General features: G+C 55.1%; 16 protein-coding genes and 1 non-coding gene across 40 annotated transcripts in view; 9 read left to right on the forward strand and 8 right to left on the reverse strand.

The window, feature by feature from the left end:
- Positions 1–1,693: 1,693 nt before the first annotated feature.
- Positions 1,694–11,182, reverse strand: IQCN (IQ motif containing N). Its single transcript, XM_033135057.1, has 4 exons — positions 10,237–11,182; positions 9,872–10,182; positions 7,475–9,481; positions 1,694–2,620 (listed from the first exon to the last, which is right to left on the reverse strand). Exons 1-4 carry the CDS (start codon positions 11,180–11,182, stop codon positions 1,694–1,696), a joined length of 4,191 nt encoding a protein of 1,396 aa, XP_032990948.1.
- A 10,147-nt stretch (positions 11,183–21,329) lies between these two features.
- Positions 21,330–28,540, reverse strand: JUND (JunD proto-oncogene, AP-1 transcription factor subunit). The gene has a single exon (XM_033134068.1). It carries the CDS (start codon positions 23,238–23,240, stop codon positions 21,984–21,986), a length of 1,257 nt encoding a protein of 418 aa, XP_032989959.1. The 5' UTR covers positions 23,241–28,540; the 3' UTR covers positions 21,330–21,983.
- Positions 28,541–37,442: 8,902 nt separating this feature from the next.
- Positions 37,443–47,852, reverse strand: LSM4 (LSM4 homolog, U6 small nuclear RNA and mRNA degradation associated). The gene is made up of 5 exons (XM_033134473.1): positions 47,704–47,852; positions 43,753–43,794; positions 42,442–42,540; positions 39,598–39,781; positions 37,443–38,182 (listed from the first exon to the last, which is right to left on the reverse strand). The coding sequence occupies exons 1-5, from the start codon at positions 47,704–47,706 to the stop codon at positions 38,091–38,093; spliced, it is 420 nt and encodes a 139-aa protein (XP_032990364.1). The 5' UTR covers positions 47,707–47,852; the 3' UTR covers positions 37,443–38,090.
- Positions 47,853–56,517: 8,665 nt separating this feature from the next.
- On the forward strand, positions 56,518–85,632 carry PGPEP1 (pyroglutamyl-peptidase I). 6 transcript variants are annotated; one of them, XM_033134032.1, is made up of 6 exons: positions 56,518–56,622; positions 58,658–58,710; positions 68,115–68,231; positions 69,332–69,564; positions 83,594–83,678; positions 84,753–85,632. In XM_033134032.1, the coding sequence occupies exons 1-6, from the start codon at positions 56,589–56,591 to the stop codon at positions 84,849–84,851; spliced, it is 621 nt and encodes a 206-aa protein (XP_032989923.1). In that variant the 5' UTR covers positions 56,518–56,588; the 3' UTR covers positions 84,852–85,632. The 6 variants fall into 6 exon arrangements, with proteins under 6 accessions (XP_032989923.1, XP_032989924.1, XP_032989922.1 ...); XM_033134035.1 differs by lacking the exons at positions 83,594–83,678; positions 84,753–85,632 and adding exons at positions 61,083–61,190; positions 71,965–72,297 and having other exon boundaries at positions 56,592–56,622; XM_033134033.1 differs by lacking the exons at positions 83,594–83,678; positions 84,753–85,632 and adding an exon at positions 76,468–78,479.
- A 2,104-nt stretch (positions 85,633–87,736) lies between these two features.
- GDF15 (growth differentiation factor 15) lies at positions 87,737–90,754 on the forward strand. Its single transcript, XM_033134037.1, has 2 exons — positions 87,737–88,000; positions 89,501–90,754. Exons 1-2 carry the CDS (start codon positions 87,757–87,759, stop codon positions 90,142–90,144), a joined length of 888 nt encoding a protein of 295 aa, XP_032989928.1. The 5' UTR covers positions 87,737–87,756; the 3' UTR covers positions 90,145–90,754.
- A 493-nt stretch (positions 90,755–91,247) lies between these two features.
- On the reverse strand, positions 91,248–95,215 carry LRRC25 (leucine rich repeat containing 25). Its single transcript, XM_033133417.1, has 3 exons — positions 95,099–95,215; positions 93,748–94,544; positions 91,248–91,735 (listed from the first exon to the last, which is right to left on the reverse strand). Exons 2-3 carry the CDS (start codon positions 94,533–94,535, stop codon positions 91,594–91,596), a joined length of 930 nt encoding a protein of 309 aa, XP_032989308.1. The 5' UTR covers positions 94,536–94,544; positions 95,099–95,215; the 3' UTR covers positions 91,248–91,593.
- A 1,557-nt stretch (positions 95,216–96,772) lies between these two features.
- On the forward strand, positions 96,773–96,879 carry LOC117038595 (U6 spliceosomal RNA). Its single transcript, XR_004425688.1, has one exon. It is a non-coding gene; the product is annotated as a U6 spliceosomal RNA (small nuclear RNA).
- Positions 96,880–107,821: 10,942 nt separating this feature from the next.
- Positions 107,822–122,150, forward strand: SSBP4 (single stranded DNA binding protein 4). Of its 9 annotated transcripts, none has more exons than XM_033134970.1 (18): positions 107,822–108,241; positions 114,696–114,768; positions 115,085–115,146; positions 115,259–115,317; positions 118,469–118,558; positions 119,052–119,117; positions 119,329–119,388; positions 119,475–119,544; positions 119,706–119,773; positions 119,851–119,918; positions 120,163–120,208; positions 120,302–120,337; positions 120,442–120,496; positions 120,583–120,653; positions 120,744–120,822; positions 121,195–121,223; positions 121,328–121,551; positions 121,791–122,150. In XM_033134970.1, exons 2-17 carry the CDS (start codon positions 114,707–114,709, stop codon positions 121,535–121,537), a joined length of 1,131 nt encoding a protein of 376 aa, XP_032990861.1. In that variant the 5' UTR covers positions 107,822–108,241; positions 114,696–114,706; the 3' UTR covers positions 121,538–121,551; positions 121,791–122,150. The 9 variants fall into 9 exon arrangements, with proteins under 9 accessions (XP_032990861.1, XP_032990858.1, XP_032990866.1 ...); XM_033134966.1 differs by having other exon boundaries at positions 107,825–108,241; positions 115,233–115,317; XM_033134968.1 differs by having other exon boundaries at positions 107,827–108,241; positions 115,233–115,317; positions 121,328–121,435.
- Positions 122,151–122,346: 196 nt separating this feature from the next.
- Positions 122,347–128,683, reverse strand: ISYNA1 (inositol-3-phosphate synthase 1). 3 transcript variants are annotated; one of them, XM_033134414.1, is made up of 14 exons: positions 128,552–128,683; positions 128,198–128,313; positions 127,505–127,608; positions 125,390–125,811; positions 125,152–125,280; positions 124,890–125,051; positions 124,500–124,632; positions 124,214–124,407; positions 123,861–124,010; positions 123,562–123,777; positions 123,282–123,446; positions 123,087–123,200; positions 122,786–123,003; positions 122,347–122,653 (listed from the first exon to the last, which is right to left on the reverse strand). In XM_033134414.1, exons 5-14 carry the CDS (start codon positions 125,269–125,271, stop codon positions 122,452–122,454), a joined length of 1,674 nt encoding a protein of 557 aa, XP_032990305.1. In that variant the 5' UTR covers positions 125,272–125,280; positions 125,390–125,811; positions 127,505–127,608; positions 128,198–128,313; positions 128,552–128,683; the 3' UTR covers positions 122,347–122,451. The 3 variants fall into 3 exon arrangements, with proteins under 3 accessions (XP_032990305.1, XP_032990306.1, XP_032990307.1); XM_033134415.1 differs by lacking the exons at positions 127,505–127,608; positions 128,198–128,313; positions 128,552–128,683 and having other exon boundaries at positions 125,390–126,137; XM_033134416.1 differs by lacking the exons at positions 125,390–125,811; positions 127,505–127,608; positions 128,198–128,313; positions 128,552–128,683 and having other exon boundaries at positions 125,152–125,298.
- Positions 128,684–128,697: 14 nt separating this feature from the next.
- Positions 128,698–188,378, reverse strand: ELL (elongation factor for RNA polymerase II). The gene is made up of 12 exons (XM_033134413.1): positions 188,197–188,378; positions 154,538–154,585; positions 148,945–149,066; positions 148,444–148,607; positions 146,112–146,377; positions 142,654–142,778; positions 138,514–138,610; positions 136,717–137,191; positions 132,846–132,912; positions 132,426–132,597; positions 131,418–131,462; positions 128,698–130,809 (listed from the first exon to the last, which is right to left on the reverse strand). Exons 1-12 carry the CDS (start codon positions 188,329–188,331, stop codon positions 130,693–130,695), a joined length of 1,833 nt encoding a protein of 610 aa, XP_032990304.1. The 5' UTR covers positions 188,332–188,378; the 3' UTR covers positions 128,698–130,692.
- Positions 188,379–190,830: 2,452 nt separating this feature from the next.
- FKBP8 (FKBP prolyl isomerase 8) lies at positions 190,831–199,265 on the reverse strand. Of its 2 annotated transcripts, none has more exons than XM_033134853.1 (9): positions 199,150–199,265; positions 197,344–197,666; positions 195,637–195,806; positions 195,432–195,520; positions 194,964–195,181; positions 194,237–194,409; positions 192,419–192,496; positions 191,776–191,907; positions 190,831–191,349 (listed from the first exon to the last, which is right to left on the reverse strand). In XM_033134853.1, exons 2-9 carry the CDS (start codon positions 197,639–197,641, stop codon positions 191,263–191,265), a joined length of 1,245 nt encoding a protein of 414 aa, XP_032990744.1. In that variant the 5' UTR covers positions 197,642–197,666; positions 199,150–199,265; the 3' UTR covers positions 190,831–191,262. The 2 variants fall into 2 exon arrangements, with proteins under 2 accessions (XP_032990744.1, XP_032990743.1); XM_033134852.1 differs by having other exon boundaries at positions 194,964–195,184.
- A 4,801-nt stretch (positions 199,266–204,066) lies between these two features.
- KXD1 (KxDL motif containing 1) lies at positions 204,067–211,091 on the forward strand. 3 transcript variants are annotated; one of them, XM_033134189.1, is made up of 5 exons: positions 204,067–204,189; positions 206,720–206,841; positions 207,847–207,999; positions 209,157–209,203; positions 209,699–211,002. In XM_033134189.1, exons 2-5 carry the CDS (start codon positions 206,741–206,743, stop codon positions 209,926–209,928), a joined length of 531 nt encoding a protein of 176 aa, XP_032990080.1. In that variant the 5' UTR covers positions 204,067–204,189; positions 206,720–206,740; the 3' UTR covers positions 209,929–211,002. The 3 variants fall into 3 exon arrangements, with proteins under 3 accessions (XP_032990080.1, XP_032990082.1, XP_032990081.1); XM_033134191.1 differs by lacking the exon at positions 204,067–204,189 and adding an exon at positions 204,202–204,224 and having other exon boundaries at positions 209,699–211,091; XM_033134190.1 differs by lacking the exon at positions 204,067–204,189 and adding an exon at positions 204,339–204,868 and having other exon boundaries at positions 209,699–211,091.
- Positions 211,092–211,630: 539 nt separating this feature from the next.
- UBA52 (ubiquitin A-52 residue ribosomal protein fusion product 1) lies at positions 211,631–213,873 on the forward strand. The gene is made up of 5 exons (XM_033134193.1): positions 211,631–211,692; positions 212,584–212,706; positions 212,922–213,008; positions 213,509–213,611; positions 213,689–213,873. The coding sequence occupies exons 2-5, from the start codon at positions 212,604–212,606 to the stop codon at positions 213,780–213,782; spliced, it is 387 nt and encodes a 128-aa protein (XP_032990084.1). The 5' UTR covers positions 211,631–211,692; positions 212,584–212,603; the 3' UTR covers positions 213,783–213,873.
- A 1,092-nt stretch (positions 213,874–214,965) lies between these two features.
- On the forward strand, positions 214,966–217,806 carry REX1BD (required for excision 1-B domain containing). Of its 3 annotated transcripts, none has more exons than XM_033134186.1 (5): positions 214,966–215,259; positions 215,353–215,435; positions 215,618–215,933; positions 216,898–216,977; positions 217,579–217,806. In XM_033134186.1, exons 1-5 carry the CDS (start codon positions 215,158–215,160, stop codon positions 217,649–217,651), a joined length of 654 nt encoding a protein of 217 aa, XP_032990077.1. In that variant the 5' UTR covers positions 214,966–215,157; the 3' UTR covers positions 217,652–217,806. The 3 variants fall into 3 exon arrangements, with proteins under 3 accessions (XP_032990077.1, XP_032990078.1, XP_032990079.1); XM_033134187.1 differs by having other exon boundaries at positions 215,042–215,259; positions 215,729–215,933; XM_033134188.1 differs by having other exon boundaries at positions 215,099–215,259; positions 215,671–215,933.
- Positions 217,807–218,092: 286 nt separating this feature from the next.
- Positions 218,093–228,423, reverse strand: CRLF1 (cytokine receptor like factor 1). The gene is made up of 9 exons (XM_033134185.1): positions 228,138–228,423; positions 223,168–223,449; positions 222,715–222,844; positions 222,372–222,541; positions 221,261–221,418; positions 221,015–221,183; positions 219,029–219,216; positions 218,891–218,933; positions 218,093–218,429 (listed from the first exon to the last, which is right to left on the reverse strand). The coding sequence occupies exons 1-9, from the start codon at positions 228,247–228,249 to the stop codon at positions 218,416–218,418; spliced, it is 1,266 nt and encodes a 421-aa protein (XP_032990076.1). The 5' UTR covers positions 228,250–228,423; the 3' UTR covers positions 218,093–218,415.
- A 5,790-nt stretch (positions 228,424–234,213) lies between these two features.
- Positions 234,214–239,490, forward strand: TMEM59L (transmembrane protein 59 like). 3 transcript variants are annotated; one of them, XM_033135320.1, is made up of 8 exons: positions 234,214–234,476; positions 235,357–235,513; positions 235,596–235,687; positions 236,861–237,013; positions 237,617–237,719; positions 238,283–238,400; positions 238,494–238,611; positions 238,863–239,490. In XM_033135320.1, the coding sequence occupies exons 1-8, from the start codon at positions 234,315–234,317 to the stop codon at positions 238,989–238,991; spliced, it is 1,032 nt and encodes a 343-aa protein (XP_032991211.1). In that variant the 5' UTR covers positions 234,214–234,314; the 3' UTR covers positions 238,992–239,490. The 3 variants fall into 3 exon arrangements, with proteins under 3 accessions (XP_032991211.1, XP_032991213.1, XP_032991214.1); XM_033135322.1 differs by having other exon boundaries at positions 236,948–237,013; XM_033135323.1 differs by lacking the exon at positions 236,861–237,013.
- A 10,537-nt stretch (positions 239,491–250,027) lies between these two features.
- The window catches only part of KLHL26 (kelch like family member 26), a 26,988-nt gene continuing 2,260 nt past the window's right edge, over positions 250,028–274,755 (forward strand). The window contains exons 1-3 of one of the 2 annotated variants that reach the window (XM_033135392.1): positions 250,028–250,238; positions 271,754–271,936; positions 274,150–274,755. The exon at positions 274,150–274,755 is cut by the window's right edge and continues 2,260 nt beyond it. In XM_033135392.1, the coding sequence (XP_032991283.1) occupies positions 250,162–250,238; positions 271,754–271,936; positions 274,150–274,755 (866 nt within the window). In that variant the 5' untranslated portion in view covers positions 250,028–250,161. Of the gene's footprint in view, positions 250,239–271,753; positions 271,937–274,039 lie in introns of both variants that reach the window. The other variant, XM_033135391.1, reaches the window with a different exon arrangement.

Below are 274,755 nucleotides of genomic sequence, written 5' to 3' on the forward strand. Positions count from 1 at the left end.
GCAGGGTCTCATGAGCTGCTGGAGAAGTGACCAGAAATACAGTGGATCTGTTTCCATGCACTGTGCCAGGAGTTTGCTGTGTCCAGGAGGCTGGTATAGGCCAAGTCAGCTGATTCTAATTTGGTCCAGCCCAGCCTGGGAGACTTGCCTAAGCCTCAGTTTCCTGAGCTATGAAATGGGAACACATGTGGTACTTTCTGAGTGAAGCCCTTGTCTTCAATAAGTGTCCCATGTGTGGTGGCCTCTGCTCTGGTATTACAGGTTTGGGGCTGGGACACAGGTCAGAGAGAGTGATGAGTTCATAGGAGGGGAGGTGATACAAGAGTTCAACTCTTGTTGAATCACTATATTGAACACCTGAAACTAATACAATATTGTATGTCAACTATAAAATAAATTTTAGAAAAAAGTAGTTCAATTCTTCACCCTGGGAACCATCTCACGGAGCAACAGAAAAATCCCTCCCAACCTTGCTTCTGGGAGAAAGAACTGGGGGGTGAGGCTGGGACGGGGGTGGAGTGGGGTGGAGGGCTGGCAGATTAGCATGGCTTGAGGGAGGGGCCTAGACATCAGGTGTGTGGCTGGGCAGTAGGAACCTCCTTCAGCTTTCTAGAAGCCTGCCTCCTCCTCACCCGTTCTTACCTATAGTGGTGTCAGAGGAAGCAGAGAAATACCCATCTGGTCTCAGCAGCAGCACCAGAGCCAGCAGCAGAAGCGGCAGTAGCTGGGAGCCCACCATTCCTGCGCCGGGAGCACTGCTCTGCCCAGGTGTGTGGCCAAGTACGTGGCCAGGTGCCGGCTCTTTACACCTGCACATGCGCCCTGGTGGCTGCGTGCAAGCTGCAGGAGAGAGGAAGCAGGGGAGAGGTAGAGGCGGGGGGCCTCAGGATGCGGGAATTCTGAGGGCGCGCTACCGTTTCCCACGAGTGCCATTCCTGCCCCCCTCTCCACCTGGACACCTCCTCCCCTGAAAATCCGGCCTAGATCATGATGCTGCAGCCCTCAAATTCCCTTCAGGACGCCCCTGTCCTTCCCATTACCCTCCCCCCTGCAGCCGCCACCCATCTGTGGCCCCCTCCATAACTGTCCAAAACCATGTCCAAAACCGTAACCCCCTCTGCCCCTCCTACAGCCAGGCTGCCCCCTCTGGGAGCTTTCAAACCCTTTCCTTGTCCTCGTGGGCTGGGAACATCTGTGTCTGGCTCTGTCAGACTGGGGCCCCTTGGGTGTGGGACCCCGCATCCCCCCAAATGAGTACATGACTGGAACCCCTAGCATTTCCTGAATAAGGCACCATGCATGCATCGTAGGGTTTTCTAGGGCGAAGGGACTTGTGGTGACCATTCTGGGCCAGGTTCCCAGGCACTGGCTTCTGGAACGTGCAGGGGACGTCTTCCATCTGGAACCAACTGGATACTGCCCCACAAGTCGTGCACAAACACAGAGGCACATGTGAGGCCTCTGGCCTCCAGGAAGGGCTTGGGTCCCCACCCGAACACTGACCCTGGGCGCCAACTGTGTGGTTGGAAGCTTTAGAGCCCTCCATCCAGGATGTCCCAGATCCCCCCATTCCACCGCCCATACCTAAGTTGCCCCCATGAGCACAGGTAGACCAAGACCCAGGTTGTGGAGGGCTTTATTCATTAGACCCAGACAGCCACATGGCACTTCCCCGTACCGGGCAACCAAGGTCCTAGACTCCTGGCCACTGTGTGTTCTGTGAGTTGTCCCACACTGCTGGCCCCAAGAGCGCATCTGTGGTGAGGGAGGCCCGGGTGAAGTGGCCACGCCAGGTGGCTTGAAGCCTCTTGGCCGCGACCTGCTGCCGCTTCAGTTGGTGACGTACCACAAAGCCCCTCCAGGCAGACTGGATGAGTGTGGCTGCCTTGTTCTGGACATGGAGCTGCAGAGTACTCTGATGGGTCAGCTGGGTGTCACAGCCCCTATGCACGTCTGCCTGGCCCATGGTGCCCTGGCCCATGCCCTGCACCACCCGTGTGGGCAGGGTGCGACCACACATGTGGCATGTGCGGGGGTTGGAACCCACAAGCATCACGACACTGGGGAAACTCCCCAGCCCGGTACTCAGTGGCTGGCAGAAGGCACAGACATGTGGCTGGCAGGACTGGAAGCAGCGGTGGCTGGAGGTCGACCTGGCCCTGCTGCCCACGTTGGCCCATGTGCCCTGGGGCAGCATTTGCTGGGCGCAGCTCCGTCGGATGCAGTAGCCTCGCCACGTGGCTTGGATGATGGTGGCAGCTCTGCAGAGCTGGGCGAGGTCCCGCCGGACACGATAGCCACGCCAGGCAGCCTGGATGACAACGGCCCACTGGTGCCACACCTTGATGGTCTGACGCACCAGGTAGCCACGTGCACACGCCTGGATCGTGACTACAGCTCGCACAATGATCTTTTCCACAGCCTGCACTGATGCCACCAGCTTCCCTGACCGTCCGGGATCCACCGCCGCCTCTCTGCCCACAGCATCCCATGACACAGCGCACCTGGTTGGTTCCCATACAGCGCCGGGGGCCACGGCACTGGTCATGGGGCCGATCGCAACACTGCAGGCAGCAGAGTTCCGTGCTGGGCCACCAGCCACACCGGCGTTCACAGGGCCCTGGAGTACAGTGGGAGTCAGGGGTGCCCTGTGACTGTCCACAGCCGTGACGACGCTATGGAAATCCTGATGTCCCTGTAGCGACTCACAGTTAAAAAGGGGCTTCTGGGAACCATTGGGTGAAGATTCGTACCCCAGAGACACCCTCCGAACCCCATGACGCAACCTAGGGATGGCCATGTCACGCGCGAGATCACCAGTTCGGATAATTGGCGTTATGGCCGGCGGTGCACCCACGGAAACTTTGGGACCTCCCTGTGTGGACCTGGAGGCATGCTCCCCGACCTGCTGGGAGGACTCAGTTTTGGCTACAGAACCATCTAGCATTCTGGAGACAATGCCTCCATGCTTGGATCTGTAGGACTTTCTAGGGCCAAGGGACTGGTGGTGGCTGCTCTGAGACAGGTTCCCAGACATTGGCTTCCAAAGCGCACTGGGGACAGCTTCCACCTGGAGCCCACCTGATGCTGCCCTGCTGGCCTTGGATGGATACGGCAGCACATGTGAGGCCACACTGGCAGCCCCTGACCTCCGAGAAGTGCTTGGCGTCCCCATCCCAGACACAGACCGCAGGTGCAAAGTGGGTGCCACAGAACTGCCAGGGGCCAGCTTGTGTGATCCTGAGATTATGGTAGAAGCTACCACCTCATGGGAATGGCTCTGGGGGACAACGCTAGTGGCCAAGGGGCTCCAGTGCACAATGTGAGCCCCGGACGCCTGATGAGCCAAGGGGGCCCCTGTGTGCTTGACAGACTCTGTCAGCACACTGGGGGCTTCACGAGCAGCCACAGAGTGGGAACTGGGGGCCCCCCAATTGGTTGCTAACCTCTGCTGCAGAGTTGGGGTGACACTACTGGCCTTAGTGTGCGAGGCAAAACTTGGGGATGGGGGAGGGACAGAGGCCATGCCACCGGTCATAGACTTGGCTTGGCTGGGAGCCACCTCCTCCAACGGCAGCCTTTGGCCTTGGGGAACACTCCTGTCCTCTGCCAGGAATTTACGACTGTAGTCAAGGTCAGGTACTAGGGGACTCTCAGACATCCATGGGGTTGCCTCAAGGACCAGGGACTCCCTCCTAGATCCGGAGCCCTGGGACAGAATCTCATCGAGGTCCTCTGGTTGCATTATGACCTGGCCATCTCTAATCTCAAACGCCACTGTTCCAGGAGTGCAGCTCAACTGTGAGGCTCTTTGCAGAACCACGGGCACTTGGTGCACGCCTCTGGCTCTACCGCTAGTTTCTAAAGCCTGGGGATGAACTTGAGCCAGGCTAGTGGCATGGGATGCCTGGAGCGGGGCTGTCGACTCCTCTGCAGCCAGGGCTCTGTGGTAAGGACGGGGGGTGAGTCCAACGAGCATGGACCCTTGCGGAGGGCTCTGGGCCACGCTTTCAATTGTGGAGGGTGGACCAGCTGCACTAGCCATGGACCCCAGAACCAGACTCTGATTCAGTCCCCCAGCCATAAATGTTGGAACCATACCAGAGGTCACAGAACCAGAAGAGACACCTGGGCCCACCCCACTTGCCACTGAACCTAGGAGCAGGCTTGGAGAGGTCAGACTAGTGGAGGGTCTTACAGAGGGACTTCGCCTCTTCCCACCAGCACCAGGTGCTACCATCAGTCTGGGGGTCACCCCACTCACCACAGAACCTGGAGACAGGGTCCTGGCCATGCCACTGGCCACAAAACCTGGAGGGAGGCTGTAGACCTCAGCACTAGCCATGTGATCTGGAGGAAGGCCCTGGCCCATACCACTGATCACAGACCCTGGGGGAAGGCCCTGGCCCATACCATTGATCACAGGCCCAAGGCCCTGGCCCATGCCACCCATCACAGATCCTGGGGGAGGGCCCTGGCCCATGCCATGGATCACAGACCCTGGGGGAAGGGTCTGAGCCATACACCTGACCATATAACCGAGTGGAAGCCTGTGGGCCACACCCCTGTTCATGGACCCTGGGGGAAGACTGGGGGCCGTGCCACTAGCCATGATACCTGGGGCCGCGGCTGTGGGCATCTTATTGGCCACAGAACCTGGCGCCAGAAGACTGGCCATGCCCCTCACAGGATCTTGGCTGAAAGCATTTGATTGTTGGTCACTGGATGTGGTGGCCGTGGACATAGGAGGACACTGGTGGTCCACAGATATTGGGAAATCAACATTTACCTGAGATACGCGGGGGCCCACATGAGCCAGGGAAACCTTGGGTGGACTCAGACCCAGTCCGATGGGCACTAAACCTGGAGAGAAGCCAGGGCCCACCCCTAAGACTTTTTCATGAACCAAAGGGGAACCTATCACAGAGGCCCAGGATGGCATGGGAGCCGTGCCACTGTCCACCTGACATTGGCTTGGGCCCATAGCAGTCGCCACACTTCTCCGGCTCATACTCCTTGTCAGGACAGGAGACATAGGTTCCCGAGACATACTTAGGAACTTGTCAGCAGCCAGGGTCCCCCAAGACACATTTGGGAGCATGCTAGCAGCCACAGTGCCCCAGGATGTACTTTTAGCCATGCTCCCCAACAGAATCCCCTGAGAAATCCTGGTTCCCTGGCCTAGACAAGAGTCCTCCCCAATGGTCACAGATGTCTGTTTGAGGTTTGAGGCAGAAACAGTGACAGCAGAATGTTCTGTTGTGCTTGGGTGCCTTCCTCCAACACTGAGTGGGTGATGAAACCCAGGGGACACCTCGCTGAGCTCAGGGGCCTGGAGGTTTGAAGCCACTCCACAACCCATCATAGGACCTTGACGTGGGTCCACCTCAGTGGCCACAGATGGCTGACTCAGCCCTGGGCCTATGCCTCCAGCCCCAGATACATGTGGTGTATTCGAGGTGACTTCGGTCAGAAAGGATGGATGACGCAGACAAGGGGCCACAGCTCTCACACTCGATGACACTAGATCTGAACCCATCCCAGGGTCCCAAACTGGGTCACTAAGGGCACGGCCCATAGCACTCATCACAGATGGCTGACCTAGGCTGGGACCCACTCTATTACCCATAGCTGCATGGGTTAGGCAAGGGGCCGCCCCACTCGTCATAGACGGCTGAGCTTGGCTGGGGCTCACCCCACAGGCCTTAGATGGCTGTCCAAGGCTGAGGGTCACCTTACAAACTATAGAAGGCTCAGATAGGCTGGTGGTGGACCTGCTGGACATAGAAAGCCGGACTGGGTTTGAGACTACCTTACTGGCTACGAATGGCTGGGGTGGGTTTGGGATCAACCTACTGGTCACAGATGGCTCCTGATATAAGGGAGGGACCACATTACCCAAAGACAGACTTCTTTTCAGTCCTGTCCTGTAGGGTTTCTGGAACCAGCTCTCCTTCAGACCCATGGAGCTTTGGTTTGAGGACATATCCATCTCATCCTGACCACCTGAGCCCCAGTGGACACTGAAGGTCACGTGACCGGGCACTGAGCTAAGGTGCAGAATGGGGATCAGCTTTGAGGCTGGGGGAGGCGGGTGGCAGAGGTTTGGGGTCACGTGCCCATGGCTTGCTCTGTCCGTCTCTTCCAGGTCCCCAGACCTCTGGGACCTCCCCATGGCCTCCCCAGAGAGGAATCCCTCATCCAAGCTGACTTCCCAGGACTCTTCCGCCACCAGGTCAACAGGGGTCAGGCTGGCCACAGACGTGGTGGAAAGGCTGAGTGAACTGCAACTGCACAAAGAACTCGTGGAATTGCTCACATGTAGGCTGCAGTCTGTGGAACCCTGGGCGACGTTTCTGGCCAGGTCATTGTCTAAACCCTGTGGCAAACGGGCCACCAGTTCACTAAGTATACGGCCAGTCACCAGTTCCTGTGGGCAGCACATACCAGAAACGGTACCCCATGTTCGATTCTCCTCCTGCCTGGGCATGGCTGTATGGGGCAGGGTGGGCATTAGACGGCCTGGGGAGGCTTCCCACAGGCTGGGGTCCCTCTGACTCTTGCGAGTCCAGTGATGACCAGGAGCCGTGGAGCCAAGCAGGAAGCCTGGGTTTCTATCACAGGCCTTGGGAGCCTGGGGTTGGGTTAGGGGCAATTTGCTCTCTGTGGTGCCCCACGGCAGACCTGGGGTCACCTTGTTGAGCATCTCACTAGTGCCCACTGAGGCCTGTTTATGATTTGGGGACTGTGTCCTTTGCTGCACGGTTTCCTCAGGCACCACGGATGGCTGTTGCAGACTTTTGGCTGCTGACGGCCGATACACCCGAGGGGGACCCCTGCTGACGCTGGAGGGCTGACACCAACAAGCAGATCCCCCAAAGGTGGTGGGACACTGGTGGGAGTGGGCAGCCCTTCCACCACCCACAGTGTCGACAACCTTGGCTGGGGCGACCCTGCCCTCCCCCAACGATGCTGACGAACGTGGGGCCACACTGCTTGCCACATGTGGCTTGTGGGTGCTTGGGGCCGTGCCACTGGACACAGATGGCCGGCTGGTACTTGGGGCAACGCCATTGGCAGTGAGCGGCTGCCACAGATGGGGGGAAGGCTGCAGCGGATGTGGCTGAGGCAAATTGGGGCCTGTATCACTCGCCACGGGATTGAGATTTGATGCCAATTCGCTGGCCTCTGGGTGCAGGCACATATTTTCCTCACTGACCCTGGGGCTCAGAAATAGGTTGAAGTAGGAGTCCCTGAGGGGCCCCATCTCCCATGACAGAGTGGGGTCCAGGGCAGTGATCAGGGGATACTGAAGAATGGTGGTGATCACGCTACTGGTCAAGGAGGCACCCACAGAGACCACGGACAAGCAGTGTGACCCCCCAACCATGGCCCCATCCCCCATCTCCTCCAAGAGCCCAGTGGGCCTGTCTGTGATGAAGCCCTCCCAGGCCCAGTCCTGGGGAACCCTGACCTTGCTGAGCTGTGGTCTCCCAGGGCTCAGGGTGGGCCCCCGTGCAGTGGACTGGCTCCCCCTGTAGTCCACCTCCACCGGGGCTGGCATCACCATCATCCCCCTTCCCGCCGTTTTCGAAGCCGTGGCCTTAGGGAGGACGAGTCCTGTCTTGAGGGCTGCCTGAGACAAGGATTGGCTCAGGACAGCACCCAGCTCACCCTGACACAGGGCCTGGCTCAGGGCTGCCCGCTCCTCTTCCGTCAGGGCTTTGCTGAGCACATCTACCAGTTTGCCCTGCATGGCCTTAGTGAGTTCTGCCCGCAGCTCACCCCGGGAAAGGACTCGGGACAGGGCAGCACCCAGCTCGCCCCAGGACAGCGCCTTCACCAGCGCTGTGCCCAGCATGCTCTGGGGCATGGCCTTGGCGATCGTGGCGCCCAGGATCTCCTTAGATAAGGCCTGGTTCAGTGCTGCCCTCACTTCTCCCTGGGAGAGGGCTTTCACCAGCAGGGCGCGGAGGTCCTCCTGAGAACCCAGCACGGTGGCCAGCTCTGCGCACAGGGAGGGGAGCTGGGAGGCTGCCAGCTCTTCCTGGCTGGGTGCAGCTGGGCTGGCGGTCGATGGCTGAGCCCGGGCAACCCCACTGTCGCCCCAGGATTCAACATTACATGTGGGGTGTCCAGAGGATGCCAACAGAGGCACCAGCATGCTCTGGGTCTTGGAGGAGCCCTGGCATGGGCCCTGGGTGGCTTTGCCCTGCATGTAGCTGTGGGCTGGGAGCTGAGTCAGTCTGTCTTCTGTCTTGGCTCGGGACAAAGTGCCAAGGGAGCCGGTGTGCAGGTAGGGCTGCGTGGAGGCCTTAAACCCAGTCCGGAGTGGCTGGGACTTGGTCTTGCTGCTGACCTCCACAGCCTGGTGGGCGGGGTAGAGGCACTTGGCTGTCTCTGTGACCAGCTGGGCTTGGGACTGTGCCTTGGTTAGCCCGGTGAGGAGATATGCTTGAGACTGGACTCCTGTGGCCAGATGTGCTTGGGATTGTGTCTTGGTCAGACATGTGCCAGGATATGCCAGGGACGGGGCCGTCGTCAGCTGAGCAGGTAGATGTGCCTGGGGTGGGGCCTTGGACAGACATGTACCCAGATATGCCTGGGGCAGGGTCGCAGTCAGTTCTGTAAGCAAATGTCCCTGGGCTGACGTGGTGGTTGAACAGGTGGCCAGCTGTCCCGGGGGCGAAGACTTGGACCCAGATGTGCCCAGCTGTGCCTGGGGCAAAACCACAGCTGTTTCTCCAGGCACATATACCTGGGTCTGGGCACTCACAACATCTGTCCTCAGGCGTGCCTGCGATGAGACCTTGTTTCTGTGCTCAGCCACTTTTGCCCAGGGCTTTGCCCTGGGGACTTCCACGGCCACACTGCTACTAGACTTGGTTGCCGTTTTCACCTGTTTCTGGGAGAAGGCCTTGATTGTGTTGGGTTTCCAAAGAGGCCTGGCTGGAGACTTGGGAGATCCAGCCCCCAGATGTGGTGGGGGGCAGTATTTCATCTTTCCCCCAGTCAAGTATGAATGGGACGAGATTTTAACGGTCTGTCTCGCAGTCACCACAGCCTTGGCCTTTGGTTTGTTCAGACACGTGTGGGACAAGGTATTGGGAATCCCAGCTGCCATGACTGCTGGAGGTGAAGCTTTCAGATTGCCAGCGGTGGGAGGGAGCAGGCACAGCGTCCTGAGGATTGTGGCCATTGAGCGTAATTGGGCTGGAGTCTTGGTGATCATGGCTGCCAGACGCGTCTGGGGAGGGGTCTTGGTCATCGAGGCCCCTGGGAGCGTCTGAGATGGGGTCTTGGCTATCGTGGCTGCTGGACATGTCTGTAGTGGGGTTTTGGCCATTGTGGCCGCCAGGCGCATCTGGGGTGGGGTCTTGGCTATCACAGGCCCTGGGTGTGTCTGTGGTAGAATCTTGGCCATCACAGGCCCTGGGCATGTCCGCACTGGGGTCTTGGCCATCATGGGCACCGGGCACGTCTGGGGTGGGGTCTCTGCCATCATGGGCCCTGGGCACATCCGCACTGGGGTCTCTGCCATCACGGGCACCTGGCATATCTGGGGTGGGGTCTTAGCCATCATGGGCACGGGGCATGTCTGTGGTAGAATCTTGGCCATCACGGGCCCTGGGCACGTCCGCACTGGGGTCTTGGCCATCATGGGCACCGGGCACGTCTGGGGTGGGGTCTCTGCCATCACGGGCTCTGGGCTCATCTGGGGTGGGGTCTTAGCCATCATGGGCACTGGGCATGTCTGCACTGGGGTCTTGGCCATCATGGGCTCTGGGCTTGTCTGGGTTGGGGACTTGATAATCGAGGTCAACAGGCATATCTGGGGTGGAATTTTGGCCATCACGGCAGCCAGTCGTGCTTGGGGTGCCGTGTTGGTCATCGAGGCTGTTGGTCGCATCTGAGCTGGGGTCTTTGTCACTGGAGCCGCCAGGCACGGCTGGGGTGGGGTCTTTGTTATCATTATCGCAGGAGCTGGACATGGCTGGGTTGGGATCTTGTTCAAGATGGCTGTCAGGCATGACTGGAGTGTGGTCTTGGCCACTGGGGCTGCTGGGTCCACCCGGGGTGGGGTCTTGGCTATTGTTGCTGTGGGTGCTGGGCACGGCTGAGTGGGGGCTCTATTCATCATGGATGCCAGGCATGACTGAAGTGGCGTCTTGGTCAATACAGCTGCCGGATACATCTGGGGTGGACTCTTGGTCATTGTAATGGGGGGCACCGGGCACGGCTGGAGGGGGTTCTTGAGCATCACAGGGGCTGGGCCTGGCTGGGGTGGGGCTTGGAGAACTTCTGCTTCCACAAGGGCCTGAGTCTGGGTCTTGTGGGGTCCATGAAAAACCTGGGCATACCGTTCTGATTGTGGTGTGCCCGGGGCTCCTGCCTTGTTGGCTCTGGCAGCCACTTGCTTGGTCTTTATCGTGTCCCCTTCTCTGTGGACAAGATTGGCACTTCTGACCGTTCTTGTCAGCAGGCATGGGTAGCGCTTTGCCTCTGGACTCACTGGACACGGAAGTCTACTGGAGATAGTCTGGTCTGGCAGGAAAGTGATGCTGGGGCCACCAGGGGCACAAGAAGCCTGTGGAGCACCCAGGGGCTGCTGCGGGGCCAGCTGGTGGGTGTAAGCAGCCAGGCTGTCAGCAGAAGGGAACTGGGTCTCCTTACTCACCATGATGGGTGGGGCGGAAAGGCTCCTGTCCTTTTCTGAATGCTGGAACCGCACTTGCTGGGGCGGGTGGTAAGGGATGTCCCCCTCATCCGCACTCACTTTTTTCTCTACCGCTTTGCCAAACCGGAGGAGGCGCCTGGTGTTGAAGCGTCGCCAGGCCTCCTGAATGGCCTTAGCTGCCCGCATCTGGGAGATGAGCTTCTGCCGGAGCCGGTAGCCCTTCCAGTTGGATTGGATGAGCGTAGCTGCGCGAGACAGAATTATGTCCATCTCGTCAACCAGGACATTCTTGAAGGCCTGGCTCTCCACCACAGCCCGGAGGCGTGGGGTGTGGTGAGGCACCATCTTGTCTGGCTGTTGCAGGAGGGTCTCCCTGGATGCAGGTGGCTCATGCTGGGGATGCGGACGTAGTGTTCCTGCTTTGTCTTGCAGATTGGGGACAGGCTGGGCCTGGGAGGAGTTCTGCCCGCTGGGTGACCACTGTAATTGTGTTGCTTGCTGCATTGTCTCGGTTCCTAGGTGGATCAAATCTGCCTGTGGGAGGTGGCAGGGAGGTGGTCAGGGAGTGGAGTCGTGCAGAGAAGAGGGGTTCTGGCTGGGACGAGCCCTCACCCTGGGGCCTAGATCTTCTTGTTCCTGGCACCTTTGCAGGCCCTGTCTACCCTGGCCTGGCCACCTCCTCAGGTGGCTTTTGGTATCCATGTATTTTTCATCATCCTGTGGCCACTTCAACTCTGGTGTGTAGTACGCATTCTCACCTACTCAATGCCCCAGCACTTACCTGCTTTTCATACTTGCTCTGTGTCTAGAATATGTTGTGAGGACAGCACTGACTGCACTGTCTGGAGAATGTGTGTGTGTGTGTGTGTGTGTGTGTGTGTGTGTGTATGTGTGATTGTTATTTGCCTCTTCTCATTGACTATGAATTCCCAGAGGGCAGGAACCAAGTCTGAGTCATTTCTGTGTCCTCGTCTCAGTCATAGGGTTTGGCTCCAGGCTGTGAATGGGTAGGTGTTGGGTGAGGGGCTAATTTGACTAACAAGTGAGTGGGTGAGTGGATTGGAAGTTGTATGGATAGGTGGATACATGACTAAATACTGAATGGATAAATCAGTGGATGAATGAATGGTGAATCAGTTGGAGGGATGGATGAACGGTTGAGTGGAAGAATGGAGGAATAAATGAAGTTGATGAATTTATGAACAGATCAATCAATAAATGGACACATGGATGTATAGATGAGTGGATGGATGGAAGGAGGGAGGGAAGGAGGGATGAGTGGACGGATGGATGGATGGATAGATGGAGAGATGGATAGACAGATGGATACATAGATGGGTGAAATCTGAGTAGATTAATGGGTGTGTGAATGACGAGATCTAAAGGAATTGTTGAAGAGACCATTGGTGGACTGATGAATGGATGGATGGATCGGTGAATGGATAGTGCATGACTGGCAATAGATCAATGGCAGGTGGAGAATGGATAGAGGAAGAATAAGGAGATGACTATGGTTTTCAGAAGTACCTTGGTACAGAGTAAGTTGGGACACTGTCAAGCAACCCTGAGGCATAACCTAGAGCCTATGTTTGGCAGAAGTGAACCCTTCCGGCAGGTTCAGCCAGACCCCTTGCCCGCCTTCTTCATACCTTGGACGGTCATAGAGTTGGAGGAGGAGCAGGAGGAGGAGGAGCAATCTCAGAAGCCAGCTTGCACGAGTAAGCCGCCTTCAGAACTTCATCCCATGCAACGTGAAGCGACACTGCCCTGGGCTGGCTCTGTCCTCAAGACCAACATGAGAAGAGATGTTAAAAGCAAAAAAACTGGGGCCGGGCCGGTGACTCAGGCAGTTGGAGCTCCATGCTCCTAACTCCGAAAGCTGCCGGTTCGATTCCCACATGGGCCAGTGGGCTCTCAACCACAAGGTTGCCAGTTCAATTCCTCAAGTCCCGCAAGGGATGGTGGGCTCCGCCCCCTGCAACTAAGATTGAACAGGCACCTTGAGCTGAGCTGCCGCTGGGCTGAGCTCCTGGATGGCTCAGTTGGTTGGAGCGTCCTCTCAACTACAAGGTTGCTGGTTCGACTCCCGCAAGGGATGGTGGGCTGTGCCCCCTGCAACTAACAACTGGCAACTGGACCTGGAGCTGAGCTGCGCCCTCCACAACAAAGACTGAAATGACAACAACTTGAAGCTGAACGGCACCTTCCACAACTAAGATTGAAAGGACAACAACTTGACTTGGAAAAAAGGTCTGGAAGTACTCACTGTTCCCCAGTAAAGTCCTGTTTCCCCTTCCCCAATAAAATCTTTAAAAAAAAAAAAAAAAAAAAAAAGCAAAAAAATTAAAATCTCAATAAAATAATAAAAAGAAAACTTTTAAGTCCACAAAGATGAATGTATAAGAAAGCTTATTCCAGTGTTATTTTTGGATGTAAAAACAAAACAACTGGAAATAACCTAAAAGGTAATTGCTAGGGGGTCAGTTACAAGTGCACAAAGAAAGGTGTTCAGGGATGCTTATCACTGTATTGTTTGGAAGAGTAAAAACTGCAAACAACCCAAATGCTTTCAATAGCAGGTTGCTTAAATCCATCAACAGAACACTCGTACAATGGTACACTATCCAGTCATCAGAAATGGTGTCTAGGTCTACAAGAATGGCTAAAATTAAAAATATGGACCACTTTGGGAAACTGTCAGTAGCTTGAAGGCAACTCAATCCTCTCCAATGAATATACTCAAGAGGTCTAAGTGTTTATACTCACCCCAAACCAAAAACCATCCAAATGTCCACCTACAGAAAAATGGATAAAACAACTATATTAATCAATATAAGGAAATGCCAATAAAAATATTGATTTATTTATAAATCAATGAATCCCATTTGACACAGCAAGGAGAATGAGCTCAGCAATATACATGAATCTCACGTACAGTATTTTCAATGAAAGATAAATAGAGGACAAATTGGTTATTCCAATTATAGGAAATTAAAATGGGGATAAGAGGAGTTAAACTCTGCTATTAGAAGTCAGGACATGGATGGCAGGGAAAGGGTACAAGGGGGCTTTAGGGACAGTCACGTGGGTTGGTTTGGATTGTGAAAATCCAAACTGGGTGCTTTTCTCTATGCATGACCTTCATAATGAGTCCAAAATACTTCTTTAAGATTTTTATTAAAATATTTCTAACATACAATATTTTATTGGTTTCAGGTGTACATCACAGTTGAGGCCAAAATACTTTTAATTGATATTGAGGAATATGTAATGATTGTGAGCAAATAACCACAGTGTAACATTCAACAAGAAATGCACGTTGCAAACCCACAGGGACCATATGACTTAACTTTTAAAAAATATTCTGTACAAACACATGCACACATTCAAATATGCTTAGGATAATCTGGAAGCATAGACATCAAACTGACAAATAATTGTGTGTGTGAGGAGTGGGCTCGTGGGGGACTTTAATAAACAAAATTTAAATTATAAAATTAGGACATTTAGCCTTCGAGTCAAGGAGGCAGAATGATATGTGTGAACCTAACCCCCTTCACCTAGACATAGAAACAATAAGATATTTAAAAACAATATTACCACTATCAAGTTCTCACTCATGGATAAGATGCAAATCTTCTAAATAAACATGACCAGTTATCAAAAGAATAATACTATAGCCAAGTAGGATTTATTATAAGATTTAAGAATATAATATCTATAAATCCCCAAGGTAATTCATTACATCTAGAAATTGAAAAGGCAGCCATATGATTTTTAAAGAAGTGCCCAAAAAGTATTTTATTAAATTCAATAGCTATTTATAATAAAAACTTATATAAATATTAACAGATAGGATAGTACGTAAAGACAGTAAGGCTAACCACAAAACCACAGCAAATGTCATGTTAAATGGTGAAATCTTAGAGTCACTTCCATTAAAGGAAGGAACAAGATTCACAGTTGGCCACCCCCACTGCAGGTGTCATCATTTTCGGTGCTTATAGGACTTGAATAATCAGTATAAATATTTAAAAATATTTAAGAGGTGCTACAGGGATTATCTATCTAGAAAACCCAAGAGACTCTACTTGAAAAGTTATATATATATTGGTCTGACAATTAAGTTTGGAAACTTGTTGCAACGATGTTGCTAACCTTTTTTGATATCAGAGGGATTATTCATTATAATTTGTAACAACTAGACAAACAGTTAACCAAGTTTACCATTTGGAAGTGCTGAAAAGGCTGCATGAAAAAGTTAGCAACCTGGGGCCGGCCTGGTGGCTCAGGCGGTTAGAGCTCCATGCTACTAACTACGAAGGCTGCCGGTTCGATTCCCACATGGGCCAGTGCTCTCAACCACATGGTTGCCAGTTCAATTCCTCGAGTCCCACAAGGGATGGTGGGCAGCGCCCCCTGCAACTAAGATTGAACATGGCACCTTGAGCTGAGCTGCCGCTGAGCTCCCAGATGGCTCAGTTGGTTGGAGTGAAGGGTGAACTAGGCACTGGCATCAGTGCTTAGCTTCCCAAGGGGAGTGCTTGGAAGGTGATCGTAGTGATATTCAGCAATGAGACCTTAAAGCAGTTTTGGAACTCTTTTTCTGGAATGGTCATCAGAGCTGTCGTCATATTACCCTTGATGTCCTGAATGTCATCAAAATGTCTTTTTTTCAATATTTCATTTATCTTCGGGTAAAGAAAGAAGTCATTGGGCGCCAGATCAGGTGAGTAGGGAGGGTGTTCCAATACAGTTATTTGTTTACTGGCTAAAAACTCCCTCACAGACGATGCCGTGTGGGCTGGTGCATTGTCGTGAGGCAAGAGCCGTAAATTGTTGGTGAAAAATTCAGGTCATTTTCGTCTAACATTTTCATGCAGCCTTTTCAGCACTTCCCAACAGTAAACTTGGTTAACTGTCCAGTTAGTATAAATTCATAATAAATAATCCCTCTGATATCAAAAAAAGGTTTGCAACATCATTGCAACAAGTTCGCAAACTTAATTGTCAGATCTCGTATATATTCTATATTTAAATATATTAATATTAAGATATTAGTATTCTAATTAAAAAATATATATATTTATATAAATCTATATCTATATTTTTTTAATCTTCTGTCTTTCCTAAGGCACAAGGTTGCAGACAAAAACCAACAGCTTTTCTGTATTTGATGCAAAACCAGCTGGAAATGGAAATGGGAAAAAATACCATTCATAGTAAAGTCAAAAACTATACAATTCATAGGAACAAATTTTACATAAAAGGCAAAGGAGTTACATAAAGGAGAAAAGGATGGACTAACCAGCAGAGAGCAGATAACAGAAGAGTCAGTGAGCTCGAACATAAATAGAAATTATCCAATCTGAAGAACAGAGGAGCGAAAATGGGCCATAAAATAAGACCTAGGGATCTGTGGGACAATATTGAAAGGTCTAACATACAATGTAATTGGGGTTCCAGAAAAGAGAAGGGCATACAAAATAGGTGAAGAAAGAATGGCCAAATTTGTTGACAAAATGTTTTATAGATTTAAAAACCTCAGAAAGTCCTAAGCAAGATAAATACAAATAAATACACACCTAGGCTCGACCCAGGCAATGTCCTGAAAAATAAGATCAAATCTTGAAAGCAGCCAGAGAAAAATAATACATAACACACAGTGGAGCAACTTCATTCATCAGCCAACTTCTCATCCAGAAACTAGGAAAGCCAGAAGGCAATGAAACCACACTGAAGCATTCTGGGGCCCATCAGGAGACAAAAAACACACAGTAGTTTAAACTAGGGAAGTTTAATATAAAGAAGTGCTCATGATGATTTTTTTAAAAAGGATATAAAAGGAAACTTTAGGTGATTTCCTAGGGCTCAGGGAGTGTCCCCAAGGAAGGGCAAATTTGGAGTGGGTTCAGACCCCCTCAGAGCTGTGGTTTGGCCCACCAGATGGCAGAGCTGGTCTGAAGTTGCTACATAAGGAAAAGGTGGAGGAACAGGTGATCTGCAGCTGGTGATGCCATTATGTGTTGGGAGCCCAGATGCTTGTGGGGGCAGGAGTCCTGCAGTGCATGGGCCACCATGGGGGCTGTGGTTTTGGGGTCAAAATGGCCGGAGAAAGGTTTTCACTAGGTTAAGGCTCCAAAATCGCAGAGGGATGACATTCTGAACCCGTGACTGGAGCAGCTTCCACCTGGGCTCTCCACACTTCCACCAATGACTCTCCTTGCAGGCTCGACTCTTCCTCCTGCAATGTCTCACCAGTACCCTCTACTGAAAAAGGTGGACATCATTCTCACTTGGAAGGAGAAAATTAAAGGAACTCCTTTATCACAGAGTCCATATTGAGAGGTGCATTTAAGGACTAGAAAGATTCAAATAATCCAGAGGAAGGCAGGAGAGGGGGGAATAGAGGATTAAAACTCAGAGACAATAGAAATAAAAATAGTAAAATGGTAGACTTAAATTCAGACATATCGTTCATTGAGATGACCAGAATCCATTTGTTTTCAAAGACCATGCACCCGCTCCTTTCACGATGAACATTCTGGCTTTACCTGTTTGATGGTCCAAATATCTGGCCTCCTGCCTAGTCTTCACCACAGCCCCAAGATGGCTGGGCCCATTTAAAATGGGTGTCAGGGCCCATTTAAAATGGGTGTCAACGTGAACTGAGTCATAACAGTGAATGGGCCTGAGGCTGGCTCCCTTGGAGCCAGGCACAGTCATTGTCCCCATATCACAGAGGAGGAAGCTGAGGTCTGGAGATTCCAACATACTATGTGTCTTACTGCTTTATGTTGTTTCTGATTGGCCTACACCAATAGACTATGAGCTGCCCGTGGGTGGGGATGTCTGTCTCTTTTGTTTGTTCATGAATCCCCAGTGCCTAAAATAGTCCACACAGTAGGTGGTCAATAGATGTTTGTGGATGAATGGATGGATAGATGGATGCATGCATGCATGAATGGATTGGATGGATGGATGGATAGATGGATGGATGGATGGATGGACTGAATGGATGGAGCCCAAGCTTCAGAACTTGGAGATGGCAGCTTCAGGGTCTGAATTGGTCCACCCTAGGACTTGGGGTTTCATCAACCACATGGTTCAGCCCTTTTAATTCAACCAGAATGAGCAAACAAACAGATGAGACAGTGAGAGGAATAGGATTACAGGGTATGTGAAAGAGGAATAGGGGCCCCCGAACACATAAACTGAGGGGCTGGCTCCGCAATTTTGAGTAAACCCCACTGAACCTCAGTTTCTTTATGTCACAGGAGCTAAGACCACTTTCCCAGGCTCCCAAGGAGATACGATGGACTCTCCAGGTTGGGCCCCCAGGCAGACAAATCCACCTTCAGGCCTTTGGGGGACCTTAGTGTCCCTGCTCTGAGGGGCTGGGGAGCTGATCCCCCCTCAGTGATCTGGAGGGCCCAGGGAGACTCTGAGGACACTGGGGGCCAGGGAAGAATGACTGGGTCCCCATGTACCACCACCCCCAAACCCTCCACCAACCCTACTCACCTGCCCCAAAAGCTGAACCCACCAGCCCAAATGGCCTGCCATGGGGCCCTGGTGCCACAGTGGCTTTGTGACTCACAGCCAACGTCCGGCCAATCACCACTGGCTCCTGGGAGGAGGAGATTCTAAGGGCAAACTCAGGGGTGGCGGGTCAGGACCCAGGTCAGGATTGAGGGTCATGGTGGTTGCTGTACCGCCTGCCCATCCTGAGCAGAAAGTTAGGGCTCTGAGCACAGAGGGGATCCCCAAATCTCCACCTGCATGTGTCCGGAAACAGCCTCGGTCTCTCATCCCTTGGGCATTTGCTGAGCACCTACTTTGGGCTGGAACCTGATCTGGGTCTGGGGACACAACTCAAATAATTTAGGGGTGTGAAACTGCTAGAAAAGAACCAAAGCTGGGGTGGGATGGGCTGAGCTCCACAGGGAGGAGTTGGCTGTGGGAGAACTGGGGGAAGGGCATTCCAGGTGGAAGGCACAGTATAAGCAAAGGCCCTGGGGTGGGAGCAGCTGGGCATAATGAGAACACAGGGGAGGCTGATATGGCTGGAAGGGAAAGAGGGTGGGGAGGGCTCACAGGTGGGGTCTTGGAGAGGAGTATGGGAGTTTGGGTTTTATTGAGAAAGTGCCTGGAAGCCATGAAAGGGTTTAGAACAAAGGAAGTTCTGACTTACTTCTTAAAAGGCCAACCTGTATTTGTGTCTGATAATGGGGGCTCCTTAGGGTGGGGCAGGGCCCAAGGCCCCTTGGGATCTACACCCAGCCTGGCAAAAATGGGCTCTGACTCTGAGCCAGTCCTGGAGAGGGAAGTGAGGCTGCCATCCCTGGTCAACTCCTGGAGCTGGGGCTGGGCCATCTGTGACTCACCGCTGGCAGGGTTGGGGCTGACACACACCTTGGCCTCAGCTCAGCAGGGTCCTGCCACTGGCCCAGAGGCCTCGCCCGGCCTGCCGCGGGAGCCACTGGGGGGCGCCAGAGCAAGAGGCCAGCTGTGGGTTGGTCTTCCAAAAGACCTCGCCTTAATTAGTGGGTTGCAACTTCCAGTCCCACCTCCCAAACCTCCGGGTAAGGGAGAGGGGCTGGAGATTTAATTAACCGCCAAATGCTGACGATTCAATCAATTGTGCTTCCACAATGAAACGTCTGGGTTTCAGAGAGCTTCCTGGTTGGTGAACACATGGAGGTGCTGGGAAGGTGTCTGCCCAGAAGGGGCATGGAAGCTTTGTACCCAGTAGCTTCCCCTTGGGCATCTCTTCCATCTGGCTGTTCCTAAGTTATAACCTTTATCATAAACCAGTGACCGAGTAAGTAAAGTGCTTTCCTAGGCTCTATGAGCTATCCTAGCAAATTATTGAACCTGAGGTGGGGGTCGTGGAAACTCCCGATTTATAGCTGGTTGGTCAGAAGTCCTAGGCGACCTTGGACTTGTGCTGATGTCTGCAGTGGGGACACTCTTGCAGGGCTGAACCCTTCACCTGTGGGGTCTGTGCCAACTTCAGTTACACTGTCAGAATTGAACTGTAGAGCACCTGTGGTGTCTAGAGTTGGAGAAATGAAATGGTTGGTGTAGGGGGAAAAAAACGCCACACATTTGGCATTAGAAGTGTGAGTAAATAGTTTGGGCAGATCTATCAACCTCCCTGGACCTCCCCTTCTCTACAGATTGGGGATTGCACAGGGCGTGCTTGAGTATTATCTCGTTCATCCCCCAACCATTTCCAACTTCTGCCCTGGGAGATGTTACCTAGATATGAACACACCCATTTCACAGTTCTGAAGATAGAGGCGAGAGGGGGAAGAAGACTTGGCTGAGGGCACGAGTAGCAAATTGGCACCCAAGTTGGGACTCAGTCTCCTGAAAAGTAAAGCTGCCCCCAAAACATGGCTCTTGGTCTCCTCTGTGTCAAGACACCCCCATCTCAGCATCAACCCCCTTCTCACTTCAGGGGCCCCTCCTGAAACATATGCCTGAACGTGATACCAAGTGAGGTTACATGGTTAAAAACCAAACCCCAAGGCAGCTCTTGAAACCTCAAGAAGTGAGCAGCCAGGGTGACCAGGGGAAGAGGGAACATGTAGGAGGTGAAGGCCCATTCTTTTGATGGCCGAGGGACTGTGGGCACATGGTATTCCTTCTTTACACCTGTAAATCAGGCACAATTCAGCTGCCTTTCCAAGCAGGGCTGGGTACACAGTCAACATTCAACACAAGCATACCAGCTCGACTCGTGGGCCACCAATGCTCATGTCCCCCAGGACCTTAAGTAAGGCAGAAGCCCAAGGCCCAGGGTATTTGACCCACACAACAGCAAACCCCAGGTGAGGCTGGGAAGAGGGCAGCCTGGCAGTCAAGGATCTGGAGGTGAGAAAGCCAAGGTCCAAATATCCCTGTACAGTCCTGTTAAAAGCCTGTGTGACCTCAGACCAGTCACTCAACCTCTCTGAAACCTTAGTTTCCTCAAAATGGGAGAACAGGATGTTGGGGGGGAGGGTGCTTTCAGGAAGTACTTGGAAAATCCTGGACTCTGTCAGTTCCCTAAAAGGGAGCTTCCACAAAATATACCCACACCTGCAGTCCTAAAGGCAGACTGCCTAGGTCAGATCCCACCTGGGCCACCTTCCTTCTGGTCCTGAGTCTGTTTCTCCACCCACCAATTGATAATAAATACATTGAGTACCAACTGGAAGCCAAGCACTGCTCCGTAAACAAAATTTCTTAATCCTCACAACTTTATATATAGTAGGTTTATGATTGTTCTGCCCATTTCAGACACAGGCCCAGAAGGTTCAAGTTTCTGCCTTTTCCATCCTGCCTGGAGCTGGGGCTGTCCCCTTTACATCCTGCAGTCACTCCTCACCACAGCGGGGACACCCGCAGGGTCGACAGTTCCAAACGCTGGTTGGAGTCTCCAGCTTCCCCGCCCAGCCTGGACATAAGTCGGCCCCGCGCCCAGGCGCGCCTAGATGGCGCTAGCCGAGCGCCAGATGTGCGGGGCGCCTCCCAGACGCCGGCTCCCTCCACTGAGCAGGGGTGGAGAGAGAAGAACAGAGGCGAGGGGGGAAGGGAGCGGGCCAGGCCCCGCCCAGTCCATTAGGCCTCGACGAGGGAAGGAGGAGGCGGAGAGCCGAGCTGGCATAAGGAGACTTTACTGAAAACAGAAAACGGGGCGAACCAAGGATTACAAACAGGAATGTGGACTCGTAGCAAAACAAAACAGGAGAAAAAAAAACGAAAACAAAAAACAGAAAGAAGGGCGGCAGGAGGTGTCGGAAAGACGGAAGGGGAGGGAAAGAGCGAGGAAAAGGGGGGATTTTTTTTCTTCCCATTTCTTTAAAAAACCAACAGGAAAACACACACGCACACAACCAACGTTTGTTCCCGAGTAGAAACATAAATAGGGCAGAATCGAACACTGTTCTCTCTTCCAAATGCAAAAAAAAAAAAAAAGAAGAAAAGAAAAGGCAACGCAGGGCTTGAGGCTGAGCCCCCTCGGAGCCCCCTTCGGTGGCGGTGCTTACAAAGGAGCGGCCGGGCGCATAGATTTGTGCAACACAGGGTGGCCGCGCGCGAACAGAGGCAGCGCAAGGGCAGGGGGGTCATGCGCTTGCCCCCCGGGAGCAGGGGGTCCAGCTTGTCGAGTCTGAGGCGCCCTCTCCGAGTCCTGGCACCATCGGGGGGGGGTCCCCGGCGCCGCGCCCTCTCCGAGTCCGGGGCACCCACGCCCCCCCCCACGCAAGCCCGCCTCTCGGGGAGGGGGGGCCGCGCATGCGCCCGGCGCGCAGGCTCAGTACGCGGGCACCTGGTGCTGGGGCAGCAGCTGGCAGCCGCTGTTGACGTGGCTGAGGACCTTCTGCTTGAGCTGCGCCACCTGCTCGCGCAGCAGGCTCGCCGTGGACGCCAACTCCGAGTTCTGGCTCTTGAGCGTCTTCACTTTCTCCTCGAGGCGTGAGATGCGCTCCAGCTTGCGCTTGCGGCACTTGGAAGCAGCTATGCGGTTTCGCAGCCGCTTGCGCTCCGCCTTGATGCGCTCTTGCGTGTCCATGTCTATGGGCGACAGCGGCGGGCTCTCACCGAAGCTCGGCACGTCGGGCACCGTCTGCGGCTCATCCTTGAGCGCAGCCAGGCGCGGCGGCCCCAGCACGCCCGGGGGCGGCGGCGGGAAGGGCACGGGCTCGGCGGCGAAGGCTACCGTCGCAGCGCCCCCTGCGCTCCCGGTGCCTCCCGCATAGCTGCTCAGGTTCGCGTAGACCGGCGCCTCGGGCGTGGCCGCCGCCGGGGCCAGCTCGCCGGGAGGCGCGGCGCCTGCAGCCGTGCCCGAGGGTCCCCCCGCCGAGGCAGCAGCGGAGGCCGCGCCCGCACCCAGCTGGTTCTGCTTGTGCAAATCCTCCAGGGCCTTGACAAAGCCTTCGGCGAACTCCTGCTCTTCGCTGGCCGCCACCTTGGGGTAGAGGAACTGCGTGCTCGTCGGCGTAGTGGTGACCAGCCCGTTGGACTGGATGATGAGGCGCTCGAGTTCGGGCGAGGCGAGCTTGAGCAGCCCCAGGTCCGGCGAGGCGAGCAGGCCGTCGGGGGGCGCCGCCCCCGGGGCACCGTCCGTGCGCAGGGGGGCCGGGGGCGGTGCGGCTGCGGGCTTGAGCGCCGCCGCCACCTGCTCGCTCAGGCTCAGCGTCAGCGCGTCCTTCTTCATCATGCTGCCGGCCGCTGCCGTCGGGGGCGCCCCGGGAAACAGGCGACCCGGGGACGCGAAGCTGCCGCCACTGCCACTGCTACTGACGCCGCCGCCCAGGCCGCTTAGCGCCTCATCGCCGTAGAAGGGTGTTTCCATCCTCCGCCTCCCCCGCCGCGCCGGCCCGGGGGGGAGGGGAGTGGCCGCGGCCTCCCGAAGGGCCCGCGCCCCCCCCCGTACACTCGGCCCTATGCCCGCCCCGGCCGCGGCCGCTGCGCCCGGCCCTCCGCTGGCGGCGGCTCCTGCGCCGCGTAGCTCGCGCGCCCTCTTATAGCCTCGGCCCGACGCGATGAGCTCACTGCCCCCGCTCGCCATTGGGTGCGGGTGACGTCGCTCATTTACATGCCGGGGCGGGGCCAAGCCACCGACGCCCCCCCAGCTGCTGTTACCTCGGTGACACGCGGTAAACGGCACAACAGCGCGCAGCCTTGTGGGTTGACGTCATGGGGGCGGACCGCGCGACGGGGCCGGGTCACCCAGCCTCCCGAGAGCTGTGTACGACTCAGGCCCCCAGCGCCGCCTCCCGCCAAGGCACGTCCCGGGTGGCGTGATGGGCCCAGCCACCAGGCGCCCGCCCCGAGGCTCCGCCCTCCGTCCGCGCGTGGGGCCCGGCGGGTGGACCGGCCCCCCCGGGACTGGGGCGGGTGGATGGGGCCCGGATGGATAAATAACTCCTTGGCGCCTACCGCTCCACTGCGCCGACGGTGCTTCCCTTAGCGCGCCTAGGCCAGGCTTTGAGCGCACTAGGAGCTGAAGGCCTGGGGGAGCGGTCCTTGTGGTTCCTGGGGGTGTGGACCATGTCTACCTTCATCCACCCCACCCCAATGTCCGGTGGTGCGTTTGCCCCAGAAAGACGGGGGAGGGGAGAAGAGCGCTGCCTGAAGTTTCTGGGAGCTCTTTGATCCTGATACTTTTCACTGGGTGCGGTCTAAAGCGCGGGGTCCGAATTCCTGACTTTACCGACGCGAAACTGAGGCTGGGCGAGTGACCTTTCCGCGTGGCCAGGGCTGTGCCGGGCCTGAGCTCTTATCCACCCAGTAGAACCTGATGACCATGCCTCTGGGCAGCCGCCTACTTTCTCTCTGCCAGAGCCTGCTGTGGGTCCCCGGGTGAGGATGCTCTGCTCAACTCTAGGACCCCTCACAGTTTCTTCCTTAGCCCCTGGCTGGGCTGTTGTCAGGAATCCCAGCTAGTAATTATTACGGGCTTATTACTATTATCGTGATTGTCAGGGCTTAATAGGCTGCCATAAAGGCTGGCTAGAGATGGGATGTGAGAGGAGGGAGGGGCCAATCTCTCCAATACTCCCAAGGGATCCTTGGGACATCTGAGTTTGACCAACAGCCCCGGCACACATGGCTCCCACTGCACTCAGGATGGAGCCCGCTCCTCATGAAGGTAGTGGAGGTTCCACACCCTCCCTCCCCTGACGCTCTCTGACCTTTCACCCTCACCCTCTCTGAGCCTTGGCTTCCCAGCTCCTTGCTGCCCCAGGGCCTTTGCATGTGCTATGCCCTCTGCCTGGTGATCCCTTGACCCAGTACAAATGTATGTCCTCATAGAGGCCCCCTCCCACTCATTTTGTTCCCATTGAACCCATTGAATTTGTATTCATGGAACTATTCAGAATGATGGGGTGGATCGTAAGACCCCAGAAGGCAGGGACCTTGTCTATTGTGGGCCTGGTGGGGCCTCAGCACCCTGCACAGAGCCTAGCACACAGTGGACGTGGAATGTTAAAGAACAACACTGCCTGGCGGGGTTTCCTGTGGCAGTCTCTGGCCTAGAGTTGTGTGACTGGCCTGTGGGCAGGAGCACCACCACCCCCTCTCAGCTCCCTTCCTCACCTGGCCCTGCCCCTAAGTGGGCTCTGGAGCAAGTAAGCCATGAGGGAAGCTGTGACCATGAGCAAGAGGCCTGGACTGGCTGGACAGGCAGAGGGCCGGGTGTATGGGTGTGTGTCTGTGTACACACAATTCTCTATATGTGCTTATGTGTTCATATGTGGTACCCACCCATGTGTATAAGTATGTGTCTGTGTGTTTCCAGGCACGTGGGTCTCTGTACCCTCCAGACGTGTACCCTTTAAGTCCCAGCCTGGGCAAAGGGACCCCTGTGGAAGGGAGTACAGCCACAGCCCTTAGCCGGCTCTGCCCTGGGATCCCTCTCTGGAGTGAGATTGGAGAGGAGGGGGCCATTCTTCTTCCCAAGGCAGGAGGAGGGTGAGTGGTGGCCTAGGGAGGCTCCACCTTGACCTTGGGCTAAGGCCTTGATAGGGGGGTGAATGTCCGGTGAACTGTGGGCAGAGCCAGCCTGAGCTGACTGACCAGCAGACAGGCCTTGGGAAATGGAGGCACAGGGAGGCCAAGGCAGGTTACCTCTCTGAGTCTCAGTTTCCTCATCATGAAAATAGAGCAAATAATCTTATCTTCATGGAGTATTGTAATTTTTACTAGATTTGCAGAAATAGTATGGGCTCAATAAGTGTTCTGTATCATAGTTTTATTTTATTGTTATTCAGCCAAACTTAACTGCAGTTCTTTGGTCTGGAGTTCCCTCAGTCTGGAGTGCCTTTTCTTAGCCTCCGGGCAAACTCCTACTTATCCTTCAAAACCCACTTCCAATGTTTCCTCCTCCAAGAAGCCTTCCTTAACCATGTCCCTGGGGATTCCCCTAGACACCCTTCATCTGGTTGAGCCCTGTTCATCATTTGTGTCTGGCTCTATCTGCCCCAGTCAGGGAAGGGAAAGGTCCTTGGGGCTGGGCGGAGAGCACCTGTCTTGGCCTTTAAGTGTGGGACCCTGCCTTTGGTAGACTCTGCCAGCTCCATTTTCTAAGGCCTGACCCCGTCAGGCTCTTCTGCTTGCACTTACTATTCCCTCTGAACCTTCCCTACTCCCTCCTTCCTCCCAGCTAGGGAGCCCCCTCTGGCACACCCTAGTCCTGCCCCTCCATTTTACCAGTCCTGACCCCACAAAGCTGGGGAGGGGGGAGTATGTCCAGATCTGTCTGTGAGACTGGGAGATTCTTAGGCAAGTCAAAGGGGGCCCTAAATCCATCGACTAGCCCCATGTAGTGAACTAGGGATAACCATTCATTCATTTCACATATACTGATTGAGCACCTACTGTGAGCCAAGTGATGGGTACACACGAATGAATGACATAAACACCCCCACCCTCCCAGCACAAGATCTGAAGGAGGAAGATGACAAACAGCTTTAAGGAGAATAAATGATGCCTCTTCTGTGGAAGGTGAAGTGAGGTGTTTTAGAGTTGGGTAATCTGGGAGGGGCAGCCCAAGAGGAGATGCTGAATGAAGGAGGAGCTGGGGCAAATCAGGAAATAATTCGAGGGCAGTGTCTCATACAGTGGGAACAGCAAGTGCAAAGGCCCTGGGGCAGAAGCGAGCTGGCCACATTGATGGAGGGTAGAGGCAGGTGGGTCTAGATGGGGGAGCGAGGGAGAGGAGAAGGAAAGCAAGGATGGCAGGGGGGCCTCCACCCAAACTAGAGTGGGTGGTATTTGTTCCAAGGGCAGTGGGATTGAGGGAGGAGTCAGTGATCAGGCTTGCCCAGGACTGCCTTTTCACCTTTATTCTCCCAGCCCCTCCTCGAGTATCGCGACAACATTCCACTTCTCAAAGCAGAGTCCAGAGGGGGCACGCGACCTAACCTGCCGGGGGTCACACAGCCCAGGCCTGATCAGAACTTGGCCCCGTCCTGAACCCTGCCTTCCCAGCAGATGCTTAACTTGACACCCACCCGACCCCCATCTCCTGCCAGGGTTCCAATCCCCACTGCTGTCACCTCTCGCCAGCACAAGATCTGCTTTCTTGTTTAAAGCGACGTGCAATTCGGTGTAATGTTTAGTCTTTATTTGAAGAATCAGAGACTTAAAAATCTACTGGATAAAACGGAAAGCCCCAAAGAAAGAGAAAAAAAGAGTTAAGCAGGAAACGGGTGAAGCCGAGGGGCCTCCCAAGAGTGAGGCTTGCCAGGGATGGTCCCCAGTGATCAGGACCCTGCAGGGCTGGGTGCTACTTGTAGGGACAATCCTCCGGAGCTTAGGCTCCAAGGGCTGGGCTGGTGGGGACCCAGGTGGCAGGACCTGGGGCAGCCGGGGAAGGGGCGCCAGCCTCGGGCAGGGGGCGCGTCTGGCCCTGGCGCATTCCTGGGGATCCGATTACCGGAGAAGACGGCTGCCCCTCCCTCCCCTCCTGCCCAGCTTCCGCCCTCGCCTGGAGCAGGATGGGCAGTCAACTCCCTCTTCACTGCAGGTGTTTCTCCAGGCGCAGGGAGGAGACCAAGGCCCTGCCCTCTGGGCTGGCACCGGTTCTTTCCAGTCTCACCAGACCATTTTGCAATTCCTGCACTGCCATCAGCCCCCTTCAGCACTGATGGAACCAGATGGAGCCAGCTTTATGACCAGTGTCCCTGCTGACTGCTCCCTAAGGCTGTGGTGTGTCCCCAGCCTTTCGCAGCTCAGTTTGTTGATTGAATGATCAACCATGTGGAGTGAGCTTGAAGGGCTCCAACAAGGATAAAACACCTTCTCATGCCAGCCTCCCTCACTCCCCAGGACAGGCAGGGGTTTACTCACCCAGTATACATTTATTTATTTATTTATTTATTTATTTTTTTTCCCCAGTGTACATTTAATGTGTACTTGCTGTATACCCCTGCCCAGATGAGGCCCTTTCACAGGTGGATGTTGAACCAGAGGGTTTAGGGGGTCAGAGGGTGGTGGTGAATTAGACTTCACTAGACCAGCTTCAGAAGTTGATTTGTTTTTTTCTTTGGGCCAACCTCAAGCACCATCATTTATCCATTCCACCGCCCTCTGTTGAGTACCTACTGTGTGCCTGGCTGTGTGCCGGTTGAGGGTTTTCAGCTCCCCATGACCTCCTGAGCTGATTATTCTCATGGGAGACAGGAAACAACCACCATCATAAAGAAGCACTGTCACTATTTTTCCTTTACTTCAACCCCTTTCTGTTTTTACTTCAATAAATATATTTCAAAAGGGAATCTTGGTGTCACCACCAAGAATGGAAACCCAGTTTCTCTTGCCATAAATAGAAGGAAACCAAAAAACGATGAAATGAGAGCAAAATGCAGGCATTCCCCCCCCACCGCCACCCCTGGGGACACTTTGAGCCAGGCCTGATCAGGAATGCCCAAATGTCCAGAGAACAGTAAAAGCTGGGAAGCACCCAAACCAAGCCAAAGAAAACTGCCAGAGGGACCACAGGGACCCACTTGGCATTCCTGTCCCTGAGGGCCCCAGCACAGTTGGTGCTCAGTGTACCCAGCCTCAGTAATGAGCACATATTTTGGGGTTTGCCTGCATCAGCCAGCACCCTCCCAAGGTCCTGTGGGATACTGACCCATTTGGGGGGAAGAGATGGAGGCAGCGATGGCAGTCAGTGGCCCCTTGGGGGAGGGACCCCCTAGGGCCTCTGTGGGGAGGCTTCAGGTTGGTTCAGTTAAGTGGAAGCTCCCACTTCCGCCTCAAAACCTTGGGGCTGCCCCCACCCACAGTCCTGTGGGCCCCTGATGTCCTTCCCTGGCTGCCTGGGGGTTGGGGACGGGATTGTGTGAATCAATGAGTACGCGTATAAATAAATTAGTGGATAAAGTAATGGATGATTTCGTGAAGTAATGAATGAATGAGGGAATTAATAAATGACCGGCTGCATCCATGCTGCCAAGATCGGAAGCCCAGTTTTGACATTTTTCCTTAAAATTCCACAACAGCCCCCAAAGAGGGAGGCCTGTCCCCATTTTTTAGATGCACACACCAAGGCTCCGAGCAAAGCTTAGTTCCAATCTTGGGAAGACATACTGGAATCTACATACATCTTTGCTGGAAGACGGGGCTCCGAGTGCCTGGACGGTGTAGAAGCAAACTGGAGCTGGACCCCGGGGCTGCCGGGCCTCAAGGAAAGGGCTCAGGCTCCAGTGAGAGAATAGACTGAATGGGGGCGCGGCAGGCAGAGAAGGGAGCAGGGAAGAGGCGGGGTGGGGTGACGAGGGGCAGATTCCCACTCAAATCAGGAAGGGGCCCCAAGGAAGGAGCGTTCTCCCCCCCACCCCCACACGTGAGGCACTTAAACGCCAGCCCTGTCCCTCTCGGTCGTGGGGGCGGGGAGACCCCCCTCTGAACCTGAGGCCACTCCCCTGTACTCCCTAGCGCCTTCCATGTCTCCCCCAGCGCCCCCCCCTGCCCCCGCTGCCGCTGCCTCTCCCAGGAGGAAGTGGTGAGAATGCGGGGGAGGGCCCCCATTCTCACTTCTCCTGGGGCAAGGCGGGGCCTGAGGGTACCCTCCCGCGCCGCGAGAACGGACCCCCACCCACAGATGTGGGGGCCGGGGAGCCAGAGGAGCCGGGGAGCCCTAAATTCTCGGGGCTTCTCTGGTTCTCATCTAGAAAATGCGGGAAGAAACTCGACCTTGAAATAAGATTTGTTCGGTAAGAGGACCCCACCCCAGGCCCGAGGAGCTCCCCCGGGGCGGGGAGACCCAGCCGGACACGGACACGCCCAGCCCTGGAGGGGGTCTGGGCTGGGGCAAGGGAGAGCCGTCACAGTAAACAGGACTCCGATGGGGCGGGAGACGCCTTCCAGGAGGAGGGAATGCCGCAGGCAAAGGCCTGGAGGCTGGACGGGACCTCCCACCTGGCCTGGCGGCTGGCCCTGCACGGGACAGTCCCGCGTTGATCCCCCCACCCTGGCCTCTGGGGAGAGGAGGGATCTCGGGGTCCCGGGTCGGCAGGCGGCAACGGAAGAGTTAACCCTGCACGGCGGCGGGATGGAGTGGCGGGGGGGGGTGGGTGGCGTCAGCGCCGACGTCATGGCGAGACGGGGCCGTTGGACGCTGACGCTCGGGCCGCGCGGGAGGCCGTGGGTGTGTTGGGGAGGGTCCGCCCTCCAGAGTTCCCAATGCTGCGCCAACAAGGGGAAGCTGAGGCACAGGGAGGGGTGTGACCTAGTGGGCTGAACCCCGGCCGTCGGACCCCAGGCCGTCCCCGCCGCTTGCCCATGTTTTCCACTGCCGCCCTTACCACTCGCCCGTGCCCACGCCGAGACAGCCCCCAGGGTCGCCCAGCTGGGACCAATTTTTTTTTTTCTTGTTTTCCAGCGTGCAGACGAAGCCGCCCAAATGAGCGCTGAGCTGTGTCCCGGTTAGTTGCCACATCTGCGGGGTCCTCGTGTCCCCAACCGGACAATGGGAGAGAGCTGACATTCGCTGCAGAAGCACGGCTCATACTTAAGGGATGAGGAGGGGGATGGGAGGGGATTCCAACCCCGAGGGGCGGAAGGAGAACCGGGGAGCCCAGGAGTCTGAGTTGGGGACTGTGCGAGGCGGTATTCGAATCCCCAGCTGGCCCCGCTCCCCTCCTTTCTCTCTCCATCCTCCGCCCCCTCTCGTCCCTCCCCTACACTTCCCCCACATCTCTCCCTCCTCTCTCCTTCCCATCCCCCCCATTTGCCTAGCTTGGCTGCCCCGCGGGGCCGTTAATTAAATACAGGGCTGGGGGGGAGGGTCACTGCACGCGGTTAACCCCTTCCCGGCCAGACCCTGGAAGCCTGCCCGGGACAGGGGAGGGAGAGTGTCCGCTGCTGAAACCCCCTCCGCCCGGTACTTGAGGCCCTAGGATAAACCCATTTGATGAATGGGTAGATTGAGACTAAAAGGCCTGTTCCAAGGTTTTGGGCAAGGCCAGCTTAGTCAGGTCCCCCGATAGGAGCGCAGGAGCATCGAAATAGCGGGAATGAAAGGGGAGATAGTGACTGAGATGGAGAAAGGCAGAAATGAAGGAAAGGACAGAAGGAGAGGAAAAATCTAGTGGAGCTAGACAGACCCAGAGAGAAAGGAGAGGAGAGACAGCTGGGGAAGGCTTGGGGGTGGGGAGGGACATAGGGAGAGACACGTTTATCCATGTTTTTTTACTGGGATCCATGGCCCTTGGCTGGGGACTGGAACTAGTCTTCAGTCTCATTGGCATAAAGAGAAGATGACCCTATAAATCTCTACAGTGAAGATGCAGTGACTGTCTCCCAGGGCAACACAATTAGGGCTGGTGGGGACGCGGAGGCCCCAGGAATGATCAGTATGTATGGTGAGAGGGAACTCATAGGCCACCCCAACCTGGCCTGGGGGTTCCAGGGCAGGCTCCCTGGCATAGCTCACTGACCTCTGACTGGGCCTGAGCTGAGAGCCAATCTGCCCAGGGAGCCCCCACCCTGTCCTTGAAGCTCTGGGTCAGGTGGAGAGGACCCGACACTGGCTTTTCACTGCTTGGTTCCCCCTTCACTCTGCACACTGGCTACTGTCATTCTCTAGCTCAGTAAACTGAGGCTCTGAGAGGGGCCCACATTCCTGGTGTGGGAACAATTGGAAAATCATGTAATAGGCAGTGGAAAGAGCTAAGAAGAAATCTCAGGGAGGGGGAGTGGCGGGGGTATAGAGGGTCTGTGACACCTTCAGACAAGGCTAGTGCGATGAGGGTGTTCCAGGGAACAGTGCTCCTGAAAGCTGGGAGTAGCACATTCAAAAGCCCTGAGGTAGGAGTGCACAGGGTGTTGGAGGAGAATCGAGGAGGAGGCCTGGGTTGGTTTCAGGAAGAGGGGAGATGTGGAGATGGTAAGGGTGGAGGGCATCACAGGGGCACTCAGGTCATTAGCAGCTGGTGTGGCGGGTAGTTGGAGTCCTCACCAGCCCAGGTGGAGCCCGTGACTACCCTCCTCACCTCAGTTTCCCCACCAGTGCCTATGGTCCAGAGGCAGGAGTGGCTCAGGGAGCATAGGGGCTGTCCAGGGTCACAGGGACTCATCTTCCCTCTGTGAGTGCCACCCTGGCCTCCCCGTAACTTCTGTGGCTCCCTGCTTTGGCCTGTCTCCCTGTGACCCCCTGGCTCTGCCCACTTTTGCTGTCCAGATGCCAGCTCTTGCCCATATTTCCTCACCTGCAGTGTCCATTGTATGAGAGTCACCACCCCCTCTCAGGCAGAGCCTGGAGACCCTGCAGGGAGGGGATGGCTCAGGAGACTAAGGAGACTCAGGAATGGGGGAAGGTGGAGGTGGGCACTATGGTCCTTGAGTAGTGTCTGCAGTCTGGGTAAAAATAGCTGCCCCCTCTGCCCCTGGCCGCTGCCCCATGAGGAGGCGGTAGTGACAGTGGCTGCTATGACGGGGGATGTGCCCCAAGGAGCATCCGGCAGGGCCTGCGTTGCCATGGCGATGCTGACTCAGAGGCAGAGGTAGATAGCAGCATCTGGTACCCGGCAGGCCTGCCTCTGTGCTCACAGCACCCTTCCCAGCCCCCACCCTGCAGCCTTCACTCTGGGGGTGGCTTCTGAGACTGGAGAAGGGTAGGCAAGACCCAGAGGCAGCTGGATCAGTTCCTGCACCTGCTGGAAAGTGTGAGATGCTGAGGCCCTTCTCCCTCTTGCTCCTAGTCTCTCACACTCTTCCTGGATCTCTTTCAGTCTCTCTGTCCATCTCAGAGTACAGCCCGGACCCTTCCCCACACCCCCCAGGACCTGCAGCTACTATCTACCTCCCTTCCTCTCTCCCTCTCATTTTTCTTCCGCCACACCAGCCCATTTCCACCTCACGTCCTTTGCATGTGCTGGTCCCCCTGCCCAGAAGACCCTGAGGGTCTTCACCTGGCATTTACCTTGTTTAATTCTGGATTTCCTTATTATGTGTCTCTCTACTTCCATCTCCAGAGTATAAAGACCTACGAGATGGCCTGTGGTTCCTCCAGAGGCCTGTCTGCCTATCTCTGCCTTCATTTCCCTCATTGGGAAATGGGCAAAAGAGCACAATGGTCACAGTTCCAGTCTGACTTCACAGAAGGGTGTGGGGCAGAGGTTAAGCAACTGTGCCTAGCACAGAGTAAACAGATCCTTAGAAATAGTCCAAGGCCATGAGCTGGGGAAGGATGAACACAATGTGTTCAGTCCACACTGTGGAATATTATGCAGCCGTGAAAAGGAATGAAACACCCACACAGACTGCAACGTGTATGAACCTTGAAAACATGATGCTGAGAGAAGCCAGATAGAAAAGATCACATGTTGTTATGATTCCATTTATATGAAATATCCAGAACAAGCAGATCCGTAGAAACAGGAAACAGATTCGTGGTTGCCAGGGGCTGGGGGAGGTAGGAATGGATATGAGGTTCCTTTTTGGGGTGATGAAAACGTTCTGGCCGTAGATAGAGGTAATGGTCGCACGATATCGTGAAGGGTGCTACATGCCACCCAATTGTACATTACAATGGAATTTTATGTTAGTGAATCTTACCTACATAATAATAAAAAGGACATTGGGTAAAAACTAGGGAAATCTGAATAAAGTGTGGACTTTAGTCAATAATGGCCAACTTGCTGCATCTCTGAGACACCCCCCACACAACTGCCCTGGGGCCTTTGCACCTGCTGTCCCTCCAGCTGGAGGCTTTAGGAGACCTCCGGTGGATCAGACCCCGGTGGGCCAAGCTGCAGTCTGACTCCATTTGCTCCCCCACCTTCCTCTGGCCACTGGGAAGGTCAAGGTGCCTGCTGGTTAGGCCAGCGTGACCAGGAGGCTATCGCTGGGATGTCAAGGAGGATTGGTTGCTTTGGAGGGGACACTTTGCCCCCCCCCCAGGAGGAAGAAGGATCTACAACCAAGGTGGGATCCTGCAGCAAGGGGATGGAGAAGCGATGGGGTTCAGTCCAGCTGGGGGCCCTGTTGGGGGGCCTGCTTCCTGCAACCTCATGAACACAAAGAGCAAGAATCATTTTCTCATTTTTAAGGAAAAGTGAGTAAGTTCTCCCTGGGCAGCGGCACTGTACTCCAGCTTCCCCCTCTAGGGACAGGGACTTCTGGGGGTTTCATCAAAGGCTGCCCTTCCAGAAGGTTCTGGGGAAACCTCACCCAAGGCTCTCCATGGTGACAGAGAGGGAGGTCACCATGCTGACTTCCACATGAACTTGGGGACATCTCCAGCCTGGTTGCCAGGGACATTCAACATGCTAGAGGGGTACAGCATAGAAGGACAGGCCCCAAGGGCTCACAGGGACAGTTTTCAAAGCAGCAGAAAAGGGAATGAGGGAGATGAGGGAGGGGAAGACTCATGAGGACACGCTGAGTATTTTTAGGCACTGAATACGGTTCTGAAATATTTCCACGGCCACTCCCGAGAGTGAGCTCGGTGATTATTTTGGTACCCGGTTCCAGAGGAGGCGGGGCAGGGCTGATTCACCTCTGGCTGGCTGGGCCCAGAGCAGGATGGGGCTCTCAGGACAGGGGCCTGGAAGGTGACCACTCACCAGCCCAGGCCAGGCGTCCGGCGCTGGCCTCTGGGGCACAGAGGACAGTGGCCTGGCTGCTGCCCATAGGGTGGCACCTCCACTCAGGGCACCTCTGCATGATGCGCCAATCACATTGACCCTGAGGCTTACGGAGATGAGGAGGGTCCTGGATCTGGCTTCAGACACTCCACAGGTGCTCTGTGAATAGTCACTCGGAGATGGTTTCAAGCATGAATGGAGCACCTGCTGTATACCAAGCATCTTTCCTTCTGTAATCCAACAACCCCCTTGAGGTGGAGTCCACTATTACCCCCACTACTGGTGAGGAAACTGAAGCACAGCAGGGTTAAACTTGGAGGGCCCCTTGCAAGCCTCAAACCCTGTTCCTCAGCTGAAGCTGCAGTCAGAGGAGTGAATCTTAAAGCAGGAGCTGAACTCGCCTACCTTACCCCCTGCCCCAAAGACTCCAGGTTGCTGCTCTGTGCTTGACACAATGGAACTGAAAGAAGGTAAATGGATCCTCCAAGTTCAAGGAGATGACAGAGGGAGTTCTGAGGCTCTGGAGCTGTGTGACCTGGGGCAGGGCGCTTACCCTCTCCGTACCTGTGCTTGGGAGCAGGCCACAGGACCTCAGGGGCTTTGCACTTGCTGTTCCATCCACCTGTTCCCTGCTCTCTTCCCATGGTCAGTGGCTTCTTGACCTTCTGGTTCTGGTTTTCGTCCCCTTAGCAAGGCCTCCCCCTCTATTCTGTGGAATGGGGATCCCATCCGCCTGGGTCCTCATGGCACCCTCGCCCCTTCTGCCACTTCTGGGGCCTCTACCGTGGGCTGAGCTCCCAGCACAGCTTCCGCCTGGTCTCCTGGCTTCCACTCTTACCTCAGTGTGTTGTGGAAACTTCTGTGACTGCTCGATCAGGGCCTTCACCTCTCCCATTTCCTGCCACCTCACTTGGCTGCCGTCCCCATACTGCTCAGGGCCTTTGCACGGGTTGTCCCTCCATCTGGAATGCTCTTCCCCAAGATGTCTGTCTCCCTTGCCTCCCTCAAGCCCTTCTCAAATATCAACCTCTGGTCTTTTCTGACCACCTCTCCTCCCCACCCTTGCTTTCTTCTCCAAAAGCACCTGGGGCGGGGTTGTGGCCCGTCCTTCTGTCCTCAGCCAGCCCTGTTCCCATCGGGGTCGGTGGCTTCTCCCACTGAGGTCATCTGATTGGGCACAAGGCCAGCCTCTATAACCCCCACTGGCTAAGCAGCCCTTTGTCCACAGAGGAATGGCAGAGGACACGGGCACACGCTGAGCCACTGGGAACACTTACAGCAAATGTCAGGATGTGCTGGGCCCGAGTCCAGCTGGAGGATGGGAAGGACACCTGCCATCATGTCACCTGGAGGAGGTGGGGGTGGTAGGCTAAGGGAAGAACTTTCCAGACAGCCCAGTTTTGAAGCCTGGTGGAGGAGGAGAAATGGCATGGAGGTGTGTGCACGCAGGGGTGATGAAGAAAAACGAGACCTCCCTACCCGCTTCCTTGTGGGATCCATGGCCCAGAAATGGGCTCTGGGCCCCAGGACCCTGCTAGCTGGGCTCCAGGCTAAGTCACACCTGGGCACATGGGGCTCCCTGATGGCCAGCAGGCACAAACTGCAGGGGGAGGCGGTCACTGTCACAGTCGAGAAGCCTGTACTGTCAGTTGAGAGGGCGCAGACCCCACTGACAGACCATCAGGAGGACGGAAAGATCGAGGCCCCGTACTTTTGGTTTCTCTTCTTGATGAGAGGAGAGGCTGAGGCTGGTTTCTTAAAACCAACCAGGAAGAAGACTAAGACAAGTCTGTCCCGACAGACAGCTCAGGAGGGAGCCTTCCGGAAGCCCAGGCACCTAAGCGGTTGGGCCAGAGCGGCAGCTCACGTCAGGGGTGAGGAGGGAACAGGGCAGCTAGCTGGGCTGCCCACTGGAAAGGTCAGGGCGCAGCGGGCAGCCTGGGGGTGCGCGCAGCGCGGAGACAGGCCCCCACGACCCTGAACTTCGGAAGGGCGCTGGGGCTTCTGGTGGCTCTAGGGCCACAGCCGAGTCAGGGAGAAAAAAACAAACCGCCAGGAGCAGGAAGGGGTGGGCCTCCAAGGGACTTCCTCTTGCAGCCAGTGGGACACCTAACCCCAGAGCCACCATTTCATCGAGGCCCTACCAGCTACCACCTGTGGCGGGGGGCCCAGCCCCCAGACCTTTATGGGCCCCTGCAGCGGGGAGACGGGGTTGCTGCAAAGGCTCCCCTTTTCTCATCTGTCCTTCAAGCCCACACTGCCAGGGACCACCGCCCGCATCTCTGATGAGGGAGGTGAATCTCGGGGGGCCTTGGCTTGCCAGAACTCCCCTAGTCCCCACACCCCATCCCCAACACAGGCCAAAATGCTGTTTTGTTATTAGACAAGGATTCAGGCATGGCAGCGGGTCTCGGGAGGGGTGCGACCAGGAAGAAGCAATGGAGTGGGAATGTGGGGGAGGGGAGAGACCACATTCTGGAGATCAGGTGAAGAAATGAAATGCAGAGGTGCTGGAGACGCGACCGGGCTCGTGCCGACCGGGCTCGCTAGCACGCTGCGGATCCGACAAGTGGAGTTCTCGGGGCAACTGAGCCCTTTCTTCCACTCACCCCTCAAAACAGGCCGACTTGACACAGCGACAATTAGAACCCTCAGCCACAGGACCTGGCCAGTGCTCCCCTCCCAGCACCCGGCTGTCCCTGCGGTTCCCTGCACTCGCTAAAGGGAAATCGGTCTGAAGCGGATGACCCTGGAAGCCAAAAGGCTCAAGTGCAGTCCCATGTCCCCGGCAATGTGGAGGAAGAAGCGCAAGAAAACCTCCCTCGCACATTCCTCGCGGCCACCTGTCTGTCTGGGTGAACTCTGGTGTGAATGATGCTTGCAACACAGGGCGGGATGCAGGTGGCAAGGCTGGGCCTCCTGGGTGTCCTCCTGGCTCCACCCCCACTTCCCACCCCCACCTCTCACAGCACCCTCTCTCTCTACAAAGAGGGGAGGGGTTTACAGACAAACCTGGGGCACCCCTCTTCCCAGCCATGCTGAGCTCACCTTACCTAGTAAACTGACATCCTTATGTATGCAGCCTTCCAAAGGAAACGTTCTTACGGGGCTGTGACTTCCCAACCACACCACATACTATATGAGCCTAGTGGCTCAAAAAGAATTTCGGATTTTAAGTTTGTCGTCGTGTTTGCTTTTATTTTTGTTAACCCACAGAGGGAGAGAGGAGATGTAGGGGCAAGGCCCAACCACATCCCCTGAACAGCTTCTGAGACGCACGTCTGTCCAGATTTGTTTCCAAAGGCAATTTTGGGCCCACGTTTCAGAAAACTCCCTGGGCTGTCAATCTCAGTGTAAACAGCTTACAAGTATTAGGTTGGTGCAAAAATAATAGCGGTTTTTGCAATTATTTTTAACCTTTTAAAACGCAATTACTTTTGCACCAACCTAATAAAAACCTCCAGTATGTTCACCACACAGGGAGCCAACACACGATGCAAAACAAACCTGTTTGGAACATGCCCCCCTAACAGAAGGGTGAGGACCCTAAAGAGGCATTAACACACACAGCCTTCGACTGAAACTTCACAAAACCCAAAACACCAAATAACACTTCCAGGTATAGCCGTGCTGGCTAAAAAAACCCAAAAAACAAAAAACTTTACATAAAGAGGATCACAAAATACACAGATGCACAGGTGTGTGTGTGTGTGTGGGGTCCCACGAACACCTACTTCTTCTTTCCATTCTGGACAGACTGTGGACTGGAGCAGCCATGCAGCCTCCCGCCGCTCAGTCTTGGGGGACGCAGGGCTGGTTCACTGCTTGCCCGCCTGCCTGCCTGGCTTCTTTTCTGGCTGACCTCTGCCCGTGCCCGGGATCCCGCCTCGGCCCCGGCCGCCAAACACACCTACGGGAGAGAAGTAGGGGCTGCAGGGAAGCCGGGCTCCAGGGTCATCTAACCCCTCTGCGCCTCCGCAACCCCCTCTGTAAAGTGGGGAGGGAAGGCTGAGAACCTTGGGTAGAGCGTCTGACCAGGGCTGGCCATGGGTGGTGCTCCAGAAGGTTCTCAGCGTGACCAACAGGACCAGGCTTCCCCAGGGTTTGAGGGAGGACAGAGGTCAGCCACAAGTCACACTGGGGCTTGGGACAGGCTTCCTAGGCGCGTTACTGTTTAATGGGTACTATTTCTGTCAGGGATGACTCTGAGCAGGGGTGAGGTAGAGGCCCTCAACTCGGAGGCTGAGGTCTGCAATGGGGACTCAGGACCTCCCTCGCTCCAGCACCACCTGAGGGGACAGAGACCAATTCTGGCAGAGGCTGCCCCACCTGACCTCTCATGGGTCAAGAACAGCTTTGCCAAAGAGGCTTCTGGGAGATCTCCACCTGCCGCTCAGGGCCCTGGAGCCTCTCTGCAGTGACTCGAGCAGGCCACCTCGCCGACCCTCCCTGCAGCTCAGTCAGCAGTGGTGGCCTCAGTGTGAAGAGCCTGGCCCTCGGGTACCGATAGGCCCTGAGATCCCGGGGCCTCACTCCTCCCCAGGCCCGGCCAACCCTCTGCCGAGAGTGCCTTCCCACCTTTTTCCCTGTGGCTCCCTCCTGACTGTTACGTGAGCCTGGCTGGCTCCAGGCCTGGCACTCAGGAGGCCCCCAAAGACAGAAGGGACAAAGCCAGGCCACTCCAAGAACAGGAGCTTGACTGGGGAGGTGGGGTTTATAGATGGCGTCTGGGCTCAGCCCCCAGCTGACTGCACAGATTTCATTTTATGCCAGAGTTATCATCTTGGGGTTGTGGGGCAGTCTCTCCAAAAGGCGCGACCTTGGCTTTGTATTGAGGAGTCATGGCAGGGGAAGGGTCCTGTCCCAGGCTCTGAGCTGGGGTCCTAGCCAGCAGCCTGGTGAGGCAGGCCCTGCAGGACCCTCTCTACAGAGGGGAAACTGAGGCTCAGGGAGGTACCACATCCAGAGATGCAGGCAGGCATCTAGATGGGGGCTTGAGGCCCAGGTCTGCAGAGGCGCCAGGTCAGAATGCTGGGCTAGACCCAGTGCTGAGGGGGCACCAAAGACTCCGCCAGGACCTGGGGCTCGGGGCTGGGGTGAGGGCAGGCAGCAGCAACAGCCACTCCACTGAGGAGCCCTGTGAGTCACCGCCCCCTGGCTCTGTGTGTGTGGGGGGCTCAGAGCCAGGCCCAAGGCACCGTGATGGCACTGGTCAAGAATGTCAACATTTGGCTGGGATGGATGCCACGTGATCCAGCCGTGGCATCCGTGTGTGTGTGTGTGTGTGTGTGTGTGTGTGTGTGTGTGTGTGTGTGTGTTGCCTACCTCGCCCGGCACCCCCCATGCCTCGGCCCTTCTGCTGCTTCTGCTGCTGCAGGCCACCGCGCCCGCGGCCCTTGGCCACCACCTCTTCCTTGACCATGTCGATGATTTCGTCGGGGATGCGCAGGTACTTGATGGTGCTGCCCCGGATGTAGCACTCGGGCATCCGCCAGAACTTGTCCCCGTCCTGTGTCAGAAACGGGTATCAGATCTGTGGTGGTCCCTACAGGGTGGGTGCACATGGCCAGGGCGGTCCCAGGCCACTTGCACCTGGCATCACCCCTGCACTCTGCCAACTTCACAGTCCCAGACACGATGCATGGAGGGGCTGCCCCCCAGCAGGTCTCAAAAGACACTCGGCACCCACGGCACAGAAGGAAGGGCAGCAGGGCTCTGGGGGAGACGGCCTCCTTGGCTTGGCTTGTCCTCCAGTGAGGGATGGGTTTGTTACCTGCAGCCCAAAGCCCAGAGTGGGGGGCTGCGCCACGCACCAGTTGCAGCCACAGCCCACCGAGCTCTTCCCTGTTCCTGCCCCTAGCTTTCACCTTCTGGAGCCTTCTCTACATGCCCTGACTCATTCATGAAACTCTCCTGGCAGGATCTGAGCTGGGCATAGGACACAGGATACAGACGCTGTGTGATGGGTGAAGAGGGCCAGGACTGGGGTGGGGAGGCAGGACTAGGGCCTGCGAGGGGCAGCTCCCCAAAATGCCAGCTTTCAGGGGAGCTAATTAAGGCTGGAGAGACAAGGAGGCTTGCAAAGTCACAATCCTGAGGTCCTGGTTTCTAGGACAGACCGCCTCCCCCCCATAGCCTGGGACCAGCACAAGGCCTTCCCCCATGTCCCCTCCTGCTGCCCTTGGGCAGGAGCCCGGGGCCTTTTCCATCAAATCTGTTTCCCAGCCCTACCCCTGTTGCCCAGCGCCAGAAGCCTGAGCAGCTTTCTCCTACCCCCGCACCCTTAGAAATCAGACCAAGACCCCTCCCTGCTTAGAACCCAATCAGGGCCCCCTTGGCTCAAAGACCAGCTCCAAACTCCTCAGTGTGGCTCCCAAGGCCCCGAGATCCAATCCCCGCTGGCTGCCCTCTCCAGGGCCCTGACTCGCCTTCCAGATGGAGCTTTCTGCAACACACACCGAGGGATTCCTGCCTCCAGCACTTTGCATACGCTGTTCCCGCCTTTCCTGGTCCAGCTAAGTCTGGCCCTTGACAGGCCTTGCCTCTCAGCCTTCCCGAAACCCCTGGTCTTCCTACATGACATCGCCTGTTCTGGCCCAGCAGAGGCACTCAGCAGGTCGCACAGAACTTTCAAGGGCCAATTCTTCTCATGAACGCGCACGAGCCCCCAGCCCACACAGGAACCCTGAGAGACCCCGGGCATTCCTTTCCCAGAAAGGGTGGGCAAGAGGCCAAGTCTGTGGGGATACATAGTACAGCCAGACAGAAACAGAAGGATTCTGTGGAAGCTCGAGGCCAGGGCTGGGGCTGGCTGCTCCTTGTTTGGTTCTCCCTCAGCCAAGGACAGGCTGGGCCCAACTCGTCCGCTCCCCGCGGGAACCAGGGCTCACTGTGCTTTCTATGGCAGTAGTTCAGCGCTTCCCAGCTGGGGTTCCCCCTGGGGTCTCAGCCCCCAGGGTCTCTGGATCCTGCCACGCTCTGCCCAAGAGTACGAACCTCACCCCAGGCTCTCCCAACCGCCTGGTCAGAGGGGACTGCCCAGGGGAGCCAAGTGTCCGGGCTCAGCTGACTGTGGAAGCCCGACCAGCATCACCCCAAGCCCGGCGGTTGGTTCTAGGGCCCCGAAGTGGACGCAGACCTGCCGGCCACGTGTACAAGGACACGTGCAAGGCTATCACTGAGGCACTGCCTGCTACAATGCCCAAGTGGAGCCTCCCAGACACTGGCTGCCAGGGGTGCAGTGTGGACACCAGGAGGGGGCTTCTAGCAGACTGGTGTGGAAGCCTCACGACGTAGCATTACAAGCAGCAGGTCATGGAGCCATGTAGGGGACGGGAGGGGTCATGGCCACCTGACTGCCTGTCTGGGTGTGAACCCTCCCCAAGGATGGGCCGGGGGCACTGTGGCATGGCAAGTCCCAGGGGCCACTGCCCCACCCTGGCTGGGCCCCCGCAACTTCCTCCCCTGTAACCTGGGAAGAATGGAGTCTAGGCGGAAGGACATTTACATGCTCCGGGCACATTAGCAGAAGGGAGCCCTGTCCCCACCACCGTCTTCACCATTGTGGTTCTGGGGTCATCCCAGCACGTGACCCCAGGGACCATCCCCCAGCCCTGGCCTGCCCAGTGGTGCTTCTGGCCCTCTACTTCCTGGTTTCAGGCCTCTGGAGGTAAACAAGCCTGCTGGTTCTTGGGGCCACCCTCGCCCCCTGGTGGCCTGGACACCCCATGACCACTCCACCATGGCCCAGCCTGGCCTGGAGGCTCTACCCCCCACCTCTCCAGCAGAGACTTGTAGCCAGAAACAGCCCCCCAGGCCTGAGTCCTTCCTGGTCACGGGTGGCAGCAGGGGCAGGGGAGCGGGGAGAACAGCTCAGTACAGGCCCAGGCAGCATCCCCACCGGTATAGACTCCTCACCCAGGTACAAAGTCCAGGGCACTGGGGGACTTGGAGCCCCGTCTCTTGGCACTGCCCCTCCACACTCAGTTGAGTCCCTCAGGCCCCGCCCTTCACACAGGCCCCACCCTTGGTAGGATGACCTGTGCTAAGCAGACAAAGCCCCCTCCTCCTCCCAAAAGGCCCAGGGCAGGGTCCTTACCCCACCTCCACTGCCCCCAGCGCCACGTGACGGCCCCAGGGCTTGGGCGCAGACTGGCGCAGAGCACTCACCCTGGACGTGCAGATCACCTCGCGCAAGTTGATGTTCATCCAGTTGTCGCAGCTTACCAGGTGCCCATTGTACGTCTCCCCATTTTTAAGTTCTACCAACTGGAGAGAAACAGGCCCCGAGTCAGCCAAGGGCCCCAAGAGAGGGGCAGCCCTGCCCCTAAGAGCCAGGTGACCGCCACCCAACTCCCCTCTGGACTCAGAGGCCATGGCACGCAGCGCTGAGGGGCCTGTCTCACAGGGACATGTTCTGCTTTATCTGCACACTTTGCTGGGCATGGGAGATTTTCTCCGATGAAACCATTTTTTCTTTTGTGGGAAATAAACCCCAAAACAAACAAATAACAAAGGCGGAGATGTGAAAAAGAACTAACTCAGGTATCTGCGGATGAGAAATGAAGGCATACATCCACGCAAAAATGCATATATATGTGTTCACAGCAGCCGAATTGTCAAATAGCCAAAAGGTAGAAACTACCCAAATGTCCAGCAACTGGAGAATGGATAAACATATTGTGGTCCTTCCACACGGTGGGATATTCTTCAACCATAAAAAGAAGTGAAGCTCTGACACGTGCTACAATGTGGACGAACCTCAAACACATCATGCTGATTGAAAGAAGCAAGACACATGGGCCACAATGTTGTATGATCCCATTCACGTGAAATGTCCAGAACAGGCAAATCCATAGAGACAAGAAAGATTGGTGACTGTCAGGGGCTGGGGGAGGGAGAGGAGGGACTGATAATAGGGACAGGTCTCCTTTTGGGGTGATGCCAATGGTCTGGCTCTAGATAGAGGCGCTGGTTGTACAACATCGTCAACGTTCTAAATGCCACAGAATCATTCACTTTAAAAGGTTGAACTGTATGGTACTTGAATTATAGTGAATAAAAAGAAAGAACACAGAACACTGAGAGATACCACACTGCACTGTTAAGGACGAAGGTAGTTTAGGAACCAACTAAGTGCATCATATGATTCCCACCCGTGCTTTAAAAAGTCACATTCACGTTTACACACACATATATCACAGAATTAGTTAAGCTGCTGGGAAGATGAATGCAGGGGGCTTCCACACTAAGTCTCTCTCACGTTTGACATTTTTAACAAGCACAGATTACTTTTATAAGCAGCAGAAATGACCCTGGCCCTGACCCATGTGGGAGGGAAGAGAACAAGCTGCTGTTTTGTGGACAGGCGGGAAGCAGGTTTGGCTGGAGGAACCTACCTCACCCTTCGCCCAGTGTCCCCGTCCCTGTGCTGAGGCTGGTCCCCACTGAAACTCGCTGTCCCCGACCGCACATACTCACCATGGGGTGATTCTGAGCTGTCTTTAGCAGTGACAACGGGAGCTGAAAGGCAAACAAGGGCACATGATTCGTCTGTTTCATCGGTGCCTGGGAGCCCTGGCTTCTGGCCAGCGTCCCACAACGGCACCTGAGATGGTGGAGGTGGTGGTGCAGGAGTGCCCGTGCCTCACCCTCACTCTGTCAAACTCCAGGATACACACCTGCTTCGCAGTTAAGGAAAGAATATCTCAAGCGCCACCTCTCCTGCCCGAGGCAGCTGCCACCTGGTCCTGGTGCTACCCGTTCGGCATTGCTTTATAACTCACGCTGTACATATTGCACACACCTGACAGGTGAGGTGTGACCCACCATCTTATATGCCCACCATGGTGATTAAGACCATCAGAGTACAGGTCCCTGTGCAGCTGAGTTGTACTCAACGGACGTCTGAGATGCGCCAGGTCGGAAAGCTCCAGGGCTTTCATTGCCAGCATCGTATGTGGTTATCGTCACACTTTACAGATGGGAATACTGAGGCTTAGAGACTGAGGTTGTTGCCCAGCGCTAGAGCTAGTAAGCAACAGAGCCTGGCCTGACCCCATCTGTCGGCAGTCCCACTGGGACCAAGAGTGACTCAGCCAGGCCCCATGGGGAGTCCACCCCAATCTGAGGAGGCCACACTGCAGCTGGGTTTTCACAGACAGCAATTCACTGGGTGAGGGGAAGAAATATTCTAGAAAAAGTCTGTGGTTATTCCAAGAGATGGCTGATAAAGAATGGAATCTTTTAAAGTTCACCCAGATAAGGTGGGCTTTCAAGCTATTTCTTTTCCATCATGACTGAATTTTCTTTTCATAACAAATGTGGTATAACTGGAAAAAAATCAGCTCTTCTCATTTTGGGAACACAAATCATGACCTGTACACTGGAACCGCGTCTGGTTCTCCGGAAGGATGACTCAGGTGGCAGTGCTTAGGTCCAGGGTCCAAGGGCAGCCCATTCAGCATGATCAGATGAAAGTTCTGAACCGAGGGCCCCACAGCTGGGAAACTGCCTGGGGGAGGAATGAAGCTTCCCTGTGCCCTGCCCTGCCCTGCCCTCGCACTACTGTCACAATCCCGGCCAGCTGTTTCTCCACGGGGTGGAACTGGAAAGCCTCTCCAGTGGAGGTCAGAAATGGTCCTCAACACCTACAGGGTGGTTCCCCATGAACGGCTTGTTGGGCGGGGACAGGTCCCATTTCCCACAGGCCTTCCCTGAGAGGTCACCAGGGGAGGTCCAGCGCCGATAGGAAACCAGGCCCAAGCCTGCTTCCTGCACTGGCTTCCTGGAAGGGCAAGATAAGGAGGAAGAAGGGGCCATGTGGAGAAGAGGCAGCTGCTCCAAGGAGGGCGGGTGGGTGGGCAGACTGGGACCCCAACGAGGACCAACCTGCAGCTCCGGCCCTCTCCTTTGGGTACGCCTGTGTGACTCTGCGCCTAGGCTGCACAGGAAAAACTGGAGGCTCAGACCCGCATGCAGGGCCATGCACCCAGGTCGCCTTTTACTGTGGAGAAACTTTGGGCTTTCCTGGGCAGTGGGAATCAAGCCCAAGGTGATGAGACACTCGGGTCCTCCTCCTACATCAACAGAGGGCACAGAGTCAGGCTAGCCCTGGAAGGTGAGAATGAAGATGGACTCAGCGCAGAGAGGTAGAGAGATCGGCCCAAGGACACAGAGCAAGGTCCTGGTAAAGCCGGTGAAAGTAGGCTGATGCTTGTCAGCAGGGGACCACTGATGTCCTTTTATGGCATTCACAATCTCTATGCTAGCGACAGCCTCTCAGGCTACCACCTCATCCCAGCTACTGGCAGCACCGCCCTGGAGGACCCACGGCCTCCTTGGGTCCTGGCAATTCCCTATCCACAAAGCAGCGGACAGGACATCTGAAACGCAGAAGGCAGCAGCACCTGCTCCCACCCCTCCCCTGACTTGCCTGGCACACACTCCCCAGACGGGCTACCAGGCCAGGCCTGACCAGGTCCAGCAAACGGGCCTACGCTGCTCCTCACACACCATGCCCATCCAGTCCTGCCGCCCAACCTTTGTTCCTACACTTCCCTTCCGCAGGCTGGTCGTTCCTCAAATGTCACCTCCTTTGGCCAGGTCCTCATAACCCCATCGAAGGAATGAGGTTTCCACCTGGGCCACCCTCTGCTGTTTCCATTATAGGACGCAGCCAGTCTCTAATTATCTTGTTTACTTGTCTCCCTGGCTAGACTTGAAACACCACGCCTCCTGCTAGACTGGAAAACTCAAAAGGTGTGGACTTTGTCCAGCGCCCAGCATGAGGCCACACACACGAGAGGGACTTGGTAAATATTTGCTGAACAAATACATGAGGGAAACGCACGCACTGCCTAGGGAGGTACATGGGGTGGGTGGGATGCTCGCCCCACCCCACAAAGAAGGAAAGGAGAGGCTGGAGAGGTGGCATCCGGATAGCTCTCCACAGATGCAGCAGCGTGGAGCAGTGGCCATGTCTTGCCTTCTTCTATACTATCATCCCCAAACTGGGCGGGAGACAGAAAAGAGGAAGGGGAGGATCCCCGAAAACTTAAAACTTGGTGGGGAAGAGGAAGAAGACGTGTGAAGGGATCAAGGGAAACAGGAGCGGGCCGGACACCCAGTTCAGGGGAGATGGGATCTTTCCCAAGACCCTGTGGAGTTGGGAAAGTCAGAAAAGCTTCAGGAAACAGGATTCCTTTCTCTGGGCTTTCTCACAAGGTCTGGGGTCTGGTTCTCAGGTCTGGCTCAATCCAGGACTAGACCCAAAGGTTTCCTGACGCTCCCAATTCAGGAAACTGTCAATGATCACACCCACATACACACCGTGACCCCTGCTTCCCGCCCTGCTGTGTGAGCATGCCTTGTCCACTGGTGGGCACGAAGGGTGTGTCATGCCTGGTCCACTGGTGGACACTCTTCGGATTAAAGAAACGAGTCTGTACTTTGCACAGGCTCTGTTCTATACTCTGGGACTCTATCAGGGGTAAACAAAGCTCTGGCCTCCATGGAGCTTAACAAAGCTCCGTCCAGTCGTTCCCTCAGGCCCACTTTGCCCTCCAGCAGAGGGATCCAGCCAGCAGGAGCTAGCAGGAAACCTCACCAACCCCTGGCTCTCAGAAACATGCGGCAACCCTGTCAAAGGGACTCAAGTGCTGACCGGCCAGGCGCAATTCCAGGAGACCCAACTTTGAATCCCTCTGTGGGGGCCTCCATTTCCTTGTCTACACACCGGGGCATGGTCACTCTGGCCTAGATCCAGAACTTCCACGATGTGTGAGCGGTTTGGCCTTGGAGGCTTTCTGTCAGGGCCTCAAGTTTTCCTTCTGTGAACTGGAAGGGGGCAGTTAGTGCACTCCTGGCTCAAAAAGCCCCCTTTCCCACTGGAATGAATGACACGCTGTGTGATCCAAAGAAGCAAACCCCCTCTCTGCGTCTGTTTTCAGCCTGAAAACGACAGTCATAGGGGGTTGTGCTAACATTCTAGGAGCCTTGCAAACCCTGAAATCCCCCAAATTGGCTTAATTTGAGAACTCAGGCGGGCCCCTACTTGCTGGCGCTCCAGCTTTCAAACATGAGATTAGACTGGATAGGACGCGCTCGGGGCCACTTCCCTGCCCGAAAACTCACTCTGCTGCATTCACCGGGCCCCACCTGCTCCGGCCTGTTTCCTCGTTTGCAAAATGGGAAGACTGCAGCTAGGCCGCTATACTGATACCAACTCTAAGTTCCCAGAGACTGGGTGCCTGAGAGAGCCCCCTCCCGCCCTCTTCGGCCTCAGTTTCCCCGCCTCAGGCCGAGGGGCAGGAATCAGGCCCGGATTGCACGCTCGGTCCGCGTAGCCCCTGCCCCAGCGCCCGCCCCAACAGCCTTCAATGGCCGCATCCCCTGCTTCCCGGCGACACCTTGCCATCGTCCTGCCCTCACCATGGTATCGGCGGGGACTGGGCACGCCGGCCACTTCCGACGCCGCCGCCGCTCACGCGCCCGCCAGTAGCCGAACCGCCGCGCGCCACTAGGCTAAACTGGAGTGGCAGCAACGCGAACCAGTCAGCACGGGGCTAAAGGGACTGGCAACTAATCCCCGAGGAGTAGGGCGGGGCCTGCTAAGCACAAGGGGCGGTGCGGGCCGTGTTTCTGCCAAGAATATGGGGAAAGCCGTAAAGTGCCGCAGTGAGTGCTGCAAAAGGGAGGCAGAGCGACGTGCAACGGGGCCGAAAGCCTGTGGGTAAGGGCGCATGCGCAAGTGAAACAGCTCTTCTGGGCTCCACGCTGTGGGCAAAGCTGATTATTTTTTGCAGCTTGCAAATGTAGAAACTGAGGCTTAGTGGTTATTAGGAAGTAACTTCGGGCTCCTACTCTTCTGATTCTCATTATTGTAGTTGATCCCTGTCTAAGGCACGTCTTTTGGTAAATTGGAATCTAGACTATGCTCCTCTGATCCTTAGTTTGCCCTTCTGTAAAATGGATGTAATGATAGTGTCTGCTTTAGAAGGTTGCAGTAAGGATGAGACGATTTAAGCTGTGTGAAAGCACTTCGGACAGCGTCTGGCACATACTAAGCACTTAATGCACAAGCGTGCAATAAATATTTATTGAGCACCTACTATGTGCCTGCTCTTAGAAACACAAGTGTACAAACCTGACAAAGCTGGCCCTCCTCAGGCTTAGGAGCCCTTTGGGGCGACAGACAGTAAACAAAATAAATAGGCATATGTATCAGTTTCCTTGGGCTGCTGTAACAAATTACCTCAAACGGGATGGCTTAAAACAATAGAACTTAATTCAGAAATCTGAAATCGAAATTGTCAGCAGTGTTGGTTCCTATAGAAGGTTCTGAGGAACAATTCAGCCCAGGCCCATAGGCTTTTGCTAGTTGTTGGCAATTCTTGTAGTTCTTTGGCTTGTAGACACATCACTCCAATCTCTGTCTCTGTCTTCACATGGTGTTGTCTGTGTCTGTCTAAATCTTCCTCTGCTTTCTATTATAAGGATACTCCTTTCTCTTAATAGACGCACTCTAAATACAGAATAATGTCATCTCAAGATCCTTAATTACATCTGCGAAGATCTTATTTCAAATAAGGTCATAGTCACAGGTACCGGGACTTAGAACTTACACGTTATGTTAGGACATATCTTTATAACCAGTTACTGTGTGGATTGATCAAATGTGGAACCCAGATAAAGTACAAGGCACCCATTACTCCAGGACCAACAGTTGTCCTTCATGTCTTAGTTTGGGGTCACTCCCTCCCCCAGAAACCAGATCCTGAGATGAGGACTCAAGGGCACAAAGTGTACATAGCGGGTGACTCCTGGAAGCCCCCATTGGGGGTGAAGACCTGACACAGGGAGGGAAGGATCCCTGCAGGGGGCACCAAAGGGTAGGTGGTGCAAAAGGCAACTGGGGGTCTGTCCAGCTGGGGACCTCAGGGAGAAGCATAAGAACTCATGTTTCATCATGGCCCCATCCGTGGTCAGGGCAGCTGGGGCATTTATTCTCTAAGTCCCATCTGTCATCAGCTCAGGGCTGCTCCCAGGGAAGCTGGCAAGGCCTGGGATGTGTGCAGGACGCTGGTAAGTGGCCAACCCAACAGTGATGTGATAATTGGGTTAGAGGGATCAGGATGACCAGCCAAGGCTTGTTTGTCCAGGGTAAAGGCCACTTGATGTAAACAACGGAAATTGGGTACAGGATATGTCCCCTCACTAATATGGTGGTGGAAGTAGGAAGAAAATCTTGTGCTGGTTCACCCCTTTCTGACTTTTCTAGATTTTTCTATGTGCAGAGGCTTTTTCTTTTTGCCCAACTGGCAAACTCCTATTTATCCTTGAAAACTCTGCTTGGGTGACCCCTTGTGGTGGATTCTGGTAACTTCTGTTTTTGTCAGTCCTTTCTACATAGAGATGGCCAATCAGAGTTTTCTGTCCCCCTGACCGTAGTGATTGGTTAAATTGATAGCATGTGACCAACCAGGGCTAATTAGAATCTCCCTTGAGAAGGATACTGAGGGCTGGGAGGGAGAAGAGTGGTTTCCATGGAGGTTGTTAAAAGTGAGATGATGAAATAGTGAGATATTCCTATTTAGTGAAATAGATTTACAAGTGAGAAAGTGTAAGCCCAGTGCCATCAGGATCCAGTATACACAAGAATCCAACATACATAAGAGCTACTCAGTGGACAGGGATGCATGGTTTGAACCCCTGGATCCAGCTATACCTGAAACCATTAGATCTGACTTTCCACTTATATGAGTCCAAGAAGTTGTCCTTTGTTGCTTAATCCACTTAGAGTTTGGACTCTGTCTCTGGCAGGTGTCATAACCTGCACTAACGCATAGCTACTCCATGAACTCTTCAATGGCTGACCCCCCAAATCAAATCATTCCCTCTCTTATACTTTGAACTTCAGTACCTTGCACTGATTTTCATCATTACCCAATTTGTGCCACATTGTAATTGCTCATTTGCACACTTAGGCCTTCTGGATTCTGACATGTAGGAGCTAAAAACATGAGAGGTTGTATGGGCCACTATTTGAGGCAGTTTGAGCATATTTCCTCCTCCCCCCTCATCATGGACACATGACCCAGGCTTAACCAATCAGAAGGCTTCCCTGGGATGATGCTGGAATTGCAGAGCTGGGGTAATGTTTGTCAGGTACAGAAATGGCCATCTCTCCACCTCCGAGTCTTGGCCCTGTTTAATCCTGGATCCAGTTGTATCCGATGCTTCATAAATCCTATCTTTACCTATCCCTTGTACTAATACTATTTTTTAAATTCCAGTTTCAATTGTGTTTCTGACAGCAGAAATGTAAAGAATGAGGACTAATGTACCTATCACACTCAAAAAACTACCCTACCCTTCACTAAAAAAAAAGAAAATAGGGCAAGGTTGTAGTGAAACCAGTTAATATATATTTCCTTTTAAGTGGGGGAAAAATTGGCATTATGTCTCAAAGCCCATAAAATTGTCCTGCCCTTTTCTGAACATTTATACTGAGGTCTTGCAAATGAAGGGAACCACTCTGCCGAGGTCTTGCAGCAATGTTGCCAATTCTAAAATAGCAGAAAGAACATAAAGGTCTGACAGCGGTGAACTGGTTGAGTAAAACATGGTTCATCCACTAGACAGAATATTTTTCATTCATTAAAAATTATATGTAGGGGCGGCCGGTTAGCTCAGTTGGTTAGAGCGCGGTGCTCATAACACCAAGGTTGCCAGTTTGATCCCCGCAAGGGCCGCTGTGAGCTGCACCCTCCACAACGAGATTAAAACAACTACCTGACTTGGAGCTGATGGGTCCTGGACAACACACTTTAAAAAAGAATTATATGTAAATCCTCCCCCCAAAACCCCCAAAGATGGACTCAGTGACTCACTTCTAAAGAATAGAGAAAGAGGAAAAAAGTAACTTGATAGAGACTTAAATGGTAGAGAGACCTGGCAGATACCACATGTAGTGAGTCGAGGGTGACCCCCTAAAGATATGTCCAAGTACTAACCCCCAGAACCTGTGAATGTGACCTTATTTGGAAAAAGAGTCCTTTCAGATGTAATTAAGTTAAGGACCATGAGAAGAGATGTCTGGGATTTAGGATAGAGCCAAAATCCAATGACTGGTGTCCTTCTAAGAGAAAGGCAGAGGGAGATTTGAGACACAGAGAAGACAGAAGCAGAGATTGGAGTGATACAGCCACTCGCTAAGGAACACCAGGCGCCCCCAGAAGCTGGAAGAGACCATGAAAGATCCTCCCCTAGAGTCCCCAGAGGGAACGTGGCCCTGCTGACACTTGATTTTGGACTTCTTCCCTCCTGAACTTGAAGAGAATCCATTTATGTTGTTTCAAGCCACCAAGTTTGTGGTCATTTGTTATGGCAGCCCCAGGATTCATCACCTGAACCAAGTGATCCAGATTTTATCTTGGTGATAAGTCGTGGCTATCAGGGATCCCTGCCTGATAATATGAGATGAGAAGGGCATCTCACCTCTGTGGTCTTCCCCAAACACCCATAACCCCATTCTAATCATGGCAGGAATATCAGACAGACCAGCATGGAGGGCATTCTGCAGAACGCCTGGCCAGCTCTCTCCAAGACTAAGATCATGAACAAGGAAAGACCTAAGAGCCATCCCAGACAAAAGAGGACTGGGGAGACGTGATGACTACATGTAACTCGGGATTCCTTCTACAGAGTCTACGAACAGGGAGAGGACATGAGTGGAAGAACTGGTGACATCCAGACAACATCAGGAGGTTGGTTAAAAACAATGTACCCAGGTCAATTTCTTGTACAAATGCATCTGATAAGATCTTCTTATTCCGGGAAGCTGGGTAAGGGGCATAGGGGAGTTTCTGTACTGTCTTTGCAAGTTTTCTGTAGATCTGAACTTATTCCAATATAAAAAGCTTGCAGCACTATTTAATCCCCATTTTACAGTTGAGGAAACAGAGGCTTGGAATGGGAAAATAACTCATCTAAGAGTACGCACCATGTGATGAGCCAGGCAGAATTTGAACTCAGGCCAGCTGGCTCTAAACACCATACTTGCCGCCCTCCATTCTCTCACTAAGAAAATTCATAAAAAATTTAAAAGGAACAGTTCTTTACATATGAAATGTCTTGGTTTCAAAACTCTGGGAAAGCAGCGGTGGTACCTGAGTCCATTACATTGTTTTAATGTCAATTTCCTGGTTTTGACAGTGGTTAGTTAGTAAGATAGACCATTTCGCTGGGGGAAGCAGAGTTAAGGGTTCAGGGAAACTGTACTACTTTTTTGCAACTTTGTGTCAGTCTTAAACTATTTCCAAAAAAAGTTACAAAAGTTGAGTGGCCAAAAGAACTGCAAGCATGGTCTCTAAAAGATATTAGCACATCAATGCTCATAGCAGCATTATTCACAATAGCCAAAAGGTGGAAGCAACCCAATTGCCCACTGATGGATGGATGGATAGATGGATGGAGAAACAAAAATAGTCCATCCATACAATGGAATATTATGCAGGCTTTAAAAGGAAGGAAACTCTGACACCTGCTACAACATGGATGAACCTTGAGGACATTATACTGTGTGAACTAAACCAATCACAAAAGGACAAATACTACATGATTCCACTTATGTAAATAACCTACGATAGATTCATAGAGACAGAAAATAGAAGGGTGGGTGCCAGGGGCTGAGGGAGGGGGGTTGGGAGTTAGTGTTTCACGGGGGCAGTTTCACTTTTGCAAGATAAAAAGAGTTCTGAATGTTGGTTGCAGAACAATGTGAATGTATTTAATACCACTGAACTGTACACTTAAAAATGGTACTTTTTATGTTATGTATATTTTACCACAATTTAAAAAACTCTAGTGATTTTTTGAAAGCAAGTGTCTGTACATTTGTTTCTGAGTAGTTGATGTACATGGTGCAAGAAATGTTGGCGGTATCTCCCTTCCACCCCCACTTTCACCCTCCCTCCCCACATCCTGGTTCCCTCCCCAAAGCGCCCCCGTGTTATCAATTTCTTACTCTTCCTTTCTGAGGTTTTTGCTGCCTTTGCAAATATATTTGTGTGCATTTGTCTTTCTTTTGCGTTTGTTTTTCATTCCATAAATTCTTCCACACTGGCTTTTTAAAAACTGTGATGAAAAATACATAGGTAACATAAAACTTAACACTTAAACCATTTAATTTAATTAATTAATTAATTTATTTTAATATATAATATATATATATATATATATATATATATATATATATATATATATGTTTTTATTGGGGAAGTGTAACAGGACTTTATTGGGGAACAGTGTGTACTTCCAGGACTTTTTTCCCAAGTCAAGTTGTTGTCCTTTCAATCTTAGTTGTGGAGGGTGCTGTTCAGCTTCAAGTTGTCCTTTCAGTCTTAGTTGTGGAGGGCGCAGCTCAGCTCCAGGTCCAGTTGCCGTTGCTAGTTGCAGGGGGCGCAGCCCACCATCCCTTGCGGGATTCAAGGAGTTGAACGGCAACCTTGTGGTTGAGAGCCCACTGGCCCACGTGGGAATCAAACCGGCAGCCTTCGGAGTTAGGAGCATGGAGCTCCAACCACCTGAGCCACCGGGCTGGTCCAACACTTAAACCATTTTAAAACGTACAGTTCGGTGGCATTAAATATATTCACCATTCTTTGTAACCATCACCTCTATCTAGTTCCAGAGCATTTCATCACGCCAAAAGGAAGTCTGGTCCCCATGAGCAGTCGCTCCCCATTTCCCCTCCCCCAGCTCTGGCAACCACTAATCTTTCTGTCTCTGTGGATTTGCAGTGTGGACATTTCATAAAAATGGAATCATACACTATGTGGCCTTTTGTGACTGGCTTCCTTTACTCCGCATGGAGTTTTCAAGGTTCATTTATGCATGTATCAGAACTTTGTTCCTTTTTATGGCTGACTAATAATCCATGGTATGGATGGACTACATCCATACCAATCCATGGATGGACTCCAATCCATGGATGGACTACATTTTATCCATTCATCCCTTGGTGGACATTTTATTTTTACATTTGGGCGGTTGTGAACAGTGTTACGAACATTCATGTACAAGTATTTGAACAACTTAATACTTTGAATCATTTTGGGTTTATACCTAGGCGTGTGGAATTGCCGGGGCCTGTGGTAACTATGTTTAACTTCTTGAGGAACTGCCAAACTTTTTTCCACTGCAGCTGCACCATTTTATTGCACTTGGCTTTCCAATGTAACCATCTTGCTTTTATTTTTTTTAAGAGTCCTCCATCTTCCTCTCTGCCCCTTCATCTTACCTACCATAGACACTGCATTAGTGGCTACACTAATGTAACAACATTAGTGGTTCCAATGTTGGAAGCCAATCCTTGAACAAACTTCTTGGCGGCTCCAGCCAGGATTTTTTTGGCTCTGCTTGTCCTCCCCTAAGAACGTGCTCAAGCACTCTTGCTCCAAATCCTGACCCCTCCCATGTGTGACCTGGGACAAGTGGCTTAGCTGCTCTGGGCCTCAGTTTCCTCACTTGCAAAATGGGATAAGAATAGTCCCTCCAAGGGTTTTGGGAGATGAAAAAGAGAGAAACCCAGTGATACACTCGAACAGTATCTGTGGGTGGTTTGGGTACCAGTGAACACGAGCCTTACCCCCCGTCGCTCTTGGCAGCAGCCTGAGACTCAGTTTCTCCCCCCAGCCCTGACTGAGTGCTATCAGTTTTCTCCTTTTTTTCTGGTGGGATGGGGGAAAATGAAACCCACTACGACTTACCTGTCTTCACATCCCAGCCTTCTAGCAACACATGCACTTTGCACCAGACGCTATTATTACATGTTTGAGCAATAAAACCTGATTCTGGGTGAGATTTTCATTCTGTTCTCTTCTCCCCCTTGGTTTGGGTCTTGCTCCTACAGCCAGACCAGGCCTGCTCTGAACTTTCTGAATTCTACCTGAAGCTGCCAGAGACCAAAATAGCTACAGAGTGTGTGACCTCCAGTCTGAGCTTGCAAACGGCTCCTGGGCAGTCCAGAGACTTCTTCCCTGGGTATTCTGAGGCCCTGGCCAGAGGCATATGGGCCTTCATCAGCATACTGACTAATCAGGGGCCAAGGCTGCTTGGAATGAGATGTCAGTGACCCAAGTCCAAAATCCAGCCCTGTTTCGGAGGATGTGGCCAGAAACTCCAGCTTTATTTTTCTGGCTGTTTTTGGAAGAATTTTGGCCTCAGATGAATGTTGGTGGGGGACCAACTGTGTGCCAGGCTCATACTGGGTGCAGAGACACGGCTGTAATGGAGACATGTCCTTGGTGTAGAAGTCCTAACCCTTATGTCAACGAAAATGGGAAATAAACGAGAAAAGCAGTCCTGACAAGGAATGATTTCTGAAAGTAATCGCTGTTATGAAGAGGATAAAATAAGGAAATGAGAGGGATCTGCTGGGGTGGTGGTGGTAATTTCAGCCAGGGAGGTAAGGGGGGTCCCTAGGAAGAGGTGACAGGGAGGGCCCTAGGAGAAGGTCACGTTCCAGCTGAGCCCTGAAGGAGAGAAAACAACTAGGTTTGCAGGATGTGTTCCAGGCAGAGGGAAGAGCAAGTGCAAAGGCTCTGAGGTAGGATTGTGTTAGGTTCTTGGAGGACGCCTGGGGCTAGAGTGGGTTGAGTGTAGGAAGATGGAGGGAGGAGAGGCCAAGGTCTCTGGGCCACGTCCGTCTCCTTAGCAACAGAGGAGCCTGCAGAGAACATTCTGGCACCACCCAACTGTGGGTGCCAGGTTTTCATTTCCCAGCTCGACCTCTTGCCATTTCCCAGGAGGCTCTAGCTTAGTGGCCTTCCGAACGGTGCCTCATCTGTAAAATGAGGTGATTAATGGAACTTTGCTCATACGAAGTGTGTGTCTGGGGGGGCTGATAATTCACGACAGTAGGCATACAGCAGATGCTAAATGAACACTTGCGGAATAAATGACCGGCTTGTCCTCAGCTCCTGACACAGTTCAGGTGGCCACACCCTACGGGACGAACTGTCCCCAACTTACAGGTGGGGAAACTGAGGCTGGGGAAGGGGGGCGGGGCGGCGCCCCTGGATTGAGCACCTGGTTCGGGGCGCGCATGCTGCGTCTCAGGCCCGGGGGCGCGCACGCCGAGAAGTCCGGCCCGGGTGGGGTGGGCGACGGGATATAGGGGGAGTGAACATGGCCGGGGGTGTGGCCAGGGCCGGGCGGCGGGGCCGTGGGCGGGACCTGGGCGTGGCCGGGCGGCGGCGGCGGAGGACGCGCCAGTTCGGACTCAGGCGGGTTTGAGGTGCAGCCGGAGCGCCATGGAACAGCCCCGGAAGGCGGTGGTAGTGACGGGTACGCGCTGATGGCGGCGGCCGGGGGCGGGGCGGGCGGCTGGAGCGGTGGGGCCCGGAGGGGCGCGGTGGCCCGGGCCGGGCAGGTGCTGGAAGTCGTGCCAGGTTTGGAAGATGTCATCGCCCGCAGGAGCCCAGCTCCGTCCGTGCGATGTAGAAAGTGAAGGGGCGCTCCTGTGGTTCTAGTGTCAGGGTCCGTGCGGGCAGGGACGTGAGGGTCCGGTCGCCTGCCCCGCGTCGAGCAGGGCCCTCTGGCGTCCTTCCTTCCCCGGGTGGACACAGTGACCCTCCGGGCACCTGTCTGTTCCTTCTGGCCGGCCGGTGGATTGGACTGGACTCCTCCTCCTGCCCCTTCCTTGGTCGGGCCTGTCCCCACCCCCGGCCCCAGGGGACAAAGGCCGATTTGCGGGCAGGAAGTGCCCCGGTGACAGATGAACCTCCTGCCAGCCACTGCTCCCCGAGCCCTGCAGTAATGGGGGGCTGCTCCCGAGAGGCAGGCCAAGTGGAGCTCGAGGGATCTCGGATGCCCGGCCGCCCTCCGGTTGTGCCGGGGATCGTCTTGGTCAAAAGCTTTTCTTCCCGAGCTGTTTGTGGGTGAACCCGGTCCCCGCTGTCACCAACTCCCGAAACTAACTGTTCCTCCTCGAGGAGACTCCACCTCGTGGCCACGTGGGCGTCAACTTCCGCCAGGCGTGTGACCGGGGGTGTGTGTGTGTCATTTTGATCCGCTGTCTGGAGGGGTCGGAGTGGGAAATCCAGCTGAGGTTCACACAGCTGTTCTGTGGCTTGGGAGAATAGAACTGGTCCTGGAATTCCCAGGAAGATGGAAGGAACCACTCACCTGACTAACAGGTGTGTGTAGTTGGGGGGGGTCACCGCCCCCTGCAGCCCTCGTGTATCTGGTTCTTTGTCGCTCTAGTGCTGACTATGCAGGCACCCACCCTACTGGGCATATTCCTTGAATGAGCTCATGACATCTTAACTGTCTCTATTTTGCAGAGGGGGAAACTGAGGCTCACAGAAGTCACCCTGTTTGTAAGTGGCTAAGCAGCCCATGCAGGAGGAGAGAGGGAGTGGAAAGGTCCTGACTCAGCTTGTGTGTGGGGGGGGGGAGGAGTGGAGGTTCCTGCTGTTCTAGGGCACAGCATCTCTCCCAGGGCCTGACACCACGTGGGACCCTCGGCCTAGCTGGAGTGACCCATGCTTCCTGGGCAGCCTCTCTTGGAGATGTTTATTTTTTAGGCAGGGTGACAGAGTGATGAGAAGAGGGAAGCAAGCCATGGATTCATAGGTCTGGGTTTGAATCCCAGCTCTTCCATCTTCTTGCTGTGTGACCTTGGGCAGCTGGCTTCACCTCTCTGGGCCTCAGTCCCGCTTCTGTAAAATGGGCCCAGGAAACACCGTTGCCTGAAAGGCAGTGCAATGAGACTGAATGCCACAGAACATGCAGAGCACTTAGCACATTTCTGGGCAACTGTCTCGGTTTGTAAATGGGTCTGGAGTGTGAGCAAGTGGGAAGGAGGGTGGTGGGATGGTGTCTAGACAGCCTGGCCTGAGAGACACCCACATGCATCCTTTAAGGACCATTCTTCATTCGGTGGTGATTCACGGAGTGCCTTCAGTCCCTTGCATTTCCAGAATAGGGGAAAGGCCCCAAAGGAAGACAGTAAATCAAATAATTAGGCACTGGGTCAAGCCCAATGGAGAAAGTTGAGAAGGGAGCAAAGCTAGCCTTTCCTGGGGCACAAGGAGACCACTGGCCTTTTGCCGGGCACAGGAGTCAAGTATAGGTGAGGAAAGGGAAGGACACACAGCTTCAGTTAAGAGCAGGCAAGTGTTTATGTGTGGGAGGGGGGCAGCTCTAAAGCAACACTGGGTTTGCCCCAGAACTAGGGACAGGCCCCTGACATTGTCCCAGGTGGCAGCTGCTCCTGCAGCTCCCTGCTCTGTTCTCCCAGGTGGAGGCAACAGCCTGGCCCTGGGCAGGCTAGGAAGGGCCACTGTGCGGTGACATGATGCTTTTACTGTTTTTTCAGGGTTTGGTCCTTTTGGGGAGCACACTGTGAATGCCAGCTGGATTGCAGTCCAGGTAACTCGGATCCGGAGGGTAGGAATCAGGCTTGGGGCTGGGCTCCTGCTGGAAATATTTGGCACCAAAGAAAGGAAGGAACCTACAACGAGCACAGCTCCTGAAGCTTCCTGAGAAATATTTCAGTCTGATGTACACATCTTCCCAGATAGCAACGCTATTGCTGCCGTGTGTTGAGCACTGCTCTAGACCAAGCATTTTCTGCAGCCCAGCACTGTGAATTTTCCTAACAACCCCTGCGTGGTTAGGAGCAGTTATTCCTGCACCCACTTTACAGAAGAGGAAACTGACGCCCAGAGAAAGTTACCTGAAGTCACACAGCCAGAAAACTGTAGTGGCATTGCCTCAGAATTATTCCAATTCCTCAGTCAGGTTTGGGGGTGACCAGGCAGGGATATTGGGGGATGTAGTAACCTTGTAGAGAGGGTACAGTGACCCTCACTGGTACATCCCAGCAGCTGGGGGAGGAAAAGATTGCATATTGTGTGGGCGCCTTTCCCGTTGTCCTGAGCGGGGTGTCAGCCAGTGAGCCTTGCAGTCTTTGTCAGATGGGGCATTCGGAGGGACAGACTGGGGAACAATAGGCAGAGAGAAAGAGAACGGTTTCTCCTTATATAAATCAGATCTGCAGAGACCGGAGCCAAACTCGAGTTAATCCTAGACCATTAGCTCCTTGATTTAAAGCATTGCCTGTTTTCCACTCCAGAGCCCTGAATTGGGAGAAACCTTGATGGGTCAACCGCTAATTGGGCCTCTCCCCACCTTTTTTTATTTCCCCTGCTCCAGACCTCAAACATCTTGGCCACTTTTTTTTTTTTTTTAACTCCACTTTGCAAGTAGGACAGAGGGACAGGGTCCCCGGGACCCTGCAGATGGGAGCATGTCCGAGGCTTTGCTCATCGCACCCGCTCCCTGGAGCCCCAGACAAAAAGGAAACAGCGTGTTTCTGAAGACGTGTGTGTCTGGCTTTGTGCGAGTTTCAGACCAGAGCCTTCACGGGGCTGAGTGGACACAAAGCCGTGTGTCTGAATTCCTAGGCCCCAGACACGATGATCTGCATCTAAATAGGAGAAAAATCACTTAAACAATCTTTGGAAATCCCTCTGAGCTGTGGGGCTCGGATGGCGGGGGATGGCAGCTCCTCGTCCTGCTGCCTGCCAGAGGGGAAATACCCCTTCTGTTTTAGTTGCTCATCTCTCCAGACCTCACCTCTGGAAGACTTCCCATTTTCTTCCTCAAGTTTATGAAACAAGAAAGGATTCTCCACCATTTTCCAGCTAAAAAGATGCAAAATTGCCAAGATTTGATTTTTTACCCTTCTTAAAAAAAAAAAACACTGGAGTGTCACAGACATCCTCTGAACCGTGCTCTCCTGTAAACTCCATGGAAATTTACACACATGTGGATGGAACAGGATCTAGAACATTCCAGCCCCTTCCTGTCCTTCCTTGTTTCTGAAGCCCCTTGTGTCCCTCCTAGCTAGCTCCCTCTCCCCCGCCCCACCCCCTGTAAATCTCCCTGCTGACTTTGTTGCCACCGCAGGTGAGTCTTACTTAGCCTCTTCTAGACTCAGGGTCCGTGGAGTTGCGCTGGGTCCTGTGCCTTCTGCGCAGCGCAGCGTCTGTGAGATCTGCCAGCGGGTTGCCCGAGCTGCATGGGTGCTTTTTAGTTGCCCTGGATGAAACAGATTTGTCTTTGAAAAGAGTGCAGCCTTTGGATGCGTCAAATCAATCCCTCAAGAAAATAGGCCTTACGTGTGTTTGGTGTGGTCCAGACTTGAGTTGCAGGAGCAGTTGACATCGGTCACCTGGGGGGGCGGTTTGGTTGAGTGGAGTGAGCAGCGTTACTTCCGGTCTTAACTGATTGTTCAGAAGCCTCAGTCGCCATCTGTAAAAGGAGCCCCTCCTCTCTCAGAGACCAACTAGTTTCTCTCCCTGTCTGTTTCTCCCCTTCTCTCTCCCTCTCTCCCTCTCCCTCTTCCTCTCCATCTCCCTCTTCCCCCCCCTTCCTCCCTCCCTCCTTTCTGTCTCTTTCAGTTTCCCTTGGCTTCTCTGTGGGTCTGTGTCTGTCTTCTCAATTGGTGTGTCTCTCCTTTTCTCTGTACATCTCTCTCCATCTCTGTTTCTTCCTCTGTCTCTCCCCTTCTGTCTGTCTCTCTGTTTCTCTTGGCCTCTCTGTGAGTCTCAGTCTCTCTGTCTCTCATCCCTTCTCCGTCTCCATCTCTCTGTCTGTCTTTTGCTTCCACCCCTTCCTTCTTCACGCTGTGAGTGAACTTGCTCCCCAGCAAAGAATGAACTCTTTTCCACCAGCCCCATCAAGAGGCGGGAGTTGTGGGAACTGAGGGCTGACCCCCCTTTTTCGTCTTTACTCAGGATGGTGCTCCTTAGCACCCCTCACAGGAGGGCCTGTGTTCTTTATGTGTCCCATCCCTGCCAGGTGGTGTGGGACAACAGCTGCACGTCTCTTCCTAGGAGGCCCAGGTAGGTGCCGAGGGCTGGGAACCCTTGGCACGGGGTGTCTGGAGCATTCTGTGCCCTCGTGGGCGAGGAGGAGCCGGGTCACAGGTCCTGGTCTTATCACGGGACAATTACTGCCACAGTGAGTCTAGACAGACCTGCTAAGGATATTAACCAGGGAACAAAGGGGGTCTTTGTTGTGGGGTCAAGGGAATCGGTCAGACGCGGCCACGCAGCGGGGTCTTGTCAGGTAGACAGGGTGTAGACAATGCACCGTCTGGGGCACCCGAGCCTGTTCCGTTCCCTTCCTTTCACGGTGTGTGCTCAGCACTTGCTGCAAAGTGTTATGGGACTTGGGGTACGCTGCCAGCTCCCCAAGAGAACTGGTTGGCCCTGTTGGAACAGAAAGTGTTCACAGGCACAGAATTTTGCGAGGTTATGGGCCACCCACTTCTTGTAGTAGCTGCAGACAAACTTTATGGCTGCTCTTTCCCCTCCGTTGCCCTTTTTGAAACTGGGGAATCATTTGCATAAAGCCACATGGGCTGATCTTCAGGTCCCCATCACTTCAGTGACAAGTATTTATGCCCATGTCTCCAATACATCGATCAAGATAGAGAACGTCACCATCCACCCACCCGGCACGCTTCCTCCTGCCTCCCCACCCTGCCCCAGGAACTGCTGCCGTCCTGAGCTCAGTCACCATAAAGGAGTTTTGCTTGGTCTTGAACATACGGCACAGTTTCTGTGCCCTTGTGTGCTGGTTACGTTGGTTTAGTCTGCGTTGTACAGGGGGCCAACTGGCTCTTTTCCTGACTCACCCCCTCCTCCCATTGATATCGCTGCTGGGGGCTTCAAGGTTTGCTCCCTAAGAATAAAGCAGCAGGGACAGTCCTGTCACGGGACGCCTCTCTGCGGGGCTGCTGGCCATGGGGTGTGTGCCTATTTTTGATGGTGATTTTCATAGTTTAGGTATTTTTCCCCCATTGGGGAGGGGCTAGGTGGCCACCAGGAGGACATGAAGAGCCAGGGTTAGGTCAAGACAGTGATTCATTCCGTGGCTCCCTGGTGACGCGAGCTCCTTTCCTACCACTAAGACTTGATGTGGGCAAGGAGCCATCCCACGAATGCTGGAGAAGGGGACAGAGACGGTTCATTGGGAGGCTCTGCCACCCCAAGCTGGGCATCAGCCTCGGCACATCATATATCATGGTGGCCACTGGAAGGGTTTCTCTTTCCCAAAGAGGGTTCCTTAGATTGGTCACTAATCAAATTCTCAGCATCCTTGGTCCCTCTGCCCTCGAAGATGGTGCCAACCAATTGACTCGCTTGGGCTTGTGAAGGGCTGAGGTGGCGGACAAGTCCCTGACTGAAACTCTGAACAAATAAAGGTGATCCTTTTCAGTCCTCCCTCTGCCTGAGATACGGATTCTTTTAATTCCTGGCCTTTCAACCTATTTTCTGTTGCCAGAAGAGGCTGCCAGGGCCTTGGGGAAAAGACGTGGGGCAGGAAAATTTCAAGCCACAGGGGACAGGAGGGTAAGAACAAGTGGGGTCACGGTTGACGGGGTATAAGGACAGATGAGATGGTTTAACCCGTGCCAAGATCAAGCCTTTGCTGGAGACTTTTCCTCCCAGCCCTGGGGGAGGGAAGCAACCATCTTTATCTCCATTCAACTAAAAAATAATTTGACAAGTTATAAGAATAGTGCAGTCTTTTCACACCCAGGTTCCCAAAATGTTAACATTATATTCAATTTTCTTTTTCTAGGTAGATAAATAGATAGGAAGGTAAATATTAAATTCTTTTTTTTCTAAATCATCTTTTTATTGTGGTAAAATATGCATCATATAAAACTTACCATCTCAATCGTTTTTACATGCACAGTTCAGTAGCGTTAAGCACATTCACGCTGGTGTGAGTGGTGATTCATCTCCAGAACTTGTTTATCTTCCCAAACTGAAACTCTGTCCCCACTAAACACTAACTCTCATCCCCCCACCCCCAGCCCCTGGCACCCACCATTCTACTGTCTGTCCCTATGAATCTGACTACGATAGGGACCTCATGTAAGTGGAATCACACAGTATTTGACCTTTTGTGACTGGCTGTTTCACTCAGCATAATGTTTTTGAGGTTAATCCACATTGTAGCCGGTGTCAGAATTTCGTTCCTTTTTAAAGCTGAATAATATGCTATTGTATTTATATACCACATTTTGTTTATCCAGTCATTAGCTGATGGACATATGAGTTGTTTTCACCTTTTGGCTATTCTGAATGTAGAAGAAAAAGGGGCCACATGACTAAACCTGACAAGCTCAGAGGAGGCCAGCATGGCAGGCCCTACAAAATCAGAGACCAAAATTAACTACATAGGCAATGTATTTGTAACCTTCCTTATGTCTCCTCCTTTGATTCTAATGTATAAAATAAGCTGCAAAACTGCCATTCTCCGGAGTATTTTCTTAACCTATTGAGATTTTTCCCTCCCAGTAGTTGTCATCAGTTTGGCTCAAATAAAATCATTAAAATTCTCTACAGGTTTGGGCGTTTCTTACGTCAACATGAATGGTGCAGCTGTGAACATAGGTGTACATATATCTGCAAGACTCTGCTTTCAATTCTTTGGGGTATATACCTAGACCTGGGATTGCAGGAGCATATGATAATTCTATGTTTAATATTTTTGAGGAATGGACTTACCGTTCTTCATAGCGGCTGCACCATTTCACGTTCCCACCACAGTGCACAAAGGTTCCAATTTCTCCACAACCTCACCAACACTTGTGATTTTCCTTTAAAAAAAAAACTATCCTGGGGGGTGTGAAGTGGTACCCCATGGTTTTCATTTGCATTTCTCTAATGACTAATCATGTTGAGCATCTTTTCATGTTTATATTATTGGTCCTTTGTATGTATTTCTTTGGAGAAATGTCTATTCATGTCCTTTGCCTGGTTTAAAATTGGATTGTTAGGGTTTTTATTAAGTTATACTCATTCTTTATATAGATTTTGATCCCTTGTCAGGTATGTGATTTGCAGATATTTTCTGTCATCCCATTCTCATTTCACTCTGTTGATTGTGTTCTTTGCACAAAAGGTTTTATTTTTATAAACTCCAATTTCTCTAGTTTTTCTTTTATTGTCTGTGCTTTTGGTGTCATTGAATTGGTTTTTAGGACAGAAAAGAGCTCAGTGGGTCTCCTGTTGGGGATTAGGAGAAGACTCATTTATATCCTAAAGTTTTCCCCCCGTCTCTAGGATGCACAGAGTCTGAGGTCAGAAAGCAGCTTTCATTTGACAGGATCACTTGATGGTAAATAAGTACTGATTTTGAAGTGCAGCAAGGCCACTTCTCAGATGTTATGCCTCACACATTGTGTAAGAAATGTGCGCAAGGATGTTCACGAAAGCACGGCTTATAATTGAGAAAAATTGGAAGCCATTTCAATATTCCAGTGTAGGAGAATATTTACATCTATGGCAGCTAGTTTCTGAGATGGAATATTATGTGGCATGGGAAACTGGGAGGAACAAGATTTAGATGTAACAATGTAGCTAGATCTCCAAAACCACCTGCTGAGGGGAGAAAACACAGTTGCCAAAAGATACAAATGAGGTAAAAAGAAATACTATGTGTTTTCTCAGATAGGTGTGTATGGGTCTGCATGGATGTGTGTGTTGTTGATAGTACTTGTCTCTGAAGTATGGGGATGGGACCCGGACTTGGGGTGAGACAGCTTCAAACTTGATCTGTCTGGCTTTTCAAAAATATACTATTTTAATGTCCTCATTTACTAATTCTACCATCTGTGTTGTTGCTGGCTCTGTTTCTATTGATTGATTTTCCTCCTCCTTCTGGGTGGTAGTTTTGTTTCTTGGCATGCCTGGTAAGTTTCAGTTAGATGCCAGAATTGTGAATTTCACCTGGTGGTATGCGGGAGACTTTTGTATTTTCTCTAAATGTTCTTGAGCTTTGTTCTGAGATACAGTTAAGTTATTGGAAACAGTTTTATCCTTTCAATGCTTGCTGTTAAGTTTTGTTAGGCAGGATCAGAGCAGTCTTTATTCCCAGGGCTAATTTCCCCCCACTTCCTCATGAAGTTTTTCCACTCTGGCCAGTGCGTACACCAAGCATTTCCAGCCCCATGTGAGCGCTGAGGGTTGTTCCCTCTGATCCTTTCAAGTCACTAGCTGTGCCACCCGCCTCAGCATGCTCGTATATACCCATCAATCCTTGGATCCTCAAAAGATCTCTGGATAAATATACATTCCCCCAACTCCTTTCTCTCCTGCCCGCCCTCCCTCCCCATGCACTTCTATCCCTCTTCCTCACCCCTGCTCTCCCTCCAGTGGCTGCCTTATATCTCCTCTTTGGGACTCCACCCTTCAAACTGTAGCCTTCTTAACCCTTTCTAGAACCTCCTCTTTGACTCCTCAACTAAATGTCTGAGAACTGTTATTTTACACATTTTGTCAATTTTTACCCCCCAGGGGTTCCAAACAGGAAAGTAAAACTTCTCTTGGCTCCGTTTTAGGCAGAAGTTGCTTTTGTGTTTTTTTTTTTTTTTTTTTTTTTTTAAGGAAGTGCATTCATGTTTTAAAATATAGTTTAAGTTTGCATGTTCTGAGACCTTTTTAGGCACTGTGCCCTTCATGTGTATTGTTTTGTTTTGTTTCTCCTCCCTATAACATGGGTACAGATGAGGGAACTAAAGCACAGAGGGTGAGTGACTTGCCCAAAGTCACCCAGCCAGTGAGTGAGGGGAGGACTAATCTGGTCCCCTGGCTCTGGAGGCCACACCCCTGACTACCCTCCCCCATCCATGCAATGAAGAGCTGCCTTTCTTTCTTTCTTCCTTCCTTCACAGGGGTTTGACAGTGTGAAAAACAATACAGTTGTGTAGGAATCACGTGCCTGCTTTATCTCCAAGTCCTCAAACGCTTTAAAGAATAGCCTCTCTGGTCCCATTGCACCATCCAGGAAGTTGAGGCTCAGATGGAAAGGGAGCACGAAGAATAAAAATATGAATGATTAAGAAAAATGACTTTGGGAGACATGAAGTATTTTACCAAGTGTTCCCTTTGGTATATTTTAAATGTTTTGAAATCAATTTCACACAAAACAACCCCTTCACCCCCTTAGACATCTGCCCCAGCAGCAGTCTGCAGCTCTCTCAGGCACCCGTGTTTGGGATGCAGCTTTACACTCTGCCCTCATCTGTCAGGCTGTGGGATTTCTCAGGGGGCCCTTCCTAGTTCCGCATGCGTCTGGGCTTGGTGAGAGGGATGGGGTCCCAGTTCCTGGTGTCAGCATTTGAGGCACCCCCAATACACCCATTGTGCCCCACCTATCCTCCAGGTGTTCTTGTCTCCAGGTAACCTGATGCACCCTCTTTGAGACGCAATATGGAATTACCTACCAGTGAGGAGGGACCTGCCTTTCCAGGCTGTGGAAAGAGTAACTGCATGGTTGGGTACAGAGTTGGGACAGCGTGGATAGCAAGGTCAGGTGACTGGATAAGGAAATCTTGAAGCTGCTGCAGGAGATGCAAGAACTCACCTACAGCAAATTCAGTGAAGCCAGTAAAAAAAAATGCTCCTGGGACCCACCCACAGCAATGGATAACGTCTGCCAGTGGTAGAGTTTTAAAAACCATTGCATGAGATCTAAGAATAAGAAACAGCCCTACTGATACTCATTATTTGAAGTATTAATTTTACTATAAAGAATGCTCAGATTTTCATGTGCAGCTGAAACCTTCATCCTCAAACATCTCTGCCTGCCTCGGGGTGCCCGGGCTGGTAAGATCACTGTTCCTCCAGCAAATTGGTTTCTGGGCTTACTGTGCACTGAGCCTTGGCCCAGCCAGGTGGGGGGCCTGCACGGAGTTACTGGTGGACCCTCGGTGGAGCACGTTGAGAAGCCGAGGAAAGCATCGGTGTTTCCCCCAGAAAAGTGTGCACGCATTTTTGTATATAATTCAAGGATGTTCACGGCAGTACGGCTTATAATTGAGAAAAATTGGAAGCCACTTCAATATTCCAGTGTAGGGGAATATTTACATCCATGGCAGCTAGTTTCTGAGATGGAATATTATGTGGCATGGGAAATGGGAGGAACAAGATTTAGATGTAACAATGTAGCTAGATCTCCAAAACCACCTGCTGAGGGGAGAAAACACAGTTGCCAAAGGATACAAATGAGGTAAAAAGAAATACTATGTGTTTTCTCAGATAGGTGCGTATGGGTCACAGAGCCAGCAACAACATGGAGGGTAGAATTAGTAAATAAGGACATTAAAATAGTATATTTTAAAAAAGCCAGACAGATCAAGTTTGAAGCTGCCTCACCCCAAGTCCAGGTCCTATCCCCATGGAGTTGGGTCCACCTATAAATGTATACTGAGCCCTCGCTATGTACCATGTACCATGTCTAAAAATAATTCTTCTCAGGTGTACCAGAGGGAAAGTATAACAACAACAACAAAAACAGTAACAGTAGGCAACATTATTTGAGCACTTAGAACGTTCCAAGCCTTGTTTGGAACTCTTAGTGTGAATTCATTCGTTTAATTCTTTTAACCGCCTTGCTCACAAGTACTTTTTCATCCCCATTTCATATATAAGGAAACCGAGGCTCAGAGAGGTTAAGTAATGTGTCCAAGGTCACACAGGGAGGGTTCAAACCTGGGAACCTAGCTCCAGAGGCTGCAGCATCGCAGACCACCGCTCATGGATGTGCACAGAGAGTTCGAGAAGTATGGGTGGGGAAGGGGATGAGGGAGGAGTTTTGGGACAGACCAGCACACTCATCTTCCCCCTCTGCACAGTGAGTCAGGGCCCCGCGTGCTTTCTGAGGCTGGGTCAGTTTATTTCCAGGGCGTGCGTTGTCTCTGCAGCCCTCACCTAATGCCACAACACTCCCTCTCCTCTCGCTTCCAGGAGCTGGAGAAGCTGGGGCTTGGTGACAGCGTGGACCTGCATGTGTATGAGATTCCTGTCGAGTACAAGACTGTGCAGAGGCTCATCCCCGCCCTGTGGGAGAAACATAGCCCGCAGGTGAGTGGAGCAAAGGCAGGTGCTGCTTCATCAGGACCTGCAGGTGAGAGCCCCACGCAAGGATGATTTATGTGGCTTTGGTCCTGCTGCGATCACATGTCATCAACATTTAAAAAAAAAACTCACTAATAAGACATTTTGCATTCTTTTTTTGTGCCCAGTCTCTGAAATCTGGTGTGTTTTACACTTGACCGTACATCTCAATTTGTACCAGCCACCTCTCAAGTGCTCAGTAGCCAAGAGTGGCCTGTGGCTGCCTATATTTTAAATGTTCACATATTTTCTTACAATGCCCTTTCTGTGGCATACACACCAATAATTGATAGTTGAAGTTAAACTGTATTCAATTTGGTATCCTGCTTTTTATAAGTATTTTATCATGAGCATTTAATCATCTGGGTCATTAAAAATTCTCCCTAAACATTATTTTAATCTCTGGGTAATTTTTGGTAATTAATATAACCGTTCTCCTATTATGGGGCATGCCACTTTGTGTCCATGTTTTTTCTCCCTTTTAAGTGACCATTGAAAGATTATTACATCTCTGATTATTTTTAGGCTAGATTCCTAGAAGTTATACCTTGTCTTTTGCATTTGGTGATATGTCTTGAAGACCTTTCCTTACAGAATTGCTTTGGCTATTTTTTTACCCTTTCTCCCACCTCCCTCCCCCTCTCTATTCCCGTTCAAGCCATTGTTTCTCAGTCTAGTTGTGTAGGACACAGCTCCCTGGCCCATGTGGGAATTGAACTGGTGACCTCGGCGTTAGGAGCAGGCACCAACCACCTGAGCCACCAGGCCCACCCGCTTTGGGCATTTTAACAGCTATATTGCAGTTCATAATTTAGCCAACCCCCACAAGTGGCTAATGAGGTTGTTTTCAGTATTTGATTGTATTAACAAAGCTGCAGTGAACATCCTTGCATGTTTCACTTGGCATACCTTTCTCCAAGAGTGACCGTAGGGTCTATTCCAGCAGCAAGAGGTCAGAAACAGTGTAGCCCCTGGTAGAGCCCAGTGAGGATACCGCCCTCTCCTTGGCCTCGGGCTCCCCCACTCTTACGGACAGACCCTGTTAAGCCTTGCCTGTCTGTCTGCAGCTGGTGGTGCATGTGGGTGTGTCAGGCATGGCGACCACAGTCACATTGGAGAAGTGTGGGCACAACAAGGGCTACAAAGGGCTGGACAACTGCCGCTTTTGCCCTGGCTCCCAGTGCTGTGTGGAGGACGGTCCTGAAAGCATTGACTCCATCATCGATATGGACGCTGTATGTAAGAGGGTCACCACGTTGGGCCTGGATGTGTCGGTGACCATCTCACAAGATGCTGGCAGGTAGGGCACCAGGGGGTGGGTGTGCGCAGAGGAGTCCCTCCTCCAAAAGCCCAGGCTGGTGTTGAACAAGCCCAGTGTGTTGACTTTGGCCTCTGTGGGCCAAACACTCACATGCATGAGCCGTAGAGCCAAGTATATGCACTTAACAGGTCCCACTGATTCTGACTCTGGATCTGCCCACGTCTCCCCACCCGGCCCTGCCATCTCCCGTCTGGATGCTGCCCAGCTGATTCCTTTGTGGTCCACCTTTCACCTCTGCCCCCGACCTGATAGTCCTTCTCCAAACAGTCTATTTTCTCGGTTCGTTTCCTGTGACAACTAGAACAGAACCATAAACCTGGTGTTTTAGGGCAGCAGAAACTTATTTTCTCCTAGTTGTGGAAGCTAGCAGTCCAAAATCAAAGTGTTGGCAAGGTTTATTCCTTCTTGAGGCTCTGAGGGAGACTCTGTTCTCTGCCTCTTTTCTGGCTGATGATGGCTGCCAGCTACCGTTGGCAGCCCTTGGCTTAGACGCATCGCCCCAATCTCTTAGCCCTTAGATGCATCGCCCCAATCTCTGCCTCTGTCTTCACATGGCCTTCCTATAAGGACACCGGTCGTTGGATTTAGGTCCCACCCTAGTCTAGTATGACCTCATCTTAACTAATTACATCTGCCCATCCCCCATGTCCAAATAAGGTCTCATTCTGAGTTCTGGGTGAAAATGAATTTGAGAAGGAAACTATTACAAGGTCTTTTATAAACTTAAGTCAGATGAGGTCCCTTCCTTGCTTAATCCCTCCTGTAGCTCCCACGGCCCCTAGGATAAAATCCCAACCTCTCCTCACCATCTCTAGGTGCTGTTTGGTCTGGTCCCCGCCCACCTCGCCACCCTCAGCTGCCCCCACTCTCCCCTCACCCTCTGCCTTCCAGACCCACACACCAGCCTCCTGCTGTTCCTCAAACACACCAAGTGCACACTAGCCTCAGGGCCTTTGCACATGCGTTGGCCTCTGCCCAAACCCATCTCCCTCTGATGAGGCCTCTTTCAGGTCTCAGTTCCAACATGTCGCCTCCTCAGGGAGGCCTCCCCAACCTCCCAGACCAAGTAGCGTCCTCTGCTCTACTCCCTCTCGGCAGTGGGTACCTTGATTGCTGAACCCTTCTTACACTTCTTCAGCCCAAAGGCAGCAGCAGGTGGCAAGTATAGTTCACTGACTAAATACAGGAGTAACTGAATTTGCCATCAGTCTCCTTTAAACGCTAGTTTTAAATTGCATAGACAATTCCGGAATGTGTTGTTGTATGTTCCCATTGTGAAAATTTATCTTGCCCTCTCTCCTTCCACCTAGCAATCCCTCTGTTAAATTAGAGACTTAAATTATGAAATCTCCTATCACCCACGTTTCCATATATATATATATAGAACACTTGGCCGCTGCTTTAGGATTTTGTCCTGTTTTGCTTTGCTTTTGTGTGGACGGGGTGACGACGTGGTGTGCATTTTCCTGAGTGTTCCCTCCCTCGGTTTCGCTGGTGGTCATGTGACTGGGTCTTAGTGAATTCTCTTCCTTTCTCTGGATCTACTGTTTGCCTTGAGAATGGCTGCGTGGTATTCCACTGTGTGGATGAACCAGAGTCTATTAAGCCCCTCCTCTGTCCGTGGACCTTTAGGTTGTGTCCTCGTCTGTTTGAGCTGGTGTAACAAAATACCACAGACGAGGGGGCTTATAAACAACAGCAATGTATCGCTCACAGGTCTGGAGGCTGGGAAGTTCAAGATGAAGGGGCCAGCGCAGTCATGTTCTGAGGAAGGCCTGCGACAGCTGGCTTCTCGCTGTGTCCTCACGTGGTGGGAGGAGCGAGAGAGCTCTCTGGGAGCTCTTCCCAAAGGGCCCTAACCCCGCTGATGAAGGCTCTCACTCCCCAAAGGCCCCAGCTCTTAACACCATCACACTGAGAGTTAGCGCTTCAACAGATGACGAGCGGGGTGGGGGCAGACATAAACGTTCAGACCCTGGTAGGTTGCTTCCTGTCCTGCTCGTATATGTAACGCTGCAGCAAACACTTTGTGTATCTTTCTTGTGCCCTCACACAGATGGCTCCTAAAGGTAGCGTCTAAAAACTGGCACTACCAGGTTGCAAAGACTATGCATTTGTAATTTTGCTAGCCTGCCAGATTGCTTTCCCCTGGGGCAATTGGCAGTCCCACTCACCACATCTCACCCTGCCGGCACCCCACCTACGCACCAGCAGTAGGCATTAGTTACCATGTTCGCTGACCTGGGGAGGGAGAAGCAGTGTTCCACCTTGTGGATGTCCAGTGAGGCTGGGGGTCTTACAGGGGGTTTGGATGGAGGCTGTTCTGTCAGTCTGACCGTGTTTTGATCTCCCTCCTGCCTACTGTACCCTGCGGCTTAGGTACCTCTGCGACTTCACCTACTACACCTCTCTGTACCAGAGTCACGGCCGCTCAGCCTTTGTCCATGTGCCCCCCCTGGGCAAGCCGTACAATGCAGACCAGCTGGGCAGGGCGCTGCGGGCCATCATCGAGGAGATGCTGGGTGTCCTGGAGCAGTCAGAAGGCAAAATCAACTGTCGCCACAAACACTGAGAGCCGCGCAGGCCTCCTCAGACCTCATCCCCCAGGGACCCTGGGAGGGGACAGACCCCTTCGGCTGGGAATCTGATTTGGATCAAACATTTCAATTCATGCACTTCCTCTCTCTTTTTCTCCGCAAAAGCGCTGATCAATTTGAAGGAGTCGGCTGAAGAATTTTTAATCAATTTCCCATTTGCATCTGGGGACGTGGCTACAATGGCTGGGAGGCCCATGGGTGTGGATTCCCTCAGAGAACCCTGGTCGGGTAAACCTCTGTTCTGCGATCCCACAGCTGGGGCCACCTGTTCACCTGCTTTTCTAGGTCTCTGGTGAAGGGATTCCAGAGTTCCCTCCATCCCGTGACTGGTTTTTCCCAAACTTCAAAGCCTCTCAAAGAGTCTTTGCCCTGAGCTGTGTCCCAACAGCCCGGACAGTCTCAGAAAAGGCCGCCTTGGGATATGGCATGGGTTTTTTTGTTTGTTTGTTTGTTTGTTTGTTTGTTTTAAACAATAGTGCACAGAGTAATTTATATTCCCTTTGGTTAAAACACAGGCTGTAGCCAACAACAAAAGTGTCTTCTTTTTTCTGGGGTGCTGCCCCTTCTGCCTCCTGCCTGGAAAACTGGACCCACACCTTTGTTTGGGGGCTAACCCTGAGGTTGGGGTGGGCCCATGGCCAGACCACAGGGGAGGGGCATCTGCTGCCCCAGGAGATTGTTAAGTTTGGCTGATCCATTCAACACCTGAACTGAGCCGTGAGCTCTGGAGTGGGCTGCCAGTGGGAAAGCAGACCTTGTCCTTTCAACGTGCACAGGACTTTTTTTTTAATAATGTAAAAATTTGTAGTAGTTCCAAACCCATCCCACATCTGGCCTGGATTTTCGCAGCCTTGGTGCTGGGGACTAGTTTCTTGTTCTCCTTGAGTGTGTGTGTGTGTGGGGGGCTGCCAGAGGGCCTGGGGGCCAGAGTTTGCTGAGCCCCGTGTGTACTGGCACATTTAAGCAGGAGGGCAGGAGGCAGCCAGCAGGTTTTTGTGTAGATGGCTTTTGGAGACACACCCAGACTCGGGAGTCAATTTTTATCTCACTCTTTGGCAACTTCGAACTTCCCAGCCAGGGACAAGAGTAACTTCCCTCCGGAGGCAACTAAATTCAGCTAGACCTTGACACCAGGGCAGCAGCAGCAACCATGAAGCCAATTGGAAAAAACACACGTTTTGGAAATATTCATCTGTTTTTTGGAGAACATGCAGTTTTATCATTTCCCTAAGTGTGAAATATGCTGGAATCTGATGCTGTGTTGGATCACGTCAGTGTTTCCCAGCATGCAGTTCTTTTTAAAACAGTTGAGATTTTTGTTTTGTTCTGTTTTCTTAAACATTCACCCTCTTTCCCTCCCGTTCTGATGCCCAGGGTGGTTCCTGCCTCTGCTGAGCTGCTGTGTCACTTGGGAACCAGGTTGATCGGTTTGAGTTAAAGGCACTTTTCTGATTCCTGGGCTTTTTCTGGAGGGGGGAAGGGGAGCAGATGGGTGCTTTGCAGTGGCCTGTGGCTGACAGGTTGAAGTGATCTGGCCTCTGCTCCTCTCTCCATGCCAGCCCCCCCACCAGAAACACCCCCTCCGTGTCTCCAGTCTGCGTTTGCCGTGTCTCCTGAGACATCTGATGTGTGTGATGTCATTGCATGTGCTCCCTGAGCCAGCTTCTGTGAGCAGAAGTTATGGCTCTTCTGAATGTGGAGGACTCAAGGCCAGAGGAGTCCCCCAGAAGTCTTATTCAAGCTCCATCTAGCTCTGTTCCCCAAAGGCCTGATCTGTCGGGCTCTAAGGAGGAATTTAATCTAGGCAAGATGGAGGGGGTGGTGACTGGAGGCGAGCCGGGTCCAAGCTTAGCTGGGCACCCGCTGGAACCCAGACACGCCTTCCCAAAACTCCACATTTTCATCTTTCTTTTGTCCTCATTTCGCCTTTCTGTTTAAAGCACGCTGTGATTTAGCAACTTAGAGATATAACTTATTGTCTGATCATTATTGAGTGTGTATGTGTCATTTTTGCGTTCCAGCATTGGTCTTAGATTTCCTCAAGTCGAACCTGAATCGTGTCTTTCACCCTGATGCAGAGCATTTAGCTCATTTTTATTTAATCAGTCATCCATTAAACATGTCACTCACTCCCTGCCAGCTTTTCTTTCTCTCTTTCTCTCTCTCTTCTTTCTTTCTTCCTTTCTCTTTTCTTTCTTTCTTTCTTTCTTTCTTTCTTTCTTTCTTTCTTTCTTTCTTTCTTTCTTTCTTTTTTTCTGTTTTAAAATGTTTAATCTTTTTCTTTTGGGCAAACTTATCTGTTCACTCCATGGTGTGTCTGTCTGCATTTGCTGGGTCTCAGACTAAAATGTCCTTGTTTGAGAAGGGGGGACCAGGTCCCATTACTTCTCCCTTGTCATTTTTACAGTCTCATATGTGTGTGTGGGGGGGGGGGTTTACCCAGAATGGAACAAAAGGATGGATCTATGAAGTGGGTGCAGCTTGTCAGGTGTGGAGGAGAGTGATGCCGGAAGAGGTGGGAGTGGCAGGTAATGGTGGAAAGATGGGCTGAGGGATCTGGTATGAAGGCTGGTGGGGGAAGGTGAGAAGGTCTTGTGGGGAAGCTGAGCGGGGCCTTTCCCTGGTGAGCCCCTTTGGGGGGTGCTGACGTGGGGCATGGGGCCAGGGACAGTGGTCTGAGCCTCTGGTCCAGCATCTCCTTTAAGATGCCAGAGCCTCTGTACTATATCTTTATTCTTCTCTCAGCCTTTTTGGCTCCCCCTTCTCCACCAAAAAGAAGGTCAATAGTATGTGTATGAATATGTAGCTTGAAAAAGAAATCAGACAGAGTGGATAGAAAGAAAGGAAAATGGGAAGAAGGAGGAATTCGAGTTGGTGTTCTGGGCTGGGTGCCATCTGGCCCACCTGGTTCAATCAAGGAAGAGCCAAGCTCCCTTGGGCCCTGGTAGAGACAGGGACAGGCAGGGGGCGAATCGATGCTAGGTCTTTGGAGAAAATATCAGATTGCAATAGTTTCAGCAAGGAAAATAATTTTCTGCTTCCCTGCTTGTTGCTGGCATGGAAACTTCTAGAACAGAAACAGTTCGCTTAGGGGGATGGCTGGAAAAGCAGATTTGAGATGCCTTGTTGTTATCTTAGAAGTTTCTGCCTGGAAGCTGAGCCAGCTGGGGTATGTCCACCAGCCTGCCTGTGCCCCCAGGGGGTGACCAGGCAGGGGAGGGGGGTTGCTGGGGAAATCCGCCCACCACACAGGCCTCTTTTTTGCCGCCACTGTCTAGACAGTTGACCTTTGACCTCTCCGCCCCTTGGAGTGTCTGAACCCAGAAGTCCCCTTTGGGGATGGTGGGACAAAGTCCCATTCTTCTCTGTGGCCCCAGCCTCCACCTAGAGACCGCTGGAAGCCCTGGTGAGTCTGTAGTCAGTGTGGGGTGCTGCTGGTGGTAATAGGTGCAGAGACAGTGCCACATTGCCCCCCAAATCCATGGCCACAAATCCCATGGCAACCACAGACCTAGAGAAGCCAAAAGGGGCTTTGTTTTCATATCCCAGATTAAATTTCTTTTCTCCAGGCATGAGCACCTGCTAAAGGCCCGGGACTACCTCTGGGTGAGGAAGCATGTTAGAGATCCACTTAGACCCATGGCAGAACGGCTGTTTGGAGGGTGGGGCATATGCCAATAGCATATCTTGAAAGTTAATTCCTAGATGGACTCTGAACATACCTGCCAAGAAGCCCTGTACTGTGGTTCAGGGGCAGCTGTCACAAGCTTAGTGTCTGGGTCACCAGACCTTAACGGGCTTCAATGCAGCCCTGAGCTGGCACTCCAGCGCCACTTCCTCCACTCCCCCAAGAAAAATCCATTTCTTGTCCTCTGTCTCCTCACCCAAGCCTTCCCTTCAATTGCCCAGAGACCCCAGAAGTGCCTGCCTCTCAGATACGCATGGGGCACAGAGAAGGGGGACAGGACCCCATGCTCTGGGAGGTGGCCCTGGCTCCCGACTGCCCAGTAGGGGGCGTGTCCGGGTCACCCAAGCTGTTTACAGGGTTGGGGCCTCAGGGAGCAGCTTTTATGTCCTCCACACTTTGTCTCTAGGAAATCCCAGAGAAAGCCGGTTTGGAACAGGCTCTCAGCTCTAAGGCCTGTAGAATCCCTGAACTATGGGAGGCCCCACCTGGGTCATGGGGAAGAGGAGTTGGCTTTCTACCTGCCCAGGGGGTATCTAGTGTGTTTCTGGGACTCCTCCAACATCTCAGGTTTCTATCTTGTCCTAAATCTCTCTCTAGGAAAATCCTGCCCAAGGTGACCATGTCTTCTGTCCCCAACAGAGGGTGTGGCCCCTGCACTCTCAGGATGGCTTCTCCCTGACCCCCAGAGTCCCTGTGAGTGCCTTGTCCGAAACCCCCATGCCTGGGAACCCAGGCTGGGAAAATGTCTGCTAGACTTTGCTGGGGGCTGGGCCCTGGGAGACCCCAAATTTGACACCCCCCAAAGCAAATAAATTAGTTGAGATATGTGATTTCTTGCGTGCCTTTGTGAGAAATTGGCATCCCCCAGGGTCACCCTCAGCCTGGGTGCGTCAGTGGGCAGAGGGGCTCCAAACCACCAGGATTTCCGTCCTTGGTGTGTGACCTGGAGCTCAGTTTGTGGTGGTTGCTACAAATATGCTGAATGAATAACAACGAGAGGATTTCTGTACAGTTCTCCCTCTTCACATCCACTGCCTTTGCTGAGTAACTTGCCTGTGATCACACAACAAGGGGAAGGGCTCTGGGATTTGAATCATTGTGTAGACCCCTAGCGTGTGAAGAATTCCCACTCCCACAACCCTGTGAAGGGGTGCCATTACCACTTGTTACAGATGGGGAAACGGAGGCTCTGCCAGTTGAAGCCCCTTGTCCCACATGACATGGCCAGGCAGAGAAAGTGCTAGAATGTAAACCCAGGCTGGCTGCTCTGAAGCTGAGCAGATTGAAGATTAGAAACAGGACTCAGTCCTTCCACATATCTGTCCTCAGCAGGAATGAGTGGCTTTCAAAGAAGAAACTTTTGAAACCAAAGGGGTTTCAGCAATAACGACCATGTCTTGTCTCGGGGACCATCAGTCCCAAGGGAGGGAACGCCTTTTCAAAGTCCCAGGGATCCAGGGTTTTTGCACCCCCAAGAGAGAGTGTCCACGGTTAGTGGTTTTGCTCCTAAAGCCACTCTTTCCCTGGCCCCTGGATGTGGCTGCAGTCCCAGGAGCTCCATCTACATGCTCCTGTGATATTCTGTGTGTCCCTTTCAGATGGGAGAATCCTTTCCCCAAATTCTGGAAACGTCCCCTAGCCTCCTTGGCCCATGGGAACCCCTGCCTCCCCTTGGCTGCTCTGCCCAGGAAAAGCCCCAAGGACTCCCTTGTGTTGCAGGCCAAGAGACAATGCTGTGTGGAACGGGCAGTGGGTGATGTGTGGAGGGGTGAGGGAGAGGTAACAGGGCTGACGGCTCAAGGCCTCGGGGCCTGGGGGAGAGGTCTGCATGTTATTCTACGGGCCACGAGAAGTCGGGAGGGCTCACTGTGCTTCCGTGAGCTTCGGTTTCCCTGTACTCTTGGAGCTTTTGTAGAATTCAGTGAGACTCTGCTTTTATAGCCCTTAACTAGTGGCACATAGTAGTTGCTTAATAAATGCAATTATATTTCTTCCTCCTGGAAGCTCTCCTGTCTGTCCAGTTTCCTCCTCTGGCTCCTACAACTGCCTAGGTGCCCCCCAACCAAGTCACATACTCTGGGTAGTAACCGACTGATTCCATGGGAGCTGGGGAGGGCGATCGGGTCTGCCTGGGGTCCCCTGTGTCCTTTGCACCCAGCACAGCGTTGGGTGCAAAATAGGTGTGCAATAAACTACGGCACCAAGAGGAGAGGGCTGAGTGCTGGATGTTCCAACCTGTGGCCAGCAGGGGGCGCAGGGAGGCGCCGGAGCCTCCTGGGAGCAGAGGATAAGCCGCCTTCGGGGCCAGGCTTCTCCTCCAGCCCCGGCCCCTACCCCGCCTCTTCCCTGCCTCTAGAGCCCCATCTCCTAGTGGCTGAGCTAGTTAGGAAATGCCTACTGAGCTGTGCCCTGGGCTGGAGACACACCAGGGATCCAGCTGTGATGGGGACACAGTCAGCTGAGGGATGCAAGGCAGATGGGGAGAGTTCATTTGAGGGTAACGCTCAGAGAGGCCGCGCTTGGCTCCATTCAACAATTTCTTTCAGCTTCTGCCTGGACATTCTCAGTCTTAATTTGAGGTGAGGGTCTGGGACACCAATCTCACCCTTCCCGTCCACCTTGTTCTGGGGACCTCCCTGGTTCCCTCCCTGGTTCCCTCCCCACCTCTCACACCCCTGATGGTTCCCCTTTGCCCACAGGACAAAGCTATACTCGTCTGCTGCATATTTGCAGCAGATCTCTGCTGACCTCAGGCTGTCTCCTCTGCCAGGAGGGCCCTCCTCCACTTATGCTTGGAGAACTCCTATGCATCCCTCAAAACCCAAGGTTTAGAGGAAGATGCTGAGGTCATCTTGGGACGCGTTCAGTGTGACAGGCCTGGGTAGGGACAAGGGGGGCAAAGTACTGCACCGGAAATCCCAAGAGCCCTTCCCCTACACCTTCTTCACCTTGCCTACTAGCTCCTTCCTGCACTGGTAGCACGCCACAAACTTTCAGTAGGTGCTACACGAAGTGCCTCAGACCTGCCTGGACATGTCCTAGTACCCCGGAAGGGAGGAGGGGCAGGCACAGGCTGCTCCCTTTCCCAATGTGGTGCTGATAAGGGGTGGGGGTGGGGATGCAGAGACAGAGTTGTGAGAGACTGAAAAGCAAAGTGCAGAGCGAGTAGGGGAGACACAGAGACAGAAAGATGAGGACACTGAGGGGCAGAGAGGACCCCAGCCAAACAGGAGGATTTGGGACTTTGGGTGCTTCGGACTCTGTGCTGTGATTCCTGCACAGGGCTGCCCTGCTCTGGGTCTCAGATTCCCTCTGTGACATGAAGCTGGCCACCGCACCCAGCTGGCAGGGCTGTGTGTCCACGGTCAGCCAGGGCTTGACACACAGCAGGTGCTTCAAAAATGAACGCTGTGGTCAGCGGAACCCTTATAGGAGCTAGCATGCAAAGCTGGCGGGAGCAGGATGTGCGGCAGTGACGGGGAGCGATGGGGGAAGGACCACACTGGATTTACCCCAGCGGACACTTTCCGGGCAGTGAGCACATAGGGACCCAAAGTCTGGGGCCTCAGCTGACCCACTTCCTGCCCAGCCCAACTGTCCTATTGACCCCCTCCCTGGCCCCCCACCACAAGGCCTCCCACCAGGAACCACACAGCCAGTTCCAGGGGCTGAGCTGACCACTTCCGCCCCCAGCAGTCCCGGTCCTGCTGACTCACACTCAGCTGTCCCTCCCCCTAGCCCAACAGAGCGCTGAAGGGGGGCGGAGGCTGGCAGAGTCCCAAACCCAGAACGCAGGGCGGTCATGGCCTGTCGGAAGTATGGCAGAGGAGAACTGTGCCCTAGATATAACAGCCTGGCAAACGAAAACACACCCTTGAAAAGGACAAAATGAATATTGGATGGTTTGGGGTACAATTAGACTCAGTCACATTTTCAAACTTTTGGACACCTAAAAAATCCGTAAAGAAATACAAAAGACAAGCCAGGAACAGAGAGAGGATATCTGTGATGCATTAGCTTCCAGAACAAATGAGGGCTCCCGTACATACTAGACAGGAGAAAGTACCAGACAGAAAAATGGGCAGATAGATGACATTGTTTCCTGAGCTGCCATAACAATGACCATAAACTGGGTGGCTTAAAACACAGTCCTGGAGGCCAGAAGTCCCCAATCAAAGTATCAGCAGGGCTAGAGGCTGTGAGGGAGAACAGTCCCAGGCTTCTCTCTTGGTCTGGTGGCTTCCAGCAATCCTTGGTGTCCCTTGGGATATGGCGGCATCACTATAATCTCCGCCTCTGTCTTTATGTGGCCTTCTTATAAGGACACCAGTCATTGGCTTTAGGGCCCACGCTACTCCAGTGTAACCTCATCTTAACATAAACAATTACATCTGAAAAGACCAATCTGAGAGGCCAGGGAGACGCTGCAATTTGATTTCATTGATCCTATTTATTCTGTATTTTCTTTTCTTTCTTTTTTTTAAATTTTTTATTGGGGAATATTGGGGAACAGTGTGTTTTTCCAGGACCCATCAGCTCCGAGTCAAGTCGTTGTCTTCAATCTATTTGTGGAGGGCGCAGCTCACTGGACCATGTGGGAATCGAACCAGGCACCCTGTTGTTCAGAGCTCGCGCTCTAACCGACTGAGCCATCGGCCGCCCCTTATTCTGTATTTTCTTGATCTTTTCTCTAATCTTTATTATTTCCTTCCTTCTAGTAGCTTTGATTTTAGTTTATTCTTCTTTTTCTCCTTCATCAAATTATAAAGTTTATCGATCTGAGCTTTTTTTCAGTGTAGCCATTTATAGCTGTCAGTTTCCCTATGAGCACTGTCTTTGAGCACCCGTCACTTTTAGTATATTGTGGTTTTCTTTTCATTTGTCTCTAAGTATTTTCTAATTTCTTTTGTGATTTCTTCTTTTCTCCAATGTTTGAGTGTGTTACTTAATATCCACAGGTTTATGAACATTCCAGTTTTCCTTCTGTTGGTGATTTCTAGCTTTATTCTATGGTAGTTGAAGATGATTCTTTGTATGATTTCAATCTTTTAAAATTTATTGCGAGTTGTTTTTTGTTTGTTTGTTTGTTTGTTTTTTGCCTAACATGGTCTATACTGGAGTATGTTCCAGGAGCACTTGTTAGGAATGTGTATTCTACTGTTGTTTCATGGCGTGTTCCATAGATGTCTGTTTGGTCTAGCTGGTTTATAGTGTAGTTCAATCCTCTGTATCGTAATATTCTGTCTAGATGTTCTATCCATTAGTAAAAGAGGAGTTTTGAAGTCTCCAACTCTTAGTGTATATCTTTATTTCTCTCTTCAATTCTATCAGTTTTTGCTTCCTGTATTTTGGGGCTCTGTTTTTGGAGCATAGATGTTTATACAGTAGTACCTCGGTTTTTGAACGTCTCTGTTGACGAGCATTTCGGTTTACGAACGCTGTAAACCCGGAAGTAAATGCTTCGGTTTTCGAACACGCCTGGGAAGTCGAACATGTCACGTGGCTTCTGCTGAGTGCAAGATCCTGAGGCCTAGGTGTCGGCTGTTTTCGGACGTTTCAGAACTTGAGAGATCTTCCAGAACAGATTACGTTAGAAAACCGAGGTACCACTTTAAGTTACAGTCAGGTGTCCTTTCATTTCAACCTGCAGGGCAGGTGTCATGGTAACAAATTCCCTCAGCTTTGATTTATCTGAGGATATCTTGATTTCTTTCTCATTTTTGAAGAACACTTTTGCTGGATATAGAATTCTAGGTAAACAATTGTGTTGTGTTGTGTTGTGTTTTCCAGCACTTTAAATACATTGTCACATTGCCTTCTGGTTTCCAGGGTTTCTAATGAGAAATTGACTGTTAATCTCATTGATGAATAGCTTTCCAGTGTGTTTTCATTTGACTCTTTCTCTTTGGCTATCAACAGTTTGATTGTAATGTGTCTCGGTGTAATAGGTCTCTTTGATATTGTCTATTTGGAGTTCATTGAGCTTCTTAGATGTCTAGATTTATACCTTTCATCAAATTTGGACAGCTTTTGGCCATTATTTTTTTAAATATTCTTTCTGCCCCTTTTCTCTCTCTCCTCCTTCTGGGACTCCCATAATGTGTATGTTGGTCCTCTGGATGGTTAACTGAGGACCTTTGGACTCAGTTAACTTTTCTTCATTCTTTTTTTCTTTCTGCTCTTCAGACTTGATAATTTCAATTGTCCTATCTTCAGGCTTCCTGATTCTTTCTTCTGACTGATCAAATCTGGTAAACAAACACCTCTAGTGAATTTTTCATTTCGGCTATTGTACTTTTTAGATCCAAAATTTCTGTTTGGTCCCTTTTAATAATTCTCCTAGGAATGTTTCCTTTGGGGGTTCTGGGTAGGTAGGTGTTTGTTATTTTATTATTGATACATTTTTTTATATGCCTGAAATGTTGCTTAATGAAAAATAAAACTGACAAGAGAAAGTTGACGGTTTCTCAACACATTAAACATAAAATTACTACATGACCCAACAATTCCACTTCTTGGTATATATATGTATCCAAGAGAAATGAAACAGGTGTTCAAACAAAAACTTGTACGTGCATGTTTATAGCAGCACTATTCATAATAGCCAAACTACAATACAAATATTGTATGATTCCATTTATATGATGAAATGTCCAGAATAGGTATATCCATAAAGAGAGAAAGTAGATTAATGGTTGCCAGGCCCGAGGGGAGGGGGAATGGGGAGTGACTGCTAATGGGGACAGAATATGGGGACAGAATCTGTGAAGTAGAGCTAATGTGTCCATCTCATTGGGTTTTATAAAGATTGTGTCTTTAGCACTTGACACATAATAGGGGCTCAAAAATTTCTCCCAGCATTTGTTTTTTTCTCCACACTCTGCTGTAGATGTAGGTGTGCCCCCATCCCCCACCCCCACCATTCACTGGATGTCTCTCTGGGAGTTTCATGGCCCTTGTCTGGACCACACCTTCTTGTGATGAACTGATGTCCTAACCCTCAGTTTATGTGCATGTAATATTATTTTGGAAAAGGGTCTTTGCAGATGAGTTAAGGATCTTGAATGGGATCATTCTGGATTTATAGTGGGCCCTAAGTCTAATGACAGGTGTCCTTAGAAAGAGAAGAAAAGAAACCATGTGAAGACAGTGGCAGAGATTGGAACAATGTTGCCACAAGCCAAGGATGTCTGGATTCACCAGAGCTGAAAAAGGCAGGAAGTACCCTCCTTTAGAGCTTTCTGAGGGAGCACGGCCCTGTGACCCTTGATTTCAAACTTCCGGCCTCCAGAACTGTGAGAGAAGAAATTTCTGTTGTTTTAAGCCATCCCATATTTGGTCTTTTTTTTTTTTTTCTCTTTTCACTTCTTTTTTCTTTTTTTAAAAAGATTTTATTGGGGAAGAGGAACAGGACTTTATTGGGAAGCAGGCCTTTTTTCCAAGTCAAGTTGTTGTCCTTTCAATCTTAGTTGTGGAGGACGCAGCTCAGCTCCAGGTCCAGTTGCTGTTTTCTAGTTGCAGGGGGTGCAGCCCACCATCCCTTGCGGGACTCAAAGAGTTGAACCAGCAACCTTGTGGTTGAGAGCCCACTGGCCCATGTGGGAATCGAAACGGCAGCCTTCGGAGTTAGGATCATGGAGCTCTAACTGCCTGAGCCACCAGGCCGGCCCATATTTGGTCATTTGTTATGGCAGTCAAAGGAAACTCATACATTTTATTGCAGTTCACAGATACTTTGTGTTTTACACATTGAAGGCAAGACCCTCCTCCAGCAAAAAGATTCCAACTTGCTGAAGGCTCAGATGATGGTTAGTATTTTTTAGCAATGAACTATTTTTAAATTACAGTATATACATTGTGTTTTAGACATAATGCTATTGCACTCTTAATAGACTATAGTGTAGTATAAACATAACTTTTATACCCATTGGGAAATGAAAACATTTGCGTGACTTGCTTTATTTCAGTCTTTGCTTTATTGCAATGGTCTGGAACCAAACCTGCAATATGACTGAGGTATGTCTGTAGTGACAATGGGGCTTGGTCCACTGGTGTGGAGAAGCACAGAGTCAGACACAGACACTCCAGCCCTGAGTGGTCAGGATGAGGCTAGAGGGAGGCCCCTCAGCCTGAGGGAACTTGGGGAGAGAGCAGGGAAGGCTTACTGGAACCTGGGACATCAAAGCTGGGGTTGAAGAGCTAAGTAGGAGTTTGCCAGCAGGGGCTGTCCTCTCTAGACTTGCCTTGGTGTATCTGAACCCAACTCTTGCTAAAGTGAAGACATCATTGCCCAACCACCTATAATAATAATAATGGTTATTCTAAAATATTAAGATTGTAGCTCTAATCCAGCCTCATCTAGTCAGTGCTGCTCTATAAGGGGTAATACTAGAAACTGAGTTTTGGAGATATTAATGGAGTCTCACAATGGAGTCATTCTTACGAAGCCCCACCAAGACTTAATACCTAACCTAACGGGAGTTTCAGCCTCTACCAAGAGTGACAGTTTAAGCCAATCGATTAGGAATATCCCGGTCCGCACTAGGGAGGTAGTCTGCCTGAGAAGACCCCTGTCTGCCCCCTAGGGGAAGGTAACCTTGCCTGAAATCATCCACTTTTTTAAAAAAAATCACCTACTCTTTAACTTTCTTGTCCCTCCCCATTTAGGCCTATAAAAGCCTTCCATTTTGTACAACTCCTTAGAGCACTTTTGTATTTACTAGATGGGATGCTGCCCAATTAATAAATCATTCAATAAAGCCAACTGGATCTTTAAATTTATTTGGTTGAATTTTTGTCCTTTAGCAGTGGCTATGGGACAGCAGTTCTCCTTGTCTTTTGATGATAGATTCTAAAATAATCTGCTTTTTGGCCTCTTCCAGATCTCCTGCCATGACTATGTTTGCCTCGAGTCACGAGAAACAAACATTAGAAGTGGGTTTGTGAGGAAGTGTGTTTTCTTGTGTGTTGTGTGTGTTTGATGAGGGTGACTGTGGCCAAGTGGTGAGGGAAGATTCTGAGAGGTTTGGGGCTGAGCCAGGTGAAGGGAATGGCCTGACCCCCAGTCTGTGTGCTCTGTTTACCTCCACCCTAGTTCAGCCTACAGTAGGAATGCAGGGTTCTGGCCCACTGAGTTCATCACTGGCTGGCTGCCCACAGCCTGCCTACTCCTCCCAGCTTGGCCACAGGACTGGCAGTGAGGTCATTGGCCAAAGGGGAGCCAGGTGGGCCTGGCTGCCAGCATTCCAGAATTTGGTGAAGTGGAAATCGCCATGGAGCTAACATCCTGTCCCCAGGGATTTCCCAGGCCCTCATTGGTGCTTTGTTCCCTTGAGAAGTTCCAGGAATAAAATGAATTAATTACTGATTCTGATTGTAAAGTGACGGGTGCCTACCCATGAGTCAGCGGATTTACTCTTGGATTTGCACAGTGGAACACTGTACAGCAAGGAAAAAGGGCAAACTGCCTAGCAGATAACAAAGAGCTCTCATGGACATGGTATTGTGTCAAAGATGCTGGCCAGAAAAGAATGCACTGCTGCTTCCATTACAACATGTTGGAAAACAGGCAAACTCATCTATGATAACAGAGTTGGGCACGACTGGTATCCAGGAGCAGGGAGAATGATGGGCGAGGGCCCAAGGTGTTCCTGGGCTGAGAATGTTCTGGAACTTGATCTGGAAAGTGGTCCCACAGGGATACCATTGTAAAATGCCATCGAACTATGGAAAGAGAACTGACTCTGGGTGGTGAACACACAATGTATATATAGATGACGTATTACAGAATTGTACACTTGAAATCTATGTATCTTTGCTAACAATTACCACCCCAATAAACTTTAATTTAAAAAAAAATGCCATCAAACTGAACACATAAGGTTAGTCTTTTTTCCTTCTGAAAGTCCTATCTCAAAGCTCCAAAATAAAAAGGCAGAGGCTTTGGGAAACATTCTGGCAACTCCTCAAAAAATTAGACCTAGAATGATGATATGACCCAGCAATTCCACTTCGGGTGTATCCCCCCCAAATTGAAAACAGGTCCTCAAATCTTTGTATATGAATATTCATAGCAGCCCTATTCACAATGGACAAAATGTGGAAACAACCCAAAAGACTCTCAATGGATAAACAAAATGTGGTGTAGTCATACAATGGAATATTACTCGGTCACTGACAACATGGCTGAAGCTTGAAAACAGGCTGAGTGAGAGAAGCCAGACACAAATGGCCACATAGTATGTGATTCCATTTATATTTGTGATATTGTGACTTACAATAAGAAATATATACGTGGTCTTCCACCCTGTCGCTGTCACAGAACACCTAAAACCCTTGGAATTTCCTGTGAAGAGAGTAAGATCTCTTTTGTTAACGAGGCGACTTTCGGAAAACAACCCGAAGATGGCGTCCCGTGGCCAGTGGAGCCAACTGTGTGATTGGAAGGTTAGAACTTTCCATCCCACCCCTGACCTCTCGTGAGGGGAAGGGAGAGTCACTGGAGGTTGAATCAGTCACTAGTGGCCAATAATTTAATCGATCATGCCTGTCATGAAGCCTCCATAAAAAATCCAAAAAAGGATGGGGTTCCAAGAGCTTCCAGGTTGGTGAACATGTGGGGCGCTGGGAGAGGGGTACACTTGGAGAGGGCATGGAAACCCCAGGCCCCTTCGTCACACCTTGTCCCGTGTATCTCTTCATCTGGCGGTTGATTCCTATGTTTTGTATCCTTTGTAATAAATCGATAACCTAGTGAGTAAATGGGTTTCCAAAGTTGTCTGACCTGCTCTCTGGCAAATTAATCTAACCCAAGGAGGGAGTCATGGTAACTTCCCATTTATAGCCAGTAGGTCAGAAGCACAGGGAACCTGGCCTTTGGATTGGCATCTGAAGAAGATGGACGGGAGGGGATAGTCTTATGGCACCTTGATCCTATGGGATATAACGCTGTCTCCAGGTAGCTAGTGTCAAAATTGGGTTGAATTATTGGACACCCAGCCGGTGTGGGAGAATTGTTGGTGTGAGGAACCCCTTCCCCTACATTGGAAACTGAGTGCAGAATTTTAATGTAGAATGTCCAGAATAGGCAAATCCATTGACAAACAGATTAGTGACTGCAAGGGGATAAAGAAGGGGGGATGGCTGCTACTTGGGTCAGGGTATCCTTTTGAGGTGATATAAATGTTCTGGAAAAGATGATTGTACAACATTGTCAATGTGCTAAATGCCACTGAACTGTTCACTTTCAAATGTTGACTTTCCTGTTCATTTTCTGTGCGGCTTCCTATCTGGGAGGCATGAGCAGCTATCCTGTGATAACCCCCAAGAGATCTGAGGAGGTGACTGGAGGGGGCTTCAGAGCACCGCCCACCTGCCCCAGGTTGCACTTTATGGCTCTTTGGCCCTTTCTGCTCTGCTTTGTTGAACATCTTCAGCCTTTGGCCCTCACCAAACAGGGAAGACAGGGAACCGCATGGGGGAAGAAGGCCACTTATTAAGCTCTCACTAGAGTTGAGCACCCAGTAATTAAGTCCTCTCAGAAAATCATTCTTCTTACCAGCCCACCAAGCTGGGATGATATCCCCATTTTACAGAAGAGGATACTGAGGCTCAGAGGCGGGTGGGTGTGGGGGTCCCCCCAGCTTCCCCGGGAGCACCCCCCCCAAGCACCTCCTCCTGAAAAGCAGCTTCAGACCCTGCCCAGCTGTGGTCCCTGGAATGTTTACTGTGCATCCACGTCAGGCGGGACCAGGCAGGCGGGGGCGGACAAAGTCCGGGAACTATAAAGGCCAGGCTAGCAGCGTCCGATCAGTCCCAGCTCAGAGCACAAGGAGCACAGCTATGCCCAGGCAGCGACCCACGACACCGACACCGTGCTGCTCCGTGATGGTGAGGCTGCTGCTGACGCTCTCGTGGCTGCCATCAGGAGACGCTGTGTCTCTGGCCCAGGAGCACCTCCAGGCCTTCCCAGAACCCTCAGACGTGCACTCCAGTCCGAATGTCTCCACATTCCAGGAGTTGCAGAAACGCTTCGAAGATTTGCGGACCAGGCTTCGAGGGAACCACACCTGGGAAGACTCGAACCCTGACCTCATCCCCGCTGTTCAAGTCCAGATACTCACCCCAGAGGGTGAGTGAAATCTCAGACATACCCCCCCACTGCGCGCCCAGGCAGCTCCCATCATCTAACCAGTGTTTCTGAGTCATAGAGCATGCTGCCGTGCCTCAGTTTCCCCATCTGTGAGATGGGCAAGAACGTCCCCCACTCGAGGCTGATGGGGGAGCTAGCGTCCCTGTTTGCGTCGGGACAAAGCTAGACTTAGCCAATTGGAGATGTTACACCTCGTCGGATAGCAGATGAGGAAACTGAGGCCGAGAGAAGCCGGCGACTCTCCAGAAGGTTCACAGAGCCGGGAGAGCCAAGAGATGACGTCCCGCAGGGGGCGCGGCCCCTGTCCTTGGATGTAACTGGGGTTGAGGGTGGGTGGGATCCAAGAGGAGAGATGCAGGAGCGGGGCGGGGGGGATAGGAGTGGAGTAGGCGGGAGCTAGCAGTGCGCAGCGTTGGGCAGAACCAACCCTGGCCGGTTCCAAATATGATGTAAGCGCGCGACAAGGCACCGCTAAGGTCACAAGTGATAGGTGTCTTGAAAGAGGGGAGTATTTTCGCGCCTTCCACGGTGGTTCCAGGAGGTGGAGAGGGCAGAAGGAGATCTGGGCTGCGCTAGGAACTGGGAGGGGTTGGGGAGAGGGTGTCAGGTCAGAGGGTGTCTGTTATCCGGTCCTAATCCCACTGGTGCTGTGAGAAACCAGGTAAACCTCTTGCCCTGTCTAAGCCTAGTGAGCAGGTAGGTGGCGCTCAAGCAGCAACTCAAAACCCAGTCCGCATAGTATCCCCAACGCTGTACCAGCCTGGGGATCTGCGAATCCCGGGGCGCCTGGTACCCTTCATTTCTCAGGTAGAAAACACAGACCCAAGGAGTTGAAAACAGAATGACTGGTTGCTGTATCCCCAGTGCTAGGCACTTAGTAGTCCTTCAATAAACACGTTTTTGTTTGCCAGCAGGAGGAGGAGGAGTCAGCGGTCCAGCCCCAGTCTCTCTAAATATCAAATATGTAATAATTCCTGCAAAGACAGAGGGTGCCCAAAAAAATGTATACACATTTTAAGAAAGGAAAAAACTGTATTAAATTACACTGGGGTGGCCGGTTAGCTCAGTTGATTAGAGCGTGGTGCTGGTAACACGAAGGTTGTGGGTTGGATCCCCACATGGGCCACTGAGTTGCGTCCTCCTTAAAAAAAAAATTTATGCATAGGCTGACGGTAACCACTTTGAGCACCTCTTATAACTGCAGAAGTCAAATGTAACTTGTATTCATCTTTTGTTATCGGTATATATTGACTATTACAATGTTAATACAGTTTTTCCTTTCTTAACATGTGTATACATTTTTTGGGCACCCTCTGTATTTACTAAGCACCAACGAGACTAGGCTGACAAATCCCTGCTGAGATTCTAGTAGGGGAGATGAAATGTTACACAACCAAATAAAACAGGGCGGTGCCTGGGCACCCCCACGCCCGGCACACAGTAGGCTCGTGGGTGACTTACCTTCCTCTCTCTCCACAGTGACACTTGGGCCGGACTCCCACGTATACCTGTACATCCCCTTGGCCAACCTGACTATGGGGCTCCCCACTGCCTCCCGCTTGTATCAGGCCCTGCTCAGGCTGTCCCCGACAGAGTCGGGCTCGTGGGACGTGACGCGGCCGCTGCAGCGTCAGCTCGCTCTCGGAATCTCCCCGGCGCCCGCACTCCGCCTGCACCTGCTGGCGCCCTCTGACCAGTGGCTGGCAGCATTGCCCTCTGCACAGCTCCGCCTGGAGCTGCACTGGTGGCCACGCGCCGGAAGGGGGCGCCGCAGCGCACATGCGCACTTCCGGAACCGCTGCCCTCTCGGAGAGGGGCGCTGCTGCAGCTTGAAGAACCTGCGCGCGTCGCTCCAAGACTTGGGCTGGGAAGGCTGGGTGATATCGCCGCGCGAGCTGGACTTGCGCATGTGCAGCGGCGCGTGCCCGAGCCAGTTCCGTTCGGCTAACATGCACGCGCAAATGCAGGCGCGCCTGCACCAGCTGAAGCCCGAGGCCGCGCCTCCGCCGTGCTGCGTGCCTTCCAGCTACGAGCCGGTGGTGCTCATGCACCGGGACAGCCAAGGCCGCGTGTCACTCAAGTCCTACGACAACCTCGTGGCCACGGACTGCCACTGCGTATGAGCGGCTTTAGGGCTTCACTGATGGCACTTGTGCAGTGTAACTGACCTCAGTCCCTGCCTGTCGAATGGGCTTGTGGGACCTGAAGTACCCTATTCTAACCACTGATATCTGCCCTCTCTCGTCCAAACCTCTGTATTTAAAGTTGGTATTTATTATTAATTTATTGGGGTTAGCAGCCTGGGGACCGAAGGGCTGGGGAGGGCTGGTGCCTTTATTTAAACTCTGGTAATAAAAAGGAAGCTGTCTGACCTGACTCGTGTGATGTCCAAATAGAGCTGGAGACTTTGGGAAGAGCCCGCCCCTCCGTGGCCTCAATTCTCACTGGGGAGCTGGTATAGGAGTGAGTGGGAGCGTTCAGAAAATGGGCAACAGGGCATTCTTGGAGATGACAGGCAATTGGATGGTGCTCCTGACACCAGTGGGCCTCAAAGGCAGTTTGGGACATCAATTCCTGTCTCTGTGATTCTCTAGCTCCCTGTTTCTCTGTTTCTCAGCATCTCTCCTCATCTCTCAGTACTCCTGTTTCTGGACCAGTTAAGATATTTTGGTATATTAAAGCTAAAACAGATTTAGAGACCAATTCTAACACCCTGTTTTACAGATGGGGGAACTGAGGCCCGGAGAATTAATGGGGGAGTCAGGACCTGGGCCCGTGCCTCCTGACACCCTGGCCATAGTTTTGCATCTGTATTAGGATGTTTAAAAGTGAGAAAAAGAGGAAGGGGATGGCATTCTGGGCGAAAGGAATGGCATGGAAAATAGCTTAGGGAAATAAAGCCATTTCCATACCAGGAGGGAGGCGGGCTTGGTGGGGATGAGGCCCAGACCAGAAGGGCAGAGAGATGGGAGAGGGCAGTGAGGTGGGCAGGGCTAGATCAGGCAAGCCTCAAGTACCAATCTGAGGAGCCAGGGGCAATGGGGAGCCATGGTGGGTGTGTGAGCAGGGGAGGGGCACAGTCTCAATTCATAAGTTACAAAGATCCCTCGGGGGTTGGCATGGGCTGCCGTGGGGGCTGAGTCTCGATACCAGGTGCCTGGGAAGGGGACCTGAGAGAGACAGAGGGGAGGGATCAGGGTTGGAGAGAAATCCAGGGGTCTGAGATAGAGATCTCCTCTTGAGAGCTCAGGAAGTCCCCACCCAAAGGAACTCTCTCCCTCGGAGCCAGCAGTCTTGTCAGCCCCACAGTGTTTATTGAGCACGGTCTGCAGACCAACCGGAATGTGACAACGGAGTTCACACTTTGAACCTCCTGTATCTGTATTGGGGTCTCTCTCCTCTTCCCCTTCTAGCTGTCCAGGGGGCTGAGGAACAGAGCAGAAGGCTGGGGAGGGGGCTGCAAGGATAGTTCTCTGTTCCCATTCCTCAGACTGGGAGACTGAAGCCAGGGGAGACCTGCAATGCCCCGAATCACCGGAAGGGGGCAGGCTGGAGTTGAGGCCGTCACAGGCTCAACAGCCGGCTATCACGTACTCCTCTTCATCCAGCGGGACCTGGCCTGGGAACTGCAGGTTGCCGTAGACAGGCTGGGAGACCTGGCAGAGGTCCTCATAGTTCATATAGAAGTCACTGTCCTCTGACGGGTGCTGAGTCCTGTGGGGAGAAACAGACAGGAGGGGAGGAGCACTCGGGGTAAGCACATCAGCTTTGAGGGGCAAAGAAATTTCAGGATGGCTGAGTCCACTCCTAACATTTACAAATGAGGAAACCGAGACACAGGGCAGTGTTCTCCCAGCCTGCAACTTTCTCTGAGGAAAGGAAGTCGGGGGCAGTGAGTCAGGGAAGATTCTGTGGATTCAGCATCGTTATGCTGAGATCCAAAGCCCTTGAGCATAGTAGCATTTTTTCCTTCCTTAAAGTTGAGATGGTTGCCCATTTTTCACATTAAAATCTAGACTTCAGTTTCCTCTTGAAAAACTGGAAGCTCTGCTCATACCATTCACATGGACACAAGTGGCTGGGCCAGTGTCTGCTGCTTTAGGTAGGAAATGTTTCCAGCATGGTCCCTGAAGCAGCAGACTTTGTGGTCTCAATATAAAAATAAGTCACGGGGGGCTGATGGCTCAGTTGGTTAGAGCGCGAGCTCTGAACAACTGGGTTGCCGGATGGATTCCCGCATGGGCCAGTGAGCTGCGCCCTCCACAGCCAGATTGAAGACAACAAGTTGCCGCTGAGCTGCTGGAGGGGGCGGCTGGATGGCTCAGCTGGTTAAAGCGCAAGCTCTCAATAAGGTTGCCGGTTCAATTCCCGCGTGGGATGGTGGGCTGTGCCCCCTGCAACTAAGATTGAACAAAACGGCAACTGGACTTGGAGCTGAGCTGCGCCCTCCACGACTAGATTGAAGGACAGTGACTTGGAGCTGATAGGCTCTGGATAAACACACTGTTCCCCAATATTCCCCAATAATAATAATAAAAAGCCTCTGAGCCTCAGTTTCTGCATCCATAGAATTGGTAGGAAAGGAGGTGCTTCTTAGAAATGTCTAGCTATGGTAGGCAAGACCCCCAGAGAAGAACTTTCCTGCCTCCAGAACCACCTAATCCCATCTTGAGTTCTCTTATAACAAAGGCTACTTTAAGTGGTGTCTATCAGTCATTCACACTTTAGCATGATTTTCTCCAAAAACATGGTTGTATGGCAATGGACAGGATTGGGAGTCAGAGTTTCCTGCCTCTGCTTCTGACTTAACTGTGTGACTTTGGGCAAGTCTTTCCCTTCCTCTCAGAGCCTACCTTTCTGTAAAATGTAGGGTAGGAATGACACCTCCAATCCTAAATGCTTTTGGAAGAGACTGGCCCTGAGCCCTTGGTGACAGTGAGGCAAAGGCGAGCATCAGAGCACCAGCTGTCTTAGCAAGCCCAGTTCCTTCAAATCCCTACCATAAACTACTTCTGCTTTTAAGCCTTATGTATTTACATCTGCTTTGCATATTCTCTCATTTCTCATCAATAGGCTCCTACCAGCTTCTCCAAATGTGGATCCCACCACTCAAACCCAGCCAGGACCCTGTTCCCTTACTGCTTGAGTCTGAGCTCTGATGTCTTGCTACCTCTAAACCCATTCACAGCAGATTCTCTGTTCTCTCCCACCTCGTGGCATTTGTCCCCGCAGGTGCCTCCCCTTGAAATTCCCTCAATTCCTCATCCAACCATGAAAAGTTGAACACATCTATCTAAGCCCAGCCAGATCTAGCGGTGTCGGGGCTTTTTGTGGGGAGACGGACACAGATGGCTTTCTTAGCATCTCCCACATGTCTAAGGCAGATGGGGGATGGCTGTCCCCATTACACAGAGATGGAAATGGAGCTTCAGGGACTGCTCTGGGTCACAAGAGATCTGCGCCCACGCTGTTGATCGCTACCACAGAGCCCCCATTCTGTCTGGAGCACTTGCCTTCTCTCTCCCCTTTCTTGGTGGCCAGAAACTGGGTTTCTTTGTCATGAAGAGGGGGCTGCAATTATTCCATTTTATAGGTAACGAAACTGAGGCCCAGAGAGGGGAAACTACTTGCCCAAGATCACACAGCCTGCAAGAGGCAGAGCTAGGATTTGAACCCTGGTTGTCTGGCTCCAGAGTTTTGTAGGCAAATGTGTGTGAGTAACTCACCCGTGTTTGGTCCACTGAGGCCCGGCAGATGGCTGGCCCATGAACATGTTCTCATAGTCAGACGAGGGGCTGGGCAGGGTGGCCGCTGGCTGCTTAGGGTTGAGACTCCGGCTACTGTACCTTGACTGCCGGCCTGAGCCGGGCCTGGAACCATCGTGAGCAGCAGACATTTTTCCCAGATCCCGGCTCCTGGATACCCAGCTTGCCCGAAATCTCCAGGCCAGCAATGGACCAGCAATGACAAGTGCAAGGAGCAGGCTTCCACCCGCCGCCAGTGCCCCAATGGTCGTTGGGGCCAGGCCAGAGGCGCAGCTACTGTTCTCCAGGAAGGTGGAGAGGTTGTGCCAGGCACCAGTGCTTCGGTCCAGGCACTGCAGAGGCAGCTGGCCAGAGCAGTTGTCCTGCCGGAATTTGTGCCAGGACTTGAGGACACAGCGGCAATCAGCCCTCAGGTCAAGGTCGCAGCGTTCTGCCAGCTCTGATTCCACACGGTCCAGGGGGTTGTCTGTCACATTCAGGATCTGCAGCTTCTCCAGGCGAGAAAAGAACAACCACCGGAGCTCTCGAAGGTTGTTCCCAGAGAGGTCAAGGAGAACCACGTTGGTGGCCTGCAGAGACCTGTTCTGGGGCAGGCTCAAGCGTTGACCACTGAAGTTCAAGCATGTTTCTGTGAATTCCCTGGTCCAGTCCGTGTCCACCGAGGACACATTGCAGGACAATCCGTGGCTACTTGGAACCTGCAGCAGCAGCAGCGGCAACAACAGCACCCATGCTAGGGCACCCCCCATTCAAGCAACCTAGGCAGAGACACCAGAATCCAAGCCCTGACCTCAGCCTGTGGTCACTGTCACCCTCCCCACTTGAGTTTATTATTGCTTTTTATTTATAGGTCAGAACAGCTCAGGCCACTTCTGGTAATAGGCTGCCCCTTACTTGTTGTCCCCTTGATGGCTGGCTCCGGCCTCCGCTCCAGAGAATGGGTACATAACCGTATGCCCGGAGGGCGGAGGAGACCTAACCCTGGCAGCCCCTTCCCCTTCTCCCAGATGAGCCCCTTGGGCTTGGCCTAGTTCCCCAACGTTTCGGGCGGTTTCATTGGCCAAGAGGATACCATATGCAAGTGAGCGGTTGCCCTGCAAACTGCCCCCGCCCACGAACTGACGGTGGCTGGGAGTCGTGGGCTGGAGTGGGTGGAGTGGAGGCTGTTGAAAGGGGGTCCGCCAGCTCAGTTTTGCCGCCCCTGCACAGAACCCAGTTCTAGCCTCTGTCCTAGCTTTGTGGTCCCACCGCCACGCCTTTATCTGGGCGGTGCTGGCAGGCTCAAGCGCGGAGGGGCTGTGTGGTGGCTCACCTGGACGCAGGGCCACAGTGGCCCACACCTTCCTGGATCCTCTGTGGTCTCTGGCGCTTCGCAGACTCTGTACCCAGCTATGCAGAGGAAGAGGAACTGGTGTTTGGCGGAGCGCAGAGGATAAGAATGAAGAAGACCCAGAGAAGACCCGCCCCCTGCAAGGCCTCCAGGCCCAGGGTTCTCACCAGAGGGGGAGGGGTGTCCCACTTCCCTCTTGTGGAAACCCAGTTAACCCTAATTAACACCCCACTGACAGCTACCTCATCAACTCACTTCCTAGTCTCAGCTCAGTTGACTCCCAATCCATGCATTCATTTATTTATTCAACAAACATCACCCATGCTGGGCCCCCAAGAGGCCTCAGCCCTGGCCCAGTTCTCAAGGAACACCCAGTCTTGGGAGAGGACAGAGCTGGACATAGACACCCCCGGTTCCATGGAGTCAGAGCAAGGCTAGAGGGAGAGGCAGAGTCCTGGAAGGCTTCCTGGAGGAGAAGACATGAAAATTGAGGCTTCAATACATGGGTAGAAGTTTGCTAAGGATTCCTAGAATCTATCTGCCTTTGACTCTCCAAGCTCCTAGCCTCCCCCACAGAGTCAGGGTTCTCGCTCATGTACAATGACACCTCCATGCTGGGGGTGGTCAGGGGGGTTCCCTGGGGGAGGGGACATTGAGTCTGGGGCTTGGAGGATGAGTTGCAATGGTAGGCAGAAATGAATACATCGCAGGTCCAGGCAGAAGGCACAACAGAAGCAAAGGCCCTGCCACTTGGGAAAGCATGGGTGCTGGGATCTGTGGTTAGGAGTGGAGTGGCCGGGCATTGCCGGGATGGGGTGGGGGTGGCAGCACAAGCCGTGAAGGCAGGCTGAGAGTGGGGCTTATTTCCAGGGCCAGGGCAGATGTGTGAGCAGGGGAGGGGCACGGTGTCACGAGATTTATCTGGAGTGAGCCTGAGATCTGAAGGTGGAGAACTTCAGAGGGAGGCCAAGGTCCTCTGCGGGATAGTGACAAAAGTGAGATTGAGAAGGGAGTGGGCAGGGATGGGTTGGGAGAGGGTCTCAGACTCACTGGTGCTCCTGGCATCAGACAGATCAGGTTCTGTTCCATTCTATTCCCTGCCTCAGTTTCCACATCTGTAAAATGCAATAAATGCCAACAGACTTTGGGAGGCTGCAGTCCGCTCCCTGCCCCCTTCCCTCTCTCCTCAGACTCTGCCCCTTTCCATCTCCAAACTCAGAGGAGTCAATACCAAAGGTTTTGAACTGAGACTTTGCAGAAAGGACTGCAAGTTGTTCTTCAACACACCCAAAGCTACTCACTCCTAATAAGAAAATGCAAATCACAACAACTCTGAGGTACCGTTTGTCTTCACCTATCAGATCGGCAAAAATTCAAAAGTCTGATAACACCCTGTGCTGGCCGGGCTGTGGAGAAACAGGTAACTCCACGCATTGCTGGAGAAGCATCCGTGGTGCCACCCCCATGGCAGGCACCCTGACACAGTGCGCCAGAATCATGAACACTTGTGCCTGCTGACCCAATAATCCCACTGGGGCACTCTCCCAAATATCTGCATGTTTGCAAAATGACAGGGATGTGAACTGATGAAGGATAAACACAACGTGTTCCATGCACACAGTGGAATATTACTCGGCCATAAAAAGGAATGAAGCTGTGCTCGCTTCAGCAGCACATAGATTAAAATTGGAACAATACAGAAAAGATCAGCATGACCCCTGTGCAAGAATGACACAAAAATTTGGGAAGTGTTTCATATTTTAAGGGATTAGGAAGTACAAATTGGTAGTCACAAAATAGTCACGAGATGTGAAATACAGTATGGGGAATATAATCAATAATGTTGTAAAGACTATGTAGGGTGTCAGATGAGAGGGATCATTTCATAGATTATACAAATGCCTACTCACTGCTCTGTACACCTGAAACTATTATAAAATTTAAAAAAACAAATAAGTCATGGGATGTAATGTCCAGCATAGGGAATATAGTCACTAATATTGGGTTAGCGTGGTACAGTGTCAAATGGTTGCTAGACTTATGGTGATCACTTCTTTAGGTATACAAATGGTGAATAACTACGGTGTACATCTGAAACTAATATATTATTGTATGTTAGTTATATTTTAATAAAAATCTTTAAAAAAAAAACACGGAATGAAGCACTGACATGCTACACCGTGGATGAACCTGGAAAACATGCTGAGTAAAAGAAGCCAGACACAAAAGGTCACGTAGTGTATGATCCCATCTATACGAAATGTCCAGAACAGGCAAATCCATAGAGACAGAAAGCAGATTAGTAGTTGCCAGGGGCTGGGGGAGGAGGAGTTATGGGGTAACTGCTAATGGGGATGGGGTCTCCTTTTGGGGTGATGGAAATGTTCTGAAACTAGATAGAGGTGCTGGTTGCACAACATTGTTAATGCATTAAATGCCACTAAATTGTTTGCTTTAAAATGGTAAATTTTATGTTAAGTGTATTTTGCATAATAAAAAAAAGAGAGAAGGCAAAAGATGACAGGGCTATGAGATGATGTATTGCAACAATGTTATATATATATATATATATATATATATATATATATATAAATAAATAAATGGAAACAACCTAAGGGATTGGTTAGATCAATAATAATTCATGCATCCTGGGTGGTGCCACAGAGTTTATGAAAATGAAATTATAGATCTCTATGAACCAGTAAGGAAAGATTCATTCCTTTCCTCCACAAACCTTTGTGAATCTCCTACTGTGTGCCAGGCACTGGGCTAGGAGCTGTAGATACAGCGATGAATAAAGCAGACAAAATCCCTGTTCTGTGGGATTCTTGTAGCTATCAGGGAAACAGGCAACAGGCAGGATCCATCAGAAAAATACGTAACAGGTGTTTGGGAGTGATGCAGAGAATAATAAAGTTGAGAATCCAGCAGGGAAGGTGGTAACTTTTTAATGGGAAGATCAAGGGAGCCCTTATTGAGAAGGATAAAGGAGCTTATTAAGTCAGGAGGTGGGGGAAGGGCATCCAAAGTATGGAACAGCCTCTGCAAAAACCCTGGAGTGGAAGGTGGGATGGGTGACAGCAGATGTCTCCAAGAGAAAATGTTAACTGAAAAAGGCAAATGTCATGCCGGGTGTCATGCTGGGTCTCTGGTCCCGCTCCCCACATAAGAATGCAGGACATGGTGAGGCCAAAAAGGAACACCAACGGAGCCATAGATAGGGGAGTCACTATATTCTCGCTGGCGTCTGGGTAGGAGACACAGGAAGCAGGAGCCACACTATCCGTAACCTGTCGTCCACTTCTCTTACAACCGACCTCACTTGCTAGCTGCAATTCACCGTGCTAACTACAATCCGTTCTTGCTGGCTCAGCCACCATCTTCTTGCTAGGCCCCCCATTTTCTACTAGCGTAGCCATGGCAGTTATATTAGTGGCCAATGGCTCACTGGTTACAGCTGACGGCCAACTAGCCACAGCTGATGGCCATCCAATCACAGCTGATGGCCATTTACTACCTGAGCCAGCACCTTTCCACATGAGGCCGAGAGCCTGGAAACTGCACTCCTGCCTCTGTCCCCACAGCAAATCATCATCATCTTCATCATCATCATCTAGATTTCATTTGCCTAAAGCAACTTTGGATGAAACACACAAAAAACCACAAATACCTATAGTAACCTCTTAGTGGGAGGGAGAACCACACTGTATACAATTTAATATTTTTTATTTTAGGATCCTATCATTTCGTGTGAATGGAAATTGTTGTCAACACATTCAACTAAAACACTGAGATCATCGGGGCGGCCGGATGGCTCAGTTGGTTAGAGCAGGAGCTCTGAACAACAGTGTTGACAATTCGATTCCCACAATGGCCAGTGAGCTGCGCCCTCCGCAACTAGATTGAAGGACAACTACTTGGAGCTGATGGGCCCTGGAGAAACATACTGTTCCCCAATATTCCCCCCAATATTCCCCCCCAATATTCCCCAATAAAATAAAATAAAACAGAAAAACAAAAAACATTGATGCCAGCAAACACACAGAAGATACTCAGGAAGACACTCAGGCTTTAGGCCACGGGCCTCGGGACAGGTGGCCATCCCTGGGAGGAGTTGGCAGCGTCCAGCACTGACGCTTCTTAGAATAGGAGGAAATGAAGAAATGAGGAAGCCCCAGAGACTTGGGCTGTGGGGGAAGGGGGAGGGGAGAGAAAAGGGGAAGGGGAGAGGCAGGCCTGGGATAGTGGGTTCTGGAGGTGGGTCTGGGGAACCTGGGGGCAGGGAGTTTTGTACATCTGGAGGTTCTGGACTTTGGAAGACTTAGGTCCTGGGGCTTGGGGGTCTGGAGCATATTGGGGGTCTGACGGGCCTGGGGTCTGGGTCTCCTGCTGCAGCCTCAGCTGCCTCTCCTGTGGACGAGAGGGAGCTCTGGGCTCCGCTGGCCCCCACCGTGGCTGAGGAGAGCCAGAAGCTTCTGGAGAGCACATCTTCATACTCCCTCTGCTGCCTGCCTGGCACAGGTTGAGCAGGTCCCCGGCCTGAGTCCTAGGCAGGGCCAGCCTGTCAGCACAGAGAGCTCCAGAGACCCTCAGAGAGGAGCAAAGACAGAGATAGACAGGGAGTTCCCTGGGGCAACCCAGCCACAGGGCCACCAATGTGTGGCCCCCTCAATTCAGCGACATTCTCCCAACACCTTCTGATCTCCTTGTGCCCACCTTGTGCTGGGGGAAGTCTCAGTCTGGGCCCTGTCCCCAGGAGCCCCTAGACTCTCTAGCCCAGCCCCCATCTCGGCTTCCTGCCATCTCCATTCTCTCCTGACAGCCTTTGAAACTCTGCTTTCCCTTACAGTCCCAGTCCTGTCTCCCACATGAGAGGGTGGGGTGCAGCCTGACCCAGCAGGAAAGGCCATTTAGGGGGCCTGGGGATCTTCAGGCATCTGAGGGGCTCTGGAGCCAGCAGGTCAGGACAGAAAATCGGTGTGATAACCAAGAGCTGGGCTGGGGCAGCGAATCCAACTTGGAGCAATCCTGGAACTTGGGCAGACGTAGGCGACTGCAGACAATCCATGCATTCGTTCAGCAAACGACGACTGAAATCTGCTTGGCCACTTCATTGCTGTGTGACCTGGGGACAGTACCTTAACCTCTCTGTGCCGCTCCTGGCTTCCTCTTCTTAAAACGAGGACAGTAACCACCATGTATGGTGGCTGTGAAGGGCTAGGAAGCAGACGAACGTGAGCACGTGTCTGGTGCTGGGAACATGTATGACCAATACACCAGCTGAGTGTCCCATGGAGGAGTAAATGATGGTTCACAGATGCACAAAACTCTAATTCAGAAGGTAAGCCTTGATTTTTAATGATGCAAAAAGACCTTATTTGAGGTTACATGGCCTCATTGGTTATAGTAAAATTTGAGAAGCCACTGAATACTTTTGGGAGGGGTTTGGGCAAACAAAATGTGACATTTAGGCGAGTGCGGTCAGCAAAGGTGTTCCACCTGCCAGATAGCACTTTTGCTGCTCTGGCCACGAGAGGCCACGCTGCCTGCCCACAGGGCTCTCCTGGGAGCAGCCCTCTACCACAGATGAAATAATTGATTTTAAACGCCCCAGCTCCTGGTCCCTCGGATAGGGCATCTATGAGGCGCAGGCGTTATGTGGTCTCCCGGGGTGGGCGTGGTGTGGGGGTCCCCTGGGAACCCAAGACCCGGGGAACTTGCTCGCCGGCGCCCCCTGCAGGGCGCCTTCTCTCCTCACCGCGACCAGGGCTTCCTGGAGTGACCTCCGAAATAATTCTGCTCTTGAGTTTGGGTCATAGGGCTGCTTCTCGGCGTCCCCAAAGTAATATAGGTGAAGTGCTATAAGGGAATACCGTAGGAGCTCGTTTATGTATGGAATCTAAATAAACAAAATAAATGAATAAACAAAACAAAACAGAAACAGACCCATAGATAGAGAAAAAGTTGATGGTTGCCAAAGGGGAGGGTGGTGGGGGGATGGCAATAAAAAAATGATAATCATTTATCTCACAATTAAAAAAATAATGCTATAAAGCAGTTAGAATGTAAAAACATTTTAAGTTTATTATATATAATTATGTAAGTAAATATATAAGTATATAATATATTAATATATAATGAAATATGTATAAATAAATAAGTGTATTATAATATATAATTACATTTCATTATAAATAGCAGCAGCCAGGCACTGGCTATTTAATTATTATTAAGTGATGTAATCGTCACAATAGCCCCTTGAGATAAAAACTGTCATTGCTCCCATTTTAAGACCCGGGGAACTGAAGCGCTGTGTGTTTGAATAGCTTGTCCAAGGTTCTACAGCCCTTGAGGGTCAGCTCTGAATCTGTGTGGTTGACCACGAGGCTCAGAGACAAGCCGCATTTGTCTGCATCTACCTGGAAGGGTGTGCAGAGCCTTTGCACCCTTTGCATGGCACACAGTGACTCTCCAGGGTGCTCGTGGATACACAGATGTGGGCTTGACTTCGTGATAGCTATTGCGTGGGTGTGTGGGGGCTGAGGAGTGTATTTAGCTTTATTTTCTAGGTTTGATTTATTTTACTTTTGGTAAAATTTTGTTTGTTCCGCAAATATTTATTGAGTGCCTACTGGATGCAGCAGAACTCCTGCCCTTAGGGAGATGACATTTCGGTGGAGGAGATGATGAATCGTAAATCAGCGAACTTAAAGGAGGTTAGGAAATAATAGTGCTGTTGAGAAATAATTAAACTGAGTGTATGGGGTATTCAGACAGCCAGAGAGGACAGTTGATACTTTGGGGTTTAGTCAAGGAAGGCCTCTCGAAGGGAAAAACAAAAAACAAAAAGGAAAAAAAAGGAAAAAAAATTGCAAGTAAGAGTTAAAAATGAGAGCAAGGGCTGGCCCGGTGGCTCAGGAGGTTGGCGCTCCATGCTCCTAACTCCAAAGGCTGCTGGTTCAATTCCCACATGGGCCAATGGGCTCTCAACCACAAGGTTGCCGGCAAGGAACGGTGGGCTGCGCCCCCTGCAACTAGCAACTAGCAACTGGCAACTGGACTGGGAGCTGAGCTGCGCCCTCCACAACTAAGAGTGAAAGGACAACAACTTGACTTGGAAAAAAAGTCCTGGAAGTACACACTGTTCCCCAATAAAGTCCTGTTCCCCTTCCCCAATAAAATCTTTAAAAAAAAAAAAATGAGAGCAAGATTTTTGGAGGCTAGTGGGAGAACTGGATGATTTTTTCTTCTTTTTTTGCCATGAAGTTATTTTATACATAAATGTGTAAACATATATTTGGATGTTCACTTGGAGGCACGGGCAAGGTCAGTCAAGAGAAGCCAACTAGATTCTAAGCCTGAAACTTGGGATCTCAAGAGCTGCTCCAAAAGGGCACCAGGGAGCCTGCTGGGACCCTCAGGAATTGGACCTGCGGGTCGCTTCTGCCCTCGTGTGCTCATGCTCGGGACTGCAGGCGCATATGGCATTGGCAGAGGTAGAAAATTGGTTCTTCAATCTTCTGACCCCCCCACACCCCACCCTGGCCACAGGAGGGTCATGACAGTCTGTGTGGCCCTCAGGCTGACACCTCTAAGGACACTAGAGGCCTCAGACCCCAGCATAGAGGGGACATTGATAATTTTTAGTTCATCAACAGGTATTTATTAAGTGCCTACTGTGCTAAGCCTTGTTCTAAGCGCTAGGGACACAGCATTGAAGAAAGCATTCAAATTCCCTGCTGTCATGGAATTCATGAATTACAGAGAACATGGCAATCAATGTGTAAAAACAAGATTTTCAGAAAAATCCAACAGGACAATGTGACCCAGAACACTGCAGGGCCTCTCTAAGGAGATATCACAGGAGCTGAGGCCTAAAGGAGGAAGAGAAACCGATCATGCAGAATGTGTTCCAAGCAAGAACAGCCTGTGCAAAGGCCCTGGGGTGGGAATGAGCTACGTGCATGCAACAGAATCATAGACAAAAAGTGCCCAGTTTCTGGTGCTTTAGCAAGCATCCACTCCTCATTGTTGTTAAGCTGAGGGTCCCAAAAGGGGCAGGGGCAGAAAAGACTCCTCCTCCTGTATAGCCCAGAGGGAGAGTGGGTCCTTAGAATGCAATGGAAATGCTTTCCTCCACCACGAGAGGCTGGGGCTCTGGCAAGAGGAGGTGAGGGAGGAGTGCTGCCAGGGCACCCCAAAGTGGGGCCTCCACTTTTTGCTATGTGTCCTGGGGCAAGTTGCTTTCCTGTTCTGACCTCTGTTTTACCTGCAGAACTTTCTCTGCAGCTATAGACTCTCCCACCTCCATTCCTTTCTTCCCTGCCCCTCCCCCCCAGGCCTGAGGTTCCCATAAAGTGCCTCCGATTTCCCAGGGTAAGTGTCCCAAACCCAGCCAGGACACTGAGGGCACTTTGGTGAGTGGGGTGCTCCTTCTGGGTCACCCACATGACTCCCTTCGTGCCTCTCTGAGCCTCAGTTTCCCCATTTGTAGCATGGGGAGAAGAAATGCTGCCTTTCCCATGAGGTGCTGGGTACTTAGGTTCCAGATGACTAGTTTGATTCTGGATTTCAAGTGCATGGCAGAGAGAGAGTCATGGAAAGTGCTGGAGGCAGGGCAGTGTGCGGGCTTGTGGAGGATGAACAGGGCGCAGGGCACCTGTAGGTTGGGCTGGGCTGAGGTTCAGTTGGCTCCTGATCAAGGCCACACAGCAGGATAGGTGCAGCCAGGGTTCAAACTCAGGCCCAGATCCTCCATCTGAGACTTCCATTTCCAGGTGACCAGTCTTGGCGTGTAATCCCCATTTCAGAATACTGAGGCTCCAAGTGGTGGCTGGCTCTCCAAGGAGTCCATGCTGTCTAAATGACCCTCAGACTGTGCTTCTTCCCCCCACCCTAACCGCCCCCCTCCCGGGGACTGGGGACCCTGCTCCCACCCCTTCTGGGCTGGAACTCCCACCCAGTGCCCCAGCCCACCCCTGTGCTCACCAGCTGCTGTGGCTTCTCCACTCCTGTGTTGTTTGGGTTTTAATTTTTGTGTTGCAATTAGAAAATTACCCATAATTACAGCTCTGAAAGGAAATGTCTCATGGCACAGACCCTGCTCCCAGCTGTGGCCCCCTCCAATGCAAAGGCTGAGGAGGGCTAGAGGGCTGCAGGGGTGCCTAGCCCAGATCCTGGCCCCTTCCAAAGTTCCCCACTTTAATGATGAGGGGGGCCTCCTGTGGAGAGGAAAAAACATCATCAGGAAAACCCAAACCAGTCTTCCTCAAAGACTCTTGCAACATATTCTTGGCCCCAAGGCTGTGTCCACAAGGAGGGCCCATCCAAAGGGAGGCAAAGCTGCCAACAGACTACTTGATGCATTATTTTATCATAACGTAACAGTGACAAGTCCGACCCAGGCTGGTGCTGAACCTGGAATCTGCGGGATGTGGCCAGGGAGGGCTAGGAGGAAAGGGAAGGGGGTGGGAAGGAAAACAGTCGGGCCAAAGAAGAAGGAGCCAGAGTAGGCCAGGCCTGGAGCCAGAAAAAGAGCGCTCCAGGCGGCTAGAGCAGCCAGTGCAAAGGCCAGGAGGTGGACCCGTGAAGGGTGGGTCTGAGAGTGACGGGCGGGACAGACCCTCCTCCGGGCAGTCTTCCTGCCTCACAAACAGAGCCTGCTTTGGGCTACCCCAGGCACGGGTCCCCGACCCCGCGGGGTGAGGTTTGAAGGGGTCGTTGGTGGTCCTAAGAGACCCAGCTAAGGGCTGCAATCTTCGCACAGCCACATGGGAGTGGCCGGGAGCCAGCGAAGGGGTCACAGGTCTGGGATCCAGCCTTGACTCTTCACCCTCTTGGCTTAAGAACCCCCTCCCAGGCCCCTGAGCTGGCCCATGGTCCATTTCTGTCTACCTGCGCTTCTTCCCGGGGCGACGACCTCCCTGCCGCCTCCACATCTTCCCAATCTACCTGGCAGCCCCATGGAGGTTCTTAAAATCCTGACGCAGATCCCGCCCCTTGGGGCCGGGCCTCACAGCTTCCCCTGGCTCCCTATTGCTTTTAGCACAAATTCCAACTCATCCCCTTCGGGAGTGGATGGCCTCCTCTGCCCTCCCAGCCATCATTTCCCACCTCTTTCCCCTGCTCTAGCTACACCACCCTCCTCGGTCTGCCTCCAACACCTGAACCATGTGCCCACCTCAGGGCCTATGAATTTGCTGTGACTGCAGTCTGAACATTCTGCTTCCAGATCTTTCGGATCCACCCCTCCCCTTATGAAAAAAATGTTCCTTTCCCCCCATGCTCCTCCTTCGCATGGGTGGGGGGCCCCTTTCTGTGGGTTCTGCTCTTGCAATACATGCGCCTTGGTTGGAAGTTCGCGCGGCTCAGCTTCCCAGACGCCGCGTGGGCCCCAAAGCCCGCCTTTCTAGGACTTTTCCGCCGGCGCCGAGGCTGTTTGGAGATCCGTCCAGGTTGCCATGAGAACCGCGCTCCTCGCTCGCGCCCGCGGCGCCTGCCCTTTGCAGCTCGCAGGACCGCGGGAGCCCAGCGGACCCTGCCGTTGCCCCGTCCCCTCCACCGGGGACCCTTCCCTCTGCCCAGCACGTGGCTCTCTGTGAAATTATCCTACTAACTCGCCAGCTTTTGACTGCCTTCTTTCCCCATCAGATCCGCTGCTTCAAAAGCAGTAGCAACGTGTCCCGGCTGAGTCCCCAGAGCCCAGCACACAGCAGGCGCTCAATAAATGTTTCTGTGGCGGGAGACAATATCGACTTAAGGAACCGAGGCCCAGAAAGGGCGAGGGACCTGCCCGGAGCACACAGAATCTTGGGGAGCCACGGAGCATTAGGAGATAAACGAAGGGGCGGGGGAGGGGGTGGCGTCTGTGGGGCCTTGGAGTCCCAGCTGTCAGAAATACGCTGTGTGACTCGAGCGAGCAACATCCTCTCTGGGCCTCGTTGGGAGTAGGCACTGGCAATTGGTGGCGGGAGCGGGCCCTAGGATGAGGATATCCTTAACGCCCACGTTCCCCGGTGGACCCCCGGGTGCTGGACAGTCCCCAGCTCCTGGCGCCGCGCCCCTATTAGCGCACTGCGCGGGCTCCTTTTTTTTTCGCTCGCGGGGCTGGGAGGCCCGCGGGAGAGGAAGCTGGGGGAGGGGACGGCCGGCTGGACAGGAAGTGGGTAGGGCTGGCGTCCCCCCCACCCCCCGGTTGGGGCCCCTCGGGATGGAGGCGGAGCTGGCGCCGGCCTGGCCCTTCCCTTCCTCTTCGCCAGTCTGGAACCCCAGTGACTCCCGACTTTCCGCCTGCCTGCAGGCCTGAGTGTGTGGGGGGATTCCCGTACTGGGCGTGGGGGGGCTGCCTCTAAGAGGGAGGCATAATGGGGGGTCCGCCGGCAGCGGAAGTGGGCGTCGCATCAAGACACACACGTCACAGGAAGCCTGAGAGCACAACCACACAACACAGGTCCCAATCCACCCACTCGCGGAGGTACACTCACACACACGTGTGCACACAACCTGATGCTGCGTCACTCGGCCCCGCACAACCTCCGCGGACACACAACACTGCCGCAGAGCCAGAGCCAGTTGCCCGGACAGTGACCCTTCACTGGGTGCCTGCCAAACCCCCAGGCACAACGTCGCCAACGTGCACTCACACAGGAACACACATACTCACGGTTGTTGCACAGGATAAAAAAGAATACCCATGGCAAACAGTCACAGAAACAATCCAGACCTGGCCTCACAACTGGATCACCTTCCCCTGAGCCCACACACACGTCTGCTGACGTGGCCCACAGGTACCCTGGCAAATAGGCCTAGGCACCTCTTCCTCCACCAGGCCCAGGCACCTCTGCTCTGCGGTGTCCTCGTGTGTTCACCGCACCTCTGCATACCTCCTGGGGAAAGAACGGAGTCAAATGGGGGAGTGGGGCACCCACTGTCTGCACCCCTGATTCCTGAAAAAAGGCAATTAAAGGTTGGATGCTCCCCATTTACAGCTGGCAACACAGGCAGAGCCAGCTGCAGTGACCCAGTCAGTCAACAGTCACCCAGCACCTACTCTTGGCACAGGGTGTCCTGTGAAGCAGCGGAGGGTGGCTCCCAGGGTTTGGCCTGGGCACCCCGGAGTTTCTCGTCTGTGTGGTATCTTTTGTGTTGTGTGGCTGTGGGTGTCCACAGGCTCCGTGAAACCCTAGGACAGAGCCCTTGGGAAAATTTGACGGAATACCCCAGGGTGACTGGGAGAAACTGCATCGGCTCTTGCCTCAGGTGTTGGAAGCTGTGGCATGGCTGTGCCCACGCGTCTCTGTGCGGCTGTGTGCCTATGTGAGCGGTGGGTTGTGCTTCCCTGTTCTGTGACAGCTACTATTGGGGCTGTGTATACCTCTGTATGTGTGACAGCGTGTCCCTAGGCCATCTGGGTGTGGGAGGCTCTGTGGGATGATACACCCAATGTGACTTCCTGTAGCTTTATGGCCCATCAGTAGTTGTTCCAGGATCTGTGCAGACTTGCTTGAGTCCTGGGTCTAAGAGTGTGCCTGAAACCGAGTGTGTGGCTGTGTCCCCGGGTATGCCATTTGGGTGGCTGGTCCTATCTGGGTAGTGTGTACAGCCGTGATCATCCGTCTCCTGCTGTGCGTCTCTGGTGGCCGTCCCCACTAGTGTCCTACGTGTGCGTAGCCGACCCCCCCAGGCGGGCACTGCGCGTGCGCGACCGGCCCACGGTCCGGGAGGTTGGACCCACCCGCGCGCTCGCCATCGCCCCTTTAAGAGCGGCGCCCGCCGGCGGAGGGGAGGTGGCGGGCGGGGGCGCGCGCGGCGGGAGGAGGGGGCGCGCGCTTCCCGGAACAGCCCGCGCAGAAGGAGAGAGGAAGAAAATAAACCCGCAGCTGAAGCTGGAGCTGCCGCCGCCCCCGCCGCCGCCGTGTGGAGCTCCCCCGCGCGGATGATGCCCGCGGTGCCGGCGCGGGGCTCCGGGCAGTGAGGCCCGGGGCGCGGGGTAACTATGGCTACGGCGAGCGCGGCCAGTAGCGCCGCCTGACAGGTGTGGGCCCCGGCGGCGGCGGCTCTGAGCAGCATGTACGCCAAGGGGGCCAAGGGCTCGGCCGTGCCCTCCGACAGCCAGGCCCGCGAGAAGTGAGTCGGGGGCCGGGGGCGGGGCTCGGCAGCCGCGCGGCTTCCGTGGGCCCCAACGCCGGCGGGCACCTCCCGGGGCACGTGGGCGCGGGGTGCCGGGTGTGCGGGTCCCGAGCACGATCGAGGGGCCGCGAGATTTGCAGGGGCGCGCGAGACCCAAGGGGTGCGAGATTTGCGGGGCCGCTCGAGACCCGAGGGGTCCGAAGGGTCGTGAGATCTGGGAGCGCGCGAGACCCAAGGGGTGTAAGAGGCTTAAAGGGTCGCGAGACTTGCGGGGGCGCGCGAGACCCGAGGGGAGCGAGATTTGCGGGGACGCGCGAGACCCGGGGGACTCGAGGGGTCGCGAGATCTGTGGGAGCGCGCTAGACCCAAGGGGCGTAAGGGGCATAAGGGGTCGCGAGATTTGAGGGGGTACTTGAGACCCGGAGGCGTGAGGGGCACAGGGAGTTGTGAGGTTTGAGGGGGCGCATGATACCCTAGGGGTCGTGGAGTTGAAGGGGCGTGAGATTTGAGGGGGCGCGCGATACTCGTAAGGGGCTCGAGGGGTCGGGAGATTGGCGGGGATGCGTGGGACTCGAGGACGCGAGGTTTGAGGGGGCGCACGAGATCCCAGTGGGACTCCAGGGTCGCAAGACCTCCCTGACAGTCAGTCGGTGGAGACTTGGGTGAATGAGGTTGTATGTGTGGGCGCGGCTTGAGATCCCCACCGCTTCCCGGATCCTCCAGGGGAGTTTCCGGGGGCGGGTGAGACTGGCCTCTCTGGACCCCTCTCCTCTCAGAAAGAGCTTGAGAGAGAAGAGGAGGACCTGAGGGGTGCCGGTCCCAGCCCCGCGTGGCCACTTGTCTGCTGGGCAGCTGGATGGAGCCCTTGAGGAGGCCACAGGGCTCAGTCCTGGGGCGGAGCCCAGAAGAGCCCCTTCTTATTCTGGGTGTCATGCTGGACTGTGGGTACCAGGTTGATAGGCAGACAGGTAAGGTAGCTAACACCCAGACCCTGCTGGTTGAGGCTGGGGCACTCAGAAGTGGAAGCTCGGTCTGGGGCGGGGAGGCATTCTGAAGCGGGCACTGTCACTTACCTGCTCAGCGGCTGACGGTGAGGGCGTGCCCCTTGCCCAGGCTCACTTTCCTGAGAAATGCAAAGGTAATAACAGTGCTATCTCTTAGGATTGGGGAGGATTTGAAAGGTGCTGGAAGCTGTGACCTTCCCACAGCAAGGGCACCCAGGGGCTTGCAGTATTGTTAAAGTGCCAGGAAAAGGGGCCTGCAGGAGGGAAGGCTTTTGATGGCTGATGGCCAATGGCCAATTCCCAGGCTCCTAAGAAGTCCAGACGTGTAGAGTGGCCTTGTTAGGAAAGAGGCTGCCAAAGCGGAGAGGAGGCTGGCTTGCTCTGGAGGAGCCCGGTGGTGACGCTCCCCGAGGGCCAGGCCAGGCGTGAAGGCTGCAACGTCCGGGCAGTAAAGAGGAGCCCTGGATGTGGGTTTACTGTACCCTTCTCTTGTCCTGCTTCTTCTGCCTGGTCTGACAATGGGATCTCCCTCTTGTTCTCAAGGACAAGTGTCCATTGTCTACCCAGCTGTGGGGTCATTTTGGAGAAGAGATCCTTCTGGTTAGAAGATGTTAGGAAGATAACTTTTTTCCAGGCCTCCCTTGCCCGTCTGTTATGAGATTGGGCTCCAAGTCCAAGCACCCTTAAGCACGAAGACTTTTTGAAACTGGCACGTGGCTCCTGCCTCAGTTGGAATCAGGGTGTGTCTGGCTTAGGCACCCCACCCTTGGGGATCCTGGCGAGTGCCTGGCCATCCTCTTATCCTGGTTTCTGGGTCTGGGGGCGACCACTCACCCAGAGGGAATAGTTCACTTCTTCAGCAGATGTGTCCTGGTCTGGGTCTGGGGTGGAGTGTGGTGGTTGGGAAGGCAGGTCCCGGCCCTGAAGAATCCCACATCCTAACAGGGAGGCAGGTGTCAAGTTACTTGGACAAACGGATGGGAAGACAAGCGGAGGGATATCAAGATATTCTATGAAGAAAGCAAAATAAAAAAGTGGGTGATAGTGAAGTATGAGGGGGTTGTCACGTGTGCAGAGACGTGGAGAAAGAACAGGCGGCAGAGGGCACAGCAAGTGCAAAGGCCCTGGGGTGAGGCCTGGCCAAGGAGCTGGGGCTGTTGCCCTGGGTGGGGGAAGAGCAGCCCACCAGGGCACCACGTGGGCCAGAGAGGCTTGTGAGTGTGAAAGTGCACTCTGGCTCCCCTGTGGAGTGGGGCTTACCAGGGGGCCTGGAGTAGAGGACAGGGACCTGGGGGAGGTGGGCACAATCTGGGTGAGATCTGATGATGGCAGCTTAGGTGTGGAGATCAGAGAAGAGAGAATCAGAGGTTTGAGCTGTGGGTGGTGGGGTTGGGAGTTGGGTTTTGATCCTGTCAGACCTCCCAGGAGAGATTTGAGTCTTTGAACCTGGCCTCTTCTCTTGGCCAGGTCTGGAGAGGGGATTATCTGAAGCTTGGCCCCTCTCCCCATCATCCCCTCACTCCCTAACCAGGCCCAGCAGAGGATCTCCAAGGGTGGGGCAATCTGCAGAATCCACCCCCCCATACCACCTGTGGAGGCTGAAGATGCCATCACGTCTCATGTTCTCCAGTTCACTTTTTGGCTAGAGCCATCCTGTACTCATTCGTTTCTTGTGGAGGGTCCTGGATGAGCACTGATTGGGAGATGGGGTTCTGCTGCTAAAGAAAGTTTGGAAAATACCAGATACTTGCATCCCCCATTTCACCAAAGGGGATGCCTGGGCCTGGAGAGGAACCAAGCTCACAGCTTCTGGGCACGAGGAGCACTAGAGTGGCTGGCTGGCTGCTCTGAGCCTTAGTTTCCCCATCTGAAATGCAGCCTGCTGGTCTTGCAGTATTCTCACAAGGACTAGGTGAGAGGCTGCAGGCAGAGCTCCCCCAGCAGGCGCTCACCAACAGAGCCACTTCCTGCCTCTGGGCCTCGGTTTCCTCCTCTGAAATGGGGTTTTGGGGTTGCACTGCTTAGGTCCTCGGCTCTCCAGGACTTTGTTTTCCTCTCTTTCCTTCTCCTGAGCCCCTCTGGCTCCCATCGCAACATGGGGTCTGCGCCAGACTGCCCCAGAAACAGACCAAACACCTGCTGATACGCTGATGGCAGGTCCCTGCCCTCAGAGGTACATAACAAAATCTAGAGGAGGAGAGGGAGGCTGGGGTCCCAGTGGGCTGCCTACAGCAAAACGTCGCCTCTTCTGTAAGTTGTAAACTATCCGAGCCTGTGGGAAAGCCCAGGAGTAACTGCCATCCAGAACTAACTAGTGCTTCTATTTGCTAGTTGGTTTTGGGTCAATTAGGGATGAAGGTGACAGGGAGAATTGGAGTTCTCTTAGCATCGCTCCCCTTTGGCTCCAGAGGCTCTGCCTTTGTGAATTGGGGGGAGAGGTCTAAACATCTGCTGCGTGTATATATGCTTGAGCACTAAGTGCTGCCGTGTGGGTTGAGAACAGTTCCATAAATGACAACCATGGTCAGTGTTACTGGGCAGCTAGGGTTTTTCTCCTGGGGTTGGTTTTGAGACAGCACATAGCTCAGCAGGTGAGTCACCTTGTGTCTGTCCTGCTTCCAGGTGTGGCCATAGGCATCCTTGTTGGGGTGGGGGGGTGGCACGGGTAAGAAGTTCTTGAGGAAGGAACCCCTGAGCTAAGTCCTGGAGGCTGAGCAGAGCCAGTGGACACGGGAGCGTCTGCGGAAGGGCTTGAGAAGAGGAAGCATCTGGGGAGGGAACTGGAGGAGGGGGAAGGCCAGGGTGGAATTTGTGAGGGGGGAGGTTCTCACTGGCCACTTGTTAGGAGAAAAGCTGTCAGCAGCAGAGGCTGCCAGGTGGCTGGCAAGGAGGGTGGCCATCACCTTGGAAAGAGATGGCTGAAGGCCTGGCCTTGAGGGTGGCAGAGGGGAAGGAGGAAATGTATGGGTTGGGGAGTCTTTGGGGGCATCAGTGGGATCTGGCTGGTGGATTAGACCCGGTGCGGGTGGTGGTGACCCAAGGCTGTGATTAGCGGGCCTCTCCCCAGCAGCGTGTGCATCCAGGGGCTTTAAGGGGTTGGAGGGCACCCGGCAGGGCGCATCCCTTACTATAATTCCTGGTAATTACGGTAATTCTTGATAATTACTATGATAGTGCTGCATTTTAGTTCACGTGGCTCTAACACCCCATTATGTTACCACTTACCTGCATAGTCCATGTGTGCTGCTCCTTGTAAGCACTCCAGGGATGGGCACCCCATATCCTCCAGGTCACTGTTTCTGTTGGGGGGAGGGCCTCGCTGGGGCTGCCCCATGTTCCTTGCCACCCACCTGTCCTCTGGCGGCAGGAGCCCGTCTCATGGGCAGGCTCTTCGTTCTGCAGGTCACTGGTTACACCGGGCTTTGGATCCAGAGTACAGTTCTTCCCTGTAACCGAACTCAGAGCCTGGATGGTGATCCCCAGGCCGGAAGTGCTCCCTGAAGGTCCTAAAGCAACCTGACAAAACATCCCAGCTTCAAAACTTTTCACCGAAAATAAAAAAACAGCCCAGAATTCCTCCCTGAGACTCCCTCCTGTTAAAAATTAAAATACTAACACGTCAGAGAAGTCAGCGACACCAAGAACCTTCTCTGGCTTCTCTTTGCTCTTGGGAGAAACCCCCCAAATCCTTAACATCAAAATAGTAAGTGCTGACCTTTATCAGTGGTCACGCACCTCCTCGGTTAGTCTTCCGGGTATCTCAGGAGGGTGCCCTATGGCTGCGGCCACAAGTGGGGGGGTCCTACACTTGTGAGCTCAGCAGGGAGGGAAAGAGACCAAATCCCTACCTCCTAGCTACTTTCCAGTGGGCGCTGCAGGCAGTGAGCAGACATGTCAGGTGGGGAGACATAAGGCGAGGGTCAGGGCAGGGGTTAGGTGTGACAGGGAAGCCTCTGACAGGTGACACTGGAGCCACACATCTTCAGGTGGAAGTGCCCCAGGTGGGGGGACAACCTGTGCAAAGGCCTTGGGGTGGAGGGTGGCCAGTGTGTGTGTCAGGACCCTGGAGAGTCTGAGTGAGAAGTGCTGTGGGATGTGTATCTAGACTCTAGGGGCTGGGAGAGAGCGGCCATTGGAGGGGGGCCCTATCAAAATCCCAGTAAGAGAGGCAGTGGCCTGGACCCGGTGTGTGATGGAGATGGCAGGACAGAGAGCTTTTCCCTTAAGGTGTGACCCTAAATTCAGTAAGTGCGGTGATCTGGGACAGAATGTGCCACGTTTCTGTGAGTCAAGGCCAGACCACCCAGGCTGGACCACACGGGGAGGGGGGAGGAAGGAGTTGGGGTGGGGCACATCAAGGCTGAGCCTTTAGTTGCCAGGTAGACTGGACCCCAAGTTAGAGTTATAGGAAGCCAGGGTGGGGCACCCTGTGGGCAGCGACGTGAAGATGTCATTAGAATAGGAGGGAGGACCTGTGTCCTGGGTCAGATGCCACCACTGGGTAGTCCAGAGATGGGGCAGATGGAGAAGGACCCTGTGGACTTGGTGGACGTGGTGGGACCACGGGCCACTACTTCAAGAGGCCCAGGGAGTCCTGAGGAGAGCCTTCTGCCCCGGGGGGTGGCCAGCATACAGCCCGTGTCCTCCCCCCATCCTGGAGCCCCCACCTCCTCTTGCTCCCTGTCTCCAGGCATCTTCTCCCCCAGCCTTTCCTGCTCCCTGCACTGACCCCCAAAGTGGGCAGGGGCCTAGCCAGATCCTTCTCAGCCTCTGTCTTTGCCCAGAGGGTAGGGCGGTGAGCAGGCTTGGGCTATTCACATCCATTCCTGGACCTCAGCAGTTGCTCAGCCTGGCCAGTTCCTACACATCCATTAACACCCAGCCTTCCTCGGCAGGCAAGCCTGGGAGCGAGGGAGGTGCCGGCCCTCGCGCGTATGGCTCAGGGTGCCTGCTGGGATACAGTCCCAAGTGATGCCCAGGAGCCCTTTCTCCGTGCAGAAGGCATCCCTGGGGCCAGGGCTGCACTGGCACCTTGGCATCAGCAGGATGGGGCTAGGACTTGGCCCATGAGAGGGCGTTGAACTGACCAGAATTTGGCCTGGAAGTGGGGGGTCGGGGCTGCTGGCATTGTTGCCTAGAGGAGGGGCCCGCAGGCTGGGTGTTGATGCATGTGTAGGAGTTGGCCAGGCTGAGCAACTGGTGAGACGACCATCTCCTGTGAGAGGTGGAGGAGATGGGGGCTAGGGGACCTGGTGGGGGGGCAGTGAGTGAGGCTGGGGGTGGGTGAGAGGAGCGCTCACTGCGGGCCCTCTGCCCTTCGTCTCCACCTGTGCACAAGAAGGCAGGTGCCTGGCTTGAGAGCCCCTCCAAGGGACCCTTGGAGGGGTTCAAGGCTGACTTGATTCCAAGCCTCCTGAGAGCCTGAGCTACCCGTGCCCCACCCTTAGGTTGGCGCTGTATGTGTACGAGTACCTGCTGCACGTTGGTGCCCAGAAGTCTGCCCAGACCTTTCTGTCCGAGGTAAGCTGGCCTGGTCTTTCTCCCACACCCAGGGTCCTCTCCTCTCAGTTTCTCTCGGGGCTCCAGTGGTGGATGGCCCCTCTGGCCAGCCCTGGTAACAGGGCTGGGGTGGGTCAGGGCCAGTGGCTGGCATACATGCATCTGTCCATCCATCTGAGCATCTGACGCCTGCTGTTCTGCCCCTGTGTGGTCACTTGGTGCCCCCTCCTGGCCCCCTGGCTCTGGTCCATTGGTTCCCTGCCCTGTGTTCCCTGCCTGAGGTGGGGCTGGGTTGGACGGCCAGTGGCCCCTCACCTGCCTTCCCTCCTCTCTGCAGATCCGATGGGAGAAGAACATCACGCTGGGGGAGCCCCCGGGCTTCCTGCATTCCTGGTGGTGGTGCGTGCGGGGCTGGCGTGGGCAGGCCATGGAGGGGGCTCAGTGGGGGCTTGTGGGGAAACCATCGTCCCCCCTGCTGCCCACAGCGTGTTCTGGGACTTGTACTGTGCAGCACCTGATCGCAGAGAGGCGTGTGAGCACTCCAGTGAGGCCAGAGCCTTCCAGGATTACGTGAGTCCCACCCCAGGGCCAGGTGTGGGCAGGGGGCAGGGGCCTGGGGGCCTGCATGGCCTCGGCTTGGCTTAGGTGGGCCGGGCACTGGGGCCCTGTGCCCTCTGCTGGGCCCAGGGTCACTCACAGGGTGGGGGAGGCTCATTCCACTGCTCCACACCCCCCACACTTGACTCCGGCGCTGGCCTCAGCCCCTCCTCCTCCCCTACACGAGCCCCATGGTCCAGGGTAGACAGACTGCAGCTTCTGCCTCCACCACCACCTGTCCCTCGCCACCGCAGCCTTTCTAAGCCTCCTGAGGTGGAAGCCTGGCCAGGGTGCTGGGGGGGGGGTGGCTAACAGCACCTGGGACACTTCCTGACATGCTCTGTGACTGGGGTTGCTGACTCACCACTTTGGCCTCAGTTTCCCTTCTGGTTGGGGGGGGGGCATCAGGCCTGTCTGGAGAGGAGCAGGGATGAGGGTGACATAAGGGGCACGGTGGCATCTTGTCAGGGGAACAGATGGCAGCCCCCTGCCTTTATTCTCTTTCCCCTGGTTCCTCAGAGGTGGAGTGCAGGTCAGGGAGGACTTGTCCCTACACCCTTCCAGGCTGTGGGCCCCAGGGGGAAGCAGCGGCTCCACCGGCTTCTGGGGGAGTCGCAGCTTCAGGCGAGTTCCCCCTTCCCCCCCTCCTCTGCTTCAGCTGGTGCCCTCAACGCCTTCCCCTCCGGCCTCCCAGGGCCTGGCCACCACCACTGCAGTGGCACCTGAGCGTAGGCCCCTGCAAGGCCAGGGTGCAGCCACAAGGGGTGGGGGTTCACTTCATCCCTGAAACCGCCCCACGCACGCTGTACACTCGTGTATGGGAGCCGGGTTCCCCACTCTTTGCCCCCATCAGGTTCCACTGTGCCTTTGCTATCCCTGTGTCCCGGTCCCGCCAGAACTGGGGCCCAGGGGTGTCGAGCAGTGCGCGTGCGTTACGCCGCGTGGGCCTCTCGGTTGTCCCTGGGGCCGTTCCCCGCCCGGGTCTGGCGGCCTCTCCCGGCGCCTCCCGGGAGGGCGGGGTGCGCAAGCTCCAAGTGGGCGTGAACGCGGTTCCCGCCGCACGCCGGTTACCATGGCAGCGGGGCGCATCCGGGGAGTTGGCGCAGGCACAGAGGGCCGGGGGCGAGCTGGGTGACGGGTCCGTAAGGCCGTCGCTCTTGCTGGGGGCGCCTTGCCCAACTCCCTCGCCCTCTCAAGGGGGCTCCGGCCGCTCCTCCCTGCTCTGGGCCACCACAACGTCTCCAGGAAACGCCACTGCGCCCAGCCCATCGTCATGGCAACGCGGGCTGGGCGACTTTGGGTGGATGATTGACATGGAGGGGTCCAGCTTAGGCCTCTCGCAAGGGAGGTTGAGCCAGCTGTGCATTAACTCTTCAGGGCCTAGAGTTGGGGACCCACAGGGATGAGGGGTACCCCACCTTCCCCCCACCCCCACACCTCGTGGTCCGGATCCTGGCACGCAGCCTCTCCCACCTCCGCCCTCCCCGACCAGGAAACGCTCTGGCGCCTGCTGTGGCTCGAAAGGGGGCTGCTCCCCTCACCCCACCCTCCCTATGGGTCAGGCCGTACAGAGTGGACAGTCCCAGGGCTCAGAGGTGTCCCCCTTAAACCACTGAGGCAGGCGCCTGCCAGAGTAGCTGCTCCAAGACATGGGGCTGTGTGTGTGTGAGAGGGAGTGAGGTGGAGGGGGGAACCCCCGCAGTTGGGTGGGGGTGCTGAAAGCTTTGTCCTCCCACGCCCAGGGTTGCCTGGGGTTCCAGATGACTTGTGCTGGGAGTGCTCTCAGCCACCGTAAGCCTGGGGAGGTCCCCACCGGTACCCCCAGCTTGGGACTTGAGCAGGAGTCTTTAGAGGCTGACCTTTGAGAAGGAGCAGGAAGGGCTCCAGGCTGCAGTCCCGCTGAGGGAGCGGCCCGCTGAGGGAGCCGCGGTCTCCAAGGGCCCCTTGTTCCTCTCCTGTAGGACAGGAAGTGCTGTGTGACAGTGGGCAAGTGCTTAACCCCTGTGAACCCAAGTGGCAGCAGTTCCAGAAATTATGAGCATCCCTGACTTGCACTAGCCCGAGGGACAGCGCTAACCAGGACAGACTGTGCTTCCTCCTGGGGCCTAGTGGGGGAGGACAGGTGACGCAGACAGACAGGAGTTGAGGGGCCCTCAGAAGTACTCTCTCAGTGCCCTTCCCTATCCTTTGATGTGACCCCTCTGCCCTGTAGACCAGTCCTCCATCCTCCCTACCCCCTGCTGTGAGCCCCAAAGGCTGATCCCTGAGACTTCAACGGACCAGAGGAGGTGACCTGTCAGCCTGCCCCCTGCCAGCTCTGGGCCTGCCACCTGCATCTCTGCCCTTGGCCCACATGGGAATGCCCCTATGGCACCTGGCTTTCTCCCCTTCTCCATCTGAAGAGAGGTTAGGGACATGGAGACCACAGCCCAGGAGTCCTGCTCTTTCTACCCTTCCTCCTGAGGGCAAGGCGCCTGGAGGGCTGAGAGAGTGGTCTGTGCAGGAGCTCCATGGGAGAGCCCTGGGGAGGGAGGTTCATCTTAAAGCTGCCCACTTATCTTTTGTGTTTTTATTTGGGGTGTATTTCTGTAGAGCTAGGGGTCCAGCTAAGTGAGCTTCCTTGCCAATCAGTAGGACACCAGGTGGGTTGGGAAGGACTCAGGGTGGGGGATTGTGCCCCCACCTGTAGGAGGTTGGATTCAGTTGGGAAGAACCAGGCTGTGCTGGAAGGCTGAATGCACACCAGGCCTGGGTGGTTGGCATTTTCAGAGCCCCATAATCCTCAGGCTCAGGGCTCTGGGGCCTTCTTCCTGGGCTGTGGGCTCAGCCCAGCTGGGTCCTGACCACCTTCAGGATCCCAAGTGCAGCAGCAAGGACGTAGAGCTCCTGCTGAGGCCACCCAGTGAATCTGACTGTGGCCATGACAGGGTTGTTAAACAGGTGGGAACGGGTGGGGAGCAGCTGCTCTGCCACCTAGGGGACCCTCCAGGCATCCTCCATGCGTGGACAGAGGATCAAGTGGCCTGGGTTCTCTTTTCTGTGGGACAAGCTGCTTGTGGAGAGGAGAGAACTCTGAGGCAGGAAGTGGCCTGACCCTGCCCTCACCTCTCCCCCACCCCTGCAGAGCGCTGCAGCTGCCCCCAGCCCCGTGATGGGGACCATGGCCCCCAACGATGCAATGGCAGCAGGCCCTATGGCACCTGGCTTCTTCCAGGTATAGCCAGGACTGGGGCCCTTTGTCCCCCAAATCTGCGTGCGCATGTGTCAGAGGCTGAGAGTCGGGGGCAATGGCAGGGGTGGGGATCCCACGTCTGGAGAGCCCCTGAGGCAGGCAGGTTGGAGTTGGGGGGTAGGGTTGTAGGAGCAGTGGTGATGCGCATGACGGCCTTGGGGGGACTGGCGAGAGAAGGGCCCTAGGGCCTTGGCCCAGTGCAGGAGAGGGCGGGGTCTCTGCGCCCTTGACCTACGTGTGAGCGTGCCAGGGTACTTAGATCCGCAGAGCGTGGCTCTCTGAGCCACGGGTCCCGCCCATGACCCCTCCCATAGTGGGTACCCCCAGTCTTGGAAACGGGTGAGTGACTCACCCTCCCGCTTCTATGGCGTCCCCTCCTCTCCACCTCCGCTGGTCAGGCTCAGCAGGGCCCCAGAAAACAGTGGAGATTCGGGTGACTTCGCTCTTCTCAACCCACCTGGTTCTGTTCTCCTAGGGCCCACCGGGCTCCCAGCCGCCCCCCCACAACCTCAACACCCCCATGATGGGGCCTCACATTCAGGTAAGGACATGTGACGCCCCGCCCGCCCCCTGTCCCACGCACGCCCCTCCTCTCTGCACTTGCACGTACCGGGAGCTGGCGGGCTGCGGTTTGCTGGCTGGGCGTGGAGGAGGGGGCGAGCCAGGCTGGGGGCCCAGGCGCAGCAGGAACCGGCTAGCTTTGGGGGTAAGCGGGTGGGGGGAGGTGCTGACCCCGGCCCACCCTCTTCCAGCCCTTCATGTCACCGCGGTTCCCAGGGGGCCCCCGGCCCACCCTGCGGATGCCGAGTCAGGTGAGAGAGGGAAAACGGGAGGGAGGGGCAGGAGCTGGGCCAGGGTGGGGGCACCCACACTCAGTGCTGCCACGCCCCCTCCGCAGCCTCCCGTGGGCCTCCCCGGTTCCCAGCCCCTCCTCCCTGGCGCCATGGACCCCTCCCCGCGTGCTCAGGGTGAGTAGGGAAGCTCCAGCTGCTGTTCCCGCACCACCTCTTGACCCCAGCTCCAAGTGCCCGGTCTCTGTTGCCTCACCTTGCAGAGCCCCCCCCCCCCAGCGCGTGTCCACCTGAGGAGTGGTCCCGGCCTGAGCCCCTTGTTTCTGCCCCCACCGCAGGGCATCCGAGCATGGGCCCAATGCAGAGGGTGACTCCTCCACGGGGCATGGCCAGCGTTGGGCCCCAGGTAAGGAGTGGGCCCAGGTAGGGGGCTTACGGGGCTCACCCCCTGGGCTTGCATTCACGGCCTTTTCCCCTTCACAGAGCTATGGAGGTGGCATGCGGCCCCCACCCAATTCCCTCGGTGGCCCAGGCCTGCCGACAATGAACATGTAAGTCCCTAAGGGACCCTGGGAGTGTGCTGCTTGGGTTGGATCTGCACGATAGATATTGTTTATTCCACTGTTGGGTGGGGAAACTGAGGCCCATAGGCCAGGGAGTGCTGGGTTGGGATTTCCAGGTGGTTACCACTTAGCCAGTATCTGCTGCAGCTGGGGACCTGACTGGCCGCCGGTGGGACAGGGTGTGGTGGGGGTGCTGCCATGCCCATCCCCAGGTTCCCACCGTCTCTCATAGGGGCTCCGGAGTGCGTGGCCCTTGGGCCAGCCCCAGTGGCAACTCGGTGAGTCGGAGAATGGGGAGTGGAGGAGAGTGGGTTGGGTTAGGGATGTGGGGGTCCAGTGGGCGGACTGCTCACAGGTGCCCCTTTCCCTAGATCCCCTACTCCTCTTCCTCTCCGGGCAGCTACACGGTGAGTGGGGTGAGTGGGGTGGAGACTGGGTGACCTGACCTGGGGGCCAGGGGTTGTTGGGTGGCAGGTGGGGGCCCTTTCTCACGTTTTGTCTCCGTATGCAGGGACCCCCAGGAGGAGGTGGGCCCCCTGGAACACCCATCATGCCCAGCCCTGGAGGTACTAGGGCCTGGGCGGTGCTTGGGGAGGGGTGTGCATGGGGGAGGCCCCCTCTCATCCTGGCCCTCATGTATCGATTCCCCTAGACTCCACCAACTCCAGCGAGAACATGTACACCATCATGAACCCCATTGGGCCGAGCGCTGGCAGGGCTAATGTAAGTGGGGAGCTGCAGGTTGGTGGCTGCTGGAGGCGGTGGCCCAGCTGGCTTGGTGGACCCAGTCCCACGCCGCCCCTCTGCCCGCAGTTCCCGCTCGGCCCCGGCTCGGAGGGCCCCATGGCCGCAATGAGTGCGCTGGAACCTCATCACGTGAACGGATCCCTGGGTGAGTGGGCAGCCAGCGACCCATCCCCACCTCTGCCGCAGGCTGCTTCACGAACTTTGTGCGCCCCCTGGCGGCCTCCCCGCCCCTCCATGTGTTCCCTTGTCGGTGCGTCAGGGTCGCGCCCTGAGCCTCCTTGGGCAGCTCAGTGACACGGGATGCGCTGGGGGAGGGTCCAGTAACTAAACCGTGGGGACGCCTGGCTACCGGCACCGATCCCCCTTCGGGCCCTCCGCCTCGGAAGCCCAGCGGCTGGGCCGAGGGAGGGGGCGTGGCCGCGGGGGTGTTCGAGGAGGGGTCGGTGGATCCCGGGCTTGGGGGGCGGGCCCAGCGCAGGCGCGTCTGAGCCGCGTGTTCCCGTGTAAATGTCCACAGGCTCGGGCGACATGGACGGGTTGCCGAAGGTGAGGGGCCGCACTCGGGCGGGGTGGGGTTTCGGGGCGGGCCGCGTAGGGGTCCTGGCCAGCGGGTGAGGCGGGAGTCGCGTGCTGACACCGGCCGCCCCCAGAGTTCCCCGGGCGCCGTGGCCGGCTTGAGTACCGCCCCGGGCACCCCGCGGGACGACGGCGAGATGGCGGCTGCCGGGACCTTCCTGCACCCGTTCCCGAGCGAAAGCGTAAGCGACTGCGTCGACTCCCCCCCCGCGGCGGCGTCGGGCCGGAGGGGCCTGGCGGGCAGGCCCCGGCGGGGCGGCCGGGGGGCCAGAGCAAGACCGTGACCGCGGCGGGCCAGGTGGGGGGGCGGCCGCGGCATCCTTCCCCTTCCTTCCCCTCCCCCCACCCTGGTCTCACCGCCCCGCCTCCACCCCGCCCCCACCCTGGGACCCGCGCCCCAGGGCGGCCCCACGTCCCTAACTTCAACACCTTCCCCCCTCCCCACATCCGCCCCACCTTGTCCCTTCTCCCCGGGGGGCGGGTCCCAGTCTAGGCGTGAGCTGAGCCCGCCCCGCGCGCCACCCCGTCTCTCCGCAGTACTCGCCCGGGATGACCATGAGCGTGTGACGGGGGAGCAGCCCCCTGCCCACTGCCGGCCTTGGCCTCTGCTCGGAGTCCCTGCCCAGGGCCAAGGGCCAGGGGCTCGGGTAGTCTGCAGGGGTAGGGTCTGAGGTCACACCTCGGGCAACTGGACTCCTGGTCAAGGCTTGGAGGCCCCACACGAAAGACTCTCATTTTATAAAAAACGCAAGGACCTCAGAGAGGCTCTTTCTTGTACGGGCCCTTCCCCCCATTTCTATTTTGTCCTGGGGTACTCCTGGGAGGGAACTTCCTTTCTTCCCCTGGGCAGCAGGGGGTGGATCCCATCAATAAATGTAATTTGTTTTGTTTTTGGTATCTGGTCTCAGATTTCTTGGCCTATAGCCACACCCTCCACCCCAAGGTCTCAGCCCCACCTTTTAGGCAGAGGCCCTGCGGGTTCTGGAAGGTCCCTAAGGGTTGAGGCAACAGTTTTGATGGATAAGTAGGTAAAAAGTTTGGGGGGGGGGGGGTTAGGGTTAGGTGGAAGGTACCAAGAACCCAAAGGTGTGGCTGATAGTGGCAATGGCTTTATTGTCTTTGGGGGGAGGTGGCTGGAAGGGTGGATTCTGAGGGATAATGGGGGGCAAGAGTTGTGAGGAGCTGTATGGCCACTGCCTCAGGTGGTGGACATCAGGGATGCCGCAGCCTTCGAGTGCCCATTGGTGTCGCCAGTACAGCCGTTGGGGGCTGTGGGTGCTTGTTCTTTCTTGCAAGACACAAGGCAGGCAGCAACCCCACGTTCAACTTGCTTGGGACTGGGACGCTCCATTTTGTGCTCCAGAAGCATGTGGTTCTGTGGCGGAAGCCCCAGGCAGGCCCTGGGGATGGGTCGGGTCTCAGCCGGGCCAGACCACGACCCAGCACCCCTGCAGCCTGCAATACCTCGGCCCCGTGCTCAGTCCAGCGAGTGGGCAAAAGATCAAAGGTGGGGACCCCCATGCCGGGCACACCTGAGGATGTTCTCAATACAGCTGCGCTGGCGGAAGAGGGCGTTGACCACTGGGCTGCCCGGCGGCACCAGTGGCGCCTTGAAGAGGAAGCCAAGCAGCGACAGCACCGGGTGGAAGCCCTGTGGCTCCGGGTCTGCGTCGGTGCAGAAGCTCACACGCTGGCACAGCTCGGTCAGTATGGCCAGGTCCAGCATGATGGGTGCTGCCAGGAGCGAGTCCTGCGGGGTGGACAGGTCAGGGGATAGGCGGGGACGGCGGCGGGAGGGGCCCACTCCCACTCCCGCCCCCACACAGCCCCCACCTCGCAGGTGTTGTGCAGCACCAGCGTGTTGGTACCGCCCAGCATCAGCTCGGACGTGTACTCATCCAGCGCACGCTTGCTGTCGCCCACATACGGCACGTACTTGATGACCACCTAGGAGACGGCACAGGGTCACCAGGTCTGCCCGCTGCTGGGTGACACCCCCCCCCCCCCACGTGCCTACGCCCCACGCACGCAGTGGTCGGGCTCCTGGCCCGGTGCATAGAGCACCGGGTTGCTCTGCACCATGTCGTCCACCACGCTGCTCTTGGACACCTCCTTGGAACGGAACTGCGGCGGTGCGGACAGGTTCCGCCCGTCGTTGTTGCCCAGGTGGTTGTAGCTCACAATGGACATGGTCTGTGGGAACAAGGGGCCCGGCGGACACTGCAGGCCTGGCAGTACACGAGCCCAGAGCCCGGGGTCCAAACGCTCCCTCTGCCTTGAGCTGCGCACCACCCCCAGACCCACGCACCTTGAGGCCAGAGCCGATAAGGAAGTCTACCAGCACGGACTTGACCTTGGTCTGTCCTGACTTGAAGTCGTCTCCTCCCACAAAGACGCGGTGTTGCCAGGCGAGCTCGAGCGCACCAGGCACCAGAGTGTTTTGCGGGGACCCATTGAGGAAGGCACAGCCCTCCAAGATGCTGGCCACTGCGAAGAGTGTGGACGGCGATACCTCCAGGCCCAGCTGCGGGCACAGGTGGACAGTCAGTGGAGGGGTCTCCGGTCTCCGAGGCTGCCCCTGACTGTTCAACCCCGGCGCGCACCCACCTGGATGGTACGCAGCAGGTTCTCAGCGGTGTCATTGAGGCCCGGGACCAGTTCGCAGAAGCGCTCTGTGTTCGCTGTCCACAGCACGATGACTTTGTCCAACCCCGCGCGGGACCGGAAGTCGCGGATGTCCTTGCGGATCTGCTCCAGCTGGGGGAGTGGAGGCGGGGTGGGGGGGAAGGTTGTACAGGACCCCTGATCTGTGCACCCAGCTCCCCAAGAGCAAAGAGACCTGGACCCACGGGAAGGGGGCATGGGGACAAAAGGGAGACAGGTGGCGGAGGGAGGTAGGAGCAAATGGCAGTGGGAACAAGTGCTAGGGGATAAGGGATGGGGTGGGGGGCATGCTGCACCTGCTGCGCGCGTGTGCCGGGGATGAGGTTGTCTGCGCGCGTGCTCTGGTTAGCTGCGATGAACTCCGGGATGTAGACCGAGGGCCGCGGGCGCAAGGCCTCCATGTGCGGCCACAGCTGCTCCTGCAATCCCCAATCCAGCACCTGCGCACGCCGCATCGCCTCAGCCAAATTCAGCGACGATATGTCCCAGCCTGGGGGCGACCCTCAGGCTCGGCCCGGCCCGGCAGAGGGGCCCCTCCAGGCCCCGCCTCCCACCCCACTCCCGATCCAGGACCCCGCCCACCGTCGAACACGAGGTCGTCGGGCGACACCATGGGCAGTAGCGCGCGGAAGGGCACGAACACCTCCTGGCCGGCGGCGTCCAGGCCCAGGCTAACGGTGCCCGCCTGCGTCAGCGAGCCGTAGTAGTTGGCCTCCTGGGGGCGTCGGGGAAGGGACGGGGTGACGCTGAGGGTGGGCGTGGCCTGGGAGGGCCCTGCCCTACTTTGGGGGCCTCAGCTCGACGTTCCAAGTCAGGAGGCCCAAGTCACTTCCCCGCCGGAGGTCCTTTCCCGGAGCTCGAGGACACCTTAGGCTCCGCCCCCGTCGAAACCCCTCCCTGCAGGCCCCGCCCCCTCCTGCACCGACTCTGGCGGAGCCCTAGCTCCCGCAGCGCCCCGCCGGACCCCCACACCTTGCGACCGGTGCGCGTGGACCAGGACAAGCGCAGCCGGTTGGCTAGCACGGCAGCAGTGAGCGTGGAGCCGTTGTTGCCTCCCCAGCCGACGAGCATGACCCCGAGCCGGGGCACCTGACGGGCGGTCCGGAAGGTGAAGCGCGTGGACATGGGGTGCACCTGGGGGCGGGCGGCCCAGTGAGTCCGGGACCGCGGACGTTAGGCAGTCCCACCCCACTCCCGGCTCCCTGGATCCTCCAGCCCCCAGTCCCTTGCCCACCTTGAGGACGCCGTCCTCGCGGCTGACGCTTGTCGTGCGGTACTCGTACTGCGCCTCGATGGCCTCGGGGCCATACACCACGTCTGGGCTCTCCACCACAAACTTGGCTGTAGCCTCCATCACGGCGAGCTGGGGAGGTGGGATTGGTAGGAGGTCAGCGGGAACAAGAGATCCCGCCGGGCCGAGCCGAGCCGACTTCGACCTCCCGGACTCGTACCCGGCCCGGGACCCCACTCACCGGCGCGGAGTCGGTTCGAAGAGGTGCACTGCTAGCGTTCAGGGCGCGCGAACTCCAGAGAAAAGAGCCGTGGCCCCGCCCTCGCTCCGCCCCTCGCTCTGCTCGCGCCGGGGGAGGGGCGCCGGGGGGAGGGGTGCGCCGGCCTTGGACTCGGGTTCGAGGCCCTACAGCGCAAAGTCCACGAGGCTATCGTGTGCCAGTCCCCGCATCCACGTGGGCCATAGACCCCGGCCCGAACAGGGAGCGCGTGGATTCATTTCGCACCACAGCCCGTTAGGACGCGTGGCCTTTTATCCCCATTTCACAAAAGAAGATATTAAGGCTGAAAATCAGGGTGTTGGTACCGCCCAGCATCAACTCAGATGTGTACTCATCCAGTGCAGCTTGCTGTCGCCCACATAGGGCACGTACTTGATGACCACCTAGGAGACAGCACAGGGTCACACGGGTCTGCCTTCTGCTGGATGACCCCCCCCTCCGCCCCCTGTGTCTAAGCCCCAGACAAAGGGCAGGAAGTGGAACTAGGAAGGGTGGCTGGGCCTACCAGGGTGGGTATCCCTGGGGCCGATACTACAGGGGAAACTGAAGCAGAGGACTGAACTAGGACTTGCACCCCCAAAGCCTGATGCTCCTCCAGCCCAGGCTGCCTCTCCTTCCCACTTCTGGAGCAGTAGCACCCACTAGGCACGCCGACCTCCCTTCGACAGGGCTCACATGGGGGGGGAGTCCTGGGAGGCCTCATGGTTTCCCCACCTGTAGCAGGACGGCTTGCGGGGCCAGATGGGGGGAGGGGGGAATGTTTGGTGGGGGGACGGCAAGGCCCAGGCAGCCAGCTGGGGAGGAGCTAGGCTTGCACAGCACTGAGCTCTGCTAGCACCCAGTGATAAGAGAGCGTGGGAACTCGGCGGGCGGGCGGGGGCGGCTCCCCCAGGAACTTTCCAAAACAAGTGGCCTCCTCTGGCTGGAAACTTTCCACCATTGGAGTAGGCCCAAAAGGTGGACAGTTGGGAACATTCGCAGGAAGCATGGTCAGGGCCCGGCCTAGGGAGTATGGGGGCTGCAAGTCTTCACTCTCAAGGGACCGCAGTATAAGGGGGAGTTGGTAGTGGACTGGGGCACCCCAGTCAAAGGAACTCAGAGGCAGGGCTGGCCAGGGCAGGCTGCCTAGAGGAGGTGGTTCTAGGAGGGGTCTTGAGATCTGAAGACATCTCTTATCCGAGGGAGTGGATTCAGGAGCAGATGAAAAGGCAGTTGGGGAGGGAAGGGAAGCAGGGTGAGGAACCAGGGTAGATCCTCCAGGCTGGGGACAGGGAATATGGTCTAATAAATAAGTATTTGGGTTTTGTCCCCGAGTTCCTGGGTAGAGATTGAATTTCACCACCAGTGGCCAGTAATTTACTCAATCATACTCACAGAATAGAATCTCCATAAAAACCCCGAAACCACCGGGAATGGGTGAACACATGAGGTGCTGCGACGGTGGCAAACCTGAAGCAGGCACAGAAGCCTTGTGCCAGTCCCCATACCCTGCCCTCTGCATCTCCTCCCTTTAGTTGTCGAAGTATTTTCCTGTGCACCGTGAGCCATTCTAGCAAATTACCAAACCTAGGAGGGGTCCTCAGAACCCGATTTATAGCCAAGTGTTCAGAAGTGTGGGTGGCTGGGAACTTGTGGCTGGGGTCTGAAGTGAGGGACAGTCTTGTGGGACTGAGCAGCTTAACCTGTGGGATGTGATGCCAGCCCTGGGAATTGAACTGTTGGATGTCCAAATGGTGTCAGACGACCGGAGGGTTGTAGAGGGAGCTGGCACCTCCAGGCCACATGTGACACCACGGGAATGTGTGCAGAGAGGGGATAAAGGCCCTAAAACACAGCCCCAGGGAACCCCAGCATTCCCAGGGCAGCACGAAGGAAGTGCTGGTGGGAGGATGGTAGGGCAGAGCGGGCCCAGGAAGGTCCGTGGGGGTCTGTGCTGGGGCAGCTGGGAGGGGCTGTTAGCAGCTGATTGGCGACATAAGGCTGCCTCCGGGGTGCCACGTGGGGTGTAGGCTGCCTGGGGGTGCGTGGTGAGTGACTGAGGACTATCACCCCCACCAGGTAGGTCACTGTTCTCACCAGACGGCAGGCTCCCAAGGGCAAGAGCAGAGGCTGTCCTGGTGGCTGCTGTGTGCCAGGGCCAGGGGTAGCCCAGTGCACAGGAAGGCTGTGGGATCTGGGTACTGGCGGGAGGAAAATCAAGGATGTTATCCAGCAAGTAGCAGGAGAGGGGGGCAGTCCTGAGCCCCTGGGCCACAATGCAGGTCTCAAGGTGGGGGAAAATCTTTTTCGGCCCCTGGGGGGCTGGACTCAGGGTGCCCAGGGCTGAGGAAAGATGGTCAGGGAACCATCTGCAACTGCTGTGCACTAAGGGGCGATGACCAGGGTGGTGCCCGGCAGCATGGGGGGCTGTGGGAAAGGCTGCCAGAGGGGGGAGGTGGGTGGGCAGGCAGGCGAGGCTGAGGCAAGACAGGAGAAGGCAGGTGTCAGCCTGGGCCCTGGGATGTGGGGACAGCCATGTTATCCCATTAGAACTTGGTGGCCAGGCCAGCGGGGAGTAAGGTACACGGCCCCGCCAGACCCACGTGATGTCACCTCCCGCGCCCCTTGGATTCCTGGGCTGCCTCAGAACTCAGGACCGCCAGGGAGGCTGAGGCCCATAGCCCTGACCCCTGACCTGTTAATCCTGGTCTTACTGTTTTTCCCTCCCCAAACAAACGCCCACCCCCACCACGTCCTTGGAGGCCAGGACCTTTGCCTTTGTCTCCTCACCTGGAACCTGGGACAAGAATGGCCATCATTGCTGGCATCCGGGGCCTGTGGGACTCCAGTGGGCCTCAGTGTCCCTGTCCCCATCGGGGGCACAGGGAATGCCCCAGCATGCTGGTCTAGGAGGAAGGAACAATAGTTACCACCGTTTTCATCAGTCACAGCTCATTTCCCCAAAGAAGGGTGCTCCCCTCACCCCAAGTGGCACTGCTGGAGGCCCAGGGACACCTCTGCTTGGCTCAGCCCACTCCATCCATACTGTGCTGAGGGCGTGGGGGGGTGGGGTACTGCCCTGCTCACACACCCACTGGGGCTCCCGAGGGCCCCCACCTTCCTGATCTCTCTGCAGTTTCCTACCTGTGACGGGGCCGTCTTGGCCTCCTGCCCTGGCACCTGCAGGGCCCACCGCCTCAGTCAGGTCAGCCTCCATCTGCCAGCCTCATTCCTGGGCAGCAGCGGGGGCGGGCTGCCCAGGCTGCCTTTTCAGCCGCTGCTCATCGCCATGGCCTGACCTTGGCCCCTCCCACATGGGGGACCAGGGCCCCCAGGCTGTGACAGACACACACGCACCCACGCAGCCTGGGCCGCTAGATTCAATTCAGTGAAATTTATTGTAGGTTGAAAAAAATCAGCATTCATCTGTTTAGTGTACAAAAAGGACACTAGATCTTTTAAGAAAATATTAGGAAACTGAGGACGCAGATGCCTTTCAATTGTAACATTTTGGCAAAAGTGAAAAGTTCTTGTAAACACCAACTCCATGGCTCAAAATAGTTTTTCTCCACAGTACAATATTAAAAGGGAAAAAAAAAAAAACAGTATCAATAAGTTAAGACCATATTTAATCAGCTAGAACTTCTGTCCATCAACCCCCAAAGCACAAAACTCTTCTTAGCTTCATAATCCCTTAAAAGGAGGAAAAGAAACAAAAAACAAAACAACAAAAAGGAAATTCAACTGCGAGTCCCTTGAAATGGTTCCCAGGGCAGAGGGCAGGGGTCTCCTTAAACGACCCCATGTAACCAGTCTGCCTGTCCACGTACACAGCTGTCTGCACAACTCGGGCCTGGAGTCTGCTCAGCTCTTCACCCACTGTCCCAAATGCAAAACAACACAGCAGATAGTGAAACATGAAGGATGAGCTTCCTCGGTGCTCGAGCACCCAGGGGCCTGTGGAAGAGACTGTGGGGTGGGCACAGCGCAGGTGTTCCCGAGGGGCTTACTCTTTGGGAAGCCATCAGGAGACGCCCCACAGCTTAGACACAGAGACCACAGACGTGTCTGTGAGACTGCCACTCTCCCTGTGAGACTGTGGGTCGCAGTCAACCCCACTCCCACTGAACGTGGCCCTGAATCTGAGCACCCACCTCAGACCCCACCACATCCTGATGGGGGGAGGGACACACACACACACACACACACACACACACGGCTCCCTGACGCTCTGGGGTACACTATACTAGGCACAGCGACTAAGCAGCAATTGGGGTGTCCATGCAGCCCATGCCACCAGAGTGGGTGGACCGGGCGCCTTTTCTGAACTCACTCTCGGGGTGGGGGGGGCTGACCCCCACCAAACCCCAACCCCTCCCTGAGTGCAAACCCCGAGATGTCTCTGCTAAGACGACCCCAGGACCCCCAAGGGGACTGAGGGAAAGAGGGAGGTCTCAACAGTATGACATGAAAAGCAGCAGCAAAGGGGACATGGAGAACATGGAATAAAGTTCAGCACTGTTGCTGCAGAGTGAGCTTGTAGCACAGAGAACCCCAGTGCCCCCAACAGCTGAAAGCCTGAAATAGTGGGCAGGCCGGGGGCTCCAGCAGCTGTTCTAGAGGCCAGCTGGAGTTCTCAAAATAGACCTGGGAGGTCCAGCCGCCCTGCACACCCCCTTAAAGAAAGCCCACCCTTGCTTGGGCCTGGAGGGCCTGGCTGGGCGCTTGGCCAGAGCTCAGCATGGGAGACGTGACCAAGGCTGGTCCCCCACCCAAACTTTCCGATGGCATCTGTAATACTGCAGAAAGAACACAGGGCAGAGTCTAGACCCTGGGCGTCCAAGGAGGGGAGGCACAGGTTTAGAAAAAAGATGCTTTCTCTTTCATACAAAAATAGACTCAAGTCTCATGAGCAGTAGCTAAAAGTGGCTGTCTTTGTATAAAACTAGAAAAGGCAGGCTGGCCAAGTCTTCTGGCGAGAGGAAACAAGCCCCTTGGGCTGTGGTCGGCGAGTTGGGCTTCTTGGGGAGCCTGTTCTGGGCGGGGGGGCCTCTCAGGAGGTACAGGGGCTGGGGAGTAGGACACCCCGCTTGGATCTGTGACCTATGGGTACCAGGTCTGCAGGCGCTCCCCTGAAAGCCGGCGTTGCTGGCTCAGATGAATGTGTCTTCCTTGTGTTTATTTTGTTAAATAAATCTTTCCCCCATGTTTAGCTCCCCCGCCCTCAGCTCCCCCGCCAGAAGGGTCAGTCCAGGGAGGGGGACCTCCTGTCCTTCGGCCTGAAGCTAGGGCCAAGCCTGCAGCTGCCGCTGGTCATACTCGGCGATGAGCTTCTTGATGTGGGCCAGCTTGCTGTGCAGATACTCACAGCGGTGCTTCTCTTGGCTGTAGTTGGTATTGGTCTGCAACAAAACGGAGGGGTGTCACATCCCACGGCCACGGGCATGCTGGAGTGTGGGTGGAATGGGCGCTGCCTTGTGTGGAGACGCCAGCCTACTGGCTGCCTCAGGCTCCCACTGCCCCTGCTTGCAGGCCAGGGCCCATCGGGCAATGACAGGGACCCCTTCTCCACCTTGAGCCAGAGCCCTGGCTGGTTTCCCTCCCAAGCCCCGACCCTGGATAACAGGGTTGTGACCAGATTGAGGGTCAGAGGCGAGATTGGCATGAAGCCTCCGGGCTGGGCTGGGGCCTGGCTGACAGGGAACCACCTGGCACACAGGGCACACACATGGTGAATCCACAACTCATGGCCTTTAGGAATGAGAGCTGCCATTGCCCTGACCAGGCATCAGCCAGGAGCTACGTCATAGGATACCTTCAGGTCCCCTAGGGGAGGGCCCAGAGCTCATGAGGCTGGCGTCCCTGCTAGACTAGCAGCTAAGGCTGGGAACATCACCTCCTCTCCTTGACTTTCGGGAATGCATCACTATGCAGCGGGAGAGCTGGAGGGCACTGGGGTGCCCAGAGAGGGGCTGTTCCCCACTGCCCCCACAGTTGGGAGGAGACTCACCTTTTTGATTTTGCGATATTCCTGCAAAATCTGCCCACGAGTAGTCTGGAGGAAAAAAAAAGAACAATGGCCTCACCTGCAGGAAGCTCCGACTGGTATGTGCGCTCTCTGATAACCTGTAACCTGCGTATCACCACTGGCCTGGGGACAATAGCCTCCAGGCCCTGAGGGGAGTTGACCAAAGTACAGAGCAAGAGCAGCAGGCTGGGGTGGGGGTGGGGGGAGGAAGCTGGACCAGGGGGCGAGGTGCAGGGGTGCAGCCTCACGGCCATGACAGTGCAGTGGGAAGGAGCAAAGAGCAGGCAGATGGCCTCCTTCCCTCACATGTCGGCTGGTCTGTCCACTGTTCAAGGCTAAGTGCTGAGGCCCCTGACCACTTGGGGCACCCACATGGGGCAGAGAGGAGGGAGGATGGGGAAGCCCTGGGGGCTCCTCCGTCCCAGATCCTCAGAACCCCCACTGCTCCTCCAATCACGACCTGTGTCCCGTGGAAACCAAAGGGGAGACAGACCCTGCCCTCCAGCTAATTAGGGCTGGCCCTGTAGCCAGGTAACCAGCTCAGACAGACGGCTCTGAGAGGGAGGCGGGGGTCCAGGGCTGGTGACCCAGGCCCTCCCCCTGCAGGGAGCTCCCTCACAAGGGCTTAGGGAGCTGACGTGCCCTAGGCCAGAGGGTGAGGTACTCCTGCTAAGGGTGGAGGTACCACAGGGCCCCTCCTTTCCCGCCCACCTCCCACTGCGGCTCTGACAGCACACACAGGCCGAGAGGCCATGGGGGTGCAGCGTGGCCTGGCCCTGCCCTTCTCAGCCAAGGGCTCAGGTGTCCCTTGTGACGTGGGTAGTAGAGGACCGGGAAGGAGCAGCCACCTGCCATGCCACGAGTGCCAAATGCTGTTGCAGTTGCTCCTCACCAGGGAGGGCAGGGGCTAGGTCTGGACGCTTCGGGCTTGGTGGGACTGCGAGAAATAGGCCTGTCTCCCCAGGGTGGGGTGCAGGCAAGGGGCCCCACCTCGTACTCCTCGGAGCCCTGGGAGAGTTGCCGGAGCTGGGCGTCCAGCTGTGTGAAGCGCCGTGTGATCCGCTCGATGCGCGCGTGCAGGTCACGGTACTCACTGTACTCGGCGTTGAAGTCGTTCTTGTAGCTCTGACGCTGCTCGGAGGAGGAGATGGTGGCGTATTTTCTGGAGATGGGAGAGAGGCCCGTGGGGCTCAGGGGCTGCTGTGCAGAGGCTGGGGTGCCTACGGCCGCGTGGCCGGCCCCACCCAGTGAGGGCCTGACCTGAGCGGGAGCCAGGCCTAGACCGGGCTGGGTGGCTGGAACTGGCACACATGCTCGGTCCTGGTACTGAGCTGCTGAGCCGCAGTGCGGGGCGGCGGGGGCGGGCGGGGAAAGGCCCCGGGAGAGGAAGGGCCTCAGGGAAGTACTCACAGCAGGTAGTCAGGCGTCTCCGAGGTCGAAGTGGGGACACTGGAGCTGTTGCAGGTCCCGTTTAAACCTACAAAGAACAAATGAGATCTGCAAGAGGTTCCCGCTTCATCGTCTGAAGGACGTGGAGGGACAACAGAGGGGCTGTGAGGGGTAGCCAAGCACCATCACGCTGCACACGGGAACCGAGGCCTCTCTGTGATGGGCGTGTTGTCTGCGAACCACAGCCCCATAAGTGCAAAGCACCCTGATCGTGCCGCAGACACGTGTGCAGCAGGCACCTGAAAAGACAGGTCCTTCTCAGAGTCAAAGTCTGGGCAACTCGACCGGAGCTTGGCCCATCTAGAGGCTTTGTTCCCCTGCTGACTGCATGTAAAAGGCCATTCACTGAAAGCGAGTGACCCATGGCAACCCGTGTCCCTGGAGTGCTCGGCTTTTGGCCTTGAAGGACAAAAGATAGCGTTGGGGGACATCTCACACCTGCCTACACCTCACTGCTGATGGAGTTGGTCTGAGCTCCCCTTGGTGCTCCCACTCTTCCCACCAGCTGAGGGGCTTCAGAACCTGCAGGACAGCCCCAGAACAGGGCTGGGCCGGCTCTCGAAGGGGCACGCCCCAACTGTCCTTCTGGTGGGGCTCGAGGACATGGGACAAAGGCTTGCCCAGACCGGAGTCAACTGAAACTACAATCTAGTATGTCTGTCTCTCCCCACCAGCTTCTTCCAGATGGCTTTTCCCAATATAGAAGTGGTTTTATCACTTTGTAGCATTCTCAGTGAGAAATGGAGACAAGCAGCCCTCTAGGCCATGACCAGTCTGCTACGCCCTTTTGTGGTTTCATACTTAGGGCACAAGGCTGCCCTCTGCTGTGGGTTCCCACCAGTGGGACGGAGCACACCCCAACCCGCACCTGGGGCTGTCGCCTTTGATGAGGCTGTGGTCCCCCTCGGCCAAAGCACAATGGGTGAGGGTTTAGTCCATGCTCCCAGGACGCATGGCTGGTGCACGGCGGGCCTCCGGGGATGTTCTGCCTTGAGCCTCAGGGTCAGATCGACCTAGCACTCAAGACAGCTTTGGGATCTGGCCCGCGGCAAACCTGAGGCCCTCAGCTCCTGCTGGAGCACTGTTTGTGCGCAGCCATCTCTCGGCCTCCTCTGCACCATCTGAAGTGGTTCTTGCTGTGGGGTCTCAGCCTCATAGGCAATACCGGCCCAGTTGCTCCTCTCCCCGACCCCCGTCGATCTCCTTCATAGGCTCACTAGCTTCTCCTGTGCCTTGCAGGGGCAGTGGGTGAAGGGATGCGTCTCTGAGCTCACGCTGCAGGCTTTCCACCCTGCCCACAGGAGTCAGTGGGCCTGAGCTGAGCCCAAGTCTCCCACCCAGCATGCCAGCCTGCCCGGGAAAGCACCCTGAAGCCACAGGAGTGGTCTACAATCTAAGAATTGGAGGGACACAGGACCCAAGAGTAGCCTGTAGCACAGGGTGATGAGGTGGCCAGAGGGGGGCCCTTCAGAGGCACGAGTTGGGGCCATGGGGCTAGGGCTGGCTGAACAGAACCACCTGCTTGACAGGTGGAGGCTGCTGCCACCTGTCAGGGTCAGAGGCGATCAGCAAGCAGGGCTGGGACAGCAGGGCCAGACTAGCGGACAATGCTATGCAGAAGGGTGGCTTAAACAGATGCAGGAGGGGCTGGCCCGGTGGCTCAGGTGGTTAGAGCTCCATGCTCCTAACTCCGAAGGCTGCCGGTTCGATTCCCACATGGGCCAGTGGGCTCTCAACCACAAGGTTGCCAGTTCAATTCCTCGAGTCCTGCAAGGGATGGTGGGGGCTCCGCCCCCTGCAACTAAGATTGAACACGGCACCTTGAGTTGAGCTGCCTCCCAGATGGTTCAGTTGGTTGGAGCGTGGGCTCTCAACCACAAGATTGCTTGTTCGACTCCCGCATGGGATAGTGGGCTGCGCCCCCCGCAACTAGCAACGGAAACTGGACCTGGAGCTGAGCTGCACCCTCCACAACTAAGACTGAAAGGACAACAACTTGACTTGGAAAAAGGTCCTGGAAGTACACACTGTTCCCCAACAAAGTCCTGTTCCCCTTCCCCAATAAAATCTTTAAAAAAAAAAAATAGATGCAGGAAACTTCCTCAGGTGAGGAACCTTCTCTAATAAGTTTGGGGGAGGAGCCTGGTGCCAGAGAACAATGCCATTGTTGAGAGGTGGGTGGTTCCCACTTGTACTGGTTTGCCTGCACACGCAGAGCACAGCTCACCCCCAAGAAGGAGCCACAGAGTGGCACAGGGTGAGGAGGGCTCTGGGTAGGCACTGGAGGGCTTTACACCCACCCATTATTGTTAGCACTTGAGCCACGTGTGAGATACAAGTTAAGATGGTCACCGATACCAGGCACAGCTTCTGGGACTCAGCTGTCCTTTTCCTCTTCCCGGAGTGGGGGGGGCGGGGGACGGGGAGTCTTCTCCCTGGTTTGCCTGATTCTAAACCTCCCCTGCTCCCTTTGGCCTGGGGACTCGGGACAAGCTACATGGCCGACTCGCACTGGGCAGGACTTGAGCCCCATGCATGCACGGGCTCAGTCTGAGCTGTGTCTTCCTGTCCCCAGTGTTTCTCTTTCCCAGGGCCCTGCCAGAGGCACAAGGGTCTCACTTCTACCATGTGGGACAGAACATGGTGCCCAGCCAGGCTGCTCAAGGCCTATCTCCCAGGGCGAGGGTATCAGAGGGGCACTCAGGGAACCAGGCCACCTTCTCCCCATCCGCCCCCCCCCAGACGCTTGGATGCCCAGTGGTGCGGCAGGGCTGAACGTAGCCCAGAGGACTGACCCAGCTGTGTCTGCCAGGACTTGCCCTCCAGCCAAAGGGAGGAGCCAGTGCAGCCTTTCTGCAGGGCAGTTGAACAAAGCCTTAAGGGGACAGTGGTTCTGTCCTCCCAGGAACGATCCCTGCTCTGGACTCTGCTTAGGGAAATGACTCCAGAGTGGCAGCAGGACAAGACTGGGCTGTCTGCACGTGGTAGGTGGGGCTGTGCTTTTGTTGCTAGTGCTTATCAAGTTAAGTTCACACCCACTCAGCTCAGCTGCCTGGGCTGTAAAGTCAGAGTGGCCCAGGCTCTGGGGGTGATGACCCCTACCCTACCTACCAGCCCAGCCTGTTCCCATGCCTCCCCAGGGCCCCCGGGCCACACAGAGATTCTCCTGCTCAATACATGGCCCTGTCTGGCCTTACACCCTTCATCCTGATGCTGAGATCCCAGGTCTTTCGACTTCCGGTTCCCCCACCCACTGCGTGACCTCCTTCTGGCTCTTACCACCCACTGTTCTCCGAATAGCCTTCCTAACCCTTTCTCCACAGGCTCCTGAAGCCAGACAAGGCCCATGGCAGTGCAGGTGCCGCCCCTCTGCCTCCAGGCCACCCCCACAGCCTTCCCGGAGCCCAGCTGGTCCTACCCCCTCCCCCCCACCCCCCCCTCAGTCGGTGCCTGGAGCTCATGCCTCTCTGCACACATTGCCCCTCCCGTGAGTCTCAGCTCAGTGAGACCTGTGTCTCTAGCCCCCGGTGCTGTCCTGGCTCACGCAGGACAGTAGGAGGCCCCAGGTCTGAGACTGCCGGGGCATGGGGCATTCACTGCTGCCCGGTATGAGAACACAGATGTGCAGAAGGGCTGAAGGCCCCTCTGGTGTGTGGGCGCCCCCATGTGGCCAGAGTGGGCCTTGCATGTGGGTGCTAGGTTTTTTCTGGGCATGCCAAAGTGAGGCCTGGGGGGGCAGTGCGGCCCCTTTGCATGACGTGGAGCTGGTGCTCAGGCTCCCAGGAAGCCTTCCTGACGAGCGCCTGCCCAAGATGTGCCTCTCAGCACCTACCCGGGGCCACTGGTGGGTCTCCAAGGGTGCCAGGCATGAGTTCTGGCGGCCCAGCCCGATGTCTGTCCCCAGGTGCCCTCTCCTTATCCTTGTGCTTCTTGGACTTCTTCTTGGACTTGCTGCGAGATGAAGTGCCGTGGGGCCTGGCGGCCTGGGCACAGTCCGTCAGCAGGGGCAGGCTGAGACGCGCAGCAGGGGCTGGGGTGGCCCCTTCCCCATGCTCGCAGTCCCGGCCACTGTGGCCCAGGTCATTGCTGACGTCAGCCAGAGGGTCGTATGCCCTCGGGGGCTCCAGCCGTGGGGGCAAGTGGGTGTCCGTGCCGGCCAGTGGGCCTGGGGTGGGCAGGAGGGCCTCGCGGCTGTGAGGCACACTCAGCTTCCCATTGATGGGGGGCTGAGCCCTCTGGGTGAAGTGCGATATCCTGGGTTTCTTGTTGGCGAGGGGGTCGATGAAATCAGGAGGCTGAGGCCGTTTCTGTGAAGGAAGGGAGACTATTTTAGAGGGGAGCCTGTGTCTGGAGTCGCTGGTGTCCCCTGGGGAGAGGCACAGCAGCAACAGGCTGACCTGAGCTGAGCAGGCAGGCAGCCCAAGCCCGGAAAAAACCTAGCACCCCCATGCAAGGCCCACTCTGGCCACATGGGGGCACCCACACACCAGCCAGGCCCTTGACACCCACCCCACAAGGATCTTTGCAGAAAAAGGAAGGGTGGCCAGGTCATCAGCAGACAGGCTCAACCACCTCTGGGGACTGGTCTGAAACGTTGCTGTGCTTATTATCTTCCCCAGATGATGGGGATGGTGACACAGCCAAGTCTGAGGAATACTGGAAAGCTCCACAGGCTGGGACCCATCACCCCAGACCCCTGACTACTTGGATCTCATGGCAGCCCTGCAACATGGTCCAGATCTTATCCCCATCTCACAGATGATTAGACTGAGGTGTGTGAGGCAAGCTCAGACCATAGGAGGGGAGCCAGCACTGGATCAGGTAGTCCTGAACCAGGGAAGCGGCTAAAGACAGAAAGGTGGCGGACAGCAGGCCCAGGACCAGAGGGCAGCAGCGGGTCCCGTATGGACTCAGCCTTTCCATAAGAAGGCTTCTGGTTCCAGGCTGGAGAAAGAGGGGGAGATGAAAGGGAGAGGGAAGGTGAGGAGGGAGGAGGAAGGGGGAGGAAGAGGGCAGAAGAAGGAGGGGGGAGAAAGTGGAAGGGGGAAGGTGAGGAGGGAGAGGAGGTAGAGGGAGAGGAGAGGGGCCCAGTTGTGGAACTCAAGTCACAGCACGAAGGTGGGTTGGGGGGTAGCTTTCACCAAAAAGCTCAAGCTGAGCTTTTTGATGAGCGGGGTACAGCCGAAGACCACCCTAGCTAGAGCCAGGGGAGCGCCCTCAACCGCCAGGGCCCTTTCTGACTAAATGGCAGCAGCCACTGCTCAGGGGGCCCTCTCATCACCACCCTGTCCTGCAGCCAGCACCCTGGATCTAACGGAATCTTCACCAATAGTCCTGAGAGGCAGCAGAGCCAGGTACAGATGAAGCATGAGGTTCAGGGCAGTCTAGTGTCCGCCCTCCCTCGGCCACACCCCCCGCAGGTGTCCAGCGGAAGTGCACCCAGGCCCTGGGCTCAGGCCTCCAGCCTGGGGGAAGCCAGGCAGCTGCTCACTAGTTGAAGAAAACATCCCAGCCCTGAGCCAAGGGCCCCAAAGACTCCCCCGAGCACTAAGGTTGGATCAGGCTTACTGGCTCAGGGTGAGACCCCCCGCCCTTCTCCTCCTCCAGCACCTCCACCCACTGCTCCTACCTGTGGGGGCAAGGCCGAACTTCCATGCTCGCCTGGAGGGCTGGCTGCAGCAGGGTCTCCAAGGAGGCCACCTGTGCTCTGAGGCTGGCACAACTTCCTGTGGAGGAGAAGCAGGGTAGGGGGGGCTCGCAGCAGCACCCCTCAGGGCGCACCCAGGACCACCCGTCTCTGCATTGACATCACAGTCCCACCCTCACCCAGTGATTCAGGGAAGGACCACCACCCCGCTGAACCAGAGTGGGCGAGCACGCTGGGTTTATCAAGGCCTGGCAGGTAGAGCGGCTGGGGCGCGTCCCAGCTCAGGTTCATTACAGCTGCCCTGCGGGCCTCGGCCTCACTGGCCCAAGCACTGCCCCACTCAGTGTTCTGTGCCCTGAGAAAGGTCAGTTGACCACTCACTCATCTAGACCCCTGTTACTATGGAGACCAGGGAACTACATAAAATTGACCAAACATTCAAGGTCTGTACTGTGTCCCACTGGCAGCTGGGGACACTAGGGCACTGGCCCCTCCACTGTTCATCCTAATAATGACGCTCACTGCAAACACTTTAGAGAATTTAGAAGGGAACTGAGATGCCCTGCTCTATGACAGGAAGGCCTTCGGATTTAGCACTCGCCTTGCTGGGAGCCCCGGCCACAGCACCTACTGTGGACTGCAGGGACAGCCACTAACTGGCCCACCTGGCCCTGAGCAGAACAGTGCAGCCAGGGATGAGGGGAGAGAAAGCTCTCCACGCCCTGCGGGGAGGCTGAGATCCAGGGGCTCAGGGGCCACATCTATACCGCGCCAGCCAGTGACAAGCAAGCCTGACTCCCTGGCTAATGGCTACATTCCAGACCACTGCTGCTGTCCTCTGCACATGGCCCAAAACGCAAGGAGAGCCAAAGGAAAGGTGCCCAAAACATGCAGGCATTCTTTAGAACAACATGGTCCCCATGGCAAAGGGGGGGCAGGTTTGCTGTCCAGCCACACAGAAGCCACCAGAGTTCCAGTTAAGGACAGAAAACAAAGAACGGGTATTTCCATTCACTCTCTTTCAAGCCCCCACTAAAATAGCATGAAGAGGAAAGCGAACAAGAGAGAGACATTTAACACTAAAGCAGAAATACAGGTGGTGACTTTCCTAGAGGATCCAAGAAAACCCAGTCCGAAACCTCAGAACCCTGTGGCTTGGGGGGCAGAGCCTCAGGAACCTCAGAGGAGGGGCTCCCGCCAAGCTGTCCCCAAGCAGCCTTGCTCTGGACCCTGGTCGACTGCTGCGTGGCCCACAGCACGTCCAGGAGAGGAGCCCAGGCCTTCCCCAGGTGCCGGGAGGCTGCTTGGGCCACACCTGGATGACAGGAGGGGCAAACGTGTAGTCTTGGGAGAAGAGGAAACAGAGGGGCCCTCCGGAGCGAGCCTGAGCCACACAGAGGAAAGTCCTGAGGAGGGTGGAAGGGGCAACAAATGTCAGGCTCCAAAACAGACAGCAAAGTGCATTTGAAAGGAAAGAGAGATTAGGGATGAAAATTTTAATGCAACAACAAAAACGCTGGCTTTAATATCTTCAAAAAGACACAGGACTTGAATAGACACCACTCCAAAGATACACAAATGGCACGAGAAGGTGCTCCACACCGTTACCCACCAGGGAAACGCAAATCAAAACTATAATGAGATACTACTTCATACCCACTAGGACGGCCAGCCTCTAAAAATCGGAAAATAAGTGTTGATGAGGATGTGGAGAAGTTGGAACCTGTGGGCACTGCTGGTGGGAATGGAAAATGGTGCCGTCACTGAGGAAGAGTTTGGTGGTTTTACAAAGTTACACAGAATTACCATATGGCACGGCAATTTCACTCCTCGGTATGTGTTTGAGAGAACGGAAAAAATCCACATCCACACAGGTCTTTGGACACGAAGGTTCACAGCAGCAGCAGGCACAATCGCCAAGAAGGAGAAACAACCCCAGTGTTCATCGAATAAACAAAACGTGGTCCAGCCACACAATAGAATAGTATTGGCTAGAAAAGGGAAGAAAACACTGACACACGCTACAATCTGGATGAACCTGAACGTGTTACACCGAGTCGAAGAAGCCAGAGGCCACATGGTGTATGATCCCATTTAAGTGAAGTGTCCAGAACGGGCAAATCCAAACTGAAAGCAGAGTAGTGGCTGCCAGGGGCTAAGGGAGGGCAGTGGGAAGTGACTGCTAAGGAGGACGAGGTCTCCTTTGGGATGAAGGAAATGTTCTGGAATTAGATGGGATGGTTGCATAACACTGTGAGTGTACTAAATCCAACTGAATTGTACACTTTCAAAGGGTGACTTGTGTTAAGTGAATCGTATCTCAATAAAGCTAGTACTTTTTAAAAGTATCCTTAGAAACAGTACATTTAAAATGTTGGCACTCCCATGGAATAAGAACATCATACATGATACAAAAATACAACAGAAAGGACTCTTGGGAACCAGAAATGATGGCCAAAAAAAGATGGGATGGGAGAAGCCAAAGAAATCTCCCAAAAGTAGGGAAGAAAGAGAGACAAGACAGCAGGGAAGATGAGGGGAAGGATCCAGGAACACAGTGCTGCAGTGGCAGAGGGAGGGAACGAGAGGGGCGGAGCTTTCAGACTGCGAGGGCCACTGCCTGTCCCAAATCACCCGCCAGGCTGTCCATGTGGACGCACAAGGGCCAGTGGAGAGCCTCTGAGCACTGTTTCCCACCCACCACACACACACACACACACACACACACACACACGCACACACTCATGTGCAAACCTGCACACGGGCTAAGCTCTCTTGGCCATGCCGTTCCTGGGAGCTCCGTGAGGCTAACGCCCTGGGGTCTGAGAACTTGGGCACCTGGTGAGAGGCTCTGAAGGAAGGATGGACGGGAGCACCCTCACTGTGCCCTGTGAGTGTCCCTCGCCACCTCAAAGCACTTGGGTTGGGGGCGGGTAATCAACCATTTCAACACGGGACCTTTTGCCAAAAATTGTGTGATGGATGAAAACACCTTCAGGAGACGACAGTGCCAGCGTGACATGTTTAGCTGGGGCAACCCCCAGAGAGGGAGCATGGGATAGGGTGTGTCTTCTGCAGAGACCGTCTCCTCTTAGCTCCCCGACACCCAGAGGCTTGGAACAGCCAAAGCAGGGCCCTCAGTCCTGGTGGCTCGGGGATGAGTGTCCCTTAGGGCTGAGGAGGAACTTGAGGTTCACCCAGAGTGGCCCCAACTCAGCTCTGCTTTCCAGATGCAATTACTGCTTTAAACAGCGGAACTTAAAAAACAAAACAAAACAAAACAAAACCCTCAAAGAGCTCCAAGTCCCTGAGAAATCACTTAAGGACGAGTTAGTGATTGGCTGCCGGTTCCTAGGCCAGGCAGCAATCGAGAAGCATTACTGGCCAAGCCAGGCAGCTCACTCACTCCCCTCAGAGCCCCCCTAGGCCTCGCCTGACCCCTGGGCCCAGTTAACTCTAAAGGGAATGCATTTCATTAACACTACTTAGCCAGGTCTGTGGGGGGCTTGGTTTTGATTTTACTCCTTCCCTTTTTTGAATGGTTCTAAGAAGGAGGCTCTGGCCATTGAAACCCTTCAGGACATGCAAGTTCTGGGCTGGAGCTTTGGAAGGGGGAAGGTCAGTGGGAACAGTCTGGGTGGACTGAGGTCTCTATCCGGCTCTCTGGTGTTCACAATACAGTGTTTCCCCGAAAATGAGACCCAGCCGGACAATCAGCTCTAATGCGTCTTTTGGAGCAAAAATGAATGTAAGACTCGGTCTTATTTTACTATAATATATAAGATGGGGTCTTATCTAACATAAGACCAGGTCTAACATAATATAAGACTGGGTCTTATATTCATTTTTGCTCCAAAAGACGCATTGGAGCTGACTGTCCGGCTGGGTCTTATTTTCAGGGGAACACGGTAGTGACACACACCCTCCACCCCGCACGAGGGTGGCTGGCCTTTCTCCTGGCAGGAAGCCGAGGTGGGCCACCTGGGCAGTGGGGAAGACGGTCAGGGAGGCCCCAGGGACCTTTCCAGCCTGCTCTCGGCCCTGAGGCCTTTAGGACCAAGCAAGAGCACCCCAGCATCCCGGGGGTGAGATCTGCCCCAGGCCCGGGGGAGGCAGGCTCACCGGACGAGCATGCGCTTCAGCAGCTGCTGGTCCCCCTCCGAGTAGCCAGGCCAGTCCTTCTGCACCTCCTTGTACACACGGTCCTTCAGCGTGCACGTGCCGTCCTTGGCACTCACGTTAGCCACCTGCAACACAGAGCGAGTGTCACCTTGTGGGAGGCCCAAGGGAGAGGGGACGTGGAGGCAGGCAGACAGTACCCCACTCCCGGCCCCCCTGCACCAGGTCCAGGTCCAGTTGCTAGAAGTCAGGCTGGCTCCAACACGGGGGACTACCATTTATGAACCCATCACGAGCCTCCTGTGCTATAGATTGAATGTGTGTCCCCCCAAAATTCCAATTCCATCTTAACCCCCCAGGTGATGACATTGGGAGGGGAGGCCTTTGGGAGGTGGGAGGTCATGGGAGTGGAGCCCTCATGAATGGCATTAGTCTTCTTAGAAAAGAGGCTCCAGGGGGCTCCCTCGCCCCTTTTACCACGTGAGGACACGGTGAGACGATGGTGCCTATGCCCCGCCCTCCTCATCAGTCACCCAATCTGCTGACACCTTGATCTTGGACTTTCAGACTCCAGAACTGTGAGACTGTGTTGTTTGAGCTGCCCAGACCCACTGGATTCTGTTACAGCAGCCCGAAGGACACCCCCTCTTGGATTTGCAGCTCCTGGAGCAGAGTAGGCCGAGGGTGGGGGCACCTCCAGAGGCCAGACGGTGCACCCTGCACCAGCCAGCTCTGCTCCCATTGGTTAAGGGAGGTTGAGCTGGTCTCCGAGACAGTTTGCAAAGATGGACTGAATATGTCACCAGAAGGGTGCCCAGAAGCGGCACTTCCGCGACTGTCTTGCTGAGTACCCTGGTCTCCCGCACATGCACATGCAGCTCTATGTCGCTGTTTTTCCCTATTGCTGGGTTCTAAGAGGACTCCACGTCACAGTTTTCCACAGTGAACATTTTTAAGGGTTGAGTAATATTTCAAGTGGCCACACTGTGATTTACTCAAATATTTCTCCTTTGTTAACGCTGATGCATTTCCAGTTTCTCTGTAGCATAAACAGACGTCACCATGTGCACGCTTTTCCACACTGGCAATGGTTTCCTTCAGCCAGCTTCCCAGAAGGGGGATCAGTGGGTCAAAGGCTCTGAACATTTTTATGGCTTTTGATCTGTTTTGTCCAAACGCTCTCCAGAACTGCCACCCACTCACTGACACTCCCACCCATGAAGACAGGCCTGTGCTTTTCTCTGAGGCCCTGGTTACATGGAGAGGCTGGACATGACCAGCCTGGGTGAGGTGCAGCCCAAGGGATTCCCTGAGACCTTCCCCTTCCCCAAGCTGACAGGGCCCGGCTTCCCCTCACAATCACGGGAGAGAACTAGCGGGGTAGTGAACACAGATGCACCAGGCAGCCAGGCATTCAGGAGAAATCCGAGTGGCCCAGGGAGGCCGCTCTCTGCCCACAGAGGCCAGCTGGGCCACGCCCAGAAGGTGCTTCTCTGGTCCCAGAAAGGCCTGGAGCAACGAGAGCATTTTGGGGGCTAGAAACAGAGCAGGTGCTCCAGGCAGGTCCACATCAGCACCCCCAGACCCGGCTCTCCAGAAAATGAAGCCTGGCGTTCTGCTGTTTAAGGGTGCTCTGAGGGTAAACCTTGGGTGTAACTGTGTGCTCGGTCAGCATATTCTGCGTTGGAGGGGTCTATGTGTTTCCTCTTCATTCTGGGCACAAACAGGGCACGAGGGGAGGGCGGGAGCGAGGGCACTCCTAAGAATGCCATGCCAGAGGCTGAGGGCCCAGCCAGACAGCAGTGCGGGCGGCAGGCACATCCAGGGGAGTGTGGGTCTCACCTGTGTCTTTAGTCCCGACTCATATCTGACAACTCCATCAAGCTTCCCTCAGCCCTGCCTCAGTCTCCCATGCTACAGAAAAAGACTCTGGGGGCGCCCAGTCCAGGGGGAAAGGCCTTCCACGTGCTTCCCTTGAAGTCTCAAGGACAAGGCCGACATATGTGACTTTCCAAGGAAATGAGGCCCCTGGGGAGGTTGTTCCTGCTTCTGGAGCTTTCTGGACGCTTTGGCAAGCCCCTCTGCCAAAGAAAACTCCTGGGCTATCTTTTAGTACGCCCCTAGCCAACTCCAAAACTCTCAGGGAGAAATAGTGCTTCTTGGTCCTTGCCAGCACTACCTATAAACTGGGGACAGTGGCTCAGGAGGCCACATCTGCACAGAGGTGCCTGCGAGCAGACACGGGAGCCCCCCAAGTCCTAATGATGTGAGGTGTCAGCTAGCACCAAGGCCCCCAGGACACAGGAGATAGCTCCCTAGGTGACGGGAGGGAGGCCCCTGCCCAAGGGCCCCCAGCATCTCTGAGTGGGCCTGAGCCCCAGCCCAGATCTACAACTGTGCAAGGAATGCAGCTCCATCTTTTCTGCAGGGGGAGGTCGCAGAGGCCTCTTCTCCCCACCCCTGCCCTTCACCACGAACTCTCTGTGGGATAAGGGTAACGAGGGACCCCCGCCGGAGAAGACGTGCTGACATCTCCTACCAAACGTGCTACGTGGTTCGCACGCCTCAAGCAGCACCGAGGACAGGGAACACGAGCACCAAGAGAGCTGCTGAAGAGCTCGGCAAATACAGAAATGCATCCTCAGGTACAGCTACTATCTTGGTGTGGGCTTTCTGCCACAGGAGGTGCTGGCCCAGTGCCGGGAGTGTTGGAGACAGGAAGGAAGCAGGAAGGCAAGTGAGCCGTCAGAGGGGAATCAGAAGAGGGTCAGCAACACCTCCTCCTGAGGGTGCTGGCCGGTCTGTCCTCAGACCAGCTCAGCAAAGCAGCATCCGCACAGCCCGGCTGATGTGAAGCCAGAGCGAGCCACTCACTTCCCAGGGGTTCTCACTTCCCAAGCCGCTCACTTCCTGCTGTCTCCTGGAGCCCTGGGAGCCAGGGCAGGGCCTCAGGAAGGTGGCTCTGGGCTCACCACTCCTGCTGCAAAGAAGCCAGCTGTTTCTTAACAGCAGACTCTACCTGCCGGCACCTCATTCCCGCCGGCTAAGCGCTCGGCCCCACAAAAGGTGCTGCAGTCACTCCCCACTCACAGATGGAAGTGGGAGGGTCCAGAAGTGAAGGCCCCTGCCTGGAGCTGCAGCTGGTGAAGGCAGGGAGGGAGGTTCTCCTCACTGCCAAGCCTGAGCTCTCGCTAACTCACGCATGTGGGTACCCCAGGTTTCACTCAATTCTAAAACCCTCGTGCAACCGAAATCTTGGATCCCGTGTGCAGTGCCCACTGCCTACGCATTAGCAGATGGCAAGGAGTGTGACACTGGCCTCGTCCTGAGCTGACCCCCAGGCTCGCAGACAGGAAATGTCGCACTCCCAGCCCACTGGGTACAGACCATCTGCAAGGCTGCTCACAAGCTGGCTGGACCCTCCGCACCCCACCGCAGCGCCCGCCCGGGCAAGCACACACCTGCTGGAGGAGGCTGTCCAGCGTGTCTTTGTCCGCCTGCGTCAGGCCATCCTTCTGTAGCCGCAGCAGCAGCTCGGCCTTCCGGTAGGGCCTCAGCGCCAGAAGGTGCAGCACCCGGTCACGGAAGGGCCTCTGAGACACCCCGCCACCCCCGCTAACACCACTCTTCTTGATGGCACTTGCCGGGTTGATGGGGGTCGCGCGCTTCCGGGAGGGCACGGCCTCCATCGCCCCTGGCGCTGGTTTCCGAAACTGAACCTTCTTGCCTGCAACAGGAACCAGAGTATTAAGGATTGGAGGGGGAGGCCATGGTGTCCCATTGCTTGGGGCTGACATTGAGGTCCTGAGCGTGGAAAGCAACAGTCAACAGCATCACGCCCTGACAAGTCAGCATGCCCACCAGGCCTGCTCCGTGGGGACCCTGGGGGGCCGAGAGCGCCACCTGCTGACCACACACAGCTCACTGCGCACCTGCAGGCTCAGAAGTGGCAGCCTCAGGAAGTAGAAGCATGTTTAGGGCCATCAACTGACTTCATCTGGGGCAACCTACATCCTGGGGACCAAAAACGTGGAGCACCACAGGGAGAAGGGGGTGGTCTATGAGCCCATCTGATGTTAAAAGTGGGGGCAGTCACTGAACCATCAGGGGAAGATGCCCCAAAAGCCAGCACTTCACAGCCCTACGCTGGCCCCAAGGGATCTGTTGTTCTCTTTTATAAAAAAGGAGGGAATAAAGGTGTCAGGGCTGCTTGAGCAGTTGTTCTGGAGACCCCGGCGTGCTAGCAGCTCCCCAGCTTAAGCCCCAAGGGGCTCGCTCCTCGCGCAGATGTGGTGGCATGTTGCCTGAAGCCCTGGGGGCAGCGGGCAGCTCCCCACCCTCCCTGCACAGACGAGGGGGTCAGCTCAGCAGTGCCTGGATGGCGCCATGCCACTGAGGGAATGTGGAGGGGGGTTGAATGAGAACAGCGCACGCCTCAAATCTTTGGGCCAAAAACTCGCCACAATGACTTTTTTTGCTCTTAACCCAACCAAATCTGATTTGTCAGATTAACAAAGGAGGGAGTGCTTTTCGAATCCTTAGAGCCTGACTTGGTCCCGACAGGACCCTGCTGATGGGCCGACACAGGTGGGGAGAGGCCTGACACAGTGAGCCGTGCTCAGGGGAGTTTTAAGAGGCCAGGAGATGAGTGTTTCCAGTAGAACGTAAACCACTGCAAAAACCACCACTGTACCCAAAGTGGTCCAATACAACAAATTTTGACCAAGTTTTTGGCCAAAGAACCCAGAAATTTATTAAGATGTGTATGGATGTTCACGTTTGCATCTTTAAGGTGAGAGCAAGCGGGTGAAGCATGTTTGGATTCTGGCCCCAGGGGCAGGGGGCTCATGGCCCAGGGCCAAGGCTTCCTGGGCACCGCGGCCACATTCCCTGGGGCCCTATACCAACATCTGGGGCTTCATTCAGGGCCAACCCCACTGCTAAGCAAGGAAAACCACAGGCTTTCTTTGGGGGGATTTGAAATCTTCCTCCCTCCTCTTAAAAAAGAAAAACCCCACAAAGCCATCGAGACGCTCATTTGCACTAAGCGGGTTGCACTAGGCTGGTATTACGCCTCTCTGGCCTAATGCCCCTCTTTCCCTGGCGATGAATTCTGATGATTCTTCAATTCTCTCTGGGTCCAGGAGGTGGGAAGGCTGCAGCTGGATGATGGAGCTTTCTGAATAAACTGTACTTCTCTCCCCATTGGTAACACTGTTTATGTCTCAATTTCACCAAAATTATTTCTGCCTAGATGCTGAGCTGCTGGAGCCTTCTGAGCAAGCAGGGATCAATGCGTTTCCTTTCAGATCTCCACCTGGCGGTCCCTCGCCAGCCATCGTGGGGGGCATCTGCTAGTCTGCACCATCCCAGCCACACTGGCCTTGATGAGGACTCAGCGAGGCAGGTGAGGCAAGGGGTGGTGGCCAGAGGACACACAGCAACCCTGCATTCATGGAGCATGTTTGTGTTCCTGACGGGTAGGGGTCCCTGAGGATGTGGCCTGAGGGAGGGGTTACACATTCAATTGCCTCCAGTTCTCAGGCCGAGTCCACCTGGGGGTCCGGAGGCAGCAGATGGAAGAGCCCCTAACTGCCAGGGCAGAACTGTCTTCCTGACCCGACATGGCCCTGGCTGGTCCTACGTGAGGGACCACACCTCTGTCACACATCACTCCGGCTCCCTGCTGGATAGGCCCTGAATGCCTCCTGCTCCCCCACGAGTTGCCCAGCAGGCACGCTACCTGCACAGGTGGAATCCCTTGCAGGTGGAGCCCCAGGCCCCCATCCTCACCCAGGTAGCGGCCTCCAGCCTTGATGACGATGGCCCCGCGGCTCCGAGTCTCCTCCTCAGCCTGCGCCATGCTCTGCCGTGCCTTCTGGTAGGAGTCATCCGTGGCACACACCGTGATTTTGTCCTGGATGCTGCCCAGGCAGTCCAGGTGGATGTCCCCATGGCTGTAAGACAAGGTGCCAGGAGCCAAGATGAACATCTGGGAGACGGGAGACATGGTCTTGGGGCCTGCGCCCCCTACCCCTGCTGAAAAACAGGGATCCACACTGACTGGAGCCATCTTGACCCAGAAGACACAAGGGGACCCAGGCCCCAGGTCCCGAGGTGACACACCAGGACCTGCACCCGTCTCCTGGACCCACTGAAAGGAGCCAGAGGGGCTTCTCTGAGAGAAGGGGGAACGGGGCCGGAGGTGGTGGACAAACATCTGCACAGCGTGCCAGGCGGGGGGTGGGTCCCAGGGTGCAGGCTGGAGACGTGGGGCCGTGCCTTGGGCCTCACCTGGAGACGTACTGCTGGATGCAGTCGAAACTGCCCTGGGGGCTGTCGCGGCCGATGTTGGAGAGGTAGAAGGAGAAGGTCCGAGCCTCTGAGGGAAAGTCGGGCTGCGGGATGGAGATGCGCTGCGTGGAAAGGGGGGATGTCACCGGGGGTTCTGCAGCACGGAGGGGACCCCAGGACCGGGCAGCTGCTGGACCCCGCCTGTCCATGCTGCCAGACCCGGACAGCAAGCACATGCTAGCGCTTTCCTTCAAAACACACCTCTGCTTTGCGGGCAGTGACAGGACCTGTGGCCAGTCACCTGCTCCCAGCAATGCTCTGGGTCCTCGCTTCCCACGGTAGGGGGAGGGCAGCGGCATTGCCATCTAAGGAGCAGAGAGCTCGGAGGCAGGGACCCCACCTGAATCTGGGCTGTGAGTCAGTTTCTGCACCCACCAAACACGGAAGATCTGGACTGAAACACCCTCAAAGATGAAATGACACCAGACGGGCAACAGCTGCCACCATGGCATGCTGGGCAGCCGACAGGCTCCGACCCTTGCGCCCGCTAAGCGACTGCCCCACTCTACCTCTGCCATGCGGACAGACTCCACCTGAGTGTCCATCCATTCACTGCCATGGGGCCACGAACAAGGCTTCTGAGGGCCACGGGGAGACACACCCAGAGCTGGGTGCACACTGAGCAGCTGCCCAGAATATGGCAGGAAGCCCAGGCCCCACAGTCCGCAAAATGAAAAGGAGCCTCTGGGGAACCTGGACCTGATATGGTGGTTCCTCCTCATCCACCCTGTCCTCTCCTTCACCCTGGCCTGGCCTGGCAGGGACCTGGTCTCCCCGGGCAGGATCTTTCCATCTGCCGAGGGCACCAGTCCCCATTAGGCTGTCAACCCTAAGAGGAAGGGAGGGGGATCTTGCCTGAGTCCCAAGTTGCTCACAGCCCTGGGCGCCCCCCACTCCCACCAGTCCGCGCAGCCATGAGGCAGACCGAGAAGGCAGGAGGAGAGGATGTACCCCGGCTCCAGCTGCAGAACAGAACTCCTGAGCTATGCAGTCAGAGCCATTACAGGCCTGATCAAGACGAGGGGATGCCTGCCAAAGGACACGGGGGTGCAGGAAGCCGACCCGTGACAGCTCCAGGAAGCCCCTGCAGCCGGCCGAGAGCTGATGGTGGAACCAGGCCCTGTGCACAGAGGCCCACCCACCACGCTGCAGACGCCCTACCTGAGCCTGCACAGGGAGCAGCTTCCCCATGGACAGGGTGGGGGACTCTTCACTGTGACCCTTTCACCCTGTGTGGACATTTTCCACCGAGGCATATATGCCCACTTCCAAAATTCACCCCGAGGGTGGGGAGAGCCCAGCACAGAGCCCAGAGGCTGGTCTGTGCAGGACAGTGGGTGACAGGCCTTGAAACCAATGTTCAGGAGAGCCTGCTGCTGCTAGTGCCGGGAAGACACACACAGGTGGCACTTGTGGTCGGTGTCCTCAGGACAGCTGGGGGTGGCGGGGAGGTTTGCTGGGAGCCCAGCATGGCAGGTTCTTGAAGCCCCCGGCCCTCTATGACTCTGTAGCACTACTGTTGTGGAATCCTCTGGTTAATGGGCTATTTTACTGCTGGTTAATGGTTACCAGTCTCTGAGAACCACCAGGGAAACCAGCCAGCTGGGCAGGAATGGCCCAGGAATGCACAGCTGTCTCTGTACCAGAGCAGAGCTTGGCATGTGAACCAGGATGTGGCCTGAAATGCAGTGACCAGGCACGTGCCCTGTGAACCGAGTCTCGGCTGCCCACACATCTGGGGCCACCATATGGCACTCAGCTGGCTCGAGTGCACCAGGTCTGGGTGCGTCTGATGGCAGACCTGACCCCATGTTATGGGGGACGGGACCATATGTCTGTGTGACAGACGGACCAGAGCCATAAACATGCTCAGCTAGTCCCCTTCCAGGAGGCCTGAGTGCCTCCGAGGCCTGAAGCCTGCAGTGAGCGCTGGCTTCTCGGTGTTTCGATCGGGTCCCAGCCAGAGGACTTCCACGCGGCCTCCCTTGAAATCCATCCCAAGGTGGCCACTGCCTTCCCCCAGGTATGCAGGGCCACGGAGGCAGTGCAGGTGGGGGCTCTGGAGATAAATCGAGTTCCAGGTAGGGATAGGGGCGACCCTGTTGGGAGTGGGGACGACACTGCGGATGTCCCCTTCAGGGAAAAGGAGGAAACAGGTTCACATGGGACCCAAACACCACTACCCAGGTCTTCTCTAGCCACAGGGGTTTTCAGGGATCGTCAGTGTTCTTCATCATTTGCAATTCCTAGGGAAACTTTCTGGGGAGCGAGTTACTACTGCTGCTGAACACACCTTCCAGGAGCACAGCAGCCTCTCTGCCGGCCTGGCAGGAGGCCTCACTTCCCTAACCCCACATCCAGGGCCCTTTCTGAGCACCTTCTTCTTCTCTTCACTCTCCATGGCAACCCCTCCACCACCACCGCGCTGCTCCAGGGGTCTTAGCTGCTCCAACGTGGTGCACGATGGCTCTTGACTCGGGAACCCCCATGAGAGGTTTTTTTTAAACTTTTATTTATTTTAAGTGTTTTTCTAGGACCCATCAGCTCCAGGGCACAGCTCACAGTGGCCCATGTGGGGATCAAACCAGCAACCTCGCCGTTAAGAGCACTGCGCTCTAACCAACTGAGCTGACTGGCTGCCCCAAGATTTTTAAAGATGTTTCCAAATTGTCCCTGTAACCAACAACACAGCAACAGGCACACCCTGTGGCTCAATCTTGAGCACATCCTAAGTGCTCCTGAAGACTTGGTTCCTAGTCATGGCCAAAGGCCTGTGACCTGTCCTGCCAGACCTCGTTCTAGAAACTGTAGTCTGGGCTCCCCCCATATCCCAGGGAAATGCCGAGGCCCTGAATACCCTGGACGAAACCCTACCTCTCCTTTTTCATCAACTGAAGAGTTTTGGGGTAGGGCTGGCCAGATGGGGGTGCTTCACCAGCTGTCAGGAATTAACATCTCAGAAGTCACCCCCTGACAGCAGAGGGGCCAGTCAGCCAGCTCAGTGCCCCTGAGAGCACAGACAACACAGACGCAAATGGGTACCTGGCAAATGGACAGGTGAGCGTTTTGCTCTGGCAGATGCCGTCCTGGAGACCAGATACACTCAGGCACGGCCAGGCTCTCTAGGGAATATGGCGAATGCCACAGAGGGGCTCACGGAACCAGCCAACACCGGGAACAGCTGCACACCTCCACGGCCGGCTGGGAGGTGGCCGGGATGGATCCCACAGCCACACAAGAAGTGCACAACGCTGGGACCTTATGCCAGCTGCACTGCATTCACGTCTGAGGGGGACATGCAGCAAGAGCCGAGTGAGCTCGTTCTGGACTGCAGGCTACACGGGTTCTCCTAAGGCTTCGTTCATTTGCACACAAGCCCCTACATGGACAAGGTCCCCGTCTGGTGGTAGGCAAGAATACTGAAGGACCAAGGGAGAATTGATCAGGGTCCCCAAGCTAAGGAGCCTACCGATGGGGTCTCAATCTTCAGTCTGTCAGCTTCAGGGGCCTCTGGGGAGTGGGTCCCTGTCACCCCCTCCTGCGCCTGTTCTGTCTGGCCCTGCTGGTCTCCTGCTCCTCCACCTGCACCCACTGCCTGCTCCATGTCTAACCCTGCAGGCACAGTGCCCAGAGCAAAGCTTCTCCTCAGGAACACTCGGGCCCAGCTGCGTGCATGCAGTGGCGAGGCCAGGAGAAGAGCGAGGCGAGCGCTAAGGTGCTACGTCTCCTCTCCGTCGGTCTGTGTGACTGTGCACATACAGCCTGGCATCAGACCAGGCCCTCCAGACCTGGCAGGGGGGAGGGGGAACGTCCCATCAATGCCCAGGAGGAGGAGGAGGAGGAGGTCTAAGTGTCACAAGGGCAGACCCAGAGCCTGACCCTACATAGCAAGTCGGGGAAGACACTGCCCCACTGGCCAAACGGCCCCTCTAGCCCTCACACGGGCTCACACAGGGAAAAGCCTCCTGGGGAAGAATTACGGTCTGGCCTGCCTGGCGCTGTAGCACGGTGCCTCCAGGCCAGAGCCTTCTAGAAACTCCATGATGCCTAAGAAACCCGAGGAGGAAGAAAAAGCAGGCAAAGCATGATTCTAAAATGAAGGTGGTAGGACCTGGAATGGATGTGGCTCCAAGGCTTTCCACAGGAATTCAGGGGACACGGGGCACGGCCCAGGGAAAGCTCACAGCACATCTATGAGTGGTAGTGTGGGGTCTTGCTGAGAGGGGAGCACTGACCTCGGGGGCCCTTTCCATGCACCACCCCATCTTCCCACAGCTGCTGAGGGCACTGGGTGCCCATGGCCACCAGAGGGCGTCATGGGACCAGTCGGCCAGCAAGCCCAGGCCAGCCCTGCCCCCAAGATGGACCTCCAACCCCTGGGGAAATGTCCCAGGGAAGATAAAGAAGAGGTGGCAAAAGGGTGACCACTAGACTCCGATGGAAAGCATGGAAGCCCAGGGGGGTGGGGGCTCTGGGCTTTCTGGGGCATCTTGCCAAACTTGACTGGTATTGGTGCGATGGTCAGTGTGTGTCCCGACCAGGTTGCAGCCCCAGTAACACCATGAGCGCTAATCTGGGTGTCTGAGGAGGTGTTGTGTAAACACACGACATCCCAAACTAGCTGACTTTAAGTAAAGGAGAGGACCCTCAATGGTCTGGGTGGGCCTCCTCCAATCAGCTGAAGGCCTTAAGAGGGAAACTGAGTCTCCCTGAGGAGGAAAAAATCCCCCTGCGACTGCGGTGTCAGCCCCTGGCTGCCCCACAAGCGCATGCTGGAACCTTTGTATCTGTACTGACATGCACAGCACATGCAGACACGTGCATCTCCCAGAGGCTGTCTCTAGAGCATTCTGGCTGGGGGAAACCCGCAGATCTCCCGGGTTCTATAAGGAGCCAGCCGGCTGTCAGGTGGAAACTGACTTAAGACACATGTGGTGAGTTCAGATAAAAACATCAGACTTGCAATAAAGACTGAAAGAAAAACTAAAGTGTTCCAAGGGGTGTTTGGTGGTTGGGGACACAGGGGAGGTGCTAAGAAAGGAGGGCAAGGATTGTGAACAACTCGCCCTTTCTTCCGTTCCCTGATTTTTCTATAACGTGGTCATTTAAAATGAAACACATCTCAGGAATAAAAAGGGGGTGCTGAGTTTCTATAACCCCTCATCCCCACCGCCCCAACCTACTACCAAAAACCAGACAAACACCCACGGTCCTGGGTCCACAAAGGGAGACGATTGCTCCACCCCAGGAAGGACAGAGCTTGGGCTCTGGGGCCACAGCGTTGAATCAGCTCAGAGATTGGTGTCAGAACAGGGGTTGGGGGACTCGGAGCCAGGTACGAATCGGCTACAGGAAGGAAGGGAGGGACCCTGGGTGCATCCAGAGGCAGAGCTTGGCCTGACAGGGGGACTGGCCTAGCAGGGAAGCAGATGGGGCCAAACACTGTGCCCCACTACTGCCCGGTGAGCCATAACAGGCCCCCGATTACCCCAATCCCACAATTCCAAGTATGAGTGACACAAACATGACTCACCCCTTGGCTTCCTTGAAATCGAATTGATGGTCTCAGTGAAACAGAATCCTACGAAAAAGATAAACAGGAAAATGTCAGTAAAGCTATAGGGAAATCCGGAGACTTGTTTCCAGCTATCGAAGGAGCAGGGAAAGGACCGTGCGTTCAGGAAAGGTGAGCGGAAACACAAACATCTGAAAACTACAGGAAAGGTCACCAGAGCACGGTTTTGAAGGATCAGCAGGAGCTCCCTGGGTGGCATGGGGCTGGGGCTGAGAGCACAAGCACGGCAGGGGCAGAGACACCGGCAGGGCCAGCCCCTCCCCAGCCCCTCAAAGCCAGCGTCAGCCCTGGCCGGCTTGCCTCACTGACACCCTTCTGAACGGAAATCGGTGGACGAGCACCACCGGCCAAGACGCAGGCCGAGGAGGTAACTCTGGCCTCCAATCACTGGCAGGATGGAGCCCAATGCCTACCCAGCTCTGATGTCACAGCTTCAGAGCAGTTTGTCACTGCACTTGGGGTAGCAGAATTCCCAAATGTCATAAAAAATATACAGTAAAAAACTCACAATAAATACTTTAAGCTTGAGCTACTCAGAGACCAGCCTTCTGGTGGAATTTTAGAAAGAACGTGAATCCAGATGGAGGGCTGTACCTCGCCTTCTCACCTAGCTTGGGCCCAGAGCAACCCATCTTCTGTGTAGCAGACACTACCCCACAATGCGGTCCTGAATTGTCACCATGACCCCCTCCACCAGGCCCCAAACCCACCCCTGTGCCAGCCTGCCCCCCACCGCCCCCACCCCAGCCCCCCTGCATGGTAGCTGGGAACTGGACTCTCCCCACCTCCATCACTGAATCCACCACTCAGACCTCCCAGCCCCACCTAGAATGAGGGAGACTCCCCCACCGATCCTCCCCAAAGACCCTCCCCTGAGTGGCTTCCTGTCAGCTCCCCACCCAGAACATTAGGCACCACAGCAGGCCCTGGAGAGGTGGAGTAGCTCCGAGTAGTGGAGTGGCTCCACACTCGTGGGGAGAAGCAACCAAGGGGCAGGCAGGACTTCGAGAGGTGCTCAGCCTCTCAGAGTCCATGAGTCTGGGTGTGAGGGTGGCACAGCTCAGCCAACTTGGACCATGCGGACCGCACATGTACTGCCAGGAGCCCCATCTTGCCAAAAATCTTGAAGGACCCTGCCATTTGGAGCAGAGCGGAGGGGTCCCTCTACGTTCCAGCACTTACCCCCATGGGATGAGACGCTCCAGAAACCACCCCACACTTGCAAACACAGCCCTCACACTGTCAGGCAGGCAGAAAGGGACACCCTCCAGCCCCTTGCCCTGCTCCAGGACCGGCAACCAGCCCCTGCAGGCAGAGGCCACGGGGCTGCTGAGACAGGGGCCAGGCTCCCTCCAAAGCAGACTCAGAACCAGCGGACACGATGACCTGACACCCACCTGGGACGCCAGAGAATGAGAAACACAGCACCCGTGGGGGGCCCGGCCTGGCAAGGCCCTTGGGGACACAACGTCTAAGCAGCCTTTGCTTTGAATTGAGTTCGAGAGAGATGAAAAGAAGACATGCAGATGTCCAATGAGCAGGTGAGAAGCTGCTCAGGGCGGCTGCCCGTCCCAGAAGCACAGGCTGCGCGCCCTATCAGAAGGGCTAGAACAGGAAAGACCGCCCACAGCCCAGAACCCGCGTTGGTGGCTGGGGGGAGTGGACACAGCGTAGCCCCTGTGGAAAACAGTCTGGCAGGTTTTTAAAAGGTTAAACACAGAGTGACCACATGACCCAGCAATTCCACTCCTAGGAATTAGCCAAAAGAAACGAAAAGCTACGCCTACGTGACAAGTTACACATAAATGTACACAGCAGAATTACTCTTAAGTATCTAGGACGCGGTAACAAGCCAACGATCCAGTACTTGGTAGACAGAGAAACAAGAGAATAGTGCCCAGAAAAAACAAAGGAACAAATGCCTGATGGCCACAATCTGGCTGAACCTAGAGGCATCCTGGCTAAGTGAGAGGTGCCAACACACAACACCGTGTGTTGTGAGTCCATTTATGTCTCCAGAAATGGCAAAAACTAAAGAGACAGAAAGCAGATGAGTGTGTGCCGGGGCCCGAGTGGAGTGTTAACATTCACAGACTGCACCCCTACATGTTACCATTCACGGACTGCACCCCTACATGCTGTACACGATACGTCTGTAACGCTGCGACCCACCCTCAGGCCCACAGTGGACCTTTTCTGAAGACTCAGGGGCTTTGAGCCCCATCGCAGGAACACGGAGATTCCTGAACAGGCAGGGAGAGAGTCCTGTCTGTCACCCATGTTTGGTGCAAGAGTGCTATCCTGTGGGTGGAAGGGCAGCGGGGGAAGACACCAGAACACCACAGCACAGGCAACGCCGAGGCAAAGCGGCCCTGCCTGTGGTCATTACAAGCTCTCTGCCAACATCTGCTCATCAAAGCCAGGAAGGAAGGGTGTTCCTGGCAGAGGGAACAGCAGGCGCAAGGCTGGAGCAGAAATGTTCACACTGTAGCAGCAGAGGGCACATGGGGTTTGGCTCTTGCGCTCCAAGGTCTCTGGATGGGTGTCAGCCAGGGCTCACCTAAGCACCGTGTGTGCTCCAGGGGCCTGGGGGACAAGGGACACGACGATGGTGACAAGGCAAGGCCAGGTTTAGGGTAACAAGGGAAAGGAACGAGGAAGGGTGCACCTCCCTGGAAGGAACGCCACCAGGGCAGCCCCAGGACTCGCACGCGCTGCTGTGGTGGCCTGTCCCCCCCAGACCATAAGCTCCCCGTGGGCCCCGCAGTGAAGCATGTAAAGGGCGTGGCAGCTGTCAAGGAAATTACCCGGAAGACTCCTCTCTTGCCAGGTCCCTCACTCCCCCTCGGGCACTGAGAATGAGACATGTCATGGAGACGTCAGTCAAGAGGCCTGAAAGCCGACTTTGTCCACAAGGCCCAGAGGCCTGGCTTCAAGGACATATCCCCAGCAGCCTGGCTGTCATTGTAGGGCCAGATTCCCGGCCACAGGGACTGGCCTGTGTCTCCTCCCTCCAGCAGGAGGACCAGGCCCTTCTTGTCAATAACAGAGCAATTCACTCCTGCTGTCACACACACACACACACACACACACACACACACACACGGGTGACTCCCCACAGGCCACCTGTCCATAGCCATTCACGGTAACAGGCACATCTTTAAAGGGCTGAGAACTAATACTGCCTGCCTAGGATCCTACATCCAGAGAAAAGAGAAAGTGAAATAGAGATTTGTCCTGACAAAGGCCGAGAGAGTCTGTGTGCGGCAGATCAGTAATGCAACGAAGGTTCTGGGCGTTCTTCAGGAGGAGGCAGAATAACACCAGGTGGACATGTGGGTCTCTTAACGGATGAAGAGCACTGGGCACAGTGAATACGTGTGTGACTAGGAAAGAGTAAGTTACATTTCTGTGAAAGATCACTGACGGTCTGAGGCGTAAGTGACAAGAAGTGCAGGATTTGGACACGCAGCACTAAATGTGAGAAGGCAGGGTGCAAATGGAAGGCGGTGGTGGTGTCAGGGGTGCAGGGGTTACCCCGGGCTCGTGGGACCCCAAGAAGGCGGGTATGGCACCACTGTGTCTTCTGAGTGTCAGCCAGAGCCCGGATCAGAGGTTCTTTCATGGCAGGACCAGCGCTGCCCCAGGCTCACCCCGCCTGGCTGGGACAGCAGCCATCAGGCCACCCTGGCGGTGCAGGGGCTCCCCATGGGGACAAGGCCATCACCACCTGGCTGGCTGCTCCCTACAGAGGCCAACAGATCACAAGGTTAGGGAGGCCCTGTTGCCGTCACCTCGTTTACACAGTAGGACAGAAAGCAGCGTCCTGGGGCCAGGAGGGTCTGACAGACTGGCCCAGGCACTGCCCATTTCCTCAGCAGCTTCTGGGTCGGCTCCCAGACCGCAATTCGCAAGTCACCGGGTAATGTGACTTCCCTCAAAACCCCCGGGCACGGCACTGCCTCCTCCACGCCTGTCACACTGGTACCAGAGTGGGATGCATTTCAGGAGACATCACAGCAATGCCCTAAGTCTCCTCACACGCTCCAGGGGGTCATGTCATTCCCACCGCAGGTTCAGAGGTTACCCCCACCCCCACCCCCGGGTCTGGGCTGTCCAGTGCAGTGTCTCCTCAGCAGCAGACATGGACGGGCCCTCAGGAAGCCCAGCCCCCACACACACTGGCCCTTTCCGACTCTGCATGGCACAGTGCCATCTCCTAATAGCCACACATGGGGATGAAGCTGGCAGCTACTCAGGACAAGCGTCACTGCTGGCCCCAAGCTTCTGCCTGGCCTCGATGTCACTCGGCCCTCTGGCAGCTCCCTGTCCGGGAGGCATCACCTGAAGGAAGAAGCTGTGCGGTTCGGATGGTGATTCGTGCGCGAGAAAACAGGGAGGGTGCAGGGTGGTGAGGGGCAGGGGACCGGGCGGTCCACGGCAGGCGACACAAATGCTGGCCTAAGGACCCTCTCCTGTAAGACGGGGCAAGAACGAGGAGGAACTTGACATGGCCAGAATCCCCTTCTCTCTCCTCATGGAGAAGAGCCTTTGAGGGTGAGGCAACAGGAAGTGGCTGACGAAATCCACCTCCAGGTCTAGCCACAAGTTCACAGGAAGCCAGTGGGGAAGGCAGAGTTACACTCGAGGTAGTGGCTGATTATGCCCCAGGGGACACTGCAAGGTCCGTGGACATTTTTAGTTGCCATGACTTACTTGGTTGGGGGGAAGGTGCCCCCGACATCTGGTGGGTGGAGGCAGGGATACTGCCAAACACCCCCCAGGATACGGGGTGGCCCCACAGAAAAGAATGAGCCAGCCTCAGAAGACATTGGACTGAAACTGGGGAGCCCTGGGCTGAACGCTGCCACACAGAAAGCAAGGGGAGAATGGACATCAGAGCAGAACGTGGGAAATTCCACGAGCCATTCCATAGGTGGATGGCACGAAGGGAAGGAAGGACGGAGTGCTCCAAATGACCCAGACTTGACGTCCCTAGTGGCTCTGCATGGCCCTGACGTGACCCAGCCACCAGAAGACTCCACAGCCAGCCAGCAGGGCGCCAGCAGTTGGGCCTGGCTGCTCTCACAGAGTTGCACACAGGTTGTGTCTAGAAAAACCAATCCCTATCTGTTGACGGTGAACATTGTCATAGAAAAAGCCATGGGGGAAAAGATAACTGGGATTGTTTTCAAAATGCTCCAGCAAAACCAAACCAACAGGGGTGGAGGGGTTCCTCAGAGAAGAGTTGAGAGGAGACCTGCTCAAAGGGTGAGCCTGGATGATGGCTTGGGGACCACTGTTACTCTCTGTCCTGTCTACCACTAACGTCCCCATGTGAAAAAGTTGAAAAGGAAAAGTACACACATTAGAGACCCCAGCCTCGGTGCACAGCACAAAGCAAACAAGGGCTGGCCTGACCTAGGTGTAGCCCTGGGGTGCCCGCCACTAACTGTTCGTGGGAAGCAGCATCGAAGGCCACCCCTCCCAGTCCTGTAGTGCCCACGGGACACAGTGCCAACACCGCCAGGGCAGTGTGTGCCCTGACAGCCCACCCCCACAACTCTCCCTATAAGACAGAGGTTCCTGCAAAAAATGATACAAGGGGGTCGGCCCGGTGGCTCAGGAGGTTGGAGCTCCGTGCTCCTAACTCCGAAGGCTGCCAGTTCGATTCCCACAGGGGCCAGTGGGCTCTCAACCACAAGGTTGCCGGTTCAATTCCTCGAGTCCCGCAAGGGATGGTGGGCAGCGCCCCCTGCAACTAACAACGGCAACTGGACCTGGAGCTGAGCTGCACCCTCCACAACTAAAACTGAAAGGACAACAACTTGACTTGGGAAAAAGTCCTGGAAGTACACACTGTTCCCCAATAAAATCCTGTTCCCCTTTCCCAATAAAATCTTAAAAAAAAAAAAAAAAAAGACAGAAGGAAAGGAAGGTATCTGTTCCTCCTCAAAGTCTGTGATTCTGCAGCTGGGACCCAACCTTTCTGAGCAGTGTGGCCAGGGAAAGAGGAGGTGAAATCCCAAGAAAAGGCCTGGCTGCTGACCTCCTGGCAAATGTCCCCTGCTTTCCCGTAAAGCACAGAGCATTAGGAAATGCCTTGCAGGAACCCTCCCCAAGACTTCCTGGCAAGTTCTGAGCAGGCCGTGGAGAGTTCAGACACTGTCTGTGACCATAGGAGCCGTTTCTGTGAACCAGACACCAAGGCAGGCCTGGGACGTGCCCCCAGAAGGCCGGCCCATGGGGCAGGGCCGGCTCAGGGCAGCCCCTCCCCTTGGCCGGGAGGACAGCAGCACATTCATCATTAAGGGACACAGAAAAGCAATAAAAGGGACTCCAAGTGGCTATGAGCCAGGTGTCAATCAGGACCCACATGCTGGCCAGCACAGCACGTTTCTATCGAAAGTCATAGAGGTGCACAGAAAGCTTAGGAAAAAGTTTTCCAGAAACTTTGAAGATTAGAAAAACAGGTGCAAATCACCTGACACAGGCCCTGATGCCCTCCTACTGGGCCTGTTGGCTCTTCCTGGGTCACCAAGTACACGCAGCCTGCAAGCTGTGCTGTACGGGCCACCTTCCTAGCTGCTGGAATCCCGCATGCCCACCTTTACTCCACCCACTCCACCCTCATGATCTCCACTGTTTTCTGTCCCCAGGGCTGCATCTTTTCCAGAAGCTCCTGTAAACAGAATCACACTGCATTAGTTTCTTGTGGCTGTTGTAACAAACTACCACCAACTTGGTGGCTTTATTCTCTCACAGTCCTGGAGGCCAGAAGTCTGAAATCAGAGTCCCCTGGGCTGAAATCAAGGTGCTGGCAGGGCTGCACAGCCTCCGGAGACTCCAGGGGAGGGTCCTGCCTGCCTCTTCTAGCTTCTAGGACTCCAGGCGTCCTTGGCTTTCTGCTGCATCACCCCAATCTCTGCCTCTGTGGTCACGTCACCTTCTCTTCTTGTCTGTCAAATCTCTCTCTGCTTCTCTCTTATAAGATTACTTATGATTACATTTAGCCTGCCCCCTACCAAGGATAATCCAGGATAACTGCCCCCCAAAATCTCAAGATCCTTAACTTAATCCCATCTGCAAAGTCTTCTGTCCATGGAAGGCCACGTTCACAGGTGCCAGGGGTTAAGACCCGGACAGCTATGGGGATCCTTATCCAGCTGACCACACACACACTTGGCGTAACACCTTTGCGATGTGTCCCTTGCTGTTAGTGAAGTCCATTCCTTTTACTGCTGAGTATTAACCACGGTATTATACCAGTTTGTCCATCTGTTTGCCGACTAAAGACACCAGGTTGTTTTCAGTTTGCAGGACTAACAAGTAATACTGCCATAAACATTCACATAGAAGTTTTTATGCAGACATGAGTTTTTGTTTCACTTGGTGAGTGTTTAAGAGCGTGACTGCTGGGTCCTATGGTAAGTGTATGTGTAACTTCATGAGAAGGGGCCAAACTCTTCCAGAATGGCTGCACCATTTGCACTCCCACCAGAACTGAAGAACTCCAGCTGCTCCCCATCCAGGCCAGCACGTGGTATGATTTCAGCCATGGTGATAAGTCTGAAGTGACAGTTTCATTGTGGTTTTAATTTGCATTTCCCTAATGACTAATGACATGGAGAATTTTTTCATGGGCTAACCTGCCATTCTTGTATCTTCTTTGATGAAGCGGTATAAATCTCTAACACATTTTTTAAAACTGGATCATTTTCTTATCATGTTTTGAGAATTCTTTATATATTCTAGAGCTTTGTCAGATTAAGTTTTACACAGATTCTCTCCCAGTCCATGGATTGTCTTTTCATTCTCTTAACTGCATCCTTTGAAAAACCAGAAGTTCTTAATTCTGATGAAGTGACATTCATCATTTTCTTTTTTTAACTGGGCCTGCTTGCTCTCTGGTGTTATAGCTATCTCTACCCCCCTTCTTTCTGGATATTGTTCTATGTGGTGAAAATATTCTAAATTTTTACCAACTTCCCTCTCTTCTCCCAAAACGCAGCTCCAGGGCTTCCGGCACCCTCCCACCCACCCACCCCGTTGAAGGGTCTGTCAGGTTCCTTTGTCTGTGCCCCCGGATGCTGACCACCCGGATGGTGCGAGGTCTGAGAAAGTCATTGGCTGCAGCCTGATGACCCGGTGAGGTGGGGTAGTGGGGTCCTCATGCCCAGACATCTGCCCATCACCCTGAGCTGCAGCACATGCTGCCCCTTGGGCCACACACCAATCTGGTCAACAAGGAGGGCCTGGGCCACAGGGGACTAAGACCACTCCCCCTGCCAGGTCCCATTTCCCTCGTGTGTCATCGCCACATGATGACCACCCCAGGGACCCAAATTGGTGAATCTACAGACAGGCACCAAGCCGGTCGGAGCACAGGGACCTGCAGGGCAGGGTCTGGCTGGTGCCCCCCTCCGATGCCGGGGGTGGGGGGGCGGCTTCTGAGCCCTGACCAGAGGGGGTTGTGTGGACTTGCTAGGCACAGGCGCTCCAAGGAAATCACAGCCACACTGAACAAAATGACTTGTCGTGTCGTGAACAGCCACCCACCCTCCATCGCTCCCATCTTCAACTATGCAGCTACCAGTACTCCTGTTGTTACAACTGAGGAAAATGAGGTGCAGAGACGGGACGGAGCTGCTGGAGGTCACAGCGCGGGGGGGTCCCCACCCACCCACAGAGCTGATCCCAACCGCACGGGAAGATCAGCCCTAGGGTCCCCACATGGCCTGACTCAGTCCCCACCTCACTTGATCTTACTCCAATTGCACAGTTTATCCAAACCCTCTGTGAAACGTGCATGATCCCGTGGCAATGAAACGAGACAAACATTCACTAAACACTAAGCACTAAGGTGCTTCTGTTCCATGGAGCCCCGTTCCATCGCCAAGCACATCCCCCCCACTGAGACACGGGTGTCTCACAACTGCCAGCAGCACATCCCAGGCCTGCTTCTAGGGGCGCATAGCTGTCAAGAGCCACCAACCGCTGCCACTTCTCTGAGCTGTGCAACCCACGCCTAGGTAGGGTCCTCCTTTCAATACCTTTGCTTCATTATTATTTCATCTTTCTTATCTTCCTTTCCTCAAATAGAAAAACTTAAGACGCCGTGGGTACCTGCTGCACGCCCCCAGTGCACACAGCCTGCAGGCTGAACCTGGCCCGCAGATGGGCCAAGTCACACGCTGGCCTCGGCCCCGTCCCCATGGCACTGGCCATCGGACAGCCTAACCTCACATCTCACCTCGTCCGTGTTGTCCTCCCCTACAGAACAGAGCAAGCCTGTGCCATGGCTCGGGGCCTGCAGTACCCCGCCCCATGCTCTGCTCCAGGCCCTCAGGGGCCTCCCTCCAGAAAGGAGCGACCTCGGGAGTAGCATCCTGGCCTTTTGCCCCTCTTTCTCAGCAAGCCCTTGACCACACCGATTGAGACAGGAGGGAAATGTAGACAAAGGGGCCAAAAAGCACATCGGCACTTTGCACCAACACTCATCCGACATGGCCTCACCAGGAGCTGAATGTTGACTGGGCTTGTTTTTCTTCTTAATTGTTCACTAAAACTCATCAACAACAGGTGCTGAACTCGGTGTCAAATTCACTCTGGTCCTTCGCCCATGGCCTGGGGGTGACATGACAACCCCCCAGATAGCATCAGACACAGGGGAAGCTGAGGGCCTGATCTAGGTTGCAGGGTCCTTCAGGATAGAGCAGGATGCTGGCTGCCTGGCTGCTCCACATTTTAGCACCCAGCTCAGCTCAAATTTCTCCCATGTCAACATTCCCTGCAAAGCACCACAAACCCATCTCGGGAGATGCAGGCACAAATCACAGATACAAAAGCCGCGGCTGAGACCTCCTCTTCCCTTCAAGGCATGATGCCCCCCTTCCCCACCACACACACCCCAAGGCTTCCATCCAGGGCCCACCAGCAGGTGGCTCTCCTGCATCCAGGACCTGCACCTGGGAGCTGCCAGGTCAGGAACCTGCCGTCCCCAGCCTTGGAGCCCAGCAGATGAGGAATCCGGGACTGCCAGAGGCTCAGGTTTCATCACTGACAGAGCCAGGAATGGATCTGTCCCTTTTGGTCCTTGCTTAGCTTCCGAGAGGCCCAGGTATCAGACTTGGAGAACAAGAGGATCCTCTATTACCTGGACAAATAGAACCGGCCTTCCTGGAACAACCTGGACTTTCAGACTCTCGACACTCAGGAGCTGCTGGGGCCCAGAGGGCAGGACCTGGCTGCCCATCCAGCCATAACGCCAGCGGAGGAGAGGCCTGCTGCCTGCTGCCCCCACTGCGGGGAGCACGACTGCCTCTGGGCACTGCCAGGCTAGGAGAGCATCTTTGGGGTGGGCTCTGCAAGCCTGGGATTTGGAGAATGAGAATTGTGCCCAAGGCCCCAGCAGGTGAGTAACAAGTGAGGCTCAACCCCAGCCACCTCTCCATGCTGGCCAGTTGCCACCCGGCTCCCATCCTGCTCTTGGGTTAAGTCACGCGTAGGGTCCACCAAGAACCACTGGCCTACCTACTGCTCCGCAGAAAGACGACAATCCCTCAGAGCAAACAGCCCAAGGAGAAATGTCAGCAAACTGGGTTCCCCCGCAGGGCAGGTAGGGCCGCGCTGCTGGCCTCTCTCAGGGCTGCGTTCTGCCAGGTGCTCCGTGCCCAATGGCTCTTTGGAGCCTGACTATAGGGACCTGCTGGGGACAAGGCCATACGTTTCCAGGACCAGCTCTGGGTGGATGAGGAAACTGAGGCCCAGGAAGCCAGGTGCCTGATTCAAGGAAACTGGCTCAGAAGCGGCAAAGCATGTACTCCAACCCAGGACCCCCACCAGCTAAGGAGAAGCAGGCCCTCTGCCGCTTTTCTCCTTCCACATCAATGGGGTCACACTGCTTTGGACAGCTGTCACCCTCCCCAACTGCCAACCAGTGGCCTTGGCTGCAGCTGCTCGGGGCGCTCTCATCTTTACAGATCCACGTTTGTTAACCAGCCCACAGAAGGGGAGCCTGGCCCTGAAAGTCTGAAACCATCAGCTGCCGTTTACAGAACATTTTGTCACCTACCTAAAAACCAAAGTGACTGGTTTCAGCTCCAAATGACGAGGAGGCAGCTAGAATTCTGCAGAGCACAGGAGTGAAGGTATTCTTTCCTAACCACGTGGCAGCCACCAGCAGCTTCACTGTGTTCATTACTGACAGGACACGTTGGGCCACTGTCCACGTTCCACCTTGCCACTTGGTTCTGCAGTGCTCTTGCATCGCTCTTCCCTCCTGCATGGAGAACCACCTCATCTGGTCAGCCACCTTTAATCTGGAAGTTTCTCAGCTGTTTTTTGATGTTTAGGGCATTGACATTTTAGGATAACACAGGACCCCCTTTTCTTTTTTCCTGTTTTTGGTGTTTTTCCAGGACCCATCAGCTCCAAGTCAAGTAGTTGTTTCAATCTAGCTGTGGAGGGTGCAGCTCAGTGGCCCATGTGGCAATCGAACCAGCAACCTTGCTGTTAACAGCACTGCGCTCAAACCGAGCTAACCGGCTGCCCCAGGATGCCCTTTTCTTTGCTAGAGCTTGCCACATTTCGGGTCTGCCTAGTGCGACCCGTGATGAACCGTGTGTTCCAGCCACACGCCTCGAGGTGATGGTGGTGCGGCCCCAGAAGCACCCCAGGCAGAGGCAGTCAGAGTCCGCCTGCCCTCATAGGCAGTTACCTCTGACCACCCAGGCAGGCTGCCCTGCTCGGGGCCTTCTCCTCAAGCAGCTGACAGCGGATGCCTATTCCCCAGCAGCAGCCCAGGGGTGGCCGTAAAATGCCGTCCTGCCTCTGCCTGCCCCGGCATCGTGCTGTGAGCAGGGAGCCCTCCCTTCTCCTCCTTTATTCACGTACATACCTACCATCAGCAATGCGATGGGAAATGTCATGGGTCAACTCAACGGGGCCACTGAACCCAGATGTTTGGTCAAACAGTCTAGATGTGGCAGCGAAAGTGTTTTTTAGATGACCTTAACATTTAAACCAGCAGACGCTGAGTAAAGCATACCGTGTTTCCCCGAAAGTAAGACCGGGTCTCATATTAAGGTTTGCTCCAAAAGACACATTAGGGCTTCTGTTCAGGGGATGTCATCCTGAAAAATCATGCCAGGGCTTATTTTCCGGTCAGGTCTTATTTTTGGGGAAACACGGTATTCTCTCCATAATGTGGGTGGGCTTCATCCAATCAGTGAAAGGCCTTACGGGAACCAGAGGAAGGTCCCCTGCAGGAAGAAGGGATTTTGCCTCCAGCCCCTTTGGACTAGAGATACATCAGCCCTTCCCTGCAGTCTCCAGCCTGCCGGTCTGCCCTGCAGATTTCTGACTTGTCAGTCCCCGGGATCGCAGAGCCAATTCCTTAAAGTAAGTGCCCCCTCCTCACACTGGTTCTGTTTCTCTGGAGAAGCCTAGTTCACACCGGCCCAGGGACTGCTGTTTGCAACGGTCTCACATGCAGGACAAGTCCTTCATCATCGTGAGGCTCAGTGTCCCAGGCGGGCTCTGGGGCCCTTGGCGCTGGCTCGACCCATCCTTGCCCTCCTCCAAACCTTCTCTGATGTCCTGGCACCACAGGAGGCTCCAGGTCCCACTCGGCCTGCTCGGGCCACAGCCGTGGCGTTGCCTGCCTCTCTCTGAGGAGCCTTGTTCAGAGACTGCGACCGGGAAGTGGCCTCATCCATCACCACCGCTTACAGAGGCACCCTGCCGAGGACATGGCTCAAACCTGGACTGTCCTTGCATTTGGGTGGCAAGAAAAACACATCTATTTCCACCAACTGAAACGCAGCATTTCCTTCAGTTACAAATGCAGAGGACAGGCTACAGCGGAGAGAGCAGCGTCAACGCTGACAGGCTTTAGCGCATGCAGGCTGGCAGCACTGAGGTCTTCAAAGGCCATTTTTGCTCACCCCTATTTCCAAATGATAGCAACTAGATCTGCTGCTAGACCTCATCATTTAACACATGACCATGGTGAATTTGTTACAAGGTCACACGTTTCTTTTGAATAGTTCACTCACTCTCTGTGGAGTGATTTCCTTGGTAATTCTATTGTATTTTAGGTATTAGAAGGGGATCCATGCCCAGAAAGGGCCATGGCCCCTGCCCACGACTCAGTGACCTCCTGGGAGCTACTCAAACGGGGCTCAGCCTTGGACAACCAGACTGAACGGTGCTTTACAAAGTCATTGGAGTTAAAAAAAAAAAAAGTTAGCCCTGGGGGGAGGCCGATGGCTCAGTTGGTTAGAGTACAAGCTCTCAAGAACAAGGTTTGCCGGTTCAATTCCCGCGTGGGATGGTGGGCTGCGCCCCCTGCAACTAAGATTGAAAACAGTGACTGGACTTGGAGCTGAGCTGCGCCCTCCACAACTAGATTGAAGGACAACGACTTGGAGCTGATGGGCCCTGGAGAAACACACTGTTCCCCAATATTCCCCAATAAAAAATTTAAAAAAAATTAGCCCCAATTCATCCAGTTTCCAAACTGGTATTGACTCCTGGCCTCAGAAAAGTCGGAGGGAGGATTCACCAGTGATGAGCCACGTGAAGTGCTCGCTCAGGCACGGAAATGCAACACTCCCAGAGCTGCTGGGGGCTGATGCACCCAAAGCTTCCGGTGCCCACAGCGGAGGGGCGGGGGTATCCATGCAATGGGAAACTCACAGCCGAGTTCTGGCACATTTGGTTCCAGTTAGTTAAAATGCCATGCGGGCACACAAGACATCACATGACTGAGAGAACATCTGGACATGAACACCCCCTCCCCAGGCGTGTTGGGAGCCCCTGCTGGCCCCACCTGGCCTCTCTCTCCAGACTACCCTTCCTACTCTGGGCACCCTTCCCCAGAGCCCAGCGGTCTCCCCCCAACCCCTGCACGAGCCAGGCACACGCTGTGCTCCCGGGGGCAGTGGTCCATCCTGCCCATCTCCCCATCCCCTTGGCAGGGAGCGTCTCCATTGGCCAGGCTGAGATGGCAGGAGAGGCTGGGACAAGTATGTGCCGCCTCCCATTCATGATTACTCCTCAGAGCCCCTCCCACCCCCAGAATGAAAAGCACGGCTCAGCACCTTACAGCATATGGCAGCCACACAGTGACCTGGCCACGTGGCTCCTGATTGGACATGGTCTCCAGAGCCGAGAGGGACAAGCAGAGGCTGCTGCCTTCTTCTTCATGGAGACCAGACCATAAGAGGAATCAAGAAGAAAGGGGGTACTTTGCCAGTTATGACAAAACATGTCTATAAGCCCAGGGATTTGTCTAAGAAATCAGAAAGGAAAGAGGCAGCTCAGAGACCAGGACGATGAGCAGGGTCCACTGTTACCACAGCAGCCGCCAGGGATGCTGGGAAGCTCTGTCCAGCACCTTCCAGGACAGATCCTCTCTGTACCAGGGCGCCGATGCCTCTGTCCCCTCCCAGGCCAAGGCTGCTACAGAGCAGAGAGGGCCCCACTCCCCAAACACAGGGCCTGGGGCTTCGGCTTGGGCAGAAAATGGAGGCTGTTAACTGAGAGGGAGGCACGCCACTCAGCGAGATGGAATGAAGAATATGGCATATTTTTCCATCTCTAAACTACCAGGCGACCCAATGGGCAGTGCAAGCAGGATGGCCATAGCTAGAGGGACCCACAGCCCTGCAGCCTGGGAAAGGCCTGCTGGGTCACTGCCCACTCTTCACAGCTCTTTGCCCAGGTCCCAGGACGCAGGTGCCCTCCAGAGGGGTAGTCCCAGAGACCCAACAAGTCATCCCAAGGGGTGACCTGAGAAAACGAGGCCAAACCTGCCAAGCCCCAGTCACGTGCCACACCCAGGTGACAACCCGTCTTCCTGGGCTCGAGAATAAATAAAACCAGGTCAGATTCGAGAAACAACTTCTTTAAACATTACTCGAAAGGTACAGTCCCCGTAGGAGAGACAGGGAGGCGACCCTGGTGATGACAGGAGGCCCCTGCCAAGGCCTTTTGCTGTAACCTCAACACCAACTCTTTCAAGCGAGCACACGTCACTTCAGAAACACGAAACATCCAGGAGGCAAGATCAAGTTTCCCACTCATCAAACCAGGTCATTAAAACCATTTTACTTCGGGCTTGAAATTCAGTTTCGGGAGCAGCTGCTGATCTGAGCCACGGCGGAAGCGGAACCTGGCATGACTCCAGGCGGGCTGCTCAGCCGGAGGAGAACCATAAATCTATTCGGGAAAGGCAAATGGACGCCTTGCTGGCCCTGGACAGTCGTGTGGATTGGCAGGGAGACGGCCTAGGACAATCCGAACCCTTCCTGGACTTCTGGGCAAGGAACCCAGAATCGCCCAAGGTAAGAGGCCGAGTCCACTCTGGGGCCCTGTACGGCCTTCCTCACGGCCAGTGGCTGGTCCAGCCTCACACTTGCCACCGCGCTGCCCCAGGGCGCACTAAGACCTCCGGGGCCAGGACTCCACACCAGCCCAGGCCACTCTCAAACCTAACCCTGGGGCAAAGGCCAGGCCTTTCTTGAAAGCTGAGGCAGAGCCTGGTGTCGCCTCCTTTCCTTACAGGAGATCGGGGCAGCGCACCTGCCTGGCTTTCACATCAAACAGCAAGTCCCAGCAGAGATGGGAACCGTTCTGCTCTTTAGCCCAGTGAAGAGGCTAAAGAGCAGAAATGATGCACGTGGGGGCCACCAGCAGCTGCTGGGAATTGAGAGCAAAACTTCTGTCTCGGGGCCCAGAAGCTGAGATCACAAGATTCACTTCCGCTTCAGGATGTGCCATTTAAAAGCTGTGTGACCTGAGTCAGACACTTAACCTCTCTGGCTTGGTCACATGGGGCTGATGACCTAGCTCCCTTGGCTGCTAAAACAAGGTACAAACAGCACAGACCGGCTCTGCTGCTGACGTGGTCCCCAGCTCTGGCCTCTATTTTTCAGGACACTGGAAAATACAGCATTGCCACATTCTTCAGAAAAACAACAAAAATCCCTCACGTGAGCAAGGAGGCAAGGCCGCCAGAGTCAGGGAGACCACACTTAACTAGCCATGTGGCCTATGATCATGATGGATACCACCCCTGAGCTGGTCAGTTTTCTCATCTGTGAAATGGGAATGACGCCGAGGACCCAGCGAGGTCACACCCTCAACCCTGGGGGCACTTTGGCACCTCACTATGTCTCCTCTCTCGCCAAGGTACCAGGCCACAGGGGACCGGGACTGGAAGAAAAGATACCCAGGGGCTCTGGGCACACAGAAGGCCCCACCAGGGAGAGCTGACGAGACAGGTCCTCACGAAGGGCGTGCCCCGACCCTCCAAACGAACAGAAACATCAGAACCAGAACCCTTCGCAAAACGCGACCAACGACCTCAAAGAACACTCAGTGAAGTGATATCAAGCCAATAACGACAATGGTAACAACAGCCATAAGAAGTGCTCATTAAGTGACACATGACCGCTCACGTCCCCACATCTGTCATGCGTGCGGTGGGCATTGCCAGAAGAACCGGGTGCGTGTTCGACGTTTGCCTGAACCCCTCAGAAGGCACCAAGCGCTCTCCGTGCAGACGTCTGTCGTGGCTTCCTTGGAACAGCTGTGCCCTCAGCCCTCTGGTCAGGACACCCGCACACCAAACCTGGTTTTCTCTGAGCGAGACCTGTTGGCAGCTCCCTCCCCGGGAGGTGACTGACAAGGGCAGACACAGGAAGTGTCCTCCAGGACAGAGGGGCAGTTAAGGAACACGGGCTTCCGTCAACGCAGCAGCTGTGTGGGGCAATGGAGGGCACATGCTAGCCCCTGCAGAGGTCGTGTCACCGCGGCCCACACCTCATGGTGCACCCGCGCTCAGCCCCAAGGATGGCAGCGCTTCCTGGGGCCCGGCGCCACGGCCTAGCGGACTGCCCCCTCCAAGACGGTGCAGCCATGGGCTCACACGGGACGTATGCGAACTGACTCCGGGAACCGTCGGAGGCCACAAAGAATGCAGTCCTTTCCAATTCCCAGCTCAGCTTGTGTGTGTTCACTCAGGTGTCAAGAGGTAACGGAAGCAAACCCAAGACCCTGGAAAGCAGCCTGACAACATGGCCTGAGTGCTTCAAAGCCACTAGTCGGCTAGGTCCACAGTCACGAGATAGTGACAACTGGCCAGATGGGTGCCAGCTTCACACATTCAATTCCCCAGAGCACAGCCTATAAGCAAGCGTCGCTCATGGGGACACGAGGACAATTTCCAGCCACCAACTCGGGCCAAAACTCCCAGTGGGAGAGGTGATCAGTTAGCAGCCCAGTGGCTCAGGCCTGGGAAAAGGAACCACCTCACAGGCTCCGCCAGCAGACAGCACTCAGGAGGCAACAGTGAGAGAGCCCCCTGAAAAGACAGACACCCAAAAGGGAATGGTGACGATACCACGCAGACAAAAGAGCGCAAGTGGCTAAAACACACGAGAAGTCGCCAGGAAAACACAAATGAGAATGAGACACCGTTTTTGCCCAATACTGCCTCAAAATTAGGGAGACTCAGATAACTGGGTGTGCGAGAGGAAGTGGGACAGGCGCTAGGATGCAGCAGAGGTGGCCTGAACTGTCAGCCACTGTTGCCGGGAAAGGGGGAACAAGGCAGGACTCGCGGGCAGCAGCTCAGAGCTGGGCCCTCCCTCGGCCCCGTGTGGTCAGGCGGGGCAAGCATCCTGGGCCAGGGGCCAGAGGCTCAGGGGAGCCAGCACGACAGACAGGAGTCACAGGCGGGACCCACGGGCCTCGGCCAAGGCAGGATGTGCACGGGGAGTGAGATCCACGGCACTTCCTGCTGGTCTGTCTGACATACCTGGCTGGTGCCCAAGGGCTGGCCGCACCATGTAAAAGCAAAACAAAGTTGGAAAGCACTGCTCCAGAAGAGGAAGGCCAGTCGGATTCACAACTTCCAGCTAAAGCCTGGCATGTGCCGGGCCCTCCCCGCAAACCCTCTCTGTCCTTGGGGAGCGTGCCCTTTGGTGGGCAGGAGGTAGGGAGGGCAGCAAGGGCGCTGACACTGAAGAGAGATTCCAAAGAAAGGCTGAGGAAGAGAAGACACTGGGGCCTGAGCAGCAGGGGCCCTGGGCGCCCTGTGAGGGTGGTTTGGGCCCAGGAGACGTGATCAGGAATCAGGAATCATGCATCACCACCCACAAGCATCGCCTAGCATCACTGTCTGGCTGGCCCGGATGACGGGTTTGTAATGGATAGAAGCCCCACTGTGAGGCCTCCAAATCCCTCAGAGCTCTATGGGACAGGGAGGCCCTGCGAGTGGCCCGTCACCGAAGCTCCATGGCCCCCAGTAAGGAGACACACACCGTCTGCCAGCCAGACATGAACGAGGGCAGCAGGGGACCGAGGGAACAGACATGGCCACCCTGGGGTGCAGTGACAAGAGCACAGGGCAGGCCCCGTGGCTGTGGTGCGGAGGCTTCCGGGAGCTGTGACCACAAACAGAGCTATCTCTGCTGACGGAGCACTTTCCATGGGTTGTGGGTGTGACAGGAGTCAATGAGGAGGGGACGAAGGGAACCCCAGGCGAGAGCTTGAGGGGTGCAGGCCTGTGCTGACCGTGGCTCTCGCTCGGGGGGGAGGTACCAGCAAGCAGCGAGCACACCGTGCTGCAGTTCAGACCCTGGGTGACGGGAGCTCAGCCACTGCGCAGACGGCTGCGTGGCGGGGGGATGAAGAGGGCAGGAGGCCCTGGGGCTGGACCTGCCCGCATGGGCTGACTGATGCCTCCCTGTTCTGTTTTCTACACGCAATCTTGTGACGCTGGGTAACAAAACCTGCATGCACGTCCTGAGTGAAAACAAGGACACGGGGCTCCCTCTTCTGATTTTCCCCTTCATTTTCTGCAGACTTCAGGAATCCTCCTGGACTCCGCTGTGAAACTGGCGTGTACGTGCATTTTTGGTCATGTTTGTCTGTGACCGGGCGGAAAGGGGAAGCAGCGACAGGCTCCAGAAGCCTCAGGCCCAGGATCCGGTGTTCAGAGCAGGGACGCTCGTTCCCTGCAGAACTGGCCAGCCTGCAAAGGGTGGACTTGGGGCCCCCTGACCCCAGCTGTCAGGACTGAAGCCAGCCCAGCACCGCCCACAGGGCTCATCAATGGCTGAATAAGTCCCAACACAAAACGCACGGCCCGCCTTGAAACAAATGGAGCTAGCGGTCCAGGCTGCAGCGTGGCTGAGGCCGACGGAGTCTGCGTGTGAGCTGCGTTCCCATGCCCCACCTCTACAACACCCCTCAGGCTGTCAGGAGAAAGTCTACTTACACAGAAGCCACTCTGGGAAGCCCTCTGCAGCCACCACCAACCTGTCCAGCTGACAGCCCCCAGGAGCCCACACAGACCCTGCGGCCTTGAACCCCTGCGGAGCCAGCTGGCCTGGGGTCCGTGATGCCTGCAGCCAGGAGACATTCGGACCCCAGCTCTGACGGAGGAGCCAATGCCGGCCCTTCAGAGCCACCTGGGGCCTTGACTATCCTCCTGGACAAGCAGGGCTGGCATGGAGGGAAGGTCCAAATTGCACAACACAACCGTGACCCTCACGTGGCAGAGGGCGAATCTGAGACCCACACGGTGGCCTCATCATGCAGCCGGTCCCCTCTCTACCGATACCCCCGCTCCCTCACAGCCGCCTGGCCTACGGGCAGTTGACACCAAGGAGGATTTGGAAACAGTAAGGCCTGCCTGCCACCCTGGCCCTCAGCTGTCAGAGGCACAGAACCTCTCTGTCTAGGATCACTGGGCGCCACAGGAATGTGGGGCGGCGGGCAGCCTTCCCGGGTCTTCAGGCTGGTGCAGGACCAGGTCCCGCTGGGCTCCGAGGCATCCTGCTGCACTGCCCCAGGCCGGCACCCTGCGCCCTCTAGTGACCTGCCCACCACACCCCTGAGCTCACCAGCCCCGAGGGACCCTGCCTGTAGCACATGGTGTGCTCACTCCTGTTCACATGGTGTGAACACTGAGCCCCAGGAGCAGTACTGGAAGCCCCAAGAAGAAGGCATGGAGGCGGGCGCCACATCCACTCAGAGCAGCCACTCACCGAGGCTGAGCTGCGTCCAGCGGATCACACACTTGGCAGTTCCTGTCACTTGAAAACATTTAGGCCTCAGTGAGTTCACAGGTGAGAGACCAAGACCAATTAAAAGGAGAGGTGGCAGCAAGAGCCATGTAAAAATGCCAGGATGAAGCGCAGTCAGACCACAGCTTTGGGGCACAGACCCTGGTGAGTCGCTCCCACCCCCAGGGGAGGAGGGGTCCGAAGCCTCGTGCCTTCCAAGCACAGCACCAACCCAACTTCCGTTGCCACCCTGGGAGCTTCACACCTGGGCACTGAGAGACCGATTCACCGGCCCAGCTCTCACCTAGGCTTACCCAAAGGGGGCGTTAACCTCGTCTGTTCAGAGACAACCAGGGACGCTCCCCACAGAGATGCTAGATGGTGGGCTAAGAGCGGGGAGAGCCACATGTCATCAGCCCTACAGTCCAGGCCAGAAGCCGCCTCAGAATCCTTCACACGGCTCCACTTGCTGCCAGGCGGAGCTGGCACAGATACCAGGTCGTGATTCTACACTCGAGTCCCTGGAGCAGCAGGACTCTGTGCCCAGGTAAGGGAGCAGCGTGGCCTCGTTCCGACCCCGGCGCAGTCTGAAGACAGAGGCACCCGTCACTGGCTGTCCTCGTCCCACTTGCCAGACCCACTGCGAGCTGAGCACATTTCTCTGGAACAAGCCGACATATGCAAGCGTCCAACATCAAAAATAGTGCAACCAAGGGAGGAAGGAACACACTCTTCCCGCTACACCTGCCTCACACCTCGCCCCACAGTGCCCCTGCCCTGGGACCCACCCCCGCCTGGTCTCCCTGCCCAGCCTATAGCAGTTCAACAGTCCCACCGATTGATTCTGAAAAGGGAGAAACGTCAGAAGATTAAAAACAGCAAAATCATGCCATTTCTGCTGACAAAACCCAGAAACCGCAGCCCCGTGGCCGGGAGGCTTGCCTGAGAAGCCCTTCCCCAAGTCTTTCAGGCCACTGGTATCTAACTCAGAATCTGTCTACAGATGGCACTCGTCCGAAGCTGAGAAAGCTCCGGAAGCTTCACTGAGGCCCCTCAGTTTGTGGAGAGCTAACTCCTGGGGAGCAGTAGATGCCTTCTGCCCTCTGTGCCCATACGGGTAAGAGACCCACCCGAAGCCACCATCATGTGATTGTTACTCAGGCCGGAAAGGGCACGTTCGAAAAACACTGTGACAACCACTGACCCCTTACTGGGTACAATCCCCACTTGGAAGATGACCCTAGCACCACTCTACGCCCCCAGAGCTGAAGCCAGGGGCTGGGGGACTTTGGCCAGAGCCCGACTGGATTTGGAGGCAGACATTTACCCTCCCAACTCCGGCAAAGACTTGAACGCTTGCCCTGTGTTTCAGAGTTCACCAACAGGTCACAAATAGAAAGGCCAGGCCCACTGGAAGCTGTGCCAGGCTTGACGCTATGCTGAGAAAATCTGCTGGGAAACCCAGGGGCTCACCCAGGGTGGGGAGCATTCACATCTGTACGAAATTGGAAAGGAGGCAGCCTGTCTCAGAGTGGGTGACCTCGGGTTTGAGGCTCAACTGAAGCTATGCTGATCACGTGACCTGGGTCGGCCACCATCCTTTGGGCATCCTGTCAGTGACACGAAGGGGCTGGACCAGAAGGACCCTCCAAGGTCTCGGTCCCACCCTGCGATACAACGGCCAGCTGTCTGCCAGCGCTCCCGGGATCATATACCACTGCAGAAAGGCCAGGGGTCCCCGGGATGGCACATCCCACTAACCCACAGAGTCGTGTCACACACCTACCCCAACACTCCAGACCAGCAGCCAGGAGCTATTTTTGTAAAGGGTCAGAGTGTTAGTATCTCACAGGCTTCGAGGGCCAGACAGTTGGTTGCAAAGACTCGCTGCTCTCGTAGCACAGAAGCAGCCACAGATGAGGCCCGTGTCCCAATAAAACTTTACGAATATAGGCAGTGGGCCAAATTTGCCTCTTGGTTTACTGTTTTACTCTAAGGCTGAAACTGAAAAAAGAATGTGCCGTAACAGCCAGCCTCATGGACTTCCTGATCCAATGCTGTTTGCCCAACACGACAGCAAACATGCTGGAAGCCTTGGTTTTGAGGGCTGGCGGCTACGGCAGAGTCACTGAACACAGCAAACCTCAGCTTCCTCAGGGGCAAAAAGAGGCCCGTGAGCCCTACCACGAATCCCACGGGGAAATGGAGCAGCCCGGGGTGGAGGGGGTGGACAAAGCACAGGACCCCTGCCTGCCGGGACCTGGACAGCACCATGGTGGAGAGTCCGCACGCGAGAGGAAACCACTGCGGAGGGCCAGGCCGCTCTCAGCTCGCCTGCTCTTGGCCCCTACAAGTCAGGCTGTGCTGACTGATACAGTCGGTGTTCTCTGCTGTCCGTGCTGTGCTAGAACCCTAAAATCGCCCTTCCAGATGTGGGGAGAATCACAAGGTCCCCAATGTGAAGCAGACTTTCCCCCTAAAACTCACTGTTTTAAACAAAAAGGGAAAAGGAAAAAGGAACATCCTGACCCACTTACCCTCCTCCATACCCTGGGGGTCCCGGTGGCACCACCCCCACCAGAAAGGGCAGCGTGAGGGGACGGCTGCCCTTAGATCAGCCTACCCTGGACTGCAGCCCAAAGTCAGGTGTCGGGCCCACGCAGGAGGGGACGGAGCAGCAGGACGGGGGCAGGGGCGCAGCCCACAGGGCTGGAGGAAACGCCAGCACCATGGCACAGCCCCCGCCTGCCCGGCATCCCCAAAAGGACCGCTCCTGACCCACAGGGCCTCCGGGCTACTGCCCACCTGGAAGAAAGCCCATCTTCCACACCAGTCCCCTTGGGGTCCCGGAGGGGACACAAAGAGCTAAACCCACCAAGGTAGAGAGATTCTGCCCCATCTGAGCTCATGGCCAGGGAAGCAGGGCCCATGTGCCTCCAGTGCCTACGGGTGGAGCCCAGCCCTCCTCATCACGCCCTGGGCCTCTGTTCAGTTTGGGTGGGGAGACGGAGAAGTCCTGCCACTGGGAAGGCTGGGCGGTGGTGACGGCCTGGAGAACGGAGCCACCTAGGGCAGAGCCCATGTCATTCCTGCTTCCCAGCTCCCATCCCCCACTGCTTGCACGCGCGCACACACACACGCACACACACCCAGCAAGTACTTTAGGCCACACATGGTACTTACTAATCCTCTCATCTTAGAGACCGGAGTCCTGACTAGGGCTGGGCTCCTGCACCTGCACTGCCGTGTCTACTCATCCAGGGTGGGGCCACCCCAGCTCTCCCTGCCCTTCCTGTCATCTGTACCCAGTGACCTGTTCAAGATCTTCCCTCAGGCAGGACCCAAGCCCACCTCAAATGTGGAAGCCACCATGTCCCCATTCTGTCACCTGTGACCAGGGACTCCTGCGCCCACCGATGGTCCAGCAGGTGTTGGAAGGCCTGCAGACCTAAAGTCTCATTTTAGTGTAGTTTTGAAGGCTCCAAGACTACCTCACACCCATCAGGATGGCTACGATCAACAAGCAGAAAATAACCAGTGTTGGTAAGCATGTGGAGTAGCTGGAATCCTTGTGCATTGCTAGCGGAAATGTAAAATGGTGCAGCCACTGCGGAAAACAATCTGGAGGAGCCTCAAAAATTTAAACAGAGAATGATCATATGATACAGCAATCCTGCTTCAGGGTACGTACCCAAAATAACTGAAAGCGGTGTCTTGAACACTTTTCCATGTCCACATTCACAGCAAGATTATTTTATAGCAGCCAAAAGATGGAAGTAACCTAAGTGGCCATTGATGGATGGATGGATAAACAAAATGTGGTCCGTGCATACGACGGAATATTATTCAGACATAAGAAGGAAGGAAACTCTGACACCTGCTAGAACATGAATGAATCTTGAGGACGTTATGCTGAGTGAAATAAGCCAGTCACAAAAGGACAAATACTGTGTGATTCCACTTACATGACGTCCCTAGAGGAGTCAGCTTCATAGAAACAGATAGTAGATGGTGGTGCCAGGGGCTGGGAAGGGGGGATGGAAGTTAGTGTTTAATGGGGACAGAGTGTCAGTTTGGGAAGATAAACAAGTTCTGAACATGGATGGTGGTGATGGCTGCACAACTATGTGAATGTACTTAATACCACTGAGCTGTGCACTTAAAAATAGTTAAGATGATAAATTTTGTTACGTGTACTTTACCACAATTAAAAAAAATTTTTTTGAATGTTCTGAGAGGTTCCAGGAAAAGACTGGTGCTGATGGGTTGCAGGGTTCCCAAGGCCGCCTTATCTCGGCCCCTCCCCCAGTCCTGTCAGTCACGAGATGGAGCCCCCAGTGGAGCCCCCCTCAGTGAGCCCAGGAAGGGGCTGAGGCCGTTTACACCGCACAGAGCGCAGCAGCCACCCCACCTCAGGCGGGCTTCCCTGCACGATGGAATTAGCCTCAGCTCCCCACCCCAGTACCCCTCACCATGCCCTGCAGCTGCTCCGCCCCCCCCCGCCCCCCCACTCTCGCAGATCTCACAGGCACTTCCCCAATCTCCCCAGGCTTGGCCTCTTCCCCAAAGTTTCAGCCTGCCCCACTACCAGTGGGTACCTCCTGCCCATCGCCCGCTGAGTTTCTCCCTCCTGGTGTCATTGCGTGTGGCTGTCACTGCCATGACCCCGGTCGGCCTCCCCCATGGGGACATGGGCGCCGCAGGGTGAGGCCGAGCCGGTCTGCCCACCAGGAAGTACCACGTCAGTCTGATCACCAGGACACGGAAGCCACGTGCACGTGCTCAGGCAGGGGCAGGGTGACGTGGGCCAGGATGAGGTGGGCCACCCTGTCACTCCTGCCCAGATAGAGGCCAAGGGGCTCCGGGAAGGACTGAGTCCTGACATACCTTTGCCCGGGCCCCCCTCACCCAGGCTGGACGACAGAACCCCCAACCTCACGTCCCCAGGGAATAGTGTGCTCACTATTGCGGAGGGCGTCTGGCCCCTGGAGGCTGCCCTGCTTCCCCACACCCACACGCTGAAGCACAGCCTGAAGGTAGAGACCGAGCCACTGCGACCTGGGCTCCAGGCCTGGCTCCTCACACTCCAGGCCTGGCTCCTCACACTCCGCCAGCAGCAGCCACCAGCCCAGTGGACCCAGCAGTTACTCCAGGCCCAGGTGGACATGTCTCCAGAAACTCAGCCAGCACTTCCTGCCCCTGCCCACTCCACTGCCGCTGCCTGAGACTGCTGGAGGGATGGAGAAGGGGGACACACCGGGGGAGCCAGCTCCCTCCACCACAGTGCAGGGGGCGTCCCAGGAGGAAAGCTGCCAAAGAAACTGGGGTGAGCCATTTCTTTATTGAAAAAAGAAATCCTTAACGACAGAGGCACAGGCGCAGACGCTTTCAATTCTGAAGGGCTGTACTTTCTGAGGTCTTTTGCAGGACACACCTGAGGGCAGGAGCAGTCAGCGTCCACACAGACCACTGCGCCTCAGGGAGACAGCCAGTGGCTTGGCCCCCAGGCTGTCCGCGGGAGTGGCTACAGCCAGGCCACCTCCTTCAGGGATGGGCCTCCTTGCTAAAGCACCCACCCTGAGTATCTCAGTCAGACACACGAAGCAGCCAGGAGAAAAGCAAGGAGCAGATGCCCCCACTCCCCCACAGGCCTGAGGTAGCAACGGGGCAGCTGGGAGGGCACATTCTTGGGCCACGCGCCTCGTGCCAAGCCTCAGTCTCCCCTCTGAAAGAACGAAGGGAACAATGACGACAGTGCAACATGCCGGCAGATTCACGGCCCTCCATCCCCTGGCAGAGCTGCCCAAGGCGGGCTGGACCTCCAGGACCTCCTGTTGTGGAGCGCGCCTGCCCACGGGAGAGGCTGACTCAGGGAGACGCTGAACCCACAGGCGCTGTCTCAGGCTGAGGCCCCTCTGTCCAGGCTTGGCCAGCAGCCAGCGCACCCCCTGTCCAGAAACTGGCCAATACCAGTGCAATAAAGGAAACCTGGCACCCAACTGCCCCAGGCCAAGGTCACAATCCAAGAACTGGAGTAAGAAAGGCTGCTGCTCTCACAGCCGCCACATCCGTCCGAAACCACCTTCAACCTGCGTGTCAGGACGCTGGCAAGAACCTGATGACAGCCACTCCCTAGGACAAGGTGGCACCCCAAAAAGATGTGGGCTATGGAGCCGCGCCAACAGTGCCGAGGGTACCCATGTGCCACAGACATGCAGGAAGTCTCCTGACGACACCTGCCTTCCCTCCATCCAAGGGTCACTCCAGAATCCTGCATGACGTGACTCTCAAACACCCTGCTCAGGCCAGACCATCGAGTCCAGTGAGTGAAGACACTTGTGTTGTAGCCAGAATCAGGAAAGGCTAACAAGGTCCCGCACCCCCAACTAGACACAGAAGGGTGGCCCACCGCCTTCCCACATGGGTCTCCTCGCCCAGGCCTCCCCGCCTCCCGCCTGCCCTCCTAGACCATCCACCCCCACAGATCAGACCCCATCCCTCCTGGGCCTCGACTGTGACACCTGCAGCCTCCGACTCCACTCAGGACACACAGGGACGACAGGATACCTCTCACGGCACCTTAGCCCCTCTGCACAGACTCAGCTCAGACAGGGGGCACGGCTCTGCACACCCAGGAACCCTTGGATCAGTGCAGAACTGGAGGAAAGGAACCTAGTAAGACCCATGTTGCAGAAACCCAGCCACTAAAAAGTGAAGCTTAGCACTGAGGGGAAACACAGATTCACACAACATCAGGGAAGAAGTGAGACCTCAGATTATACAAGGACACCACTGGGATGACACTGTGACCAGACGTAAGACAAAGGCAGGCACCGAGGGGCCCACAGCAGCCATGGGAACAGGGAGTTGCTACTCTTAGGTATTTTGCCAGTTTTCTACACTGAGCTACATACTGCTTTTATGGTAACAATTAATAAACTTTTCATGTGTCACTTTTAAACAGGGGTTCGGTGACCCCATGAACTTCACTAACATGCGAGACTGCCTCCCTTCCAGAGGAGCTGTGGCGAGTCACAAATGCGCCCCATGACCAAGTGATGCAGCCGTGGCCAGGGCAGAACCCGGCCCAAGGATATAATTAGCAGCGGACTCCGTGCAGCCACTGGCGTGGGAACAGGAGGGCTCTCCTCTGGGTGGTTAAGGTGGACACCAGCTTTTGTATTAAAAAGTAAAGTGGCAAAACCACCATTTGCCGTGGCTGTCTGTGTCAGTCCCTGCACTGCAGGTCAGGGGTCATTTGGAGGAATTGTTCTCAAAAGCGTCCCTCTAGGCTCTGGAGTGACCAGGAGTGGCCACACTTCGCTAGAGATAAGATCTCAGACTATGAAGCTCGCAGACCAAGGAGAAAGTCATAAAAGCAGGGAGCAAGGCCCTGAAAACAAAGGAATGGGGAAGGCCAAACCCTGAAGGCACAACACGGGCTGCCAGCTGGGCCCGGGAGGCAGGGCGCCTGCCCTGGAGAAGCAGATTCTCAAAACAGGGTCTGCTCTGACCCAGAGCCATAGCGAATGGCAGAAGCGGCCTTGTTTTTCAAGGACTCCCCAGAGATGTCACAATCCCTGTGTGATGTCAAAACTGCCTCAAGGGTGATGAACTCTGGCCTTGCAGATGAGTCAACAGAGGATGGGTTTCTGTGAGCAGCCTGCTGTTTACACACCATCACCGAGGAGAAAAAGCATAAAAAGCATGCAGCCGGAAGGAAGGCTGAAGGGTTCCTGTGGCAGGCAGGCCCCTCACACTGCCTTGCAGCCTCCTGCACAAACCACCAGCACTCATCCCAAGCCACGGGGCGTTCACACTCTCCAGCACCTATGAGACCAGAGCCTTCTGGGAGGGACTCGCTCCACCCAGACCCATCAAGTGCCCACCTTAAAACACACCAGCAAACTGAACACCTAGGCCCTTGGGCAGAAGGCCGCACTTCTGACCCGTGGGCTAGCCTGCTCGCCCCACCACCAGGCCCAGCACAGGCCTTCGGAGGGGTATTCGGGTTGAATCTGATGCCAGCTGGGAGATTCCTTCCAGTGACTCGATCTCCCAGAGCCTCCAACCCGTTTCCTCATCTGAGAAATGGAGAGGACCGCTCCGCCACAGGGTGATGGGACCACACGAAATAAAGTGTGCAGCTCGGGCCCGCGCTGGTATGTCGGCCTCGATCCACAGTGGGTGACAACTGTCATCTGTGGGCTCTCTTGGGGGAGGAAACACAGTCCAGACACAGCCAGCAACTTCAGGCATTTGCAGGGCCACTCATGTCACCAACACTCCCCAGGAACCTGAAACACTGGCATTTTAACTAGGACCCCAGATCACAGTGGGACTCCCTTTCATAGCTGTGTCTCCACAGCTCAAGCTCCGTCGCAACTGAAAAGGCAGCCTGGGCCAGTAAGGACAGTCCATACAACCTTGGGCAGGTGACACTGCTCCTCGGAGCCTCAGTGCCCCCAACACACCCTGGGAACTATAAGCTGGCTCTTCTGCCAAGGTTGTCAAGAAGATGACACACGGGGCCAGCCCAGTGGCTCAGGCGGTTGGAGCTCTGTGCTCCTAATGCTGAAGGCTGCCGGTTCGATTCCCACATGAGCCAGTGGGCTCTCAACCACAAGGTTGCCAGTTCGATTCCTCGAGTCCCGCAGGGGATGGTGGGCTCCGCCCCCTGCAACTAAGATTGAACCCGGCACCTTGAGCTGAGCTGCCTCCCAGATGGCTCAGTTGGTTGGAGCTCAGTTGGTCCTCTCAACCACAAGGTTGCCGGTTCGACTCCTGCAAGGGATGGTGGGCTGCGCCCCCTGCAACTAGCAACGGCAACTGGAGTTGAGCTGCGCCCTCCACAACTAAGACTGAAAGGACAACAACTTGACTTGGAAAAAAAGGCCTGGAAGTACACACTGTTCCCCAATAAAGTCCTGTTCCCCTTCCCCAATAAAATCTAAATAAAATAAAATAAAGTGAACTTATAAAAAAAAAAAAGATGACACGTGCCTGGATGAAGGGTTTACAGGGGCCGGGGTCACAGCCAGGAAGGGCAACGCCAGCCAGTCCTAAAGGTGGTCTGTTTACAAAGCAGACATGGCTGGCAAGAAGCTGCCCTGCTTAGGGCCAAGTGGGGCACCCCCCCAGGAAGGAGAGACAAGCCCTCCCCCTGGGGCCTGGCTGTGGGAGGGGAACAGAGGCTAAATTAAGGCTCCTCCTGCCACCAGTGCCTGGGCTGACATCCACACAGCCACCCCCTGAGCAGCAGGCCAGCAGCCCCCAGCATGGCTCCAGAACAGTCGTGAAGTCTTCACTACAGGCCTCCTGCACCTCCTCCCCCTACACACCCTTCCCCAGGACACAGCCCTCCAGCCACCCCCACCCCCAGCCTCCCCAGCCCCGAGTACCCAGCATACCTGGACCCCTCCCTTAGCAGACCTCGCTCTGCCATCTCCCAGAAGCGCGGCTCTCAATCGGCAGCCTTTCAGGTGGTCTGTCCCACACTATCAGGTTGCCCATTTTATGTTCTTCCTGATGCTGACCGCTAACCAGCTCTTCACGTTGGTTTCTGTGCCACTCTTCATTATCTGTCTCCTGCCTCTAGCATGTCAGCTCATGACACGAGGGGCCTGCCTTGGTCACTTGGGAATGTCCAACTCCTGAGGAGCGGCCCCGCAGCGACCAAGCGTTCAGTCCGATTCAGGCAGATGCAGGAGCCCAGGCTCCCTGACTCCACCGGCTCCGCTCTAACCTCCGGGCAGGGACTAGCTCTAAGTAGAGGCACCAAGGGCAGAGGAGGGGGTCAGGGCTGTGCTGAGGGGCACACACACATGCCAACAGGAGCCCCACCGTCCTAAATAGGAGGATCTAGAGCTCAGAGAGGGCCAAGGGCTGGGACCCTCACAGCTGTGTGGAGAAGGTGCCGAACTGGCAAGAGTCAGGCGCCGGCCCAAGGCTTCCCGCACGTAGAACTGAGCTTCAAATCCAGGTGGGCTCCAATCCCCAGGCTTCTTAGGTCCCTCCCTAGGCCCTCAATTTTTTCTGAACAACCTGCTCCTCTCTACCAAGGAGATATAACCCAGGAGAGGAAAAGATCACCCAGCAACAGAGCTCACCAAATCCAATGATGAAATGCCCAGGTGGTCAAGGCAGGTGCCCCAGGGAGGGTCACTGCCTCAGAGTGGTCACGGAATACTTCTCTGAGCAGGCAAGTGAGGTGATCTTGGAAGGATGAGTTGTGTCTTTTCCCCCGGAAGTAACCCAGCAAAAAAGGAGATCCACAGGACTCCCTCAGGACTCACTAGAGCTTTTATATTCAAGGAAAAACTACACAGAGCCCAAATCTGGATGGTTGGCAGCTGCATGTATTACCACACCTTCACCTTCCACTACGTTCCAGGCAGGCCACCAGTTCTGCACAAAGGCAGCTCAGACTTTAGAGCCCTCTGGAGAGAGAAACCATGGGGACTTCTACGGGGGTTGCTCCAATAGTGAGGATGACAAAAAGCTCCTCTCCGTTCCTCTACCACATCTGAATCTGTACAAGCCTCTTCCCAATTAAAAGTAAAAATAGGGCCCAGCCCGGTGGCTCAGGCAGTTGGAGCTCCGTGCTCCTAACTCTGAAGGCTGTCGGTTCGATTCCCACATGGGCCAGTGGGCTCTCAACCACAAGGTTGCCAGTTCAACTCCTCGACTCCCACAGGGGATGGTGGGCTCTGCCCCCTGCAACTAAGATTGAACACGGCACCTTGAGCTGAGCTGCTGCTGTGTGGCTCAGTTGGTTGGAGCGCGTCCTCTCTACCACAGGGTTGCAGGTTCGACTCCTACAAGGGATGGTGGGCTGCGCCCTCTGCAACTAACAACGGGCAACTGCACCTGGAGCTGAGCTGCGCCCTCCACAACTACGATTGAAAGGACAACAACAACAACTTGACTTGGAAAAAGCCCTGGAAGTACACTGTTCCCCAATAAACCAATAAAATCTTAAAAAAAAAAAAAAAAGGAAAAGGAAAAATAAAAAGCCTCTCTACAAGTTGCCATTGGCAAACCATATAACCACAGCTAGGGTTTCCAGGCGGAATTCCGCCCGTTCTCAGGAATTTTTTTCGCTTTCCTGTTCCCGAATCCCAAAATATAAACTGTTTTCTGCTCTCCACAATGAATCGTTTCCACAAAGTGACGGCCGATACCACCTGGGTTCAAGGAACCTATTTTCTTGATTTCTCGACCAACTTTTCTCGGGATTCAGAAATGGAAAAGCGAAAAAAATTCCCGAGAATATGCGGGAATTCCTGCCCGGAAACCCTAGCATAAATTAAAAAAATGTCTAAGAGATACATTGTGAGTAGTATGTATATTTCCCACTGTGGGTATTACTGGGTTCAAAGAGCCGATTTTCCCGATTTCCCGACCAACCTTTCTCGGGATTTGGGAACGGGAAAGCAAAAACAAAAATTCCTGAGAACGGACAGGAATTCCCACCTGGAAACCCTAACCACAGCGCGAGAAAATAGAGAACACTAGATGCTATTGACAGAGCTGTGCATCGGAGGTTTGTTAATAACCAGTACACTGCTCTGGTCACGCAAACGAGTTCTTCAAGTTGCCTTCCCCATGCCTAGCACCCAAGACTACCAAGAGCACCCAAGCTGCCCTTGTATCAATCAGCCCAGTTCACTACACTGCCCAACAGGTATGACTAAATACAAAAATTGCCAAGTCACTTAAATTACCAGACAGCTTCTGAGAAAAACACAACTTTAGGTCACCCCCAATTTTAGCCCAGCCAGCCAAGTTGGCCCAGATGGCTTGGAGAAGTTCTTCAAGGGAGCCACTCTTAGCGATCAACAGAGCAGGGCTCCATGAGGGACCAGCCTGAGTCTGCAGTTACCTTCACCCTCACACAAGGAAGATCGAGCTTAGCTAGGGGATGTAACCAACACCCTAAATTAAAAATAGCAGCGTGACAGTATGAGGTGGACGCACAGGCGGGCCTTCCGGACGACTGGATGAAGTGAGGGCAGCATGACAGGGAAGGCGGAGCTCCTAACCCACAGGACCAGGTATCAAGTTCACCTTATTTACATGACTCATGAGCTCTCCCCCAACTATCTCTAAGAAAGTCTGCCTTCCTGCAGGACAAGTCAGAATCTCCCAGGGAAAAAGACTCAGGGACAGAATTCCACAAGGAAGGCAGGCTCCAGCCAGCCACTGTGACCTTACCGCCTCCTCCGCCTCCCCTGCACCAAGGAGTACCTTAGCCTCATCTTAGGGAATCCTTCCGACAAGGTGAGAACCTGCTCTTCTAGAAAAGCTGAAGTCCATTTCTATTACAGAGAAACTGAGACGCCAGGACAGGAAGGAAATTGCCCAAAAAGGTAGAAAGAAGCTTGGGAAGGGTGGGCACTGGGGAAGTGGTGGAAATGAACGAGGAAGAAATTCCCAGCTTAGCTAATGGTGCTGAACAAGTCTGGGGCAGGAAGAAAGCCGCATTCCTTCCTAGTTAGTCTGTCTCCTCACCCGCCAGAGGCGCCCCCATCCCTGATACACAAACACACACACACACACACAGAATGGGATCTCCCCACCACCTGTAACTATGAAGCCCCCACTTTCCAGGCAAGGAGGTAAAGAGCTCCCAAACCACCTCCCCTCAGGACCTCACCACTGGGCACCTACAACTTCTGTTCCAACACAGAGGGAGGGCGCCATGACACCAATAGAAATGGGAAGAAGCAGGTTTTTGACAACGGCCCCAGATGTGCCCCAAAGTCAGGCCTCAAAGAAGGTGCACAACAGCTTCTTCCCCATCGCCTGCCCAGGGCCAGGTGGCAGAACTGAAAGCCTTGAGCTTCCCCCAGATGGGCCCAAATCGGCCCCTGAGAAGTTTGAGAGTCAGCAGCCAGGTGCAGTAGCCAGAGCTCCCTCCCTCCCAAGTTGCCCACTACTGGTTCCTAGCCTGGGAAAGGCACCCTGCCAGAGGCCCCCCCCCTACATACACAGCTTCTTCCCCCCAAAACACTTCCAGTCTCCGAAGGTGTCCAGTGAGACAGGGTCACCTCGGGGGGAGGTGACAAACTCCCCTTCCTAAGAACCAAGACTAAGTCCAACTCCAGGGGCCTCACTGGAAAAAGTCAAAGACCGCCCCCGTACACAAACGGAACACGACCCCACAGGTACCCCGTCAGCGGTCCCCACTGACCCACCCTGCCAGAGACCCAGGAGGAGAAGCCCCAAGCCCCCCAGTCTCCTTCCCCCGACCAGGTGAACAGAGCAGACGAGGTCCTGCCCAGGTGCCGAGTGGGCCGGGAAAGGCCCCGTACGCCCCCAGGACCAGGCGCTCAAGTTCGAGCCCCGGGCCGCCCGCCAGTGTCGCCTCCCAGCGCCGATAATGAACATGGTGCCCCGCTGGGCCAGGGACCCGTGAGCAGCACCCCGGACGCCGGACCCCGCGCCCCCACGCCGGAACGCCAGGCGAGGGGCGCGCGAGGCCGGCCTGCGCCCCGACGTCCCTGACCGCCGCGCCGGGTCCGCGCTACTCACCTGGCTGGCGCGATAGCTCTCGAAGGCTCTCAGAGCACTGTCGGTGAGCTTCACGTGGAACACAGACACTTTGCTGCCGTCGCTCACCCTCCCACAGGACAGCCCGTAGCTCCGACCCTCCTTCAGCGCCGCCATCTTGCGACCATCGCTCCCCGCCCCCCCTTCCTGGCTCCAGGGCCGGCGCGCCGGCCACGCCCCACCCCGCCGCCCGCTGACGCGCTGCATTATTCATGACTTCTGGCCACGCCCCCAAGATCCCGCGAGGCCTAGTCGGCGTCGCACGGCCCGCCGACGTGCTGCATTATTCATGATACATAGCTGGCCACGCCCCCTGCGGGCCGGGCCAGGCCTACAGTCACCGCCTAGGTATCCTCACATTCAAGACAATCCTGGACTTCCGCTTCCCGGACTCCACCCCCACACGCGCACCCCTCCAGGCCCCCGCCCATATATGTATTATTCATGAGCCTGACGCAGCCAGGCGCTTCGAAGCCCCGCCCCACCGGGCGCTGACGTGATGTATTATTTATGAGGTCTCACCAACCCTTCAGTCTTTGGCTTCAGTTGAGAGCCGCAGTGTGGACGTAGAGGGGCCAGGCCAACGCAAAACACGTGGAGTACGGGGCGAGCGGCTGTCCGGGTGAGTGGGCGTGGCTATGCAAACAACGCGCGTTGGACGCTGTGTTGGGCTGGTGGACAGATGTGATTCTCCCCATCTGGGGCTTTTAGAGGATTGAGGAACCGGTCAGCTTTGTTCATAAGAGTAGACTTTTAATAGAATAAAATCCAACATCACCATGGGCCCTGAGAGATGGTGGCTGTCCAGCTCCCCCATTGAAAAAAATAAATTATATATTGTCATTGAAAAAAATAAATTATATATTGTAAAATTAACCCATATAAAGTGTAAAATTCAGTGGCATTTAATACATTCACAATGCTATGCAGCCACTATCTAGTTCCACAACATTTTTATCACCACAAAAGGAAACCTACTCCCCTCTCCCCAGCCCACGGCAAACACTAACCTACTTTCTGTGCCTACGAATCATACAATATGTGACGACGTGTGTGTGTGTGTGTGTGTGTGTGTGTCTTCTTTCACTCGGCATGGTTTCAAGGTTCATTCACATTGTAGCATGTTAGTGCTTAATTCTTTTTTATGGCCGAGTAATATTCCACTGCACAGACTGACCACATTTTATTGCCCGTTGATGGACATTTAGGTTGTTTCCACTTTTTCACTATTACGAATAGAGCTTGTGTGAACATTCATGTACAAGTTTTTGTGTGGATGGATGTATTCCCTTCTCTTGGGACTATACCTAGAAGTGAAATTGCTAGGTCATATGGTTAATTCTGTTTAACCTTTCAAAGAACTGCCAGACTATTTTCCACAGAAACTGTACCACTTTATTAAGCTCTCCTGGTACAGGTGGGGAAACTGAGGCTGAAGAACACTGCTGGCTTGCCCAGGCAAGGTCCTCCTGGACTCCCTGGCCTCCCGACCTGTGGAAAGCTCTTAAGTCATTTTCTTTCTCCCTTTAATCTAATTACAGACTGTGGTCATAGGATGGATTTTGATGGATGAGAGGAAGGTGAAGTTCAGGGACTTTCTATGTCCCTGCACAGATGATCTCATTAGTTTTGCCACTGCCACCCGCCACTGCCAGGTCAGCACTACCATCTATTTACATGCCCCTCCCTCCCAGCCATGAATGCTGAGGCTCTGTGCTCAGTGCCAGGCACCCACAGCTGCCTTTTATGGTGGGTACAGTGGCTTGGACCCATCTGCCAGACAAGGCAACTGTGGCTTGGAGAAGATAAGAGAATTAGAAACACTGCAACTGTGGGCTGCACTGCTTGTTAACAAGTATTTCTCCACTTTATACTCAATGTCCAAGTGGCTCCCAACAGGACCCCAGGAATAATAATGGAGGAATCACCAGACACTGACATACTCTTCAAAAGTCTCTAAGAACTAGGTCATCTAAGAAACTGCAAGCTAGTTCATCACCTTGGGGTGGCACCTCGACACATCCTCCACCTTGCAAACTCACTGCAGAAGCTCTAGCCCAGGGGTGTCCAAACTGCGGCCCGCAATCCATTTTTAATTGGCCCGCAGCAAAATTCCAAAAATATATTTAGTTTACTTAAATAAACCAGGTGAGGCAATACGTACTTCACCTCGAGTGAGTGGCCCGGCTGTTTGTGTATTTTATGGCATATGGCCCTTGGTGAAAACCACTGAAAAAAGTTTGGCCACCCCTGCTCTAGCCTTTGCACTGGCTATACTGCTGCCGCCCACACACGGGGGCTGTTGGCTCATTGCACAGCCAGACCCCTGTAAATGCTGGTCTCAGCGAAGCCCCCAGTTAGGTCCCATCAGGGTCCCCATTTTCAGAAAACAGAAACAAGAAAGGTTAGGGTCACAGGTAGTTACCCCAACGCGTCAGGAGTGTGAACTCCTTAAGAGTTCACAGCTGGGTGCCCTGGCTTTCACTCCACTTCTCCAGGCCTGTTTCCCCCTCCGTAACGAGGGTCTGCTGCAGCCCAAGTGGAGACACCCCATGCTGCCCCCTGCTCCAGCTTAGCCCCAAGTGGCGGTGAAAGAAGGCTCCGGAGCCAGCAGAGTGCGGGGTGGGAGGCTTTATTTCACTGGGAGAGGGGAGAGCCTGGACAGAGATGCAGCAGGCTGGGCAGGAGGGGTTGGCACTTGGACAGGGAATGTATGGGGGAAGGGCTGCCCCCAGGCCTGTTGGGAAAGAGAAACTGAGGCTGGCCCCTGTTGAGACCCAACCCAGAGGGGTGGGAGTGGGCATTGGGTCTGGAGGAATGAGGGACCCTCCCTTCAGGCTGGACATGGGGCCCAGGCCCTGCCTCACTTTTCTCATATTGGGCCTCAGTCCCTCCTGCTCGCTGGGCCATGCGACCCCCAAACCTGGCTGTCCCCGCCCCACAGGAGGGGGCTAGGTCAGAGAGGGCAGTGGACAGGGAGCCTGGGAAAGTTAGGGAGCTCAGGGTGGGGTCCATGGTGCTCAGAAGGGCTGGCGGCCACCTGGGTGATCAGTTCCTGGCAGCGATGACCACAGAGAGCGCCACGCCCCCCAGGGCAACAGCAGTCGCCCCAAACAGCCACTTCCATGGTATGGACTGTGGATAAAGGGAAAGGAGGAGGAGACTGGAGGGTAATCAACACTGATGTCTTGGGCCTCAGATACCAACACAGTTTACACAGGACTCCCAGGAAGCCCCTGCCTGACCCTGCCTTCCTGGCCTCCTGGCAAACTCCTACTCATGCATCAAAGCTCAAACCAAATGTCACCTCCTCTGGGACACCTCCCCTTCTCCTCTGGAAGAGCCATCACTCCCCACCCTAAGTCCTACAGATTGTGTTCCACCTTCTGCTCTGGTCCTGGTCAACAGGGCTGAGGCCGCTCTGTGTCTCCAGCATGTCCAACATAGCCAGGTGAGGACATCAATATTTGCAAAATAAAGAACCTGCCTCTGCGTGGTCTGCCCTGCCCAAGGCCCTGGCCCCTCCTCCGGGAGCCTCCCTACCCGCCAGCCCCAGCTCACCCAGGCACCCTTGCCAGGACACTTGGCGGGCAACCGGCTGGGGTTGCCCAGCATTTTCCGGTACAAGGCAGTCTCCGTGCTTCGCTGCGCCGCATGCTTCTTCACCAGCTTCGAGAGCTCCGCGTGGATCGTCTGGGAAAGGTGGGCAACATTTGGGCTAAGAGCATGCAGCAACAGCAGCCAAGGTGACCTGCCATCGCTGGTGCTCTGCCTTTCTGTCGCCCTGGGTCACTTTGGGGCTGGGACCACTGGGACACGGGGATTCCGTCTGCCCCTCTCTGGGCAGCAGCAAAGTGGGGGCTGCCATCTCCATCCCTCTAGGGAGACCGTGGATGGGGGAAAGCACAAGGTGGCCAGGAAAGGAAGGTTCTAGGATTAGAAAACTAAGGATACTGGCACTGGCCAAGCTGGCAGCGCCCTGGGCTTCTGGGACCACTGGTTGGGGGTGAGCCCAGACTACCTACGTAGGGATCATGAGTCTCTCAGCCAGCTGGCTGGGGCCCTTCAGCCACCTACCCCGACGCTGTTCAGGAAGAAACACCACAAGGAGAGCCACAACAAGAAAGACCAGGGGCACACGACCGAAGGGACTTCCCAGACAGGCCAGTAGGGCAAGTCCCCAGGGCACCCCAGTTCTGCTCACCTTGTTGGAAGGTTCTAGCTTCAGGGCCGCCCTCAGGATGGGGATGGCCTCACTGTACTCGCCTTGCTGGGCCAGTACCTATGGAAGTCAGTACATGGCATCACTCTGGACCCACGTTGGGCCATGCTTTCTTTCACAAAACCTACTCTGCCAGGATCCTAGCCACCCTGACAAGTCCCAAATCTATCTCGAGCAATAGCTCCAGGGGTTCAGCCACCCCAGGATGCTCTCCTGAGCCCTCACACTCCATGAGCAGCCCACTACTGGGTTCAGTGTTGTCCCTGCAATCTATTCCTCCTTCTCTGAGTGTCTGTCTCTGCCTGTGCAGGAGACCCGGGTGCCCAACGCGCCTCTTCCTCCCTCATCACCTTGACTGGATATTTCCAAAGTTCTGGCCACGGTGCAAAACTCAGAGCTAGCACTTGACTCAAGCAAAGCAATGAGATACAGCCTGAAACAGGCTTGTGTCACTGGGAGAGCAGGTGCTAAGGGGGGAGGATGGAAGCCTGGAGCTTTTGTGGGGCAGGAGGGAGCATGTTGGTCACCCCCAAGAGAGGAGCCTGCCTGAGAGGGAAACTGACAGCAGACAGACACAGCATTCCCACAACACTGCTAATGCCTGATCTAGTAGCTCTGCCTGAAGCCAGAAACCCAGGACTTGACAGTGCCACAAGCCATCAATCCCTACTTTTGCTTGAATTTGAGTGGGTTTCTGTGACCTTCAACCAGCAGATCCAAACATGTGCGTTATACAAGCAAACAGTCCCACAGCCCCCAAAAGGATTACAAACCCTTGAGAAATAGGGATGACATCGTCTTCCTCCCCACATTTCTATGCAGAACTCTATACACAGCAAGTGCTTAAAAAATGCTGGCTAGAGAGAGACCCTACTCAAGCCTCTTACAAACACACTAGGTGACCCAGCACTTGCTTGCACCTCAGTTTTCTCGGTTTACTGCTAAAAGGTACTGAAAAGTCTCCCCGCTCCGCCCCATCCAGGGTTGCTATATGAGAATAAACAGATGGAGGCAAAAGCAATTAAGGTCAAGTCCATGCAGGCCAAATTCTCCCGTTTCACCAGCACTTACTGAGCACCTACTGTGTGCCTGGCCCTCTTTGCGGGTTAGAGATTTAGCAGTGAGTCAGACAAACACAATCCCCACTACCCAGCGGGGTAGATGGACAAGAGACTTGAGACCTCCATGTGATGACGATGACAAAGGAAATATAAAGACGGCAGGGGGTCAGGGAGGGGGCAGCAGGAAGGGATTCCCAAGGAGACATCAAAGACCTGAAGAACGCAAGGAAAGAACCAATGGAGGTACCTGGGGCATGAATGTCTCAGGCAGAAAGTATACCCTATGCAAAGGCCCTGGGTGGGAGAGATCTGACCTAGACGTCAAGCAGTCAGCAGGCTGGGCAGGATGGAGAAGCAAGACGTAAAGTAAAAGGTGATGGCAGGAAGAAGAAGATTAGATGGCTCAAAGTCCCAAGGGCTGCAATAAAAACTCGGCTTTTGTTCCACGGGAGATAACAGCCATGAAGATTTGTATGTAAGGAGCAGTCACCATTGGGCTAAGGGTAGTGCATGGGTACCTAACGCTTGGGGTTCACGTCTAGCCTCAGTTAATGAATTGCTGTAACTCAAGTCACATCTCTGAACCTGTATGGGCCTCAGTTTCCCTAGCTATACCCCCGAGAGCTTAGCCTATGCCCTTTTCAAATCCTGGGTTCAGGACCAGTCCCACTGCTCTGGGCTGGGGGTGCCAGCCTGGCCACCCATGCCTGTGGCCTGCCCACCCCTGGCCAAGGCCCACCTTGCCCTTGCGGAAGAGCGCCTTGATATTGTCAGGCTGGTGCTCGAGCACAAGGCTGCAGGAGCGTAGCGCAGCCCGGTAGTGATCCAGCTTCAGCTGTGAGGCCGCCAGGTTGTTCAGACACTTCACCTTCAGCTGCAGGAGCTGCTCCTCCTCCTCAAATGTCATGTCCACTGTGGAGGGACAGTGCTCAACCTCGGCAGCAGTTACCATGCCGCCAGCCCCCCGCAACCGTCTGCCCACTACGTCACCCAGGCCAAGACCCACCCCGCTGTACCTGGTAGAAAAGGAGACTGAGGAAGGGTCTCTAATTGAGTGTCCCAGTTAAGGGAGGTGGGGGACGCTGCTGCTCAGAGGACCTCAGGTCTCTCTGGCCTCAGTTTCCCTATCTTTAACACAGGCCAAGACCACAGTGTCCTCAAGACGCTACCAAGGAATCTACAAAACAGCCTAAGTGAAGCAGAGGCTTAAACACAGGCTTGTGGAGTGACACCATCTGCAGTCACCACACCCCCACATCTACATGTATCCTCTAGCATCCCATTGATCTGGAATCTACCACGGGGCTGGGGTAGACCCTAGCCTAAAGGTTAGGGATGACTAAACATCTATCCCTATTCTGGAATACTCTAGAACATTCTCAGTCTCAGGCCTTCTGTGGCTTGAGGTTTCTGGCACTAGCAAATACTTTTGCAGGGGAGGTGGGGGAATTTGACTGGGAGGTCACCTTTGGCGCTGGAGGTGATGGCCTTGATGGCGAGGTCATAGGAGTTGGCAGCCAGCACAAAGTCTGCCCGTTGGTAGTGAGCATTGCCGCACTCCCGCTTCCGGTTGGCCAGGGCTACACGCTCCTGCCCTGTGAGCATCTCCAAGTCAGGCCCGTCCACAGCCATCTTCAGCGTCACCTCCAGGCACAGTGCCGCGTGAGGGGGAATATACGGGCTCCTGCTGGGGGGTTGGTGGGGGAGCACTCAAACCTGGCAGCCTTGACAGCACCCCATAGACACTAGACAAGCTCAGGAACAGGCGGAAAAGGGCTCAAATCCTGGAGCTGACCCCACTGTCACTCCCTCCTTGGTAAAACACAAGGAAAGTGACTTTTGCCACCCTTGAGCTACATGACTTGGAGAGTTACATATCTACCTCCCTTCCACCCCAACAGGGCAATAACCCCCTGCTGGTGGCAGGTTCTTACCTGCCTTGGGGGCCATAGCAGTACTTGGAGTCAGCAGTGACCATAGCCGTCTCCCCCACGTCCATGAGTGGGACGCTGAGATCCAGGGCCTGGGTGTGCGGGGTCATGAGGGTAAGGTGGATCCAGGTACAGCGCCCTCCCCCCAGCCTACCCAGCCATCACATCCCCCCATCGTGCCTCTGCCCCACCCCCAACCCACTCCAACCTGGATGACGTCGCAGTCTCCCAGGGTGAACACCAGCTCTGGTTCCTCCTGCACCCGTGTGCCATTCTCCAGTGATGTCTGCAGCTGCACCGTGACCACCTGGCCCTTGGCCGGGCGGCTTGAGCCAGGTGGGCCTGGGACCAGTGTCTTCTTCCTCAACATCCCATTCCCTGCCAGGGACCAGGAACAAGAAACCTGTCACCAAATGGCTCAGATGGGCGGATGCTCCCTGAGCCCCTTCCCCCAAACCCTTACTCCCACCAGCTCCACCCATCCCGGGGGTGGCCCAGCACCAGGACACAAGCTGAGCCTCAAACAGCTGCCCTGCCACTTACTGGGCATGTACCTCATACCTCTGGGCCTCAGAGTCCCAGCAGTCCGTAATATTCCACTGGTCTGGAATATAACGTAAGTCTGAATGAACTCTAGTCTAAAGGTTAGGGATAGGGAGGCATCTATTCATATTCCAGAATATTCTAGAATGTTCCAAATTTCTGTGCTGCTCCTAAACTTGTACACGTCCCCACATCCAGCCTGAGAACCACTGGTCTAGTGGATCTGGAAAACCCTGTGTCTTGAGGTTTCCTGGCACTAATGGTGGATGTGCTGGCAGAGTCTCATGGGGGGACTCCGGGCAAATCACATCTCCTCTCAAGGCTTTAGTTTCCTTGTCTAGAACCCTGAATTCTGACCTCAGAATGTGACTGGCTCTGAATATAAATGGACAAAGCCAGCCTCCTGCTCAGACATGGAGCAGGGCAGCTCCTACTATCAATAGAGAAAAGCTTCCCAGTATAGCCGAGGAGGCTGTCTGACCGTGGGCAAGTGCCCTTACCTCTCTGAGCCTGTTTCCCCATCTGTAAAACAGGAGTACAGTACAAATTACGTCACGGGGTTGTTGTGAGGATAAGGTAAGATGGTGCACAGGCCTGGCACAGAACTAGTGGGCAGTCAATGTTACCTGGTGTTATTTTTAGAAGTAGTTAACATTTTTATTAGCAATGGAAGTGACATTAATAACTCCTGGTTTATCAGAATCAGTATTATTTGATACTATTGCTTTAGTATCAGTACAAATGGTAGTAGCAATGATGATGTTTTACTCCTTATTCACAGAGAACTAGTATTATTCAGCATATTGCGTATCAGTACTAGTAGCAATATATTTGTATAGTTTCCAGAGTTGCTGTGAGGTAGATTCATAGTGGCAACACCTGTGTGTGTTCTCCTAGGTACTTTCCTGTAGAAAACTAGTTTCTCTACTAGTTTCTTTCTCTGAGCAATTAGAATGCTAATGAATACTATGAACCAGACAGAGGAATGGATAAATTGGGATGTCCCCCAGACTTATGCGATCTCAGGACACATTTTCCAGGGGACGGGTACCTGTCAGACAAATGCCAAGAAAACAAACAATGGAGGTTGGGAGCTGCCAGCGCCTGGTGTGCTGGCTGTGTAGCCCTGGACGAGTGACTCAGCCTCCCTGAGCTGCTGTGTATGTGATAATGAAAGAGGTTCATACACATGAAATGTCTCGAGCACTTGCCTGTGGCTGGTGATCACCGTGGTTACTACATGTTTTACTTCCAACCTACTTCACGTCAGAGATGGGGAAATGAGGCTCAGGGGAGAATGCCTGGGCCAAGGTCACTCCTGAACTGGAGAAGCGGGTCCTGTGGGTCAACCCGAGCCACCCCTGCTCCTTACCCAGGATGTCCAGCCACTCGTCCGGAGCCGGGACAGGCTCAGGCTCGGGCTCCATGGCAGCCAGGAACTCTCGTGCCAGGGCCCCCGGCTGCTCGGTCTCCTCCAGTGAGGGCTGCCCCACATCCTCCAGTGGCGGCAGCTCACTCAGGTCCTCTTCCTCTTCCTCCTCTTCTTCCTCCTCACCCTCTGCATCTTCTACCCCATCCAGCACTTCGAAGTCCTCAAGTGGTGGTACCCCAGCAGGCGGCCGGGCAGCGGGCTCAGGGCCCGAAGCAGAGGGCTCAGCACAGGACGCCATGCTGTTGGGGGGACGGGAACTGGCCCTGGGAGGGGGAATGCATGGGATTTGTGAAAATCCCACTCGGCCCCTCAAATCCTCCTATGTATCCGCTCTCTGCACTGTGGATCATTTGCTATGTGATTCAGGGGCTCCAGGCCTGTTTCCTCATCTGTACAAAGGGTTGAGCAACAACCCTGGTTTGTCCAGAGGATTTAAAGACCCAAGGATCAAGCCCAGGGCATCAGGCTCGAACAGCACTAACTATTATTAGAGCTAATATTTAATCTTCATAAACACTACAGGGAGTAGGAAACATCCCCCCCATATTTTGCAGAAAAGGAAATCGAGGCCCAGAGGGGCAAAGCCATTTGCCCAAGGTCACAGAGCAAGCCAACTCAGAGGCAGGATTTGAACCCAGGGCTTTATCTGATTAAATTCCCAGAGGAGGTGCTGAGTTTTAGGGGACAGTCCCTGACGTACTCGAGAGGCTATTTTTAGAGTTTAAGGGAATTAAATTTTACCAGGGCTCCCCACCTCCACCTGCCCCTTCCCCTAAGGAGAGTCCCATGCTAACTTCCCACCACCCAGAAATCCCAAGCCTTTTCCTTCCAAAACGCTGAACCTAAACCATCACCCCCCACCCCACCCCACACACACACACACACACACCCGCGGCCCCACCCCCTCACCACACCAGAAATCCTGGCCCAAACCCTTCTCTGGGAGCCCTTTATCCTCTCCTCGGTCTTCCTGACGACCCTCCCAAAGTAGGCTTCTTTACAGGAATGATGGATATTCCCACCGCATTCTACAGCCTCTTCCTTGGGCCACCAAAGACTGCCCCCCTTCCCCAGACCCCAAGCTTGGGAAAGCGGCGGGTGGAGGAGGAGGTAGGCAGAGCCGTCATTCTAACGCACAGCATCCCCTATTCCCTCCCTAACCCTCACTTGCCTGCTCCTTCCGGGCTCGGGCCCCTTTTTCTGAGACCCACCTAGCCCCCACCCCCATAATCCCCTGCGCCCGCACAAATAGCCCTCCCCCCTCCCCCAACCACCGCCCCCAGCCTAGGCCAGCTGCCCCCACAGCCGCTCAGTCGCCGGGTAAACACCCCGATGACGGACGACCCCCTCCCGATCTCGTAACACCCTACGCCCTCCAAACGCCCCCGGCCTGGGCCTGGCCCTCCGTCAATCCCCCAACCCAGGCCCCCAAAGTCCCACGCCTGTTTGACGCCACCAGTCTAGGGCCCCTACCCCCCGCACCCCTCGAGCGCCCCCGGCCCTGCACGTCTCTACCAGCGACAACCCCCTAGCTCCCTTCGGCTCCCCCCAAAACCCCCCCCCCGCCGTCTCCGCCGGGCCGCGCCCCCTCGGGCACTCCGACCCCCAGCGGCCCCCCGCTCGCCTCCCCCGCGGCCCTTCGCCCCGCCCATCGGTCGCAGCCCGGCCGCGCCGGCCCCCGGACCGTCCTAGGCCCGAGCAGCGCCCCCGGCCGGCGCAGCCCAGTCGACGCCCCTGGACACGTGCCTCCGGCTCCGGGACCCCCGCCTGGGGTCCTGCGCCCCCCTCCCCGCCCCCAGACGCAGCCGTCGCGCCTCGGGAACTAGGCTCGGGCTCCAGGCCCCGCCCCCACCATGTCGATTGGCCGCCGCCGCCGAGACTGCAGCGCTCATTGGTCTACGCATACATCCGTCTCCAGCGCAGGCACCGCCCCCTTCCTGCTTGTATCCGCGGGGTGTTCTTAAAGGGGTAGAGGCTGCTGCTCTACCGGAGCGGGGGCGGGGGCGGGGGCGGGGTGGAGGTGTCCCTGGATCAGTCTGTTTACGAGTCAGCGCCTCACCGCTGGTGCGACTCACCGCTCCCGTGTAAGCTTTTTCCTGCCCATCTGCGAAATGGGGATGAACACCCCAATCAACGCACTCTCCCCTTGGGGGCTGTTGGGAGGACAGTACTAAATGGTATTTCTTTAAGGAGATCAGGCCTGACGGTCAGGGCGGCTCTGGAGCTGCTGGATAATCTACCTTGAAGCCCTAGCTAGTTATGGATGAGGACCTGAGGCGCCTAAGGGCACACGGTACCCCTTCTCCCCTGTGTGGTCTGTCTAATCTCCGGGAACTTGCCTGACGCATACAGGAGGAGCTCAATAATGGCTAGGTGAGCTACTGAGCGAGCAGGGCCGCTGGGGGTAGTTACTCCTCCCTGTACCTTGTGCCAGAGAGTGATAAAGTGCCCATGGTCCCTGGAGAAGGTGGCTGCCTCGATTAGATGGGTTATTATGGATCTTGTTTTGAAAGGAGGGGCAATTATTCTTCCCTGGCTCTATTTTTTTTCCAGCAGTTACCACCATCCAGAATAATCTTGTTTGTTCTTTTGCTTCTTCTCCTTTCTTCCCAACTCTGCTCCTACCTAAAAGGAATTTTGCTTGATTTGTTCCCCACACACACACCTCCTTGAATGATGCCTAGCACCTATGGGAGTTCAGTAAATGAACTAATAATTGAATAAATGAATGAAACTGGCTTTGGAGGTAGCTAACACTGGAGGAGGTAACTAGTTTTTGGAGGGAACTAACTTGTTAGATCAGTGCTCGGAGGTCATCTCCTACAGGAAGACCTCCCAGACCTCCCCAAGGCAAGGCCAGGTGCCCCAATTGGCTGTTCCTAGACCCATGAACCTCCACTTCATAACTCACTGACTTTTATCCGTGCCATTACTTGCCTTACCTCTGCCCACTAGTCTAGGAGACCCTCAAAGTCTGTAACGGGTCCGTTGTTTCTCACTGTTTCAGTCCTGAGGCCTGCACAGTGCAGAGCACAAAAGGTGGAGGGTGGGAGGACTTGGGGAAATCATTGTGGAAGGAAGGAAGCAGGCTCATCAGCCAAAACAAATGGGAAAGCAGTGAGGATATATGAGGAATTGCCTAGGAAGAATATCAAACCCTGGGTCAATCCCAGTTCTGAGGGACTTGGACTATTACCTGTTCATCTCTGATCTTCAATGTCTTTATCTGCACCCATTCAGCCTTACCTCTTTCATGGGCTAGAGGAATTGTAATAAAAGATACTATACATAAACAACTAAAATAAATATAAACTAATAACATCAACAATTATAACAATAATATCGTGTTTCCCCGAAAATAAGACCTAGCCGGACCATCAGTTCTAATGCGTCTTTTGGAGCAAAAATTAATATAAGCTCCGGTCTTATATAATATTACGTAAGACCCAGTATTACATTATAGTATAGTATAGTATTATATATTATATATCTTATATTACATAAGACTGGGTCTTATAGTAAAATAAGACCGAATCTTACACTAAATTTTGCTCCAAAAGACGCATTAGAGCTGATTGTCCAGCTAGGTCTTTTCAGGGAAACACGGTGACAGCTGAGACTCCGGTGTCACAGGTGTAGGCAAAAACTGTGTATTTAATCCTCCCATCAGCCTTATGAGACAAATACTCTGATATTTGGAATCCACATCATTGGCTACGTACAGAGTTGCAATCGTTACATCTTCCTGGTGAACAGAACTTGTGATTGTTGTGACATGCCCCTCTTTATCTCCATGCTTCTGGCTTTTGAGTGGACTTTGATATTAAGATTGCACACCTATTCTCTTGGTTTATCTTTTAAAGTTTCCATTCTTTTCCACCCCTTATCTTCCACCTTTCGGTACCCTTATGTTGTATATGTGCCTCTTGTAAGCAGAATAGAATCAGGTTTTGTTTTTTGATCCATCCTGCCCATCTTTATCTTTTAATTGGGGCATTTGGTCTCCACATTTAATGTAATTACACACATATTTGGACTTAAATCTGCCCTCTCGTGTTTTTTCTCTGTAATACCTTCTCTATGCTCCTTTTCTCTCTCTTGCCTTCTTTAGAATTCGATGTATGTATTTTGGTAAGACTCTTATTATCCTTATTCTGCAGATGGGGAAATTGAGGCACAGAGAAGTTAATTAACTTGTTCAAGGTCACAGTGATGAAGGGCACAGTGGGCCTGGTATCTTACCCCATTGAGCTTCTATTCCAGCCAGGGAGCTGGATACTGCATAAACAATAATGCAGATAAGTATCTAACTGCAGCTATGATGAATGCTATGTAAGAAATAAAATTGGAAAAAGTGGCAGAGAAAGGTTTCCAGTGCCCAGACTTAGGCCTCCCCCACCACCAATGTCCCCATCACTGGGGCAACTGAGCAGTCACATCATTTCCCACCCTCTCCCTCAAACACACAAAGGAGGAAAATATTTTTCTTGTCTCTACTCCACTGTGCACAAAACATTTGGGGCCAGCCAAGTCCCTTTTGGCCTCAATGTGCAGCCCCCACCTCTTCCGGGACCCTCGTAAATGTTTCCTGGCCTCTAACAGAGCCCAAGGGACCCATTGAAAAGCTTGATTTCTTCAGCCTGGGCCTCTTCTGCTGCAGCCTGCAGACAGAGTCATGGTTCCACTTTCCCCAGCAGCCCCCACCAGTGCTCCCCTCTCAGCACTGGCTGCTACCTGGCTCACTGAGCTCTACAGTTCTTAAAAAGATCAAGTCCAGACTAAATGTTTTCCCACCACCCTGTCTTTGCTCCTGTGATTCCCTCAGCCTTGAATGAAAGTCAGCACCTAGAAAACTCCTAATCCTACCTCAAAACCCCATCCAGACATACTTTCTTCTTTGCCCTTAAAAGGAGTTCTCATACCCCCACTCTTAAGGTTCCTCCAGCTTTGAGTCTCTCCTCCCTCTAACCCAGCAGTGTTCCACTCAGGGTTGGGAGTGTCTGAGTCAGACTCTGTCTCCCTCCATCCTTCAGGGCTAGGCAGGGACTGAGTACTCTCTGGATTCCCAGAATATGGGCCAAATCCAGAGGGGGTGGCTAGAGGGTTACTGACAAGTTTTTTAGACTTTTGAACTAAGTGTTTAAGAGTCCTGGTCTGTATTAACTTTTCAGTGAATTAAGGCAGCAAAACATGCGGGTAATAATACAGTTTACCAAGGGCTTACAGTGGGCCAAGACGTGTAAAGAACTCACCTGCCTGATTTCATAAGGTTAAGCCACTTGCCCAAAGCCATCCAGCTAAGATGTGACAGAACTGGAATTAGAACTCAGATATATCCAATTCCAGAGCTCTTAAAGAGTCTTTCATGTGCCCCAGAGCATGGTATGTGTTTATCTCCCAAGCTTTCAAGAACCTTAAAAGGCAACTGTGGTGATCACCCAGGCTCACAGTTAACAAACTGAGACCCAGAAAAATTAGACGTATAACATACACACATTATAAGACCTCCATAACTAATGATAATGAATTGCTAATATTTATTAAGCAATTACTATTTTGTAATTGCCCCGTTTTGTTTATGGTTTTCAGTATATAGCCAAGGTGACAGATGTAGGAGTAAATATAGATGTGTGTATGCATAGGTTAGTAGACATACTATGTATTTGCTAACTCTGACAGCTGAGAGCGTGGTTAAGCAATGAGCACACCCAGCACCCAGACCTTGGTTTTTAAATACCATTCTCCAAGAACAGGAACCAGTGTCCTTGGAGAAACTGCTGATTCCAAGGATATGCCAAAGCAAACATGGAAAATCTTGTGCCAAAAGTAAGAAAGTACTTACTTTCTTACTTTCTTAGAGAAAGATGGAAGACATATTAAAGAACGTAGGTGATTCACTTAAAGGGGCAGCAAGATAAATAACAGAATAAAATTCTCATGAGTTCAGAGCAATATAAATGTGAATAAATACATAATTGGAGAGTGGACAGCTCTTGTTTAGCATAAATTCCAATTAATAATTAAATTAATAAATAGAAAAAAGTAAAAATTGTTGACAAGAGCCATGAATGGATGCTAAAACTTGTGGGTGTCAACTGCTTTTTAAAATGTTAAAAAAAAAAAAGTATTTGCATTGTCTCTTAAGTAGCTCCCCATAAGATACTTATTAATTAGAAAGGTGAAAACAGTGACTTCGTAGTTGAGAAACCGTCAAGACGCTGTCTTAAGCAAGTCGTCAGTCAACATCGCATGCCTCAATATAACGCATTGAGGACACAGCATCGCTTCTATGGGATTCCTGCCCAAATTCCTTAACTGCAGTCTAATCCGGAGGAAACACTGGATTAAACCCATATTGATGGGTTTTCTACAAAACCAGAAATCTTCAGAAGTATTAAGGTCATGAAAGAGTAGGAAAAGACTGAGGAACTGTCACAGAGTGGAGGAGGCTAAGGAGATGTAATTAAATGCAACGTGGGATCCTGGATGGTAATGGACCAGAAAAAAGTCAGCAACAGCAGAACACGGATTCCTGAACCCGGTGAATTTGATTCCCAGCCTGGAAAGCTCGGGCTTTGGAAGCGACGTAGGCGAGAGAGTGACTGCTTGATTGGCTTTGTGTTGTGACGCACAAGCGAAGAGACTAAACCCTCCCCCTTCCTGCCGCGCCTCCACGCACGCAAATCGGCCCTGGGCACGTCGCCGCCACGTGCGCATGGTGCGTGGTGACATCAGGGCGGCGCGGGCGCCATCCCGGAAGCGCGAGCAAGGCCGCCAGATGTGCAGGTGCCGCTGCCGCCGACGCCGGGGCCGAGTTTGGGGTGGGGCTGGGGCTGCCGGGGCCGCCGGGGAGCCGGGCCGGTTCGAGCGCGGCCCTGGGGCTGTCGTGGGGTGGGGCGCGCTTTTGGCCACATCTGGGCACCCCTCCTGCGCACAGGCCTCAGTTTCCCTGTCTGCTCAGTTGATCCAGGTCCAGGGTGCGGGAGTTGGGGCCGCCTGTGTCACCTAGAACCGGGCGTTGCCCTGGTTGGGCTTCAGTTTCTGCGCTTGGCAGGGGCGGGGTGTGAGGGGATATGCGAACCTCGCTCCCACTCCAGGGTTTTGCTAAGCTTGGGCCACCAAATTGAATTGTTAAATGCCCTGGGTGGAATCGCGTTGCCTCTCCGCCTGGCCGTTTTACCTTGGGCAATTGAGCCGGCCCCTGTGAGCCTTAGTTCTCCTCCGAGATGAGAGTGTTTGCCTCATAGGCGTGGTTGGGGATTAAATTTGCTCATGTTCTTGGAAACACCTTAGAGGGTCTCGTCAAAATGCTGATTCCCGCGCCCCAACTTAAAACGTCTTCAACACTCACCTTGGAGAAACAGCCTGCTCGGAATTAAGCTTATCACCGTTGGTTTCAGTCCCCACAAACAGGACTGTGAGATTGTTATTCCCATTTTCTGGATGAGAAAACTGGTTCAGAAAGGTGAGGTGACTCTCCCAAAGTCACACAGCCTCCCTCTCAGCGTGTTTCCCTCATAAAAAGAACAGATACCAGAGCGCTTGCTGGGTTATTTCCACCCTTACGTGGTCCACAATAGCTGTTAGGGAAGGCTTTCCTCAGAGAAGGAGCTGGCAGTGGAAGGATGTGCCTTGAATCTCACATATGGGAGCCAGAGACAGGAAAGAACCCAACTTTGAAGCAGAACCGTTTCCTGCAGGTCCAAATCTTGTGCCTGCCAGGCTTTAGTTGTGGGCTTCCCACCAAGGGACTGCCCTTTGAGCCCAAGTAGCCTCTTTATACGTGATCACACTTTTTTGGAAATGTGGAGACTGTGAATGTCTGTACCTGGCACATAGGAGCTCAAAAAATAGTACTAATTGGCAGGGCGAGAGGATTTCACCAGGTGTGGCAGCTTATTTCCAGAAGGCATGTAGGGGCTGCAAAGCACTAAGCCAAATTCATGGCATAAATACTCTTGGCCCCATGGTGTTTGGGGGAAAAGAGGGTTATTTGCTAAAATTTGCAAATGAGGTGATTTCACGGGGGAGGGGGGGATGCACATTTCTGGGTATTTTTCCTGGAAGCAATCAGAAGTCTGGCAGGAAGCAGCTGCTGTAAGAAGCAGCTGTGCTATCATGGGTGGATACTGAACATCTGTACAGGGTCACACCTTTGTGGATCCTGCGGACCGTGGATATTTGTGACTCAGGTTCACTGGCTACGTGACGATAGCTCAGTGCCTCAGTCTCTGAGCTTGTTTTCTCACATACAAATAAGGGTAACAGTTCCTATGTATAAAGTTGGTACCTTGTTTAGCTTACAGTAGGTGCTAAATAAAGAGGAGGGTGGATTAAGTGGGCTCTGAAAGCCCTTACTGATCCTGTGTGTGAATCTTAACCAATGGCAAGTGGGCCTTTCTGTCGGCCATTAAATATGTGGGCTCCAGAACCAAGCTATGTCAGGATTCTGGGTTTTTCCTGAAGCTCCCCACCAGTAGGGTCAGCGCTAAAGCTGTGGCCTTTCTTGCCCTGGCCTGATCCAGGAAGCCCAACCCACTGGGACGGTCATCTACATGCTAGGGAAGCTGAGAGCCCCACAGCTCTCTGGGTTGCTGAGGTCCACAGACTGGCTGCAAGTGCCTGAAATTCTTGGCTTTATTTGCTGTTAAAAGTTCAGCATTACAGCTGAGTTTGAAAGTCCTGTTTGCCTCTGACAAAGGAAGTTCTGGTGATTCCTTGCTGTGAGCCAGGTTCTGGGCTGGGCTCTGGAGACAGCAGTGAGCGAGGGAGACACATGCCTGTACTCTTTTGGAGCTGGCAGTGCTGTGGGGGTGACAGGCAAACAGGTCAACTGTTAACTAAGGGAATTTCAGGCAGAGGTGAGCCAGGGAAGCAACTAAAACAAGGTGATGAGAACGACCAAGGTAGGGATAGTCCTCACGGATCTCACGAGGTGAGGGTGATCCGACGGCACAGTGGTGCATGTTCCGCCGGGGGGACAGTAGGCTCTGAGCTGGGAATGGGCAAAGGCAAGGGGGTGTGGGAGGAGGTGGGCAGCTAGATCTGTGCAGGTGGACGGTGCCAGTGGCCCTGGGCATATGAAGAATGGGTGCTGGGGAGGGGAGATGGGATTCCGATGTGCTGGGGTGCAAGTTATAAATGTGACCTTCTGGAGTTCTCGAAATACCCCTGAATTCCTGGGATGACAAAGCTGAGGCTGAGGTGGCATGACCGACCCACTTCCAGGCAGCCTGTGGGGTTCCCGGCCCCTCCTGTCCAACCCCCCACCCACCCATGTGCCTGGTGCAGACTGCAGATTTTCTTCCCGTTTCAGGCAGCGGCGGAGGAGGAAGACATGGACCCCCCGGCCTCGGCCTCGAGGGTCTTCTGCAGCCGCATCCTGAGCATGGTGAATGTGGATGACGTCAATGCCATCATCCTGGCCCAGAAGAACATGTGAGTGGTGGCCAAGCAGCCTGGGCTCCAGGCGTGGGAAGGAATCCACTTGCCAGCCAGCATTGTTGCCCAGCCCGCCCCCTCACTGGTGATAAAATGAAGGAAATGAGCAAATTTGCTGGCCAGCTCCTAAGTAAATTCCTTCCTGGCCTGGAGGCGAGCCCTTGGCATAGGAAGCAGGGCTTTGAGATGGTTTCACAGCTGCAGAAGGCTTGGGGGGGCGGGGGAGGGTAGAGATGCATCAGCTCCTGTCCCAAGGCCTGGGGTGAGGAAGAGTAGGATAAGGGGATACTGGGGGATATAAGGGAGCTTGTGGGCTGGCTTCCTGTTGGGGGCCTGGTCTGTCAGAGCCCAGGCTGTCTGTAGAGCACACAGCATCTCTTGGAGGGGCGTGAACTCCCTTTTGCCCTCCCTGGGGCTTCGCACCATGGCCACTGCAGCCCCATTCTAATTCTGGCCTGACTTGTATGGTGAACAAAGGCTGACAATCTTGGGAGGGAAGTGCAGCCTCCTGGGGCTTCATTTTTGTGTCTTTAAGCCAAAGGCTCTTCCTTCCATTTAGGACACAGCACAGACCTGATACCCTGTCTTACCCTGTGACAAGGGAGCTGAGTGTGTCCGGATATCAGCAATACCCATCTTTCTCCTAGTTCTTTAGGTCAGATTCAGACTTGACCCTGGGGAATTCCCAGCGTGAGGGGAGACAAAAACCAGACACAAATCTTCCTGCCTCCATGGTGTCTGCACTGGGCCAGAGAAACCACCTGAGACTAGGGGACTCAGGGAATCAATGAATCTGCTTGAGGGAGGTGATGAAGGCTACATGAGAAGGGCACACCTGAGTAGGGTTTTAAAGGTCGAATAGGAGTTTGCTAGGTGGCTCAATCACTAGGTAGAGCTCTGTAGAACAAGGGAAAGGCACATGGAAAGGTCATGGAACAGGAAAGGGCTTAGCAGGGCTTTATAGTCTAAGCAGAGGTGTTGGTACCCTCTCTCTGCCACCAGGCTGGACCGCTTTGAGAAGACCAATGAGATGCTGGTGAACTTCAACAATCTGTCAAGTGTCCGCCTGCAGCAGATGAGTGAGCGCTTCCTGCACCACACGAGGACCCTGGTGGAGATGAAGCGGGACCTGGACAGCATCTTCCGCAGGATCAGGTGGGTGCTCAGCCCCGCCAGGCTCTGCCTCCCCCCTCCAAGCCTTGGGTCCTCCCCTCTTCGATGAGAGCTACCCATTTCATGTAACAAGGCGACGGAGAGATCCAGCTCACTTGTTTTATGAGACTTCATCATGTACTTAGCATCCAAGAAGATTTGAATTCTGGGATAAAGATCTTGTTTTTTAACAGGACTTTATTGGGGAACAGTGTGTGCTTCCAAGACTTTTTCCAAGTCAAGTTGTTGTCCTTTCAGTCTTAGTTGTGGAGGACGCAGCTCAGCTCCAGGTCCAGTTGCCATTGCTAGTTGCAGGGGGCGCAGCCCACCATCCTTTGAGGGAGTCGAAACGGCAACCTTGTGGTTAAGAGCCCACTGACCCATGTAGGAATCAAACCGGCAGCCTTTGGAGTTAGGAGCACAGAGCTCCAACCGCCTGAGCCACCGGACCAGCCGTGGGATAAAAATCTTGAAGTTTCTGAATTTAAATTTTATTTGTCTTTTGAAAAATGCAACATAACACTGAACACAGAATACAAAAAAGGCAGGTAAAAGCCAACAGTGAAAGGCCAACAGTGAAAGGCCAACAGTGAAAGGCCAACAGTGAAAGGCCAACAGTGAAAAGCCAACAGTGAAAGGCAGATGAGGAGGAGATACTGCATGAGCCTCCTGTACCCCTAGCCCTTCGCCAGGTCTTCTCAAGAGATAAATGAGATTGCTGGGTTTTGGGGTGTGGACAGCCAGCATGCCCCGCCTCCCCGACTTGCTCATTGGGCCTCACCCCCTAGGATGCAGGGACAGGTTGGGACAAGTAGTCCAGAGCAATTGCTGAGAAGCGGGCAGGGAAGCTTCCTGGAAGGTTGTCCAGGTAGAAGAAGGTTAGAAGTCAGGAAGGCATTGCAGGCAGGGGGCCCAGGAAGTACCCAGACCCAGGGCCGAGGATGCACAGAAACTGACAGCTGGTTGGCTGGTGCCTTCAGAGTAGGTCTGACGGGCTGAGTGCCTGGGCCTCCCTGCAGCCTGGGAGTGGAGTGTGACAAGCAGTGAGGGGGAAACTCCCGCCACCCATCCACCCCGTTGACAATGGCGTTGCTGGCTTGCACCGAGCCTAGCCTCTTTGTTCAGTGGGCTCAGCCTGTGTGCCTTCCCTTCCCCCACAGGACGCTGAAAGGGAAGCTGGCCAGGCAGCACCCGGAGGCCTTCAGCCGTAAGTGTCACCCAGGGTTTCTGCGCCCCACATCTGACTTCTGCATCCTTGGATGCCAGCACCCTCAGCCTTGTCAGAGGAAGTATAGTGTCCCCTCACACTGAGTCTTGGTTTACCCCCACATGCTGAATGGGTCACCAGCTCCCCATCTCAGGGCTGCTGACACCCACAGGCTCAGAGGCAGTGCTGCTGTCATCAGCCCGTTTATCAAGCAGGGAGCTGAGAAAAGGGCAGGTGAGGGGCCCGGCCCAGGTGATACAGTCAAGGGCAGAGCCAGGCTCAGGCTTGCCCCCAGGGCCCATGTTGGCCTGAGCCAGAGAACCTGGGTCCTTACCTCACCTTGAAGGGAGACCTCTCACCTACCTGAGCCTCAGTTCCCTCTTCTGTAAAATGGGCCACGTCATGCCCTGTGGGGGGCGGGGCTGTTAGGGGTCACAGGCCCAGTTAATCCTTCATCACTGCAACTAAGCCAACTTCTGGGCCTCCTTCCCCCAGACGTTCCGGAGGCGTCCCTCCTAGAGGACGAGGATGAAGACCCCATCCCGCCCAGCACCACGACCACCATCGCCACTTCCGAACAGAGCACAGGCTCCTGTGACACCAGCCCCGACACTGTCTCACCCTCTCTCAGCCCTGGCTTCGAGGATCTGTCCCATGTCCGACCTGACTCCCCTGCCATCAATGGCCGCAGCCAGACAGATGAGGAGGAGATATTGGACGAGTAGCCCTGCTCCCAGGCACTCCGAGGGATCTCAGGGCCGTGGTGGCACTCTCTATGTGTCTGAGGTGGCAGCAGGTAACTCTGCCTTGAGATGGTCAGCTTTGCCACCCTATTCTGTCATCTGGGGCTTCCTGGGGGACAAGGCTCCTTCCCAGGGGTGTGGAATTCCTGGAGGTCTGTCATTCCCACTCCTTCCTCACTAAGAGCCTCTCCTGCAGACCCTCTGCCAGGCCGGAGGATGAACAACAGCCAGCTGGCATTGTTGGGCGGGGCACAAGGAAGTTTTTCCAGAAACCAAAGCCAGATGTCCCCTACCCCAGCACCCTGGTCAGGACCTCCTTGATGTGGACAAGCGCTATCATATCTGAGTTCACCCCAGCTCACTCCCACACTTACTAATTCTGGTCTCCCTGCCCCTTTCTCCAACAAAATTATTAAATACTTTCTCCAATTGGTATCACAAGGAGGTTTCTGAAATAGTTGTAGAAAGCTCAAGACAAATGCTGCCCATCCGCTCAGCCCTGAGCCTGGTAAGGCCCATGTTTCTCTGACCAGAGGTGTGGCCCGAGGGCTCTGCAAGTCTCTCCCAGGGCCTCCAGGGCGCAAGCCGAGCCGCCTTGGAAAACAGAGTTTAATGGAATATTTTTGTACCTGTTATTTACAGATGCTGTTGGGAAGTTATCAATAAAAAGACTCGGTTCTAAAAAAAAAAAAAAGAAGGGTGTACCTAGCAGTAGTTTCCTTCCATCCTTTGGTACATCAGCTCAAACGGGATTGGATGTGGGACAGGAGGGGGGGTGGCCAGGCACCACTAGACTAGGAAGAGAGGTGGCTGCCCTTGGTGGGGGTCCTCGGTGGTGGCAGCCATGGTAAGTTCCTGTCACCATCATTGCTCACAGCCCTGTTCCCTTACCTCCCTGAATAACTCCTTCAGAACCCCGTCGCTGGGTAGGCTCCTCGAGGAGCTGAGCTGGTCCCATTCCCCATTAAACACTCACGGGTCCCTTCATCTTTGAAGCACTTATCGATTGTGATTAAAGGCATCTTCCCTGATCCGAGAGTGTCTGCTTTTGCCTGGTCCATAGGGGCGCTGGGAAGAGTCCAAGGAAATAAAGAGGTGCACTGCCAAGCCCACAAGTCACTTCTCGGTCATCACCTCTTTATGGCGCTGGGCACTTTTTCGCCGGCCATGAATCTCCTGAGTCCCATCCCATTTTCTTGCTCTCCTTCCTCTCACCTGCTCTTCCTGCCTTCCTGCGCGCCGCCCTGAAATCCATCCGCGGCCCGAGAGATTGGAATAACTGACTTCAAATAACTGACTTTGGGTGTTGGATGCCTACGTGGCTCCCGGGGGTCCCGGCCCTGCACCTCCTCCTACCTTCCCTGCCACATCCCTGCGTCCTGGACCCGCAGACCCTCTGCATAATGCCTTCGCTTTAGCACGAAAGAGTTTACTCAGAAAGTACCAGAGAGCCCGCAACCTGCCTTCTGGAGCCGGCAGGCCGAAAGCTGGTGGAAGCCCCTGAGGGCTGACGGCCTTCACGTGACCCGGGGCGGGGCACACATCCCCGAAGCAGGTGGGCCACGTTCGCCCACAGGCGCCGCGGCTTCGTTCGCCAGCACCCAACATGGCAGCGGGGCGGGGGCGGGGCGCGGCGCAGATTGTGACGCAAACACGCAGCGTGCTCGGTGCGCAGGCGCTTTCGGCGGCAATTCGGCGGTTTCCGGTTCCGCCGCCCTCTTTCTTTTCAACGAGGCGGCGGAGCAGGTCGGTGGCTGTGTCTGTGCGGGTTCGCACCGGATCGGGGTCAGGCGGGAGGCTGTGGGGGGCGTGAGGGCCCGAGCAGCGAAGGGGGCCGCCCTGAATCCGTCTGTACGGGCCAGGTTCCTCGGGCCTGCTGAACAGGGCGCATCGGGCGGGTGTTCCGAACCCGGACTGGGCCCCCAAGAGGCGAACTGGCCTGCCCGCGCCGCCCGCCTGAGCTATCCGACGGGATCTCGGGACGAGGATAGGTCCTTCTGACAGATCCGGTTTAGTGGGGAGGGGTACTAGGCATGTAACTTTTTCACAGTGCCAGACTCTGACAGTCCCTTTAAAAGTATTAAAACCTTCCGCTTCCTCCCGAGATACTTACACGTCCGTTTTTACACCTGTAAGGAGAGGTTGGTAGTGTCCAGCGTGCAGGCTTTCTTTGTTTTGAAAATGAAAAAAAACTACCCGTGTAAACAAGTATCTGGCAGGTGGTTGGCAGATATTTATGGGTTGGAGCAAAGGCATGAGGTGTGGCCTGAGAAATTTGGGGGTAACTGAGAAATGAGTGAGTTTGAGCTTGGAGTTGTAGGGGGTGGGGGTAGCTACTAAGATGGAATTTCCACCCAAGCTGCAGGAAGGCCATTTTGGGGAGCAGATGTGGCCAGGGGCTAGTGAAAGGGAGGGAGGATGGATGGATGGATGTGACCTGTAGATCACACTTGGGGAAATGTTTCTGGCAAGATGGTGCCCTGGCTGTGAATTAATCGTTCCGTCTGTAAGCCTGTGGAAGGCAACAGGCACTGGGGTGGGCCTGAAATTGGGGTCCATTCAGGCACAGGACTGGCCAACCCCCGAGTTCAAGATGCTTGGACCTGCAATTTACTATTTTGTCCTACTCCCCTTCAGCCTCCCCAGCAGACATAGAGATGCAGATCTTTGTGAAAACCCTGACGGGCAAGACCATCACACTCGAGGTCGAGCCCAGTGACACTATTGAAAATGTCAAAGCCAAAATCCAAGACAAGGAGGGTGAGTTGGGCTGGGCCTGGGTGCTGGCATTGGACAGACCTCAGCCTTGCCAATGCTTCCCCTGTATAATCTTGGGAAGGCGGCTGGTCATCTCGACCTTGGTTTCCCTTTTGGCAGATTAGGGGTAATGATGGAGCAGGCCTGGGGGGAGGAGGGAAGAGCTGCCAGTGATACGCTTGCCAGACAGAGCCTCAGTAACTTAGCTTTCTCCCCAGGCATCCCACCTGACCAGCAGCGTCTGATTTTTGCGGGCAAACAGCTGGAGGATGGCCGCACTCTCTCAGACTATAACATCCAGAAAGGTATTGGGGGTGTGGTGGCTGGATAGGGCCCCATGAAGCCTAGAACCCAGGTGGGGTACTGTCAGCCTTATGGCATGGGGGGGTTCTTAAGGTGAGTATCAGGAGATGGGAGAGTCTTGATTTACAAGATAAACTATTTTTATCTCTGGAAAGGGTCTCAGTGATCTCTACCTGTTTCCAAATGGCAGTGGTGTCCCGTATTCTTGTTCACTTGTTTTTCTTTTTTAAGACATGTTTTATTTTAAAATGTGATGCCTACTATAAACGAAGTCAGTGTCATTCCTTGCAGCAAGAAGCAACCCAGCTGGCCACCACTGTTGTCATATAATAGTCTCAGACTCCCCGGGGTCTGGTGGGAGGTTCTGTGGGCTGGGCTGGTGTCAGAATCACAAGGGATTCTGACATGTCCCTGTCACACCGGGTCTACAGGATTGGAGGGCCCTGCCCTGCACCTGGCGACTGCTGAGCCACTGTCTCTCCCTAATCCTCATTTCCTGTAGAGTCCACTCTGCACTTGGTGCTTCGTCTGCGAGGTGGTATCATTGAGCCTTCCCTCCGCCAGCTTGCCCAGAAGTACAACTGTGACAAGATGATCTGCCGCAAGTATGTACGAGGGGGGTGGGCAGGGTAGCCCTGGAGGGGGGAGGTGTCACTCACCAATCCCTCCTGTCCCCATGCAGGTGTTATGCTCGCCTGCATCCTCGTGCTGTCAACTGCCGCAAGAAGAAGTGTGGCCACACCAACAACCTACGCCCCAAGAAGAAGGTCAAATAAGGGCCTTCCACCACCTCAGCTCACAGGGTGGCCTCCTGCCCAAACCCCTTGGCCCTGGAGCTTCAATAAAGTTTCCCTTTCGTTGACTGGAGCAGTAATTGGTGTCCATGTGGCTGGTCTGTCCAGTGGGGAGGTGGCCAAGGTGTGGGCATCTCCCTTGGGGACTTGTCACTTGATTGCAGAGCCCTTGGCAGTCCTTTGTCCTGGGTTGCTGTAAAACAGGCTGTACTCCTGGCTCTTCACATCAGGAGGGGTTTGTCATAACCAAAGCACAGTCAGGTTCAGTCCTGGCTCTCTGCCACATGGCCTAGCAAGCCCACCCATCTGGGTTTTGTCATCTATAACATGGGAATGAAGGCCCCAGCCGAGGGACTAGTGGGACTGTGGATCAACTGGGCCCTGGATGGATCCACGTGTGGGTGGATAAGGAAAAAAGGATAACACACCTGTTCTGAATTTTAAACGGTACTGGGCTTCACCTGAGACTAATGCTCTCCCAGGGGTAGGCCTCAGTGGTTTTTAAGACTGCACTTCAGGTGAGGGTTGTACACTGCACTGCCCTTGACATGGCCATGCTTTTTCTGGAAAATTGGGGTGTGGTGTAGGTGACAACCCAGGCCTACACAATGCCTAGGAATAGCTGAGACCTGCAGTGCCAGCTAAAGGCTGTAGTTTCAGTCACCTCATCAGTTCGTTTCATCCCTGTCAAACTGACCCCCTCACTAGGCCCGGCCACCACCATCTTTCTGTTCTTTCCCATGTCCACCCCTGGAGAAGGAAGTTCTCAGCTCAAACTAGGTGGTGTATTTCCAGCAGAGAGCCTTCAGAGACTGCCTCTGCGCTTACGTGAGGGCCTGTTGGCCTCATCCCTGACCCCAGGCTCCCCTTTTCAGGTCATTTTTGAGGTGTTCACACAGCCTGTGAGTACTACAGTCGGTTGTGTTCTAGAGAGCTGTCCAATGTCGACCTGCGTTGAGAAACCACTCTTGTCACAACTTTGTGGCATTAGGTGACAGATAACCACCTCGAACTCCGTTTTCCTTATTTGAGTGGAGAAGGGATGAAAGGAAGTCGGTGTTGACATAAGCGCATAGAAACAAACCTACAAACCAAGAGACAGACTTGCTGTACCCAATGCTAAACATTCAAGGGCAAACAACAGGAGAAGGAAGGCGCTGGGCGAGAACAAGTAGAAAGGTGAGGTGGGAGTGGTTGTCGGACCTGAGAAGCCCCCCTTCTCTTCGGCGGGATCTCCAGGTCTTCAGGTTTCCGGGTTGGCGGTCCGCACGCTTGGGTGCGGAGACCTCCGGGACTGCAGGGGGCGCCTGGAGCAGCGGAGCAACCAGCTCCCAGGCGGGGCCGGGGCTGCGCAGTCATGATCACCGCCGAGGCTGCCGCTGAGTCCGCGATCCACACCGCGCCCGAAGCGGAGGCAGCCACAGGAGCCCCAGAGCTCGAGGAGCCGCCGTGGCCCTGGGTGAGCCCAGGACCAAGCGGGAAGGGGGCGGGGCGGGTGGCGCATTCTCTGGGGCGCGGGCTTCAAGCCCCCGCCGTGCTCCCCGCTCCGTAGAAAGATGCCCCGATACAGGCGCTGGTGCAGCGCATCCACCAGTTGCAGGCTGAACGCGCACAGGCCTTCCGCCGGCTGGAGGAGTAAGTGCGGGCACATGGGCCAACAGGGGTCGCAGGGTGTTTTAGCCTGTTCCGGAGGTGGGCGTGCCTGGGGGCGGAGCTTCCCGGGAGACCCAGGGCGCGCGTCCCCACTTTCCGACGTCCCACGCCGCGGGGCGCCTCTTTTTCCCAAGCGGGTGGGTCTACCTCGGGTTCCCCTGCAGGAATCAGCGTCCTCCACACTCGGATCCAGGGACACTTCCTGGGGGGCTTTTAGGTGGCCGATGCGGGTGCAGGACCTGGGAGCGTAGCCTCAGGACCCCCACCTGCCGCAGAGGCCACCGCCAGTACCTGCGTAGCGGCCCGCCCTACGACTTCCCGCGCTACCGGAGCAAAGTGCATGAGGTGACCCAGGCCTTCGCCGCCGTCTCGCGGGAGGTGCTGGCGGTCGAGGCCGAGTTGGCCGGGCCCAGAGCGCAGCCGCTGCTCGCGGGCCACGTGCGCAGCCTGCAGCAGCTGGAACAGACGCGCCTGGCCACGGTGAGGATCCGCCCCGGGTCGCTGTTCCCTACTCCAAAACCTGGTCTCTACCGCGGTGGCCTCCTCGGCCCACTCTGCGCCTTTGGGGCAAATGGTCACATTCCGGTCCCCCACAACCCCGTCCCTGGAGCCCCAGACCCCACCTCTAACTACCCCACCTCAGTCTTTCACTAAGGCTTACTTTGAGATTCTCTGGCCTCCTGGTTCCCACCTGTCCGCTCCTTTTCATTCCAGGCATTTAGTTCCAGGACCCGTCCATCCATCCCGGTCCCGCCCTCAGCCCAATGCTTTCCAGGATGCCCCGCCCCCACCCGCACAACGCTCCTCCCCTCTGGCTCTTCCTAATGCCTCAGGTCCGGTCCTCAATCCCCCAGTAAGTGGGGGGCGTGGGTTTCAGGCCACGTTCCCTCTGTGTGACACACACACACACACACCCTGCCTAGGTTCTGCCTACTCCTCCGCTAGGGTTCCAAAGTCCTGCCTACTCTACCCCTATAGCCAATCCTGGCCGAGATACACTATTCCCAGGCCAAGCCCACGTGCACTACACTGGGACCCTCAGGCCACGCCCACTTCTGAGATACCTGTCGTAGTCTTAAAATTTGGGACCATTTCCACCCTGGGATTCTAACACCCTGCCCTGTGCCTGAGACTATGAGGCTCCAGTTACTTCACCCCTGCCACCAATCCCTGGCTGACTGCTACTCCCTCGCGCAACGTGCGGCCACGCCCACGCTGCCCTAGGCACTGACTCTAGGGCCTGTCATCTCTCACCCCTCAAGATTGTCTCTAAAATGAATCCTAGGCTCCTCCCTCGCAAAGCACAGCCCTCCAGACTCCCACCACAGCCCCACCCCTGCACTGCCTTTCCCGGTATCTCTTCCTCTCTGATGTGTGTGGGAGGGCAGGGGGTGGCCTCTGCCCGCTGTGACATCCTCCCTACTGCCTCACCCACCCGCACCAGGTGGCCCTGCTGCAACTTATGGGGGCACCAGAGCTGACCGGACAAGAGAACACCCTACAGACGCACCAGCTGAAGATGAAGTGAGTGCTGCCTCCCAGTGGCTTGGCCATGCTAGATTTGCACATGGCGCCAGGTGTGCCCTAGGGCTGGCACCGTTAGATCGTGTGGACCTGCACACAATCCTAAGGGTGTGCACACCGGACTCCACATCCAGTGACTCCCAGACCCACAGCACACATTCCCCCAGTGCACACACCCTCCTCCATTTACACACCAGACTGGCTGTGTGTTTCCGGGACAGCTGGGCATCTCAGACATGCCAGTCCCACTCACATGGCTGGATATGGAGCTTGGACACAGTCACCCAGGCTCCACCAGGCATACACACCTGCACATTCTTGCCCTTACATGCATACCCCCTCGACATCTGCCAGTCATACTGTATACACCCTCCTGATGGCATACACCCACCCAAGATGTCTTATTTCTCTCTGCCCACTGTGACCTACGGGACCACTTCTGCTCCAAGCATCCAAGTGGTTCTCCCCACTGCTAGTGCTGCCTGCAGGTTTGGCAGCAGGCAGGAGGGCCCGAGGCTTGCCACAATCCCCTCAGAGTTGCGTAGCGGAGGCTAACGCGCCCCATCTGGGTTTTATTTATAGTTCCTATCCACTCTTGTAGGGTAATTAAAACCATGGAGGCCATCAGCGAGGTTCTCCAGGACCTCAGGTTTGATGCAGAATTTGTCGAGTGATGGCAGCTCTCCAGGGACGCACAGAGAGATGGGAAATGGGGCAGGTGGCGCCCAGCCCAGCCCTGACTACCAGCTGGCTGGGGTTGTGTCCCACTGGGCTGCTGACCCTTCTCGAGGTCTCTGCACCTCCCACAATAAAGAATCATTCATCTGCAGCTGCTCTACTGTCTCTACATCCTGGGGTGCTGGGGTGTATGTGCCTGGGGAGGGGGCTGCATAGGGGCAGGGATGGAGGGTGGTAGTCCCCCTCCCCCCAACTGAAGAAACTCTGGTGTTTTGAATCACACTCTCCAAGGAGTTTAGAACCAGATATTTCAGATCCTGGAGAGAAAGTGTCTGAAATTCTGGGAGGCGAGGATTTCAATCGCAAAGGATCATTAGAAGTCCTCATGCCTCCCCTACAATTCCCACCCCAGGCCACTGCAGCCCCAAACTCACCTACACAACCAGGGCACCTAAATAGCTTGTTTATTTAAAAAGACTCGAGGGGTCCTGGGTGAGGGGAGTAATGACCCCTCTTCACCCTTGGCCCTGGCAAGGGTTCTGGGCAGCTTGGCCGACCCTCACACATTCCCACTGGGGTGCACCCAAGGGTGGCCTCACATGGAGGCCAGAGATGTTGTGAACCTCAGAGCTCAGAGCACCTGCTCCAGCTCCTGCTGAGGTTGCTTGGGCACCCTGAGGTGAGGGTACAGAGGTGGCCCCAGTCTGGGTGCAGCCCTGGGTCTCCACGTAGCAGGGAGGGCGGCCCCAGCCTCTAGAGCTTATCTGGCAGGACCTGCAGGCAGAGGGGAAGCCAGGCTAAGCAGGATGCCTGGGAGGGGCCAGCACCACAGAGCAACTGAGGAGGGCCCCATTCAGGTCCTGGCCTGGCCACTTTCAGCTGGGTGACTTTGGGCAGGATACTGCCTCTCCCTGCGCCTCGATTCCCCACCTGAGAAGTAAGGATATCCGTCCCAGTAAGTGTCCTGCAGGTAAAGCCTTGGCACAGGGTCAGTATGCAGTAGGTGCTCAAACATGCTAACTTGGGCAAGTATGTTCTTTCCTGAGGATGATATTCCACTTGGGACATTTTCAAGGGGTAGGGTGCTCTTCCTGGGCTAAAAGCCACAGGGCCAGGCACACAGTAGGTGCTAACTAATTGCTGATAAAAAAGGTTGGGGGGAGGGGGTCCAAGGCCTACTGGCGACCAGGAGGGCCCATGTCTCCCTGTCGCCCACCCACCTGGGCTCCCCTTACCTCTCGCCGCGCCGCGTCTGCCCGAGGGCAGGATCCCCTCGTCCTGTGCTTGGAAGGAAGGAGGTGGTGTCCGGGGGCTGCGCACCTACCTCTCCACCCCACTCCTTAAGCCCTCGCCCGCGGGTCCCTCCTTCCTACCTGGTTGCGGGTCTTATGCGACTTCTGCATCCACGCTCGCCACTGGTCGTATAGGCGGAAACTGAGGTTCGAGCAGTACGCGTGCTTCTTGAGCCAGCCCAGGAACTGCTTGAGCTCGCGCCGCACGGGCCCCGAGCTCGGCTCTCCGCCCCGCGGCTCGCACGCCCCGCCGCCCGGGCCCGGGCGCTCTGATGGGGGCGGAGCGGCAGTGTCAGGGCGCACCCGGCAGAGGGCGCGCACGGGCAGCGGAAGGAGGTTCCCCGCGCGACGAACCTTGTTCCCCTCGGGCACCTCCCTCCCATTTCCTCGGGACCCGGTCCTCCCCACCGCCTAGCCCAGCAGCCCAGCTGCACCCGAAGAGGTGGGGGATAGGGGAAGGAAAGGGCTCCTCCTCCACATCTTCAGGAACCCGATTCCTGTGGCCTGAGCCAGGTGTGAATGGAAGGGGGTCGGGAAGAAGGTGAGAGGCCAAGGCCAAAGGGATGAGAGGCAGAGAGAGTAAGGGGCAGAGAAAGCGAGAGAAATGCAGAGGCAGAGGCTGGGCGATGGGGAGGACAGGCAGGAAATGCAGGGTCAAAGACACTGGGGAGAGCCAAGGAAATTCAGAGGGATGGAGTTGGGAGGGCAGAGAGCCTGGGGATGTAGGGACACAGAAACCCAGAAAGGCAGAAAGACACAGACAGAGGGGAAGAGAGTGACAGAAAATCCAGAGCAGACAGGCCCTGGGAGCACGAGCCAATGGTAAGGGGAATGGGCTGGGAGGGCCAGGTGGGAGGCCTGCCTGTCTGTCCAGCTGCTGGATGCAGCCAGCCCCAAACAGTCCGGCGGATAAGGACATCGGCCTCACGTCATAAATAACGCGAGGGACCCGCTGACAGGCCCTGGCACAGCCCGGCCCCTGCCGCCCCTGCTGGCCTCCCCAGCCTCCTCTGCGGACGCAGCCGCCTGCTGGCTCCCGTGCAAGAATCACAGGTGCTGGGCACAAGCAGGGGCCAAGGCTCAGGCCCCTCCCGGTCATGCTAGCTCCCGCCCACCCCTGAACCTGGAGGGGCCCACGATGGGGCTGGGAAGCTGGCTGGAGCTGGGCTCTGCCCCTCCCTTGCTCTAGGACCCTTTCTGGGCCTTGATTTCCCCATCATCCCACCAGCGTGGGCCTGGACTTCCAGCAAACTGAATTCAGAACCCTATGTGACCTTCGAGGCTTCCTGAACCTCCTGGGGCCTCAATGCCCTCACCTGAGAAAAGGGTGCCTACCTTGGGGTGAAACTATGGGGGTGGGGGGACAGGGGAAGGGAGACAATTGGCGCTCACCATGAGGGCACTTTCCATGGGTTATCTCATCTCACATATACAATAATGTAAAAGTCATTATCATCCCCACTTTCCAGATGGGGAAGCTGAGGCCAGACATTTCAAGTAACAGATTTCATATCATTTCACAAAGAAGAGAATGGAGATCCGGGTCTCAGAGGAACCCCAAGTCGCAAGGAGAGTCAGACCCATGCCCCTGATCATCCCCATCTCCCTACCTGGATCAGAAGGGGAAACTGAGGCCCATCAGAGGGAGAGTTGGCAACCCATCAGCCTTGGAAGCAAGGGTCTCAAACTCACTTGCCCCTAGGGGCTAGGGAGGGGGCAAAGGTGGGTGAAACAGGCCAGTTGGGAATGGGACAACTGGAAAGAGAGGACCCTGCTTGGGGGCTGTGGAGCAATGCTGTGTGTGTCCTCTTACATTTTCTAGATAATTTTTCTAGGGTATCTAGGATATTTGTGTTAAAACTTCCTGTTTTAAATGTCTGCAAGTAGATCAAAGTGTTTTTTGTTTTGTTTTTTTTTCAAATGACAGGCCAAAGAAAACAGATCCAGGGGGCCACACTCGGCCCACTAGGGGGGACACCAGTTTGAGACCTCACTAAACAAGAAAACAGAAGCCCAGGCTGGTTTGGGGGTGGTCCCCAGCCCATCCAACCCTGTTGGGGTGCTCACCACTGCGGGGGGTGGAGGCGGCCGTGGGGTGGCTCCATTCGCTCCAGATCCCTGCCTTCTTGGAGCCGTAGATACCAAAGGGGTTGCAGCGCACTTGCACGAAGTACACAGTGCCCGGCTTCAGGCCCGCCAGGCGGCATGAGGTCTGGTTGCTCACGTCGTCCACCACCTGGGCAGCAAGGGTAGGGACAGGGTCAGAGGCCAGGCCGGGACCAGACCAGGGACGGGCCGGGCGGGGGCAGACACCTTCCAATCCACGCTATCCTCCACGCGGTAGCGGATCTGGTACTTGGCTTGGAAGAGGAAGTCCTTGAGGGCTGGCGGGGAAACCCAGCGCACGCTCAGCTGGTCCTCCAGTCCCCCAACGCGGCTCACGTGTACGTCCGGCGGGGGATCAGTGGTCACTGCGGGCGGGGTGGAGCAGGGCAGGGCTTAGTCAGGGGCTCCTCCGACCTGGCTGGCCCCTGTCTGGGTTCAAATCCCACAGCACATGGCTTAGGTGGCACCTGCTTCCGTTCTCCCCCCTCCCTCCGTCCCCCTGGAGGCCGGGTGGATTACATTAGACAATATTCGGGAAACACTCAGCGCCTAGAAGCACTCAATTAATGTTAGCTGTTATCACCATTATTATCTGTGACAGGAGAAACATAATCCTATCTTCAGGGAACTCTGTAAAAGTAGAAACTGCCTGGCCTATGATATTATTATTATTATTATGCCCAGGAGGCCAGGGGGCCATCACCATCCACCTCCACTCCTTCCAGCTTTACGAAAGTCCTCAGGAGGACAGCCTTGCTGGATGCAGAGGGACAACTGAAGCTGAGAACAAGCCTACCGCAGCTTCGGGACTTAAGGAAGTGAAGCAGGAAGCAGGGGGTGGGGGTGGCTACAAGCCTGGAGACATCCAGGGATCCTTCTGGGAGCCCTGTGTTAAGCAGGGAGAACGGGCTCTCCCCCCTTGAGGCCTTAGTGAGGGGCTGAAAGGGTTAAGGCACAGGCCTGCTCCGGGCTGAGCAACACCCTAATTAGATTAGGCCCAATTCTGCTGCAGATCATCCATTTCCTGCCTCCTGCCTGCACACTGCCCCCCCAGCTACAGTTTGTGGCTTCCTGGGGCGCCTCCGACCTGGGCGCCCCCTCCCAGCTCCCTTAGGGGGCCCCCTCCCGCACACCTGGGCTGCCAAGGGGAGGGAGCCAGGCCAGGTGTTCTCCAAAGAGTGGGGGTATCCTGGCTGCTTTGGGGAACTGGGGACCGATGGGTACTCCCCACCCCAACCAGCAGGGTTGGACCCAGAGATGCAGCCATGGCTGGGCTTGGTGGGGGGGGGTTGACAGGATCCCCCCTGGGGGGGCTCACCCACATCCAGGATATCCAGTGTGAGCACATCTGAGCGGGCTGAGCCCAGTCGGTTGGTAGCTTCTACCCAGATCTCGTAAGGCGTAAAGAGGGCTAGGTCCTTGGGGATGTGGCAGGAGTGGGGTCCCACCGTGTGGTACTCCTCACATGTGTTGTCCTGCCCATACCACCTGCAGGGGCAGGAGGGAGGAGGAGGACACGTGAGGGTCTCTTCAGGGCCTCAGACCTCACCAGGGTGGCCCCGGAGTACAAACAGGACACCAGGCTCGGAGAGGATGAGCGGGCCTGGCGAAGGTCACACACAGCCAGGCTGGGACACATGTCACCAAGGGCCACCACCAACCTCAGCTTGTACTTCAGGGAGTAGTTGGTGTGGAGAAAGGTCTCCCCATGGGCCCCCGGTGTCCAGCGGCATGTCAGGTCCTTCATGTTCTTGGACCAGCAACTGATGTTGAAGGGTTTCTCTGGCGGCACTGGGGAGGGGTGCAGGGGCTGAGGTCTGGACTGGCCATGGGCAGGGGGAGGAGCTGCTGGCTGCCAGCTGGCCCCCACCTTAGAGTGGAAGGAGGGTGAACGGGGTGGACGTTGGCATGACCCCTTCATGGACTCTCTTGGAGATGGTTGGGGAGGGGTCTCCAGGCTCTCATTTCCACCCCAGAGGCCCATACCTCTCAACCCATGCCACCGTGTGTGCCCACTGCCCAGCCCTGGGCCAGAGAGCCCATGATTCCTGCCCCTCTCCAGAAGGAGAAGCTGCTCCCAAGAGCTACCTCTGAGCGTCCTGGGAGCCACTTACGGCCAACATAGAGGCAAGAGCCAGCCAGGATGCTGCCATCACGGGCGTGGCACACGAGGTTGTCCCCCGACTGCTGCCTGGATCCGTTGAGGTTGGCCAGGGCGAGGGCCAGGGTGGAGGTGTTGAGCACGCGGGAGAGCTCGGGGGGCAGGCGGCGCCCGTTGAGAGTCCAGTAGAGGCCCTCGGCTGTGGGGCCCGGCTGGTCCCCGTGCACTGAGCACGTGGCCTGCAGGGAGGAGCCGATGAGGAGCGTGGGGTCCTGGGGACTGATCACAGCTGTGTCTGGGGTCAGAGAAGAGTGCCTGTCAAGTCTGGGATAGAGCTGCCCTGAGCCTTCACCATGCCAGGACCTCCAGGACTCATGGCAGTCCTGCAAAGGAGCTCTTTACTATTGTCCCCATTTCACAGATAAGGAAACTGAGGTTGTTAGTTCCTTCCATGTACTTCATCACTGACCTGCTCAAGGCTCTGAGTTGTTACAAACCTCAGGCAGAAACGCCCACTCACATCTAAGTCACTCTAGCTTTGCACATAATTCTGACAAACCCTACACTCTGCTTTTTTTTTTTAAATTTCATTTTATTTTTGGCAATTGGAAATAAAAGACTGTGAGTTCTGGGGACAGCTGGTTAGCTCAGTTAGAGCGCAGTGCTAACCAACTGCGCCAGGTTCGATCCCCACATGGGCCACTTGTGGGCTGCGCCCTCCACAACTAGATTGAAACAACTACTTGGAGCTGATGGGTCCTGGAAAAACACACTTAAATAAATAAAACAAAGATAAAAAAACAAAAGATTGTGAGTTCTTGCTCTCATAGCCGCAGGGCCTTGCACACAGTAGGTGTTTCTGTGGGAGTATTCCCTATGAGAATCCTGCTCATTTTATGGATGAAAAAAAACCAAGGCTCTGAGAGATGAAGTCCCGTGCCCAAGGTCACTGATTGAGGGAAAGGCACACCATTCAAACCCAGATTTGTCAGTCTCCAAAGTCCTACTCTGTGCCGGAATGGAAAGGTGGCTGGGGCAAGCTCTAGGCGCCCAACCCCTATCAAAGGGACGTTGCTCTGTCCCTTGACTCAGTGTTTTTAATCTGCAAAATGAGAACAAGAAAGTTCCCGCTCCCCAGGGCCATGATGGGGATCAGACTCTGGGGAGCAACTTCCTAAACTGAGTTGTGGGAGGTGGGTGCTGGGCCAGGGGTCCTCGGGGACACCACGGTCGATGCCTCCCCTCCTGCTGGCTGTTGGGACAGCACAGGGTTCCCCTTTCTGGAGATGAGAACCTAAGATGAGCCCATTTTACTCACAGGGAAACCGAGGCCCACATAAGGGGGAGGGTATTCACAGTCCCAGCCCCTGACGCACCTCCCTGAGTCTGTCTCATCTGGGAAATGTGCGTCATGGTATCAACCACACGCGCTTGTTTGAGAGGAGTAAAAATATTATTGTCAGGACAACTCTATGTGACCTTTAAGCCAGCTGACCTGGGTTCGAATGCCCCTAGTTCACTGTGGAAGTCTGGTTCAGTCACTTTATTTCTCTGAGCCTCTGGGAGGGAGCTTCTACCTTTAAGAGAAGTTGTGGGGACTCATTCACTCCCTTGTTCAATCCTTCATTCACTGAGCCTACAGTGCCAGGAGCTGGGGACAACATGGTCACCAAGATACCCAAGATTCCTGCCCTAGTGGGCCTTGAGTCCAAGAATGCAGCAGGAAAAAGAACAAATAAATATATCTAAGAATATAAATAGGGAGAACGTAAAGCACGAGTCAGTAGTGTCGGCTCAATGGCCCAGGAGGCCTGTCAGCGGAGGTGGCATTTCTGCTGAGACCTGAATAAAGTGAAAGAAGTAGCCATGAAATTATATATGAGAGACTATCTAGGCAGTGGGAGCAGCAAGTGCAAAAGTCCTGTGGCAGGAATAGTAGTAAATGAGGTCTTGGAGGTCAGCAGGGGCCTGACTGGCAGGGAGAAGTTATTCCAGGGTTCTGAAAAGAGGAGGGATTTACATTTAAAAAGGATCCCCAGGCAGCTGGAAGGGACTGCAGGGGGGCAGAGAGGCAGAAGCAGCCCAGCTTCCCTGAGATGTCAGCCAAGGACAGGGTGATCCTGGCCCCCTGGAAGGCCCCCTGAATGCCAGAGACTGCCTTGTGATGGCCTTCACTGACCCAGATGGGCGAGGTGGGGTGGACACGGTTCCAAGGGCTGACCCTGATGATTTTCCGGGGCAAATTTGGCTTTAGGGCCATGTCTTGCTGGAGCCTGGGATCACAGTTGCGTTTGAGGCTTGGCCCAGGGCTCTCCGGAGGTCTCAGCATCCGTGCGAAGGAGCCGGCTGAGCGGGCCAGAGCAGAGGAGGCGGGAGCGGCTGGGGGCGGGGGGCCAGGGGGCCGCCCTGGAGGTCCCAGGCAGCCAGCCGCTCGCTAATTCGGAATTCCTCCGGCAAGAACACGGGCTTGCCAGCATCTCTGCCCCGGCCCACCCACCGTTTCCTGCCTGGGCTCCCCCCAGCAGGGTGGGAGGCACTGCCAGGCCTGCCCAGACCCCAGGCCCACTCCCAACCCTTGGGGGATGGTCATATACCTCCTGCGCCCCCCACCCATCGTCACAGCCTAGTCAGGAATGGGCTTTCTGGGGGGTCCTGGCTGGGGGGCACTGCCCCTCTGTCACACCCGCCTGGCCTGGTCTGGTGTTGCCCACTTGCCAGCAGCTGCAGCTGCCCTCCTGGGCTGGGCGGGGGATGGGGCGAGAGGGCAAGGCCAGGCTGGCCTGGACAGGCCAGTCCCCCCCACAACCAAGCTCTGGCAGGAAAGGTCAGAAGGAGGCCTTTTCCTCTTGGAATATGGGTGCCAAACTCAACCGGAACACCTGGGCAATTGGCGTCCCCTCTCTTATTCTGTTTCCTCTTCCATAAAATGGGAGGAAAATATATTCTACCTGCTGGGGAGATTAATGAGACGAGATCATGAGGTCCATCGTGCCTAGGAACTATTAGGATTACAGCCCCTCCCAGCTCTGGGGTCCCGGCTGGCTCCGCACTCCCTCCAGACTTCCCCAAACAATGCACCAAGGCACTGGGGACCAGGATGCACATTCCAGCCAGACGAAGCAGCTGGGAACAGCCCACTGAGGTTGGGGGGCCCTTAGCCTGATTGGGGGAGCCTTCTAGAAGGCTCCCCAAAGCAGATCCCTGGGCTAGACTTTTGGACACCCCCCATTCTCACTCCCTGCCTCTCTGCCTTTCCCACAGAGCTGGGGCCTTTAAAAGTTTTTCCTCCCCCCTTTCCCAAGCTGGAGCCACTGCCATTATTAAAAAGGAACACCATGTGTTTTAAAAGGGAAAAGTGTGAGATTCTCTGCAAGCAACACAGGAGGGTGGCCTCCATCCCAGGGTCCCCACAGGGGTTCCCATCTCCCATCCCACTGGTACCTGCAGACACTTTACGACCCACCCGCCTGCTGGTCAGGTGCTAAGACACACCGTAAGTAGAAACATATTGCCGAGGTGTGAGAATCTTTTATTTAATTTCTTCCCCCTTAAAGGAAAAAACACACGCACAACAACACTCTCCCCCCCTGCCCCACTACCACCTTCCCTGCTGCTCTACAGGCTGGGAAACAAAGCCTGCCTCAAACGGTGGCACTCACAGGCACTGCCCACTGCCTTGTAGAATCGTCAGGGACCCTGGGGCCGGGGCGGGACAGTCCCTCACCAGCCCAGGCACCCTGGGCAAGCTGGGTTTTCAGCAAATGCCCCTAGGGGGTGCCCGGACCCTGCCCTTTCTGGAAGAGCACTGCAGGGAGGCTGCAGATAGCTCTGTGCAGTGTGGGGTGACCTAGGCAGTAGTATGTGCAGGTTTGGGCAACCTGTGTGCCTGGACGTGGTCTGTGGAGTGACTGTGAGTGTCCAGGAAAGGCTGTGACTGTGTGTATGCTCCTGTGTTGTCTCCCCTGAGGAATGAGTATGTGACCACAAAAGTGTGTGTACCAGGGATGGAATGTGTGTGCGCCCCAATGGTGTGCGAATGTGCATCTGGGATGCAGTGTGCACGGGTCTGAGGGTGAGGGTGACGGGCCACAAGCCAGTGTGTGTCTTTGTGTGTCTCTGGGTGTGTCCCAGAGCGGTCTGGATGTGGAGACGGTGTCCTGGCATGGATGTACATGGGGTTGGGGGCAGAGCGTGCCCGGAGCTAGGAGCTCCTGATGGTGCCGGGGTCTTAGCCTGTTGGGCTGTGGGTTCCCGCCCACCCCCCAAGGCTGGGCCCCCGGTGCCCAAACTAGTTGGCTCCTACTTCCTCTCCCTTTCACCCACGGACTCACAAAGATTTCTCTCGTTGGAAGCTTCCAGCCTGGCCCAGCCCGCAGGGAACGGTTCTGAGCGTTCCCGGTGGTGGGGACTCCGCGCACCCCCGAGCGCAGGGTCCCGCCGGGGGAGGGCGGCGGCGCCGGCCCGCGGAGAGGCGCGTCCCCGGGGACCCCGGGCCGCGCGCCAGGCGGCCAGAGCGTCCCCCCTCCCGCCCCGCCTTTCTCGCGGGGCTCATCCCTCCTCCGGGAGGGGGGCCCGATCAAGGCCCGCACCCAGCGCGCCTACCGCGTGCGCCCCCGCCCGCGAAAGGTGCCCCGCGGTCACCGCGGCTCGGAGTCCGCGGACGCTGTTGCGTGCGCCCTCCGAGTCCCTGCGTGCAAAGGGCCCCAGGCCGCGGCCCCCCAACGTCTGGGGGGCCGGACCGGGCGTCCTTGGCTTGGCGGCCCAGGTAAGAAGGCCTCGGGCACGGAAGCTGGACCCTCTGGCCGGGGAATTGCAGCGTCGTGCGCCCCGCAGGTGACGACGCCCCGAGGGCCGTGCGGGGGGCGCCTTCCTTTGTTCCCGGGCCGTCCAGGTGGCGCCTGCGCCCCCTCCCCCCGCGGCTGCCCCCAGGGCGCACGCTCTCCGCCCAGGCGGGAAGGGGGGAGCAGGGCGCCGGGTACTTACGGGCTCCTGATCCGGCTCGCGGCGCCCCGAGGACGCAGAGCAGCAGTAGGGGCAGCAGCGGCGGCGGCCGCCGCGCGGATTGGGCGGCCGGGCCCAGGCGGCCGGCCGGCATGGGGCCGGCGCTGCCGGGGGCGCGCGGCGGGCGGCGGTGGCTGCTGCGGCAGCGGCGCGGGGCGCAGGAGAGCGCGGGCTGGGCAGCCCGCACGTCGCTGGGCGCGGGCGCGGAGGCCGGAGCAAGTCTGAGCAGCCGAATTGACAAGGAGCTAATACGCTGCTGGCCCCGCCCGGCCCCGCCCCCGGCCCGGCCCCGGGGGGGGGCCACGGGCCCCGCACCGGCCTCCCCGCGGCCCGCCCGCCCGCGGGCACCGCGCGCCCCACCCGTCCGGCCTCCGCCCCGCCGCGCACCGGGCGAGCCCTGTCCCGCGGCCCAGAACCCCCAGCTCAACCCCTACCGGCCTGCAATATCCCATTCGAACTCAGCCAACCACAGGCTTCCCACCCCCAATCTGGGACCTGGCGCCCCCAACCCCGTTTCCACACTCCCACCCACTACCCTACACCCTGTTCTTGGCCCTGTCCCCTGCGGCTCTCAGCCCTGGCCCTCTACCCCCCCATCCTCTGTCTGCCCCCACCCCAGCTATGGCCCCGCCCCCCACTGAACGCCGGGGTCCCTGAACCCCGCCTGCTCCCACATCCATCCCCCCTTCCTCCCCAGGGGCCTGAAAGTCGCCCTCCACCCGCCCCACGCCCTCGGTGCGCGGATCCCACCGGTATCGGCCCAACGGCCCCTCTCCCACTGCATCCCGCCTCTCCTCCGTCCTCCGCGGGCAGCCTCCCGCCCAGGCTTTGCTGGAGGGAAGACAGAAAAAAAGCTGGAAGCACGGAGTCCCCAGCCCTCACCATGGTTCAGCTGTCCCTCTAGCGCAGGATGGGGCTGAGGTTCCTCGGAGCGCCCGGGGGCCTCAGGAGGGAGCTCCCGCGTGGGCAGACGGGGGAAATGGGTCCCCGTGGGAACGAGGACCGGGGCCTGCGCGAATCCTGCTGGTGGGCAGGAGAGATGCCCAGAACGAGAGCGTGAAAGAGCCCCCCCCGGACTCACTGACACCCCCCACGGAAAAATCCGCTCAGCGGCCCGCGGGTGGGGTGCGCCACGCAGTGAGTAATCGCTTCGGCGGCCGCCGCCCGCGGACTCCAGGTAACCAACGCCGGCAGCCGGCAGCGACGCATAGTTCGTCTTACTATTTTTGCGCAGGGACCCTTCTCCGTGTTATTATTTTTGGCCATTGCTCGGGTTTTGGGACCCCCTTCCAGCCCGGACGCCTCATCTCCCTCCTCCCTGTTCCTAGCCGATCCGTGCGCCCAAGATAAAAGGGTTCCTGGCCTCCAAGGCCGCGGTGGAGGGGTGCCTGAAATGAGAGTTCCCGCCCGGCCCGCGGTTTGAGTCGAAGCCCCGCCCCCAGCCGCGTGCCTTGACAGGGGAAGGTCTCTAACTCTCCGGAGCTTCTAGGGGTTCCCTTAGAAGCTCGGACCCGTCATTCATGTCCCTAACCAACCAAGGTGGGTAAAAATGTCTGAGGGAGTCTCAGGAGCCCCACCTTGTTTGCTCAAAGCTGCCTTCCGCCCCTGCTACTCAGACCCTTTAGGAGGATTGGAGGATGGGGTACTGGGGGCTATGCGCAACTCCCCAATCTGGACTTTGGATGGGTTGGGGGGGCGGCTTAAAGCCGTTTAGGGTTCACTGCCCTTTACTGGGGCCAGCCAGGCCTCTGCCTCAGTTTCCCCTCTGCACAGTGGGCAACTCCCAGCCAGTTTACGGGTTCCTGTGGGAAGATGAGATGCAGCAGCAGATTCCACAGTCTAAGCGCTTAGCACAGTGCTGAGCACTGGGAGCATATGCTTTTGGATCAGAGGCCTCAGTTTGCCACTTTTGAAAAATGGGGTCATAGTCTCAGCTGCCAGGTGGTCCAGAGGGTGAAGTGCAGGTGGCAGTTCTTGGCTGGAATTGTATCCCGGATATGTACCACCCCGGCTCCCCACAAACCCTGCCCTTCAACATTTGACTCCCTCCTTAGAGGATTTCACTCAGCCTTCTGGAGCAAAATCTTGATATTTCCCCCCAATCTCTGTTCCTCCCCCAGTCATCTCCAGATCTTGGCAAAACGCTCCCCCATCCACCCAGGTGCTCAGACCAGAGACCTGGAGGCGTGCGTGACAACTCTCTCCTTGCACATCCCCCATGTCACATCCATCAGCAAATCCTGTTGGCTCTGATTCCAAAACACAGCCCCATCCTGCTATTCTGACCCCTTCTCCCCACCCCATTAGGGTCCAGGTCCCACCACCTCCCTCTGGGGTGCCAACCGGCCTCCTCCCAGGCTGCCCCGTAATCCTCTTGCCCCTTTCTGCACAACAGGCAGAGAGGGACTAAACTTCTTTTAAAAGAAGTGAAGCTGGTCTCCTCTGCCCTGCCACACTTCTCCCCTCCTCTTCTCCACCCTCTTCTTCCCCTTCCTCTCCTTCACTCCACTCCAGCCCCGTTTTCCCAAACACACCAACCAAGCAGGTTCTTTCTACATTTGCTGTTCCCACTGCACGGATGCAGTGCCCCCAAATCTTCCTCTAGTTAGCGCCTTCTCTTCCATCAGGTCACAGGTCATATTCTCAGAGGGGCCCCCTACCTTTCCCAGGCACTCTCTATCCCCTTTCCCTTTTGAAATGGTCTTTGTAATACAGCTCTTCAAACATCTTTCTCCAGCGACTTATTTCCTTTAGACTGTGAACACCCTGAAAGCCATGAGGACCCCACAGTGGGCTAAGCAAGGGTGGCGGGAGAAGCGTTCAGTGAACATTTGCAAAATGAAAAGATAGAATTCTCAATCCCTCCAAGCAGCAGGAAAACTCAGTCCCAGCGAATCATGCTGCCAAGCCTATGCCCCTGGCATGCTGTGTGACCTATCCAGTAGCTAACCAATCTCTGGTCCTTACTTGTAAAAGAGTACGTCTGGATCCTTTGGATTTCCTGGTTCTGTCCAGCCACCCCTGGAGTGTGCTCTCTGTTCTCTGGGTGACCTTGACCCCATACCTTTGACTTTTAAGGAGATACCTGACACCCTTCCTTGCCCTTGGTACCGCTGTGGCTTAACCCCTTTTTCCCCAGTCACACCACCTCTTTGCACAGGAAGAGGACCAGCATTGATGGAACTTCTAGCAAATATTGACCCAAGTCCTTGAAGGCAGCTGGGAATGTATTGAGGGGGCAGATTGAAGGAGGGCCCCACATGGGCTGGGAGAAGGGCTCCTCTGTAGTCTTGCACCCTCTGCACATAAGGATTAGGTTGGGAGTGATCCTCCAGCTCCAGCTCCAAGCGTCATTCCAGTGCACTGAGGGGGCAGTGGGAGGAGGCCGTGGTTACAGCACTTTCAGGGCCCCAAAAGGCCCCAGAACCATTGGGAATGAGGAGGGCACAGGGCTGCCTCTCCCATGTGCGATCCTGGTGCTCAAGGCTCAGTATGAAATTAGCTGCCTTGTGTTCCTGGCCAGTATTCCCAGGAATCGGCAACAGTGATGTTCTGGACCTGGCCCCAGGGTTGGAGAGGCAGAAATAGGTTCAGGACCTGTGTGTACAAGATGGTGGGTGGGGCCTTATCATTTCCACAGGGGAGGCTGAGTCTGGGGAGCTGGGATGCCTGGGTTACAGGCATTGGAGGTGGGAGTCCCAGAAGCACAGAGCTGCTTAAATCCAGATCACCGTCAGTGTGCTCTGAGCCATGGAGGCCTAGGTTCCCCACCCTCTGCACCCTGGAGAACCTCGATGTCTGGGGTCCAGGAAGCGCTGGCATTTGGGGGGGCAGACAGCTGTGCCTCTTTTCCCTCCCTCCCAACCGGCGCAAGCGCCGGCGCCACTGGGCCGTGCCTTCTTCCCAGCCTGTACCCGGCTTGGGGATGGGGGTCAGCGGGGTCGTGGTGAGGGCGGCAGGGGACAAAGGGCGTTTGTCCGATACCCGCTCTGACCTCGGCTGCCCCTTCTCGGACGCAGAGCCGGCGGCTGATTCACGCCCTGGCCGGCCACAGGGCCCCCGCCTGCCGCCCCCGGCCGGGCCGCCCCGGGGGGTAGGAAGTGGGGGGGGGCGAGGGGCGGCGCCGAGTTAACTTTCCCTCTTAAGCCCCGAAGGAATGTCGGCGGATTTCCTGAAACCCGACCCTGGCCGCCCGCCGGCCCTCCCGCCCCTCACCTGGACCTGCTCCCTCGGGAACCGCAGGAGGGGCGCGGGGGCTCACCTGGGGGGCCGGGGTCAAGTCCTCCTTCCGCTCCCGCCCCCAGCCACCTAGTGAAGCGGAAAGGGGGGTGGGTGGGAGGCAATCAAACTCTCTCATTCCTTCTCTCCGGAGACCTAAGCCAGCGGTCCAAGCCCTCCTGCCTCAGTTTACCCTCTGCAGAAGGACTGGGGGTGTCCTTACTTCCAGTTGCGCTCTAAGCGACGCCTCTTATGCCCGACGCCCATCCCCCTGCAGTTTTCCTGCCTCTTTGCTTCTCACGCTTGTCACCTGGACGGACCCTCTTGGCTACCAGGAGCCTCAGTTTCTTCATAGTAAATGGGAAAATGCCACCAGTACTTCCTTATAGGGTTTTTGCAAGAAAATGCCTGGGATGTGTTTTGTTTGGGATGAATGCAGGACGATAATTGTGGAAGGCTTAAGCGCGTGGGGCTCTGGAACTGACACGTGTAGGCTTGAATCCTAGCTCTTGCCAGGGGTCTTGGGGCCTAGGTTTCCCACCTGTGAAATGGGGGACAGTACTGGTCGTAACCAAAGGCTGTTTCCCGAGGCAGGGGCCTGTCGCGCGGTGGGTTAGACGCGGGGTTTCCCCGCACTCGTGCAAACCTTGGCTGAAGGCCCCCGCCGCAGGGTCGCCGTGGCTTAGCCTGGGAGGGGCGGGGCGGGGGAGGGGCGCGTCGGGATCCAGATGTTCGGGGTCCGCCAGGCACAGCCGCGCCTGATTAAGCCACGTGGGGGCCGGCTGAGGCCGCGGAGATGAAAGCGCTGCAGCCGGCCCGGGTAGGGAGGGGTGCGCCAGCCACCCCCCCACGCCTTCCCCTCCTCCCCGGCCGGAACCTGCGGCGCCCTCTGACCCGCCGACCCCTAGTAGCTGCCGCCCCGTCTGCAGGGGCGGAGCGTAGACTGAAGACGCACGGGCAGCAGTGTGGCCTCCGCAGACACCTGTGCGGGCCACACCAGGGAGAGGGGTCATATTTGCAGGTGACCCAGGTTTAGAAGGGCGCCCCCACTCCCATGCCTGACAGAAGAGGCTCGGGTGACCTCCTAACCCGCGATTCACGGGGCCACAATCTGTCACCTTGGGGGAGTGGCAGTTATGGAAACCAGACGTGTCCGTTTGTCCCAAGTTCTCCCATGAGAATTAGACATTTTAGCAGCATCCACCACTCCTGCTGTACCTCTATGCCCCCTCTCACTCAGCTCCACTCAGTCGGGGGGAGCAAGGGCCTGATCCCCCAGGTATGTGGATTAGGGTCGGGCCAGAGAGAGGCGAGGCTGGGGGAGCCCTGGAGCGGCTGGGAGAGCTTCTTAAAGGTGGCAAACTGCACACAAGTTACCGCCCCCCCCCATTTGGGTATCAAAGGAGATGCTAGAGACCTTCCTAAGGCTTTGGCTGACCCAGCCCTGCGATCTTCCCGACCCTCTTATCTCCACCGTCTGGCTGGGCTCCAGCCTCACCGCCCTCCCACCTCCTTTCGCACAACCTTCTCCCCGCCTCAGGGCCCTCGCTATTCTTTCCGCCTCGATTGCCCTCCGGTATGGCCAGCTCAAACGCAGCCTTCAGCGGGAGGCCCTCCCTGATACCCTGGCGAATAGACCGCCCCTCCCATCTCATCACTATTTCCTTTTGGCCCCTAGCTCAGGCTGCTAGCCCCTCGCCAGTGGATACAAGGGAGGTGTCAGGGCACTCCCGAGATAAGACTGACGGCGGGGACTGCCATCCACCTGCCGGCACCCAGACAGTGCCGCAGCGCCGCTGCCCCGCCCTTTCGCCGCATCCCCCGCCCCCTCCTTCCCAGGCTGCCTCGCTCGGGTGACGTCAGCGGTCTGGTCCTCTCTACCGCCGCATCCTCGGCGCTTGCGGGAGCCGGCGTCCCGCTCCCCTCGCGTCCCGCCCGGCTATGGCTCCCGTGGCTCTGCTGCCGTTCCTTCTGCTGATGCTGCAGCCTCCGCCCGGCACGCCCGCGCCTCCCGTTCGCGACCCCTTCGCCCCACAGCTCGGGGACACGCAGAGCTGCCAGCTGCGGTGCCGTGACCGCTACCCTAGCCCGCAGCCTTCGCAGGTGACGCGCATGCGGCGCCAGCCGAAGACGGGTTGAGGATGCGGGTCCCTCGGTTGGGAGCGGGAGACAAGGGTTCCTAGGAGGGGGAAGGGGTCGGAAATGGGGAGTGTTTTTCCCATGGCGATGGGTCCTTCTGATGGGCAAAGGGCTGGGGGTCCTTTCGCTGGCGGCAAGCACGGGCGTTTGGGTGCCTCCGATGGGGATGGGGATGTTCCTCCCATGGGGGATGGGCTAGTGGTCCCTGCGGTGGGAGAGGATGTTAGGGTGCGGGTCCTCCGATGAATACGGGGCTTGGGGGGTCGCTCCAAGCTTGGAGTGGGGTGAGGACTGAGGACCCTAATGCCACCTGGCGGGCTCTGGCTACACTCTGCTGCGCAAGAGCGGTGGGGTGCCCAACCCCCACCTCCCTCAGGCCTGACGTTCCCATCCTCCTCCCCCCACCCAAGCAGTTTCCACATCCTTCTCCTTACACCCTCCCAGCTACCAGCCCCCACTCTTATCCGAACCCCCTCGCCCCCAGCTAGATCCCAATTTTCCCAGGCCTGAAAGGTGACAAGCCTCCTCTGAGTGCCCCCTCCTTCCTCAGGCCTGAGAATTCCCCTCAATCTCCTTCCTCCTCCCTGGAGACTTAGGAAGCCCATTTCCCTCTGTCTTGCCCAGTTTTCTAACCATCGCCCAAACCAGCATCCTCCATCGTTCAACCCCCTTCTTAAGTCCTCTGTTCTCAGAGCTGAGCGGCCACTAATATTCTTAGCCTCCTCCCAATCTTCCTAGATGTGGGGGAGGGGAACCAAATCTTCTACCTCCTCTCCTGAGTGCTTTCAGTGCCCATCTCCTCCTGCCCCTCTCCCTGGTCTGAGCCCCTTGTCCCCCCTCCCAGGAGGAGCTCAAGCAGGCCGACTCCTCCAAATCCCAGAATGAGTATGACAGGGCGGTCTTCATCAGTGCTTGTGAGCGAGGCTGCCGCCTCTTCTCCATCTGTCGGTTTGTGGCCAGGAGCTCCAAACCCAATGCCACACAGGCTGAGTGTGAAGCAGGTGAGTGCTGGCCAGGTGGGCCTGGTTGGGGAGAGGTGGCCTGGGAAGGGCTGCCCCTAGTGACTTCCTCCTGCCCCTGCAGCCTGCGTGGAGGCCTACATGAAGGAGACGGAGCAGCAGGCCTGCAGTGAGGGCTGCTGGAGCCAGAACCCTGAGCCGGAGTCTGAGCAGAAGGTGGGCTCCCTCCCACCTGTGGCCCTGGGCTCCTATCCCCTCCTTTCAATCCCCCTCCCCCAAATCTGCAGGAATATCCAGAGTCTTCCAGGCTCTCTGTTCTATTCTGGGCCTACTGGGTGTCCTCAATTGAGCATGTCACTTCTCAAGCCTTAGTTGTCATCTCAGTGAGATGGGAAGTTACCCCACCCCACCCTGCCACCTTGCAAAAAGTAAATAACAGAAAACAGCTATTGTTTAGCAAGCATTTCTCCTGGTCCGGGTCTGACCTCAGCCTGTCCCAAATTTCTCATGCTGCCTGGAGGCACCAGGGGCAGTGTGTCACCCCTGTGTCATGCCCACAAAGCAGTTGCCCAAGATCACACAGTTAGGACTGTGCATCTGAAGCCAGTGCCACCAGGACTTACGACCAATCCTCACCTCACTCATCTTCAGTGGTGCCAGAGCTGACTTTATTGAGCATCTGCTGCATGCCAGGTGCTGGTCTAAGCACTTTCCTTGTAATGAACAGGTGGCCACTGTCAACTGGGGGGCTCAGAACGAAGGTTCAGAGAAGAGCAACCTCCCAAGCATACACATATTGTCCCTCTCCCCGCCAAACTGGGGAGAAATAATAACTACTCACCTGTCATAGTCGTGAGTGAGTCCAGGTAATGCTGCATCAGGGGAAACCGAGGCATAGGAAATAATTAATCACAGCAAGAGACCCATGGGCTAGGATTCCCCAGAAATCCCTTTCCCCTCTTCCCCCATTTTCCTCCACCCTTTCCAGGCTTTCATTGTTCTTAAAAACATACAGCCACAATCATTCCTTCCTATTCTGAGTTCTCTCCTGATGCCATCAAAAGAAGAAGAACAATGATGGCGAAATTTTTAATAACAGCAGCTAATATATGTTAGGCACTTGTGCTGTGCTATTTTCTAGTTGAAATCTCATAGCAACCCCATGAGGGAAGAGAATCATTCCCATTTTAGGGCTCAGAGAGGGCAATCCACTTCCCCGAGGGCACAGAGCCAGCCAAATGCGGTGCTGAGGTCTGTGTTCCTCGTATGAAGCTCTGTTGCCCCAAACCACTTAGGGAATTCTGATCACAGTGGACTCACCCAGCTCCCCTGCCATCAGTCAATGTCCTACGTTAGTCACATTCCATGCCTTGGGCTTCCCCTCGGCAGAGAAAGGTCCTGGAAGCTCCAAGTGGGGCTCTCTCGCTTCTGGACTTGTTCTCTACCCTCTGCAATGACCTTGTCAACTCGGCCCAGGGCTTCGTCTCCTCCACTTGGACATACTACCTGCAGACTGACAATGGGAAGGTGGTGGTGTTCCAGGTGAGGGGTCTGGCAGGGGCCACACCAGAGTGGTGGGTGGGTGATCAGGGTAAGAAAGTGGGATACATTCATTCTTGGCTCATGGGATGCAAAGTCCACAGGTGATCAAGTAAGCTGCAGACACAGCTGGATCCAGGGGTTCAGTGTCTCACTCTACCCCTGATTCTGCTTTCTTTGTGGTGGCTTTTTTCCCAGGCAAGCAGTTTCCTTCTGATAGCAGGGTGGATGCCTAAGGCTCTAAAAGTACAACTTCTCTGGAGTTTTAACTAAGCTGGGATTTACTCTGATTGGCCCTGTCTGAGTCACGTGACCACCACTCTGCCAATCCCTGTGATTCTGTTGTCTTGGCCTGAATCATATTCTTACTTCAGAGGCTGGAGGTTGGGGTCAAGACAAATTGCGGGGCCCACAACTGCAGGGAACAGCATCCCTGATGTCATAGCCCACAGCTCCACAGGCGATTGCCCTTCCTGCATCCAGCAGAACTAGGTGCCAGCTGGGCATGGGACAATGTAGCTCATGTGGGGCACAGAGTGGTGCTTCCCAGGGCCAAGGTGGTGCCTTTCTAAAGGGCTTCCCTGTGCTGTCTTGTTCTCGGCCCAGACCCAGCCTGTGATAGAGAGCCTGGGGCACGAGGGGGCCCGTCTGCAGCGAGTGGAGGTGATTTGGCGGGGATCCCATCCTGAGGCCTTGGAGGTGCACGTGGGTAAGGTCTGGGCTTAGACCCGTGTTCCTTTCACAGGTAGTTCCACTGCCATAAGGAGTCCTCCTGGCAAATGAACGCTCTAGGATTGGGATTTCTGTCTCAACTCCTGGAAGTTCGTGGTCTGGCTCCTAGGGTTCCATGATCCATCTCCCAGGGTTCCTTGGTCCATTTCCAGGGTTCTGTGGTCCCTCTCCCAGGGTTCCATGGTCCATCTCCCAGGGTTCCATGGTCCATCTCCCAGGGTTCTGTGGTCCATCTCCCACGGTTCCTTGGTCCATTTCCAGGGTTCCATGGTCCATCTCCCAGGGTTCCATGATTCATCTCCCAGGGTTCCTTGGTCCGTTTCCAGGGTTCTGTGGTCCCTCTCCCAGGGTTCCATGATCCATCTCCCAGGGTTCCGTGATCCATCTCCCAGGGTTCCTTGGTCCATCTCCCAGGGTTCTGATCTGTTCCAGGACTCAATGCCCCATTGTCCCAGGTCTTGGCCTCCTTTCTCCTCTCCATGGCTGCTGTGGCCTCTCGCGGAAGGCTTGGTGGCCACTGTAGAACAACCTGTGTCTCAGACCCTCTAGGCCCCTTGGACAAGGTGCGGAAGGCCAAGATCCGAGTGAAGACCAGCAGCAAGGCCAAGGTGGAGTCTGATGAGCTGCAGGACAATGACTTCCTCAGTTGCATGTCTCGGTGGGTGGCAGGACCCTGGGGGTGGGGCTGGGGCGGAGAGGAGGGTATCGCAGACCCCACTAGGTTGCTGAACGTGCATATCGCGTTGGGCAGGCGCTCGGGGCTTCCTCGCTGGATCCTGGCCTGCTGCCTTTTCCTCTCCGTGCTGGTGATGCTGTGGCTGAGCTGCTCCACCCTGGTGACTGCGCCTGGCCAGCATCTCAAGTTCCAGGTGGGCTGGGCCAGTGGGCAGGCCTGGAGGAGGGGTTGGGGAGAGCTGCTCCCTTTTTCTAGATGGGGCTATCCCCTCTCCATGGAGGCAAGGCCCCCTGACTTGCTGTGTGACCTTGGGCAAGTTTCTTCACTCCCTTGTGTAGTGGGCAAGAAGGCCCCCCTTAGTTGGGGTGACCTGAGATCAGGGATGTGAAGGAGCCTTGCAGGGTGGGGGCTCAGTAACCTGCCCTCCCTACACCTCCCTTGCAGCCCCTGACCCTGGAGCAACACAAGGGCTTCATGGTAGAGCCAGACTGGTCGGTGTACCCTCCCCCGTCCCACACCTTTGGGGACAGCCCCCCACCCTACATGCTGAAGCTGGACCTGACCAAGCTGTAGGCGTCTGTCCACCCGAGCACTGCCAAGCGCAAGGGCTCCTCTATCCTCATTTCCCTGCACCCAGGGGTCCAGGCCAGGGTGGGACCATCCTTGGGCCCCTGCACCCCCAAATTCTTCTCTCTCCCTGGTTCCATCTCTCAACCCTCTGGGTCCTGGGGTCACCGTGCCCCCCACTGGGGGGCAGGATCTGACCTTGGTTCCTCCCTGGCCCCTCTTTCCCTGGAGCGTGCTACTTTTTGTCTTCTATCGTGTAGCTTCTTGAGTATTTGAACCCCAGTTCTGTGCCGCCTTGCTCTTTCCTCTTCGCTTCCCTCTGGGAGAGGGCTGAGGCTGCAGGGGAGCTGCCTTGTGCTCAGGCTCTCCTCTTTTTCCCCACCCCACCTCTGGAGATCCAGCCCCGTGAGAGGAGGCCCCTGTGGGAAGAGGCAGTGGGCAGCTACATGCTGCGGCTGGGATTGCAGCATGGGGGTTGGGAGGAATAAACCATGTACATAAAAGATGTCTTGGACCAAGTCTGCTTCTGTTCGTCTTCCCATCGGCCCTTGGGAGAGTGGCCATGACTTCTACCAACCAGTCCCTTTGTGAGATGGGGAAGCTCTGTGAACTTCCCGTGGCTCGAGGTGTGTGAACCAGCTGCCAGCTGGAAGGACAGCACCTCTGTTGCCCAGCCCACGTCACACTTGGAACTAGGGTGTCCCTGTGGGTCATTGCCCCCTCCAGCCCCATGTGCCTCATGTGAAATGGAAGAGGACATTTGTTAATTTTGTAGCCACCTGGCTTCCATCTCCCTTTCTTTTGGGCACAGAGCTCTGCACCATTGGGGACCGTCTCAGGGCACTGTCTCTGGGTCCTCTCCCCTTCCCTGCCCCAGGGGTTCAGCCTTGGCATTCTTTCCCTGCATTTCGCATTGGAGAGGAGTCTAGCAGGGCAGGAGCAGCCCTCCCTGAGGAGGCCACAGGCATGGCTCTCCATCTTTCCTGTACGTTCTGCAGACTTCCCAAGATCCTGCCAGTGAGTCCCCTTTTAGTTTAGTTAACTGGGGCTGCTTTTGTTTTCTGGCTGGCCGGGGTCTCTTCTCCTGGGGAGAGTTTGGGGTGAGGGTTGTGGTGGTCAGTGGGATGGATGTTTCCAGGGCCTGATGGAGGCCTGTGGGTGATGGGGAAGGTGAGTTGGAGCCGAATGGGGCTGGTTATTGGCCCCTCCATTCTTCACCCTGCCCTGCTCGAGTCAGCCAGGGCTGCGGGAGAGGGGGGTGACAGGACTCGCAGGAGGTGGTAAGAAGGGGCAGCGAGAAGTCAGGTGTCTCTCTGCACTGTCCTTCCCCGAGTCCCCCAACACTAGGCCACAGCTCCACCAAGTGAGCCTTCAGCCTGGGTATGGTAACAGCTCCCACACTGTTGCTTGTCGTCCATACTGTCTCATCCACGTCGGTTACCCAACCCTGTCCACACCTTTGCAAAGGGTCCCTTCATGACAACACTCTCGGATAGTCTGTTCTCAGTGGTTCTGCTGCAGGACCCTGCCTGATTCCATGAGCGTCAGGATTCAACAGAAAGGCAATCCCGGCCCCTGGTCGTCATTCTGGGCCAGGCTTGGGGTTTCAGGGCCACTCCTGGGAACATTGCCAGGAAATGAGACCTGGACAGAGATGAGACGCGGAGGCAGGCCAGCCCTGCCCAGTAGAACTTTCTGCGATGACAGAAACAGGCTGTCTGCACCACGCCCAGCCACATGGTGTTACAGAGCCCTTGCAATGTGGCTAGGTGACTGAAGAACTGTATTTTTCATTTTCTTTAGTTTGAGTTGGTGTACATTTAAGGTTTTCCCTTTTTATTTTTGTGGTGGTAAAATATACATTCCACATAAAATTTGCCATTTTAACCAGTTTTTAAGTGTACAAATCAGTGGGATTAGGCTTAACCACAATGATGTGCGAATATCCTCACTGTCATTTGAAATGGCTACTGGAACTGCTCAGCCCAGCTGGAAGGGACCCTGGTGATCCTTTCCCCGTGCACCCTCACCTTGCCCCTGGCCTCCCCGTCTCAATGGCTCTGGACACTTGGGTGGCTGCTCGATTTTCCCCCATCCTTACTCTACCTTATTCCATCAGCACGGCCTGTCCCCTCAGCCTCCAACCCACATGCTTCTCTTTATCTCCATAGCAACCACCGAGGTCCAAGCCACCACCTCTTCTCACCCAACTACTCTAGCTGCCTGCCTCCTCTTGAGACTCTTCTGCATCCTCTCCCCCAGCCACCCTCCAGCTCTATGCAGAAGCTGGGGAGCTGCTGGTATTATACAGATCCACTCCCAGACATCACCTCCTTCCTGGGTTTACTGCTGCCATGAGGAGCCCAAATATCCATATGTACCACACGGCCTCCCACAATCTGGTCCCACTAACATGAACCACCCCTACTGAGGCTCTGTCTCTCGCTGTGCTCTAGCCCCACAGGTTCTCTCTGGATTGCTCGAGCCAGAGATTTCCAGCCCCAGGGCCTTTGTATTTCCTTCTGCCAGGAACACCTTGCAGCCATGCTCTGTCCAAGCGCTCAACTAAAAGTGCTCTTCCCCATCAGAGGACCTCCCAGCTGCCCGACGGGGCTAGCATTTCCTGTTATACCCATATTTAGCTCCCTGCCAATCTCCCTGTGCTTACCACAGTAATTCTTAAGTAATTATTAAATAATTAGTAATTACTTGTTTCAACATTGGTACAACATAATTTTATAAGCTCTGTGAAGGTAACTCACAGATCTCATAGATGACGGGGCATGGAGCAGGGGATCAGTAATTATTTTTGCTTGGGTGAGTCCCCGCTTCCCTCTCAGACCCCAAAAGCAGCCTTACCCTGTTCAGTCTATTCCCTACATGGGGTCAGACCATGTCCCTCCCCTGCTGACCCCATGACTTCCTATTACCCTCAAATACCACCTAATTCCCTCTGTTCATCTCTTAAGGGCTTTCAATACTCATCAATCTGGCAGCCATCTCTCCGGTTATGTCCCTCCCATCTTTTGGTCTGACAACAAAATGGGCTCTGTCTTCACTGCTTCCTGCAGTCACATCAATGGTCCAGCCTCCGGGCCTTGGCTACAGTAGCTCCTGACACCGGGAATGCCATCACGCACTTGGTAGGAATCCACCTAGCACCCGCCACCCTCTTCTTCCTTCTTAATGGAACTCATTGGCTTTGGCAAAACCTATGTGGCTCAGGGGAAGTTAAGCAGCATGGTCCAAGCCTCTTCTGGTGTTAGTGGGATTTTTGGGGAGAGAGACATGCCCTGTTAACTGCAGTTGTGAGCTGGGAGGATATGAGTTTGGAGCTGTCAGGGGCCATACGTCATCACAATTACAGAGCCTTCCAGACAGATGCAGGGAGATTATGTCTTCATGACACTACTGGTAGTCCTGGATCAAGCTGTGCCTGAAATCCACACTGTCGCTTTTGTCAGTTTGCATTGGACGTCTTGGAACTGAAAAGTTGTGACTGATCTCTATCTCTTTGTCCTCCCTCCCCTTTCTCAAGACTCAATCCCAAGGTCAGAGTGTTTTGTTTGTTTGCCACTGTGTGTCTAGTGCATTCATTCTTAAAGTCCTGGTGATCAGCCCAGGGCTGTGTCCAAAGTGGACGCTTCACAGCTGTGGAATGAATAACACCAGGTGGCGAGGGTAGAAACAGTGAGCACTGTGGGGGGGGTGGAGAGGGGAGAGGAGTCCCTTCCAAGCAGGTGATGACTGATGGCTGCCTGGAAGATGAGGCAGCTGACTTGGCCTTTGAGGGTTGGATAGAATATGGAAGGAAGGATGTCCCAGGTGCATGGGTGTGGGTTGGAAGTGTGTGTGTGTGTGTGTGTGTGTGTGTGTGTGTGTGTGTGTGTTCAGAGAAAAGTAACCCCTGCCCATATCACCTGCCCTTCTCAGGGCTTCACTTGGGGGAGAGGCCTGAGTGCCAAGCAAAGACCTCTGGTCCCTTCTGGAGTCTCAGGAGAGAGAGGGTCCTTTGCCTCTGTCAGGGGCTCCTACCAGGAGTGGGGGCTACAGAGGTGACCGTATGGAGGAGCCCTGACTCAACACAGCTCTCTGAGCCTCAGTTTTCTGATCTGCCCTCCCTACTCTGGGAGGCATCTGGGAAACCACCCTCTCTGGCCCGCTCTCAGCCTTCCTCCGGCACCCAATGCAGACCTGGTGGAGGTTGGGTGGGTGGCTGGTGTCATGGCAACAGGGAGGAATGCCCATGTGTCCTGGAAGCACAGGGTTGCCACAGCAACCAGCATTCCTGGTTCCCTAGTGACAGGCCCGAGTTCTGGGCCCAGAGTGATAATCTGTCAAGGAAGGGAGAGGCAGCAAGGTGTCCCTGTGACACTCCATCTACATTTGGAGAGAAGGATGGGGACTCATTTCTTTCCCTACTGTGTGTGCGTGGGAGGTGAAGGCCAGATCCCAGCTTCGGGCTCCCCAAGTATCTGCTCAGGGCCAGGCTTTAAGCGGCTCCTGGCACTCTTCCCTCCTGAGGGTCGCCACACAAGCTGTCCCCTCTGTATGGAAGACTCTGCTTTCTTCCTGGCCAACTCTTCAGCCTAAATGTCCCTCTCTGCCCTCCTGGTTCAGCCCAATGCCCCTAAGTCACTACGCTCCAACTGAAAACCTCTATCATGTTGATAATTAAGTTATTGCTTCTTTGCTTGTGTGATGATTGGTTTAATAAATGTTCCCTTTGCCAGATGCGACGCGCGAGCAGTCTCAGTCACAGCTGTGTCCCACACTCCAGGAGGCTGTTCTCAATACATCTTTGTCGACACTCTCCCTCCTTGCTCTAAGCCTGGCCCATGTCACCCTAGCCAAGGTGGTCCCATGTCCCTCAGGCTCTTTCTGGCACTGGGTTTGGGGCTTCCACATTACTTCCACCTGAAACATTCTGGAATATTCTGGGCCCTTTCACAATGTTCTGGAATGTCCTGGAACATCCTAGAATACTCTGTATGCTGCTTTCTTTTAAAGCTGGCATATCACTTCTTCAAAGAGGCCGTCCCTGCTAAAGCAGTGTCTCCCTCCTTGGTCACTCTCAGCGCATTGCCTTCATGGCAATTATCACCATCAGGAAAGGCCTTGGTCATTGATTGGTTACATAAACCGAATATTCTGGAACATGAGGGCAGGATCTTATCTGATGTGCTTACAGCCCAGCACCTGGCACAAAGCAGTTATGTAATAAGTGTGTGTTGAATGGAGGGAGGCAGCGTGAGACCAGGAAGTGGTGGAGAGCTCCAGGGTAGGACGGCTCTGACACTGTCTGGATGGGGTCTTGGACAAATTACTTACTCTGAGCCTCTGGGTCTTTCTTTTTAATTGAGGTGTATTTTACAAACAGCAACATGCACCCCTTTTTACTGTACAGAACCATGAATATTTACACCCCTGTGACCCAAATACAGAATGCCCCCAGCCCCCGGGGGCTCCCTCATGCCCCTTTCCAGTCACCCCCCAGAGGTAGCTCCAGGACTTAACCTCTATCACCTTGGCTCTATCTGACTGTTTTAATTTTGTTTGTTTTTAAAAATAAATCAGCTCTAATGCGGCAAGACTTACAATCAGTAGTTCAATGATTTTAAGTGCTTGATTAATTTTGACAGATGTTAACCTCATAATCAAGATATAGAACATTTCCATCACCCCAAGGCCCCGTGCCCCTTTGTGGGCAATGCCTTCCTTCATTGATGAGCCATACCAGGTCGCCTCTGTCCCAATCTGTCACCGCCGTTTACCATGGCCTGTCTATGAATTTCACATAAGTGGAATCACAGTGTGTCCTCTTTGTGTCTGCTTTTTTCATTAGTGTCAGCGAGACCCACCTGTGGGATGCACGGAGGGCTGGTTTTTGTTCTTTTTGTTCTTTTTCTATGCTGCATAGCATTCCATTGTGTGAATATGTCACCATTTGTTTATCCATTGACCCGTTGGTGGACCTTACAGTGTTTCAAGTTTGGGGCTGTTATGACCATTTGTGTTCATGTTTTTAAGGAAACCGTGTCTCTTTTCTGTTGGTTAAAGACCTGTAGTGGGTGGAATGGTGTCCCTACCCCCCTCATTTCATGTCCACTTGGAACCTCGGAATGTGACCTTATTTGGAAATAGGGTCTTTGCAGCGCCAGCTTTCACTTCTCTTGGGCACATACCTTGGAGTGGAATGACTGGGTCCCAGGGTAGCTCCATTAAAGGAACTGTCATGCCTTTCCTTTTCTTGCTTACCATCTGTACTCCCCCAAGAATGTCAACTACCCAAGGGGCGCGGACTCTGCTTTCTTCCTGGCTTAGGGCCCTGGGTAGCACCCGGCACGTTAGGTAAACTCATGGTGCATGAATGAATCATTGTAACTCTTGGCTAGGCAATAACTCATGTTCTCTGGATCTCAGTGTCCCTGTCTGTGAAATGGGGATGAACTCAATCCTTCCCTCGGTAAAAACTAGTCTCCCTTCTTCCAAAAAGGCTCTGAGCCAGATACTCGGAAGTCCACAGTGTATGCACCATGGGCCGCTAATTGTCCCTGAGAAAAGAATCATCAGTTCTGCATTCCTTCCTCCCACTCCTGCCTCCACAGCTGCTCAAGGGTCAGGACCTGGACAGTGGAGAAGGTCAAATGCAGTGAGGGTGAGGGGTTCTTGCAGTCACAGCGATGGCTGTGGGCTCTGGGTCCTTAGGGAGTGGGCTGTATGAGAGGCTGAGTCAGAGGCAGCTGTTGAGACCTCCCACCTCAGTTGAGGCACTGGGGCAAACACCAGTTCACAGCCAGGCAGGACCAGGACTGCTGCCTGGAGGTGAGCAAACCCCAGGGGGACCTCATTCAGGGTGGGCAAAGCAGCCAGTGACTGATTCCCAGGGAGAGTGGGCTCTGGGCAAAGGGAAGCATCCCAGTGGCCCCCACTGTCGCTATTAATTATGCAATGGCTGATATGTACCAAATGCTGCCATGAGGCCTCTAGGGCCTTTTCCTCTGAGCCAGGGGTCCTGGTAGCCCCCTAGGCCCAAGGTCACACATGAGTGCCTGGCAGAGCCCAGCATCAAACCAGATCTGAAATCTCACTTCATTCCAAATCCACATTTTCGACTGCTGACTCACACCCTCCCAGCCTCAGTTTTGTCATCTGTAAAATTGGCATATAACCCCAGATAATTGAAATCAGGTATTTAAACAGATATATGTGCACATATAATAGCCAAAAGGAAGAAACAACCCAAGTGTCCATCAATGGAAGAATGAATAAACAAAATGTGGTCCATCCATACAATGGAATATAATCATAAAAAGGAGTAAAGCACTGACACACATTACAGTGTGTAAACCTTGAAAATATTATGCTGAGTAAAATAAGCCAGACCCAGAAGGACACATTGTGTGATTTCATTTATATGAAATGTTCAGAATAGGTAAACCCATAAGGACAGAAAGCAGATCAGTGGTTGCCAGCGGTTGGCGGAGCAGGAATGCGGAGCGACTGCTAATGGGGATGGGGCCTCCTTTTGTGGTGATGGAAATGTTTTGGAACCAGATAGAGGTGATGGTTGTGTGACATCGCGAATGCACTTAAATGCCATTGAATTGTACACTTTCAAATGGTGAATTTTATGGTGTGGGAATTTTCTCTCAATAGAAAAAAGGAAAACAAATACAGAGTTTGTCAGACAGGGAGAAAAATCAAGCAGTGCTGGCGGGTGAAGAGGGGACATGGGAGAGGGAAAGTACCGCTAGCTGGCATGGACTTAGGGCTACTCCCTGAGCTGTCCTGAGCACAGTACATTTTTTATTTCATCCTGGCCTCTGCTCTGTCCCACAGGGTCATTTTTTTCACAGTCCGTACCACTTTTATTTCGATGAGGAAATAATCAAATATACGTACAGTCTAAAAACAGTAGAAAAGGTGAGTAAAAAGGCCCCGAAGTCCATCAGGAGTGGGGCCAGGTGAGCATTATACCTGGAGTGTGGAGAGAGGGGCTGGATGCTGTCTTGGCAGCAATGATGACAGAGCCAGGCAGAGGGAAACTCATTGGGTGCAGGGTGGGGAGGGCACTGCCCTCCTGTCCCCAATGGCAGGCAGACTACCCATGTGGCTAGCCTGGCTTGGATAGGCCTGGGGTGGGTCCAGAAGAAGCCAAGACCTGGCCTGGATTCTGTTACCAAGTCCAAATCCTCTCAGTGCTGTTCACAGCTCTAGAGAAGAACCAGCCTGGGACACAGCTAGAGCAGTTATACTGCCCTGGTGATACAGCAGGGTCTTTGTGCAGATCATGTTCATATTTCAGACCCTGAGAGAGTGGTCAGGATGTGCTGACGATTTTGGTCTAGTCTGGCGTCAAGAAGACAGCCAGGGCATACACGGTGCTGACGTGGCCTGTCGGGGTCCATACCCTGCAGGGTCATTTAAAGGAAGGGAAAATAGAGGCATAAAGAGTTGGAACAACCTATCTAAGACCTCGTGGCTTGTAAGAAATGGATGCAGAACTAAGGGTGATGGTAGTGTTTATCAGATATTGACCTGTCTAGTTTATAGAGAAGCAAAACGAGGTACTGGGGGGTGTCTGCAGCTCACTCTGACGCCACTCAATGGTAAAGGGCAGGCAGGTAGATGAGACCCCAGCATAAGGCTCCAGCTGTTGGAAACAAGGCATCCCTGAGCCCCCAGGCCTCAGTTTCCTCCTCGGTAACACTTGGGGGTTACAAGGAGGCCTCTGAGCTCTGACCTGAGGCCATAAGTTCCACAGCTGGTCCAGAGCAGGAAAGCAGGTGGCAAGGCCCCTGCTTCTGGGAGAGCCGTGCCAGCTGTGGGCCAGATGGCAGCAAGGCCTCAGGACACTGCCTGCTGTGTTCCTGCCTGCAGGCTCTGCCAGACCACAGGTCATCATTACTGGACGAGGGTGTGCAGTAACCTTCGTGGGCCTTCTACGTCCTCCACCTGCCTATACCCCATCCGAGTATGGCAGGCAATCGGGCTCAGGACAATAATCCTTTGCCTCACCCCCACAAACTATCTGTCGCATCTCCTGTTGGCTCCACCTGTAAAATGCCTTCTGGCTAGTACCACCTCCCACACTTACCTGCCACCACCCTGGGATGAGCTCCATCATTTGGCTAAAATACTCCTAAGTGTTGTCCCTAATTCAGGAAATAGCCCCTGACTGTTATGTTGGTTACATCCCATCTGCTGACAAGCCCTCTCTCATTTCATGTGGGGGATATGCCTCCACAGTGGTCCACAAGGCCCTCCATAACCTAGAGCACCCCTCATTGCCGCCCGCCCCATCTTCTCCACCCCTCGCCCTCTCCTTCACTTTTCCCTGCCGGGCAACATTCCAGGTTCACTCCTGCCTCAGGGCCTTTGTACTTACGGTCCTGTGCCAATGATCTTGGAGTACCTAGTGTGTCCACAGCACCATGAGTCTGCAGCATGCTACACGAGTGCACACAGCCAGAGGCCCAGTGATCTTGGGCTGTGTGTCTGTGTGTCTGACATGTGGGTTGAATCTGGGTGTTTATGAAGTGTGCGTGCATATGGATGCCATTGAGTGCAGCTGTATGTGTGGTGAGCGTGTGAGCTATAGGTCTTGGCTGAGCAGGGTTTGATGCCTGCATGTGGTTCATCTGGAACAAAGGCTTGAGTGGCAGCCGACCACGGGCGGGAGAGGGTGTGTGTACAGAGCTTGCCAGAATGCACGCTGCTCATGCGTGCATGCATTCAACATGTACTGAGTGCTTATTGTGTGCTGGAGAGGTCCGCAGCACCCTCCATCACCTGGTATCTGTCAACTTGCACAAAATCAACTCCTGAGCATTCTACACAAATGATTGAGCACCTACTATATACCGACCTTCTGCTGGACATGGATCAATTGGGTCTGGTTCTACCTGCAGGAGCCCACCCGGGATGTCCCTTGCTTTCTCCTCTGGGGTCTCCAGCCCGTGTCCATCCCCTTCTCCTAGCACTGACTACAGCAAGGGCTCTGAGTTCCATCTGGAACCCTGGGCCTTGCTTGAGGTTGCACAAGAGAAGGTTTTCTGATTCAAAGGATGAAAGAATAAATGGGCTCCAGGCTGAAGAGAGGATCCTTGGAACCTGAACCCTGCTAGGGCCGAGGTTCTAGGCTTTCCATGGGTTGGGGGTGGGAGTGCCCTTCAAAGTTCTGAGAGCTTTACAGTGGCCCTGTTGGCCCTGGGTTCTATGGTGTCCAGAGCAGGGAGGGAATGAAAGAAGGGAGGGGAGGAACTGAAGGAAGGGAGATGTGAACAAAGATAAAAAGAAAGGACACAGGTATGGGACTTTGAGCCCTGGCTAAAGATTGGGGTGTTTGGGAGCTGGAGCTTGGGGATTCAAGTGGCTTGGGTGTGGTGGAATGGACTTTGGGGTGTAAGCATGGGTTTGAAGGGTCTGGGGTCAAGGATTGGGAGAGTAGGATTTGGGATTTGAACAGAGGATAGGGGGAGATAATCTGAGGGCAGGGTTTTGGGGTGAGAACCAGAATTGTGGGTGAAGCAGGAGATGTGGGGATTTGAGGGCAGAGGGTTGGGGCCTGGGGGTGGAGGTTCTTGGAGGGTAGGTCAGGGGAGGGCTAGGACCCACAAACGGGTAGGAAGTTTGAGGACTGGGAACAGAATGAGTTCTGGCGTCTGAGGCCTTGGGGAGGGAGTGACTCTGGGAGGAGAGGGGTGGTTCTCAGAGCTCTGGGACCATTTTCCCCAACTCCCTCCTCCCATCTAGGCCCCGCCCCTCCCCCTTTCCGGAGCAGACCCCGCCCCAGGCCTGCCGCACCTCATCATCCGGCAGGCCCCCATTCCTAGCCACTTCCCCGTACCCCTCCATGCACTTACTCATCCATCCCACCCTCGTCTCGAGCCTCGCCACTGGCCACGCCTTTACCCCCCGCACTGTCTCCTTTGCCCCGCCCCATCCCACACCAGGCCCCGCCTCTCTGTAGACCTGTCCCGCCCCTCATCCCTGTCTCGCCAGTCTCCCGCCCCTCCTCAGACCTGGCCCCGCTCATCGCCAGGCCCCGCCCCCCCCGCAGAACACGCCCCGCCCCCGTCCCCCACTTCTCGGTGTAGTGGACAGGCGCCCGGCTCCCGTCACTCGATCGCGCTGCTGCTGCGGCGGTGGCGGCGGCGGCGGCGGCGGAAAGATGGCGGAGTCCGGCGGTAGCGGCGGTGGTGGCGGCGGCGGCTTCGGCACGGGCCCGGGCCCCGAGCGCGCGAGCAGGTGAGACCCGGCGGGCAGGGTGGGCCTGCACCTGCTCCAGAGCCCGGGTGACCTGTGGCGAATCCTGGGGATCTTGAGGAACTGGAGAGCGGCCTGGGCCGGCCCCAGGGTCTTCCCGGGGGACTGTAGGCTTTAGGGGCTGCTTGGGGGGCAGCTGAAGGCGGGTTGGGGGCAAGGACCACGAGGCGTCTACATGCGGCTCTAGGGGCCTGAGGGGGCGTTGGGACGCTTCGAGGTCTGAAGGGAAACGCAGGGGTTCCCGACTGGGAATGCTAAGGGGTCTGGGAGGCAGAGGGCCTGAACAGGGGCCATGGGTGCTCTTGAGGTTGTCTTGGAAACTCCGAGGAGAGGACGGAAAGGAGCCTGCAGGGGCCGAGCCCAAGGCTTCCTGGAGGGTACAAAAGTACCCTGAGGGTCTTGAGGGGACTACCCTCAATGCTGAGGGGACCTGGGATAGGTAAGGACTGTGAAAGGCTGGGGGTAGGGGGGTTAAGTGAACCTGGGGACCTGGGAGAACCTGAGAGGGGAAGCTGAGGGCCCCTGCGGGTCCCAGTGAGTCCTGGTGGGCAGGGAGGGGTCTGGGGGCCCCAGGGGTCCTGAGAACTGGAGGACTGGAATGGGTCTTGGGGAGCCTGAGGATGGTGAGAGAGCCCTGAAGGTCTAAAGAAAATATGAGGAGGGTCCATCCTTGGTGTGCCTGTCCCCCCACCCCCCCGTCCCTCAGGCTAAAGGACTTGAAGCAAGGTCTTGCTGTCAGACCAAGGGGACAGAATTCACCCCCTTTGGTCAGAGGGAGGCCCCCTTTCCCTTTGGCCAAATCCTGAGACTTGCCCTGAATTGGCGTAAAACTTGAAGGTTTTTAAATGTATTGTTCTGGGTTCTCAGAGGGAAAGAACACCAGCCTTAGGGTGCATGACCTCCCTCCCCCTTTCCATTGAAGAGGGCCAGCATGGCCCAGACCCTCCCATCTGGGCCTTCCAGAACAGCCTGCCAGCCCTGGCTGACCAAGGAGGAAGTTCTGCTCTTTCTTGCTGGTGAGCTGATGGGAGCAAATCATTTCAGTCAACGTGATGAATGATGAAGTTGGCCAGTACATACTTGTGTGCTGTGGAGTCATTCCTCATTGTGGGGACCTGGGCTGGTGCTGGCTGAAAAAGCCTGATGGCCCAGATGCATGAGTTGGGTTTTGGAGGCCTCCAGTGGGAAGCAGGAGAGATTCAGAGGATTTGAGGAGACATTCAGAGGGTAGAGCGGGCAGCGCTTGGTGACCAGGTTGAGGTAGCATGCAAGGAACAGACGAGGGGACAGTGAGCCCTAGGTCCCTGCCTTGAGCTCTGGGGTGGGATAACCTGGGGCAAAGGCGAGGTATAATTAATTACGTAGATACCATACAGTTCACTTATTTTAGCTGAACAGTTTGTGGAGTTTTAATAAATTTAAAGAGTATGAGTATGCACCCTTGAACACAATCCAATTTTTTAGAATACGTCCATCATGACAGAGTTCCCTCAAGCCCGTTGCAGTGAAATCTGTTCCCACCCCCGGCCCCAGGTACACCCTGATCTGCTTTCGTTCCTCTAATTTTGCCTTTTTAGAAATTTTATCAGAATGGGATCATACATTATGTAGCTTCTTGTGTCAGCCTTCTTTCTTTCAACAGAATATGTTTGCAACTCATCTATGTTGTCACAAGTATTAGAAGTTTGTTCTTTTTTCACTGCTGCATAGTATTTCATTGTATGGATGGATATAGTTTGTTTACCCATTTACTGGTTGAAAACAACCATCGGGGTTGTTTTCATTTTGACAATTACAAATAAAGTTGCTGTCAAGATCTGGGTACGGCTCTTTGTGTGGTCCTATATTATCATACTCGGTATATAAAAACCGAGGAGTGGAATGACGGAGTCCTACAGTAGGTGTAGGTTTAACTTTTTAAGAAACTGCCAAGGTGTTTTCCAGAGTGGACGTACCATTTTGCATTCCTTCCAGCAATACATGAGAATTCCAGCTGCTCCATATCCAGGCCTACACTGACATGACCAGTCTTCAATTTGAGTGATTCTAAGTGTATGCTGGTATCTGATTTTGGTTTTAATTTGCATCTCCCTAATGATGTTGGATATTTTATCATGGTCTCTTGTGGCTATTCACTGGCTATTCATCTCTTTGGTAAAGTGTCTTTTTAAATCTTTTGCCCATTTCTTTGTTGGGTTGTCTTCTGCTTAGTGACTTGTAAGTGTTTTTTATGTATTCTGGATACAAGTTCTTTATCAGATATATGATTTGCAAATATTTTCTCCCAGTCTGTGGCTTATCTTTTCATTTTCTTAATGATATCTTTCACGGGGCAAATGTTTATCATTTTGATGGAGAGTAATTGATTAATGTCCCTCTTTTATGGATCATGCTTTCAGTGTCATAGCTAAGAAATCTTTTCTAGATGGAGGCACTTTTTTTTTTTTAATGATTTACTTTTTTTTTTTTTTTTTTTTTTAAATTGGGGAATATTGGGAAATTGTGTTTTTCTAGGACCCGTCAGCTCCAAGTCAAGTTGTTGTTTTCAATCTAGTTGTGGAGGGCGCAGCTCACTGGCCCATGTGGGAATCTAACCAGGGCCCTTGGTGTTAGGAGAACTGCACTCTAACCACTGAGCAAACTGGCCGCCCCTGGAGGCACTTTCTTTCTTTCTTTTTTTTTTTTTAAAGATTTTTATTGTGGAAGGGGAACGGGACTTTATTGGGGAACAGTGTGTACTTCCAGGACTTTTTTCTAAGTCAAGTTGTTGTCCTTTCAATCTTAGTTGTGGAGGGCGCAGCTCAGCTCCAGGTCCAGTTACCGTTGCTAATTGCAGGGGGCGCAACCCACCATCCCTTGCGGGAGTCGAGGAATCGAACCGGCAACCTTATGGTTGACAGCCCACTGGCCCATATGGGAATCGAACCGGCAGCCTTCTGGAGGCACTTTCTTAAAAGACATCTCCCCCATCTGAGATGCCCATTTGCCCCCTTTCCTCCATCCTCGTGAAAAAAGTCACTGTTGTCTGGAGCAACTGATGGTGGGGCGTGTGTGTGTTTGTGTGTGTGTGTGTGTTTGTGGTATACCTGTGGTGCTAGTGTGGGGAGAGGGGCAAGAAGCCCTAATATGGTAAGATGGAGCATACAGAAAGAGGACCAGGTTTTGAAGGAGACTGTGGCACACAATAGCCTCCCAAGGGATGTAGAGGCCTTTGTAGCATTGTTAATTTATTTGTTCCTTCATGGGTTCCAAACAGGCCAGCCAGACCTGGTGCATGACCTGCCCATGGCTCGTTCCAAGGTCATGGCCTCTCAGAGCCATCTGCCTGATCACCTGAGTTCAACTAATCCCGGGAGCAGTTTCTCTGGTCACTTTGTTGTGTGTGATTTTTGTGTAAAATTTATATAACATAAAACTCACCCATTTAAAGCATACAATTTGGTTGCATTTAGTACATTCTCATCGTTGTGTATCCATCACATCTAGTTACAGAACATTTCCATCACCCCAAGAGGAAATCCTGTTCCTATCAGCAGTCACGCCCCATTTTCCCCCTCCCCCAGCCCCTTACAACTACTCCTCTACTTTCTGTCTCTATAAATTTCCCTGTTTTATAAATAGAATCACACAATACTTGACCTTTTTGTCTGGCTTCTTTCACTCCCTGTAATGTTTTGGAGGTTCATCCACATTGTAGTGTATATAAGAACTTTGTTCCTTTTTATGGTTGTGTGATATTCTATCGTGTGGACATACCACATTTTGTTTATCCATTCACCAGCTGAAGGACGTAGGGCTTGGTTCCACCTTTTGGCCAGTTTGGGTAGTGCTGCTATGAACATAATAGGTTTTTGTGGGAATTTCTGTGTTCCGTTTTTTGGGCTCTATACCAGGAGCAGAATTGCTGGGTCATAGGGCAGTGGTGTATCTTTGATCAAGCCATCAGCACCCAATACTGCTTGGTGTGTGTATTAGTGGAAATGCTTTGAGGGTGGAGAGCATGTCTTGTATGGGTGGAGAGCGTGCCTGGGGCGTAGGTCGCACAGAAGAATTGTTCGAGAAATATGGCCGAGAGGGAGGAAGGGATGGAGTATGGAAAAGCTCTCTAGGGCTTGTAGTCTGGCAGGTGGGAAGTCCCATCTGTGGACAAGTCAGTCCCTGGCCTTCTCAGAGAGACTTGTGGGGCTGCTGAGGTGGGGGCGGGGGAGGCTGGCCTTCTCTGGGAGGCTGGTTTTCCAGCCTGTCAGGGGGTGTCTACAACTGCTTTTTTTGGTCCCATGAAGGGTTTTGCCCTTTGGCCGGGGGTGGAGGTGGTTCCTGTCTTCCCCTTGGCCCTTCCAGCGGTCCCACGACTTGAGAAACTGTCCTCCAGGGACAGTACGCCCCCTCCCCGCCCCCAGCATTATATAACTTGTTTGTTCCAACTTCTCTTTTTCGAAACCAAGGTGGGGGAAGAAAGAGAAAAACTGATTCTCCTTCCTTCGTATCTCGAGGGATCAACAAAAAACCCGTTGCCGAGTAGAGATGGTCGTTAGTGATCCAGCCGCACCTCTTCGATGGATGGAGCGGAGCGTCCAGAGTGTGGTGGCCTTGGCTGGGGATGGTGGCGGGAGGTGGGGGACTTCCTGCAGGATGATGCACACAAAGCACACTTGTCCTCCAGCGGGCCTCCTCCCAGCTCCACCTCGGGCCCTCCACCAGGTCCAGGCGCCTGGAGGGAGAGGAGCTTTGTGGCCACGTGGGGTATTGCGAGCGGGAGGAGGTCCTCCCCAGGGAGTTGCACCTTCCCAGCTAAAATTCCATCGCTGTGAGGTACCCCGCCGGCTGAGCGCCAGAGGAGCCTTCCCGTCATGGAGTTCTCTTCAAACGTTGGGCCTTTGGCATCTTCACTCTTTGGCTCATGTTCCCTAAAGGTGTCTGGATGGGTCCCAGGCTCAGTGACTCACGGTGCTCCTGCGGGGTGAGGTGGCGGTATCTGGGTGACGGACATGCCGACCACAGCTGTTTCCATGGCAAGTTGTGGCCAGAACAACGTGTGAGTGGTTTTGGCACAGTTCAGCTGAGGTGTCTGCTCCTGGCTTGGTGGCCTCTGCTTATTTAAACTTTCCTAACAAGCCCTGTCTGGCTTTGCTCTAGATTGTGTCCACGAAGCCTCAAGGAAGAGTCCAGCCCCCCAACCCCTGTGCAAAAGACTGGGGGACAACTGACTTGCCTTCTGAGAAGGTTTTGTTGCTTTGCCCTCAGCCTCTTTTCAGCAGGGAGGGAGAGGCAGGAATTTTACCACTCAGAGATGGGAACGCCATTCCTCCTCTTGGGAATTCTGGGGGATCTGGTGGCTCCAGGGCCTTGTCGCACCCACACTGTCGATGGTTCCCTCCTTCCATGAGCAGGGCAGCCCCATGTACTCATGCACCTGGGCACATCTGCATGCTTCTGTGCGTTAGAGTTCTCATCTGGCAAGTGGTACCCCAGACCCACTGGGCAGGGTAGCTGGGCGGGGAGGCAGTGCTCAGAGGATGCCCAACACATCCCGTGTGTGTGTGTGTGTGTGTGTTGTGTGTGTGGGTTCGTGCAGAAGTGGCAGTGTCACCTTGCGGTCCTAATGCTGTCAATGTTCTGTCCTCTAAGCTCGTGTGGGTCATGAGGGGTCACGGGGTGCTGGCAGGTCACTGTGTCAGATGGGGAAAAGAGAACGTTGGGGTCTTCGTCAATTCCGGCGGCTGTAACAGAATATCATAGACTGGGTGGCTGGTGAACAACAGACATTTCTTTCTTGACGTTCAGACGCTGGAAGTTCAAGATTAAGGTGTCTGGTGAGGCTGCCTCCTGGTTCATAGATGGTGTATTCTCACTGTCTCCTCTCGTGGTGGGAGGAGATAAGGGAGCTCTCGGCAGCGCCTCGTATGAGGGCACTCGGCCCATTCATGAAGGTGCCACCCTCACGATTTAATCACCTCCCAAAGGCCCCACTGCCTAACGCCACCACATTAGGGGTTAGGTTTCAACATGAGAGTTTTGGGGGGACACAAACTTTGAGTCTGTGGCAATTTGCCTGAGCAGTTGGGAGGACAGTGGCACCGTTTGTTCGTGGCCATGAGAGGGCCAGCGGTGGGCCAGTGGGACAATGGAACATGTCAAGTCTAAGCTGCTTCTGCAACATAAGAGCAGATGCTGCCATGGGAGCCGGGCAGGAGCTGGGTGGGTCTTGGCAGCGTGTGGGGTGGGGGGCCATTGATCCTGCGGTGAGCTGGAGGGAGGGCTGGGCTGGAGATGCTGGGAGGGGCCAGGCCGTACAGCTCAGCCCTCCTTGGGCAGTGAGGCGCCACGTTCCTCACCTCTGCACTGGCGGGGTCCCGGAAGCTCATGATGTGAAATTGCTCTGAAAACTATACACATGGCCCCGAACTGAGCAGCGAGATTGTTTCTCAGCTGGACCGCTTCCACCCGGTAGCTGGGAGCCCCTGGGGACTCCTTCTTGTCGTTGACTATAGTTCCTGGGGTAGAAAGGTTTTATTAGTCTCTGCTATCATCAGGCCATCTCCAGGGATCCCACAGTGTGTCATCCACTTTCCTTAACTGTGGTTATTTTTGATAGCCAGTCCGCAGGGGAGGGTTCCGCAAGGCCAGGACGGAGCTTTTGCTTCTGCATCCCCCCGACCCCAGACACTTTAAAAGTGGGGCTTTCTCTGCATGCCTGCCCTTTAGTCTTTAGCATGTTTCAGACTTGGGGTTGAAGACCCTGGAGAAGAATTACGGAAGTGGGAGAAGGAGGGCGAAGGGGAAGGGGTCTAGACAGAAACAATTCATCGACGTGGATGGAACTCATTTGGCACCTTGCTCCTCCCCTGGTGGCTGTCACATACCTCCTGTGTGCTTGTGCCGTGCTTGGTGCTGGGCATGCTGGGTGGGGGGTGCCGAGATAGCTGGCCTTGCTTTTGGGTCACCTATGTGCCAGCAGGGAGTTGGCGAAACGGGTGCAGTCGTTGCCCCACGATTGCCATAAGTGATCCCATGGCCGAGTTCAAGATTCCCACTTTCTCTGGAAGGTTCTGAGAGCCTCCTCAGGAATGAGGTTGAGCTGAGCCTGAAGTTAGTGTCATCAGCTCAGGGGAAGGGTGTCAAGGGAGGTGGGCTCTTCTCTGGGTTCAGGTAGGTGGCGTGTGCAGGTCCTGAAGGTGGAGGAGCCGAGTGTTTCAGGGAGTGGGAGGCTAGGAGCTGGAGTGCGTGGGAGGGGCGAGGTAGGAGACTGGGGGTGCAGGGTTTGGGTGAGGAGGCACGTGGGTCAGATCTGTGTTTTGGAAGGATCTCTCTGGCTAGAGAGGAGGGACCAGGACCAAGGTGGGGGCTGTGGAGAGGGTGAGGCGGGCATGGGTTTGGGGACGATTCGAGGTTGAACTTGTGCGAGGTGCTGACCAATCATGGGGGACGGGCAGGGTATCACCAGCTGTCAGGTTTCTGGCGTGGACCCAGGACTGCGTGAAAGGCAGGGTGTGTGGTGAGGCGGGCGGGGGGCGGGGGATCAGGCCCACGTGGCCCGAGCGCCTGCGCGGCCGGCCAGCGTCCCATAGAGACCGAGGCAGGGCAGCGGTGGACGTCCCGCCGGAAGGCTGGCTGGCTGCTGCTATTTCGGAAAGCCTTCATGCCTCCCCTGGCTCCAGGGCCTTAGGTCTTCCAGCCAGCATGTCCTGCTCCTAGGAATGTCCCTTCTCCCAGGAAAAGGCCTTGGTCTAGTTGTAACCGCTCCAGGAGGTCTCTCCAGTTTGATTCCCTCACTCATCAGCTCTGAACTTCTCCTTGAAAGCACGCCCCCCACGCACGATTATTTGCTCTCTGCCTCTCTCATCTGTGGGCACACATGTTGGTTCCACCTTGGAGCCACGTCCCAGTCTGGCTCCTTCCTCTTCCTCCTCCCAGCTCTGTGCCTTTGTGCCCCGGCTCCTGTATCTTTCACCCGGCTCCCCCTGGAGTGTCCTGTCCCAGTTCTTTGCACAGCCGCAGTTGCCTCCTTGGGGCCTGGCCACTCTGCCCACCACAGCCCACCGCCCACCCTCTGCCCTGTATTCACGGAACATTCTTTGTGCTTCGGACCTGTGCACTCGAGAATGTGTGCTCCCTGAGGGCGGGGTTTTACTGTGGAGGTTCTGATTCTATCCAGTGAATGCTCCCCACATGGTCTGCGATGGGTTTGCCAGGGAAGTTGACCTGACCGAGAGGCTTCTGGAACAGTCCTCCATGGCCCAGCAGGGTGAGAATCACCCTTTATTTCATGGCAGGGTCTGGGGAGAGGAACAGATTTTCAGGCATGTCATCAGTGAATCAGTCCCCTTTGAGAGGAGCCACTGAACAAGTACCCTTTGGTGGGTGTGCTTTGTGTAGTTAAGGGACAGGATCTTAACGCTGTGTGTTGAAGACGGAAACGGCCGGCTGCTCTCCCTGTCCAGCTGCCTGCAGTGGGAAGTGGGGGCTCTCCTCCAGGTCCCCACCAGCAGACCCCCCTCCTCCTGTGGTAGCTGCTCCACAGCTGTGCAGACAGCTCTTAACACTTCTTAACCCTGGGGCTCCAGTCCCTTCTCACCCACCCTGTCCCGGGTCCCCGTAGACAGGCCTGCTCAGGAAGCACAGGATGTGTCCCCCTCGTATTCCTTCCCTGCAGAGCAGGTTTGGGGTACATCCAGGCTGATTTCAGACCCCTCACCAAGCAGCCCAGGGCTGATCGCCTCCAGCGCACCACCTCGCCACACATGAAAATATTGTGATTCAAGAGGAAGTAACCAGCACCTGTGGGGAACTCAGAGCTTTCTGGGAGTGAAGCAGCTTCCAGAATTGAACATGCTCATCCTGGAGGAAACCGTGAGGCGTGGACCTTGGGGCTTTTAAAGGTCTCAAGGTCAGTCACCTGAGGATCAAGGCCCAAGATGTTTCCTGTCGCCACGACTGTGAAATTCCACAGGGGTCACAGATGGATTGGGTGGGAGTGGGCTGGGCTGGACTTCCAGAGAGTTCTCCTCTCAGCCGGGTGTCAGGAGTTGAAGGAGTCTTCTGAAGGAAGCAGGAACAGACACGATCACCTGGAAGCTTCCGTAACTGGAGCTGACTGGGGCATTTTCTAGAGGTGGTTGTTCAGGGGATATCGAGGTGCCCATGAGTTGACAGGCATGAAAGGGAGCCCCACTGAGGACCCTGAGGCAGCTTCCACGTGGAAAGCTTCGAGGACTAAGAGTTATAACTGGGTACTTGCCTTGGTGAGGTCTGGGGGACGGGGATTCCCAGGAGAGTGTTTCTTGCTCTCTCTCTCCTTGTCACTTGAGGAGATAATCGGGCCGCCTGCCCCTAAGGCAGGGCTGTTGGGAGCACACAAATGTTTATGATCTATGAGTCACTTGCAGAAGCCATGGGTGGTGTTTTCCTTGCCATGGCTGATAGCATGAGTTGCTTTACAGCTCCAGCCTTAGGCATCCTTCCAGCATTTTAGCATTTAGAGTTGCTGAACTTTAGCAGTGGGGGGCGCGGGTAGCTTGCTGACCTTTTCTGGGGAGCCTGCTGTCTCATTGCAGGCAGGCAGGCAGGGCTCAGGCTGAGTATGACCACCACCTACTCACCCGGAGATCGCCCGTCACCCCTCCCACCCCGCCATCCCTGGGGTAGGAAGCCTGTGTGCAGTGCAGGGAGAGGTGGCAGCTGGAGAAGTATTAACTCCACAGTGGTTTTTCCAGAGGCTCATCTGGAATGTAGTGGACAGGAGGCCAGGATCTGAGGCTTCCAACATTGACGGCCTCAATGTTGGAAGTTTGGTTATGAGAGTGAGAAACTCAACTCATTGCCTTCAGTTAAAAATTAAAATTCATTGTTCACATTAAAAAAAATGTTCAGGGAGAGTTCCAATTTTAGGTCCATTGAGATCCAAGGCTCAGACGAGTCTCCTGAAATCTGTGACTCCTGTTTCTTAGCTCTGCCTTCCCTCTTGACTGGGCAAGGTGACCCCACCTTGCTCTCCACCATCCCAGCATCCCCAGGGAGAGGGCAAATTTACATTCTGGTGAGTTTAGCAAAAGTCCCAGGGAAGGCTATGATTGGGTCATATGGGTCACACTCCCATCTGGGACCAATCAATGTGGCTGGGAGCCTGGGAGGCTCTGGTTAGCCAGGCTGGGTCATGAGTCTCCCTTTTTAGCCCAGCAATGGGGTCTCCTGATTCCCACCAAAGGGGCTGAGAGTGAAGAATAGCAGGTTATTTGAGGAAAATGGGGCCCTCATCAGAAGAGGGGAGGGATGTTGGCATCCCCTAAAATGAAGACATTCATGACAGGTCCCCTCTCATGCCTAAATTTGTGCTGCTGTTAGACAGGCCTGGCTAAACTGTCCTCATGGCTGTGTCTGCTGTGTCTGGCTTGGCACCCCTGGGCACGAGCGCGTGCCATTTGGCAGAATCGTCCCTTTTAGGGCCTCAACACCTGCCCTGTTAGGAGAGGCCTCTGGGCTGGGCCCTGAGACACGGGAATTTGGCAGTGCTGGAATGTCGCTGGGTTTCTGAGTGGTGCTCTGGGCCGTGTAGACATGCACATACTTGCCTGATCTGTAGAGTGAAGGGGTTTTGCTCATTCTGGTGGCTCTGTTTCCAAGCCCAGTGCAGTAGAGATAACGTGAGGGGATGGGCTTTGTACTGGGATCAAACTGGAGTCAGTGGGTAGGAGTGGAACAGGTGAAGCCTGGGCCTGAGACGTGCTCACTAGTCTGCCCCTCCTGCCCCTGGCATGGGGACCCCAGCTGGGCTTTGAGGGGCAAGGGAGGCCGTGGGGGAACCTGCTTCGAGAAGGCTTGGAGGTGAAGGCATGGAGGAACATGGAAGAGCCTGGAGACGGGGGTGTGGCATGGAGTTGGCCCTTTAACGCGGGAACAGCATGAACAAAGTGTGGAGGCCGGACATTACAGAGACAATCCTGCTGAGGGCTTCCTGGTTGAGCCCAGGAAAAGGATAATATACCCAGTCGCAGGACTTGGACCAGAAGGGTGCAGGGGAGAGGTGAAGAGAGCAGGTCTGTGCAGCAGAGATCTGCAGCAAGCAGAGATGTGAGTCAGGCTCTAGCCAATGCTGCCACCTAGCAGCCGTCCACCTGCCACCTCACCCATCCACCCACCCACTCACCCATCCATCCACCCACCTATCCCATCCACCCATCCACCCATTTATCCTTCCATCCACCCACTTATGCATCTGTCCATCATCTGTTCACCTACCCATTTGTCCGTCGTCCATCTGTCCATTCGTCCGTCTGTCCATCCATCCATCCACCCATCCATCCATCCATCCCCATCCATTCACCTATCCATCTATCCATCCATCCATCCATCCATCCACCTGTCCGTCTATCTACCCATCATCCATCCATCCATCCATCATCCATCCATCATTCATGTATCCATCCATCCATCTGTCCGTCCACCCACCCACCCAGCCATCCAATCGACAAGCGTGACTGAGCTCTGAGTACATTCTGGGAATGGTGCCAGGCACCGGAACACAACAGGAGACAGAACCCACCCTGCCCTGCCCCGGTTAAGCTCCTGTTTCAGCCTCAGGGAGACAGGCTGGGAACAGATGAATGGCTTGCCAGATGGAGGGATGAGCTGGAAAGACAACTAGAGCCGGGCTGGGGTCTGAGGGGCCCGGGTGGAGCTCTCCGCAGTGTGACCTGGTAGGGTGGGGTGACCTCCCTCATAGCAACTGGAAGATTAGTGGGCTAATCCACACCCTGGCCCCGGCTGGCACCGAGGAACTGCGTCCTGCCCTTCCTGTGTCCAGCCCCACATTCACCTCCTGGTTTGGTTCCCTGGCCAGGGGTGTCATGGGATTCCCCCCACCTGGGGCTACAGAGAGGCCGACACTGGCCGGGCCTCTTGTGTGTTGTTTGGCCTTGGACCTGTCTGTGCCTGAACCTCTCTGTGCTTCAATGGTACTGGCATCAACCTGCGTAGGCTGCCCAGCGAGAGGTGAGCTGGGAGCCAGGTCTGCACCACTGGCCCATAGCCCCGCATGGAGTGTGTGTTCACTTATCAGGCTGGGGAGGGGTTGAGGCAGAGAGCTTACCACTGGCAAGGGAGGTGGAGTCTGGTTGTCCCTCCTTCCTAACCTGCAGAAGTAGCCAGAGTGGGGTGGTGGGTCTGGGAATCGGGGTTGTTGCCCACAGCGCCCTCCTGTCTATCAGTAGAGACCAGACCCCGTGCGTCCTGGGCTCCCAGGGGCATCGGTCAGAGGCCGAGGTGAGGGCACAGACCCCTGACAGGAAGTCACAACCCAGCTTGAGGAGCATCAGGCTCATAGGGACCAATGAGGAGTGAGGCTGTGGCGAGCCCCGGGGAGGGGGGGCCTCGGCAGGGGAGTGCTGGGGTCTGATATGGGGTCTTTGCACTGGCAGGGGGTGGGCAGTGTCTACGGAGCACTTCACTGTGACCCGGTGAGAATTGGAGTGTGGGGATCCTTGCCGTTTGGCTCCGTCACACTTACAGAAGGGCAGGACGACCGAGTTGGCAGGGCCTGTCCTGAGTGGAGCTGGCACTGAGAGCGGCCACCCTGAGCCAGCTCTGTGCACTAGGGATCTTAGGCTGGCCTCAGGGCAGGGTCTCACGGTGGCGCTGGTGACATATAGGGCCTGGCAGAATGGCAGCGGCTTCTCTCATCTCGAGGATCCTCGAGAGGATTCATGAAGGTTCTTTCGGGGTGAATGAGAGTTCCAGAACCTGCCTGCAAACCCCACTGCCCTCCTCAGCCTCCCTGGCTGTCATGTGGGGACTCTCAGGAGGTGTCAGCCCCACATACTGGAAGGTTGCACAGTACTTCCTGCCGGGCACTCCCTAATACCCCCTCTCTTCTGTCACCCTGTCACTGCCTGGCATGCACAGACAAGTAGAAGCAAAGCCTGTACATATGGGCGGTGGCTCTGGAAGGTGATGCTGTGAAGAAGATGACACGGGGGCGGAGGGGAGTGTGGCCTGGGGCTCCTTTACAGGGCTCAGAGAGGGGGCCTCTTTAGGCACCGTGCTCTGGAGAGGGCTCCCCGTGGGCCTGGCCGTGTCAATAGCCTAGGACTCTTGGAGGAGCCAGGGCGAGCGGGAGGGAGCAGATGAGGCTCTGTCCCCACCTAGAGGCCTGGCACACCTGCCCTCCCAGGACACACACGATCCACCCACAGGGTTCACAGACCGGCATGGCGCTGGGCAGACTGTTTTAAATTATTGCAGAGTCAGAGAGTAACCAGCATGATGACCAGGAGGGAGAAATAAACAACTTAATTGCTGATGCTGTGGAGAGAGCCCAAGCTTGGGGGATACGGGGTGTGGGGCCCTGACTGGGTTTTCTTCTCTCTCTCTCTCTGGGTCTCTGTCTACCTCTTTGGGTCTCTCTGTCCCCTTCTCTCTGAGTCTCTGTTCCTTCCCCGGGTCTCTGTCACCTTTTCTCTAGGTCTCTGTCCTCCTTTTTGGGTCTCTGTCCCCTACCTGGGCCTCTGTCCCCCTCCCTCTGCGTGTCTGTTCCCCTTCTCTCTGGGTCTCTGTCCCCCACCTCTGGGTCTGTCTCCTTCTCTCTGGGTCTCTGTTCCGTCTGGGCCTCTGTCAGTGAATTGGAGTCCTAGCCTGCTGGGGCGCTGCTGTGGGGACCTTCTTCTGCCTCTAGGCTTCATGCTTGTCCACCCAGAAGCCCTGAGCTTTCCTCTGCTCCCCTGGGAGCCCAGGGAACAAGCTCTGTGAGAGAACTGCAGGCGTCTCTGAAGGAGCTGCCCTTATCTGTAGGGATGGCCTTCGAATGGGCCTGCTGCCTTATGGGGGTGAGGGGGACAGAGCATTCCCAGGAGAGAGGTGACCATGGGGGCCACGGGCCAATGCAGGGTGCCAAATCATGGAGACTCTATCTTTGGGCTGTGAGCACAATCCTCAGAGCTGTGAAATACTGTAACCATGGCAACAGTGGCTAGGGTATCTGCCTCTGTGGAGCGTGTGGGACCCTGGCTCTGGTGCATTTCTTACCCACAGAGCTGCGCGCCCAGGAGCCAGCCATGGCCTTGGCAGAGCCAGCAGGCTGCAGCGTAGTGAGCAGCTGTTCCGGCTGTGCTGGGCCTGGGTCTCCCAGCTTGAAGGGGACACTCGCTGCCCTGACCTCGTGGGCTGGCAGGGGATTCATGAGGTTGTCTGTGAAGAACCGCTCAGGTCAGGTGCTCCATCAGTGGGCCTGCCTTGTGAAAGGTCGGAGGGGACGGGAGGGGGAAGGCACAGAAGTTTCCAGTGTGGCCGGACAGGAGGCGGGGGAGGGAAATGTGTGAAATAGGGCAGAGGGGTGGCCCAGTGGGCTGCCAGAGTTTCATCTGAGCTCTAAAGCCCAAGTCCCCCCTCTCTGGGTCTCTGACCTCCCCCCCTCTGGATCTCTGTCCCTCTTTGGGTTTCTGACCCCTCTCTCTGGGTTGGTGTCCCCCTCTCTGGATCTCTGTCGTCTGAAGTGCAGTGTCTTCCCCGCGGCTGCTCCCAGGACCCTGGGTGGAGCGGCCAAGCTCCCTGGTACAGCGTCAGCCGGGGTGTGAGCCAACCAGCTGTGCTGCGCTGCTGTGCTCCTTGGAGCCACATGGACAATAAAACCAAAATTGGCTTTGAAAGTGGAAGTGCTCTCCGTTTTGAGGGGAAGTGAGGGAATTTGCATGTCAGAACAGTATGTTAAAGGGGCAATACCGGCAGACTCTGTTCTGGCCTGAGTTTTGGGCTCCATGTGGGGGTGGGAAAGGATTTTACAAAACCCCAAAGAAATGTTTCCATGAAATTCTCTCTTGTTCTTGCCTTCTCCTTTTTTTTTTTTTTTTTTTTTTTACATTCCAAAGAAAAGAATTGTTCTGGGGCTTTGGAGCTCTCCTGTAGGGTTGGGAAACTGAGCATGGAGACTATGGCCAGCATTGGGTGAGGACAGGAGAGGGGACCCCCCAACTCCACTATGGGGTCCTGTCACCCCTGTGGCTCTGCACTTCCTGTGGCTTCCCCCCATGAGGCTATTCCTGCCTTGAGCTGGGTCCTCCCAAAGCAGAACCTAAGGCAAAGGCTCCAGCCTGTGGTATGTTTGGGGAGGTGACCCCAGGACCGGGGCGGGGAAGGAGCCCATGTAGGTAGCACCAGCAGGGAGCTAGTGACAGCGTGGGCAATGGGCTTGGTGGCCGGGCTTCCCTGGGAGGTTGTGGGGATCCTGTATGGGTATTTACCCCATCTAGTCCCACAGGCCGTCAGCCACTGTGTAGGGGAAACCCCAAGGGAGGCAGAGGCTGCGTCCCTGTGTCCAGCACAGGGGTTCCCAATGACAGCGCTAGGGAGATGTAGCACGGGGTTGGGGGGCAGGACAGTCCTGAGCTCAGGCCAAGCCTGCAGGGGCGCATGTGGCCCCTCGGAGCCCAGATCCAGGCAGAGGGTACAGCCTGGGTGGCAGTGAGTGGCCTCCAGAGACACCCTGACCAGCTGCTGACGCACTGGCTCCGATGACTCAGTACGGGTGACCATGGCTCGGATGGAGGTCTGGAGGCTTGGACTGGCCCAGGGCTGCTGCTGCCGCCTTCCTGGGGGCCCGGGGCCCCGCCGCACTGGCCGCCCCCTGTCTGGCCTGCCTGAGTAATGGGTCCTTGCCTTAGTCATCAGTGCCAGGCCTTAGCCCTCCCTCTTCCTCCTGCCCACCTCCGCCCAGCCACGCCTGCCTCTCTGTCCAGGCTGGGCCTCTGGTCCCTGTCTGCTTTCTCCTTCTCTCCCTGAGCTCTTCTGGAGACTGTGAGGTGTGTGTGGGGTAGGACTGGGGATAGTTGTCCCATCTGTGAGATGTGAGAAACAGTCTATGGGGTACCGGGAGCCTTGTGTGACACAAGGAGGAGATGGGTGCAGAAAGGGGCTGCTTCCTACCCACTCAGTGTAGCTCGGCTCCTACCCTGTAGGCAGCAGCTTGGTTGGGGTTCCCGCCGGGGTATTCTAACTCCTGCATAGGAACATTTTAACTACCTCTGTGCTTAGTGAAGGGCAGCCCCTGTTGGAAGGCATCAAAATTCTTTGTACCCCATTGAATGGCGTTTAGCTCTTTTCCCATCTTTGGCCCCCAGACACGATATTTGGGGAACATCCTCACGCATCTCTCTTGCACATGTGAGTATGTCTCAGGTAAATCCCAGAAGCAGACTTGGTGGGTTGAGGATGTGAGTTCTTAGAATTTTGCTAGATCTGCAGAACTGCCTTACTGGGGTTGTAACCACTTCACACTCCCACTGGGAACGGGTGTGAGTGTCAACTGTGTATGAGACAGCCCGACAACTCTGCCCACCTGAGGGGTGAAGCCAGTCTCTTGGCGAGCAAACTTCCCATATTTGGAAGAGGCTTACTCGCAGGTCTCTCTACCTAGCTATGCTTCCTTTTCTAGGAACCGTCAGCCCACGTCATTTGTGGATTTTTCTGAGGTTGCTGCCTTTGTACTGATTTCTTGGTACTCTTTATATATGGAGGACCACAGTAAATACATGTTCAGGGACTGAGCAGCTCCATGATCAAGTTGATTCTGGTGTGGTGTCTTTCTTCTCATGAAAATGTGCACATGCATGCCAGTCCATGGGCTTAGGGGAAGCACAGGAAGTCCTCCTGCCCTGCCCTGAAGTCTTCAAGGAACTTGTAAGAAAAAATGAGGCAGCTGAAAGCAAAATGGCAAAATGCACAGAATCTGTGAGGTGAGGTGTCCACAGAGATGCCAGCCTGGCGCACTGGGCACCTGCTCTTTGGGTGGTTCCAGGCTTCAGGTTCCCAAGTGCCTGGCCCCATTCGATGGCCCATGGGTGGCTTGTATGGGTAGTGGCAGGATGCAATCCCCCACTGGGCCTTGCCACCTCCCTAGCCCAAAGGGAAGCTGGGGAAAGTTAGGTGGTCTGTGATCCATCACTTTCCAGGAGGTGGTGGGGGCTGAGGAGCCCTGTGACATCTGTGCTCCTGCCTGTCCCACTTGACAGCCTATGAAGACCCAGAGATGAGGGAACATGCCTGAGTCACACAGCTGGCTAACAGCAGGGCAGGGGTCAAAATCCTTCCTTTGCTTCTCACACCAGATGCCAGAGAACATGAGGCCTGTGGTGCAGCCCTGGCAGGCTTCCTGGAGGAGCGAGTCTCACTGAACCTTATCTTCTAGTCTTTGGGTACTGGCCCAACCCCCAGATACTCCGCTCAAGCGCTGGGTTTGGGCTACTCTAGGGGATCCTGGTGATAAAGGCAGCCTGCTGGTGCTTGGACCTGCGAGTCCAAGTCTGCTCCTGGGAGGGAAGCTCCAAGGGGTCATCTGCACAGAGAAGGTGGTACACTGGCCCAGGCTGGAGGGGCTATGGAAGTGACGGGAGGCAGCTCCACACGCCTTCAGTGCAAGTGAGGCCCTCTGTGGAAGCCGGGCCCAAGGCCCAGCACCCAGGATGCAGCCAAACCCTCCGCTCTGAGGGAGAGGCCCTGTGGGTGTCATTATCTAATCCCCGGGGTGGTAGGGGTTGGGAGGAGAAGCCGGGACACCCCCACTTTCTGGCCTCTGCATCTTTCTGCCCCGCTCCTGTCCCCTCTCCCTGGGGCATCCACAGCTGCAGTGTGAAGCTGATTCTGGTGGTTTGACCACATGGGTCCCCAGTTCCTAGGGGGTAAGGGCAGGGCTGCTCCTTGTTCATGCTGTGTCCTTCCCCCATGGGAAAGGGACAAGGGGCTGGCAAGGCCCGTGGGGGGTGGGATGGACCTTCGTGCCTTAAGGGTCCTTGGAGGCTCATGCGGGCCGTGGCCTTGGCCGAGGTGTCCCAGAGGCCTGTTGAAGGGTGTCAGCAAGAGGACACAGTGAGACCCCCACCCCTGGAGGTGTCCTGGAAGGGTCTATACAGTACAGGGCAGCCCTGGCCAGAGCGGGAGCACACTTTAAGGTCCTTTGATTCCAGAGGGTCTATAAACCAATGATGTTCTGTTCGTGATCTTCAGAACCTGAGCCTGTTGTAGGGTCTTGGGAAACTGACAGCAGAGACTCAGGTTATAACAGTGGCTGCTCAGAAAGGGTGGGCTGGTTGCAGCGGCTCCTGCTGCTCGGTGCAGGGGAGAGGAGGAGACATGTGAGGTGGGCGTCCCTTCCACCTGGTAGGAGAGGCGACCAGACCAAGCTAGAGACTCGGGGTTCTCCTGAGCCCCTTTCCTTCCCTCACTCTATGGCCTTCTGCAGATGTGGCCTCCCGGGCACACCAGGCCCCCCAGCATTGCCAGCCCAAGTAACCATGGCGCTGGGCTCCGAATCATGTGTGTTTCTGCCTCACGGGAACGAGAAGCCTTTGCGCCAAGCACAGGCTGTGTCCCCTTGCCATGTCCCCACACCTTCAGGACCCTGAGCACCTTGCAACCCTTGCCCTTAGTTGGCCCTCCCCCTTTCCCAAGGCTCTCTGGAAGGATGCTGAGGTGGGTGGCCTGTGCAAGGTCAGGGACCTCAGCGTGGCAGCTGCTGCCTGGATCCAGCACTGACTACATGCCCTGTGTGTGCGGCGTCAGCCCTTATACCACTGGTAGTGTTCTGGGAGCTGATGGGCAGTGGGGCCAAGGGGACTTCTTTCTCCTGCTTTCTTGGGAAGGCTGGTGCCCACATTCCTGGCCCTCACTTGTGCTCAGGCGTAGGTCCCAGGAACGGGAAAGCTAATTCCAGAGAGTCTGAGGCTGGGGAGACAGCAGGGTGCTGGGATGGCGGTACGCGTGGCACGGGCTGGGTGTCCCGGGGTGTTCTTGAACCGCTGGGGCCTGACCCTGGAGCTGACAGCGCTGTCCGCTCCTGTTGTATCTGGAGGATGGAGTGATGTATTGGAGTGTCCAAACCATTCATTCATTCCCTGATGCAGTCTACTAAGTTTTTTGAGGTGAAACAGCAAAGGACATGGGGGCGCTAGAGGGCCTCATACCCTGTGAGGTGCTTGAGGTCATGCAGGGTTTTATGCAGGACCTGAGGAGGCTTAAGTGTCCTTTGATTCTGTTTTTTGTTTTGTTTTGTTTCTTTCTCAGGTGAAATTCACATAATATGAAACCCACCTTTTTTTTTTTTAAAAATTTTCCCCTTTAACTTTTTTTTTTTTTTTTAAGATTTTATTGGGGGAAGGGGAACAGGACTTTATTGGGGAACAATGTGTACTTCCAGGACTTCTTTCCAAGTCAAGTTGTTGTCCTTTCAATCTTAGTTGTGGAGGGCGCAGCTCAGCTCCAGGTCCAGTTGCCGTTGCTAGTTGCAGGGGGCGCAGCCCACCATCCCTTGCAGGAGTCGAACCGGCAACCTTGTGGTTGAGAGGACCAACTGAGCTCCAACCAACTGAGCCATCTGGGAGGCAGCTCAGCTCAAGGTGCCGTGTTCAATCTTAGTTGCAGGGGGTGGAGCCCACCATCCCTTGCTGGACTCGAGGAGTTGAACTGGCAACCTTGTGGTTGAGAGCCCACTGGCCCATGTGGGAATCGAACTGGCAGCCTTCGGAGTTAGGAGCATGGAGCTCCAACCGCCTGAGCCACCGGGCCGGCCCCCGAAACCCACCATTTTAAAGTGAACTATTCAATAGCATTTAGCACAGTCACAGGGTTACACAACCATCGCCTCCATCTGGTTCCAGAAGACTTTCATCACCCTAAAGGGAGCCCTGTCCCCATGAGCAGTCACTCCCCATGCCCCCTCCCTATCCCCTGACAATCCCTAATCTGCTTTCTGTCTTTGTGGGTTTGCCTGTTCTGGACATTTCCTATAGATGGGCTCATACACCATGTGGCCTTTTGTGTCCGGCTCCTTTGACTCAGCATGATGCTTTTCACATTCAACCACGCTGTAGCGTGAATCAGCTTCATTCCTTCTTACGGCTGACTAATATTCCATTGTGTACACACACCACAGTTTGTTTATCCACTCATCTGTTGATGGACATTTGGGTTGTTTCCACCATTCTCCTTTTTTTTTTTTTTTTTTTTTTTTTCTTTTTTTTTTTTTTTTCATTCTCCTTTTTAAAACTTTATTTTTTATTCTAAAGAGATCTTTGCCTCCTGAATCCTCATTTGGAGGTACAGGCATCTCTCCTCCCGGTCCCCACCCCCCCCACATAAACCCGTATTCTTATAACAGATATCCTTGCTTTTGTGGCTTCCCCACAATTTGCTGTTTCCCCCTACACTGGCCAGGGAAGGGGGTGACAGCAAGCTCCCTACACAGCCTGCTGGTTCCTGGGTTCAGGTTCAGAGCCTACCGTATCCTCTTACAGTTCTGGGGCCATGGACCAGCTGCTCCGCCTGTCCCGTCCCTGGCAGGTGGAACCGATGGGCCTTTTCCCTTGATTAGGTGGCCATCGAGTGCAGCCCAGAGCCAGATTCTTCTGAAAATGGTCGGGGTGACTTTGTGCTTATGTGGCTGCCCTCCCCCAGGGTGCTGGGCACAAAAGACATGCTGGGCAGGTGTTGGAATGGCTGGGCCTTGAAGGTCAGCCCCTCCTGGAGGTGGCACTCCCTCCCCACCCCTCCAGTAAGAGGCTGGCCCGAGGGACCGCTGTCCCCAGGGCCCAGCGCTCCTAGGCAGCTGTAGGTCGAGTCCCTCCTCCACACCGCGCTGGAGCTCTGTGCCAGCACCTTAATTCCATGGGAGAGAAGATGGGTTTACCCATGAGGGTGGCTCTCTAGGGCCCAGGAGACAACGATGTGACATGGAGAGGGCTGCACCTCAAAATGAGCACTCAGGAGGCACATTCAGAATAAAAAATAATGGAATAAAGTTGTAACAAGGAGAGGGTTGGAAGCCACCCAAATGTCAACAGATGGGTGAAGAAATTGTAGTGCACCCACACAGCGGAATATTACCCAGCCATAAAAAGGAGTGAAGCACTGACACCTGCCACAGTGTGGATGAACCTTGAAAACCATGATGCGGAGTGAGAGAAGCCAGACACAAAAGCCACAGAAGGCCACATGATGTATGATTCCATTGATATGAAATGGCCGGAACAGGCAAATCCATAGAAAGCAGATTAGTGGTTGCCAGGGGCTGGGGGAGGGGGGTGGGGAGTGCCTGCCCAGGGGGACGGGGTTTCTTTTTGGGAGTGATGGAAATGTTCTGGAACTCGATAGAGGTGGTGGTTGTACAACATCGTGAATGTACTAAATGCCATTGAATTATATACATTAAATGGTGAATTTTGTGTTAGGTGAATCTCACCTCAATTAAAAACCAAAAAAAGGGACGTCTTCAGTCTTCAGGTCCTGGGTGAAACCCTGCCCGTTTCACAGGCAGCAAATGGCATCCAGCCAAGGCCAGTTGGTGGGCAGGTGGCAGACACAGTCGGGACCCAGGTCTTGTTTCCACTTCTCTGGGGGTGGTTCTGGAGATTTTGCCTGTGCTTGGGGAAACTTCAGAGCCTGGGTGAGCTGCCCAGGGTCCCCTGGCTGAGACCAGCCGGCCCTGAGGCCTCTTGTCCTCTCCCCACCCTGCTCTCCTGCAGCATGGCTGACAAAAATGGAGCCCTCAAATGCACCTTCTCTGCGCCCAGCCACAGCACCAGCCTCCTGCAGGGCCTAGCTGCCCTCCGCTCTCAGGGTCAGCTCCTGGACATTGTACTCACTGTCAACAGAGAGACCTTCCACGCACACAAGGTGGTCCTGGCTGCCTGCAGCGACTACTTCAGGTGAGTGCAGGCCCTGGGGACGGGCCAGAGAGCACCCGCCCTTCTCAGAGGAGCCAGCTCAGTGCCAGCCAGCTCAGAGCCAGCTCAGGGACCGCTCTGAGGGAAGGAGGCTAGTGTTGGCCCAACGTCCTGTAAACCTGCCGTTTTTCTCAGGTTTGCAACTTATTCAAACTTTTTGGGGCCATTGAACACGCAAGCAGAACATGCCTGGAGGATAGAGGTGGGCCATGAGCACCCAATTAGCAGCTTCCACCCTGTGGGGATGCTGGCAGAGCTTGGCCACGTTTTCACTCTGTCTTTATTTGACACTCGTGTGTGCCAGGTACTGTGCTGGTCTCAGGATCCAGCGGGGAGAAGACTGGCACAAGTCCCTGCCCTTGTGATAATTGTATTCATGCCGAGGGACAGGAGGGATGCCTAGACAGTGGCCCCTGAGTGCACCAGGCTCTGTCCCAGTTCCCACATGACAGGCAGGGCCTTGCTGGGTGTACGGGTCAGTCTGCCACGAAGGCCTTTTCCTAAAAGCACCTTCCCTGTGCTGGGCTGGGTGGAGGATGGAGGCCCCCATGGAGCAGGGCCTAGGCCCATTTTCCTCACCAGCTGGGCGCTGTCATGGGCTGCAGACATTCTCCTCATTCCCTTCTTCCTGCCAGGCTGTGACCCCGACAGAGAGAGCTTGGGTGCTGTCCTGGGGGTTGTTCTCCTACCCTGCTTTGCCAGTGATGGCCAAGGTGCCCTGCTACCATCTCAGACAGCACCAGCCCAGGTCCACACCATGCGGGCCGCATACTTCCCGAGGCCAGGGTGCCCTGCCCAGTGTGCCCCCTGGCTACCCACCCCTCAGACTCAACGAGACCCTTCCGGGGAGCTGGAGACACCAAGCCATCTGGGGCGCCGCTTCTATTTTTATTCTGGATTTGGGGATGGGCGGGCCGGCCCAGGCAGAAATGCCCTTTAAAGGCTCCTTCGCGCTGGCACTGCAGCCGGCAAGCCCTTAAAAGGCAAAGCTCCTCTGGTCGCCGTGCCTGCCTCTGCTTCCAACCGGCAATGGGACTCGCAGGGACAAGACGGGGCAGGGCCCTGGAAAGGGCAGAGCGCTGCTCCTGGAAGGACCATGGCACTGCCTCGTGGAGTGCTGGGCACTTGTTAGTGGCCCCAAGGCAGTGTCAAGCTCAGCTGTCCCCACTCTGGGGCCCACGGCTGGCCCACACTGGGGTTGTGCCTGGGCAGCAGGCATCTGTTGGGCAAATGGGCGAATGGACATGGGAAACTCCCTCTCCTCAGTCAGCCGTCCCAATGTGTGCTGATAGCAATCACAGTTGCGGTGAAATGCCAGCTCGCCCCCTGAGAGGAGCCTCCCACGCACCATCTTCTAGAACCTTCATGAACTCTGAGCTGGTGCTGGGGTTCTTACCTCTGTTCCTGGTGGGGTTCCCCTGAAGGCTGTGGGGCGTTGCGACCTAGGTCCTGTGTCCCAGAGCAGGATAGCACGGCTGACAGAGCTGGGGTCACTCACTGGGGATCTTATGGTGGGTTAGAACTCCTGCGGGCCATTCCCAGGAGCGTCCCTAACCGCCACCTAGTCACTCTCTGGATATGTCAGTGACCCCACTGGGGTCCCCCAGTGGGTGCTTCCACCTGAGGCCCTTATTCCCTTCCCATCCCTATGTGACAGCGGCTAAGACTCAGGCAGGGGACCGTGTAGCCACCTGGCAGGTGAGCATGCTGGAGCCGGACTAGACTCTGTGAACTATGGCGTGTATTCCTCTGGGCTGCCTGTCTTGTTTTCTGAGCTTGCCGCAGACTGGTTTGCACGGCTGGGCACTGAGGTGGGGCTGGAGCTCTAGCTAAGGGGGGCCGGAGCCAAAGCTAAGGTTTGTTCTCCCCGCACAGCCACACACACACCTGCCCTGCTGTGAGCGGCCCTGCTCCCAACCTCTGAATCAGCGGGCCCCAGGTGCTGCGCACAGCTGGGTGCGGCTGGGCGGGGCCCCACTCAAGGGGCAGAGTGCGGAGCTGCTGTTGGTAGGAAGATGCATGGCTTCAGGTGGATTAAAACTCTTCCTTTTCTTTTGTGGGTGTCTTGAATGCACACCTGGCCAGCTCTCCCTGGCTGGCCAAGCCTTGCCTGCAGTGTCCCGGGGCCAGGCCGTCCAGGTGACCACGACGCCCCTTGGCTCCCTGAACCCACATGCTATGTTTACGACCCTCAGGGCCATGTTCACAGGCGGCATGAGGGAGGCGAGCCAGGATGTCATCGAGCTGAAGGGTGTGTCGGCCCGAGGCCTACGGCACATCATCGACTTTGCCTACAGCGCTGAGGTGACGCTGGATCTGGGCTGCGTGCAGGATGTGTTGGGCGCAGCTGTGTTCCTGCAGATGCTGCCGGTGGTGGAGCTGTGTGAGGAGTTCCTCAAGGCCGCCATGAGCGTGGAGACCTGCCTGCACATCGGCCACATGGCCACCACCTTCAGCCTGGCCTCCCTCAAGGAGTCAGTGGACACCTTCACCTTCCAGCACTTCCTGCAGATTGCCGCAGAGGAGGACTTCCTGCAACTGCCCCTGGAGCGCCTGGTCTTCTTCCTGCAGAGCAACCGGCTGCAGAGCTGCGCAGAGATCGACCTGTTTCGAGCTGCCGTCCGCTGGCTGCAGCATGACCCCGCCCGGCGGCCGCGTGCCAGCCACGTGCTCTGCCACATCCGCTTCCCGCTCATGCGCTCCTCGGAGCTGGTGGACAGTGTGCAAACCCTGGACCTCATGGTGGAGGACGTGCTGTGCCGCCAGTACCTGCTGGAGGCCTTCAACTACCAGGTGCTGCC

Source organism: Rhinolophus ferrumequinum, chromosome 18 (assembly GCF_004115265.2).
Source record: "Rhinolophus ferrumequinum isolate MPI-CBG mRhiFer1 chromosome 18, mRhiFer1_v1.p, whole genome shotgun sequence".
NCBI classification, from domain to species: domain Eukaryota; kingdom Metazoa; phylum Chordata; class Mammalia; order Chiroptera; family Rhinolophidae; genus Rhinolophus; species Rhinolophus ferrumequinum.

Bases quoted from the DNA above. Each gene is read 5' to 3' on its own strand.
- IQCN (XM_033135057.1), bottom strand. From the start codon at position 11,182: ATGCAGCAAGCAACACAATTACAGTGGTCACCCAGCGGGCAGAACTCC. The intron at 10,183-10,236 runs GCCCGGTGCCCC...TGTATCCGGCAG, and splicing joins CAAGAACCCCCTCCAGCCGT to CTGTATTGACCAAGACGCCA. The intron at 9,482-9,871 runs GCACGACTGGCT...ACCCCACCCCAG, and splicing joins TGACCAACACGGCACCCCAA to ACGTGCCCGGTGCCCATGAT.
- JUND (XM_033134068.1), bottom strand. From the start codon at position 23,240: ATGGCGAGCGGGGGCAGTGAGCTCATCGCGTCGGGCCGAGGCTATAAG.
- LSM4 (XM_033134473.1), bottom strand. The intron at 42,541-43,752 runs GTGAGTATGTGC...GTTTCTCTCCAG, and splicing joins CAGCTCAGAATCACCCCATG to TTGGTAGAACTTAAAAATGG. The intron at 38,183-39,597 runs GTAGGCAACACA...TCTCTCCCGTAG, and splicing joins CATGGGGGGTGCCGGGCGAG to GTGTGTTTGGCGGCCGGGGC.
- PGPEP1 (XM_033134031.1), top strand. From the start codon at position 56,589: ATGGAACAGCCCCGGAAGGCGGTGGTAGTGACGG. The intron at 56,623-58,657 runs GTACGCGCTGAT...CTGTTTTTTCAG, and splicing joins GAAGGCGGTGGTAGTGACGG to GGTTTGGTCCTTTTGGGGAG. The intron at 58,711-68,114 runs GTAACTCGGATC...TCTCGCTTCCAG, and splicing joins CCAGCTGGATTGCAGTCCAG to GAGCTGGAGAAGCTGGGGCT.
- GDF15 (XM_033134037.1), top strand. From the start codon at position 87,757: ATGGTGAGGCTGCTGCTGACGCTCTCGTGGCTGCCATCAGGAGACGCT. The intron at 88,001-89,500 runs GTGAGTGAAATC...CTCTCTCCACAG, and splicing joins CCAGATACTCACCCCAGAGG to TGACACTTGGGCCGGACTCC.
- LRRC25 (XM_033133417.1), bottom strand. From the start codon at position 94,535: ATGGGGGGTGCCCTAGCATGGGTGCTGTTGTTGCCGCTGCTGCTGCTG. The intron at 91,736-93,747 runs GTGAGTTACTCA...TTCTCCCCACAG, and splicing joins CCTCAGTGGACCAAACACGG to GACTCAGCACCCGTCAGAGG.
- SSBP4 (XM_033134966.1), top strand. From the start codon at position 108,183: ATGTACGCCAAGGGGGCCAAGGGCTCGGCCGTGCCCTCCGACAGCCAG. The intron at 119,545-119,705 runs GTGAGTAGGGAA...CCCCCACCGCAG, and splicing joins CCCCTCCCCGCGTGCTCAGG to GGCATCCGAGCATGGGCCCA. The intron at 120,823-121,194 runs GTGAGTGGGCAG...AAATGTCCACAG, and splicing joins TCACGTGAACGGATCCCTGG to GCTCGGGCGACATGGACGGG.
- ISYNA1 (XM_033134414.1), bottom strand. From the start codon at position 125,271: ATGGAGGCTACAGCCAAGTTTGTGGTGGAGAGCCCAGACGTGGTGTAT. The intron at 125,052-125,151 runs GTGGGCAAGGGA...GCCCGCCCCCAG, and splicing joins GCGAGGACGGCGTCCTCAAG to GTGCACCCCATGTCCACGCG. The intron at 122,654-122,785 runs GTGTGCCCGGCA...ACCCATCCCCAG, and splicing joins TGTATTGAGAACATCCTCAG to GGCCTGCCTGGGGCTTCCGC.
- ELL (XM_033134413.1), bottom strand. From the start codon at position 188,331: ATGGCGGCGCTGAAGGAGGGTCGGAGCTACGGGCTGTCCTGTGGGAGG. The intron at 154,586-188,196 runs GTGAGTAGCGCG...TCTTTTTCGTAG, and splicing joins AGAGCTATCGCGCCAGCCAG to GATTCTGTTTCACTGAGACC. The intron at 132,598-132,845 runs GTGAGTACTTCC...TCCCATCTCCAG, and splicing joins GAGACGCCTGACTACCTGCT to AAAATACGCCACCATCTCCT.
- FKBP8 (XM_033134852.1), bottom strand. From the start codon at position 197,641: ATGGCGTCCTGTGCTGAGCCCTCTGCTTCGGGCCCTGAGCCCGCTGCC. The intron at 195,807-197,343 runs GTAAGGAGCAGG...GGTCCCTGGCAG, and splicing joins CGAGTGGCTGGACATCCTGG to GGAATGGGATGTTGAGGAAG. The intron at 195,521-195,636 runs GTTGGAGTGGGT...CCGCACACCCAG, and splicing joins GAGACTGCGACGTCATCCAG to GCCCTGGATCTCAGCGTCCC.
- KXD1 (XM_033134189.1), top strand. From the start codon at position 206,741: ATGGACCCCCCGGCCTCGGCCTCGAGGGTCTTCTGCAGCCGCATCCTG. The intron at 206,842-207,846 runs GTGAGTGGTGGC...CTCTGCCACCAG, and splicing joins ATCCTGGCCCAGAAGAACAT to GCTGGACCGCTTTGAGAAGA. The intron at 208,000-209,156 runs GTGGGTGCTCAG...CTTCCCCCACAG, and splicing joins AGCATCTTCCGCAGGATCAG to GACGCTGAAAGGGAAGCTGG.
- UBA52 (XM_033134193.1), top strand. From the start codon at position 212,604: ATGCAGATCTTTGTGAAAACCCTGACGGGCAAGACCATCACACTCGAG. The intron at 212,707-212,921 runs GTGAGTTGGGCT...CTTTCTCCCCAG, and splicing joins CAAAATCCAAGACAAGGAGG to GCATCCCACCTGACCAGCAG. The intron at 213,009-213,508 runs GTATTGGGGGTG...CATTTCCTGTAG, and splicing joins AGACTATAACATCCAGAAAG to AGTCCACTCTGCACTTGGTG.
- REX1BD (XM_033134186.1), top strand. From the start codon at position 215,158: ATGATCACCGCCGAGGCTGCCGCTGAGTCCGCGATCCACACCGCGCCC. The intron at 215,436-215,617 runs GTAAGTGCGGGC...GTTCCCCTGCAG, and splicing joins GCCTTCCGCCGGCTGGAGGA to GAATCAGCGTCCTCCACACT. The intron at 216,978-217,578 runs GTGAGTGCTGCC...CCACTCTTGTAG, and splicing joins ACGCACCAGCTGAAGATGAA to GGTAATTAAAACCATGGAGG.
- CRLF1 (XM_033134185.1), bottom strand. From the start codon at position 228,249: ATGCCGGCCGGCCGCCTGGGCCCGGCCGCCCAATCCGCGCGGCGGCCG. The intron at 221,184-221,260 runs GTGTCTGCCCCC...CTTGCTGCCCAG, and splicing joins AGGATAGCGTGGATTGGAAG to GTGGTGGACGACGTGAGCAA. The intron at 218,934-219,028 runs GTAGGAAGGAGG...TTCCAAGCACAG, and splicing joins CGCATAAGACCCGCAACCAG to GACGAGGGGATCCTGCCCTC.
- TMEM59L (XM_033135320.1), top strand. From the start codon at position 234,315: ATGGCTCCCGTGGCTCTGCTGCCGTTCCTTCTGCTGATGCTGCAGCCT. The intron at 235,514-235,595 runs GTGAGTGCTGGC...CTGCCCCTGCAG, and splicing joins ACAGGCTGAGTGTGAAGCAG to CCTGCGTGGAGGCCTACATG. The intron at 235,688-236,860 runs GTGGGCTCCCTC...TCCCCTCGGCAG, and splicing joins AGCCGGAGTCTGAGCAGAAG to AGAAAGGTCCTGGAAGCTCC.